The sequence below is a fragment of the Hyperoodon ampullatus genome (assembly GCF_949752795.1).
Source record: "Hyperoodon ampullatus genome assembly, chromosome: 2".
Lineage (NCBI taxonomy): Eukaryota > Metazoa > Chordata > Mammalia > Artiodactyla > Ziphiidae > Hyperoodon > Hyperoodon ampullatus.
The window spans coordinates 72,379,793-72,668,150 of NC_136915.1; the positions used below are offsets into that span (position 1 = coordinate 72,379,793).

General features: G+C 35.3%; 1 protein-coding gene and 1 pseudogene across 25 annotated transcripts; both read left to right on the top strand.

Annotated features, from left to right (window-relative positions):
• Positions 1–93,957: 93,957 nt before the first annotated feature.
• ADGRL2 (adhesion G protein-coupled receptor L2) lies at positions 93,958–240,623 on the top strand (the record flags this gene model as incomplete). Of its 24 annotated transcripts, XM_079697713.1 has the most annotated exons (23): positions 93,958–94,030; positions 159,573–159,786; positions 186,223–186,347; positions 192,368–193,168; positions 199,610–199,900; positions 200,454–200,557; positions 201,400–201,585; positions 202,397–202,435; positions 205,221–205,404; positions 214,367–214,492; positions 214,756–214,961; positions 216,054–216,227; positions 217,179–217,388; positions 218,308–218,528; positions 219,812–219,878; positions 227,696–227,787; positions 228,618–228,662; positions 228,947–228,973; positions 229,627–229,795; positions 232,409–232,537; positions 233,089–233,185; positions 235,135–235,263; positions 238,592–240,623. In XM_079697713.1, the coding sequence occupies 23 exons, from the start codon at positions 93,958–93,960 to the stop codon at positions 239,344–239,346; spliced, it is 4,464 nt and encodes a 1,487-aa protein (XP_079553839.1). The 24 variants fall into 24 exon arrangements, with proteins under 24 accessions (XP_079553839.1, XP_079553857.1, XP_079553850.1 ...); XM_079697731.1 differs by lacking the exons at positions 228,618–228,662; positions 228,947–228,973 and adding an exon at positions 236,115–236,132; XM_079697724.1 differs by lacking the exon at positions 202,397–202,435 and having other exon boundaries at positions 186,223–186,332.
• On the top strand, positions 154,585–154,972 carry LOC307070252 (large ribosomal subunit protein eL22-like; annotated as a pseudogene). Its single transcript has one exon. The product of its transcript is annotated as a large ribosomal subunit protein eL22-like (transcript).
• Positions 240,624–288,358: the final 47,735 nt, after the last annotated feature.

The window sequence follows — 288,358 nt, forward strand, 5'->3', positions numbered from 1 at the left end:
GTGAGTATCATGAACAAAGAATAAGTGGTCACTGAGGACAAGCAGATAAGGAATAAAGATAGAGATAGCCGGTGGAGTTTTATGTGAGCATTCTTGCCCCATCCATTTATAAGGTTTTCCTCTTCCCCATTTGTAGCTCTAGAAAGACTCCCTCAATCTCAACTCCTCACCAAAGTTCCAACTGATAATTTTGTCGTGTTGATGGAGACCAGATTTTCTAACATATACGTCTGAATTATGAAAGAGGAAATATTTCTATAGCTTAGATATTTTCATATGTTTATGTACTTCAAGCTCAGGGAATACATTTATTTTCCATCTCCTCAAGAGACTATAATACTGTCAACATGATCTGAGTGCACAAGTAGAAGTTCACTAAACACCCAGTAGGATACTAGCCATGGAACTTCTAGAGCCATCCTGAGCAAGTAGAACCTTTTGAGTCTGGCCTTTAAAATTAAAACAATGTATATCTGTATTCATTTATAGTTATATAAATACCCACTCTTGGGTATTTATATGAAGAAAACAAAAACACTAAATAGAAAAGATACATGCACCTCTCTATTTATTGCAACATTATTTACAGTAGCAAAGAAGCAACCCAAGTGCCCATCAATAGATGAATGGATAAAGATGTCATATATATATATATATATATATATATATATATATATATATATATATATATATATAATGGAATATTACTCAGCCATTAAAAAAGAATGAAATCTAGGGCTTCCCTGGTGGCGCAGTGGTTGAGAGTCCGCCTGCCGATGCAGGGGACATGGGTTCATGCCCCGGTCCGGGAAGATCCCACATGCCGCGGAGCGGCTAGGCCCGTGAGCCACGGCCGCTGAGCCTGCGCATCCGGAGCCTGTGCTCCGCAACGGGAGAGGCCACAACAGTGAGAGGCCCGCGTACCGCAAAAAAAAAAAAAAAAGAAAGAAAAGAAAAGAATGAAATCTTGCCTTTTGCAACATTTGGATGGACCTAGACGGTATTATTGCTAAGTGAAATAAGACAGAGGAAGACAAATACTGTATGGTTTCACTTATATGTGGAATCTAAAAAACAAAACAAACAAACAACAAAACAAAAACAGAGTTATAGATACAGAGAACAAACAGGTAGTTTCCAGAGGGGAAGGACATGGGGAGAGGAAAGAAAAAAGTGAAGGAGATTAAGAGGTACAGACTTCCAGTTGCAAAGTAAATGAGTCGCAGGTATGAAATGTACAATGTGGGAAATATAGTCAATAACTATGTAATATCCTTCTATGGTGACATATCATAACTGGACTTAACATGGTGATCATTTTGAAACTTATGGAAGTACCAAATCACTATGTTTTATACCAGGAACTAACAATGTTGTATGTCTACTGTATTCAAAAAACAAACTCATAGGAAAAAAGATCAGATTTGTGATTACCAGAGGTGGGGGTTAGGGGAAGGGGAATGAGATGAAGGTGGTCAAAAGGTACAAACATCCAGTTATAAGATAAATAAATACTAAGGATCCAATGTACAACATGGTAAATATAATTAACACTGCTCTATGTTACATATGAAAGTTTTTTTTTTTTTTTTTTTTTTTGCGGTATGTGGGCCTCTCACTGTTGTGGCCTCTCCCGTTGTGGAGCACAGGCTCCAGACGCGCAGGCTCAGTGGCCATGGCTCATGGGCCCAGCCTCTCCGCAGCATGTGGGCTCCTCCCAGACCGGGGCACGAACCCGTGTCCCCTGCATCGGCAGGCGGACTCTCAACCACTGCACCACCAGGGAAGCCCTACATATGGAAGTTTTAAGAGAGTAAATCCTAGGAGTTCTCATCACAAGAAAAAAATTGTTTTTCTATTTCTGTAATTTTTTATCTATATGAAGTGACTGATGTTCACTAAACTTATTGTGATAATCACTTCATGATTCATATAAGTCAAATCATTATGCTGTAAACCTTAAGCTTATACAGTGCTGTATGTCAATTATATCTCAATAAAATTGAAGAAAAAAAACAAAAACAAAATTTAAATAATGTTTATCTTTGTTTATTTATAGCTGCAAAGCTAGATGTCCAAATTCCATAACCCCATAAAATATTATTGTTGAAATTATCAAACTATCCCTTGATACACTGGATATAACTAAAGACTTGAGAACAAACTGAAACCCAGGTTAGAGTTCAACATTTGAAACAGTCTGCTAAGACAGATCACAGAAGCTCTTCAGTCTCAATGGGATTCTCCTTCAATAGGGACAGCCCAACACAGGGAAGGCTAATCAAACAACAGAGTGGAAAATGAAACCTTTCCACAAAGGTCCAGTGGTAGCTCCACCAGTTTAGGTACCTAAAGCTGAAACTGATTATACTCATGGTGTCCACTGTCAGGACCTTACAGAAAACGTAGGCAGGCTAGGCACACGGCAGCTAGGGTGAGCTGCAGAAGAAACCCACCAAGTGCAGTGGTATACTCTTCTTTCTGTTACTCATCTAGCAGTTTGACCTTTCCCCATTCTACGTAGTGAGACAAAACGTGCTGTGATTTTTCTACCCCTGTTTTCCTGATGCATTCTGGCATTCCAACACCTGTGTTTCTGACCTCATTTTCTTTGTGTTGTCTTGGCCTCACCTTAGGCCCTGAACTCTGTGCTGTTTACCTGTGATCTTTAAACTAGTGGCCTAAGTGATCATTCCCCTAGATTCTATCTTCACAACAATTAACCTGGTTATAGGGCTCCAACTGGCAGGACTTGGGCTACTTCTGCTGTCACTCATTCCACCGGGTGCTTCTCTATGCTGCTGCCCCAGACACCAGTGGCTTAGTGCCCTTCTGATAATGCTGGTGCTTTTGCTTTTGGAATAATCAGGCCAAGAGAAAGAGCTTCACAAAAAGAACTTTTGTGCTAGCAACTGTAGACAAGGCAATCTATTCAGCGCGAACCAATCCAGTGAAGCAAGCCTGGCAGACAGAAAACAAAACAAAACAAAACCACAACCTCACACAACGAGTTGAATTAATTAACTCAGTTATTCTAGGGCAACCTTACTTGTTGAGAGTGCAGTCTCTCCAGTAAAACTGCAGAGTGCAAATCCGTCCCTGGCTCCACCACTTGCTGCAAGACCTTAGGCAAATTATTTAACTGATGGGTGCCTCAATTTCTGTGAAAAGGGGATAGATGTGTTGGGAGGCTAAATATGAAATCATTCACGTAACCATCTACAATAGTCCTGGTATATAACTAGTGCTCAATAAGTTATTAATGGTTTGATAGAGAATCAACCCATTTCCTCTAACTTAGACACAAAATCATCAGCTCACTCAAAAAATGCCCTGACCTGGAGAAGTGAGAAAGAGCCAGGGTAAAGTCTTATTACCTGTTTATATTAGGACATAATGTGAACTAATCTCTTCTCTACCCGAGCCCTGCCCTATGGGAGGCAGAGAAAAGTAGGAAATGAGCCTAACCTGTTAGAGGTGATTGGTAACTACTGATTGATAAATAAAGCAGGTAAACAGAACTAACTTCATCAGAAGTCCTAGAATATCAAGCTCAGACTCTCTCTACTCCAGGGGTCCCCAACCCCCGGGCCGTGGACCGGTACCAGTCCTCAGCCTGTTAGGAACCGGGCCGCACAGCAGGAGGTGAGTGGCGGGTGAGCCAGTGAAGCTTCATAAACTGCCACTCCCCATGGTTCCCCATTGCTGGCACTACCTCCTGAACCATCCCACCCCCCACCGCCCCCTATCTGTGAAAAAATTGTCTTCCACGAAACTGGTCCCTGGTGACAAAAAGGTTGGGCACCACTGCTCTACTCAACATACCAAGAAAAGGTCAACCAGGTTATAGTGTTTCTCAACAAGGGAACTCTTAGGGTGAAGTCACTTTAAAGAAAAGAGTGTAGTCAATGCATTTTTCCTCCAAATAATTCTGACAAAATTCTCATTATTTTGAGTGTTTATTAAATGCCTACTGAGTACATAGTACTACTGGATGCATATCCACTTTAAGGTTTATTTGAATCAAGACAAAGCACAGTGAGTTTCTGGCACCATTGAATAGGATTTCTAGTCTGTTTAGTAGCCATGTCTGAAGTGGCAGGTTATTTTTGAGCCCCAAGTAGTAGCCATTAACACAGTATAACTTAAAACCAACTTTTAATTTTTGTTACTTTTGTGAAGCTAAGTCAAACACTAGGCTTGGCAATATTTCTGTTACAATTTTAATACCTTTTGGCCTGAATGATTGCATTGAATAATCCTAACAAAGTTGAGACAAGCACATGGTTATTCAGACACAGATACAGAGTCCAGACAAACACAGGGACATGACTCAAAGCTTTTGAGCGCCCATAGGGCTTACTGTCTGTACTATACAGACTTACCACTAGGAGCTCCAGTCAACATTAACATTTAGTAGGTGAAAGTTAAACCATTTGGTGGGCATTCTTCTCTACATGCCCTCCCTAGATGAGATATCTAGAGGATCAGCTGCTATGAACAGAAGGAGGAGGCTTTTGAGAGGAGAAAGGCATGCAATATAGCAAAAGGGATGAACAAGGTTCAGATCTCAAAGAAAGTAATAGAGAAGGAGGGTCAAAACCTGCAAGTTGAGTGTGGAAAAGCAGGGTGATAGCTTATAGAACAGAATGGAGAAGGACATGGTTAAAGGTTTTTATTACCACAGAAAGAAAGGCTTAATGTGGAAAAAATATATAAGCCAGAGTGTTATGTTTTCAGTACACTGAGTAGTCTCACACACTTTTGTGTACTATAGGATAGAGGCTCATTTCAGGTGAAGATGGTACAAGAGAATTCTAAGAAAAGTGACCGGTTCTAGAATAAGGGTAAAGAAAATTAGAGTGAAGTGAAGTTGAAGAATGAAGTCAAAACAGACACAGAAAATGGAAAAAAAGGAACCAGTGATAAAGAAAGATATATTATAAGGGGAAAAAACTACAAAAAATAATCTTATGATTTCCTTTGAATTTAGACTCACCTTTAGAAGATAGACATTTTGGGCAGTATATTTTAGCATTTTGAGTGCTAACCATTGGGACACTTAGTTCAGGGAGATGTAGTTTTTACATTTCAAGATCCATATCCTGAGGGCTTCCCTGGTGGTGCAGTGGTTGAGGGTCCGCCTGCTGATGCAGGGGACACGGGTTCATGCCCCGGTCCAGGAGGATCCCACATGCCACGGAGTGGCTGGGCCCATGAGCCATGGCCGCTGGGCCTGCGTGCCCAGAGACTGTGCTCTGCAACGGGAGAGGCTGCAGCAGTGAGAGGCCCGTGTACAGAAAAAAAAAAAAAAAAAAGATCCATATCCTGAGATCAACTTTAACATAGTAATGCTCATACTCATCATAAGCAGAACATAATAATTGGATATAGTCAATTAAATGTCATTGAGTACTGCCTTTACTTCTTACAAGTCTTGGGATCTTTTGCTCTTAAAATTTAAAGGTACATGTGAATTTTACACAAGCTGTCTACTTTTTCTCTAAAAGCTAACACACTAATAGCCCCTGACTGAATTCCCCTTAGAAGCTATATTTTTCTAAGTAAGAGAAAATCAACTGAAGACAACTTTTAAATATTTCTAACCAAGAGGACTGCAATATTCAATCAAGTTAATGTTATCAGTGTGGTGATTATCTGAATATCTTTGATGTCAGAGCCATGCCTCAGAATTTCAAAATTCACTTCACTTTGAAATCAAAGTATACAAGCTCTTTTGCTACTGTAATATAAAATATATATATTAAAATTTTATCAAAAAATTGAACACACAAAAGGAAAGTGCAAACGTTCCCAAGGATTTTGATAAAAATTTAATTTGTTTTCAAATATCTTATTATCTATGAAATATATAAAACATAAGCTAACTATGAATGTGGTATATATTTTACTGTTTGTTTGACAAAAGACTGAAGTTTCACTGCCCTGGGTTTACATTAGCATATGCATTTTTAAAAGACAGATGTATGTATTATAATGGAAAAAAAAAATTGGGCCAGGATTTGGGAAGCCTATGTTTTAGCCTCAATCCTGCCCTTGTCTCCTAGCTGTGCAATTTTTTAAACTTTTTTTTTCTCTTTTAAACTGGGAATAATATGTTCCCTATCTAGCTACCTAGTTCATTGAACATAAGAAAGATAGTTTCAAACCAAATCTGTAAAACTGTATGAATCATAATTAGTTATTTTAATGCAGTTCCCTTAGGAGTCATAAACAACTTCACTCACTAAAGATTTGCTATCCAATATATTGCTATCTCTCTCTTCTTCATATTGCCAAACGCTTACAATTTCTTCTACTAGTGGAAAAAGTCAGGGAGGGAAAAGAGAGACGAAAACATTTCATTTTTCAAATCCATCCCTTTATTATCATACTTTAAACTACACTGGTTGAAGATTTTGAGAGAGATGGCATTGAATTCAACACTTAAAATCAAGTGCTTGATGTCTTGTTTGTACCTTTTGACTTTGAATAGCTTCATGTGAAGAGTTAAGAATGGAAGCAAAGGGCTTCCCTGGTGGCTCAGTGGTTGGGAGTCCGCCTGCCGATGCGGGGGACGTGGGTTCGTGCCCCGGTCCGGGAGGATTCCGCATGCCGCGGGGCAGCTGGGCCCGTGGGCCATGGCCGTTGAGCCTGCGCGTCCGGAGCCTGTGCTCTGCGATGGGAGACGCCACAGCAGTGAGAGGCCCGCATACCGCAAAAAAAAAAAAAAAAAAAAAAAAAGGAAGCAAAGAATGCAACAAAAAATAACATTTCAAAAATGAACACTCCAGGAAGAGGATATTTTATTGTTAGGATCATTATTATTATTGTAGCCCTAGCATAGTAGGGGATCAGGGATATTTATTGTATGAATAAATGAATAAGTGAATGAATGTCTTTATCGTTGCAAGAAAATTTTTTATTCTTCTTCTTATACTTAATTATTTGCCGTGGAGGCACTGTTACCACAAGTTTTTTGTTTTTTGTTTTTCTTTTCTGTCCCCAAGTAATTGCTTTTCCCAGGATTTCTGAATTGTGATTTGTTGCCACTTTGTCAAATGTTAAGACCTATAGTAACCTTTTAAGTTGTTTGGCAAGTTCATTAGTATCACTTATCTCTTCTACTTAATCTAGAGGCGAGATTTCCAGAAGCATATTAAAGAAAAGAGGAATAGGGCTTAGAGAATTTTTAAAATAAATAAATAAATAAATAAATAAAAAGCCACTGTCCTTGCAAAAGAATGATGTAAGAGTTAAGGAAGTTAAGAGACAAAACTGAACAAATGGGTCTGAGGAGAAAGCTAGCCTTTTGCAGAGTAAAAGGAAACAAAAAGATTGAAGTACTTTTGACCAGCCTAATGAAGGGTTTTGAAATTGAGGGTCCTTATAAGAAACATGGAATTAGAACAAGTTAAAGAAGTAAAGAATGTAGGGAATGAATGGAGAGGGCTTGTTTGTCTAGAGTTAGTGCCTTAATAGAAAAAAAGGCAGGCCGGCAGCAATGGCTGCAGCTGATACATTGACATGTGTAAGAATGGGGGCATGAAAGCACAGTGCTAATGGCAGAGATTTTTTTTTTTTTAAGAGCACATGAACTAATCCAAAGGAGTTACTTAAAATTACAGTTCACTTTTTCTCTCTCTTTCCCAGAATTTTTTAAAGAGAAGAGGGAGAGGGAAAAGAAAGGGGTAATTTATAGGATGTACCTTAAGAACCATTATTAGAAAAATAAAAAAGAGAACTACTGGCAAACAGAAGTACATTAGACATGCAGTAATTAAAATGTTCTATAAGAAAAAGAAAAGAATCAGAGCTAATAGTCTTCTATTAACCTACTGTGACTTACAACTCACATTTCACGTTTTTTCTAGTACAAAGATCTCTGTTACCATGTGTAACATCCACATGCAGTTTTTGTTGTAGCCACGGATATGTAGTAATGAGTAGATCTTAACTGGTTTTTGTATGTTCCTCTAGTTCATCTCCTTTAATTTTAGGTGATGAACCATAGCTACTCTGTTAGTAACTGATATCTATTTTGGTAATACAGCAGTTATCAAAAAGTGATAAGGAGAAACAATGAAATGCATTACAACATTGAAGGAAAGGAAAGGATAAGGATAGATGTAACTGGTGTGAAATGTATTTATTCTGGGAAAACTGAGATAGTATGTAAATGTTGGAAGTGAAAAGTTAGAGATATATGTAGAAAAAAAGTGGGAATAAGAAAATTGTAAACAGTGTGATGAATCAGTTCTTAAGGTAATTAACCTAAATTCCTGATGGGTGTTTAAGCATTCTATGAACACATGAAAGCACTTGTGTTTCTAAATGTTAAATTAAGATATGCTCAAAATTTCATGAGGAATCAATACCCATTAAAATAGTCAGCATGTTTGGCAATGTTCTAAACACTCCTCACATCGTCTCATTTAAAATACTTCTAAATTGTATAAGGTAGGAACTAATATAATCCCCATTTTATAAATGAGAAACTGATGAATAGAGTTGTGAAGCAGCTTGCCCAAAGTCACACAGGTAGTTAAACGGTAGAAATTTCAAATACAGGTTAAGTCTGGTTTCAAACACAGGTTGACTCCTGAGCCAGGCCCTGGTAACCAATGTATCGTCTGTGTCCAAGAGAACCATAAAGATAAAATATTACTCTTGTAAGTGAAATGTTTACAAACAAACCAGCAATAGTATTTAAGTACTTCATTGGAAAGGCAGCACACTCAAAGGAGCAAAGAAAGATCTTAGTGTTCTCTATTCCAGGGCTGAAGATGGTCTCTCTCCCAGCCTTATTGCAGTGAACAAAATGCTGCTCAAAGGTAATGTCTCAACGTTCCTAACTTATGGCAAGGCAGTGTCTGAGACATTGGTGAAAATAGAGCAGAAGAGCAAAATGCAACAACCAGATGTCCTTGTTTATGTTCCTCTTTCTTCTGTTGTATATACTTTCCCCGATTCCAACTCAAATTAAATCACATGAAATTATGTTTGAAGATTATCTGTGTGTTACTTGAGATGATAATGTTTCATAAAATTTTTTAATGTTATCCCCAATAACCCTTGCACCTCACTTGTTTCAAGGACAGCATAGGAATTAATTTGAGAACAAACCAAAGTACTCCAGTACCTTAACGATCATTAAGCATTGAGTTGATAACAGAAAAAGCCAGAGATGGGTAACTGCAACTCACCTTGTCAGTTCAAAGGGGAAGCATCTCAGAAGATGATAAGTACAAAAAACCTTTTGTCTTGATAACTAGATGCAGCATTCCCTTTGGGTTATTAAAGACCCATTGTGAAGCTAAGAAGACTTCATAATATTAAGAATAAAACTAGTTTAACTTTCTTAATAGTACAAAATTTACAAAGTGCATAGGCAGATATAGTCTCTCTTGATCTATCTCTCTGAGAAGTAGATAGCTGTGTATCCTTGGGAAAGTCACTTATTCTTTCTTGAGCTTCAGCTTCCTCAATTGTAAGACGGGAAAAACACCGATTCTCCTTAAGCAAGTTACTTAACCTCTCTGTTCCCCAGTTTCCTCATTTGTAAGATGAGATAAACAATAGTATGAGGTTGAAATTCAACAGTTTTTCACCTACAGTAATGTCAATTTCATATGGTTTATTCTAATAGTTACAGCATGGTTGTGAAGATTAAATGGGTAGACACAACTAAAATAGAGCCCAGGGATTCCCCTGGTGGCACAGTGGTTAAGAATCCCCATGCCAATGCAGGGGACACAGGTTCGAGCCCTGGTCCAGGAAGATCCCACATGCTGCGGAGCAACTAAGCTCATGTGCCACAACTACTGAGCCTGCGCTCTAGAGCCCACGAGCCACAATTACTGAGCCCGTGTGTCACAACTACTGAAGCCCGTGCACCTAGAGCCCATGGGTTACAACAAAAGAAGCCACCACAATGAGAAACCCGTGCACCACAATGAAGAGCAGCCCCTGCTCGCCACAACTAGAGAAAGCCCATGCACAGCAACGAAAACCCAACGCAGCCAAAACCAAATAAATTTAAAAAAAAAAATTTTTTTTAACTCTTAAAAAATGTAAAATAAGATAGAGCCCAGCTCTTAGTACAAACTCAGTGAATATGACCTCAGTTCACCCTTATAATAGTCCTGTGAAAGATAATAGTGTTCCAGCTTTGAATTTAAATTTATGTGAAAATACATAAATAGTGTTTATGGATTTATAAGGGGAGAAAATGGTAGCTTTGTCCTGTGGTTTCTAGGCTGCTCAGTGTTTATATATTGTATCAGCCAGCTTGCAAGGTCTTTGAGCTGCTTTTCCCTCCCATTCAAATTTGTCATTCACGTGGTGGTTGGCTAGTTTTGTGTTTGAGGTTTTAATAAAACCTCATGTAACTTTGTTTACCTTATAAAATGGCTTGAGGCCAAAAGAATAATTATTCCTATGCTCATCAATTCAGAGAAGGATATAAAAGCATGTCATATCAGAGGAGATTTTTCAATGGATTCAGTACTGCTTGGTTAAAAAGAAATAAATTAAAATACAATTTATTATATAATATTATAATGCACAAGGATAAATACAATGAAAGTTCAGAGTTATTTGTTTGTATATTCTGATTACTTTGTGGAAAGTTGTTCGTTTTGATTTTGATTTTTAAAATGCCAGTTGTATGCTCCTTGCCAGTGGACATTGTGCCTTTGCAAGTATGTGTGTATAATATTAACATTGGTATGTATTAAAAAGGAATAATTGGTGCTTCCCTGGTGGCGCAGTGGTTGAGAGTCTGCCTGCCGATGCAGGGGACACGGGTTCGTGCCCCGGTGCGGGAGGATCCCACATGCCGCAGAGCGGCTGGGCCCGTGAGCCGTGGCCACTGAGCCTGCGCGTCCGGAGCCTGTGCTCCGCAACAGGAGAGGCCACAGCAGTGAGAGGCCCGCATACCGCAAAAAAAAAAAAAAAAAAAAGGAATAATTTATTAAATTGAAAGTATAGGATGCTAAATATTATGAAGGCAAAATGAGTAAAATAAACAAATATTTTTAAAATTATTTAACCTATATTTTATAAAGTTCCCTTGAGAATGAGCTAGAAAAAATGATATGCATATTGTTTAAGGTGTTCTCTACTGTGAATAAATGTACTATATAAAAGCCAAGATATTATTATAGTTAAAAAGCCTTATTATTGGGTTCTCTTGCCAATAATTTAAATAGTATAGTAGCTATTTTTGGCTACTGTTCTCTTCAAGAATAAGTAAACTAATTCAAACTTGTACTTTAAATATTATTTACTTGAGAAATAATGTAGAAAGTACCAGGATTTTTTACCGTAAAATATTTTTGAACATGTGTGAAATCTAAATCATTAAGATGTAGTCATAAAAAAAAAAAGATGTAGTCATATTTTGTGAACACTATCAAAAAATAAAGATAACAGAAAAACATACTGTAGGTCTTTCTCCCACCCTTTCTTTTTTCTCAAATGTAATCATTTGAGAGGATTACTGTAATTTTTGAAAGGATTGAAAGGAATAGAACAGTAATCTTACTGAAAAGGAATTTTAATAATTGAGTATCAACATATTATCTTATATGACTGAAAAAACAATTTTTCCTTTAATAGTATATATGTAGTGAGAGAGAAAGTGTGTATGTAGAAATACATAGAACCAGTATATTTTTTATTGGGTTTTTTGTTTGTTTTAATTCTAGGATCTTATTTCTAAGTGGTGACTTTAGACAGAAGCTAACATCATCTTCATTTTACCAAAGAGAAGACTAGAGATAAGAGAGTAGGAGTGATTTGCCCCAAGTTTCACAAGTATTAGGGAGCGTTCAATCCAGAGCTCAAATTCCCTTGTCCACCACTATTTCTTTACATGTGGATACTACTGACTTCTGTTTACTAATCTATCTTAGAATTCAACCACTTTCATATTCTTACTTTTCTTTCCTCTTAATTGAAAATATCAATTCTTTACATTTATAATGGTATTATTAGAGTAGACATATATACCTATTGAGGTAAGAAATAAAATGCCGGTTTTTGCTTGGGAATAATAGGTGACTTTTGGACCATATCCACAACCTAAGTGATTAAAATTGAGTTACTATTTGTGGGAGTTACTGAAATATTTATCTGGAAAGTGGCTAATGAACAATAGGAAGATTTATAGATTTTGTCTATCTCGCTTCATTTTCTGTTCATTCTTGTTCAAGGACACATGAGCTCTATCAGCAGACTGAAGTATAATTCAGCTACTATGCCTTTTTTTTTAGAGATAATTATCTTTTTAAAAAATTTATTTATTTTTTTTGGCTGCGTTGGGTCTTTGTTGCTGCACGCAGGCTTTCCTCTAGTTGCAGCGAGCGGGGGCTACTCTTCGTTGTGGTGTGAGGGCTTCTCATTGCGGTGGCTTCTCTTGTTGTGGAGCACAGGCTCTAGGCACACGAGCTTCAGTAGTTGTGGCACACAGGCTCAGTAGTTGTGGCTCACGGACTCTAGAGCACAGGCTCAGTAGCTGTGGTGCATGGGCTTAGTTGCTCCGCAGCATGTGGGATCTTCCTGGACCAGGGTTCAAACCCATGTCCCTTGCATTGGCAGGCAGATTCTTATCCACTGCGCCACCAGGGAAGCCCCCACTATGACATTTTTTTTAATAAAAATAATTTTAAAAAATTATGAAGATATTGTAATTCATGTAGAAAACCTAAGCAATATAAGAAAGTTTCTTTTTCTTTTTCTTTTTTTTTTTTGGCTGCACAGGTTGCAGGATCTTAGTTCCCCAACCAGGGATTTTACCTTCACCCTCAGCAGTGCAAGTGTGGAGTCCTAACCACTGGACCACCAGGGAATTCCCAGAAAGTTTCTTTTTCAATTTAAAAGTCCACTTGAACTGCTTCCTCAACTAAGTCTTTCTTTCCCTTCTACCTTCCCAATTTACCATCTTGTTTGATATTTTCTAATTTTTACAAAATGATTTAGATGCAGCTAAGAGTTCACTATAAATTTGACCCAAACTTAAAGAAAACCAGCCAACAAATATGCGAATAATATATTTCTCATCCTGAGAAAGATAATCTCATTGGATAAAATGACAAACTAATGACAAAAAACTAGCCATCTGTCTAAGACAGCTCACCTACCATTACCTCCACTCATTCATACTCTATTTTATCATCTTATTTTTCTTCTCAGCATTTATAATAAACTGGCATACAACATATGCCTGTTTGTTGTCTTTTTTCACCACACTAGATAGTAAGCTCCATGAGAACAGAAAGTTTGATAGATTTTTATTTTCTTAAAATGTGCCTGATACATATAGATGCTTCATATATACTCAAGTGAATAAATAAACTAGAAATTCGTTGTTTGGGGAATATAATTTCCTAGTTAAGTGAATAAAGCTAACTATATTTGTTGAAAATTTTTCTAAAATCTCTATAGTGACCATGGCAATAGTTTGATTATAATTGAGCTTCATATTCTTTTTTAGAACCATAATTCTGAATATCATTTATTATTATATAGTATAATATATGTCATGGGAGTTACAGTAAAATCCATACTGACTTCATAACTGACCCTGTTTTGAATAAATCTTCAGTTTAGATGTGATTTCTTATAATTGGCCAATTTCCCTGAAAGGCAAGTAAGTGAAATATATTGACTAATTTAGAACTGCAGCTAATTGGGTTTTTACTAAAATTTGTTATACTGGCATGGAGCAGGCACTTAATAAATATTTGCCAAATATGTGAAGTCTAGTTAGTTAAAGTGGGCTTATTATTTTGTTTTTAGTTTCTCAAATAGAAAGAAAACTTTTCAGTTAAGTCTGTAATATGCAGCAGCATTAGAATCCACACAGCAGACAAGCAAGTTAAAAGTATTTCAAGTTCTCAAGTCTCTTCTTCTTTTTCATATTCCTTTCCCCTTGCCTTTTTTATTCTCTTTCCTTCCCTTTTTTTCCTGAGCAATTTAGTCCTAAATCCACTGTGTGGGGACAAAGAAGGTAAGCATCCGTAGGGAGTGTGGACGAGGAGAGCCACTGCAGCCTAAAGAGCAGTATTGTGGCTCAGGAAGGGTGAGAAGGATGGAGGGTCTGTTTAGCAGCAATAGGATATTGGTTACACACAGAGAGATTGATCAAATAAGTAACTATGTTAAGGATAATCGGGAGAGAGGGTTTTCATTGTTGCAGGAAGTAGTCACAAATATGAAAAGAGAGAAACTGCATTGGATCCTGTGGCATTGGTTTAGAATGGAGATATCAGTGTGAACTCCTGAAGTTTCATAGATAGAGACAGAGGTAAACAGAGATGTTAATATGTGTACATACATGTAGAGATAGCTATATAAACAGATGAATTTTTTCATACATATATTTCCTTGGTTCCAGATCCTGAGAACAATGACACACCCAAAACAATGGGCACATCTGCACACCTTCCTCCCAAACCTTGGTTTCTAAATATCATTCTCAACTTAAAAAAAAAAAAAAAAAAGGACTTCTTAGAGAAATAGCTGATTCCTGACCTGGGACATGAAATATACAAAAATGAACCTAGAATATCTTATTATGCCAAAAGTATGGAAGTTACTCATACAACGCCAGGGACATGTCAAAAAAGAAGTCAGGTTAATGGGGATCATGATTACCGTATCTGAGACTACTTGAAAATCAAACTGACTAATAGTAACAGCAGATTATATCCCACTGGATAAAATGTATATCCACAAGTCCATACTGATATAAATAAATAAATAATATAGTTGTAAAAAAAGGGGAAAAAAGAGCAATTTTACAATGATCCCCTTAATCATTAGATCAATATTAACATAACAAGTAATGTGCCAACTGATAGGATACTACAGGAATATTGGATACTTTTCTTTAAAACAATATATGAAAGTACATAATTTCAAAAACTATGACATCGGGGCTTCCCCCGTTGGCGCACTGGTTGAGAGCCCGCCTGCCGATGCAGGGGACACGGGTTCATGCTCCGGTCCGGGAAGATCCCACATGCTGCGGAGCGGCTGTGCCCGTGAGCCATGGCCACTGAGCCTGCACATCCGGAGCCTGTGCTCCACAATGGGAGAGGCCACAGCAGTGAGAGGACCACGTACCGCAAAAAAAGAAAAAAAAAAAACAACTATGACATCGTAATATCAAGTTTGTCTATAATTTAAATATTAAATATTTAGATTAGAATATTACCCTCATGTAGTGGAATAAAATGAAATGTTTTACTTGTATTTGATCTCTAGTTTAGCTGGTCAAACAAGTAATAATTGTTACCATATCTGCACATTTAAACTATCTGGAAGATTGTCATTATTATTCTTATTACTAGCAAGGGATCACAGAAGCTGGCTATCTTTCTCCAAAGGAAAAATATATAAAGGAGACTACCTTTTGAATATGCCTTTCCCTATTTTGAGGAATATTCTTTATTCTTTTGTGGAATTGAGCTGTGGTATAAGGGGGCTGGAATATGACTAGAGAGGTGAGAAGTATGTGGGGCCCAGGTTATCTGAGATTTGCTGGCATTTTATTGAAAAGATTTTGCCCCATGCTAAATGGATGCCAGCTTCAGGGAGTTCCTTTTCGTCAGGCATGGTGGTGTGCTGACAGAAGCCAAGAAATAATAACAAGGCTTCTTGGACTTCATGGACTCTTTCTTAATTTGGGAGAAAATTAAATTTTCACAAATATTATCATTTGAAGAAATTTATGGTATTCATTTAAGAAAACACTCAAAATTCCATGTTACTAAGGACAAGTTAGGCTAAAGTCAATAACATACTATAATGCATTCAAAATACAAATCTGCTGCTCTATAGTTATGGAAACTTAGACAAATTATTTAACCTCTTTATACCTCATTTTCTTCATATGTAAAATGAGAGTAATAATAACACCCAAGTCCTAGGATTATTATGAGCATTAAATGAGACAACACATGTAAATTGCTTAAAGTATTACCTGGAACATAGGAAACACTCACTAGTTCTAACCATTATCACAATTATTGGAGATCAAGGAACAAAGACAAAGATATCATGCAAAAACAGAAGCTATGCTAAGAAATCAGTGATTTCTTGGACTTCCCTGGTGGCACAGTGTTTAAGAATCTGCCTGCCAATGCAGGGGACACGGGTTTGAGCCCTGGTCTGGGAAGATCCCACATGCTGCGGAGCAAGTGAGCCCTTGTGCCACAACTACTGAAGCCCGTGAGCCTAGAGCCCATGCTCTGCAACAAGAGAAGCCACCCAACACAATGAGAAGCCTGAGCACTGCAATGAAGACCCAACGCAGCCAAAAATAAATAAATTTTAAAAATAAAGTAAAATAAATCAGTGATTTCTTAGAATACATTTTGATTGATCGCTCTCTGAATAAATCTATTTATTGTTATGTACCTGACACCATATTAGGGCATGCAAGTACTCTTTTTTTTTTTTTCAATCTGTAAGAATAGGGATGATAATAGCAGTATTCCTCACAGCATTATTATAAGGATTTAATTATAAAACTTAGCAATTTGCCTGGGCCTATTAATAAGCATTCAAAAAACACTAGTTGTACTACTATTACTAATTATTATTATCATTATGATATAATAAGATCAGAGTTTGAGAGATACTTGCAAGGGAATAATTACATTTTATAGTGTGAGAAGAACAGAAGAGATAATATTTCAAGTCTTTTAAAGAATAAATACAGTTTTTCCAGATGGAGAGGAGGGGAAGAACATTCATGGATTCCCCATGTGTTTTACCTAAATTTGACTTGTTTTCAAAAATTCAGTGGGCCCACAGTTATTCCATTGAGAAAGTGCTTTTGAATTGACCATGTCCACACAAACTAATCAATCAACAGGTAATTGAGCACCAAATCTGTGAAATATACAGATAGAGTGTAAGACAGCCTCCCAGCCAGTTTTCCTATATCCACATTCTCTCTTTGTTAGCATACTTTCCATGAGGTTGACATACTAATCTTCCTAAATGTAGTTTTCATCATGCCATAACTGCCGGAAAACATAGAGTAGTTCTCAAATGCCTGCTGTATCAAGTGCAAATGACTGTCTAGCTTTAAGGATCCTCTGCAGTCTTGCAGTTCAGGGTCTAGCACCAGCACCAACATCATCTGGGAACTTGTTAGAAATAGATAATCTCATACCTCAATCCAGATCTACAAATTAAAGTCTACAGTTTAACAAGATCCCCACGTATGCAAATTAAAATTTGAGAAGCACTTCTCTACAATACCTATTAATCTAAACCAAACAAAATCACTAACCCATAATACAACCCATGGTCCCATCAAGAAGGATTAAATCCTTTCACTAATATCTCTGCATTCAAAGCAATTGAATTTTGCCCATGTTCTTAACTCTACTAGAAATACTTTATATCCTTCCTACCTGCTATTTAAACCCTATCCATTCATGAAGGCCCAGTGAAAATATCTCATATCTTCTGTCAAACTAAGACCATTTCAAACTACACTAACCTTCCTGAATACTTCTTGCATTTAGGTCAACGCCATTTCATTCCTCTTACTATTCAAAAAATTATTCATTGAATAATCATTTTCTGAATGCTTATTATTGTTTACCAGGCACTGTTGCACTGGCCAGAATGCAAACAAAAATGCAGATTTCCCCTGCCCTCATTAAGCTCACAGTCAGAGCAATAATGGTTCAGTAGAGATAACTTAAACTCCACAGGTAAGAAGTGCAAGCTGGTAGATGTAGGGGTGCAGGACCATTTTGGGTAAAACTACATGATTTGTGCTTTTTCTCAGTTAAATCTACTTAAATGAAGGAAGTAATATTGAAATATATTAAAAGCTTCTGTGGCATGAAATAGATTAACATTTTAACTGATAGAGACAAAACAGAGATATTGTGCTTTGTTTCATGTTAAATTCATAACCCTATAGATGATTGTAAGGTTTTTTTTAGGCCAGCAATATATTTTTCTTCATTCATTCAACAAATACCAGAATTTTTTTTAACATCTTTATTGGAGTATAATTGCTTTACAATGGTGTGTTAGTTTCTGCTACCAGAATTTTAAAGTAGCCCCTATTTGTCCTTTGGTGGCTCCTTAACTTTCGGACATGGTAGGCACTAAATAAATACTTGTTGATTGAAAACAGTCTTTGATCTAAAGTTGGGGACTAGGTTTACACATATGGAACAACCATTGCACAAATGCAGCCCTTTCCTTCTACTGCTACTCATGACATAAGGAAATGTTCATGAATTTGCAATGACACTTTGGTTTACTAGTAGTGTCTTTTGGATCAAAACGTTCCTCCAGCGTGCCATGGAAATATTTCTCTTTCTCTGTAACTTATGTTCATGTTCACCAGAGACTGGTTGGAGCACAGCCAACCAAATGGGATGGCTAGTAAAAGCTTTTGTGGGTGAGGATTTTGGAAACAAGTTTCAAGACCATTTGCCAGCAAAATCTCAGCAGGTGTAATTTTAAACAACATAATGTAAAGATTTGATTTGCAGAGGCCCGGAGGGGCAAGGGAGATAAAATACTTAATGAAGTATTAACATCCCATAGTCTTTGAGAGTAAAAATACAAGTTAGCATTTCTTGGTGTTGCAAAACAACTCATCAGCTCTTTAGATAGAAAGAGATGCTTCTGGTAGATAGCCATTCTTCAAAAGATCTCATGCTCTAAACAACAGCACTGGAGTACATAAAGGTTAGATACTACGCAAGACCTTTGTGAGCCCCTTGGTTCCTTCAAAGTGACTCAAGAGAGGATCACACAAGGAAATTTCAAAATCAAACTAAGTAAAAAGACTATTTCCAACTAACATAAACTAAAACTTTACGGAATCTAGTATTACACAAAAAGGAAACATTACTTTGACTCAAGAATCAACAACTTCTTTATATTTATAACCTTCAAATCGATTACAACTTTATCTTATTCAGCAATCTTGCTGAAGATGAGCATTCCCACGTGGCATGCAATTTTCTCTTTAACTTTTAATTTCTCTGGGTACAGAAAAAAAGATCTGGACCCTTAATTGAGCAATTATTATTTCTTAAGTGAATATAGAGTTGGAGAATAATGCCAAAATCTTCCTTTCATCCAGAGAACAAGTCTAACATAGGCAGTGGTGTACACCTTGTCTGGCAGCACCCCAGCTTCAGGTAGAACAGCCAAGTCAAGACTAAAAGGGGAACTCATTCTTCACCTCTATTCAATCCCTGCCATCTACTGAGGTTCTTGAAAGAATGCCAATTAGGACCAATTTACATGTCTCCTTGGAGGTTTTAGATAGCTCTTCACTAAGAACTGTTTGTTTATCTCATTTAGACCATTTCTCCAGAGTTGGATTAGCAAACTTCCTGCTGAATATGCTGTTTGCAGACCATTGCTAGGTTTCCATACCAATATAAAGCACTGGTACTTGAAAAATTCATTAAGACTCATCTGAACTCCCAGATCCAAATTTGTGGAGTGCTTCTACCACATTTTTACAACGTTGTCCCAGAATCAAGCAACAGAAAATAAAGTGTTCATATGTAAACAGTACATGGAATATGCTTAGACAAGGAACTTGGGGCTTCATTGTTTGTGCCATTGTTTAAGTAATTCTAATTGTTTTAAGTTTTTCTTTATAGAGAGCTGGAATCTGCTTTTCTGGAACTTGTATCATTTGTCTTAGCTTTCTAAGAGACTCACTGTCTCCTTTACATTAGACTTTCAAATATTTGAAGACAGGTTTTATGCTTCCCCTCCTGTATAGGTTTCTCTTTTTAATTAAACATCTATTCCTTCAGCTATTCCTAAGTTTATGCGGCTTCCAAACTTCATCATTAATGAGAAGTTAGCTTTTCAATAACTACATTTTGAGCATAATCTGCTAATAATCAGCTCAAAGTTCAAAATATATGACTTGTATTTTACAGAATATTTTTTATGTTTGGTTAAGTTTTGATTGAATGCTATTTTTAGTGGTCTGTAATACATAAGATGCAATCTAGAAATTGCTATTAAGATGTTGGACTGTAGAACCAGGTACAGAAAGCATCTTTTTGGTGGTCTCAATTAATGAAAATTTTACTAGACACTACTAAGTGGTGATTGAAAAACCATGCTGAAATATTATTGTCAGCTACTGGTATAAAATTTCTCATCAAAGAACTATCAGAACTTCAGGATAAAATGTTTGTTATCTAAATACAAATGTATGGCAGCCACTAAAATTGTTAGCAAGACCTTAGATTACTTTGCTCCTTAATCACAGTTTAAAATAATTTTTATTACACAGTATCAAATTAAAAGGTACTTTTTTTTTTTTTTTTTTTTTCTGTACGCGGGCCTCTCACTGTTGTGGCCTCTCCCTTTGCGGAGCACAGGCTCCGGGCGCGCAGGCTCAGCGGCCATGGCTCACGGGCCCAGCTGCTCCGCGGCATGTGGGATCTTCCCGGACCGGGGCACGAACCCGTGTCCCCTGCATCGGCAGGCGGACTCTCAACCACTGAGCCACCAGGGAAGCCCAAAAGTTACTATTTTTAAAAATTCCAAACATTTATAAAAATATAATAAACTAACACTTTAAATCGGACTTGAAGACAATTTGAATATTCCTTATCTGCCCACAAAACTTTCTCTAGTCTTTTGCAAAATGCTAAATGATGATTTGTCCAAAAATGTAGATGGTTAATATTCACCCACGTGACATCAACAATTTAATGCATCGTGCTTTCACTTCTCATCAAAATTGCTTCATTACTGAAACTTAACCAAATTTTCTTCATGCTTGGCCCTCCATTTAAGTCTGATACCCTACAGTTTTCTTCCTATATCAGATTTTGCTTTGTCTTGAATTATTTTCTTTCCTTCTTTTACCTGCTTTCAAGAAATAGAAAAAGCTTTTTTGATGTGCTAATTCAAAGTATGTTCAGATAAAACGTAAATAATTCAATAGGCTTTTGAGGAGGGTTGACATCTGAATGTTGGAGGCTGTTTACTCATCGGCTCTCCTATTGAGGTCAGGTGACCCACATTAGTGACTTGCTGGAGTGAGTTTTGAATTTGTAAAAAACTTCTAATAAAGAATAGTGACAGAAATATCAATGAAGTAGGAAAATCCAAGTGTATGTTCTTATCAAGTCTTATACTTGTCCAATAGTTACAAACCTCTCTGAAAATATTTATATGTGTGGGTGGAGGCAAGTTGCCCATTAAATTCTAAGAAGTGTTATCAGATTTATCAGGACTTGGTTGTAAATTTGACTACAAAGTTTTGGCTCATAGAGAAATGAGGAGGAAATATCTGATTAAAGTGTGCATTGCTGCTGAGGCAACTGAATGTTGCCATAGCAATTGAGATGAAATGTGCAAGAAGTGGGATAATTAAATCTAACCCCTTTAGTAGTTTTGACAGTCAATGCACTGCCAATAGGAAAAGTTATCTGCAGTATTAAGATAAAACACATTCCTCATGGAAAGTCTCCTTACTAGTATTTTGTTGTTCCCTTTCTAAATACATTGCTTTAGGTATCTAATTTGAATGTTCTTTTGTAATAATCAAATACAGTTTTGACCTTGGTCTGCAGCTGCCTAGAATTTCTGCTGGTTTATTGTATCATGGGAGTAGACATCTATAAAAAAAAAAAATCCATTTTTTCCCCTCTAGTTCTTAAAAAAAAGTATACTAAAGCCAAAGCTGTCATATTTGAGCTTGAAATTCAATAATATCTAGAACGTGCTGCCCTCTTCAGGAGCTGATGCTTAAAAATACTTTGATTTTTTTTTTTAGCAGTTTAGTAATTATAAATATAAGCTATAATATCAAAAGTTGGATTAATAATTCTTTAGAAATAAGCACTACACACAATAAAGTATTTCTAAGTCTAAAATTTTCCCTTGAATACCTTTCATTAAAAATCAATAAATACAAAAATTTTGAAATAAACTATTAATATTTATAATTAAATATGAAAAACAGCTTTCTCAGGAGAAACTATGCTTGTGGGGAGAATTCTTCAATTATTACAGAATGTCAGACTTCCACATTTACTACCCAAATGTTTCTTTAGATTAAAAATGTCTAAAAAATAAGATATTTTCTATGTGAAAAGCTAAGTAGGACACCTTTCAAATCTTAATTTTATCCTCCAGTGAAAAGTCAGTAAATTTTGTCAGTATTTGTCATTTGAAATTTTCACTAACTTTCATTTACTGAAACATCACCCTTCTTGGAAATAATGATTTCAAGTTACACTAACACATTATAAATTTTAGTCAGGATTACTTTATTCGAAAAAAAAACATCGAAGGATCTGAAATGTCATTATCCAAAAATTAAAGTAAATCCCTTTTCTGCATATGTTATTTATGCTATCATCTAGTTTTAGCAGAGGGAGATATACTCAGTGTGTTTTTCTCTAGATTAAGTTTATGATTCTTACAAAAACATAAAGGAACAGAAAATGACCAAAAGTTTATGATTCTTACAAGAACATAAAAGGAACAGAAAATGACCAATATGTAATGACATTATATATCAGGATATGAGAAAAGCATATTTTCTTACATCCTGACAGGTTCCTTTTTTAAAAAAAAATATCTTTATAGGAGTATAATTGCTTTACAATGTTCTGTTAGTTTCTGCTGTACAACAAAGTGAATCAGCTATAGGTATACATATATTAGAACTATTGACACTAAGAAAGGTTATTTTGTACTAATTATTAATTGTGAAAGTCAATGTTAATTTAAAAATTTTAAAGGACAGAATAAATTTAAGAACGTATATACCTTTTCAAAATATAAATTTTTTTTTTTTTTTTTTTTTTTTTTTTTTTTTTTTTTTTTTTGCGGTACGCGGGCCTCTCACTGTTGTGGCCTCTCCCGTTGCAGAGCACAGGCTCCGGACGCGCAGGCTCAGCGGCCATGGCTCACGGGCCCAGCCGCTCCGCGGCATGTGGGATCTTCCCGGACGGGGGCACGAACCCGTGTCCCCTGCATCGGCAGGCGGACTCTCAACCACTGCGCCACCAGGGAAGCCCATAAATTTGTTTTAATTCTTACCATGTGATGCAATTAAAATCTGTTTTTAATCAACAGAAAACAATAAGGAAAAATGTAGCTCTTTATTATCACTTATTTAGTGTGGAAAAATAAGAGCTTGGACTCTTAATTCTGTTTTCAGCTCCTACATCAGATTTTCGGTTCAAGATTCCAAAAAGGAAATGTATTTGCATATAAATAGATGCAATGGTCATTAATGCTGACTTCAAGAATGTAAAATGCCCCTCAGTTTTCCTTAAGAGTTTTAAGTATAGCTGTCCTATCTGTTATCAATGAAAAATTCAACTGAGCTAAAGGGGAGAAAGAAAAAAAAAAACAAAAACTTTTGACAGTGTTCTCTTAATCCAATAATATTTTGGGGGGAAAATAAAATGTTTTATTCCTGACTTTGAAAGTACTTATCACAACAGTTGTTTAATCCTAAAGTAGCTCTGTCCAAAGGCATGTAATACACATTTAAGAATTCTTAGAACACTGATTTGTGTTTTCTGCAATAGATTTACTTCATTTTTGTTTTGGTGCTGGTGCATTACATTTGGCAGTTAGGATTCCTGTGGATGGAGATATAATAAATAATAATATTTTCTTTGCTTTCCAGGGTATTTATGGCACAATGATAAATTTCATCTTTCCCCAAATGGTAAGTAAAGAGCTCTTTCTATATTTGATAGCACTGAACACAAACAAGAAAAAGTGAATTGTTACAATAAAAGTGGAGTAGCATTTGCTAAATGTATTGAACGATCTGATAATTATAAGGTAGCATATACTCTTGAAATAAATGGATACTGCATTCAAATTCTATAAGCATTCCAAAATTCTCACCAACTATGCTACAGGCTCTTCAGAGGGAATATAAGGTTTTTGCTTTCTCTGTTGGTTTGCATTTGAACACAGCGTACTCCATATTTTGTTTTCTGCAGTAATTTATTTTAAAATACACACAGATATAGAAATAAATGTGGTTTACATTCTATGAGCAAAAAAAAAAAAAGCATATCTGTGATATTGAGAGTGGGTGGGTAAGAGTCCTTTGGAATTTTCACTGTTACATAAAAACTGATTGTAATCTATGTTTGACCAGGGCTTTGCAGCATCTGTGAATTTTAAAATGTTTGTTTTCTAAAAGTATATATCATAACTTCTCCAAGGCAAGCTAGCTACTGTATGATTTTGTCTAAACTCATAGTTTTGTTGTCTTTATGTTTTTATGACTTGAAATGGTAATATTAAACTTAGTCTTAATCATAACCTCTTTACAATTTAAATAACAATAAAAATCAATCTTATTGAATGGGAAAGGTCCATGTAAAATGATATTCCTTAACAAATTATTACTGTCTCCTACAAAGTTCTTCCCCCCAGTGGTTCTTGCATATTCCCTATAAAAAGAAGGAATTTCTCACTGTAGAAAAAAATCACTTTGAAATAAACCGATCATCAAAAAGTGCTATGTTAAGTGAAAAAGCAGAACACATTATAAATACATTATATGTTGTGCGCATTTGTGCTTGTGTATCGAGAGGAGAGACAATTGGGATCATATTGTAGGCTTAGAAAAAAGACTAACAAAAGGCACACAAACAGTGGGAACATAGGTAGGTAGTTTAGTAGTCTTCATTTCTTCTTAATTTTCTGAATTTCCTATAATAAATATGTATTATTATTCTTATCCAAATAAAAACATTATTTGAATAACAGGCTATTCAAAACATTATATTATTATTAACGAAATATATATATACATATATATATACATACAGTTGAGGAAATGCCTCTTTGTGCCAATTGCATAACCAAAATGATCTTATACAATTAAAACAGAAAACAAAAACCTTCCAAACCTTCCTAATCCCATAAGGAACTAAAAATATAAATTGAAGATTAATTGAGTAAAATTATACAATAAAACAATGAAGGATTTAAAATCAGGTTGAAGCTATTACTTTTATTAATTTTACTCTAATAATACAGAAGCACTCCTAGAATTCAGGCATATGTGTGAAAAAAATAAACCTTTTTAAACTGAAATAAAAAGATCTGCAGCTTCACATTGGTTTTTAGCATATAAGAATTTGGTGTTTTGTGAACTTTTTTCAGAAGAAGGAAAAATCTATATAGGAAAAGGCCAAAATATGAAGGTAAACCTTTTAAAATAAACTCACACTTTGTCAGTAGATCATACTAGTTAGTAATAGCAGAAAACTTTGATCTAAAACCTACTGTGTAATTTACCCAGCTACAACCAATTGTCATCTTTGCAACTTGAATGTGCAGACTTATTTTAAGGTCCAATATTAAAAGAAAACAAAGTATGTTAGCAGAAGAGATGGTTTTAGCCTAAAATAATGTTAATAAATCATGTTATATTAAGCATAATAAATAACGCAAATAATCAAATATTCTTGAGATTAAAGATTTCTTCTCAAGAGTAATTTATCATACATTGTAAACTCAGCATTAAAATATCAATTGTAGTTACATCTCATGTGTCCAGCAACTTATCTGGAAATAAGCCAATAATTTTAGAAGACATTTTAGGGAGGGAGAGGTGCTCCAGTAAGGATCTAATACAGTTCACATTAATGCTTCCCAGGTCCTCACTTCCATCTTACTTGCTCTCAGTCTGCATAAAATTATGACAGAACTGGTTCTCTGATTGTCTAGCTCACAAACTGGAAGGCAAACTAGCAAAGCTGGGAGGGACCAAAGAAGAACACTTTGAAAAGCTAGAGGCTTTTCACACCTATTCACCACCAGTAAGAATTGAGGAACCAAGATTAGTTGTATGATATTGAGTAAGACATATCATACACTTGGGTTCAAAATTCCTGATCTGTTAAATTGAGCAGTCATACTGGAAGATTTTTAATAAAATCTAAATTCCTTTCTAGCCCTAGAATTTTACAATGAAATAATATATCCTTAAACTTACTATACAGAACAAAAGATAATATTGGGCGATTTGGGAGTTGTTAAAATGAAAAAGGTTTTAATGATTAAAAGGGTAAATTTCATTTATTTGCAAAATTCACTTATATCGATTCAAATTATATAATGTAAATGAGAGATTATATACTGTGTATTTTGCTGATATTCTTTCCATATTACTATTTTTAAAACGTACCTAGAGGGCTTCCCTGGTGGCGCAGTGGTGGAGAATCCGCCTGCCAATTCAGGGGACACGGGTTCGAGCCCTGGTCCGGGAAGATCCCACATGCCGTGGAGCAACTAAGCCTGTGCGCCACAACTACCGAGCCTGTGCTCTGGAGTCTGTGAACCACAACTGCTGAGCTCACATGCCTAGAGCCTGTGCTCCACAACAGGAGAAGCCGCCGCCATGAGAGGCCCACGCACCGCATCGGGGAGTGGCCCCCGCTCGCCGCAACTGGGGAAAGCCCGCGCACAGCAACAAAGACCCAACACAGCCAAAAATAAATAAATTAAATAAATTAATTAAAAAAAAACAAAACAAAACTGAAACTACATGCACTGCATCTGGACAATATCCAAAAAAAAAAAAAAAAAAAAATTAAAAAAAAAACGTACCTAGAAATTTAACCTGAATTTTCTCACCTTGAATGAGGCACCACTATATTTAGTGTGTGAGAGAAAATCTAACATCAGCCCCTTCTAAAGAATGGGGAGCCAAATGCATCCCTATTTGTATATGGAAATATATATTACTAATAGGTTTTTGCTGCCAAGATGCTAAACTGAAATACCGGGAATCAAAATTTTTAATTTATAATTTTATTTTTTGCATCTACTCTGTAACATCTTTTTTTTTATTATTTATTATTTATTTTTTTATTAGTTTCTGCTTTATAACAAAGTGAATCAGTCATACATATACATCTGTTCCCACATCCCCTCCCTCATGCATCTCCCTCCCTCCCACCCTCCCCATCCCACCCCTCCAGGCGGTCACAAAGCACCGAGCTGATCTCCCTGTGCTCTGCGGCTGCTTCCCACTATCTATCTACCTTACGTTTGGTAGTGTATATATGTCCATGCCTCTCTTTCCCTTTGTCACAGCTTACCCTTCCCCTTCCCCATATCCTCAAGTCCATTCTCAAGTAGGTCTGTGTCTTTATTCCCGTTTTACCCCTAGGTTCTTCATGACATTTTTTCTTTTTTTAATTCCATATATATGTGTTAGCATACGGTATTTGTCTTTCTCTTTCTGACTTACTTCACTCTGTATGACAGACTCTAGGTCTATCCACCTCATTACAAATAGCTCAGTTTCGTTCCTTTTTATGGCTGAGTAATATTCCATTGTATATATGTGCCACATCTTCTTTATCCATTCATCCGATGATGGACACTTAGGTTGTTTCCAGCTCCGGGCTATTGTGAATAGAGCTGCAATGAACATTTTGGTACATGTCTCTTTTTGAATTATGGTTTTCTCAGGGTATATGCCTAGTAGTGGGATTGCTGGGTCATATGGTAGTTCTATTTTTAGTTTTTTAAGGAACCTCCATACTGTTCTCCATAGTGGCTGTACCAATTCACATTCCCACCAGCAGTGCAAGAGTGTTCCCTTTTCTCCACACCCTCTCCAGCATTTATTGTTTCTAGATTTCTTGATGATGGCCATTCTGACTGGTGTGAGATGATATCTCATTGTAGTTTTGATTTGCATTTCTCTAATGATTAATGATGTTGAGCATTCTTTCATGTGTTTCTTGGCAGTCTGTATATCTTCTTTGGAGAAATGCCTATTTAAGTCTTCTGCCCATTTTTGGATTGGGTTGTTTGTTTTTTTGCTATTGAGCTGCATGAGCTGTTTATAAATTTTGGAGATTAATCCTTTGTCAGTTGCTTCATTTGCAAATATTTTCTCCCATTCTGAGGGTTGTCTTTTGGTCTTGTTTATGGTTTCCTTTGCTGTGCAAAAGCTTTGAAGTTTCATTAGGTCCCATTTGTTTATCTTTGTTTTTAGTTCCATTTCTCTAGGAGGTGGGTCCAAAAGGATCTTGCTGTGATTTATGTCATAGAGTGTTCTGCCTATGTTTTCCTCTAAGAGTTTGATAGTTTCTGGCCTTACATTTAGGTCTTTAATCCATTTTGAGCATATTTTTGTGTATGGTGTTAGGGAATGATCTAATCTCATACTTTTACATGTCCCTGTCCAGTTTTCCCAGCACCACTTATTGAAGAGGCTGTCCTTTCTCCACTGTACATTCCTGCCTCCTTTATCAAAGATAAGTTGGCCATATGTGCGTGGGTTTATCTCTGGGCTTTCTATCCTGATCCACTGATCTATCTTTCTGTTTTTATGCCAGTACCACACTGTCTTAATTACTGTAGCTTTGTAGTATAGTCTGAAGTCAGGCAGCCTGATTCCTCCAGCTCCGTTTTTCGTTCTCAAGATTGCTTTGGCTATTCGGGGTCTTTTGTGTTTCCATACAAATTGTGAAATTTTTTGTTCTAGTTCTGTGAAAAATGCCAGTGGTAGTTTGATAGGGATTGCATTGAATCTGTAGATTGCTTTGGGTAGTAGAGTCTTTTTCACAATATTGATTCTTCCAATCCAGGAGCATGGTATATCTCTCCATCTATTTATATCATCTTTAATTTCTTTCATCAGTGTCTTATAATTTTCTGCATACAGGTCTTTTGTCTCCTTAGGTAGGTTTATTCCTAGATATTTTATTCTTTTTGTTGCAATGGTAAATGGGAGTGTTTTCTTGATTTCATTTTCAGATTTTTCATCATTAGTGTACAGGAATGCCAGAGATTTCTGTGCATTAATTTTGTATCCTGCTACTTTACCAAATTCATTGATTAGCTCTAGTAGTTTTTCGGTAGCATCTTTAGGATTCTCTATGTATAGTATCATGTCATCTGCAAACAGTGACAGCTTTACTTCTTCTTTTCCAATTTGGATTCCTTTTATTTCCTTTTCTTCTCTGATTGCTGTGGCTAAAACTTCCAAAACTAGGTTGAATAAGAGTGGTGAGAGTGGGCAGCCTTGTCTTGTTCCTGATCTTAGTGGAAATGGTTTCAGTTTTTCACCATTGAGGACAATGTTGGCTGTGGGTTTGTCATATATGGCCTTTATTATGTTGAGGAAAGTTCCCTCTATGCCTACTTTCTGCAGGGTTTTTATCATAAATGGGTGTTGAATTTTGTCGAAAGCTTTCTCTGCATCTATTGAGATGATCATATGGTTTTTCTCCTTCAACTTGTTAATATGGTGTATCACATTGATTGATTTGCGTATATTGAAGAATCCTTGCATTCCTGGAATAAACCACACTTGATCATGGTGTATGATCCTTTTAATGTGCTGTTGGATTCTGTTTGCTAGTATTTTGTTGAGGATTTTTGCATCTATGTTCATCAGTGATATTGGCCTGTAGTTTTCTTTCTTTGTGACATCCTTGCCTGGTTTTGGTATCAAGGTGATGGTGGCCTCGTAGAATGAGTTTGGGAGTGTTCCTTCCTCTGATATTGTTTGGAAGAGTTTGAGAAGGATGGGTGTTAGCTCTTCTCTAAATGTTTGATAGAATTCGCCTGTGAAGCCATCTGGTCCTGGGCTTTTGTTTGATGGAAGATTTTTAATCACAGTTTCAATTTCAGTGCTTGTGATTGGTCTATTCATATTTTCTATTTCTTCCTGAGTCAGTCTTGGTAGGTTGTGCATTTCTAAGAATTTGTCCATTTCTTCCAGGTTGTCCATTTTATTGGCATAGAGTTGCTTATAGTAATCTCTCATGATCTTTTGTATTTCTGCAGTGTCAGTTGTTACTTCTCCTTTTTCATTTCTAATTCTACTGATTTGAGTCTTCTCCCTTCTTTTCTTGATGAGTCTGGCTAATGGTTTGTCAATTTTGTTTATCTTCTCAAAGAACCAGCTTTTAGTTTGGTTGATCTTTGCTATCGTTTCCTTCATTTCTTTTTCATTTATTTCTGATCTGATCTTTATGATTTCTTTCCTTCTGCTAACTTTGGGAGTTTTTTGTTCTTCTTTCTCTAATTGCTTTAGGTGCAGGGTCAGGTTGTTTACTCGAAATGTTTCCTGTTTCTTAAGGTGGGATTGTATTGCTATAAACTTCCCCCTTAGAACTGCTTTTGCTGCGTCCCATAGGTTTTGGGTCGTCGTGTCTCCATTGTCATTTGACTACTCTGTAACATCTTTAGTACAACTAACATAACATGACATTTTAGAAAGCAAACAAAATTAACCTCCTGTCCATAACCAAGAGCAGGGTCAATGTAACAAATTATTGGATAAATAATACATCTGCTTATTCAAATTATTTCTTCCTGACTTATAAATGTGCAAATTTAAATAAGCAGCCAAAGTTCTGCATTACTACGTGAAATGAGTTGAAATGTAAATATATATTTTGTTGACAAGTATCTATTAAAACTGAACAGAGGGCTTCCCTGGTGGCGCAGAGGTTGAGAGTCCGCCTGCCGATGCAGGGGACGCGGGTTCGTGCCCCGGTCTGGGAGGATCCCACGTGCTGCGGAGCGGCTGGGCCCGTGAGCTATGGCCGCTGAGCCTGCGCGTCCGGAGCCTGTGCTCCGCAACGGGAAAGGCCACAACAGTGAGAGGCCCACATACCACAAAAAAAAAAAAAAAAAAAAAAAACTGAACAGAATAAATCTTCAGCATTACCAAAAATCTTTAACAGATTGGAGATAAATGACAACAATTTAAATAAAGAAAATTTCTCAGTGTAATTTGCATTTCAACAAAATAGATGTTCCTCTCATTCACAATGAACAAAGTTTGAGTGCATATTTCTGTGAATAGTCACAGCATCTAATATTTAATCAACAATAAAATATACTTTATTTCTGGGGATATTAATAAAAATTTGTAACTTTATTTCATTAATGATAAAAGTGCCATGTTGGACTTAACTATAGCCAGTAGTCATTTTGCCATTTATTTTTTAAAATTCTACAACAGTTTCCAATATATCAAATGTCCATTTTTAGGTCAGATGATAGTAATATTAAAACATTGCTAATTGGGCAACAGGTTGATTACTTTCAAGGTTTTGAAAAAAGCAAAGATAAAAACAGGCCTCTCCTTTTCTTTCAGTTAAAATTGCATGCAATTATTCTTGTAGATTATAGATCTCTTTTGGGATTTCCGGTTTCAAACAACTTTTTGGTTCATTTCACAGGAATAATATTCATCTTAATTAGGAAAAACAATTGATGCGCTTTTTACAAGAGGGAGTTCACTCTGTGCACTGATTAATGCCATTAGATTATCCTATTTAAGAAAAAAAAAAAGCCCTGCTTTTAAAGCAGTTAGTTAAATATGTTATCTATTAGTAGCCATTGTCTTTGAAGACAGAATGTCTTTCTTGATGAATGGTTAATCCGTTTTGTTTTAACCACCGAATTTTCCTAAGCAATATTCTAAATTGGCTTCTAAAATTATTTCAAATATATAAACATACCAATCAAATATATAAACTAGGGCTTCCCTGGTGGCTCAGTGGTTGAGAGCCCGCCTGCCGATGCAGGGGACGCGGGTTCGTGCCCCGGTCCGGGAAGATCCCACGTGCCGCGGAGCGGCTGGGCCCGTGAGCCATGGCCGTTGAGCCTGCGCGTCCAGAGCCTGTGCTCCGCAACGGGAGAGGCCACAACAGCGCAAGGCCCACATACCGCAAAAAAAAAAAAAAAAAAAAAAAAAAAAAAAAAATATATATATATATATATATATATATAAACTAAAATTATTAAATAAATTAAAAATATATTTCTGGGGTGTTACTGAATTGTTTTACACAGTTTATAAGGTTAAAATACTTGTTTCCTTTAAAAAATTTTTTTTGATATTTAGTAGCTAAAAAGTAAAATTTCAAATACATAATAAGTAAAAAATCAAAAATACTTAAGTCCCCTGTTTCCTTTCTACAATTACTTAACCCTCATTTCAACAAGTTAAACATTGTTCTAAATTTTCTCTATCCCTTGTTTTCCCTTGTAATTTTGTCTCATGTATTTGCATCCCTAAACATACTATTGTTTGGTTTACATGTTTGCAATAATATGTAAATGAAAGTTACTTTTCCATTCAACATTAAGTCTTGAGTTTCAACCATTTACTGCACATAACTATAATCCAATAGTTTACACTGTTGTATAGTATTCCATTTTATGACATAATTTATTTCTCCTCTTTAATGTTGATGGATTTTGGGGCTGCTTCAGTCCTTTATGTTTTCTTTTTACTATTACACATAGTCCTGCTATGAACATTCTTTTTTTTTTTTTGTGGTACGCCGGCCTGTCACTGTTGTTGCCTCTCCCGTCGCAGAGCACAGGCTCCGGACGCACAGGCTCAGCGGCCATGGCTCACGGGCCTAGCTGCTCCGCGGCATGTGGGATCTTCCCGGACCAGGGCACGAACCCGTATCCCCTGCATCGGCAGGCAGACTCTCAACCACTGCGCCACCAGGGAAGCCCTGAAATTTTTTTTTTTTTATGATGTAAGGCAGAAATAAACTATTAAAACTAGAAACCATAGTCTTAACACTATGTATTGAATAGTTTATGCTTTCCTCATTGATCTTCAGAGTTAGACTTTTCATGAATCAAGTTTCCATATACCGTATTTATAATCTAGTTTTTGGGTCTGTGTTTTACTCTACCTCTTTACCAATATTATACTGCTAAAATTATTAGAATTGTATAATAACTGTAAAAATTTGATAAGTTCTTCTATTCTTCTTCAAGAATTCCTTTGTTCCTGTGGCCCTTTACTTTTCTATATAAGTCTTGGAAAAAGCTTGTCAATGCCACCTCTTACACATGCAACAAACTTGGTTGAAATATTTTAGAATCTACAGATCAATCTGAAGGGGACTTATACTTGTATTATAAATTTTAGTGTTCCAACCCAAGAATATGGTTTACTTTTCCATTTGTTTAGATTTTCTATAATGTTTTTCAAAAAGATTTTATTTCTCCCATAAATTTGTTATATTTATCTCTAAATACTTTTTTAATAAAATATTTTAAAATTATATCTTCCAATAATTTCTTTTGTGTAGTGATAGTTTCTAACGTTTGAGACACATGGAAATACAAATAATTTTGTATTTTTATTTTATTCAACAAATCTTCAAAACTTTCTTATTAATTATCATAATTTATCTGTATTTTCTCTAGGATTTCCTATGTAAGCAATCTAACTTCTGTTAGTAATGCCAGCTTTATTTCTTCCTTTCCAGTTCTTATACTTTCATCTTTTCCTTGTGTACTCCACCAACCAGACCTCTAGAAATTGTAATAGTAGACAACTTTCTTTTTTCCTGATTTTTAAAATAAAATGCTTTGAACATTTCAACATTAAGTTGTAGGTTTTTTGGACTTCCCTGGCGGTCCAGTGGCTAAGACTCTGTGCTCCCAATGCAGGGGGCCTAGGTTCGATCCCTGGTCAGGGAAATAGATCCCACGTGCTGCAACTAAGAGTTCTCATGTTGCAACCAAATATCCCACGTGCCGCAACTAAGACCTGGTGCAGCCAAATGAATAAATAAATATTAAAAAAAAAAAGTTGTAGGTTTTTTTTGTAGATATCCTTTATCAAGTTAAGAAATTTTCTTTTTATTTTTAGTTTGCTTTGTTTTTAGTTCGTTTGTTTTTAATCTTTGAGGATGCTGAACTTTACCAAGTGTTTTTTCCTACATTAATTTAGAGGAAAGTGTGATTTTTCTCACAAAGGATTGCTGAGAACTGAAGTATTTCTCACTCTAAGGACATTTACTGAGTGGGGTGAATATGAATTTCACTCTTCATGTCCTTGCTGGCACAAGGGGAAAGTGACAAAGCCCAGGATTCAGTGCTGGAATGCAAAATGGATATATCTTCATTGTTAACCTGATCTACAAATAAATCCATCCCACAGAGGACTGCAAGGTAAATTACAAGTCTTAAATGCATAACTAAAGAGAAAAAAATTCTCCCTTGAAATATCATAATCAGAAACTGACATTACTGTTTCCAGCAAGAATTTTATAATCTCAGTGGTCTAAAGACTCCAAGATAAGAAATTTAGCTTAAACTTGTCCCTAGTTGTACCTTTTGTGCCTGGCAGAATCAAAAGAAAATCCCCTCTGGAGAGCCTAACTTTATTCCATCTCTCCAATAATTTTTAGAGATAAAATTCCATGAGTACAAGCCCACAATCAGAAATCACAAAAACACTGTAAAACAAACAAACAAACAAAAACAACAAAGAAAAAACGAGCAGAAATCAGGTAAAAAAAGATAAAAAGCAGAATTAGACCCACAAATACTTCAAATATTGAAATTGCCATTGTCATTCTTTTTTGTCCCCTTCTCTTTTATTCCCATTCTTGTTGCCCATAAAACTATGACTAAAAATTAAATTATTTGTTAACATTTGATTTCCTCAAAATAACATGTAAACCCTTCTTTTCTATAAAATTAGAAATTAACAATATAATCAAGTTTTAACTTGCTAAGCTAAACCTAGTTACACTGAAATGGAGTTTGATCTCGACATTTAACTTCCAAGCTATAAGAACTGCAGTGAACAACAAAAAAATAAAATTAGAAATAAGACTAGGTACTTTTCTGTTTAGTTTAAATGAACAAGTATAATTGTAAATATTGTATTAGGCTAAAAATAATATATTTCTGTCTATATAATATATTGCTGTCTATATTGCTGTCTATAATATAGAATCTTTTTTTCAATCTTTAGTATTTTTAGATAGATTCCTTTTAGCTAAATACTCAAAATGATAAATATATTATAAATTATCAGAGTATCTCTAGGACGACTTTTTTTTCTTTTTCTTTTTTTGGCTGCTGTGTGGCTGGTGGGATCTTAGTTCCCTGACCAGTGATTGAATCTGGGCCCTCAGCAGTGAAAGCACTGAGCCCTAACCACTGGACTGCCAGGGAATTCCCAAGTATAGTGTTTCTTTTTCAAGAATTTTCTTTACATTTGTGTTTTGAAATTTTTTAAAAAGAATTTGTCTTCTCACTTAACCTTGAACCTCTGATTGGTCTTATGTTGGGCACTTGGCCAAAGCTGAGCCAGTCATAGTCTGTCCTTGTGATTTTATAAACTGGAATCACAGAACAGACTCTTAGGCAAAGAGAGAATATACTGGTTGATGAATCCCAGGGAAGACTGATTCTGAACCTTAATTCCAGTTTTTAAACTTTCTAGGGATCCATGAACCAGTAAATTGCCTTTGCTGAAGCTTATTTGAGTTGTTTCTGTAACTTGCAACTAAAATAGTCCTGATACCTTTATATAAAGAAAATTAAATTCAGAGATGGTTTTCCTGCATGCTGATAGTCATAGGAGGTGATGGATGAATAATGCCTTTAATACCTTTTCCACCATAAGGGAAGGGAATTGGGAAGAGTTCCTGGGTGAGTTTTTTTGAAGCCCTGCCTGGACCAGGACATACCTCTCGCCTCTGATTTATTCCCGAGGCAGGTCAAAGTAAAGATTACCTAAGATTATTCCTTATGACAAGATTTAGGACCACTAGTATTTGGACAGTTAAACTTCTGGTATCTAGAGGGCTTCCATCAAGACGGCCTTTCTGCATGTAATATTACTTTGCAGTTACTTTCTACTTGAGATTTTACATGGCCTGAATGGAAGAGGAAAGGACTGAAATTTAAGGGATGAATGTAACAATTATTGAGCATTTTATACTATGTTAAGGACCTGGCCAGTCTGTTTTATCTCTAGTTAGTTGTTAAGGGCTGAATTATGTCCCTCGAAAATTCATGTGTTGAAGTCCAAACCCCCAGGACTTCAAAATATGACTATATTTGCAGATAGTCTTTAAAGAAGTTATTAAGGGGGGCTTCCCTGGTGGTGCAGTGGTTGGGAGATTGCCTGCCGATGCAGGGGACATGGGTTCGAGCCCTGGTCTGGGAAGATCCCACGTGCCATGGAGCAACTGGCCCCGTGAGCCACAATTACTGAGCCTGCGTGTCTGGAGCCTGTGCTCCGCAACGAGAGAGGCCGCGATAGTGAGAGGCCCGCGCACCGTGATGAGGAGTGGACCCCACTTGCCGCAACTGGAGAAAGCCCTCGCACAGAAACGAAGACCCAACATAGCCATAAATAAATAAATAAAAATTTAAAAAAAAAAAAAAAAAAAAAAAGAAGTTATTAAGGTTAAATGAGGTCATTGGAGGTGATCCCTAATCCAATATGACTGATGTCCTTTTAAGAAGATGACATGAAGACATCATAGAGAGAAGATGGCCATCTACAAGCCAGGGAGAGTTCTCAGAAGAAATAACCCTGTCTGTCAAATCTACCCATAAGATTTCTTTCAAATTTCTGCTCTACTCTTTGTTTTCACTATTACTACCTTAATTTAGGCTGTGTTTTTCTTATTTGAAATATTCTAATAACCAGAATCTCCTCATCATTCTAATTCAAGCATTCATAGTCATGTTGGTCACTAGACTGTGAATTTGTTGAGAATGAAATCTACTCTGTACTCCCTTCTTATCCTCAGTATATAGTCTATGGTTCCTAAACCTGGCTGTGCATCAGAATTTGGGGTGGCATTTTTAATTACAGGTTTTTAAGCCCCAGACCATATCTGTTGAGTCAGAATCTACAAGCTTGTGGGCTAGAAATTGGTATTTTTAATATGTTCCTAAGTTGATCATATAAGTAATGGACAACTGTTACTTTTATTTGCCTGTCTTTTTATTAATGGTCATGTGATATCTTCCTCAAAACTTCCTACCTCGGCCTTTTGTCCTGTATTTCTTACTGTGCCTTCCATTATCACAGTGTTTTTTGAATAATAAATCTACTTATACTTTTTTAAAGTAGAGTGGTTATTCTACATTGATGATGCATTTCAGGAATTTTCCTGTTGAAGGCCTATATTTATTGTAAGTATGTCCGTACACTGAGAAGCTACAAAAATGTCATGAAGATACTTTAATATGTATAATAGTAAGAATAAATGAAGCCTATCCAGTCTGTGCACTGTGAAACTGATTAAGCAGGTTTCAGAACTAGGATGTCCCCTTCACTACTCTCTCCAACTATATGAAAGAACTGGCAGAAACATTTGCTTCTCCTATAGTTATTTTGTGGCCTGGCCCTATTCATATTGATACAGATTGTGTGGTAGGAACACAAATGAAAAGTGGGTTTAGAGTTCACCTTGGAAAAAAGGAAGTAATGTCTCAAATTCTTCTCTAGACCTCCATATTGTAAACTTAATTCATACACCTATCATATGACAAAATTTGACAACTTTATACTCTGAAAAGAAAAATCATACTGCTTTTCTTACTTAGGAAAACAGCTTCAAGGCCTAAAACAGTGGGTCTTTGTATCTACTCACAGATAGGAAACAGGAATCTAGAAAAAGATAACAAATAATGGCAATCCTTTGAGATAAACTCTGCTGTTAGTCTATAGTTGAAATCAAAGGCACTCTTTCTAGCCATACTTAGATAACAAAAGAAAAACTTGCTGAATATATCTGCCAAACTGATTAATTCTATTGATACTTGTTTTGTGTCTATTATAGCAAGCATTATATAATATAAGAAGATCAAAACAGACATGATTCCCGATTTTGTGGAGTTTTCAGTTTAGTTAATAGAAGTCCTGGTTTAAAAAAAAAAAAAAAGGAAGGATGCTTGCAAGAGCCTGGAATGCAGGCAGAGGTAGACTGTGTGAGAAGAGGTCATGCCCAAGTGAAGCTTCCTGGAGGGACCACTTCTTCTGTGCTCACATGTCAACAGCCAGGAGTACCTTGGAACTTGAACAAACAAATGAGCGTGACCTTTCAGTACAGTCTTTACTACCTGTGCATACTTTGTGAAAAGGCTGGTACAAAAAATAATATTATCCAGGGTCTACTTTTCCTGTTCTAAATGTATACATTCATGTATTCATTACACAAATATTTTATTAAAAGTACTTATAAAATAAGACCCCTTAAGCAGTCTGAAAGACCTCAGTATGAAGTGATATATTAACCAGTGATATATTAACTACCTAGTCCTTGGCTTATTTAACCACATAGAACAATAAAATTTTAGTGTTTTCAGACTTGGGTTAGCATCTCCACGAACAGGAAAATCAGTATTTCCTCTATCAAGATATTGCATCTTTGAAAATTTCTGACTACAAGAGGTTCTGTTTTTAAACTGAAATAGGCCTCATTGTATCTTGCAGCATCTTAATTCAGCCTCTTTGGACAATTCAGAATAAAGCTAATCTCTCTTTCACATAATAATTTTTTAATTCAAAAAATATAGGTGATATTTTTATAAAACTAGGATAGACTTAGTAAAGAAGATCTGGAAAATTAAAAGAAGTAGACAAAAGAAGGAAATAGCTATATTCCCAGTACTGAAAACAATCACTTTTAAAATTTTGATGTATCTATTTCCAGTTTTTTAATACTGTAAATAGTTTTGATTCTCTGTTATTTCACTTAATTTTATCATATGTAAACATACACACACATACATAATACAATTTAGTTTCTATCTATTGGGGGGAGCCTGCTGTAGAGGATAAGTGGGCAGTACTGGAGAAAGATAGACCTGGGTTCAAATGGAAGCATTATCACTCACTAGCGTTTATGACCTTGGGTATGTTACTTAATCTCTCTCAGTCTCAGTTTTCTAATCTATAACCAGAACCCACTATTGGGGTTGTGGCTAGCATTAATTAATGTAAAATGATTAGCACAGTGCCTAGCGAATAATAAGTGATGAATAATGATTCAAATTATTATTATTATGTTTACAGTATTCCAATATAGCTATCAAATATAACAACTTTCAGGCTAAAAGTTCCTCAATTCTTTCAGCCTTTTCTCACATGAGATGGTTTTAAGTCCCTTTACCATGCAGCCTGCTAAATACTAGAAGTTTTTGAATCTTTTCATTCATATCTTCCGTAAAATGTAGCTCTCAGAACTGAGCATGGTAATCTGAACAGCTCAAAATTAGTCAGATTATGTCCCCCATTATTCTATGCACATCTTAAATTTATTAATGCAGCCAAATTATTTCCTCTTCATCTTTTTCTTTTCTTCTTGTTCTTCTTCCTCTCCTCCTTTTCCTCCCCCTCCCCCATCCTTCTTGTAACCATATTATACCATTGATTCACTGCCAAGTAAAGCTCCTCTATTTTCCCATGAGTACTGTTACTACGTCATATATCTCTCAAATCGAATTTAGGTAGTTGGTGTTTTGGTCCCAAGGCAGGACTTCACAGTTATTCCAACCAAATTGTATATTGTTGGATTTTGTTCATCTTTTAGTTGTTAAGAGCTTTCAGATCTTAATCTTGTAATCCAGTGTATTTACTCACCTTCCTTATCTCACGTAACTGATTTTTGATAGGAATGCCTTCTTATGGTTTTATCTCAGTCATTGATAAATATGTTCACATTAGACAAGGCCAGAGACAAAGGCCTGTGGTATATCACTGGACAAACCCTCCTTCAGGCTGACACAGATTCATTAAAATTGCCACTGGGTGCAATCATTCAGCCAGATATGAAAACACATAATAGTACTATCCCTAAACCTGTATTTCTCCATCTGGTCCACAAGGTTATAAAGAAAAACCTTATTAAATGACTTGCTAGAATCCAAATAGCTAGTGCCTTGATATACTAGTTTATTAACTTTGGAGAACAGAACATATAAAATTGGCCTGAATAGCTTATTCTTGTTGAATTTACACTTTTTCCTAATAACCACTTTTTTTAAATGTGCACAAAATTATCTTTTATAAGTATGATCTAGGCTATTCTCCCCCCACACAACATAAGTTTCATGGATCTGAAGTTTGCAGACTCTGCAATGTTTTGAACATAAAGTATTCTTCTCTTATCCCCTCTACTGTATTTTCTCAAAGGTAATCAGCTAAATACTCCATCTCACTTAGAAGTCTCTGGTAATAATTCAGAAAGGTCAAGAGGCATATTGTCAGCTAGACTAGTCAGGGTCTCCCAGTATAGCATACAGGTAAAGTACTCAGACCATAGACTTAACTATCTTGGTTCAAATCCTAGGTCTATACTTCTCTAGTTTTATGATCTGGGACAAACTATTCAACCTGATATAAGGCATGCTTTATAGAGTTGTTATGATGATTGAGTGAATACATCTAAATACTGAGTGTATGACACCTACTAGGGACTCGATAAATGTCACCTATATTATAATCTCTTTACCTATTTTGCCTTTCCATTTTTAACCAATGTCTAGTGGTCTGACTTCATTCATTGAATGTCTAGTGGTCTGACTTCATTCATTGAACAAATATTTATTGAATAGTACTTGGTTCATACAAGGCCTGGAGATACTGTACTGAACAAATCAAAGTCCCTGCACTCATAGAGCTTACATCCTAATACAGCAGAAAGAAGTAGCTTAAGGATGTAAAATAATGGCAGTCAGTGATTAGAGGAATGAAAAGTTTAAGGGTTAGAGGATGTCAGAGAGAATTATTTTAGAAAGGGTGGTCCAGGTCCTCTCTGAATAGGTGACATGTAAACAGAGATGAATGAACCAGCAGGGAAGAAACATAAAGGAGTAAAGACATTTTGCTTTCTCTTTTTCATGAATGAATGTTACATTTTCAACTTTAGAAAACGGGCCTGCTCCTGTATGGATGTTATTCCTCGTTTCATGCCAAGGAGATCATTTTTGGTTCTCTTTAGTCTCTCTCACAAGCCACAGCTCATTTTGTGCTTTAGTCTTGCTGCTGTTATTTTTATAGGTCTATGCTACCTTCACATATTTGTGCTTGATTATGTGTCCCCTTTTACCATCTTCTGCACATGCTGTTTGAAATTCAGCGCCTGTCAGTAGCTCCCTGTGCAGCATACTGGCTTCTTTAGTTTCCTCCCCATTTTCTTGCTCATTAGAATCATTTGTGTTTGCATAGGCAGAACACTGCTTAAATCAAACTGCAAGAGCGCATGGTTGCTTTTCCCCAAGGTTCCAATCATTTTATTTTACCTACTGGTTTCTGTCAGAATTGGGTCCAGAGTAGAGTTCCCCTTACTGCTTACTCTGCCTTCTGGGAAATGAAATTATCAGCAAGGCTGGTCAAGAAATTGTCAGTGTGTTGCTTTTTGAGGAATGAGAGTTTCTGTGGATACTTTGAGACTAAAATCCCTAACACTAAGATGTGTGCTGCCCTGATAATTTTGTGGCCTGCACTAGAAAAGTATCCTTCTGATCAGGAAGTCTGTAATGCAATCATATAATGCTATCACTTCTCTGTGTTTTTCATGTTATGTTCATCTAGATTTTTCTCCAGTGTTCCTTTACCCACTCTAATTTACATGTAGGTTCCTTGCTTCTAACCGGCAAGGATTATTCAGTTACCTTTTAATCAGCATGGTCTACTTATAATTTAAAATAGATTGGATTAAAGATTAAATTGTTTATATGACCAAACTTTATGCCCAGGAAACCAGGAAGTTTCCATACAGCTTTATATTAACAAGCAGAGTGAAATCCTAGAAAACTTTGGAACAGAAGGTAGATTCTATTCTAATGAAGCCATATACTAGCTTGCAGATTCATCACATGTCAGAACTGAAGGTCCCTTAACGTAAAGATGAAATGTCTGGACGCTCTCCTTTTACGGATGAGCAAATTGTGGCCTAAAAACGTTAGTTAGTTAACTTTTCCACAGTCTCACAGTTAGTTAGGGATAGTTACTGCAAGAAAAGGTTATTTTTTTCCTTAAGTCAATAATTTCACCCCTACCACATTACCTTCCATTAATAGCCCAGAGTCTTACTTCCTTTTCTGTGAAATCCAAATAATAATATCTGGCACCCTTCCTACCTCACACAGTTGTTGTGAGAAGGGAAGGAGATAACAGATGTGTAATAATAGTGGTTGTGTAAAGTGGTATTATTATGATAATGATTTTAATGGTTTAATCTGTAGGTTTCTCTGGGCTTTTTTTTCCTTCCTGTTTAAGTGACTTGAATTTTAAATTTAAATCTGTAGTGAAATGTGCTTATTTTGTTAAAGATTCACAACAAATCGTAGGCTGCATCACACAGAAGAAAGAGCCTGAGTTTTGGCGCCCCTGAGACCAAGATGGTAAACTTTATTTCCTTACTCAAGGGATACATGACAATGCATCCTCTTAACTTCTCTGATTTTAGTTTTCTCATCTGTTAAAGGGCTAAACATTCCTGTCTTTTACAGTTCTGAAAACTGATACAGAAAGGCTCGATATCAGTGGTAATTTTAAGTATTTTTTCTTTTTGTTTTTTTTTTTCCTTCTTCCTCAGACTATGAGCTTTTTGATGGCACACACTATTTATTTATCCTTGTATTCCTAGGGTCAAGCACTCAGTAGCTATACACTATGTTTGTTAAATGAATTATTTACCAAGGTGAACAACACAGAGTGGGTCTGAGTGTGGCAGCACTTTTTAAGTCAGTGTTTTTTCAACTCTAAAGAGCACAACATTGAGTTTTGTGGAGGTACTTCAAGAACTGCTAAAATTAGTGATGAGGGCATAACTGAGAGTGAACTCTTGGCCTTTATCTTGCTTTAATCAGAGCAGGCATACTTGTTTCTTATTAATATACTGGGCAGCTGTGTAAGATTGTTTTCAGAGGAAAAGGGTTTTCAGATAAAAGAAAACTGAAACAAGATGTTTAGGCGTTAGTCTTAAAGACACATCTAATGCTTCTTTTACCATTAGGCACCTTAGGCAAGTTAACCTTTCTTTGTCACAATTTCCTCATTTATCATAGGACTTACAGCATTTTAGGTTGGTTATAGATGGGCAGGAAGATATCACATGCACACCTGCCATTTCCTAATGTATTTAGACAAGAATACCAAAGTAAGGAATTCCCTAGCGGTCCAGTGGTTAGGACTCCATGCTCTCATTGTCTAAGGCCCAGGTTCAATCCCTGGTCAGGGAACTAAGATCACACAAGACAAGCTACACGGCATGGCCGGGAAAAAAAAAATACCAAAGTGGATTCCACCTGGATCCAGGTGGCCGCTTGTATCAGGAGCTGGTGCGTGCAGATGCAGCAGCGTACCTTGGCTTGGCCTTTCTCTTCTTCGGCTTCCTTGTGGGCCACAGAGCTGCCGGGGACACTACCGCCAGGGTTGAAAACCACAATTTTTTAAACTCAAACTGGCCACTCTAGAATAATTTACACTCATGGCCTAGGTACTTCCATGTAAGAAAATGCTTATAAACATTAGGCTCTCCCAGTTCTAGAACCAAACTAGCACAAGCAAGAAAACCTTCTCTAGGCAGAATGGGGAGGAACTGGCAAAGTCAGGACAGGGCGTCCCCGAGTAGTATCTCTGCCTCCAGCTTCCAGTGTTCCCGTCTCCCTGGAAGTTTATTTGGAAGATTAAATAAAGTAGGGGTAATACTAAAATATTTAGTAATGTGTAAATTGTTGGGTTTGGGCACTGATAGATCAGAACAGATGCTGGCCATAAACTACCAGCAAGCCTTGCCAAAGCTTGCCAGCTGAATGCGAGCCCTAAAATGAAGTAACATTAAAAAGTCTTCATGATATCTGACACATGGATGGTGCTTGATTAAATGTTCATCCTCTAGCCTGCCCCACCCCCGTCTCTTGAACAAAATCCTGTAAAAACAAAACAAAACAAAAAAAGTCAAATCCAAGAAGACATATCCCCAAATAACCTGAGAAGTCAAGCTTATTATCTCATTAGTACAATATATTAATGAGGGGATAATTTCTAACACCAAAATTAATTGTGGTCTATAGTAAAATAGATATATTCTAAAAATTAATTGTACACTATTCCTTGAATTAGAACCCAGCTGTTAAATAATAGTATATCTTAGTTATACCCAGGGGCCACTGTCTCTCTTCTGAGTTTATCATTTTCCCTGCTAGAAATGGTTAATTCATTAAATTTAGTTATATTCTCTCAGTTGTTTTAAGACAATGTTTCCCAGGGTTGGCAGTGGAAATGCGGAACACTCTACCAAAACCACTTGGGTCTTTTTCTCCACTCCCTCAATTCCTTCTAGAGATTTTGATGCCTTCCTTCCTATTAAACATCTGCCAGAATGAGCCTTTGGAAGTGTGTATACAATACACTAGGTAACTTAGCTCAGAAAAAAGTAAAACTAGCATTTGGTGGGGGGTGGGGGGGTTTGTTGTTGCTGTAGTTAGAACAAAAGAGGAAAGAAGGAAGGTATCTGTGGAGCAGAGGCAAAGCTGAGCTGTATCAACTCAATAGCGCAGAAGACAGGGTGGAGAGATGGACCAGAAGTAGAGAAGAGATGGAAGGACAAGTAACTGACCAGCTTCACCATTTAGTCAGGATTCTCCCTGGTCTCATCATCAGGTCATGCATTGGCTGAGCATTGGGAATCTTATAACAGCCTTTCTGTTTATGTGGCTGCTAGAAAGACTAAAGGCAGATCTAAGGCTAGCACACATCGCCTATATTGACTTTTCCTGCTTTTTTACTTTCCAATCCTTATTTTCTCTTTGCCTTACCGTTCTTACTCTTTTTTTTCTTTTTTTTTTTAATTGGGGTATAGCTGATGTAAATATTATGTAAGTTTCAGTTGTATAACATACTGATTCACAATTTTTAAAGGTTACAGTTATTGTAAAATATTGGCTATATTCCCTGTTTTGAACAATATATCCTCATGGCTTATTTATTTTATACATAGTAGTTTGTACCTCTTCATCCCTTACCCCGATCTTGTCCCTCCTTCCTTCTCTCCCCCATTGGTAGTCATTAGATTGTTCTCTATATCTGTGAGTCTTTTTCTTTTTTGTTATATTCACTAGCTTGTTTTAGTTTTTAGATTCCACATATAAGTGATATCATACAGTATTTGTCTTTCTCTGTCTGACTTATTTCACTTAGCATAATAACCTCCAAGTCCATCCATGTTATTGCAAATGGCAAAATTTTATTCATTTTTATGGCTGAGGAGTATTCCATTGAATTTATGTACCACATCTTATTTACCCATTCAGCTGTTGATGGACACTTAGGTTGCTTCCATAGCTTGGCCTTAGTTATTCTTACTACTTTTATTTTTATTTATTTGTAAATCTCCTCAAATTATTTTTGGACTCTGAAGTGTTATAAGTGAATAAATATAAATTAGGATGTGTAACAGACAACTGTCTTTAATTGTATTTAGCTCTTACAGAGTATAATAAGTTTAACCAGATAATCTTCTAATATTATGGATTTAAGGAAAAACAAAGCACTTATAACTAAAAAAGAATGAAAATCATAAGCTATGAACATAACTAAGAGTGAGTGGATTCTTCAAATTGCTAACAAAATAAAACAAAGTACCAGCAACAACACTGGCATACATATGATAATAAATTTTTATGTAGTCAGTATAAAGCTGTATGTTTCAAAATGTACTTCCAAAATTATTTGCTCTAATACAACCCAGTGTGTAAGAATATGTAAGAATATTCAAAAGTGTTGTACATTAACCCATACAATTTTAGGCATTTATGTAGGAGTATTTGAAGAACTGTCAACTGTCTTATGCTATTGATGATACCAAAATAATAGCAAATTTTGAGGACTTACTATGTGTCAGATACTACCTGTATTAATTCATATAACACTTACAGCAACACTATAAAAATACATGAAATTATTATTTCCCATTTTATAAGTGAGGAAAGAAAATAACAGTTAATTTAAAGATGAGCTTCCATAACTTATGCAAGGATACACAGCTTGAAAAAGGTGGAGCTGAGATCTGAATCCAGGTGGCCTGGTCCAAATTTTAAGCTTTAAGTTACTCTGCTTTTCTGAAAAAAAATTTTTTTAAAAAAGAGCATCTTAAAATTAGCATTAACCAAAGTTAACTGAATTTACACTTTACTTTATAAGGCCCTTTTCAGATCTTTTTCAACTGATCTTTTTTAAGGTAAGGGAGAAGAAAAGGTTAATCTTCAATATAGTCTTATTTTTCAAAAGTAATATTATGCCTTTTTGGAAAGGATATGTCAAGTGCTTCAGTGGTGCTGTTTCAAAAACTTTTGGAGAGAAAAGTGATTTAAAATGGTATTTACTAAATTCTTCACTATACGAAATTGCAGAATTTTAAGTAAGAAGTGAACATAAATGATTTCACCTAGGTATAGCCTCGTGGAATGCTCATCAAGCATCAAGAAAAGAAATTTCGCTTCTTAATGTATGTATTCTATTGAATCAAAAATAACAGTAAAAATGTTTCATACTTTTTAGCATGGACACAGACTAAGTTAATTGGCCGAATTAATTATCTAATTTTATGAATTGAATATAACTTTTATCTTACAATTTGTCAGGAAAAGTGAAAAGGGAGAAAAGACTTTTTTTTCTTAATAAATTTATTTATTTATTTATTTTTGGCTGCATTGGGTGTTCGTTGCTGTGTGCAGGCTTTCTCTAGTTGCAGCGAGTGGGGGCTACTCTTCATTGGAGTACGCGGGCTTCTCTTGTTGTGGAGCATCGGCTCTAGGTGTGCGGGCTTCAGTAGTTGTGGCACACAGGTTTAGTTGCTCTGCAGGCATGTGGGATCTTCCCGGACCAGGGATCAAACTCGTGTGCCCTGCATTGGCAGGCGGATTCTTAACCACTGTGCCACCAGGGAAGTCCAAGACAAACTTTTTGAAAAATAAATACTATAATTACTGGAAGCTCAATTTTGTTTTCATCATTTAGAAGTGCCTTGCTTAGTGAAAAAAAAAAAAGAAAACTTCTAATATGAAGGAGATTCAATCATATATGCCAATATCTGTTTCTAGGTTGCAAGGGAAATGATTTGTGATGATTTTCTTTTAAATGGTGTCTATCCCAACAATTGACAGATATAATTGTTCTAATAAAGTTTTAATGGTGAAGCTGCCTAGATAGTTTTTTAATGAAATAATAAAATGGGGGTGGTGGGATGAATTGGGAGATTGGGATTGACATATATACACTAATATGTATAAAATAGATAACTAATAAGAACCTGCTGTATTAAAAAAGAAGAAGAAGAAGAAAAATGGTAGGCAGGTGTTTGTGTGCTTTAAGAAAAGTAATTGAAAATTTTGTAAAACTGTTAAATAGGGGAGATCAGTATTTCAATAAGACTATGAAATGAGCACAAAGGTCTTTTCAGAATGTATATATTACTCAGGATTTTTTTTTTTTTTTCGGTACGCGGGCCTCTCACTCTTGCGGCCTCTCCCGTTGCGGAGCACAGGCTCTGGACGTGCAGGCTCAGTGGCCATGGCTCACGGGCCTAGCCGCTTCGTGGCATGTGGGATCTTCCCGGACCAGGGCACGAACCCGTGTCCCCTGCATCTGCAGGCGGACTCTCAACCACTGCGCCACCAGGGAAGCCTTTACTCAGGATTTTTAACTGATACAAAGGATATTATGCGAACAATATAATTTATAGGAATCTTTAAATGCTAGCTCCACTTTGTGGAGTAGTTCGTTATGATCACATTTTCTAGGTGGCATAGTTATGTAAAATAGAGTTATAGTTCATGGGCAAATGTTCTGACCTATAATCATAATACAAATTTGTAAATCAAAATAAAAAAATAAAATTAAGAATAACAATAATACAAATTATACTAAAAATAAGAAACATGACATACATTAGCAATAGTAAAAAAAAAATTTTTTTTTCCTAACTCAGGTTCAGTAGATAATCTCAATTCTAAATAGTCTCCTTTGAAAAGTATAATCTTAAGAAAGAATATTTTTTGAACATATCTGAGACAATCAATTACTTCTAGTAATTTTTAGTAAAAGCTTAGCTTGTTTGTTTTAAAACATTTTGCACTTAACAGTTTCTGCTAAATTAACGTCTTAATTATTTGTTTAACTAGTAAGTCTTCTAAACTGTATGTATTAATCCTTAAAAGGGTGTTTGTTTCCATTTATTTGGTTTAAAAAGACTGGTTCCTTTCATTTGTCCTCCCTTGAGCTATATTTATGGGATATTAGGTATTACAGAAGAATCAAAATCATCATTTGTTAATGCCAAGGTACCTTCCCCTGTAGGGAAACTGAACTGGTCTCAGAAAGAAAAGAAAGTGCAAGAGTAAACATCAGTGGAAGAGTGGTGGAAAGTGGTTTCAAGTGGGGAGAAAAAGAGAAAGCTATTAAATGTGAATATAAGTAGAGAGGATTAAGCCAATCAGTAAGAATAAGGGGGGCACTATAACTTTATTATTGAGTTATGTAGTAAGTGCACAGAGGAGTTAGTATATATGTACAGCCTCACAGAGAAGCACTATTACTACTACTTAATACATTTCTTCATAGCCTATAATGCGTATTAACAGTATAATTCATACATTTGTTCACATATAAACTATTGGCCATTGGAGCTCAAAAATTAAAATATTTACAGGAGCCAGGAAGAAAAAGTTAGTGAGTGAAAGGCAGTTGGGAGAAATATATAGTCCTCTTGATCTATCTTTCCTTTCCCACTTTACAGATATAGAGGTGAAGATACATTTCACTTTCTTTTAATGCCACTGTTAAAGTAGAACACAAAACATTATCACAAATTGGGTCACTCGAGGCACAAGACACTGCCCTGGTTATGAGGAGGTAATAAGGAATGGTGGAGAATGTGGTGAGTCCAAGAGTGGACCTTTTGTTTGAAAGGGAAAGCCTCTCCTGCCGAGTGTTGCTATGAGGTAATATATGTCAAAGTTGCTGGATGTTTCCTTTTTTTTTCTCCCCCAGAAGCTGGAAATCCAAGTTTTAATTGAAGCCTTTTAATTTTTAAAAGTTGACAAAAAGTAGATTAAAAACAAAACAAAACACTGTGTGGCCCAACATCTATGGGGCTAATAAATTACCTTTGTCAGTTAGATTTTATATAGGTCAGCGGTTTGTGATCTCTATTATATGCTGTGCTAACAGCTGGGCATATAAAGTTTAGTGAGATTTTTAAGGAGTTTACTATCTAGGGGAGAGGAGTAAATCAATAAATACAGTGATGTGTAATAAGTGCTATGATAATCAATGTTCGTTTTGATGGTCCTTCAACACTGAAAAATTCCATGTCATCAAAGAAAGATAAAATAATATTCAGTGTGATTTTCTTAGATAGCAAAGTACTTACTAATATATTTTGGTAAGTTTTCTTTCTTTTTTTTTTTTGCGGTACGTGGGCCTCTCACTGTTGTGGCCTCTCCCATTGCGGAGCACAGGCTCCGGACGCGGAGGCTCAGCGGCCATGGCTCACGGGCCCAGCCGCTCCGCGGCATGTGGGATCTTCTCGGACCAGGGCACGAACCTGTGTCCCCTGCATTGGCAGGCGGACTCTCAACCACTGCACCACCAGGGAAGCCCAAGTTTTTTTTCTTTAAAAAAAACCGAAAAACAGGAATGTAAGCAAAAAGAAACAACATTTAAGGTGTCAGCAGAGAGTCAGAACATCTTCTTTGGAAATTTTGATTAATTAATTTACTCTTTTTTAAAATTAATTTTTATTGGAGTGTAATTGCTTTACAATGTTGTGTTAGCTTCTTCTGTACAGCAAAGTGAATCAGCTATACGTATGCATATATTCCTCCTTTTTTGGATTTCCTTCCCATTTAGGTCACCATATTTACTCTTTAAGATAATATTAATAACATTTGCTGGTGATTTGGAAGGAAAAAATTGATTAAAATGCTTTTTGGCTCTTGAATGTAGGGTTCCAGTCTTTGCTTAGTGAATCATAAGTGAACTAAAATGGAAGTATGATACTTTTTACCATAATGTATAAGATGTCAGATGTTTTGCCTTTAAATAAGACCAAAGTGCTGGGGTGCAAAATATAACCATTGAAAAGCTTCATGTAAGCCCCTTTATTCTAATTTCTGAGGTTCCCTAGACACATCTTTATCTTATATAAGTTGTTGGGAAAGAAAAAGTCGAAGGGAGAAGGACTGTTCTAGGTAAAATGGAACCGAAAACCGACTTTTCAACTTCTCTGAGTTGAAAAACTCAAATGCACTAATTAATTTTCTGCCTACTTCCTACCTCCCCAACACACACAGACAGAGGCACAGACACACGCTAAGATAATTAATAGTGCTAGAAACTCCTTGAACCATTTGTCTCTATTTGTTTTTCTCTTCACGTAAAAGCACACATACACACAAACATTGTTATTAACTTTTGGAAGACATTAAAATTTCATTGTAATTGCTAATTTGTGTAGATATTAAAATATTTACATATGGCCTATAAAAACATTTCAATAAATTGACTAAACAAATTTGTTAAGAAGTAAATTTATGTGTGTGTTGTTTATATGTACACTTGTGATAAGTACATTTGTACAAGATTTCTAGGTTGTTTGACTTATAATATCTACATCAGCAAAGCAGTGCTATAATATTTGTATAACAAGTAGCTGCCTTATTGAACTAAATATTATAATAGTATTTATGATTATAAGATTCTAACTCATTTTTCCATAAATGCTTTCCAACAACCAACTACATCTCAGGCCCTTTGCTAGACAATAAAGAAGCCACTGTTTGTCAAAAATCTGAGAGTAGGAGAAATGATTAGAAAATGACTTCATCTGATTGGTGCATACCATTCTAAGCAGTATAATGTTACTTCCTGTATCATACAACTTGAAGATATTTGGGAGGCTATTTACATTTCTAGATACAAGAACATGGGTAGGGAGGAAGGTGCTTCCAGAGAGGAAGTTCCAGAAAGCAGTTTTAGACATCTAACGAACTTCTCAAAGACTACTGTCTCCCTGAGAGTTCATGATGCTACTTTGGTATATCAGGGGCTTTAAAAGTTGTGTGAGAGTGTTGGGTGATTCTCATACCTCCTTACTAAGATTTGAGTATTGTGAGTAATGGGTATACAATGGTATAGTGTTATAGCTGGTTTTACGGATGGTTGGACAAGTGGGAGAAGAAGTGGAGAAGCAGAAACTTCAAATTTTGTCACAAGCACAGATTGAGATTTTCATGTAAGTAAAGTTAGTACCTCCCTGGTAAATTAAAGTTAAAAGAAATTTGTTGAAGGATGGATCACAATATTAAAATAAAACCCGAATGAACCCACCAAAACCTTACATAATAAAGAGGGGAACAGTACTACTGGATGGAGTTTCCAAAAGAAAGGTGGCTTAGAAGGTTTTACCATATATATATATATATATGATGTAAAACTTGTTTTGTTGTGTGTAGGAGATATGTAAGTAAAAGCTTATTTTCCTGCATGTTTAAAAATAAAATTGATGATAACTTATCATAAATTTATTCCATAACCTCTCCAAAGTTGGAGAAAAATCCAATTGTTTCATTATTTTTATTAATAAAAATGCATCTTCATGGTAAAAGAATAATAAGATCTATTTGAGAGAAAATTTTGTGAAGTAATAGTCTGTGAAGAGAGCGTATATAGTTAAAATTCCTGAATGCCATGCATATTAAACATATTATATAAGTTTTTATGTCCTAGTTTTGTGTACTTGCTTATAAATTTTTGTGTATATTCTTATTTATTTTCCATGTGTATTTGCCCTGTTTCCACAGATGATTTATTTCTCTGGGGATGGCGTAGGTTTACTACTTTTCAGTAGCACCTCGAGCACTGAATTGAGGAAAGCAGGTTTTCCTAGTGTTGAATAATTGCCTTTATTAGTCTTGCATTTTGAAAAATATGTCAGCCTACAATCTCAGTAAAAATGCAGGATTAAAAATGAATATAGAAAATCACATGCATGTTTCTCTGACATTAAATCACCCTGCTGTGTCAAATGTAGCACAAATGGCCTTTTAACAGGGGCCCTGTGCAAACAGTGGGTGATCAAAGCACACATGGGCAGCAACACCAAGTCACACTGCTGGTGTCAAGGACAATGTATTCTGAATTCTGTTTTGTATTTCTTCTGTGTTATTGTGCCAGAAGACAAATATATAGACACAGGTGTATACATATACATGTGCACATATTTTACAGAAATTAAATAATTCATTCAAATAAATTATTTAAATGATTTAAAAATTCTTTTGTCAAACAGATTAATGGAACCTTGTTATTCAAAAGATAAATCATTTTAAATGAAGTGGCAAAGACTTCAAGGGCTAATAAAGGTTTTATGAGAGATAAACTTTTAATGAATTAATACTTTTGCATGTACTTATTTTCTATAAACATAAATATACACACAAATGCTTACAATGATATTTATATCAACATTTCTGACTGATTTTTTAAGAAAACAGTATTCACAGTGTTTAAAATAATGTATTTTTATAGATTTGGTTTTTAGGAGCTGATGGATTACAATTCACCAAGCAAAGTAGAAGGAGGTTTAAATAATAGTGCCATAACTATTATTATTTGTGTAATGAGATAAAATAAACGAACTTTTTTTCTATTTGTAACTTATATGAATCCAGTGATCATTAGTCTTGAACAATTTTATATATGCCTTTTTCTAGCGCTTGAAATATATTTAGCACTCAAGTCTTTTTGCTGTGGAGGTCTTAATCAGAAAGCTATTTTGCTCTAGAAAATTATGGTGAACTAGTATTTGTATAACAAGACCTTAATACCCTGGGAAAAAATTTAAGGATTTTTATGAAGCTCAGTACACATTCTTCAGCTAAATTTTGGCATAGTTTCAATTGAGACTCCAGTGAAATTCAATTGGTTTATTTTATAATTAAAAACAAGGAAATCATAGTAACAAAAATATATAATGTATAGCACTCATGTTTATAATAGAAACATCCATAAAGAAAGAAACATGTTCTAACTTTTCTCATTACTCCGGAGGGAATTGCATCTTTAATCACACAAAGCACAACTGCTTTCTAATTTTGTTTAAAAAGTGTTTCAATACTTACAAAAACCAGATCAGGTTATTGTAAATCTAGAGCAAATTAGAATCATTGGCCTCTGCTCAGCTCTATGTAAGGTTTCTATGTAAATCATAAACTTAATGGCATACTAAGACACACATCTGTTTCAGTTTTGTAGAAGTTAATAATCTAACTAGAGTATTTAAACACTTCTTTCATTAACTGGAAAATTCAGGCAAAGATAGACTTCCCTCAGTGATAAGGTATAATATTTTACCTCTGAATTTTGATAAGCTATAAATCTCCCTAAGTAGTTAAAGAGTTTTCCAAAGATTGAATTTAGTATCTATTTTTGACATCACATGATTTTCTCCTGTATAGAAATATTCAATATAAACAACAGGCCAGCATTATCATCTCAAATCTACATCTGCATAATTCTTTTTGATTTATATAAATCATATTTAAAATCATTTTGTAACAGGGCACTGGCAAGTAAACACTGAATAATTATATGAAGTGGCAAAATTCATTTAAAAAAATATTTTTCAGATTCCTTATTTGATTACCCAAAAGTTTATTTTAAAGTGATAAATGATAGTCTTCTGGGGATCCATATTATTTAAAAATAGTTTACATACTTTGATTTCTCAGACATTTACATTTTATAGCTAGCATTCTTTTCTCTGATTTTATTTTAACAAATTCAACTTTTCTCTGATTTTAACAGACTATAAATATTTTTCATGTTATTTCCATAATCTCTTTCCTTGAGACATGCCACTTCATATATAGCAGTAGCAGAGTATATTATAATGAATTATTGTGTTTCAATTATCATTAGATAATAAACAGGAAATTAGTTTTTCTTGCCGTGTATTCTACAGTGTCTGAACAATGAAATATACGTGGTTTGAATTTGGGTCATTAAATTCAGGTAGTAAGGACATAGTACAAATTAAATTGGTGTCATAAATTACAGTCCCATAATGAAGGGGAACACTCTTTTAATGCACTAATAATCCTCTTTAGTTATATTGTAGATATGTGATTTTGGTAACCAGGATAGTTGGATAAGAGTGTGGATGGTTTATTGTAGCACATCTCCATCACTGAATCAAAATCATTCAAAGAATATATTATCGGGCTTCCCTGGTGGCGCAGTGGTTGAGAGTCCGCCTGTCGATGCAGGGGACACGGGTTCGTGCTCCGGTCCGGGAAGATCCCACATGCCGCGGAGCGGCTGGGCCCCTGAGCCATGGCCGCTGAGCCTGCGCATCCGGAGCCTGTGCTCCGCAATGGGAGAGGCCACAGCGGTGAGAGGCCTGCGTACCACGCACACACACACACACACACACACACAAAGAAGAATAGATTACCTAGGAGATAGTTTGGCAACTTCTTTTTAATGTAGAATAGCTGGAGAGATTATGTGTTTTTATTGTTTAACCTAAACCAGAATTTCTTCATTGAATATCACTCAACAAAACCTTATCATTAGGGGCTTCCCTGGTGGCGCAGTGGTTGAGAGTCCGCCTGCCGATGCAGGGGATGCGGGTTCGTGCCCCGGTCTGGGAGGATCCCACATGCCGCGGAGCGGCTGGGTCCGTGCGCCATGGCCGCTGAGCCTGCGCATCCAGGAGCCTGTGCTCCGCAATGGGAAAGGCCACAGCAGTGAGAAGCCCGCGTAACGCAAAAAAAAAAAAACCTTATCATTACCAAATAATTTCAGTACCTCCTTGAGATATCGATGACATTTTAGTATGATTCTAAATTTGGATGCTAATTAAAAGAAAATAAAAGATTCTTTTCTAATGCACTTTTACTTATCACAAAAACGTATGCCTATTACATCATTGTTTGGTCTAGGACCTAAGTGATAGATTTCATAGTGACTTTAAGAATGCATTGTAAAGAGTTGCAATAAGTTGAAAACTTAGTTATAAAAATTTAAATTATTCTTGAAAATAGAGATGGCAACATTCTATTATCATGAAACTATGATGAGAACTCGGTTGAGAAGAAAAATCTCTGCAAATTGCAGTTCTAGTTTCCACATGCTCAAATTTATTTTTATTAAAATATATACAACCAATAAAGGCCTTTTAAAAATACAGTAAAAAAGATAAGTGTAGTTAAAAAATAACCATTATATTAATTAGAGGACAAAATAATGAATAATGTTAGTAACAGCTTATACCATCAAAGAGTCAAGGTCAAACATCTCATGTTACACAATTTTAGATTATCAAATATTTTCAAAACTGTACCAAAGCAATTTTGTGTTTAAAAATACTAAGATCACATATTTCAATTATCATTTTATGCTGTATCATTAGGATAACTTCAATGTATTCTAGTATGAAATATTAGAAGTGTTATATAATTATATCTTTGACTCACTTTCTAAAATGCAAAGAGGGCATTTGTGAGTTTGTTTCCTGACTCTTAAAAGCCTTTTGCAAGTTTTGCCATACTACAGTGAACTATGACATGAATAATCAGTCATATTCTCAGAGGCACTAAAAATTCAATTTAAACTTGCGTGAAATTGCTATTTCACAAAGACTTGTGCTTTTAGGTTACTTTTAGTTTAAGAATTAAAAAAAAATTAAAGAAATTTCATCTTTTTTTTTAAGAAGATGTTGGGGGTAGGAGTTTATTAATTAATTAATTAATTTTTGCTGTGTTGGGTCTTCATTTCTGTGTGAGGGCTATCTCTAGTTGTGGCAAGCGGGGGGCCACTCTTCATCGCGGTGCGCAGGCCTCTCACTGTCGCAGCCTGTCTTGTGGCGGAGCACAGGCTCCAGGCGTGCAGGCTCAGTAGTTGTGGCTCACGGGCCTAGTTGCTCCGCGGCATGTGGGATCCTCCCAGACCAGGGCTCGAACCCGTGTCCCTTGCATTAGCAGGCAGATTCTCAACTACTGCGCCACCAGGGAAGCCCCTTATCTGTATTGTTGACAGAGGTTTGCATGTATAGAAAAGGGACGAGGAGGCTCAATTTTAAACTACATACTTTAATAAGAAAACATTTGGTTATGAGAATTTATGATGAAAAAATAATTATTATAAGAAGTCATAGACAGCTTTCTATAAAATGAGTGTTCTTATAGTTACACTTCCTGTTTGACAGAAACATTGATAGAAGATCTATAAGACACGATTATATAAAATCCTCAAGGTGCAGATATTACCAACAATTATGAGAATAATCTATGCGAAAGCAAGAAAGACTAACTTTGAGTTGGGTAAGACTCAGTGGAGCAATATTATGAGGGGCAACTTTTTTTAACTCGTTTACTTTTGAGTATCATAATGGTATAAAAATTGTATAATCCTTTATACACAGTTAGACATACATAAATACTCTAAGTGCACAGAAAGAGTCAAGCTACCAGTTTTTTTGGTGGATATTTTTAAGAAGTATTAGTTACAAACTGATAGGTATTTAATAATATATGTGATCAGGTACTTCTAAATAATATCATTAAATACAGCACACCATAATCATATTTATAATACAGTTTAAACTATCATTATTCTTGGAGACTGCATCTCTACAGTTTAGATAGGGTTTGGCCTTCTTGGACCAAGATTTACTCAACCTGGAGAGAACGGGGAGAAGAATTAAAAGCTTATTGGCTTTCCCAAATGCTTTCATATGTTTATTGTCTCATGGAAAATGAGTTCTGATTTCTTTTCAGCCTACATGAATGGCAAAACTAAAATGAAAAACAATGCTAGGAACTTTCAACGAGTTCTAGTTAAGTCTGGGTATTCACATAATTGCTTTGATCTGCTCTAGAGCTTTAAAAGATTTATTTTCTAGAGTAGGGAAAACGTTTCAGCACTAAGCAACATTGAACAGTAACGAAGAAAAGGGAACACAAAGTTTAGGATGAAATCTAGCTAATTTTATTTCTATTTCTGTATTAGAAACTAGAGCAGTTTCACATGTTTTTATTTGTTTTATTTTAAAACTCTCACAGAGCTCTCTCATCAAAGGCAAAAATAATGAATACAATCTATTCTCACTGGTAGTTCTCTACAGTTTGTAGCTCAAACTTCACACAATTTCTGATCCAGCATCAAGACCTGGGTCCTCTCTCTGCCCCACCCAAGTCCACCTCCATGTGGCCCCTTTTAGAACTGGCTAACCTATATCCAAGTTTGCCGGGGTGGGGCATTGAAGAGGTTACTCACTGTGTTCTACTGGCTTATACTAACCGCGATACTTTGCAACCACGCCCATTTTCATACTTTTTCAGATTCGTTAAATTGGTACCCATACTATTATCATTCATATTTGTATTTTGACAAGTACCTCATCACTTCCCTCTAAACGAAGATGCCTGGATGGTAAATAGCTTTAAAAATTAGCACAATTTCTGTATCAGAAATATGTGAATCCATTGAATAAAATAATCTTTAGCTTCATAAAGATGTTTAAATTAAAAACATGAGTTTCTACAGTTGGAAAAAACATGTATGGTTAAAATGTTTGAAGCCCATCAATCTCTCAAACCACATAAGCTAATGAGTTCCTTCTGTTTTCTTTGAATGAAATCACCATGTGTGGTTAGATGTTGATTTAACATAAAACAAATGGAAATGGGTGTTTCCTTTGTCCTTTGTAGAATTTATTTTTAAAAACAATTAGCAAGTATTATGAATAAGTCAATGATTTTGCCATTACTTAAATAATAGTATAGACTGTGTAGTTAAATTGATTGGATTGCAGGGAATGCATAACATACTCCAACTCCCCTTAGCTTGCTAACATCTGTGGACATTATTAAGTTTCTCATTTCATTTTTTTCTACCATAACACCTGTATTGTTATAAATTATGTTTTGAGTTGTCATGAAGTGTCAGACAAATTATGTTTTCTGGATGTGTGTGTGTGTCATTTAAGTGTTCCTTTGTAATGGCAGGTTTGTGGCTAACAGCTTAATCTTCAATATATCAATGCAATTAAAAGCTCTGTTTCAATTCTTTGTGAATACAAAGAAGGTTGAAGCATTATTATGTGTAAAGTGCAAGGAAAGAATTAAAAATTCTTTAATATTTAAAACATTATCCTAGAGAAGGGATACATTTAGATATAATTATAAAAACAGCAAGCTTATTATATGCTTAAGAAAAAAGTGCTGAACTCTTTGAACTCTATAAAATACATATACTATTGAGTTAAAATTAAAAACTTGTTTGAGGCATTTCCCACTCCCTATAGATTTAACCCACTTCTGACAATTTCTTTCCCCTCCCATGCATCCTCCTTTTTTTGTAGTCTCTTCAGGAACATAGTGGAGAGTGACTCACTTATGTCCTGAGCGTCAAAGTGCATCAGACCTAAGAAATGAATACAGTGGGTTCTTCCCGAGATTCTTTCTGAGAGAGTTAAATAAACAAGTAAATGAGCCAACACAGGCACAGCTTAATTCAGGCAAAATTTTCTATTGATTACTTACTAAGCTTACTAAATAAAAACTTCAGTCCAAGTTCTGCCTCCCCAAAGAAAATAGCATTAAACTGATCCATGCACTCATTGGGACTTCGTGCGAATCATGCCCAGATGAATGAAAAATCTTCAAAGATGAACAAAATAAAGGGTTAAAATTTTTCGGTAAATGCAAATTATTATCAGTTTGACATATCTTGGCTTACAATACTGAATAAAATAATTTTAAATTCCAAAGGAGACTGTGATATAAATGACCACTGAGGTCTGAGAATTCTGTAAGTCTTCCTTCTTTTCAACTACTTTAAAGAAGCCTGATTTAGTTTTTCTAGGTAGATCTGTCGTATGTATAAATTTTGACAGATGTAAAAACGAAATAAGGTTTCACACTAGCTCTGCATAAGTGTTTTTTTTTTTCCTAGACTAGTTTATATCCTGCACCGATAATATTTGAATTATGTTATCTAAGAAATTCCAAATGGAAGTGTTCATGTAGTTTAAAGCACCAATGCTCTATGGGGCTCCTCTTATCTTTTGTATTGGTGAGAATGTTAAAACATCAATACATTAAGTAGAAAAAAATTTGATCATCAAGGATTCTTCTTTGAACCTGAGAATTATAATGAATCAACCAAAAGAGCATGTTTCAGTTATTTGCACATATGTACTTTTAACTTGATTTTTTACAAGTTGAGAGAAAACTTGACTAATAGCTGGATTTACCTTAGTACTACAAATATCTGGCTTTGTGACAAAATATAGGTATTTAGAGTCTTCCTGTCTTTTGAACAATCTGCTGTTGACATTTTAATAACACTGTTGTGTGAAATGATTTCTGACGTATGATGACTGCAACATACCCATAGCAACAAAAAGTACATATTGTTTCTGAAAGCAAAGAAGCTCAAGTTTCATCCTATTTTCTAGAGATTTTAAGTCTTGGAGAATCAGTTTTTCTTGAAAACCAATGCAAACATGCTTCTTTAATTGATGCCTTCATTCATTAGTATAAACAGTGATTTAGAAATACATTTTAGCTCAGAAATTTTGTAATTAAAAAAAATCCAGGTTTGATTTTACTCGTATGCAAAGGACACAACTGGCTTTCGAACATTTTTTAAGCACGATTTTCTCCGTCGTGGTCTATTCTCTTTAGTTTAGGTCCATCGTAGGCGCTGTCTGTCTGTTTGCTAACACTACTAACAGAGAGGCGCAAGGAAGTGTGGTCAGAGGACAAGAGCAAAAGCAGTTTCAATGTAAGGAAATGAGGGAAACAGACCTAAACAGCACGATGAATGCACTTGCGAGTAGAGCCTTGTAGTCTCCTTTCCTTCCTTTGCTTATCCTGGTGGGTTTAATCAAAAACAAACAAAACCCTCTTGTGAAATATAGTCAATAAAGTCAAAGTTTGGCTAGCTCTCTGTAACTACAAAGAAAAAGTCATCGCAATTTAAAAAAAATGTAACTTTCATTAACGAGCCCGCCGGAAATCTCAGGTATCAAAGACGCATTAACCATGGAGCGTCCCCCGCGCGCCCCAGCCGGACGGAGGCAGCCGAGGCGAACAGACGTTCTTTCTCCTCCGAGCAGTCACACAAAAGGAGGGCCGCGGAAACTAAAAGTTTAGGGGCCTCCGGCTCGCCACGCGGAGAAAAGAGAAAACCTGGAGACGGGGTGGGTAAAAGACGCATCCTGGGCGCCTCTCCGAAGTGCGGGCTAGGAGAGAGCTCCTGAGCCTGGAGGGAAGAGGGGAGGGGACCCCGAGTTCCGGGCCAGCCCCCTGCCCCTCGCCTCGGAGGCCGGAGCGCCGCGCTCTCCCAAATACCTTTCACCCCGTTCCAGAAATAAAATAAATGTTTTTAAAGTGCGTGTGTGTGGACAGGATGGACAGCGCGCGCCGGCGGAGCGCGCGGAGGACCGAGCGCGCAGTGAGTGGAGTTTGGGGAGGTGGGGCTCGGGATGGAATGGGTGTGTTGACGCTGGGGGCTGGATGTGGAGCCCCGAGACCCGGGGGGGCGAGCCGTTGGGGAGGGAGAGGAGGGGCGCTAGCCACTGCAGGCCGCCTCCGAGGCGCGTTCAGCGGCCGTGCGCGCGCGTCCCTCGCCGCCGCCGCCGCCGCCGCCGCCGCCCGGACAGCCCTGCGGCCGCCCCGCCGGCGGAGCCGGGGCCGGCCTGTTCTCGGGCGGCTGCTGGGCCACCGCCACCCGAACAGCTCGAGCCCGTAAGTGTCCCCTTTCGCTCCCCTCCCCCTTGCTCGGGTGCACCACCGACGCAGCTGCTCAAATGGAGTGGAAAATGGCCATTGGGCGGCAGTGAGTTATAGATTATCTGCTCCACGTTTTGTACTTCGCTGCCTGTAATCTTCTTTTGAGTTTGCCTGAGCCCCTTGCTGGAAAAATCAGGAGGGAGAGGTTTGGCCTTTGCCGCTATACAAGTTAATATGTTTATATGATTAGCCGAACTCGCGGGGGTGGGGAGGTGGAGATCTGGGGTGGAGGAGGTGTTGGAAGAGGAGGAGGAGGAGGAGGAAGAGAAGGAGGCTGGGAGGTGACTCCAGTTCAGACCTCGCGGAGAGTCTGTGTCAGGACTTCGCACTCCCCCGTCTCTCTCCCTCGCTCCCTCTCGCTCTCTCTCTCCCTCACACTCTCTCCGCTCACACACTCACACACGCAGAGGTACCGGAGCGAAATTGGGAGCTTACCGGAGAATCCTTGGGATCGTTGGTGGGGGGGCACTTCCCCTCCGTTGCTGCGCGTCGCGTGTCTCGTCCCTACACCTCCCCGCTTCCCCGAGCCCCAATCCTCGCCTTCAGCCAGTCTTGGGGCAGCGGCCACCGCTCAGCCTCGGCCCGGAGACCCGAAATGTGAGGAGGGGCCGCTGCAGTCTCCCGCCCCAGGCCGCAGGGTCGGCTCGAGGGATGCCAGCCGGCCGGCGCGGACGGCGGGCTGAGGGGCTTCGCCTGACGAACTGAGTTGGCCTCGCGCCGCCAACGTCTGCCCGCCCCTCCCGCGTCTGCAGCTCGGAGGGGACTTCCAAGTCTGCGCACCTCTGTCGAGCTTTGCCTCTGCCACCCCTTTCGCTCTGCTTCCCGAATTTCTTATCTTTCCGAGGGAGCGTGCGGTCTGGGGGCGCGTGCGCGTGTGCAAAAGACCCCTCTCGCGGAGCGGCGTGTGGGAAACTGCAGGAAAATGTTGACCTAACCCCAGGAGCCGCCCGGCGCTGGCTGCTTGGCTGGAGGAGGAGGAGGCGGCGGCGGCGGCGGCGGCGGCGGCCAAGCAGGAGGACGCGCCGAGCCACGGCGCTGCCTCCCGCTCGGACTCGGCGGCCGGCCTGGACCCTCGCCGGCCCGGGTGGCCGCTGCCCTCTGCGCCTCTCTCCGCGCGGCCCCCGCGCCAGACGGCCCGCCCCCGGGGGCGCGCTCGCAGACCGAGGTAAGAGCCGTGGGAGCGAACAATGTGCCTCTGTGACGGGCTACGGAGACCTGTTTGCTTTGCGCCTCCCGCCCTGGGGTGGATGCTGGAGGTGGAGGGAGCCGTGGGTGAGTTGGGGCTCGGCTGTTTGTTTATGTTCGGCCGGGCCAAGGGGGAGACCCGCGCCGGCTCGGGTTGCTCGCCCCCTCCTTTTCTTCCCCCTCCTCGGAAATCGATCCGCAGAACTCCCTCCCGTCCAGCCTGCTGCTGCTTCGCCCTGCGAGCGTAGGGACGCTCATCTGGCTGTAGTCTAGTTGCAGGGGGCTCCAGGAGGAGAGGGGAGGGTACGATTGGGTTCGGCATTTTTTGATTTACTGAAAGCTTGGGTCAGAAGGTGCCGTTCGCTCTTTCACAGCCCGTCTGGGGAGGGGAAGGTGGGGCGCACCCTCGGTGGGGCCGGAGGCCGGGAGGTGAGCGCGCCCCCGCCCCCCCGCCTCAGCTCCCTGCAGACCCGTCCCGGGCTGTGAGTGGAGCGGGGAGGCCGAGCGCTGGGAGAGAGTTCTGGGCAAGTGGACGGGGGTGGGGTGGGGTGGAGTGGGGGGATGGGATGAGTTGTTGCGGGTGGTTTTTTCTCGTCGGTTAGGTGGCGTGGAGAGGCGAGGATGTCAGCAAAGCGCAGCCAGATGTGGCCGGGCCGGCACCGTGGCTGGCAGCGATTAGGGGCGGCGCAGCGGGGCCGGGCACCCGGCAGGCTCTGGGGAGGCCGAGTGCCTCCCGCGCCCGCAGTGAGAGGGCAGCAGCGGGCCGCGCTGGGCCTGCGGGCGAAGTTATGGGGTGTGGGCTTCTGGGCTTGGCGCTGGGGCTGCGAGTCTCTGGAAGCCTGGTCTGTGGGAGCCGGGTGCCGGGTGGGGTGCGGCGGGGGAAAACGGTATGGGAGGGGCGCGAGGCCGGGGAGGCCATCCCCCAGCACCGGCGCTAACCGACCGTGGGCTCGTTGCTTGGCTGGGGCTACCCGACCCTCTGGTGGAGAGGCGGGGGCGAGGGAAGCGACGAAAGCGCCGCAGTGCTGGGGAGGCACTCCTGCGAGAGTCCTTCGCTTGGGATCTGGAAAGTTTGTTCCTTTCGCCAGACTGCGGGGCTTGGGTTAGAGGAAATCGTTGGAAGCTTTACTTTGTGCCAAAGTGTCAATGAGCGGCGGCTAAGGAACGTATGTCTTTATTCATATTTATTTTTTTTATCCTCTGCTCACTCTGTCCCCTGAAATTGTAGTTGCAGGGGCAAGTCCTGCGGTGTCCGTCTTCTTTCCCCACCTTCTATGGACTCCTCCCCCCTCATCCTTTTCCCCTTCTCTGGCCCCCCCATTCCGTTCTTCCTGATGCAAACTGTTGTCTCAGATTCAGACCCGGGAAATGTTTTCCTCCTGTTTCTTGAAAGGTGTCAGGCTGCTTAGCAGCTTCTCCAAGCAGTCTGGGAGCGTCTGAGCCGCAGCCACCAGCCATATGGTTCCCGTTACAAAGCCCAGGTTCTTAGGCACTCTCCTCCTCGCCCCCGCCCCCAATTCTTAAATTTTCTTCTGCATTCTTTACACTATGTGTACTTCTCTCTTCCAGAGGCGTACATTTAACGGACGTTGGTTGGTCCATTCATTTCCCTGGCAGTGTTTGTCTGGAACGGGCCCCACCGAGTTTGCTCTTTGCTCAACTCGAGTTGCACAATGAGGAAAAGTCACATCCGTTTGGTAAATGATTGCCTGTTGGGATGTCTGTTACTAAATCAAGTTTGATCTTGGACGAACCTTAAAAGACAGGCACTAAGGAGGCAATCTGCCTCCATAGCAGAAAAATAGAATAGTTTGTGTGGTGTCTTTGGCAACATTCCCAGTTGTGATGGGACTCTTGACCTAGGTAAAAGGTAACTTTGTAACTTAAATTTAGTATCTAAGAAAATCTACTTCTGTTCAGGTGTGTTATGGAACTTTTTGTTGTCCCTCCCTCCACCCTCCAATACATTTCTGCATGATAGAATACTGCAGAACAAATGTTCTGTTGTTTAGTTTCTTCAGACATTCCGATTCTCTCCTTTTGTTACTTGCCTCTAAAAGAGGTGCCATTTCACATCATTCTGCACAAATTGTTTGAATTAATGCAAGTGTGAATTCTTACCGTTTGAAGGGGACCATTAGCATATCAAAGGTTTCTTAGCTTCAGCTCAATTGAGAAAACTTCAGCCTGTCTTCCATTTGCTTCCAAGTGGAGGCCCAAAGGGCAATGAGAATTGTAAAGGGTAAAAATAGGGAGGTGGATTCAGGCTGTGTTTCTGAACTTTTACTGTTTTGTAATTATGTGAGGGAAAAACATTGTCTGTTGCTGTGGAGCCCTTCCAAATGGAAAGACAATTATTTTCTATTGATAAATGGTTTGTTCCTAGAAAAAGAGTGACCTTTTATTTTATGATAGTCACTGTTGCCTGTCTTGTGGTCCCTTCAGTGGAAGAGAGAGTGAGAGAGCGTTTCCTTCTAACTTAATACTTTTCTAGGGCCTACACTTTGTTATATTAGTAAAATGGCTGAGAAAGGCTTTTAATTAATGTATAAAACAATAGAAATCTAGTAATAAGAGGACACATTTTTATACCTAAGAAACTTTATTTTTAATATACTTGTTAAATTAATCGGTAAAAAAAAGTCAGTAGAGAGTTTTGAGTATTAAAAACTCAACATGGACTTTGTTAATGCAACTTCCGTTGCAAGTGTAAGTTTGAAAAAGATTTCTAAGTGATACTCAGATTTTTCATGAATTTCATATGGAGATAATTGTTTGAATATTGATTGTTTTGTCCCCAAATTTTTGTATTTTACCTAACAGTAAACTCTAGAGGTCAGCTTAAAGGAGTTTTTTCTTAATATATATAGCTAGAGTGTACTAATGCTGTTTTACATTTGCAGAGAGATACATTCTCGGAATTTCTTTTAACAACTCAATATGCATGAATGAAGAAACAAATAAGAACAAGTACTTGGGTCATTTGGGTCATTTTATGGCGAGCAGATGGGTCAAGGGAGAGTTTTATCTTCAACTTCTGGGGAAATATTGGTTTTATTTATTTAGCTTTAGATTTCCTAAAACCTAGTTTTAAGATGAAAGTGAATCTCAGGGACGGTTTGGAGATTTGTAAGCGCATATTTTTTATAGTTTTACCTTTGATGGTTGGTTGATTTTGAACGTGAATTGATATCCCTTCATTAGAGGGTTTTTTTTTTTTTTTTACACATGTTCAGAACTCCCTGTTTTTCTTTTAAAAGTGAAAATTAATAAAAAGTTTTGGAGGGAAAAATAATCATTAATCACCTAACATTTTTAGTCTTCAGTGTAATAGGATGATAATTTTTTTCAGATTAAGATGAGCATTTTTTAGTGGCATTCAAATTGTATCTTATTACCCTGAAATCATTTTATGATAGTTTATTTATCTGATCTCTTCAGTTGTCTAAGAAGTACTTTCGAGGTAAAAAGGCCCACATTGATGTAATTGCTATTATTGCACTTAAGTTGCTGTTAACTAGTCTGCTTTGGATGCAGAGTGCTATAAAGAAAACACATGATCCTTTAGAGCTATTAGTGATCATCTAAAAATTGTCTTGAAAATATTGCTCTTCATTTTATATGATGGTGATCGTGAATTCTGCAAATCTCTAAAGGTGTAAAATGCAGTGAAAATATTTTTCAACATTTAGATGACAAAATTGGACTACTTAGAGAAAAAATTGATGTGTTGTAGAAGCACTTCAGCTGCCATTTTCAGTCACTGGGTTACTATGTGTTGGCAACAGAAAACGAATTTAGAAATGCAGATAGCTCTGGGAGCAGGTAGTTGGGGAAATCAGAATATTGAATCATGTGGGGTAAAACAAACCAATTACTTGAGGTTTTGACTTGAAGATTTCCACTAAATGTAATTTTTTCCAGGCTTTTGACTCTCTGCTTTATTAATGGACTAACATCAAAGCAGAAAACAAAACTTCCAAATGTCATAAAAACTAGTATAAGTATACAGATCTCACATGGAGTACTACAAGTCTTAATTTAAGACAAGCAGTTGGAGTTTTTATTGCTGCAATTTTCACAATGAGCAGAAACGTTAACACCAAGCTTCTGGGCGTTTCCTTTCTTAAAATTATCAAGAGGAGAGCTTTAAAACTAAGGTTTACTTGGGGTTAGAACTTTATTTGATGATTATTGGAGTTTTCTGTGTTTCATTAAAAATTTTAAAATAGTATTTTAGTGTCTTAAGTAATATAGGAGTATATGAGCTAAGACTGAGATGTTGGGAAGGTCAGAAGGTAACTAGAAGTCTGCACACCATAGTGATAAAATGTTATTGCTCTATTTTCTATGAAAATATTTATTTGACCTAACTTTTGTAAATAAATATTCAGTAACACTGAGCTTACTGTCAAGTGTAGTATGAGATGAAGAGAGCATTACAGTGTATTCTATTCTAAGGTATGAGCCAAACCCTACCTGATAGAAATCTGTTTTCATTTTAATAAGAATCCATACCACTTGCACAGATTAACTGTACATAGATTAGGAATGAAATACAGTTTTTGAAATTTGAAGAATTTAGTGTCATACAGGATTGCTATTTAAAAATAGTAACTTTAGCTGCTAGACTTGGAAAGGACTTAAAATCCTGTTTGTGTTTTGGTCGTATCAGTTACTAAGGTAATTCGTTTAAATATTAGTTCACATTACCTAAATAGATATCTGTTTTGTAACTATTTTCAAGAAAGATTAAAACATTTCTATTTAAAAATAGATTATGGTCATAGCTTGGTTAACTTCTCTCTTACATAACACTAATTAGTCTGTAGTCCCACCCAAGTATTCATCTCTTCAAATAATTCTTGATTGAAGGTTGAAAGGTTGAAAAGTATTTAATCACCCAGATTACTGTAATTAGACTTGATGTTATCAGAAAAATTGAAACTGTTATCTAAAATCTTTTTGCTACTCAAGATTGGTCAAGTAGTGATTATTATTTTTTAATGCTTTAAGAAAAAGGTTAAGGAAATGGTTTAATTTAGATATAGTTAATTATTGGAATTATGGAAGTAGAATCCTAAAATAATGTCATTTTTCTTGACCTGGTGTGATAACTTTTAAAGGAGTAACTATAACTAGGATCTAATTCCTAAATTTTATTCACGACTGCAATGTGGTATTTTGAATTTAATATATAGGTTTTGTTAAATATATGTTATAGACTATAAAAATACCTTAAATGCTATTCTAATGTAAGTAGGTATTGTTTTGAGTGGATCACTGTGTCATATAAGAAAAGGTCCTAAACAACCAAAAATACCTAAAAAATCTTTTTAGGTCATTTATTCGATGGACTTAATGTAGGCTATAATTTACAGACACTTTCCAATATATTCTTACCAACAGTTTTTAAAAAGCTGTTTCTTACCAAAAAAATTCCCTTATTTTGTAAATAAAAATTACCTTAAAAAAAAAAAGGTAGAGCGAATGAAAGAACCAAGTGCTTAACACCTGCAAGTAAAGTGCAGCTTATAGCAAAATGCTATCGATTGCTTTGGAAGCACAGAGCAAGTTTAAATACAATTTGTTTAATTACAACAAAAATGCAGTTTTATGAAGTAATATAGTTTGTCTTTGCAAAGGATTTTATGCATTGTGTGGTGGTAAATAAAATCCCATCAGTTGTATAAATTTGTTCAATTACCAGAACGGCTAAAGAAAAAAAAATCAACTTACTTTGAAAAGCAACAGAAATTAGATTACCTTGGTTAGTAGGAACTTTCTAGTAGTGTCTAAATTGCTTAATAATATCAAAAGTTACCATGTTTCACAGTGTAAGGATATTGGCACCTGTTTTTATATGCATACATCTTGTTTACTTGGGGACTTTGGTTACGTGAACATTTTTTCTTTTTGCTTTCCATTTTTGTTTTTATGGAAGCTATTGCATGGCATAGTTGCTTTTCTGGATTTCTAGAATTCGTAATCGGTTGATATTTCAGATCAGTGTAGTGAAAAATCAGATGTAATTTTATGAATGAAAAGGAACTAATCCATCAGTAGGGATAGCTAGGTTATAATCAGCCAAAGAAACACATATTCAAAATTTTTACTGACTCTAGAATTATACGGAACTCTAAATCTTAAATTCTTATAGCAGTAAAGTGGCATGGGATTCATCGGAGCAGATAGCTGGGCACCTGTTTCATTACCACCTGGATTCATTCTGGCACCCAGATTTATCCAAGTGCAAGAACAGGCACAACTGCCTCTCACAGCTACCCGGCTGTTTTTAGGTCATGAAGTCAACTTCCTGGAATTTCTGGGGAAACCAGTTGAAAAGGGAGGACAAATGTCACTTTAAATAGAGATGTTTAAATCAGATTTTTGCCTGAGGGTAAAATTTAGGTCTGTTTTAGCCCGGATGTAATGTCTCCCTCTACAGAGCACAGCATTAATCACGACCTGACAGGAACACGTATGCTGAGCAGAACGGGCCCCTGTTGGTCTTGCCATTGATTTTTTCCAATCTGTGAGGAGTACATTATAAACATTAAAATTCACACACAGGGATTACACCTTAATCTCTGAATTTCAGTAATGAAATGAGTTGCTTAAAAGAAGCCTACTTAAAGCTGAAGATTCTTTGGGAGACTTTTTTTTAAAGGATAGATTCAATACTTTAATAAAAATAGAAATATAAGATTAAAAAGCAGGCAGGTTAAGCAGAAGTTAACTTCCTAAAATAATGACCAGATCTTAATTCTGTTTTAAGATGCATGAAGTAACTCCAAAAAAATTTTTTTAATCTGGTAAGCTGAAAAAAGAAACAGGGATAAAACTATTAGTTCTTGGACATGAGAGATAGGAGAAATTGAAAAGGTGGTTAACTTTAGACTTAGATCAATTCAAACACATACTACTTTGCCAGAGCAAAACCAGATACAACCCTGTGTCTTTCTCTAGATGTAAAACAAAAACTTTGGCCATTGTAGTAGCAAAGAAGAATGCACTGTGAGATTCCTAATAAAAGAGAAAGGATTTAATTTCGTTCTTTCACTTATTAGATAATACTCTTTTAAATCCTTTCTTGGTCGAATATATACACACATGTACTTACATAAGCATACACTTTTGACTATTCTGTTTCTCTGTATACATCAGTATTTATTAACAGCTATTGGCTAAAAATTAACACAGATGCAAGTTTAAAATGTAAAATATGTATGATTAAGGTACCTGTGTTTAAACTGATTCTGAAAATGATATGACTTACTTGATCTCTGTTTTGTTCTCAAAGGTATTTCCTGCCTTTGGACCATGAAATTCCTGTGCTGTGCACACTTTGCCTCATTTTGTAGGTGTTTTTACATCAGTCCATACCTCAAACAGATTATTGCACTGGATTTAGATGACATAATAATCTAACCCCAATTACTGTCAAAAATGGTTCTTGGCTGTCGGGGGCGGTCTAGGTGACCTTGCATTTGACTAGTGCTTTCTCTTGTAGAGGATAGTAAATAGTGTTTATCTGTAGAGAGAGGAAAAGAGAATTCTCCCTGTTTTCTTTATAACGTGAGCTCTAATTTTAATCATTTATTCTTAAAATTAAATAGTATGACACCACTTCATATAATGGGTGAGTGTTTACAAGATTTTCAATAAAGTCTCTAGTTGATAAAATATTTCTGTTTTATGTAGATTATATTTACTTAATCAGTTGTCAACTGCAATTTACTACATGAAAAAATCATGTTGAAAGCTATTTTCCCTGGGTCTTTACTTTGAAGAAAAGAATTTCTATTTGGAATTGTTATTTCTTTATTTCACTGGTACCTTCCCTGCAGAAATTTTATTCCTCTACTTTAAAAGCCTACCATTTTTTACTGTTTATTACTGTGGTTATTGATAAGAAATTACAGAACACATTTTCTTATATAGCATGTTCTTTATTCATCTTTTTAATCTCAGGATGCTTATGGTATGTATTAAATCTTAAAATTCTTGGCTTTTCTATGGTTAATGTCCAAGACAGTTTGGGAAACGTTAATTTTGGTGATGTAAGCTTATGCATTTGTATCCCAGTGATTGCACGTATTTTCGTAGAATTTGATAAAGGCTTAGTGTATTAAATGAAGAATTGATCCATTTTATATATCTTGTTTTCCATTTCAGAAGAGATGGACGTAATTCTAAAATACGTGATTTTGCTTCATATTCATCAACAAATAAAAATTACACTAAAATTATGATATGCTAGATATTTTCACTTTTACTAAGGACACTTTACTGTTTTTGTCCTTTTCAGAGTTCTGTTTGTCATGTGAAAGATATTTGACTATTAGGTGCTTCCTCTTGATAACGTCATTGATGATGAATAATGGGGGGACGTCCCCTCCCTTTGTTTTTTCTGCTGCAAATGCTTTGTCACCCATAGCCTTGATGGAAGCCACTTTTTTATATTGCCTTTGGTTCTAAACTAGGTCTGCAGCCTGAATATTTAAAAGTATAAGTGAAACAAAATTTTATTTCTTTCTTGTAAGTAAAAAGCTCACTAAAACCTCTGCTTATTATACGTTGCTTTTCCCATTAACTTTATTTTCTTTGTTTAATTGGAAAAAAGAAATATAATTGATATCTCTATATTTCTATATGTTTTAGTATGAAAGTTAGCATATCTTTCATAATTTTATTTAAGAATCTTAGTTTAAAAAATCACTTTTTATAAGCCTGTCAATTCATTTATAGGTAAGTCAAACTGACTTGCCTCAAATTTACAGTCACTGCTTATATGCTATAAAGGTGGGGTATGCATATTAGAAGGGGGAAATCTTAAAGGAGAGGGGAAATAAACATAGTCCAGAAACAATTTTTTGGCAAACCTTGCCCCCAAGACTTTGAAATGGTTCTTAACTTTGCTTTTTTTTCCTCCCTTGGCAGAGATGCACCTTTATCTCTCTATACCTGGGGAAAGGAACCTAGCAAAAGAGGAGAATGTGTAAACAAAAATCTAAGACAGATTCTGAAAAAGATATTATGGAGCGGTAAAGAACATTTTTCAAAGCAATTCAGTTTCTTTTTCCTTTTGTATTGAATTAATGAAAATACATTTATTTTTCAAAACTAAATACTCTCTGGTTTAAGTTTATGAATTCTAAATAAGAAGAAAATGTAGTTGTTTCTGTGGTCATTTAAAATTGATTTTTTATCTTTCACTGTAAATCAGTCGTAAGATGCCGCTTTTGATCGCTTAATGTGCAGTCAGAAGATGCACCAGGTAAAACGGTTGGGCAGCTTTGTGTTGGGTGGTCTGCCATTTCTGGCTGGTACTGGGTAAGCAAGGTAATGTTTTCTTTTCCTTGAAATACACTTTGTGAGAGTAGCTCTTGGGTGACTGAAAAGTTTGTGTATCCTCCCTGCTCTAGCTGTATTCTTAACCAAGATGAAGTACAGGAATAATAATGTTGAACCACAGATTTTCAGGAGCAGTTATTTTAATCAGATAATTGGTAAGGAGGAGGGAACAATGCTAGATAATAGCATTTTTATGCAATGGTGACTGCATCTTAACGCACACAACTGCCTCCGTGTTTCAGATATTTTTGTTAACCTTTGTTATTACCTGTAGAGGGAGCTTGCATATGAGATAAAATAATCAAAGCAGTATAAATTGATTATTTCCCTTTTGAAAATGATATTTTATTAAGATATTTTTTATTTTTGTTTGAGAAAAATTGTTCTAAGGAAAATAAAGCATTTTGAGATTAGCCAAATTCGAGTGAAATTTAATGCCAGGTATTTATCATTTTTATGTATCTACAGATTATATTTTATTTTCTGTATTTACCTTTTCTTAATTAGTAAAAATTGCTAGAAAGATAATGAAAATAATGAATCAGGTTCATTTTGAGATTCTTATTTTTTTAAATGATTGGCTAAATCTCTGGGAGGATGGTCTCAGACCTCTCGTTTAATACCTAATAATTGTTAAAAGAGCGATCCAAATTTTTTAGATAATTTTCCAGATTATGTAAAATGTAAAACAATCACTTAACAGTAAGGGGTAAATTACATTCCTCTACATTTAATTAATAGATCAAATTAGATGTGTTGCATATGCTCTTCTCTAAAAACAAAAATGATCACCTTGGATTAGTGACTTTTACATGCAAAAATGGACCGATTCGTGCAGTGACACTTAAACAAGGAAACTGCTAATAAGGACCTTCTGTTAAGTGGGTTAGGAAACTGCTAACTTGGTAAAAAATGAATGCAGACATGATAGACTGCTTGATTAAAAACTGAATTCTGTTTATGAACCCTGTGTCAACTAAATTTCTAAGAAATTATTAAACAGATACTCAGGAATACTTGAGAGTTTTGCAAGCAGGTGTTTTGGTAATCTGGCTGGAAAGACTTTAGGAGCATTTGGATCTCTTTAGCGAGCGAATTTTTCACATTACCTGAGTATGTTTAATTGTGCCAGGAAATTTAAGGACAAGATATTGTGTTAAATTCTACTAAAAATGAATCATTTTGTTTTAATTTTACATTTTGGTATAGTAACATTGCTTAAGAATTTGCTTGTTAGGAAGAAGGAAAGTTATCTACTTACTTATCCGTCCTTGAAAAGAGATATAATAGTTCATTTTTTCCCTTAGTTTACCAAAGGATGAGATGACAAATAAAAATATTTATTTTGTATTTTAAAAGGCTGTTTCTTACTGAAATTTACTGTTGTGGATTTATTATTTTATTAGCTAATCTTTACTAATGTGGAAAGTTAGATTATTAACTGTTATACAGAATGACCCTGTAAGTTTGGAAACTGTTGTCTAATAACGAGATTTATGGCACTGGCATGGGCTTTTGTATAAGTATTACCCTCTCAGCATGGTCCTGTATTATCTGAACAAGTCTGTGCTACAGTTACGCAGAACATTTTCATATCAGGGTAAGAATATTAACAACAGCAATTACACTTCAATAGGATTACGATGGTATGTTTTACAAAAGTGTCCAAATACTCCTTTCCATAGAATTATTGATAGACATCCTGTACTGCCAACTTTACTTCATTGCCTTAAATAATATGATAAAAGGAGATTTCTTATCATAGTTGGTACTAAATATGATAAGCACTGGAAAATGGAATCTGATATTACAGTTCATTACCCTTTTCCCTCGAATATCACACCTCCCTTCACAGTGAGGTAAGGGTTACTAGAGAGAATTCATTCCAGGAAAATTATTGCGTGAGGAACAGTAAGTGTCACGGAGTGCATAACTTCTGTGAGGTTACTGGAAAAGCACAGCTAGGGTAAGTTCTACTTGTTTTGTCTTAAATCTGAAGGTAGACTACTGAGTGATTTTTAAAATAATGAAATTTGAATTGTGAAGAAAATGTGTTATTGAAAAATTATTGTTGTAAAAGGATTATTGTTATTTTATTATATTGGGGATGTTTATGATGAGAGAGTTAATTCACAGCTGCTTTTCAGTTTAAAATAACCCAAAATTCTTTGTAAATTACCAAAGAAATTTTTATTAAACATTCTCGAATGAATAATAAAAAAGTATGAATTATGATAAAACATCCTGTCATTTGTATAAATGTTAAGAGTAGATATGTATGTATTAGTTGTTCCTGTATCTATATGAGCAGATCGCTTTTTTAAATAAGCTATGTGGATAATATAATATAAAGAATAATTCTCCAGATAAGGGTAATATGTGTTATGAATGTACATTTGAAATAATGTTTTTTTAGTATAAGTTTTATAAAAATAGAAATTCCTATTAAAAAGACTTGATACCTTTTAAAACTGTTTGAACTGAAGCCAAATATTTTAACATGTTAACATCTTAAACAGAAATTAACAAAACTGTAGTAAAGCCTAAATAATATTTCTTCAAAATTTTGTATATACCTATATGAAGAGTCTGGAATGCAAAACTGAATCTGCATGTTTTCATAACTGTATTGGAAAATAATTTTTTTTTTTTTTTTTTTTTTTTTTTTTTTTTTTTTTTGCGGTAGGCGGGCCTCTCACTGTTGTGGCCTCTCCCCTTGCGGAGCACAGGCTCCGGAGCACAGGCTCAGTGGCCATGGCTCACGGGCCCAGCCGCTCCGCGGCATGTGGGATCCTCCCAGACCGGGGCACGAACCCGTGTCCCCTGCATCGGCAGGCGGACTCCCAACCACTGCGCCACCAGGGAAGCCCCGGAAAATAATTTTTAAATGTATTTTAAATTGCCTTATGACCAGGATTTAAAAACTACAGTTTTCATTTTAATTATAAAAATAAACAGTGTTAATTTCTTTTTGCCTTTATGTTTCAAAGGCGTTTCCTTTCGCCTATTTGATAGATTTATTCAAATTGAAAAAAAAGACTTTTTATTATGTATACTTTGTATAACATGATTTTGTGACATTCACATAATATTAATTCAAAACTGCATTAAAGAGTGAAAATGTTAAGACCCTAGAATATCAAATTTCTATTCATTTCTAAAAAGAGTAAGTTATAAAATGTTATGTATTTTTAATAAAAAGTATGCTATTTTTGTAAGAAAAAGATATTGTAAATTATCTCCAATAATTTAGGCATAATTATATTGCCTTATATAAAAATAAATACAATACCTAAGGAAATATCTGAAATTTAAAATAAAAATACTGATGCATTTTACTTATGGATAATTTTGTCTCATATTTGCTTTCTATATTTCAATATAAATATGATTCATAAAACCTTTTTTGAGATTTATATTTAAGAAGGAAAAGAAAACCTATTTAATCATTGAATTTTTATGTAATTTTTAAAAAAAATTAGTTTATATTTAATGCTCTTTAAATCAGTTTATTGATTCAAAAGGCATTTTTGTTTTGACCAAATGTAAGTCAAAGCAGAAAGGTAGTTGAGTGGCCCTAAGTAAAAAGTTGGTTTAGGTTCAAGAAAAAGGCTTAGCCCAGCATTTTACTACTTGTCAGAGCATCATAACAAATGCTCTGTTATCTCTTAGTAGTAGTTACTGGCCCCCAATAACTAATGTAAAAATAAATACCTGGGCCTATGAAGTGACTTGAATTACACTTCAAAAAAATCTTTGTTTTAACTCTTTGCTATGTGGGATTCAGACAACAGCTGCAACACACTAAGGTATTTAAGAACACAGTTCTCAAAGCACTTTCCTATCTTCGTGATCACTATAGGAATTTAGGGTTGATTAGCGCTTGTAAAATATTTTGTAGAACTGTGGGGACATAGAATTCTAATAAACTTGATGGTCAGTCGTAACTTTTATACTTGGCTGTTTTAATAATGTAGTCACTATCCCACATCTCCCATGTGTTTTTTTTTCTTAACTAATTTTTTGGTATTGTGTTATATGTTAAGTACATAAGTTCTTTAGACATTTCAGCCTATAATTGGTTTCATTAAAATGAGAATAGATATCTTTTAAGACAATTATTATTCAGTTAATAATATTACATGATTAAAAAACCCAGAAACAAATCTTAAGTATCTTAGAATTCACATTTTCTAGAGTTGAATTTTTCAAAAACATTTAGAATTGATTTTTAATAGTTTAAGAATATTCTTTAAAGAAATTAGAGAATAATAATTAGAGCTCTTTAGAACAATACTAAGTTGAAAATCCTATAGTACAATCATTGCTTAAGTATTTTAAGAATATCGAGAATCTTGTAGTTTACATATACTAATAACTTCATTCTCTATATTGCCTGTTAATTCTGTGAAAACCAAGAGGAGCGTATCGAGGGTTGCAATTAACTCACCAAGATGTTAACTTTTAATTGAAAATAAACTAAAATATAGCTTTAATTTGTTAACTTACTTTATTAAAACTGATTTTGCCTGTTTTTAAGGAGTAAGTCATCGCAAACTCCAACATATTTATAAAATTGATGATAATGTCAGATACTTTTTGCATTCTTCTTAAGAACATCATTTTGGTATTTTGTATATTGATTTAGTATTTTTGACATTCCCTCTGATAGAATGTTTTCTTCAGGAGTTATTTTAATAATCTGATGTTACTCATTTCTGAATTGATGGCTCTGAGGGCCTTATTTCTCCTTTTAAAAAAATTGTCATGTTTTTCATTTGACTTCCCAAGTAAGCTGCTGTTTGACCTCCTAAAGAGAACCAAGATAAACATTTAGTGATTTCTATCAGTGTACAGTTTTTTTATGTAACGTGGAATCTCATTATTTGGTGGTGGTCTTCAAAGTGTTTCCGTATGACTTAATATATATTAAGGCCTCCATAATTAAAAAAGGATATTTGCTATACCTTTATACTTGGCATTATTCAACTCTTGTAAAACATTCTTTTAATGTTGGGCCTGATAATTGATCATTCATTATAGCATATGTGTGATCTTTTTATATTTGCATACTTTTATTCAACCTACAAAATAAAAACTATTTCATGCATTTTTTTCTCAAAGAAAATATAGAAGCTTTTCATTGAAGCATCTTAAATGACAGTTTGAGGAATGCATATATACTGCCATCCTATAATTAAATTTGTGTTGTGAATAAAATTATTTAAAAGAAAAAAAGGTAGTTTGTGTATAAAAAAGATTGGTATGGGCAACTACGTAGCACAGTTGTTGCCTTTGATTGGCCTGCCATCCTACTTTATTTAGATTTGTTTCAACCAAAATATGGTAAGGAAAATATATGTATTAGTTCTTGGCCAGGATTTGGCTGAAAATTAGGCTCTGTCTATTATCTAAACTTACAAATTATTGCATTATGTGTAAGACAAGTTTCTATTGATTTCTCTCATCATTTCTGTTAGAATCTACAACTTAGATAAACTTTTGTGGTACTTTTACTGTTTTAATTCTGTTGACATTATATTTATTACATAAAAGATATCTAAAAAGAGTAGAAAATATATGCAGCCCTGTATAAGAATAGGCTTTTAGATAGGGAACTATAACAGGTGTAAATAAATCAAGTAGGTAGAAAGTCAGACTAAAACTATTAGGAAGGATTCCAGGAAACAGAAGGTAATTTTAGCTAAAAATTTTCATTAACGCGACTTATAAAGGTTAACTTTTGGACGGTATCACAGCTATACCATTCTGAATTTTTAAAGCTCTGCTTATCTATTTGAACATTCATTCCTTATCAAATTGACTTTTTAATGCTGAGTGCTCATTAAAGCTTCAATATTTTACATCATTTTAACATACAATCAAAAATTGATGAAGTATAAGTGTTTGACATCTAGGTTAAAATTTTTTGAAATCACCTATCATGATGGTATAGAAACAGATTTAAAGATGGGACTTAGTGCATTTTTGTTGTTGTTGTTGCAAGATTTATGAATAGATTGAAAATTATTTTAACAAACAATTCAGTGGAAATTAGAGGCTCCCTGTCTTTAGTAGTGAGATTCCTTTATATGGACTTTGAGTTTTATTGATTCTGTGCAAGCACAATAGATAAAGAATTGAATGATAAATCTAAAACAGCATAGTTTTTGGTTTAATATGTATGTAATATATTACAAATATTAAAAAATTGAAAATTGTTCTTAATTCTAAATATAATAATCATAAACTTATCTCTGTCTTTCACAGTATAGTGCAAATACCTAATGGTGTATTTGGTAGTTTAGCTGAAAGACAGATTTTCCATTTTTGGTTAACTTATATTCAAGACTGTTAATCTACCTAAAATTCCTTAAACCAACTTTTAATTTATAGGGATATTTATAGGGTACAAATAAGATCATAAAGGTAAAATTGAAAGAAGCAAATCTTAATTTTTGTGTCAGCCTTGTTACCATTCTATGTTGTGCAATTGATAGGTTTCTCAAGGTCAGAAGAAATCACTAAGCCAGAGCGATCCAACTTTTGCCATTATCCTACAACTTACTCCCAGTTTTGATAAATTGTATTCAGATGCACAGTCATAGAGAATTTTTACTATATAAAAGAATTCTTTTGAGTTTAATTAAAGTAAAAGTCATACCCAAATCTTCTTTTGAAATATAGGGTATTTCACATGCAGGTATGTTTTCAAAGTACATTATGTTTCTGTAGTTCAGAGCAACCTTTCCTGGCAATGTTGCATGTGTATAAATGATAGGTAAGGGCTTGGATATATTTTAATAATTCACAGTGTTTATAATGTTTTGGATTTTACTTTCAAGATGTTATTTTTGGTTTCTTACAATGCCACAGAAGTTATTATGACGGCACATGTGGTTTTAAAAATGACAGAACTCCTAATACCAAGTTTGTCAAAATTGCCAGACTGAAAGTATGTATTTACTTTCATTGGTCTTACAGTCTATATTTTGAAATATTTATTGCGTTTTGCCTTTTACAAGAGCAGTTTTATCTATAAGCACATTTCATCTAGGTATCCATTAACTTCGGGGCTTTAATTCTTCACTTTAGATCAACAGCCACTTATTAAGGCCCTGACTGAAGAAGTGTACCGTACAAGGACTGTGCTCTCTAGGTACTTAAAATCTCATCAGAGAAACAGACATTTCCACAAATAATTATAATATAAGGCATACCATAATGACTTGCCAACCTGAAGTGTAGAGGAAAGACTGTGGAAATATAGGGTAGGGGGAGTCAATTCAGAATGAATAATATAGAAGAAAGAGAATCCATTTAAATAGACCTGAAGGCAGAGGAGGATTTCAGCAGATGCAAGCTTTTTGAGGAGGAGGAGAAGTCAGAGGTAAAGGTCAGGGAAAACAAAGGCAGAAAATGGTACCTTAAGGAGAATGTGTATGGAGGGTACAAATTGCCCAGGAAGTGGAAGGAGATGAAACTGGGATGTTAGTTAGGGGTGTGTTTATGAAGAGCCTACTGTGCTATGATTAGACTTTCTCATGAAGGACATAAAAAGCTGTTAATATTTTCTGTTGAGAAAGTGTTACATTTAATTGCTGACTGTCATGGTGGTGTAACCAATGAACTAGAGTAGGGAAATACTGGAGGAAATGGAACCTACTTAGAAAGTGTGGATGACAGTCCAGGTGAGTGGCAGTGGCAATAGACCGTGTGGAAAAGTTTTGTAGTGATGGGACAGAATTTGGCCATTGATTGAACTCAGGGTAGAGGAAGAGCTAGGTTCTATACGAGTCATTCATTCCTGCCATTGGCCTGTTGAGAGCAAGGGAGGAGGAACGAGCCCGTTTTTCTGACAATACTTTGAGGTGTGTGCATTACGCCTAAAGAATATTGGCTGTGCAAAAATTGCTTCAAGGTGATATGTATATTTTTAATGTGACCTGTGAAAAATTATAATTCTGCTTCCTTTATAGATGTCTCTAAAAATATTCTTGAGTATATACCTGCATATGTTTAAGTGATATTCATGTTTTTTCAAGTGCTGATTAAAGTGAAAATTTTTATTATGTGGATCTGAGGCTGTAAGGTTTAGTTTTTTGGTTTATTTGTGTTTTATTTATTTATTTTGTAGATTTATTTTTTTAATTTATTTTTTATTTTATATTGGAGTATAGTTGATTTACAATATTGTGTTAGTTTCAGGTGTATATTTGTGTTTTACACGAGGTTCTTGTATTCATAGCCGAAGACTATAAATTGCATAATATGAAACTGAATAATAGCTATGGTTTGATTTAAAGTATTAATAAAACCTAAATTTGTACATTGTAGCTGTAGGGTTTCAAGATTTTAATTTAGTGAAATGCCTGAACAATTTCTTGTATTTAGTTTGATGAGTATTATGTGAGAAGCTCGTCTTACCAAATTAGGACAGACATATATATTGTACCATTTACAATTACCATTTAATTATTAAAACCTGTTAAATTTCATATTTAATATTTAGATATCTTTCTGCAAACAAGCTGCTTCGATTTATTGTCAACATTGTTTAACTTGTATATTAAAGTCAGTTTAATTGCAAATGCTAGTCTGAGGAAGGGTGAAAAGTTAGGATTTAGAAGTAGCCATGGTTTTTCAACAGCTTTAGTAAATAAAAAATGCTAAAAAGAAATAAATCTGCAATGCCATATGCATTATAGGCAATGTCAGATACCTTAATTGCAAACTAAAGCTGAAGTTTAATTCCCAGTGTGAAATTTACTGTTTTTTCATACAGAGGTGAGATATAAGCCCAAGACTGGCATTGAATTAAGAGTGCTAATGTCAGTCCCATAATATTGGAGGAGAAAAGAGGTGTGGATTTTAATTTTTTCATTCTTTGTTCTGAATGGTGATAAAACTGTATTGTACCTGTATGCTTACCTTTATTTAAAACAATTGACTTTTGGGAGGAATTTCACTGTTGGAAACAGTGTGTTCTCAAATTCAAAATATTGCTGGGAGAATATGTAGATGTGGAAGCCTACTTCGTCAAAAATTTTTGCAAGAAGCAAAAATGATCTTGCACTTTTAGTGTACTTTGAAAATAAATGTCAACTTTACCCCATCCTGTTTTTATTTAAAAGCAAATTTCTCAGGTATACTTAATATAGTTTTATATAATTTCACATTCTCTAGTACTTTAAAAGGTTTTAAGTTATTTTCAGTATTTCAGTTGTTGAATTTTCAAAAATAGATTGTCCTCGATTTACGGTGGTTTGACTGAGGATTTTTTGACTTTACTGTGGTGCAAAAGCAATATGCATTCAGTAGAAACCGTACTTCAAATTCTAAATTTTAATTTTTTCCGGGCTAGCGATATGCAGTACAATACTCTCTTGATGCTGGGCAGCGGCAGTGAGCCTCAGCTCCCAGCCACCATGACACATATCTGCACCTATACAGTCATTCTGTTTTTCACTTTCAGTATAGTATTCAATAAGTTATATGAGATATTCAACACTTTATTATGAAATAGGCTTTGTGTTAGATGATTTTGCCCAACTGTGGGCTAATATAAGTGTTCTGAGCACATTTAAGGTAGGCTAGGCTAATATATGATGCTCGGTAGGTTAGGTGTATTAAATGTATTTGTGACTTAGATATTTTCAACTTTCATGGGTTTATAGGGATTTAATCCCATCGTAAGTTGAAGGAAATCTGTATTTTAAGGAAAAACTTCATCAGGGGGATTATTCTGCTGGAGTTTGGTTGGACCTGAATTGCATGTTTAGTTTTCCCACTCACTAATTGTGGACATTTTTGCTTCCTCACTGTTAGTGAGGAGGGTCAGTGGTTTTTAAAACTTCCTTGAGGGAGTTTATTTGACTTCTGCAAATGATAACAGGAAAGTATTTTATGCCAAACAATGATAAATTAAACTTGTGAAAAATAGCCGTTTTTATTTTTTGTGTCTTAAATTGGCAATTCCTCAATATTTAATTAAACATTAAATATTTCAAAAAAATGTTTGAAAATCCCTATTTTAGGAGATCTCTACGTTTGTTTCCAGTTTTTTTAAAAAATTGTGTTTCAGTTTTGTACTTCAGTTTTTGAATTCATTCACTTTTCTTCATCTTTCCCTCAATTCATGGACATTACTTCCCATAGTTCAGTTTATTCATTCACCTCTTCCTCCCTCTCTCCTTTCTATTTACCTAATTTCCTTCCTTCTTTTTTGTTGAAAACATTTATTATATGCTATTTGCCAGGCATTATGCAAGGGTACCCAGAACTGAGGTTATAGATGTGAAAGCCATGGGTCCTGTTTTCATTTAGCTCACAATAATTTTGAAAATGATACTTTAGATACTTGTGATTTTGTACACAAATGACAGTGTTCATCTGGTATGTGCTGTGGAGGTTGAGGGAAGGAGGGAGTTAGATCGTCAAGTAATCGGCTTCAACTGAGTCTTGGAAAAGGAATAGTGGTTGGCAGAGGGGATTTCAGGTAGAAGGAATAGCATAAATATGCCAGGAAAGGTTGCAAGGTGAGGGTAAGCCTCCTAGGTCCAAAAAATCGAATTAATTACCTTCATAGTTAAAGAGGAAGAACAGAAAATAAAAAAAGGATGTTCATTCCCAAGTTTAGATGTTAGCCAAAAAAGAAATCCATTGAAAATTATAATAATTTTCCAGAAAACTGGTTTATTTATTGTATATTCAGTCTGTTAATCACCAGGATATTACACTACTTATCAGAATCGATTAAAGGGATGAGCAAAAGCTGTGGTTCATAAGGAGCGCTTACTTTCTTAATTAAATTTAAGTACTATGTAAAGTTATTTGTGCCCTTGTGTCATTTCCTTACCTTCCACATCATTGTATTTCTTGCAGTACCAGCCTCAGTGCTTCGAACTGAGTATGTATCCTGGACATTTTTTCGGTCTGGTTTGAAGGGACTTGCATTGAAGAAAGATAAATATTGAAAATTTTGACAAAAGAGGTTTAAAAAATAGTTTAAAAGCTTAATTGAAGAAGAGTTATAAAACAACCCAATAATAACTATTATACAAATGGTACAGATAATGACTGTAGGAATTTTTGGAAGGAGGGGTGTTTTTCAGTTGGAGGTGATCCAGTTGGCTTTATGTCATAGGTGGCTTTTAAGCCTGTTAAGTCTGTATGGAATTTTCTTAGGTGGAAGGGAGGGGAATTTTTTCTATATGGGTAAAAAAAATCTTGAATATAAGTCAATTTGAAGGGCATATTCAGAATTACTGAGCAAATAAGTTTGACAGAAGTAGAGGGTTGAATTATTTTTGAAGTTAGATCTGTTGGGACTCTATTCTTGTTGTTTGCTTTTTGCCACTTTTTTGTTTTAAACTTTTTCCTTTTACCACCGCCCCTCCAGTCCCTCTGTTGTTAAAATAGAGATACTAGGTTTGTTGTAATAATTAAATAACAGGGAGATAATAATATATGTACTTAAGGGAAAATTTGAAAATCAGCAGTTCTGAGGTCTGCATTTGTTAAGTCACAACCCCAAGTGTTTTCTTTGTCTCATAGAGTGAAATTAGGAAGAGCAGTCTAATGGAGGTTGGCAAGCTGGATGGAGGGCAAGAAATTAGCCACGAGATTTTTACAGAAGTTGAGAGAGAAAGAGGTTAGGGCAGAATGAATGAAAAGAATGAGAGGGGATTAAAACATTTCAGAAAAAGAATTGATAAAACTGTGAGAGAAAGAGGTTAGGGCAGAATGAATGAAAAGAATGAGAGGGGATTAAAACATTTCAGAAAAAGAATTGATAAAACTGTGAGTGAATGAGTACCACCTTAAAATGAAGTACGTTTTATATTTACAGGACTGTATTTTATCCGAACTTACCATGAATAATGCTCCAGAGGATTTTTGGTTTTGAAAACTTAGAGACTGAGTTAATTTCATTTGTGTGTATATGTATCTTTGCATGCACACTTAACAAGCTTGGGTCAAAGGAAATCTGTTACTTCATAGTGAGTGTGATTTTTTTATTTTACCATGTCACACTAATGTATTTCTTTGTTACTGTAAAGCATAAATGTGTAATTCATGTTGAATCAGTATTTTGGCCTAGAAGATTTTTTAGGAGACTAATAATGGTATAGAGGCTTCATTAATACATATGACTAAATAAAACATTATTAATGTTAACAGATGTTGCACTTTAATCCCCTAGAATGATTGTTTGGTACCAGCAGGAAATTTATTAAGCCTGAATTGTGTGAAATTGTGTGCACATAAGCTGCTACTTAGATTGTAAAAATGCTGTTGAAAACAGTTAAAAAGTTTTAGTTGTAATTGGCAGAGAAGTATTAACTGTGCTCAAAGAAGTATGTGTGTATGGTTGGCCCATGCGCCTTAACCTTTTTATCATTTATCTTCTTGTATTAATGTCACTAAATTATTAATTCATGAGTCAGGGTGGGAAGTATGAAGGCACTATTTAAATGCGTGACAAATCTATCCTTATCGCCAGAGACATGAAAAAAGTCATTTTGTGTTATCTGTAAAATGGAAAGGACATTTTAAAATTTCATTTACAGTAATCCACTTCACTTCCAGTAAAACACCTAGATTATTACTACCATAATGTAATGCTCTTATTAAAAATTTGTAACCTCCACTCTTTTGTCTTATATATATATATAGATAGAAAAGTTTAGCTTATGTAATTTAAATATGGTTACCTTTTAATTGTAGCTTAGAAATATTATTCTTATGGCATGTTATAGTGTGAGTATTCAATTTTAGGAAACATTAGCTTGCAGAAAGTAAAAATATTTATTATAATAGTAACAGTCAGATATTCATTGGGAAGAACCTGGATATAAGGAATTGGAAAACTCTAAAAATTCTTTTGTTCTAACAGAAATGTATGCATTTATTGTGACTTCATAATTTTGGGGGGATAAGATTGGTGATTCTGGCCTTGTAGAATTTTTAGCTTTATAGCAGAAATTCAACAAATTAGAATTTAGTAATTTCCTTTTGAATACAATGTGGGACTGGGATATATCCAGTATTTCATATGGGTGAGTAGCAGTGATGACAGAAGTTTCACGAGTTTGAAGCCACTTTTACCAACAGCTATTTGAAACCATCATACTAATGGTAGAATACCTCAGGGGTCTTGTCCAAACCTCATTGCTTTTCAGCCTCCCATTACTTACTGTTTTGATTGGTTTTACATTCTCTCCTGCCAAAGTAGTAAGATAGGTTACTGTGGTAATGCCTTTTATTTTCTTTTCTGGAGTTTCTCCCCAAGCACTGTAAACTGTACATATGGCTCTGTTATACACACACTGAAACACTAATTTGTTTTGGTCAGTATAATGCTGCTTTATTTTGTTTTTCTCATTCCAGCATAGTTAACTTACATTTACATTTACATTTAAATTAATTTCTTAAAATAACAGACTGAAGTTGGTTTGAATATTCTAGTAGATGTTGATAGTTATTGGTCAGTTCATTATTTGACCGAACTGCATTCAGTTATCTCCATCTTGTATCGGTTAATCTATAGCAGGAGTTAGTAAACTGGATGACTGGCAATTTTTGCAGTCAAGTTTATTGACACACAGCCATGCTCATTCATTACACGTTGTCTATGGCGGGTTTCATGCTACAAAGGGAGAAGTGTATAGTTGTGACGGAGACTCTACGGTCCTTAAAGCCTAAAATATTTACTTATCTGGTCCTCTGCAGAAAAAAGTTTCCTGATCTCTGCTGTATAGTATCAGTCTACATAATTCCTTGCTTCTAATTTTTCTAAACATAATGGGATATTATTGATAGTTTTTAGCTTAAGAGAGGTGAAGAATTACTGGTTGTTATCTTTGGAAGTTATTCTTATTAAGCTCAGTTTTTTGCTTTATATGTGGAGTGGCAATGAGGGATATATTTTCCTCAAATATCAGTTTTCTGATTTGGAAAATTTATTAAAAAATTACTGAAATACTACAAAAATAACATGTCTTTTACCAAGTAAGAGAGTCTTGGCAAGTAATTCAAGCTTCTAGTCAATTTTTCTCAGCTTTTTATAACCTATGTTTCTTTTTATTAAACATTGCTTTTTTTTTGGTTTTTTTTTTGGTTGTGTTGGGTCTTCATCGCTGCGTGCGGGCTTTCTCTAGTTGCGGCGAGTAAGGGCTACTCTTCGTTGCAGTGCGTGGGCTTCTCGCTGTGGTAGCTTCTCTTATTGTGGAGCACGGGCTGTAGGCACGCGGGCTTCAGTTGTTGTGGCACATGGGCTTAGTAGTTGTGGTGCACAGGCTCAGTAGTTGTGGCTCATGGGCTCTAGAGCGCTGGCTCAGTAGTTGTGGCACACGGGCTTAGTTGCTGTGTGGCATGTGGGATCTTCCGGGACCAGGGCTCGAACCCGTGTCCCCTGCATTGGCAAGCAGATTCTTAACAACTGAGCCACCAGAGAAGTCCTTGAAATTTTAATAGAGGTTATAAAATTATTTTAATGTTGAAAATCCCTTTTCTAAAAACCACATACCTCCCTCACTCCATGAGTCACTATTTAAGAAGCACTAGACATAAAACATGTTATATTTTAAGTTTTTAATGAACTAAAGTTTTAAATTTTTTTAACATTTAACAATCATTAAAAATGACTCAGTCCATTATGTTTTTAAATATCTGTAAACATTTTTCTTGCCTTCCCATATGTCTTCTAATGCTCTTTAGGGGAATCAGACATGCTGACCACATAGAATATCAGTCGAACACTGGAAGTAAGAGTCTGTTCTTGTTCATTCACTTAAGCTGAAACTTTATTTCTAATGTTGTTCATTAAGTTAATTTTCAGAAATAATTGATATATACGTTTTCTTTACCACTCAATTAAATACTGTTATTTTGAGTTTTGCTTGTAGACACAGAGTATATGGTATGGAATGTAGGGCTTAATGGAGACTAATGTGGGCTAAGGCACAGGAACTTGCTTTTTCTGGAAAAAGCATGTTGTCTTGCTGATTGATCATGTGTGTTTTCCCACAAAGGCGGAGTGTGAAATATGTGAGCTGAATGAGTCTCAGGTTATTGTATTATGGCTGCCGATGTAATAATCTGTAATGTAATCTGTAAGTAGGTTTCAAAAAATGTGTTTTGTAATAGCAACTCTTTTAGATGTAATTTTAAAACTCCGAATTTTTAAAGTAATTGCTGAGAGATATTTTGATAAGAGACAAGCTTTTAGTGAGACATATTGCAATAACCCTTAAAAATCTCCTTTAGTATTACTTAAGATGGAATCAGGACCATAAACATGTTATTGGAATAATTGAGAAAATAATGGAATAGTTAATTTATTGTGTATTCCTATCCTTGTATATAGTTGCTGAACTTGAGGCTTAGATGATTGTGATTTGTCCCAACGCTCATAGTGGTAGGTTAAACCAGGATTCTAGACTGTGTTCCTCATCTCAGTCTTGGGCTCTTGTCATTAAGATGATATTGGTTGACCTAAGTACACATCTCAAGGGAAACACGGGTCTATAAACTGCTTTTATTTCTCTTTTCTTTCGTTATTTTGGTATAAAATATATTTATTATCACTAAGTTTTTGGGAGTTTAACAGTTATTAATTCATATTTGGGGTCTTAATCATTTTCTTATGTATTTAATTCTCCTTAGAAGATTATTAACTTTTTGAAAGTGGCAGTCATATCTTCATCTGTTTATAATCCCTTTAGAGCCTAACACAGGGCCAGTATATAAAGTAAATATAATAAATGAATAGGTAACACTCATTTCAGTACTCAATATCAAAAATATCTGGAATGTAATCACTAGTCATTGACCTAAACTGACATACATGCAATTTTACTGTTAATATTATTTATTTTATTTTAGAATTGCAAGTTGAGATGACACCATATATATTGACATAGCTTGCAGCTGAGTTTTATCATTTATTGATTACAAAAGGCAATGTGCTATGTACTTCAGAAAATTTTTTCAGCTTCTTACCATATGTTCTTTGTAGTTAATTTTTCATTTTTAAGTTCATTTGACATATTTTACTCAGATTACCTCATTACCTTTAAGAAACTCCTGATGGTGATATTGATGATCTAATATATGACAGATCCTGGGTCATTATTATTTCATTTAGTGGTTGTATATATAGACCAAGAGGGAATCTGAATATTGATTCAAAGAATGGCTAGTAACAATGATTTATGAACAAAGGATCCAGTGTAGTGAGCCAAGGATAAGATTGCATCTCATGAGCAACATTGGATTTTTTCTTCTCTATTTGCCTGAACAGTGAAGAGACCATAATATCACAGAAGTTGACATTAAAATGTTCTTTCCATGACTTAAGATTCATTGTTAATTATATTTGAGGAAATACTTAGGTTTATAATTTTGACTTGTAAGCAACTTCTCAGGTATTTTGGCTCATAAGATTCATCTAGAATAATTTGTTAATTTATAACATATCGTGAGCACTTTAAATAACACTGTAAATGAATAAAATTAAGATAGCTTACCTGGAAATACTAAAAATTAAGTTAACATTTAGCTATCATTACCTAAGGGATGTTAGTTTTACTCATGTAAACATTTTGAAAATCAACTCATTATTTTTTTAGTATTTCATCACTTTCATAATCCCAAAATGACTTTGTTCTATTTCTATTTTTTATTCCAAAAGGAAAGATAATAAAACACATAAAGTGAGTAGGCTTATCTGAACTACTTAATTCGTGGCAATAGTGGTTTTAGAACATGGTCTTATATCCCAGCCCTGCTATTGTTTACTGTCCTTGTACAGGTTAGGTATTCTCATTTTAAGGCAAATTGGGGATAATAATTTATATTTCGTCAGGTTGTTGTGAAGATTTCATGAATAATATAAGTAAACTATTTAGTTTATCTGTGTAGTTTTATCATTTTGTAGGTACCTAACTGTGCCAGGCAATTGTAGTTTTCTATTTAGAAAAGGTTATTTTTTAGCTAGAATGTAATCTCCCTGAGGGTTAGGAGTTTTGTCTCTTGGGTTCCTTAGTACACAGCATGTAATAGATCCTCAGTAAATGTTTGCTGAATGAATAACTTAGCAACTAAGAAATAATGTCCTTGTAATTAGCCTTGATTGGAATTCAAGCTTTGCTGCCTGCTAGCTGAGTAACTTCCAGTAAAGGAGTTAACTTTTCTGAACCTCAGACTTCTGACCTTTATGATATTGACCTTTTAAGGATTAGTGATATGTGTCTGATACAGTATTTCACACGCAGTAGGTACTCAGGAAATATTTTTGGCCTTGGTACCCATAATTTATATTCAACTCAAAAATATTGCACGAGAATTCTAGACCATTAGAAAGTTAAGAAGAAATAAAATGTTTTAACTTTGGAGAGGACTGCTATTTAAAAATAGCTTGCCCTTTCCCCCAAATGGGAAAAAAACTAAATTCTACATTGTAGGTGTATTGTAATTTAACAGTAAATACAAAATATTTTAAACTAATGGATCTATGATTTTTTTTATATAAAAGTTGGGGACGCCACCAACTTTCATGTTATATAAGGTAATATTTTGAACTGGGCATGTAGCTTCGTTTTTTTCCTTTTCTTTTGAAACTTCATTTGCAGCTTTATGTTCAGTCATAAAATGTCCCCTATGTTGGTTTGAAAATGACAGCCATTTGTTTTTATTATTTCAACTGGAAGCATTTTAATGAAGAGAATGGCAGACTGCCCTTCATTGTGCCTCCAGAGTCCACAGCTACAAGCCTCTTTTGCATGCTCAGCATGACTCCTAGATATCATAGCAGATAGCAGATATAATTTACTGGGAGCATTCCTGAACTCTTCTCCTTTCTACTCCTCCTCTAAGTCCTCTCACAGGAGAATTTATACCTTCACAATGATGAAGAAGTTTCAATAAAGGGTAAGATCAAAAATGAATGTTAAAGGGACTTTAGTATAAATGGTGTAATTAAAGTACTCTCTATTTGATACCAATATCTGCAGAAATGAAACAGAAAGAGGGTGGCGACTAGTAGTTGGCCACGTGGTTTTAAAATCGCTATTAGCATTTCCAACCCGAGCCCTATCTTTGTGAAGGGAAAGAAAATAAACTCCAACGCAAAAAGAACGTCAAATGTCTGGAGCTAAAAAAGGCTTTCTGATTAGTGATAGCAAGGGTTTACTTAGGCAACTTACTGAAAGAAAAATCCCAAGGGTGTTGATGTTTTCAACATCAACTTGTTAACAAGAAGGGGAAATTTTGCAATTTATTTTTTATTTTCTAAACCTTTGCAGTGGGGGCAGAGTGGGGCTAGTATCATCCTGTTGTTGCTATTGTTGTTTTGGTAAAACATAAAAAAGCAGCTTTCTTTAGTTAGTAAATTCTGTCCCATAGTGATTATAATTTTATAGCACAAATTAGATCAGAAAGACTGATTTTGTACAGCTGTCTTTAGCTCTCATTTAAAATTGACATACACTTAGTGCATAGAATTGTAGGCTTGCACAAAGCGTGAATGTTTCATTTTATACAGCATTAGTGCATAGTAACAAGGATGGGTAACTTTGGTAGGTTTCCTCCTTAATATAGCTCTTTGCCTTTCCCGTTCTCATACTTAAGGTTGTTTGGGCGTAATATCCAGTATTCACAGTAGTTCAGTGTCCATGAGTAGAAATCAAAGATAAAGCTTTAGATATGAATTTTAGTGTCTTTGCACTTAGTAGACTATCAACTCAGTTAACCATTTTTAGAAAAATTTAAATTATCTTTTTCTCATTAATTTGAAGCATGCTGTATCCTACTTCTTTCATTGATGCTTTTCAACAAATGGGTTTTTTTTTTTTCTATTTTTGCTAGACAGATATCATCATATATAAGGTTAAATGTGATTTCTTAGTAATGTAACATAAATACACAAATATTAAAACTGATTAGTAATGGTTTCTTAATTTTGCTGACAGTTTAAGGCATGGGATGTTTAATGCAACTAATAAATATAAGCAGGTTACTGTCCGATAGGCTACATCTAACTGTATATGGTAAGTAGTGTATAAAACATTGAGGACTGTTGGGATATAAACAATGCTGAGGCATGTTCCTGGAAGTCGTTGTTCAGCTTTGGAAGCTTTAGTATTAATGATGCATTAATTGACTTTTTACATGACAGAGTAATAGGATACTTACTCTAAAAAAAAAAATCTTGACAGAGGTTTGGTAGACAATGGCAGGTGGTTATAGAAACAAGTTTAGGATGAAATAGTTTGAATCCCCTTATTTGAAGGATAAGAAAAGAAATAGTCATTTGTAGTTTTTAGTAAAAGTGTTCTGTTTCAGTTTTTATTAAGCAATGAACTGTTACTTAGCATTATGTGGGGTTTCCTCTGTGCCTTTACCCTCCCAATTTTTCCCTGAAGTTCTTGGGAAGAGTTTTTCTAAAAATCTAAGGACAAACTGGTTTTTAATATGGGGAATCACTTAATCTTTTCTGTTTGTTGAAAGAAAGTTTAATAGCCCTTTTCTGGTTTTGTTCCTTGTTTTTGTTCTTGTTTTGCATTGTGAGACACTTTTACTGAGCTTCATTTTGCAGGTAGTTATATAGAGTCTGTTGGCTACATCTATGCCAGTGAGTGTCTTGTGGCTCCAGTTTGATTTAGGAGCAATGTTTTCTTGGGATTAGTTTCACCATGTTTGATTATTTATTCATTCTATCCTTAGCTGATTATGGTCTGCTAAGTATTTCAGTTTTCATTAAATTTTTTAATGGAAGGTTGTTTTTAATTTGGATCACAGCAGTAAAATCTTTTGACTGTTTTCAAAATTGCATTTAAAACTTGAACTTTAGAAAATAATTTTATTTGATGTGAAGTGATTGGGTGTAGATAGTAGAATGAGAAAAATAAATTTGATATTCTTTTACTCATTGCATAGACAGATGGATGGACTTAAGCTTTATCTGGGCAAAAGAAGCCATGATTTTATTACATTCCAGAATCTCTTTCTGTTTGTTAGAAACAATCATTTATACTAAGTCTCATAGTTGACTATAGCGTATAGTTAAAATCAGTTCATAAAATATTCTATCCTGGCCAGAGACCACAAAAGAGGTCTGGGTTGTGTGGTTTCCTCCTCCTTTTCCCTTCACTAACAGAGGTTTTCCTATCTTGGCAGCTGTTTCTTAGGAGGCAGTCGTCAGTCCCTGATTTCTTCCTTCTCTTTCTTCCCACAAACAAGGACTCTTTCAAATAGCGGATGACCAAAGACAGACCGATCTTGGATCGCTTTAAGAAAGTGGAAATGTGTTCAAGGGTTGTGCATGTGGGCACGCAGCCTGTATGCATTAGTTCATTGAAATGAGAGTACCCATTACAACCAAAACCTGGGTAGTCAGGATTCTTTGCTTAAATCGGGAGCATTCCAAAGTCTGACTTAATTACTACAAGTAAAATTAATGCACCTCTTCCACAGATTAAAATTATTCTAATTGCTTGAGCCAATCATTGACCAGTCTGTGGGAAGTAAGAAATTGTTCACTGATTAGCCTTTTTGATATGACAGGCCATGAAATTATCTGACTTCTCTCTGTGCTTTATATAAAATAGCTTGCAGTTTTAAGGCAGGTACTTTGCACAGCAGTTGTAAATGGAAGGTTTACATTTGGTTTCGTCTTTTGAATAGTCTTTGGGAGCTCAGAGTGAAAAATGAATAGAGAGCCAGCCAGTTTTTCAGGGTTGTGTGCCATGTGTCTCCTCTGTCAGATTAATTTTTGATGTATCATTCTTCTTTTTATATTTTTGGCATGCAGAGGAGGAAGCTTGCTTTTCCCTTTGTTTTTGTTTTATTTCTAAGAATATCTGAGGTGTTCTTAGAACTTGGTAATGCCAATTCTGATTCCCTCATTATGATACCTAATTGTCTTCACAGGTTTCAGAGGGAGCTAAAAAAGCTGGGCTGATTATGGATCATGGAGGTGTATATGGAAGCAGTTTTATCTCAGAAACTATAGGCATGATAAAATAAACTTCTTATGACAAAAATATCTTGCCAGTTCCTTTTGTGGTTTTATGGGTCTTTATATTTAAACACTAGATAATGACTTCAGATTAATTTTTTACCTTCTTTCTGTGTGTTTGTTGGTGAAGCAAGATAGTGACTTTGTAGCATAAGTGTTCCAAACCATTTAGCATCTGACCCCTTTTCCATTGAAGTTACATTGTAGGGAAGTGATAGCAGAATATAGTGACCTACTAATAGAATCACATATGATGCATTAAAAATGTAGCAAATGCAGAGTAGCTCAGATAATGTGAAATAGAGAACTCAAAGTTATCTAGGGAAATTTGGTTTTCTAAATTTTCTTTATGCTTTAGTGATAGCATCTAAATTATGGAAGAGTTCATTTGATTTGAGTTATATACACAACCTCATGTCAATTTCAGTGCTCCACTTTAAAAAAACTCTTTATTTGCACCAGGTTAAGGATGGCATGGGAAAACTTTAAAGGAAGAATTTGTAATTTCTTTACCCTCAGAAGCTAGTTCAGGAGGCTGTATATATTTTGGAACTGGCTTCATAGTATGTGTATTGTAAGGCTGGTATTTACTCTTTGATTCCTCATGCTACCCCAGAAAGCAGTAAAACACTTCAGTAGAACCCAGCAAATAACCTGGTTTCACGTGATCCTGGGAACTTAGAAATGCTGATTAAATCACTTCTGAAGTTTTTGTATCCTCTGCATTTGAAGAACGGTGTCCTTAAGGGCTAGTCAGAATTAAACTTGGCTCTTGGTTTTTATATTCTTTGCCATCCCTCCCTTGGTTTTTTAAAAATAGTGATGCAACCTTGGAGATATAATCATCATGGTCTGCGGTTTTATTTTTGTCCAGTGGATGGACTAAACTACTCAAGGATATGGGTTTGATCTTACTAAGTTTTGCTGTAAGAAAAACTGATATATGAAAATCTAAAAGTTTAAAATGAAATAGTTAAGAGCAATCATTTTATTAAACTGCTCCCTTTATGAATAACTAGTAGTCAGATAAATAACAGTTTGCTATGCGGTGTTTGGAATGCCATTATGATATAAAGTACAACCATATATTAAAAATTGTACACCCTTGAATAGAAAAATAAACTGTTTCATTATATCTGTAATGTACTTTGCAAGGTAACAGGATAAAAGAGTAGATAATACAGCTGTTACCATCACTAGAAACAAAGAAAGTGTATGTATGTATGAAATTTTGTTGGAGGTATTGTGTACCAAAGCTAGTACTTTGATAAAATGACTAATACGTGGCATTGAAAGGCAGATATATTATTCTAGAATAACTTTTTAATCTTTTCAAAGAAAAATTTATCTTTGGGAATTATATAACTATTATGTGAACTCATATGTTCTGATTACCTTTAATTTTGGGAGGTTTTGATTGTTTCCAGAATGCAAAGCTCAGATATCCAGTGTATAGGAGCAACTTCCTGTTGCATACAGAATCAAAATATATGCCCTTTCTTTTATACTTAGGAGAAGGAGGGAGGAAAGGAGGGAAAGAGAGGAGTTGTTGTTATTGTTATTTTTTAATCTTTTGTGACATTGCAGGACCATAGAGTAAATGATGGATTTGTTTGTTTTTCAGATATGAGGATCAATGATGTAGACTGCTGGGTTCGATGAAGCTGGACATTTATAACTAGATTCATTAAGGAATACAAAGAAAATATTTAAAGGGATCAATAATGGTGTCTTCTGGTTGCAGAATGCGAAGCCTGTGGTTTATCATTATAATCAGCTTCTTACCGAATACAGAAGGTAAGGTAACAGTTTAAATTTTATTTTTTAAGTTCAGGAGAACTTAAACTATGCAATCTTTTTGTTATGTAGAAGTGGCTCGAATGAGTATTTTTTATTATTTTAGAATTAAGTGTTAAAAAGATTTCCTGAATGTCATATTCTTTTTCTGGTGGTTGAATTATTTTCATTACACAGCTATATATTATAGAAAGTGATAGAAATCTGAATTTATATTTTACATACATTTGTAAATATAATCATTGTAAATAATCCTGAGAGAACTAAATGAAAGCTTTGCTTTGGTATATATGTTATTTATTGACTGAATTTATGCCAGTAAAATTGAAAATATTTTGTGGCAACTCTTTGATTTCATCTTTAGTTTTGTGTGCTTCTTAAGTGTGGTCATTGTTCTAAAACTTCTAAATAAAATTTTTTTATATTTTCTGGAAAAAGTTATTTTTTGTAGTGCTTCCTTTCTAATGTTATCTTTTTTGAAGACAGACCTGATTCTTAAAGAAGTAAAGACACTTTAGAAGGTTAATAAAATAGTTGAAACCATAATTACTATATGGATTTTCTGGTATCCATTATTTCTTTAGTCTTACATGTTATTTCCATGTGAAAATAACACTCTTCCAGGTGCTTTTTACAGAGCAGGTCAGAAGTTAATGTGAGGCTAAGATGTGTTAATTTTATAGCTAGTTGATAGTGGCAGTCATTGCATGAAATTATATTAAACTTGTAAAATCTGTGAAAGAATGCAAAATCTCAGAGAAATGCATGTAAAATATAATGGATTTTTTGGTCACAATTAAATATTCTTGAAGAAAATGTCTTGGAATTTTTAAATTGGCGATATATGTACTTTTAAATGATCCCATTTATACCTATTAATAAAATCGGAGATGGAAAAAAAGGCATACTGTCAACTAATAGATAGAAGCTTATTATTCTAATGTCTTTGTAATAAGCTTCAAAATGTTAACATTTTTCCGAAAGAATTCTATTTGAATTGCTTGTTCCAAAATTACGTTTCATCACTTCTCCTTGCTGTCCCAGTCCCCTACTTTCAATATATTGACATAACTTAATAATATAATTCAGATAAATAACAAGTTGAGAAAAATTTTAACATAAGAACGTCTGTATTCAGAAAGTAAATAATGCTCACTTGGATTTGTCACACATGAAAGTTACAAATGGGTTAATATTTTATTTTCAGAAGATATTGCTCTTTGCATCAGAATTGAAAGATACATCAAATCTGACATTAAAATGTAATGTCTGAATGAATAGTACTGTAATGATAAACAACGAGCAGAAACTGAGTTAATAATATGAATCTCTGGCTTGGATTGTTATGAAAATCTTGTGTATAGTCTATAATTTTGCATCTGTTTTTTTGGAGGGAAAAACTAACTGAATTCCTGCTGTTATGTTTGAATGTTTTTATACATTTAAAAAGATTCCAGGTGTAGATCAATGGCTCATTAGTCCACATAATAAAAAATTTTCCAATCAAGGTAGAGACTACTTTGCTGGCACAGTAGCTTAACTCAGCAAGGGGCTAGCAAACCATAGACTTTTTCACGAGATACTGCAGTTTTATTTCTAGTGTCACCTATCAGGTCAGGATGCATATCTGCTGTTAAGAGAAATTTCATTTTTGGCACATCAGGCCAGGGGGTGTTCCTTTTGAAGCAGTTCCCTCCTACAGGTAAAAAGAACCTAGGACGAACCCACACTACTAACTGTGAGGGTATACAGAGTTACTGTGCACTTCACTGTTAGAACATTGATCCAGCGTCACGTGGTTTTGTCTTAGAAAAGTTTTACGCGACATGATAGTCCTTTATTGCCAGCAAGCAGATCATGCTTTGTGAACACCTATAGAGAAAACCAATCAAAGTTGGGTATGAGAGCACAGGAAAGAAGATATAAATTTAATTATTCAACCATTAAGTTTCTTCAGGGCCCTTACATGATTGTTACCTTTTCAAATCTTATAGCTATGAGCACTTTTTTTTATCATCTCCTGGATCTTTGCCGGTAAGCTCAGATAAGGTTTTCTAGATGGTTTCCTCCCTCCTTCCTCATTTATTGAGTGACTAAAGTGAGCCAGGTGCTTGGGGTTCAAAAATGCACAAGGCACAGGTCCTGCTCTTCAGGAGCTTGTGGTCTTGTGCAGGAGTCAAAACCTCAAATACCTACCTATTTGGCCAAGCAGGCAAAGTAACTTGAGTGCAGCAGGCCAGTGAAGGTCTGCAGCAAGCAGGAAAGTGCTTGCTGGAGGAACCATGGTTGCCTTTCCAGTGTTTAGCCTGGTTTTGTTGGTCTTCTGACTTTTCAATAGAAACCAGTCGTTAGATTTTTAAGTAGTAGCAATTAAATAAGATTTTGTTTTTAAACAAAACAAGCCTGTGTATTGTATTCAGCCATGGACGTGCCTTCCTTTTCAGAGCTTTCTTTTCTCCTGTTTACAGTAGTGTTTTACCTTAGTGTATGATTTTAAAGGCTTAACATAATTTTGGATTTGTTTTACATCTGTATATATGAGAGGTAAATTTCCATATATGCAAGGAGGAATTATGTATTTGTTCTAAGTCCAGGCAAACATTATAAATATGTCATGTTTTGTGTGCATGTTAAAGAGCAAATCACTAAGCATTTTTTTTAAGTTTTACCATGGTAAGAGCTAATTATGTAAAGGTTTAATTGTTAGAATTAGCTTATCTTCTCCATTTCTGTCAATGAGTGTTTAAGAATAAAGTCTTACCCGTTACAATTTACTGGTTTTTGCAAAATAGGAGCAATGTTTTATTTATTCTTAAAGCCTCTCCTGTGTTTTTTTGAAAATTATGTTTAGAATTTTCAAATAAAAAAGGATTATAAAAGACCAAACTTTCACAATATTATGTAAGTTTTTTTAGAATTTATTTTACTCTTAGAGGACTAACATCAAGCCCTTTAAAAATCAGTTTTGTTGAGAAACTGGGGTGCTTTGATTCTTTTGGCCAATTTTTACAAGCCAAGTAACCCACTGTGGAAACATGTATCAGTAAGTAGGAAAGTAAATTGAATTTTTGTGTCCTAGAGAATTAAATTATGCTATATAATGGAGCCCTGGCCAGCATAAGTCAGATATATGAAGGCTTGCTCAAGTGACAAGTTACAAATAATAGCAGTTCTTCAGCGAAGTAGGTAATATGGATTTCAGGTTGAATTCTTTATGCAGTGAGTATGTAATTAGATTTCATTAGTCGAAATTTTAGTTAATTAACTTGAATTACATTATTGCTTATCCTTATTTCAAAGAAAATATTATGCCAGGTAAAAATGCCACATAGATACAGCTTTACATATTTATTTATATACATCAAGAAAATTTAAGAACATAGCTGTAGGAATAGTATCTTAGCAGTTTTTACTGTACTTTTAAATTCTCTAAGCACATTTTACAATGATTTTTGTGTTAATTATGTCTTAGTAAAAAATGATGTTTGGCTGTAGGGTCTTTTTGCTAGTTGAGTGGCAGGAAAATAGTAGATCTAGGGGTCACTTATGAATTTAAAAAACCTGTTTTGGCCTATAAATATTTTTTTCAGAATGGTCTATAATTTATTTAGTGGAAGGAATAGTAACTTTGTTCTCCAAGGGTAAACTTAAGAAAGATTAGAATAATTCAGACCTATATTTATTCTTTTTATCTTTCATTCTTTTATTGATGCATACATGTAATAAAATGTACAGAATTTATATTTATACATACACACACACACACACACACACACACACACACACACAGAATGTCACCTTCACAAGGGCAGGAATCTTTTTTGTTGTTCATCAACATGCAAATGCCTCGAACAATGCCTGGCTTATGGTAAGCACTTATTCTATATCCGTCACTGAATGGCATAAATCTTTGAAGAGGGTCGTGGTCTTAATAGTTGGTAGGGGGACAGTAAACAGTTGTAATAACAGGGTGATAAGTGCCATGATGGGTGATACTCCAGAAGCATTGGGTGTGTGTCAAGAAATGCTTCCAGCCTGAAGTGATGATGATTCTTGAGCTGAATCTCAGTATGAGCTGCACAAGCTAGGTAAAGACAGTGGTGAGCGTGGTGGAGAAAAAACCAACAGAGAGAGAACAGCATGGATGTGAAATAAAGTATTGCAGTAGTTCTCAAACTTGAGCATAAGAATCACCTAGAAGGTCTGGGGTGGGGCCCAAGCATTTGCATTTCTGAAAAATTTCTGGGATGAGGCTGATGTTGCTCAGCATCACACTTAAGAACCACTGTAATCCGGTGTGTGGGTAGTTGAGGTGAGGTATGTGGTTGCATGGCTGTGGCTATAAAGTAACTTTTTAAAAGTTTTTCCAGAAAAAAATTATGATTTAATTCACTGTGATTCAGAAGTTGTAACCAGTTATCTATACCTTTTCATATGGCTCTTTATCCGTCTGATCAGGCTCCTTGGGCATAATTTTAGGCTTCAAAAAGGGATTTTTGGGCTTCCCTGGTGGTGCAGTGGTTGAGAGTCCGCCTGCCAATGCAGGGGACACGGGTTCATGCCCCGGTCCGGGAGGATCCCGCATGCCACGGAGTGGCTGGGCCCGTGAGCCATGGCCACTGAGCCTGCGCGTCCGGAGCCTGTGCTCCGCAGCGGGAGAGGCCACAGCAGTGAGAGGCCCGCGTACCGCAAAAAAAAAAAAAAAAAAAAAAAGGATTTTTTTTTTTTTTTTGCTCTTTTTAGACATTGTACTAAGAAAGAAAACAATTGGAAAATTGACTCCACATTGGAAAAAACAGAACGTATTTTCTGTGATGGGTAAATGTTTTCAGCACTCCTAAACCACCCTTGCTTCAGTTTGTCTCTTCTCACCGTTACAACCTTGTTCGTTTTCTTGTTGGGATTAACTACGCGGCCATTGCCATCAAAATGCTGAATTAACTTTACTGTAGGGACTTTACATTTCCCAGTGTAGCAGAATTGACTACTTTTGTTCATTTCAGATTATTTGATTAGTTTAAAGCTAGGAGGTAAATTTTCAGCAAGGTACATGAGGATTTGGCCGTATGACTCCTATTAAACTTAATGGGGGTCACAACTCCCGTTAAATTAATAGGAATTGTACGGTATATTTGTGTTTGCTGCAGGCAAATGTAACCTTATTTTTTAAATTTGCAAATTATGTAAATTAACATTGACTTAAAACAAAGCATTTTTTTTCAATGATTTTATTTATATTTTTAGTGCAGATTAATGTGATTTTATTCCTTAAGAAAGTACCTAACTATATTGCTCTTAGGACACTAAATATTCTTTATTGTGTTATATGAGTGCAATGTAGTTTGATTGCAGCAGCGTTCTTCTGCATAGGTACTGATGTAATTCATTTTCAAAAATATAAATATTAATGTCACTTACATATTCTATGACATTGCTTCTGATCTTGTAAAAACCAAATGCCTTATAGTACTCCTACCAGGATTTAAGAGCAAGTTATTTGAGTTCTGATTATGACTCAAAATTGAAAAAAAAATAAGATTAAACTTATTGGATACCCTGGCATCTTTAAAAAAAGTTAATTTGGAGTATACTTTTGTCATTTTAGATACCAATATTCAGTGTTAAATTATGCCATATGTAGTATATATGGAGATTAAGTTCTAGTGCTTGCTTGCTGATTTTTTTCTTCTCCCCACTTTTCCTTCCCACTTCCCACCCTATTTCATCCTCTTTTGCTTCTTTTTCCAGTGTTTAGAAAGGTTGACTTATCCATAATCTCTGTTGATTCACTAATAGGTCTATTGCTGGTATAAAAGTGTTATAAATCAGTGTGTTATACACAGACCTCAAAAACACTGTATTGCTTGGCTGTTTAAGTTTTGCAAACCTCCATATTCTGACAGAAAAGACTGCATCAAATATTTATTTAATAAATCTATTATGACGTAATTTGCTAAAAGTAAAGAGGTCATAAACTTGTCCATACAGAAGTAAATTTTTGAAATACTGATTTTACATTCATATTAGACATTTATCACCATTACTGTTATATTTTGAAATAATCAATAGTGTATTAAAGGTGGCTTAATTAAAAGCCCAGGAGACATGTAAAGCACCTTAATTTTTCTGAACGTAATTGTGTTCATTACTCCTTACTAAGTAATTTCAATCGTGATGAATCTCTTGCCTTGTTTTTTGAATTAATGTACCTTTTCACTTTTTTATATACTAGGTCGTGGTATTAGAGAATAAGATAATACAAATGATTGAGCACATCTGAGTATTAAGGTAGAACTGGTAGTTCTCAAAGAACTATTTATCTGCCACATTACCAAGGGAGTGTCTTACTGAAACATATGCTTGGTACCCTATGGTAGTCTTTATTTTCTTTTCACGTCCTGCAAGACAGAGAATGACATATGACAGCCGTGCAGTCTACATGTATTAGACATCAATGTGGATTAGTGAATATCTCATGACATCTTTCAACCCTATTCTTTTACTCCTTTTGTCAACTTGACAGAAGTGATTCCAGGAGAATATCTAGCCTCGGCCCTGGGATCTTTTGGCTAAAATGTAAGGCTGAGAAGGGAATTCCATATAAGAGCTTCTGCAAGCAAAAACAACATTTATAATCCCTCCTTATCAGCATGGTACTCTCCTGAATTTGACTTTTATGTTTGCTATTATTCTTGCTTTGAGGGTTTATTTTTCCTAAAAGTTTTCCCCTCCTCCTGATTTTGAATGTAATACGTTCTTATGAGAAAAGATAAAAAATAAGAAAATTAAGATAAGCATTTAAAATTTTTCATAATTCTAGACCTTGATATAACCACATTTCCTTCTTTTTCCCCAACACACATGATAAAAACAAAGTTACAATGTATAAAACAAAATGAGGTTCTTCATTTCCATATACTTTTATATTCTGATTTTTTCCACTTTATTATCATAACTTGTATTACCCTGTCATTATATATTTAGGTAATAGATTTTAACAGCTGCATTGTAATTTATCATGTATATGTCAAAACTGACTTAATCCTCCCTCTCTACCTGTTGGCCATTTGAACCTAATTTCTTTCAAGTATAAGTAAAATAAATATCTATATAAATCTTTTTCATCATATTTGGTTGTTTCCTGGGACTGGAATTCTAGAACTCTGATTATTATATCAGGCATGTATGCATCTTCCAAACTGACTTTTTGGAAGGGTTACACCAGTGTTCTCTTTGACTACTGTGTGAAAGTATCAATCTATATGCTTTACCAGCACTGATTTTAAATTTTTAAAAGAATTGACACTTAGATATGGTAAAAAGGATATCTGATTATAAATTAAATTTGTAATTTGGGAGATAATTGTGAGGACAAAAACATTTTTTATGGATTTACTTATTGGCCATTTGTAATTTTGATGTGAATTTTTTTGTTCACTACCTTTGCCAGTTTTTCTGTTTATGTTGTTACAGCTTTTCTTATTTTTTAAACCCTTTGATGATATCCTTTTGTGATTTTTATTATGAAAAATGTATTTGTTTGCCTTTTAATTCATACTGATTTTTTAATGAAAATTTCAAACAGAAGAGAGAATTTCGTAAAATAATACTAGTTACAGATTTAACAATTATCAGTATTTTACTTGATTTGCTTTATTTACCCCCTTTTCCTCTTTCCTTACTTTTTGACATTTAGCTCTTTTCTTTTGTGAGATCTTCCATTATTTTTATCCTTAAAAATCTTGAGATTAGTTAAATATTTATTCACTTACATTTCCCTGTAGTTCTTACGTGTTTTTATTTAAAATTTTAATCCATTAGGAATTAACTTTGTTATCAGGTGAGAGCCAAGGGAGTAAACTAATATTAATCATTTGGAATGAATCAGATTTTAACTAACACAGTAGATAAAGTTAGGACATACCTAAATTAAAAATGGATAATAGAAAACAGTTAAAAAAAAAGAAAGAGAAGGAAATGAATATAATTTATGTTTACACAGAATGAACTGTGCATGAAAATGTTACTGTTCTTTTGATTCCAATAATAATGCTACTGAAATGATTTCATTTTGCATCTAGTCTATTTAATAAAGTTTATTTTTAAGGTATTTTTTGTTGTTGAGAGAAAGAGAGCTAGTGAGAGAGAGAGAGACAGAGTCAGAGACAGAGATAGAGAAGCAAAAAGCAGGACAATAGAGATGAAAATACCCTATAGTGAAATTCTCCATTTTGGGAATTTTGGCATGTCAAGAAACACCACAATTTCTTGGGAAAAATAGAGGGATTCAGATAAAGTAGAGTTTTGTTTTGCATAAGGGTTTAATCAAAAAAAGAGGTTAAGTTAAATTCTCCTTTATTTTGCTGGTTATTTATAGAGTGCTTCTTACTATGGCTTTGTGTCTATCTCTTTGTATCTAATATATGTGCGTGTGTGTTTATATTAATAATCATTAGTTCTCTTTCCCCTTCCTGATTCTTTTTTTTCTCTTTGTAGTATTAAAATCTAAACCAGGTGGTACATATGCCTGATATTAAATTCAAGTTTTGATTAGAGTCAATATAATATGTTATTAAGAGTCAGGGACTTAATAACTTAGTCAAACACAATGAAAAGGATGGATAAGGGCATTGCTGGTGGTTGTGGGGAGAGAGCTCTCTGCTGGATTTTAAGACACCCACTTTTATATGACAGAATGCTGTAATGAGGTGATTGGTGGTAGCAGGTTGATTCCAAAGTTGTAAGTAAAGTGAAGGAGACAGGTGGTGCCGGTTAAGTGTATTCTATTGTTTAAGGAAAGTGCTTTTTATAATTTTCCTTTTTGATTGTTTGTAGTAGATATGTTGAATACCTGAATTTGTTTCCAGGCAGAGAGAAAGGAAATGGAATCCAGTGCAAGGATAGAGAGGCTCATCAGCAAAGGAACATGTATATTTTGATACAGGGAGAGGAAGATTCAGGAAGGGATGTTTACAGGAGAAGAAGAAATTTAAGGGAGGTCATGCTGGATGTTTTTAATCTTCTTTATCTATAACAGTGCACCTCAAAATTTACATATAATTCACTTGGGGATCCTGTTAAAATGTAGATTCTGATTCAGTAATCTGGGATGGTCCTTGAGAGTCTGCATTTCTAATAACCTCCCACGTGATGCTGAGGCTGCTGGTCTGTGAGAGGACATCTGTATCAAGGAGTTTTAGGTATTAAAATGTTTAGTCTAGAAAATCAGATTTTGCATGATAGTGATTTCTACCTTTGCAAATTTTATTTCTTACCTTAACAACACAGTTGAAATATAGAAATAACATCACTTTCAGTTTTATAATTCATTTTATTTAAAAAAGGAGCTAAGCTACCTTGCAACTTTTTACTGCACAATTTTTTTTGTGTGTGTGGTACGCGGGCCTCTCACTGTTGTGGCCTCTCCCGTTGCGGAGCACAGGCTCCGGACGCACAGGCGCAGCGGCCATGGCTCACGGGCCCAGCTGCTCCGCGGCACGTGGGATCTTCCTGGACTGGGGCATGAACCCGTGTCCCCTGCATCGGCAGGTGGACTCAACCGCTGCGCCACCAGGGAAGCCCTTTACTGCACATTTTTGTATTTTGTTACACTTTTAGTCCTATTTTATATGCTTTCTATTGACCTTTTATCTGATGATTTGTATTGAAAAATCCCTGAGTAACAATGCAGCCTGACCCTTTCTCCCTAATATTTTCCTCTGTTCCCCATTGATCTCTCCTGCTTTCATTCTGTTACGTGGAAACATCATTTGAATAGCATTTTACTATAAATGTTAGTACTTAAAGTAACATTACAAAATCATGTAATGCAAAGTGTATATTATTAACCCATTTAGGAAAAGTTTATATTTCACTAATTTTTCAAAGTCAGCATGTTTTAAAAACTAAGAATTGCTGTCATTTTCTCTTCAGTATTAATACCCTGACATGTTAACACCACAAAAGAGTATAGGATGGGGGTACTTGAATGTAAACTGGTTATCAAAAAACAGCTCTGCTTAAGATCTAGCGATTTTTCCACTTTATAGTATTATATTTAATCAAAGATTTTATTTCTTTATTAGTAGTATTGGACATGATTTTCTTTTCTTTTCCTGTCAGAGATAAAGATAAGTCACTGACCTGATTTATTTCAGCTTTACTATAATACAAATCACAAATTACATTTATTTCTTCATGAAGTTCATTAGATTCATGATCTTTTTAAAGCCAAATAAAAAGTAAGTAAATAGCACATTTTAAACATATATAGGTATCTTAGAGATCAAAATAGTTTTACAAAATTTTTTGGTAGAATTGAAGAATTTTAGACTTAGAATCTCAACTTGGAGATTAGCAGTGTAGAAGTTTTCAGTTTACTGATGCAGAAACAGGCCCGCCAAGATTGTTCCTTTGCCAAGCTCTACTTACTACCAGTCCATTTTTCTTTCTGTAGAACTTAATGTTTAGCCTCAGATCATTGGTGTATTTTCCTGCCTCATGAGGTTTTCACTCAGAATATTTGATATATATTGCTTAACATTGTTTAACTTAATGGTGATGATCAAAAAAAATTCACTTATTTCAAAGCTTTTAAAATCATTACTATTTCAGATTAAAAACTGTATTAAGATTGACTGTGTTTTGCAATACATGTAACATATGTATTACAGAAGGACCAGTCTTGCTAACTCTCTGCAACTTTCAAATAATCTTCAGAAGTTATACAGCCACAGGCCTATATTTAAAAAAAAATCAGTATTTCCCTTTGAAAGTACAAACGATTGCTGAGAATGATTAACTACCCAGAACACTGAAAAACAGAAATAACACAACAATAATTTTAACTTTTACTATATTTATCAGTTAACACTGATTAGCAGTCATCAATAACGCAGTTAAAGGCATGCCTTTGCAGCCCCTCCTTCAGGTATGGGTTTTCGACATTATCTTTTCCCTTTTGTTTGCTTACTGCAGGAAGCTAGTTTAATCCTTCGCTTTGTTTTAGAGTTTAGGCAAATAAAGACTATCCCTGTTAGCTTTCAAAAGCTCTTACTTTTGTTGCATTAATGGCACTCACTGTAGATTCTGTGATCCTGGTTTATTTACCAGAAAGCTTACCTTTGAGAGCTGTCACTCCATTGTTTCAGCTGTATTGTTAATTGACTGATAGCAAAGATTGAGTAGAAAACCTTTAGTGACAAAAGACTGGATATAGGTGTGACTGCAGTCTAAAAGGCTGGTGAATCTTTGCGTCTTGATCCCATTTCTATTTGTACTAAAATACTAAACATGAACTAAAGGAACAAAGTACTACATTTAAAAGCATTCAGAAATGTTAAGTAACAATAAAACTCTGTAACCATTTAAATGACAGCAGCTGACTATTTGAATTAACTTTATGTTTGGCTTAATTTGGGGCCCTAATTATTCCTAACTTACGTGAGTAGGTTTCAATTATAGTATCCTGCAGGGATTTGTAGGTAAGGCAACTAAAAGAATCATTTTACATGAAGTACTTTTATTCAGCTGATTAAGGCAAGTTAAAACATAATGATGTAAAATTGAAACCTTCCTGACAAGGCCCAAACAAATGTTTCTAGTAATTTTGTTAAAAAGAAAAATTGAACTAAGTTTAATTTTAAATAATATTTTGGTCTTTTGGGAAGATTGTAAATCAATTGTACATTGTAAAACTGACCTAGATATCGATGGGTCTTAAGATTACATGTTTTAGTGAAGTAGTGAAGCATTAAAGATATGGACAAATTTGTCAGTGGAAACCTTCCTAAGTAATGTTTATTTGCTTTATAATCCTTGATATATACAGTTTGACAGCTTGAAATACGTAGGCTTAAAAGAAAACTACAAGTAAATAACTTGAATGAGTAGCACCTCTTCTGGATTTTGGAATGCATTTCTAGTGAACACAAATCAGAGACTCATTTATAGATTTGAAATGCTATATACCAAGAAGTGCAAGGACACAGAATATGGTTGACATTGTGCTACAGTCAGTAGACAAAACCCGTATTTAACTCCTCTTCCTGAATACTCTCCCCATTACAGAGCCCACAATAATTTTGAATACCTTTATTAGACTGCAACCACTTTGTGACTGTTAGTGGTAGATGCTACTTTGGTTCCTTACTAATCTGTGTTACAGAGCAAAGTATAAAAAAGCTTTTGTTGGCATCAATAAGACCATTTTGAAGCTTAGTCATTAACATTTCATTAGAGTCTCATAGCTGCTTAATGTTAATCTAGCCTAGTGAAGAGAGTTAAGAGGCAGCAGCTCTGTTCTCATTCTTACCTCTCAGTTCCCCTTTGTTATCCTCCAGCCCCTCGACTCTTCTTCATCCTCTCTCTCTCCTCTCCCTTCTTTACCCCTTCTTTCAGTTTTTGAACATCTAGTATATGTTAGTTACATACTTACATATGCATTATTCGATTGTCAGTTCTATGACCAATTTTTCACAGAGTTAACCTCTAAAAAGTGTAGCATGTAATTCAAGGACCTTGGCTTTGACTTCAGAGTGGAGTTTTCCTCCCACAGTTTCAGCCAAGCTATATCACTAAAAGTTCCTTAAAAACAATGCCAAGAAATCTACCCTTCCCCCTATTCAGTTCCTGTTTGTTCCTTAAGATACTACCTAGTACCTTTAGGAGGCTTTAAATGGGAGAATTTAAATGGGAATTCTCTGAATTTATATAGCAGCACAGTTCAGTAGAGTAGGTCACTAGCTACAAGTCATTACTGAGCCCGTGAACTATGACTAATGTGACTGGAGGGAAACATTTTTTTCAGTCTTTTTTTTTTTTTTTTTTTTTTTTGTCACTTCTTATATCTCCTTTTCATAGAGCTTGGGCACTCAGAAAAATATTTCAGTTAGTTGAGAGGTGGTCAGGGAGTGTTAGTACCAAAGCAATATTTAAAATATATACTTCATGCAAGGTACAGCAGTTTCACTGATTATCACCCAAAAACAATGTGGGGAGTTCCTGAATATGGGAAACAAATTAATGTAGCTGTACCCATATTATGTGGCTTGCAGGAATGGAATCCGTGAGATTAACAGCTGAGTATATGTTACGTATACTTGAAGACTTAACAGTAACACACCCTAGTTGCTGACTGCAGCCTCAGTTCTTAGATGATTTTGATAGTTCTTAAATTATCTGGGCAGTAATAACTTACATCTAACTAAGCTAATGGTGGCTTCTGTTCCCTAAATGGAGCTTCCTTCTTGAAATCCAATGATGAACCCAGCTGATATTTCCATTTGCTTTCTATGGTTTGAGAGCTTTAGAAAATAAGTAATTATGAAGGCATCAGTTAAAAACGATGAGTAATGGATATCCCTCGTCATTTAGAACATTCTTGTGATTTTGGCTTGTGAACTTCTTCTTTTAGTAACTAGAAAATTCTTCTCTAATTTTAGCTTAGATATAAGAAGGAGGAAAATTTATCCTTATAATAGAAAATGGTGTTTCATTATAATGTTATTTTACATAGTCTTATACATCACACTTGAAAATATATTACTTTTTTGGTTAATGTGTTTTTAATTTTATTATTAATATTAAATATTAATATTAAAATTATAGCTTATAATAAGATTGATGGCTTTGTTGGAGAAATCTTGATAAAGTGCCTTTTAATTATATATGTCTGTATATATATGTGTGATATGTGTGTGTATGTTTATATATGTATATATGTGTGTACATATGTATACTGGCAGTCAGAATGTTTTATTCTCTATTTAAATAGCATTTGCAAATGAATATCTGGTTTAACATACTGTCTGTGTCTCTGATTTAGAAAAAAATGACAAATTCTGTATTTAGTAGAAATTGAGGTAAATGCACAGTGCAACTACAGGAGGTATTTTCTATACTCATTAATTTTGGAAAAGAAAGCATTTGGCTTAGAATGGTGAGTGAAAAAAACACTATATTCTATACTTCTACTAAATAGTCTAGCTTTAAATACTTTGTAATTAAAAGGTTTGCTTAGAAAACTTAAGGAGTTTTCATTGACATGCTCAGCATTGATTTGTAGTTTCAGAAGTGCTAGTTTATGAGCGTCACATCTAATAGTTCATTATCACCTCTTGTTTTATAACAATAATGGTGTCTCTCGAATTGAAGCATTATTTTGTCAACTTCATTCCTGAATGATTTATTTTAGCAAGTCACTCCATTCTTTAAATGTAAGTTTGGCATCATTAAAAAAAGAATATGTTGCCATTTCATAGGGTAGATATGAGAGGGGAGTTCCAGAAATGGTTGAGCTGTGCCATGGCTGCATTATTAGAACAAATGAATAACCATCCACGTGACTACCTGGAAGGAGAGGGTATAGTTTGTTATAGGGAGAGATATTTATGAATATAATCTGGTATATATGTAGAAAAAATAAACAGTAGTACTTTATAAGCACAGTTCATACGTTTGTTATTTAAATATGAAGGGAATAAGAATATAACATTTCACTTATTTGCCTGTTTATAGTTGTTCTTCAAAATATGATCATATGAAAGTATCTGGAAAATAAACCTGCGTAGATTTAAGTTAAATTTCTGTTTCTTTTTTATTTAGCATTTGCAAGTGAATATCCAGTTTACTGTGCTGTCTCTGTATGTCTGTCCCTCTCTCTTTCTCTGGCTTTCTTTCTGTGAAGTTAGAAAAAAAGTTAACTCTATATTTAGTAGAAATATGTACTTTCATGGTTTTGGCAGCTGAAAAGTATCACACTATATAAATTAAGATACACTGACACAGCAAATTTTTTTTTTACAACTTCGTTAAATTATTTTTCTTAACTGCATAAGAAAATTTTATTGGTATTTATTCTACAGGAAGAACCAATATTTTAAATTTATCTTATGAATTTCAATTTTTTTGTTGTTACAGTTGAAAAAAGTACCCAACTGTCAGTCCATTCCAAAAGTGAAGAAGGCAGATGTAGCTGGTCCAGAGGAGAGAGGGTCTAGTTGGTGCATAAAAGATTCATGTCAGCATTTTGACACTGCATTCTTTTGGGGTATCTGTTGTCACTGAATAGGAAACTGTTTCAAATTGACAGGCAGACAGAATGTTGTGCTGAATGTGTAAATTGGAATTATCACATCTAGCAGTTCCCTTCACCAGGTGCCGGCTTGGAGCTCGGTTCTTCACTAATGTAGAGAGAGTGCCAGGAATAGTTTTATTTGCTATTTATCCCTATCTCTTCCTATATCTAGTTTTTTAGTAAACAGCTTGCCCAGGTGTTTTTAGGAATGCCTAGCAGGACAGTGCAAGACTGCAGGTGCTTATGAGGAAAGGAGATGCGATACAGAACACTGAAAACATCTATATCCATCTCTGTGAAGAAGATTATTGCTTTCAAGGGTTTTACTCCCTAAAGCACTGAAAACAATACTTGTCAGTATTTTGTTGGCCCTGAGATACTGGTGAGGGCAAAAAACTGGGGGTGGCGTTTTAAGCTAGAACATTTAATGAGGCTTTATGTTTGAGTCTTAAAAAAACTAGGCAGTGAAGTTTTCCAAGATTGTAAAAAATGAAAGCAAATCAAGTGTTAAAGGAATACTAAAGATTTTTTTGTTTGCTTCTTCAGACTTTTTGATCTTACTGGGAAGATTTACTACTACATGATATAACTTTTATTTTCTTTCACTTTTTAGAAGAAATTCTTGTGTAATATAGTACTCTGTTTGAAAGCAAAATTTAGAATTTTTTTGTTTTATGAATTTATATCACAAACTCTTGCTAAGTACTGCTCAAATTAATTTGTGCTTGAAGCATTTATAGTAATTTTACTTTTCTTGAAATTTAATAACTTGAATCACAAAATTATTCATTAATTAGTTCTGTTAATTGTTTTTTTTTTTGATGTCATAAATAATTTTCTTAAAAGCTTATGATCTATCTTTTGCCTATCCTTTGGGATTCGAATTTTCTTACTGCATTTTCCGTTGTAGATTGCTTTTTCCTTTTCGTTTTTCTAATCATTTTTCCATTATGGTTAAGATAATGAAGTACTAAGTGCTCAAGATATGAAGATTTTTATGAAGTTTCTTCTAGTTTGTCTAGGACTGTGAAAGTTGTCATGGCTTTTCGACAGCCAGTCACATTTCAGTGATACTGCTGAACCGTTCACAGGATTTATCCTGTCAGCTTTGATTTAGGATTAGACATTATTGTCTTTTGTATTGACTTGGTTTCTGTTTCCTTTCACTGATACATCCTGTAGTGAAATTACATTTATACCAGAGTTTCCCATGGAAGTGAGAAAGGCTTTATATATTCAAAGGGAGCAAATTTTAGTATAAAGTTTATTTATTCAAATTCTGACTTTTACTAGCTATGTGAATTTGTATGAATTATTTCACTTTTGAGTTTGCATTTTCTATTAATTATAAAATTGGAGAAATACCTGCTTTTTATAACTATTGACACTTAGAAAAGCGACGTTTAAAAAATCATTCATTAGGGGCTTCCCTGGTGGCGCAGTGGTTGAGAGTCCGCCTGCCGATGCAGGGGACACGGGTTCGTGCCCCAGTCCAGGAAGATCCCACATGCCGCGGAGCGGTTAGGCCCGTGAGCCATGGCTGCTGAGCCTGCGCGTCCGGAGCCTGTGCTCCGCAACGGGAGAGGCCACAACAGTGAGAGGCCCGCGTACCACACACACACACACACACACACACACACACACACAAAATCATTCATTAGTAATTATTGAACACCTGCCACATGCTGGGACTATGCTGTTTGCTAGGTATGGTTCTTGCCGTTAATGAACCTTACAAAAACTGTGGTATGTTATGACACCTGCAGGGGGACTAGAGAGAGCGGAAGGTTTTCTGGCAGAGATGCCTGAACACATAAGAATTGACCAGCTGAAGAATGAGGCATTCCAGGAGGGGGACTAGAGTATGCAAAAACGTTTCCACTGAAAAATGTGAATTGCAAGTGGTCCAATGTGTTTGCAAGGTGAGAGGTGACAAGAGATAGCCCTGTACGAAGAATATGGGCCAGATCATATGAAAGAGTTAGGATTTTATCAGCTAGGTGACAGATACTGAATAATTTCAAAGGTGATTATAGATTTTTATTTTAGAAGTATTTATTTAGTTTGCATGGGTTTACTGCTGAAAGCAGAGAGAACTTTGAATGAGTTCTTGTGGGGTCAGGCAATTAACATGAAAAGTGAATCAGGCAGAGTATAAAGAAACAAAACAGAACTGGAAAATGCATGCTTGTGTAAAGTAGACAGATGCTACTTCAGGTGATTAATTTGTCATTATTTTGTTCCTTTGCCAAAGTGAGTATATTGTCAGTTGATCTTTTTTTTTCCCCCCCAAGAAAACCAAATTGGTTTTGAATGTTACATTCACATACTTTGAAATCTTGGCAACAAATTCAAGCACTGAGGGGGCAGGTGAAATGTACCTGTGAGCTGGATTCATCCTATGGTCTGCCCATTTGTATCCTTCTTCTTTCTTTTTAATATTTATTTATTTATTTGGCAGCGTTGGGTCTTAGTTGCAGCATGTGGGATCTAGTTCCCTGACCAGGGATTGAACCTGCCCCCTGCATTGGGAGCGCAGAGTCTTCACCACTAGACTACCAAGGAAGTCCCCGTACCCTTTTTCTTATGTAAGACTGTTACAGTGATCTAGGTGAGAAAGAATGAGAGACTGGCAAAAATTGCAGTGGGACTACATAAAAAGGAATGAATTGATGAGATTTCAGAAGTAGAATTGATGAGGTTTGGTAAATCACTGATGAGGGTAAGAGTCATTTATTAAAGTTTGTTGGTGGTAAGGAATGGAGAATAATGGATGTTTCGGAATAAAATAAACTAGATTCTCCCAGGGATTCATGGGGAGTAACACTGCCTGGCTGTCTTGCCCTTGTGGAGTTTGAAAGGTGGAAGAAAACTGGTCATCATGTCCAGCGCTGACCCAGGATTTGGAGTAGCAGGAGTTTCTGGGACTGTTTACTTGCAGTGGGTTCCCTTTGTATCTGCCTGCTCTTCTCCCAGATACCAACTGGCACTTCTTTCCCTCTACGCTTTCTTTTCCTTATCTTTTCTCTCTTTGCCTTACTCATAGTTTCTGTTCACTCACAGTTTTATCTTAGGATAGCTTCTAGTATACTCCATCCAGTCTTGTTGCATCATGCAACTTCAACTTTTTCTCTAATTCTGGAATTGCCTCCTATTTCCCAATTCAGATTCTTGAGAAAGAGAGAAACTCATTTGCCTCACTCCTGTTTTTGCATGAAGCCACATCATACATTGCTCTTGGGATCATGGTCTGACTCCCTTGAGTTCAAGAACCATGTCTTGATCCATTGTGTCGGGATGCTGGTAGGATCTCATAGTTGGGTTGGCCTTGCCTTCTCACCAGTGCCTATGAGCAGACCATTTTCAGTTAGAGTGAACTTAGTGCTGGCAGAAATGGCAGTTTATATTTAGGAATGGTGAGTGATGAGTCTGGGGAGTCAGGGTGCGTCATAAATTCATCAAGATGAGAAATATAGGGCTTCCCTGGTGGCGCAGTGGTTGAGAGTCCCCCTGCCAATGGACGGGACGCGGGTTCGTGCCCCGGTCCGGGAGGATCCCGCGTGCCGCGGAGCGGCTGGGCCCATGAGCCATGGCTGCCGAGCCTGTGCGTCAGGAGCCTGTGCTCCGCAACGGGAGAGGCCACAACAGCGAGAGGCCCACGTAACACACACACACACACAAAAAGATGAGAAATATAAAAAGAGAAATGGATTTGATGTGTAATTCGTGTAGTCAGTTTAATAAAGTTACTACCATCAAAAACATAAGTAATGATAGGGAGCTGAGACTTAGAGAAACTTGTCAGTGGCCCATACTTACAGAATTTTAAAAATATAAGAATTAGAAATTTAGTATTAATATCTCATATGGCCTTAATATTCCATAATTTATAATAAGCATATAACATGAGGCTTTAATTATTAAATAATAAACATGAATAAAGTTTGGAAAACTTCTGTTATAGATATACAGAAACAATTAGTATTGAATTTCTCTCCCTACTTTGTACTTTTAATTTAAAACTAAAAGCAGTGGCTGTCCTTTGTTGGCCCTGTACTAGATATCAAGGACTGTGCTAGTTGTTTTCTCTTCATTGTCCTGGGTAATGCTCCCAGCAGCTGTATGGGGTTTGTATCACTTTCTCAATTTTATACCTGAGGAAACTTATGTACATTAAATCAATAGCATTAAATCAATAGCTTTAAATCAATAATAAAGGCAGAGATGAGATTCATGCATCCCCATGACTGTCTGATACAACATTCTTGATGCTCTTTAGTTTGTGTAATAATGAAAATCCACTTTAAGTTTCAGTTTTGGAATGTTTCCATATGTATATAGCATGGTGCCTACAATTTAGCCATCCATAATTTAAGCAATGCATATGTGTAAAAAGGAAATGGCTTTTAAAAAGGTTCATAAATGAACATGCACTATTCACACTCAGGCTATGTCTGTTTGATGCCTGACAGCCTATTGAGAAAGTGGAAGATGTAGGCATTTACCATATGCTTTTTGTCTCTGGTGCCAGACATCTTACTTAGCTCTGTTTTTTCACTGCGTTGACTACATATTTTGGCATTATGTCGACAATCAGTAGAAAAGCCTCTATCAGCCCACAGATGGTTCCTTCTGGTGGCAACCTTCTTCACTCAGATTCACCATCCATTGACAGCTTCTGTGCTGTGCTTTTGTTCCTAATCAGTAAACATACAACTGAAAGATTGTATTTGATTTGAATATATTACTATTTTTAAATGTGTGCTCTGGATATTTGAGAGTATTTAAATAGTTAATGAATAAATGAATAAAATTTTTAAAAATCCATGTTGTGACATATTTGGAGAGAATATCATTGGCCAGATATGCCTTTGATCTAACCATCTTTGGATCCCTTAGAAGAACTTCTGTTGCGTTTATACAACGATCAGTCTTTTTTCACTCTCACTGCTGTCATCTAAATCTTTACTGTTATTGGTATTTTGAGACTGGCCCTTGATCATGTATGGGAATGGTAAAATTAATGGTTAGTTTGGAACAACGAAATAAGGAAATGTTAAGATTAATATGATTACATTTAGACTTAGGGAGATGAAACTGGAAATCAAGGAGGATGAAAGTTTAATATTATAATACTCTAACTCTCTGAGGTATAAGCAGTTATTTTTAGCCACTGAAACTTACTATTATTCTCCTGGAATAATAGCAATGTTGGTTTAAATGAGGCTACATATAGGAAATTTGAAATTCAGTACATGATATGTCAGAATGGGGAAACCCAGACCTAATAACACTTAGGACATAGAACAAATGCCACTGAACCAATAGCACAACTACTCCTTAACTTGATTTATTCATAAAGTCATTTGTTATTTCTTCAGCAAATGCTGTATTTATTGAGTTCTTACTATGTGCAACATACTTTTATGGCTGGTGGTGTGAGGAACTGAAACTAAGAAGAATAAACCTCATTTTTCCTATTTTTATAAACTTACTCTTAGGGCAAGAACAGATGTATTATAAAAATATTTAGAGCTAAGACTTAAGACTACATATTCCTTAATCTTTTCTTTGCTCCCTTTCAAAGCATGGCACATCCTCACCCCTTTTGAGATTCAGCTTGAATAGATGGGAACAGGGTCAGTAATAGACTTAGTGTTCTTATTTCTTTAATTACTACAGTTGGGGATGATTACTTATATCAGGGCCAGTAAAATTTTAGTACCTTTGAAAATGATAGCAAGTGTACAAAGACCTGAAAAAAAAATCATTTACAAAGTTTAAAAACACATTTCATAAACTGTAGACACATTTAACATTTTTTTCCCTGAATGTAATGTAGAATGAGAGTGCTGTTTGTAATTGAGTGCTTATTTTTTAATTGGATATGACTTATTTTCAGTCTGCTATGGAGTTTTTATTTTAACATGCCATGGAGTTTATAGGCATATAATGTTTATCATTCTTTATTTTTCCACATGTTGGAATGTGTTGACTGAATAAATACAGTTTTGATATAAACCTCTGAAATTAATTGTCCAGAGTTTATTAAGTAATTATGTTTGAGCATTCAGATTTTGAGAATTAGGAAGAAGTGAAATGATGCTACCAGTAAAGTTGTAAATAATGGACACGGTTTAAGACAGTAAAGTAAAATATAGTGACTGAGTTTTATGATATTTTAATAATTTGAGCATCAAATTATTCAAAAACATTTGCTACTTTCTGACATGATTGTGCATAAATGTTCTTTTATTTTTATGAAAAGATACTGTGTTTAAATCATTTGTGTCCATTGAACAGCATTATTTTTGTTTCTATTGTGTAGAATTTTTGAAATATTTCATTCTTCTACCCCTATATGATTAGAAATTCTCTTATTAGTAAAAATGACCACAAAAAACAAAACTTTTAATATTATTTGATTAGTGCTCATTTTTTTGGTTGTGGTTGGTTTTTGGTCATTTGGACTGTAATACTGTGTGAGGCTTTTAAAAAATATAAAGTAAAAGTAGTTTAATGGTTTTATTGAATTCTAAGCAAATCCAAACTAGAAAACAAGAAAGAAAAAATTAAAAAGGATTTGAAATCCTGACATCCAGACACTAACATTTTCTTGGAACATCTGTTAGTGTTTTTTTAAATAAAATTTTAAAAAATACTTGGTTTTCAGTATTTTAAAGAACAAAATGACATGCTATTACTTTGAACGCTTTTTTTTATAGCATACATTAAAGTGTTAAATGTGCAATACATTTCTGTTAAATGTGCAAAATTTTATAATCACATATTGTATGGCTTCAGTCACTAGGGTCTTTATGTTACCTGGAAAAAAATGTCCTATGGTAACATGACAAAAGAGGTGGTTTGGGGAAAAAAATAATTTCTAGGAATCCAAGATTTTGGATTTGGATCTGTGTCTATTAGTTAATTTCCCTGGTCCAGTTTCTTCATCTTAATAAGTTAGGAAATTATTAGATTGGAAGGAGGTGAATATGCTGAATCTAAACTATGAAGTAAAGGTGCTTTCTGAGAGCATTTGTTTCTGACTTAAAAAATCTGCTTGCCTTTAGTGTACTTTTTCTTCTTTTTTTTTTCTTTAATTTTGTCTTACAATACTGCTTTCAACATGTGATGGTGATGGTTAAATGTATGATTGCTTTCCAGTTGCCTCACTCATTTTTGTTACATAGCCTCATTAGTTTTAGGACGTGAACATTTCACTGAGTAGTTACTAGGTAGCTACTCTTTTTGTGCAATGAATAGATCTTGATTCAAAGCTCCGTTTTTTGTAGTTTTATTGTAACTTCAGGAGGGCAGGGACCATGTCTTCTGCCAGTGTGTATTCCTAGATCTCAGGAAAGTGCAAAGAACAGCAAATATTTTTAAATGAATACATATTTGATGAATGAATGGATAAATGAATGAATGAATGAATTTCCCAGCAGATGACTATATTAATAGAACATGAGTGAGTAAGCCTTTTTTAAAAAAGCTGGATTTGCTTTTTATAAACCCTAGAGAAAGGAAAGAAATATTTAATTTTTCATAGCACTTTTATTTTTTGACCAATCAAGGTCACCTTTCACTTTTCACTTCTTCTGATGTCTCCTATGCAAAGAGCACAGTGTATACATAGAGGAAATACAAAATAGATATTTGTTGGAGAAGTGAATACATGAATGATCCTTTTTGTATTCACATTATTGTAAAAAAAAAATCAGACCTTGTTTTGAAAACAAAAAAAATTGCCCATAAAACCAAATAACATAAAAACTATGCTGGGGGACTTCCTTGGTGGTGCAGTGGTTAAGAATCCACCTGCCAATTCAGGGGACATGGGTTCGAGCCCTGGTCCGGGAAGATCCCACATGCCACGGAGCAACGAAGCCCATGCCTCACAACGACTGAGCCTGCACTCTAGAGCCTGTGAGCCACAACTACTGAAGCCCACATGCCTAGAGCCCGTGCTCCACAACAAGAGAAGCCACTGCAATGAGGAGCCCACGCACTGCAATGAAGAGTAGCCCCTGCTCGCCACAGCTAGAGAAAGCATGTGTGCAGCAGTGAAGATCCAACACAGCCAAAAATACATAAATAAGTAAAGTTATTTAAAAAAAAAAAAACTATGCTGGTTTCTAAGTACTAAGTCACAAAGAAAAATGAGCAAACACTGGAAGGCTGGGAATATGATTTTTAATGTCATGTTTGTACTTCCTCATAAACAATATTCTGTATAGGTTTTACGAAGGCAAGGGGTTTCTTCATTTTATGGAGGGTCTAACAGTGAATTTAGATGATTTGTTTGTGATCAACAGCTAGGCCTAGCTGGTGTCAGAACATGAGTTTGGGATTAACGTGTACATACTACTATATATGAAATAGATAACCAACAAGGGCCTACTGTATAGCACAGGGGACTATACTCAATATTTTGTAATAACCTATAAGGGAAAAGAATCTGAAAAAAAATAGATATGTATGTATAACTGAATCACTTTGCTGTATACCTGAAACTAACACAACATTGTAAATCAATTACACTTCAAAAAAACCCAAATTAATTTGTATGGTTCCCAGGCTATTGATCTTTGCCTTGTGTAGGATTGATTCCTTTTTGGCTGTAGGCCCTGTCACATATGAATTGAGGATGGGTAACAGGCAGCTCATGTTGGTCTTCATATTGTATTGCAAGCTGTTGAGGTTTCCAAACCACAGGAACCATTGGTTGGGACTCAGGGTAGCTTGATCATAGCATTTTCCTGTTACCTCCTAAGTATTGCTTAGTGCCTGAGGAGCCTCAGGTTTTAAATGATAGTCCCAGAAACGATCCTTCTCTAGAAACTGAAAAATCAACCAAAGCCCTGCTGACAGTCATTTTCTTACCCTAGCTGCCCTCCCTCCCCCATCCCCCAATTTGAGGAATGTGATATTTTGCTCTAAACAACAGTGACTCTCTCCTGTGATGATTCTCAAGTTGCTGAGAGTGGGTTGTAGTGAGCAGATTAAAAGATGGCAAGATGAGGAGGAAAACCTCAGTCTCTTGCTGTGATTTAAATTTGATGTAGTGTAAAGTGAGATTCAATTGTTTACATTAAGGCTAATTAAGGGGGGGACCAGATATCATATGTTGAGAGCCTACAACAGAATAAACGAGCATGTTTTCCCACACCAAAAGATTGGTAGTTGAGTTATATACATTAGTTGTAAAAAAAATAATAAGTTGTCTGAAAAGATTAGAAATCAATACATTTGACCCTAACTTATTGAATTATATGTCACAAGTATTAAATCACCTCACCTCTAGACTTGTAGTTCCTTAGTACCAGGAATTAAATTTATCTGGAGAACAGTAGATATTTTATTTTTCAACAGTTTTAAGTATTTATAGGAACAACATCAAAAAATAATTACAATTTTCTGATGTAAATAGCAGTCTGTTGTGGAGGAAGAGCTAAAAATGCTGGAATTCAATTTTTCTTTATTACAAGTTACTAAAGCTATGAAAACAGTGTTACATTTTTAGCATTTCAGATCTTTTAATTTTATACTTTACTATGCGCTTACTTACCATAGATAAGGGTCAACAATGATATGACAACAATCATAACCATCCTAAATGGTAGGTTGTTAAATATGTTTCATGACTGAATTCCATATATCCTTCTAACAAAAAGGCCTTCAGTGTGAGCCCCAGAACTGTCAAGAATGGAAATTTTGTCATATGCAAGATTAATTGCTAAGTAATGTGTCTGAGGACAGCATATCATTTGGCAAATGTGTACATATTTAGTGAGGACCTGCTTCTGATTCAGAAGAATTTCAGTGTGATTCCTATAATATTGATACAGGGCGTGGAAGAATTTTTTCTTTTTCCTCCAAATAGTGGTAATTGACACATGTAGAATATTGCACCAGCAAATGCATGGATCAATGAATTGACCAGTAGCTTATTTATTAAGGGTAAAATTTAAAAAAAATATATATATATAATTGCATGATTATTACACTCTTTCTGTTTAATTTGACATTTAGCCTTATTTACATCTTTGTTAATATGGAAGTTTCAGTTACTATAAATGTATTTATAGGGAAGTAGGACAGTGAGATTTCCCCATATCCTTAGATTTGATTGTCCATTTTACTTTATATCTAAAACTTGTGAGAGCTCCCATGTACTGCTTTACAAATAGAAGATTCTCCATATGTTAGCATCTCTACTCTTTTTCTCTATTCACTATTCATTCTAAACAAACAGGCTTAACTATTTAAAAGAGACATTAAGTTAGCTAAAGTGCTCTGTTGTCTTTCAACTTCCCATCTATATTTCTAAAACTGTAACCTTGAATTAATGTTTTTCTAAAGTTTAATGTAATTTTAACTGTGAACAAAACTAGTTGTGACACTAGCCAAAATTTTTTACTTCCATGCCATCATTCAGTTCTGACTTATTAGGTAAAATATGTTGAAATATTGAAAGTTGATGACAATCCTGTATGATTCCCTAATTAGACTTTTATTGATATGAAGATAAATGTGAAGTATTAAAACTGGAAGCATTTAGCAGCTTTCATTACATTGCAGCTATTTTTTGTCACTTTTATTTGGGAATATGGAACATTCATATAGTTTCTACTTTAAAGATTATAATTTATTCAGCCTTCTTCTTTCTTTCCTTCATACCATCCTTCCAATATGAAGAGATCACTTTTCTCTGAGCATGATTGTTTAGGAGCTTCCTGTTCTAGGAATTAATCTCTGATTCTTCCTAATTTATATTTTTCTCAAATGTGAAATTTACAGTTTTAGCTACTAATCTTGAGCCATTGATTCATTCCTTTTGAGAGGTAACCCACGGAAGTGAGGTAGCCTTTGTAAGTAACCTTTGCTGTATGCCCCACAGACAGTACTGAGAAAAGAATTCCCAGGGTGACAATTCATCACCCTAAGGGAGGGGGAGAGAGGGCTTACATCATCACTTGCTGTGAAAACTTGATTGTGTTAAGGGACATTGAAAATTTTGTTTTAAGGGTCACTTTAAGAGACATTTGAAATAATTTTATTTAAAATGTTCTACATAGATAGTGAAATTTAAAGAGAAAATGGTATTTGTTTAAAGTTCCAAAAGATAAAAGTGACACCAGTTTTGGAAGAAGCAAGGAACAATTTATTGGGTATTATTTGTTTATCGAAGATATTCTTGTCAAGGGTCATAAAGTATGGATCTTATTTTCTATACTATGTGGATTAGGGAAAAGGGGCTTAAAATGTTATGGTAACTTACTGCCCAAGAACATGCAGTTATTAAATTGGTATAGCTGAGATTCAGATCCAAACTTATTTATTGCAGAGTCCATGTTCTTACTGTTAATTCATGCTGATCTTAGAGGAATAGGAAAGAAATGTTAACATTGCATGCATTTGCCTTCTTTCTGTTTCTGGAACATGTAGACTTTTTTCTTTTGCCTGAAAGTCATTCCTCTGCTTGTCACATCACTGATTTTTTCCCTCATCCTTTAGGTCTTGGCTCTAATTAATGGCAACCCCCAGAGAGGCTTTTCATAACTATCTTATGGGAAGCACTTTCCAAGTTACATCATCCTATTTATTTTCTGTCTTAATAGTTCTAGTATCTGTAAATATTTGTATGTCTCTCCCCCTATAAACTCTATGAGGACAAGGACCTGTCATTTCCTCTTTTGTTTCCTCAAGTTTTGTTTCACAGAATAGTACTTGGCACATATTAGCATATTTAGTAGCTGTTGGTTCAGTGAATGAACGCAACTCTTCATGTATTTGGCTCCCATATAAGTATGTAGAGATAAACTAAACAAGTACTATTTCCTCAAAAAATTTCTTAAAGAGATAATTAAAACTGCATTTTGGTTTTAATTTCCAGTTGTTACAGTGGCAGTCAAAAGTTATTTGAAAGAAACAATGAGTTATATATAAATTTCCTTGAAAATTATTGGAAATTCTTAATTGAAACTGGTTTACTGGTAAAAGCCATTTTGTAATTTTTACATTCATCTCCCATACAAGACCCACTTTTGCAAGCATATCTTAATGATTGAGTTATTAAGTAGATTGTGTATCTTACACAAAACAAGGTAATCTCTCACTGATTTGGGGGATTTATATGATTTCTAGTTTTTTATGAAATAGGTACTCTGAAGACCTGTGTATAGCATGCATCGGAATATTACACATCTTAACATTAACCAAGGGTGAACTTAAAGTACAGAATTGTTAGTGGCTAGTAAATGCTTCCATTGCTAGAATATAAATTGCTATCTGTGACTATAAATAAATTATACAAAGTTATTTAAGAACTGCATTATGTTTCTAGATAGAAGAATTTGAGATCTGTGTTATATAGAATAGTGGTTACTTTTTAAACCTTGGGAAGCAGAAAAAATTCCACTAATTTAAGTAGTTTTTCTTAAGTAAATTTAAGTAGGAACTTTTTCCCTTTTAGCTTAATAGTTAGAGAGGATAGAGGAGAGAAAATAAACCTAGTAAAATATTTTTAGTGATCTAATAGTAGCCAATTGATTCTGCTAGTATTTTCATGACAGAATTCTAATGCATCTTACTTGGCAATAAGTTACTATTATGATTAGTGTTTGATGATTACTAAAATCACAATGTTTTAAAATGTCTACTTTCCAAAAATAACAAAAAATAGTCTGGATGTAATAGTGTTTTGCTATACTGGTGGACAAAGTAGTGTTGTTGCTGAGCCCCCTGAGAAGAGGGGAGCACTGTTTTGGGTGTCTATAAAAAAAAACCAAACTTCTTCTTCCCTGGGGGGTTCTGACTTCCCTTGCTCTGTGCACATGGGCCTCTGCCATGTAGCTCTTTTTTAGAGAGTCAGAGGCAGAGGCAGCTCTATTGATGGAGAAGAGAGAAATAAAAATGAGGCTGGTGAGTTTTTTATTTAATTCTACATTTGAAAGTAACTATTTAGTTTGTAAAATACTATCTGTTTATCTGCAGATTAATTTTTATCCACAAACATTTAAAAGTATGATTGTACACTGATTTTCCTTACTTGGAATTGCTAATACTAAGTATTCAAGTGACATACAGTCAGTCATAAAGGAAAACCAAATATTTAATTGAAAATTACAGAATAAGTAATGTTCTTTAAAATTTTAGTCCGTATGATATTTGCACTTCATTTGAGTGAATGTCAGGAATTAACTTATCCATCTATGAAGAACCAAGATTCTATTTCATTCCCTGTTCTGTTTTAGATTGTTATCTCTCTATGTTCTGTGACAACCCTACCTTCTAGATTTATGGTGAGATGTAGGCCTTAGTGGTTCTTAAAATTTTAGAGCTTGTAAACTCCTTGGAGAACCTGGTAAAAGCTGCGTAACAACTCCCAGGTAAATATGAAGGTTTATGTTGACACAAAGTATACCCATGGAATCTACTTAATAAGAAAATTCAACTTTGGAATGGTGTGTGAGCGTGTGTGTGTGTGTGTGTGTGTGTATTATAAAAATTACTGACTTTGGGATTCCCTGGTGGCGCAGCAGTTAAGAATCCGCCTGCCAAGGCAGGGGACACGGGTTCGAGCCCTGGTCCAGGAAGATCCCATATGCTGAGGAGCATTTAAGCCCGTGTGCCACAACTACTGAGCCTGCGCTCTAGAGCCCGCGAGCCACAACTGCTGAGCCCACGTGCTGCAACTACTGAAGCCCACGTGCCTAGAGCCCACGCTCTGCAACAAGAGAAACCACCACAGTGAGAAGGCTGCGCACCGCAACAAAGAGTAGCCCCCGCTTGCTGCAACTAAAGAAAGCCCACGTGCAACGAAGACCCAATGAAGCCAAATACATACATACATACATACATACATACATAAATTTACCAAAAAAAATTACTGACTTTTTTCTTTTACTTTTTAAGGGTTTCATTGGTAATATTCATCTCTGCCACTGCTATATCCCAGAAACTGGTGGTATTGTTGAAGAAAAGCCAAACAAGGTTTAACGCGCACTTAATTAAAATGTGGGGGAGACATGCATTAACTAAAAAAAATGACAAATGGGGCTGGTTTTACAATGATGGTGCTTCGTGCAGTGGTCACTTTTATCCATGTCCCCCCACCTTTCTCCATTTATTCTCCACAGTTTGACAGAAGTGAACTCAGTAAAAAGTAAATTAGGTCACTTTCTTTTCCTATTAAAAACTCTCTGGTGGCCTCGATTGGTATAAACCCCTAAGTGATCTAATTTAGGATTCTCTCTCCAACTTGCATGGAGCCAGTCTTCAGTAGGGTCCCTTGGCTTCAGGCGTACTAATTTTTTTTTTTTTTTTTTTTGCCGTACACGGCCCTCTCACTGTTGTGGCCTCTCCCGTTGTGGAGCACAGGCTCCGGATGCACAGGCTCAGTGGCCATGGCTCACGGGCTTAGCCACTCCGCGGCATGTGGTATCTTCCCAGACCAGGGCACGAACCGGCGTCCCCTGCATCGGCAGGCAGACTCTCAACCACTGCGCCACCAGGGAAGCCCCAGGCATGCTAATCTTATTATAGTTCCTGTAAACATCTGCCTTTACACCTGTAGTTTCTTTGCCCAGGATCATTTGCCTCTCCCCTACTCACAATTCCTTCTTTTTTTCCTGTTTTAGATTAAAATTTAAATGTTCTTATCTCAGAGAAGGTACCTGCCCTTGTGACCTTTGAGCTACATTAGTTTAAAATACAGTATAAAGATATACAGATCAGTTTTTTTTTAATGGAGACTGTAATCTTGCTGTTTCTTTCTTAACAAAATCCAGTTAATATTGGCCACCCCTATTATTAATATTAGATCACTATGTATAATGACTCTACCATGTCCAAATTGGACAAGTAGGAAATGCACATTTTTCCTTTATGAAATGACAGCAAAAAATTAGTAACACTCATTATGAGATTTGTATGAAATTAAAGACTTGGCTTGTGCCAGACAATTATTGAGTTAATTTTATACATATCGGTGTGTGTATCTGCACATAAAACTTTTTATACATATTCATGAGAGTTTTTATTCATGTGAATAAAATGTAGTTAATTTATTAAAAATATATTTTTGATAGGTTAGCATTTGTTGAAACTGAAGACTTCTACAAAAACTTTTATTTACTCCTAATTATCTAAATTGGAATACTTGGATTTCTTACTCAATCCAAAAAACAAGGAATAACCAGTGTTCCTTTTCCATTCATACTTGAAATGCTCTAAGAGAAAAACTAAGTACTCCTGTTTATCCTTTCTTGAAACATTTTGATATATAAATACAATGACTTTATAAAGTAACATTTCTAATTATAAGAATCAGTTTTCAAATAAAACAAAGGTAGAAATAGGTTTTTCTTAGTCATTTCAAGTAATAGTTTCATATTTTAGAAAGTACCCATAATGATAATCTAATTTTAGCTTATCTGAAAATTATGGACTATGAAATTATTTTCAAAATATAGGAATATAAACTACATTTTAAGTAGTTTGTATTCCTATATCTTCCAGAACTAGCTCTAATGAAGGCATTCTTACATTTATTTGCAGACAGAGAATGTTATTAAATGATCAAGGTTCAGGTTTTTATTGGTGTTAGTACTGTTAAAATAAAAAAGGGTTTTGTCTGTGCTGTACTCATTTACATGTTAGCGTAGATAAAACAACCAAAAACACATACTTTTTGGGGGGGTTGGTTTTCATTGTTCTGGTCATGAAAATTTTTATGTTTATATTGGTTGGCATTTATATGAAACTACTATACTTCTTAAAAAACTTTGTACCCCTTTATTTAGTTAAAGCATTAGTAAATGATGATCTTCCCAAACTTTTTTTTTTTTTTTCTTAAAGATGTTGGGGGTAGGAGTTTATGAATTAATTTATTTATTTTTGCTGTGTTGGGTCTTCGTTTCTGTGCGAGGGCTTTCTCTAGTTGTGGCAAGCGGGGGCCACTCTTCATCGCGGCCCGCTCACTATCGCAGCCTCTCTTGTTGCGGAGCACAGGCTCCAGACGCACAGGCTCAGTAGTTGTGACTCACGGGTCTAGTTGCTCTGCGGCATGTGGGATCTTCCCAGACCAGGGCTCGAACCCGTGTCCCCTGCATTAGCAGGCAGATTCTCAACCACTGTGCCACCAGGGAAGCCCCCCGAACCCCAACCTATTTAGAAGGCAATGTTTTTATTGTCTGGTCGGGTGAGCTATACAACATAAATAATAAATGAATGTTATTGGTGGAGATTGAAAAATAATGAAAGAAAACTGTACTTTCAAGTTAGGTTTCAGTAAATCTTTCTTTATTTCCTGTTGATTTTAAATATTAATTTGTCACTAGATACTGATACCCAGAGAAGCTAGAATTGTTTAGATATTTAGCATCTTTTTTTAAGATTAGGATGTAGATTGGTTTGTTCCCTACCTATTTTGTAATTTCAAAGGAAATGCAGGTGCCACAGTAGTAATGAAAACTTAGGTCACAACCTGCTAAATTTTAAGCTCTCGTGGATATGGAGACAGTGTTCTTTAGAAGTCTGACTTTAGTCTGAAAAATTTCAAGTAGTATCACCTCTCCTCCCTGAAAAGATTCTTATCAACTTATAAAATATGTAGTTTTAGTCTTCAGTATTTTTATTTTCAAAGTGCTTGTACTGCTGATGATTTGAATAGTCTCTGTAACCTTTTTGAATTGACATATTCCTCTCACCAAGATTTAATTTATTCACACTGTATTAAGTATTGGATGCGATTGACTTTTGTGTTTCAGTCAGGCTCTTGTAATACTCATGTCAGGCTAAGTAGCAGGAGGCATATGTCCCTGGAAATTATTTTAAATATTAAGTATTTTTATTTCTGAAAAGTCATTGCCAACAGAAGACATGAAGATATTTTTATACATATATCTATGTAGATATATTCTGGACATCATAGGGCTAGTACATAGCCAATATAATAATGACTTCCCCATTGTGATGGTGTAAAAAATGTTTTAGTGTTCATCAGCATAAAGGAATACCGACAAGTCTATGGTGTGCAAAAATAAATAAAATAAGAATATAAGAAATGTAATTTCTTACTGGGTCATTTGTTAGCTCTATTAACTTAAATGCTTAAGTCTTCAGAGAACATGCAGGATTAAAATAAGCAAATTTATGGTATGAAACCAGTATGTGAAATGTAGATTAAAATAACAAACTAAGTACTTTGTTTATTCTGTATTACTGCATCTTGTAGAGAAAATGATGAAGTTAAAACTCAAGTTTATTTTTAATTCAGGGTCTTGACTGAAAAGTAGAGGTATTTTAAGCCACCTACCTATTTCAAAGGTGGGATGGATAGATGCCTGCTGGTAACACGCTGTAAGGAAAATGGAGTGGTATAAATGAGCTTTGGTGATTTGCCTGCCTCTGAATATAAATGAAGCTGAAAATCTGTCCTATGCTCTTAATAGTGAACTACTAGAGTGTTCAAATTTTTGTACAAAAAGTAAAGGGTGCTGTCAGGGATGACTATTAGCTTATTTTAATTTTTTTTTTATTATGTGAATACTTGTTAACACTGGATGATTCAATATAATTCAGTTACAATAAATATTTATATAATCTTTAATATTTCTCTAAATATAGTACTTTGTGAAAATGCTTTGACACATTCTGATTGAAATGTAGAAAAACCTATTTTATTTGAACATCATAAATGATAGATCAGAATTATGACTAAACATTAGAGAGAAAATAAAGTAGCCATTACAAGGTGTACCAAATCAACTTAGCTAAAGTAGTAAAAATGTTTTTAGAATTCAGATGCCTTCCACATGACCCAAAATTGGTGAAACTTGTCAAGTGTAATTAGATGGCAGGAAGCTGGAAATTTTCAAAAACATGGAAAGTATATTTTTTGAATAGTATTGTAATCTTTGAGTAGAGAATGAGGGAACTTGAGATAGTCACATGATTCTTAGTTTCCCCCTTCAGTGTAGCAATGTCTAATTCATACCAGTGGACACATCCAAAGTGCCAGTGTTGCTGAAAAGAATTTCAGTTTTGTTTTAGTTAACCCTTAATAAAGTTTGCTATAGGCTCACATTCCTTGTGATGGTTGTATATCAAGATGAGAAAAATATTCAAAACTCTGTAATTTTAATTGTAGGTAAAAAGATAGAGTAATGAGAAATTATATTTTTGAATAATTATTTAACTCCAGAGTTATATTCACATTTGGATGGTTCAGTCTTAAGAATGTACAAAGGGTTTCCTAGATCGTTTCCCACTCATAAACTTTCAGAACCACAAAGTCATGATTCATCTTGCGTGGTGGCTGCTCCAACATGCCCTCTTTGTTTTTGTCCGTGGCATTGAAAACTGGCCATTCCACCCTTGCTGCATGCCTCTATTTGGAAACAACTTAATTGTATGATATTGTCCAAAGTAGCTTAACCCTTTTGAAGATCATAGTTCAAGCTGAAAATTAGAGGTGAGCCTTGCTTTATAGTGTCAGTTATACCTTTTGGAGCATTGGTGGAATATTGCTCAAACATTTTAATAAGTTTCAGTCCAGATTAATTTATATTAAAGGTTAACAATCAACACAGAATGAAATTGTGAAATGTTTGATCCTGGAGGTTCCTTGATGAAATTAGTCATAAATGAAATTAGTCATAAACGTTAAAATCAGGGAAAAACTATAAGATTTTATCCTCAAGTTTCCCTAGAATGGTTTTCCAGTTGCTGTCTTCCAGATCTGAAGTCTCTCATTGTAAAACAACAGAAGAGCAACATCTTAGTATTTATTAACATGTGCTTGTAAATACCATTTTGTGATTAAATCTGTCTTTTATACAATGTCATGTAGATTTAAAGGAAAGAGGATCAACAGAAAAGTCATTTGCTTTTGTGATACAGCCTTAGATTTTAAAATTAGTATTAAAGGAAAAACATTTGACTTAGTGAGCAGAAAACTTTAAGTCTTGATTTGCTCAAGCTACCAAAAGAAAACTACCTGCTTGCCTATGTTCTAAACTCTTAATTCTGTGGGCCGCACACACTTTCTTCCCCAAACCTCTGTAGCAAGTGACCTTGTCAAACGGAAGTGGGGAATAGTGGGAGGCAGCCCAGGGAAGGTGGCTCATTTACAAGCAGCTGTTTGCTACTGTCAGAACAAAGGCAAATCAGAGTTACATTAAGGGAATATGACAGGCAGAGTGAACAACTGTCCGACTGCCAGCCCACTTCCCTAATAATACTTATCTTTTGCTGTTTGGTTGAAAAACTGACTGGCTTGAGTAGTTATTTCTCAAGGTATGGGATGAAAATGTATAAGAAAATAAAGATCCATTTTTATCATTAAAAAATACAGGATTATGAAGTAAAATTTATTAAAGCACCTCTCTAATGCTTTTGAGTAACAGAAACATTGTGAATAACATTACTTCCTATATACTTTTAATGCAGTATTCATTGTTATGTAGTTTTCGCACCATGTTGTGATTAGATTATTGATGTACTTTTGGAAATTTGGAACAACAGTTAAATCTTATTCTTTAAAATAGTATTTGAGTGCAGTACCCTTCTTACATGTTCACATGGAAAAAGATTTGCCTTTTATTTGTGGCTTAATATATGATCTGCCCTTTTGTTATTGTTTTGGAGGGGGACTTAGGGTTTACTGTGTGACTTATGTGCTGATGTGAAATGGAGAGCATCACCTGTATCTGGCATTTGCATTTTTTAAGTATTGCTTTTAAAATGTTCCAGAGAGGTACACTTTCTTCCAACCAGCCTCTTTTATGCAGTTAATAGTATGTCCTTCATTTGAACTTTTCCCCCCATAAATAAATTATTCATTTGCTGTAGTAGTACAACTTTTTAAAGTACATAAAGGAAAATACTGTATATCAAGTGCTTGTGGAATGAGTCTTTATTCATTTGAGTAAGAATCTGAACCTTGAGAATTTTCACGTTTTTGTGTCTTTCAATGAGCAGTTAAGGTAGTTCAAAAAGTTGACATTTCTAAAAATTTAGCATATTTGAGCTAATTTTTAGAATATTAAGAAAAGCTAAACTATCAAAACGCTTTCCAAATATGACTTTATATGATATAAATGCATTCAAAAATATGAAGTTTTAAATGACTGCTCAAAGTGGAATTCAGGTTGATTTTATCATATGCTTTGAATATGTTCCTGAAATATTTTTAAAGCAGATACTTGTATATTGATCTGTTTTCTCATTTACTCCTATCATAACTTTGTATGTAGTCTACCATGAAATAATATTTAAGAATCCCGACATTTGTTTTTAAGGCTGTAGCTTAAACGTATTATTTTCTTGAAAAGCTTTTAGTAATACTGAAGTGGACAATGTATGATCTTTTACACTCATTCAAATGTGCTATAAAATTACTTTTTCTGTTGATTAGACCATTTCAGATCATGAGAGAAATCCCTGATCTACTCTTCTTTTTTTTAATGGATTCTTTTTCCTTTTTAATAAATTTTTGTTTGTTTATTTATTTATTTTTGGCTGCATTGGGTCTTCGTTGCTGCACGTGGGTGTTCACTAGTTGTGGCGAGCGGGGGCTACTCTTCATTGCGGTGCATGGGCTTCTCATCGCAGCGGCTTCTGTTGTTGTGGAGCACGGGCTCTAGGCACACGGGCTTCAGTAGTTGTGGCACGTCAGCTCAGTAGTTGTGGCTCGAGGGCTCTAGAGCGCAGGCTCAGTAGTTGTGGCACACGGGCTTAGTTGCTCCACAGCATGTGGGATCTTCCCAGACCAGGGCTTGAACCCGTGTCCCCTGCATTGGCAGGCAGATTCTTAACCACTGTGCCACCAGGGAAGCCCCCTGATCTACTCTTAAAAGAGCTTTTTGTGTAATAATAACAAATAGAGTTATTTGACTATTAATAAATGCTTGTTTAACTTGAGTGACCAAGTTAAAGACTATAGAAGTTTAAAAGGGACTTGGGAGATAATTTAATCCACCACCTTCATTTTTGATTTGAAGAATGGTTCATGACTTGATGTTTATTCAGTTTAACATAGTAAGTTAGTGGCAGAATCAGGAGAACTCAACCCCTCAGGCTGAGAGAAAAATTATTTCCTGCCTTTGGTTTATACAGCTAATCTACTGATGGAAGGTCGGCTTCAAAAGCTCTCAGCCCTAGTTTCCAAGCTATGGACTGGTGGGATATGTATCACTAAGCTCAGTCTCTTATGTAGTAGGGTTGAAAGTGGAATTGATTCTTTTACTGAGACAGGATTCTCCAGATGCTCATCTTAACCACTCCTGCTCAATGCCTCATCCTACAATGTTGAGTCTTAATTCCTACTCCTGTCTCCCTAATTATCACCCTTTAAAATGATTTTTTTGAGAGTGCCAGTGAAGTAACAACATTTTGTTATGATAGATATTCTCACTTTAAGTGACCTAAAATGGGATCATTCTCAGGATTCACTTCCAAACTAAAAAATGTTTGCTTTTATCTCTGTCCGTCAGAATTTATTGCTGCAATTGACATGACTAAGGTGGTATGCCATAGTGCTTGAGCTCATAGGGGCCAGAGTAGTTGAGTGTGAATCTCAACTTGTTCAGTCTTTAATAGGAGTGTTCTACTGTTGGTGACCTTGGGCCAGTTACTTAACCTCTCTCTGCCTTGTTTTACTTATCTTTAAAATGCGGATTATAGTAGTACTGCTAGGAGGATTAAAAAAATTAATATTTGTAAAGCAATGAAACCTTTTGTTTAAAAAAATAAAAACCACTTGCTATTTTGGGGAAAGAGGTTAGAGATAGAAGAAATTTTCTACTGGCTTAAATAGATAGTTATATAGTTACCTTGCCCTTAGAGGTTGTTGAGCATGGCTTATCTGCTTAATAGCAGTCAAAACCATTTAAAATGTTTGCCAGGTGTTAACCACGAGTCAGGCTTGACAAAGGAAGTTTATTTGTGTTTGACAGAAAAAAAAAATCCCTGTAAATCATGTTTACAGATTTAAAGAACAGACTGGGACTATTTATAAGAATATAATTTTCCACTTGTTTACTGTATTAGAATACTATGTAGTTCTTTTTTTTTTTTTTTAAATTGGGGTATAGTTGTTTTAACCATTTATGTAGTTTTAATGAATAAGCATTTACAGTTCCTGGTTCTAAAATTGTACTACAATTTGGGGGGAAGTTTTATTCTCCTTTGGTAAGCTTCCCTAGAGATTCAGGGAAGCCACAGTTTTCCAATTGAGTAAATCTCTTCTGGTCAAAGCCCATCCCTTAGGCACAGGAAGACTATCATGGTGGCCTTCCTTGCCCTTCTTCTGTTACATAACCTAGCACGATGGAGTTTCTCATTAGGTACACAGCTTATGCACTTGCTGTAGGTTCCACATTACACATACATAGAGATTACTATACTAGTTACTACAGTGTAGGTCAGAAATCTATTATTTGATTTGACATTCTTATAATAATTTATTTGTAAATAAACAAGTATCACTTTACCCAACTCATTGAATATTGACAACATACATCTTTGGAAAATGTTTCAGAATACATGAGAATGTAACAACCTGTGAAATTTAAGTTACTACGTGTGTCTATGTATGAATAGATTTGAAGAAATCATGAGAAAAATTGATAGGAAGTTTGCATTTTAGTTGTTTGTTAATATATTTCTTGAATTAGTGTAAAAGATAGATTGTAGAAGATTTATTTATACTTTTAAAAAAAAGCATGCATTTACTACTTCCCCTGGACGTCCAGTGATTAAGACTTCACCTTCCAGTGCAGGGGGTGCAGCTTCCATCCCTGGTCGGGGAGCTAAGATCCCACATGCCTAGCGGCCAAAAAACCAAAACGTAAAACAGAAGCAATATTGTAACAAATTCAGTAAAGACTTTTAAAATGGTCCACATCAAAAAAAAAATCTTAAAAAAAAAGCGCATGCATTTAAAGGTTATTCTTTTGTTTGAAAGTTGTAAATAATAAATGAAGAATGCTTTTTACATGGCCCTATACCAATCTGTTTCATTTTTCTTTTTCTGAATTTCTGTCATTTAATGGTCCCCTTCTCGGAACAAAGGAGGACATTTATTCATTACTTTGCCCAAATAATACTACCACACTAGCAGATGGTCACTTTCCAACTGGTTTGTCTTCAAAAAAGAAATTAAAATATTATTGTACCAGAGAGAGAGAGATGTTATAATGTGTCCCTTTTAAATTAACAGGTCGTTCTTTTCAACTATTTTGTAATTATAAAATAGCTCAATGTCACATAAAAGACTAAAAGCTAGAGTAAATGGCATCATGGGAAACTTGAAATAAATACAGGCCTATGTGGTTACAGTCTTATTCTTGAACACACTAGAAATTATGATTTTCTTAAAAAGATACATATTATATACTATGGTAGCATTTTGGTTCTATTGGATTCTGGTACAGTTAATTCATATCAAAAGTTTGCAGTTTTAAAACATATATATACATTCTGAAAGAAGTTGCCTCCCCCCGAAACCATTTAATTAAAACAAATCTGTTAACCTAACAATGAAATCACATATTTATCTGCTTCTTCCTTTTGCCCACACCTCAACCCTCTCAAGAAGTGATCTGTTCCTCTGATTGGCTTTGAGACATGAATTATCCCCAGTGTAGGACCAGACTGAACCTAGCATTGTAGGTTTAGAAATGCAGCATATAGATTAATAGATCTGGAGTCAGTGGGATTAGGAAATGTCTGGAGAAAACGAACTGTTCTTAAAACACAGAGTCATTATTGAACAAACTTAGGAAAATGTAAAAATACCTATGAGTAAATGTTTGAAAAAACTAGAATCATTACAGTTGAAAGTAAATCATTTGTTTTGACTTTTCTCTGCCACTAAATTACCACTAGATATGTATTATGTAGATATGTAATAGGGCAGAGATTTAGATCTGGTCTATCATTTCTTCATTTAGAACATTAACCAATTGGATTAGATAAATCCTAAGGCCATGTTTTAAGCTTTGTAACTAATTGATGGGTGATTAATTACTCAATCCAGAATGAAATATTTAAAATGCATTTGACAAGTGAGCCAGGTATATCTGTAATAGAGTGGGAGTTCTTACAATGACTGTTCTTTATACTTGTAGTAAAAAAATCAAGTGTTACAGAAACTAAAATATGGAACAATTAAATTTGATTTCGAGTTCTGATTACTAGCACTGTGAACAAAACAAGTACTTTAAATATGTTGAGATTTGGTTTCGCATCTGAACAATGGTAATAATAATACTTCAAGTTACCTCACTGTGTCTAAAGAGATACCCTGATGTTTGCTCTTTTCAAAGAGTGACCGTTTGAATATCCTTATGAGTGCTCTAGTTGGAAAGCTTTCTAACATATTACTTGAGATTCAGATACTGTTGAGGGAGTTATTTCTCAAGTAGTTGGACATTCCTTGTCTCCCCAAGAGTAAAAGGTATGAAACAACCTGCTCTGATTTATACAGAGATGGACTATTAAATCAGCCTAAGTTCTTAATAGAGGTTTTTGTAGAAAGTTTAAGATCTCTTAGCTCCACCCCTTCAAATTCTGCCTTTAACCAGTACAACAGCATCTCTCAGTCTCTGATACTGTGGTGGTATTACTCCCCCCAGGCCCCTTTCTATATTTGTGTGAAATATCAGTATACACAAATTGCATATTATGAATACATAGGTTTATATGCTAAGTGTGAAACTATACATGGTTATGAAATGGTACGGGATTGATGGATCCAGGCCACATAATAATGAGTGATAGAACTTTTTTTTTGGCAGGGTGTGTAAGGCCTTAATTCCTGTGTACTTTACTTAAATAATAACCCCATGTTAATGTTTGCATTTTTCTTATGAAATTACTTCTGTTATTTTCAAGTTGTTACAAATAGCACTGAGTAAGCAAGCGAGCCAGCCGCCTTTGGGGTTGTTCTTACTCCTGGTTGTCTGTCCTCCTCTTGTTTTCTCTCTTGCTCATCCTTCAGGGTTAAGCTGAGATCTTCTCTCCTACATAACATCATCTTTCACGTTCCAGTTCTTGTTAATCTCCCTTTACTCCCAGTTTTTACACCACACAGTGTATGCCATATAATTGAATATTTACTTATATATATTTCCTTGAATGGAGCTGTTTCTTTGCTCCCTCACTAGACCTCAAGACAAGACATTGTCTTCATCTTGCCCTAAAGCTGCCTCGGATGGTGCTAAAGCACCTCAGTGGTGGTCAGTGAATATTTGATTGATTCATTAGTTTGTTCCTTTTTCTCATTATCCATTTTCTTTCATCGAGTGTGAAAATTGCCTAGTGATCTACACTCCCTTTTTTTCCTGAGTCCACCATTTCAACTGACCTTCCTGCTTTTCTGCTGCGCCAACAAAGATGTACTACGGAAGCCTTTAGGTTATACAGAATTTGCATAATTTATTTTATGATTTTAGGTGTCTGAGGAGAAATGGGAAGATAGAAATGACGATTCATGACATATTGTTCTAACTAGAAACGAAAAAGTTAGTTAAATATCCAAAAATCAGGTCGTTGCTAAGTAGTCAGAGGTGGTTTTTCTGCATAATCCTTGCGGCTTGCAGGATTTACTGATTTCTACTGTCACTAAGAAACACTGCTTTCCAGCAAGCCTGTTGAAGGATTTTGTCATGCCAAAGATACTACTAATAATTAAAATGTACTGTGTAGATTCCGAGCCCTTTTGGTATTCATCAGAGTGAAAGTCATTTTTATCTGAAAAATTACAGTAAAAAAACCTTTTTTATTTTGCAGTAAAAAAAATCATGCTTTCTGCAAAGCATGTCCAAACAACCAGAGCTGTTTATGTGGATAATGACACAGCAAATGTAAAAGCAGTTTGAAAACTTAGGAACATTGTAAATATACAAGTTAGCTTTCTGGGTTAGAAGATACCCCTGAGGGAGATGTTAAATGCCTTTTGTATCCACAGCATCACAAACCGAGAACTATGGAGCCTGTCCTCATAAGGTGCTCTACTAGCCCCTTTCAACTAGTTCCAGTAGAAAATTTAAATCTAACATATCCATTGTATGTAATGAATCAGTTTCTCTCCATTGTAGCTAGAAGAACAGAGTTAGAAAAATAGACCCTCAATCATATCATGTAGAGCTTTATTCTTCTGTGGAATCCTCATTGAGAAAAGCTATAAAATGATCTGTTTTAACCTTCATTTACATAAAACTTTATTTCCCCACAAATATGTTTTTGTGAACTTTCTCCTTCTACATTATTCTTATTTGACCCAATTGGTTAGTGGTTAAGATGTGTTCACTATACAATGCAGTCCAAATCTGGTTGGCCCTATTTGTTTTCAAAGTTTTAAATGTTGTAGCTGTGTTTTATTGACAGCATTTTTTCTACTTAATTATGTCTTTTGTTGGCAGCTCAAACTGTCTCTATTTACTCTTATTTAGAATGCAGCTGGCAACAGCAGTTGGTTTGTGAAACCAAAGCACACAATTAACTTCCCCAGTTATGGTATGGTGTATTTCATTGGGAGAGTAAGGATTTTATGGGGTATGCTGCTTTAGTCTGAGAAGTTATGCAGTTTATTTTCAGGATGATGTATTTTATGTGAAGAGAACTTAAGCTGAGAATAAAAAAAAAAGCGTAACATTCTAATATTACCTGAGTACTAGTTAAAGTACTACAAAAGTACTTTAATTTTGTTTTTAAGTTAACAGTTGAACCAAGAAAATCAGATACCAATATTCAAAAGTCAGATTAACTTTATTGGAGCCAATAAGAACACTTGGGAACATGTTCTTTTCACATCTATTTGCATGAATAATCAAGGTTTGACTATATTGCTTTGATGTCAATTTTTGAAGAAACATAAATACCCTTCTCTTATTTTCAAGGACACTTTGTAGTTACTAAGTCTAAAAAATAATAAGTAAATCCATTTATTTGAAATAAGATAAAAAAGGGGAGAATATATTTAAGCAATAAATTTCATAGTATGAGATTACTATGTCCTGGCAACTTACTGGGTTTCTACTGATATTTGAACCAAACTTTGATTCTAGATCTTCTTCCAGGTATCTGCCAGTTCAATTTTACTATTTTTTCCATTTCTAACACACTACCTGAATTCCCATAATTATTACACTTTCTTTATTAATTTTAACTAGTTACTTTCCTTGCTTAGCTGCTTAGGCAAGACACAGGTTTTCTTTGCTTTTGAAAAACTAAGGTACATGGTATTTTGGAGATCAGAATTATAGTAGTAGTGACACAGTACAAAGATTAAAAGAAAAAGTCTTTAGCTGCTATTTTTTATACTCACAAGTGTTTTGGATTGTTAAGACACTTTTTCTCTGTTTTCAGATGAAACTGTTTTCTTCATTGTTCACCCCAATTAAACAGCCTCATGTTTGTGAATGATTTGTTAAAGAATCTTTATACCTTTTTCTTCCTGGAACTGTATGTTGAGAGAATATAGTTTCCTAGAGGCTACTGTGGAATCTTTTTTTACTAACATTTTACCAAACTTTCTACCTGCTCTTCAGTTTACTCCAATAATAATAATAAAAAATTGTACAATTTACTGCCTGATATTTTCATTTTAAATTAAAAATGTGGAAGTTGCTAATATATTGTTGAAAGCTAAAATTTATTGAATGCTTTCTGAGTAAGCAGGTGTTGAACAGAGCTAAACACTAAGTATGTGTTCTTTCATATAATACTCTATAGTCAATATTATTATCTTTATTGCTGGTTAAGTGTGACCAGCTCTAGAGAAACACGGTTTGTGTGTGACCCAATATTGAGTTTAAGTAAATAAAAGAGAAAAGAATGAATACATACCTTGAATTTTGGAAGTTGTCCTGCTGATGAGGAAGATAATTTTGATTTCATTGTAGACAAATAGCATTAAGAAGTACACTGGTAATTTTACTTTTATACCATTTAGTAGTTGAAGTGAGTAGAGAGAACTTCATGAATTGAGTGGTCTGAGTATTCCAGAATACACAGCAAAATGAACTCAAGAAATACTTTTGAAAGCAAATTAGAATTATATTAGAAAACAAATGCTTTTAAAAAAAATGTAGTTAAGGAAGTCAAAATAATTAATAGAAAACAATGGAAGAGGTGTATGGGATTAGAGACATAAAACTGCCCATTTATTTTAGGATTTTATTTTATAATAATTACTAAAAATGACCAATATACAAAAATAGAAGTAAGGAGGAGAAAGTTAAATAAAACCATTTGAGCTGGTGATACATATCTGGCTCTGCTTTTTTTGTTTTATTTATAATATTTGGTTTATAAATATTAAATGTAATGTTTTATGTAAATATTTGTTTTATTAAACCTAATATTTGATCTTTATTATCAAAGGAATTAAAAAATTGATGTTTAAAACATTAATGATTACTGGTTCACAAACAGGTCTTCTGACAATAAATCAGTAACTTAGTAAAAACTTTCTACAAATACAGCTGCTAAAACCTGCCAAGGCTACACGGTCCCATTACTTATCTAAAGCTTGATAGAAATATACTGCTGCTTACTAGCTAATTACTGTCTCCAGATAGAAGAGGAAAGGCCTTGAATTCAGCATTTGTATGGTCGCATGGCCCTGTTCAGTCGAGTTCAATGCATGTTACGTGATTGCCTGAGAGGAATAGAAAAGCTACTTTCTCAGTCTCAGTCTCTGACCAGAATGCATGATAAGGCTTGGTGTCAAAGGGGGCAAGATGGGGATCACAGCAATTATGGCAAAGGCAAAGTAGTTTCCTTGACAACCAGATTGAGGATTCATTGTGATTTATTATTTACTACTTCAAAACCTCATTCTGTGATTTAATTAAGCATTGGGATTTCCATAAATTCTGTTTTTTCCCCCCCAAATTTGAATACCCTATTACTGTTAAAATGTACACTGAAACAGTCCCAAACTGATGTTACTTGAAAACAGGGACAAATTAGGCTTACCCTATAGCTTTGTGAATTTCTAGGCCGGTCACTTAGTTAACTGAAACTAAAAGGATCTTGTGTTGGGTGATGTTGTTAATCAACACTAGCTAAAAACTTAATAATGACGCCCCTGCAGATCTTCAAAGGAGCGTGTTTGCAACAAGTGGATTTTACCTTTTTTGTTGAAAGCGGTTTAAAATAGTTTGTACGTGATTTGTATTTCGTGTGTCATTTTAGATGTAAAATACACGTTATTTCTTTGTAATTACCTACATAATTACATACTTTTTATATTGCCCAAGTTACGGTCTTTTAAATTTGGTAGTAATCAGGTACTTCTTTGCTAGAAAGCAAAAGTTCAGCTTCTTAGAAGAAATTAAACATCAGATAAGTTTGTATTTCCTCTGTTTTCTCTTCCCAAATACTCCTCAGGTACTTATTACCTTTGCAGATGAAGCTCTAAGTTGACTAGTTATTCTGCATTAATAATCAATGTGATAAGCTTTTTAAAATGTGGTTTTTATTTAAACAACAAAACCTGCCAAATAGGAATAATTTTAAAACTTACTGAATTCCTGTTCAAAATGAAACATTTGCATATACTCTTTTTAATTAAAATAGCATCTGCTTAGCTCATTTACATTCTTTCTGTCAGAATTTCTGCCTGAGGATTCCATATATAATTAATGTAAGAAAAACAACACAGTAATCCCTTGGTGGAAAACTGGTAATGGATTAAAAGACCATAACTCTGAAATTCCAGGAATTTGACACACTTTCTCAGAAAGATGCACTTAGCCCTGAAGTCTAGAGATATTGAAAATTGCCCCCTACTGTAATTAGCCAAAGATAGACATTCTGAGTATATGTTTTATATGTTTAATAAGGATTATTATATGTAAATTTATAACTGGTATTAAATATGGTGAGAGGAGCATCATTACTTTATCCAGAATAGTTGAGTGTCCATTGGAAGCTTTAGATTGCTTACTGAACCAAGTGACAGAGTACAAAATGCATACTGAGAATGTGCAGAACAGTTGCCTAGGCAGTGTGACCAGTGTCTTAGAATATGGTGTCTAACGGTAGTTCAGGAACCTCTGGGAATTCACATAATGATCCTGGGCCCCTATTTCTTTATTTAAGGATTTGGACTAGATTGGTGCTTTTCAAATTGTAGAGTACCACCCATTATCAATTTGTGAAGATAGTATTTAGTGGGTTATGATCAGCACTTAAGGAGAATAGCAAATGGAGGACATTATATATAATTAGAATACTTTTTCATGAAATATGTATTAATTATATGTGAACCCAATAATTATATTGTTTTGATATAGAGTATCATGCCCGTGGGCATAGTTTACGTGTTGTGTGTGCGCGTGTGTGCGTGTGTTTGTGTAAAGAAATACTGGATGGTTCATCCTAAAAGTGTCTCCCAGTTACAGCGCCCCCACATGAAATTTTAAATGTTTAAATTTTTCTTAGATTGCAATTTTAAAAAAAAATAGAACTTATCACTTGTAGATACTTTTAGTTATGAAAAGATAAATAAGGAAGATGCAAGTCTCGATATTCTAAGAGAAATATTACCTGTATAGACTGTAATTATTCCTAATTACTAAATGTGATAATTTAGGCCTTTCTAAAAACTGTGAGAGCATAGAGAGCAAGTGATTAGTTCTGATCGTCAAGTTCAGAAAATACCCCATGATGTTAGAATATATCCTTGAAAATTGAGTATGATTTTATTCATTTGGGGTAGAGAATTGAAAGAGATGAGTCTGGAAACTTTGAATGTGACTAGAAAGTCAAGAGGTCTTGCCTGCCTCCAAATTTGGAGTTTATTGTGAAGACCTGGGAGAGCTGTCAAACCTATTAAACCTACTAGAATTAGATTGGTTTTTAGAAGGGTAAAGGTAAGCAGAGTGGTTGTTGAACTGAAGTAGAGAATGACTCAAAGTATGGAGATGATGAATGATGAGAGAATTTCAGAAGAGCCATTCATGAAATGATGAGGGTGGGCACTGTAAACAGTGAGTCAGAAAGTCCTCTTTTGATAAACAGTAAAATAAAAGTTAGTTTTACAGCCTTTATATACACATTAATTGAATTTTATTGAGTTTCTCAGTACATTGTTTTATTTTAGTGTTTTAGACATACTGAGCAGTTTTTGATACCATTGCAAAATACCCAAGTAAACTTATGTGAAATGTTGAAAGACTGAAATGAGGCTCTAGCTTTGTTGATTAAACAGAAGCTATAGTGAAAAGAAATGTTTTGATGGGATGCTTTCAACTATGCCTTCCATATATTGCAGTTTCATTGAAAAAAATGAAAGTTCTTATAATTAAAAATAGTAATAGGTTAAAAAGTGAACTTGATGTGGTCTTTCTGTCATTTCACTTCTGGTCAGATCCTTACCTATTTCAGTTGGTGTGTTCTTGATATTGGAGATTTTAAAACATTGCCTTTCCTGAGGAACCTTCCTGGACACCGCCCTGTTGAGACTGCTTTCTATCTTTTGTGAAATCATTCACCTTTCTCTCACTGTATGGGGTGCTCTGTGTCATACTTTTAAGACTGAAGTGCTTAAAAGTAGAAATGGAAAAATTTATTTTTAGTATACTATGTCTTGTTTATTTAGCACATGGTGACCACTCAATAAATGTTTCCATGAGGTATAAGTGACCAAAAAACTGAAATACAGTAAAAGCAGGGGAATTCATAGAAAACTGAGTTTAAAAGATTAAAAATGGAATTATAGCAAGAAATTAAAATTTGATCTAATAGCATTTAGACATAGGTTATGTTTGCATGTTAACATATACAATATTAAGTACCCACCTTACTGGGTGCTGTAATTATGGTTGTGAACAGAATAGAAACTATACCCTCATACAGACTTTTCCATCTTTAATCAGAAAGCATATGAATTCAAATTATAGTAGAATGGATGCTGGGAAGATATCGTGAAGAAATTCCTAATTATATCTGAAAAGGTAGTGGAGCTGCTATTAAAGATAGTTATATAATTTCTGTTACTGAAGTTATTGGCATTAGATTTTTGACATCATGGTATCCCATTTTTGCAGATCATATAACATTTAACACATACTGAGTGTGAAAAAGTGAATGGTGAGAATATTTGGAAACAGTGGGTAACATCTGGTTATTTTGGTTCAGGTAAAATTGTTAGTGAAATATAGGAGATTAAGATATAGGGGTCTAGGAAAGATGACAACCCCTACCTAAAAATATAAGCGGTTGTTTTCCAGCTCCAGAAAGCACACTCTGCTGTGTTCTGTATGGCTTAAGAAAACAGTCTGTGGCTCCTTATGTAGCACGATCTCTCTCTTTCCAATTTCCAGAGGGCACATCCATACAGACTTCCAATATACACTTATTACAAAGTAATGTGTGGCCAAGCATGTTTCCTCAGACATAATGAAATGGAATTTTGGTAAGAGGATTAATTTATTCAACAGACTGCCTTTGTGCTGGACACTGAAAGCATAGGTGAACAAGGGAATAGACCAGGACACAGAACCTTTTAGTCTATTTCTTTTGAACCCTACAGAGGTTTTTTTATAGTCTTCGATCATTTGGTTTGGGTAATAAAAAATGTTGACATCTGAATGCTCAGAAAACATTGTAATAATGTTACATGTAATGAAGTTTTCATCATTAAAATGTTTGTTACTAACCTTTGGCTGACTTTGAAATTTTGCCTATCAGATTTCCAAATAAAATTTCGACTTGTGTTAACACACGAAAGTGTTACTAAGTGAGGGAATTACGTATTCAAACACATAGTTTACAAAACAAGTAATGTAACCTCTGGAAAATCTATGCCAAAATTTATTAATGTGTCACTTTAATGTGCATTTGATGGGTTTATTTTAAATGCCTAAGAAAGGTTTTGAGGGATTTCTTTAGAATTGCAGTGATGCCCGTGGTAAAATAAGCTAAAAAGGTGCTGACGTGAAGTGGCCTCGAAGCTCAAAAATAACTACTGATAGGACTTGACAGAGGTACCATGGTATAGTGAGAGGAGCATTAAGGCCAGTCTTCATATTCCTTTTGTAATAATGTGACCTTGGATAAACACCCCAGAGCCTCCATTTTCTGAGCTGTAAAATTAACATGACATATGTATTAAATGCTTATTACCATAACCAGACACTGTGCTAGATGCTTGGGATAAAAACAGGAATAACTATCCATTCCTGCCTTCAAGGAATATTTAGTCTTAAAAGGAGAGACATCTAAACAGATACCTTTGAAACCATATGATAGTGCAGAGAGTGTCCATGGACGTATTCTCACAATTATGACACAGTTCAGGGGGTGACGTGGGATAGCTTCGGAGAAAATTCGTCCGAGGAGGTTTTTCCTGTTTCTAATCTTAAAAAGGGATGTAAGAATCCACTAAACAGCTAGGATTCTGTGGATTCAGCTAAATCTTAGTGATGACTGAGATAATGTACACTATGTCTAGAATATTCTAAATCCTTGCAAGTCATGGTCCCTTTTCCTGACCTATTTACTAGTGTACTGTGCCTGCACGCACACACACACACACACACACACACACACACACAGTTGGCAAAGGAACTTTGTGCCCTCAAAGAACATATAGGAGAGACAGATGGGAACAACAGGGACTAGCTTACTTCTCACTACCTATAATTACGATTTCATTATCTGCAAATTATCTACATATAATGAGTTATTCAATTATATCTGGTTTATAATTTAGTCAATTAGGCTGTTTCCTTAGTTTACCGAAGATGGAACCCAGAGCTTATGAACAGGTGTCAAATGCAACACTTTTTAAGAAAAGTATGTTGACAAAATTGAGTACTTTACTTTGTCAGGCACTCTTCTGAATACTTTACATGTAGTTACTTACTTACTCCTCACAAAACCCTGTGAGACATAGGAGCTATTATCCTAATTTTACAGAGAAAGAAACTGAAATACAGAGTTTTACCAAATCGCCTGTGGTTAAGAAGTTCCTAGAAATAAGACTTTATGTTCCAGAAGACTAAGACTTTCAAGATATATGTGCAGCCTCCCAACAACTAGGTTTTAAAGCACACAGGAAGTAAGCAAATTAGCCAGCCTATGGGATATAAGTGGGTACTTTTCTACAAGTGAATGTGGTTGACAAGCTTACAGAATACTGTTGCAGAGTAGAGCAGACACTGGAAGTCAGAAGTCCACATCACCAGGGAGATGGAGAGAGCATCTCTCTAAAGGGCAGGAGTGGTTCTTTGTCTCTGCATTCTTGGGGCATCCTTTGGAATCTGGATGTGCTGGCTCTACTGTTTGCCTTTTCAGTAAGACTCACTGTACAAGAGCAGTGCATGTGGGGCACTGTGATAACCAGTGACCCCTCCTTTAATGCTCTTCTCCTTTGACAATACATTACTTTTCTTTGAAAAACCTAACATTTGTTAGCGTGATTTGGACAGTCTTATGCGCATAATTTGTATAAGTGCAAAAGTATCATCCTGTCTTGAATCAAGTCTGGTTTTTGTTAGTTCCATGATAGTTTTATGCTGTATCTTCTGCTAGGGAAGGTTTTAAGAGAAGGGAGCTTTTGAGGACTTAAATGGGAGGGAGGCCCTGAAGCTGAGCATATAGGAGAGAATTCTGAGTGGAGAGAATGGCATGCAGAAAGTTGCAAAAGCAGGTACACATGTATTATATTTTAGATTATGAATAAATTATTACTCAATTCCATAGTGTAAGCAGATTAACTATACATTTTAATAAGTTGTATGAAAAAATAAATTATTGGAATTTCCTACGTAACACCTTGATATCACAGGTATCATTTGCTTCTTTCTTTTATATAAATAGTTAATTCCATAAAAATAGATCGCTCACTCACCTTTCAACATGTAAGGGTTAACACAAACAATAGCAAAGTGGGGCTTCCCTGGTGGTGCAGTGGTTGAGAGTCCGCCTGCCGATGCAGGGGATGTGGGTTCGTGCCCCAGTCCGGGAGGATCCCACATGCCGCGGAGCGGCTGGGCCCGTGAGCCATGGCCGCCGAGCCTGTGCGTCCGGAGCCTGTGCTTCGCAATTGAAGAGACCACAGCAGTGAGAGGCCCATGTACTGCAAAAAAAAAAAAAAAAAGCAAAGTGGCAACCATGGGATGTGCTGGTAAGAAGCCTGGATTGAGTTGGGGGGAACTTGCAGCAAACAGCAAGAAGGTCATTATGAGTTGGAAGAGGTGGGGAGTAGGAAAAACTCATGTAATCTACAGGAGACAGGCCTTGCTTTAGCAAAATATTTGTTTCCTTATTGAGTCAGTGTGTTTGGGCACAGACCACCCCAGGAAAATGTATCTCAGATGCAATGAGGGAATTGATGTAAGGAGTAGGGATATATCCAGTCTTTGGGAAAAACCACCTTGTCCACATAGGTATCTGGTGTGCAGAGTCCGGTAGCTCGGAACCAGGAAGGTCTAGGAAACACTTTGATTCTCAGGGTGAGAGATGGTATATTTTCAGATCATTCCCAAAAAGGGGAATAGGATTTCATTATCCTACTTGGAAGAGTGCCGTTTTGTTCACTTGCTCCCTTTAACCCAAGTTCTGCTTCTTGGTACCTCCGTTTTGATGGCCAGTTTTCATCACCTCCCCGATTGCTGAGCCCAGTTGGTTTTGATGAGCTGGTCACTGTTATCCCAAAAAAGGGTTTGGGTTTCTTTTTTTTCCCTATATATTCATGTATATATTCTTTTGCATAATTCTCTAAGAATACATTCCCAAATCACTAAATATTATTTATTAAATTATTATTTATAATATTTATTATTACTTATTATTTATAATATGGTTTTATTAGGATTGTATCATTCTATTTTATCAATGTACTTTTGAGCCATTTTACTATTTTGATTCTTCAGTTTGTCTCAAACTTATCATTATCAATGTCTTTTTATCTAAATCTGTCAAATGTTGGATTCTTTTCAGAACATATATTTATAAAAGAAATTTGGTAAGAGTCTTTTCAGAAATATTGTATCAGTTTGTAATCTTAGAAATATATGAGGCTGTGTGTTTTACAATACTCAAACAGATAGATATTTGGTAATTTGATAGGAGAAAATTTCATCATATTTTAATTTTTTGCCTCCTTTTGCTCTTACCAATTAAATTGAGCATTGTATATGTTTATTTGTTACTTATGTTTATTTCATTTTCCTGTTTTTTTTTCTTCACCTACTTTGAAATTGATACTCATGATTTATGAGTACATCTTATATAAAGTATTTAAACTTCCTGGTATTTGTTTAGACAGTTTATCTTGGGAGATGAAATTTTCTGAAACATGCCTGTTGTCATTATAAATCAGATTCACCTAAACTTACTCTCATTTTCTGATAAGAATCACTTGTTTTTGAGACTCTTATCAAGCCTTTCTTCCTTTTTTATAGTAAGGGAGCTTTTTTATCTGGCAACATTCAGCTTCATAAGGGTAAAATTTAAAGTATTTGAGGTTGTAAAGGGAAATAAACATTTAAAGCAGCGGTGCCCAACCTTTTTGTCACCAGGGACCGGTTTCATGGAAGACAGTTTTTCCACGGACGGGGGTGGGGGGCGGTGGTTCAGGAGGTAATGTGAGCGATGGGGAGCGGCAGTTTATGAAGCTTCGCTCGCCCACTGCTGACCTCCTGCTGTGCGTCCCGATTCCTAACGTGTACCGGTCCGCCGCTCAGGGGTTGGGGAGACCTGAGTTAAAGTAGAGGGAAGGGACATTAGAGTAGTACACTGAGACATAGCAACACGGGCTGAAACAGGGTTTCTAAGAGCCTTTTTTCCTTACAATTCCTTATAATTCATTAGAATGTCTGAATCCAGAAGTTGGAACTGCTCTGTTGCCTCTGCGCTGTTGGTACCTATACAAGGCAAATATGAAAGATGATACTGGGCTGTGTATGTAAGGGCGGGCTCTATACACTTGGATCTGCTACCGTGCTTTTTCTTGTTCTCTTGATGTTCAACTTGGCAGTTAAATACAAGAAAGGATAAAATTTTAACTGCAGGAAGGTCGTACTGTTTGTTTTTTAAGGCAACATTTTCGCTGTGCAATGTCAGATTAAACTTATCTCTCCCACCTCCACCTCCCTCCCTGATGCTCTGGCGACACAGATTTGAGAATAGTTTGAGTGTGTTCTTTAAAACCTCATCTTTTCATCAAAAATTGAACAAACCTCAACATCACAATGCAAAAATAATAACACTGAAACCACCCATGAAATCAAGGTCATTATATTGTCATTTAAGGAATTATATGATAACCTTCATACCATTTGGGGAAGCAGTTTCTGTTTTCACTCAGAGTATCGCAGTAGAATACTTCTATAAGTCATCTCTTTTGTTAGGGAGAACTTCTGTCATTGAGTGGGCTTTCTGTAGTTTGTGGAAGTGGTGGAGTTGCCTCCAGCTTGAGAATTTCAAGTTTCTTCTCTCCTTTTTTTTTTTTTTTTTGTTTGTTTTTGGGAATTATGAGTTTCTGTGGCTTATCTCAGAATAGCCTGGTGGAGAAATTAGTATGTGCTAAGGACACAAATACAATTGGATGAATGAATGAGCAATAAATGTGTTTAGGTGGGGCTGCCAAAGATGTTAGTAAGAGATAACTTTGAAATGCTGTTTTCCATTTGGAGGTGGTTTTGATTATTTTGAGTTTGCATTTTGAATTGAAGTTCACAAAAATGGGTTCATGACTGCATTTGGTTTCATTTATTTTGCAGTTTTTTTAATTGGTCCAGGAGCATTGAAAAATGTAACAGCACAGTAGTACAGTGTTCACTGGAGTAAATCTTTTAATTTTTGTTTTATAGATCTTATTACCCACTTGGTTAGTTACTCCAATAGCTCTGTATATCTTAGAAATTTACCTTTACAACTTGTTCATGAGATAAAAAAATAGCCTTTATTTATAAAGAAAGTTACATCTTAGTAGTTATAGTCTAGTTTGGGGTTTCAGAAATTCCATGTATGTAGTATAATTTATTGTTTTAATTTATTTTTTTTAAGTTTTTCTTGATGTGGACCATTTTTAAAGTCTTTATTGAATTTGTTACAATATTGCTTCTGTTTTATGTTTTGGTTTTTTTGGCCACGAAGCATATGGGATCTTAGCTCCCCAACCAGGGATTAAACCCGCACCCCCTGTATTGGAAGGCACAGTCTTAACCACTAGACTGCCAGGGAAGTCCCTGTGGTATAACTTAGAATAAAATTTTAAGCATCATTTTGGGGAAAAGGGAGGAAACTAAATAAGTCAACTTTGGTCTCATGAGTTATTTTTTTGAGATGGGAAAGGACCTCAGTAAGAATTTCTCTTTCTACAACCCTATTGGAAGATGCCTTCTCACTTCTAGCAGAAAAGCATTTGTGTCATCTTCGATAGTATTAGTGTGTTCAGTTAAATAATTTTTTTTTTAAAAAGCCCTAACTTCCTAAAGTCATTTGAGGTTTTAGGGAAAGAGTGCCTTTTATGGCATGTAGGAAGAAAAACATGAAATTTCTCCCTTCTTCGGTGGGGAAAAGGTTAAATGCCTGACATGTTTTAAGTGATCGAAGTGTTAGTGGTTAGCTAGCGGATGTAACAGTTTGTGAAAAGTCAAGATAAGAGTTGAGACTGGTTTCAGGCTGTGCTAATCTTTCCTACCTGAAGTGAGAAATAAATATCTCATAGGAATGTATGTGGAGATATAATGCCTTTCCCTTCTAGGACACTTGTTTGAGTCAGCAGTTGAATGTGATTACCTTTGGATTGCTGTTCGGGAAAGAGAGAAATGAGTGGGTGGTTTCCTGCAGTTTCTGTGTAGTTAAGTAAGTTTTAGAATTGGTATTAATTGGCCCCCTTATAGATGCCTTTAATGAGGAAGATGGTTGTAACACTGGTAAATTAACATCTTTAGAGTTCATTGTTACCAAATAAAAGTTAATTGACATGGAAGTCTTATATACATTGTTGTCCCTCTTGTGATTCAACTTAAATGTACCTTTTAAAAAATGAAATTATGGTTAATAGTTTTTTGGGGGTTTGGTTTTTTTTTTTTTCATATTGTTTATGTTTGAATACAAGATATTAACAAAAAGACTTAGAATCTGAATTTTGACTTTCTGATCTGGGAGACCTGCCTGGGGAATACTTTAAATGAGGTCTCCACTCCTAGGTAGTTGTATTTGTCAGACTAATAACGTGACAGGAAAGGAATAGAATCCTTTAGCCAGTATGGCCTGGGGTGAGCCACTGGATGAAGGAACAAGACTCATATTTTTGTGTTGTTGCTTTGTTTAACCGCTTTTAAGAACATATGTTCTGAGGTTGGGTGGGTGAGGGGAGGTAATGGAATTTCTGATAACAGGAAGGGTTATAAAAATAATAATCATAAAATTGCTAGAAGATTATAGTAAATAATCAGTGTGGAAGTAGAAATAAATTGTTGTACCAGAAGAGACAATGAAATTATTTTCTTACTTATTCTGTGATTATTCTCTAGTTTTGTTGTTGTTGTTGTTGTCAGTGAATACTTTACACAGAATTACTTATGAATTTTGATTTGATACTGCAATGTAAATGACTTGAGAAATTGCATTTCCAGTAGTAACTTCTTAATGCTAAACTGGTTTTAACTAGTTATTAAAAATAATAAATATTAACGTTAATATTAAATAATAAATAAATAATAAATAAATATTAAGTGTTTACTATTTCCTTGAGGGAAGAAAAAGGGGAGTGCTAAAGTTGCTATCCTGGTTTTTGTGATGCTTTTACATGACCAATGACCACAACTCCTGGATGATTTTTAACTCTAGCAGGTGGTCAGTCTTTTAAGGGCACATTTCATAGTTGAGTCCCACTGATTTGGAGACTCTGGTGAAGATGTCATCTTTGTTACATTTATATATATATTTTTTATCTCCTGACATAAAATGTTTTAAATAAAACATTTCCTGATAATGTACATAGCTTAAACTTCAAAACTAGAAACTTTAAAACTAACATATATAAAAAGATAAAATTGTGGTGTGTGTGTTTTCTCCCCCTGTATAAAAGCCTAGAGGGGTGGGATAGGGAGAGTGGGAGGGAGATGCAAAAGGGAGGGGATATGGGAACATATATATATATATGTATAACTGATTAAATTTGTTATAAAGCAAAAAAAATAAATAAAATAAAAATAAATAAAATAAAAAAAACATCTTCATCTTGGGTATATTTGACAATTTTTTGTACAAGGAATTAAGGTATAAAATAATGCATAAAATAAAATTAAGTAAAAAGTGATTGCTGACTATGTACCATTCACTATGTTGGAAACTAAGGATACAAAAATAAATAAGCTTCACTTCTTTCTATTCAGCCGCTCAGCGTTCAGTAGGAGAGGAACATAAGTGAAGAACATGTTGCCTGCTCTGATAGTGGAGCTCATAATTGATCATGCACTCATTTCATTCCTACACCTATTGTTTTAACATGTCTTTATTTTATGTCCACTATAAAGAGACCACTGTAAACTGACTCTTTATCAGGCTTGGCATTGTAATGGTGCATGATATCTTTCCTCAAGGAGAACTCACTCCCTATGGAAGCTACCCAGACACAGGGATCATTGTCATTTTTTTCACTGTTATATCCCAAGTGTGTGGAAGAGTGCTAGGCACATAGTAGGCACTCATAAATATTTATTGGAAGAAAGAAAATAGATAACCCAAACCTGAGCTCAGGTTCTTCATTCCCCATTGTTAGGGAAGCTTTGAACTGGATTTTGGAGAATAATTGTTTCCTAAGAGAAAAACGAGTAGAACATCCTGTGCAGAGGGCATAGGCACTGAGTAGTAAGGGTAATATTGAGGCTTAATACAAAATTCACTAATATTTAAAAGTAGATCAGAATGAAAGTATTGTATGTTTGTAAACTTTCAAGAAGTTATAGCTAGCTATATGCTGAGACTATTAAAAGCATCTGTCTGTGGCATATATTATTCTTAATAGACATGCTTACCAGGAATTTTTCTTTTAAAGTTCAGTATTAAACTGAGAGCAATTTATAACTTTTAAATTGCTATATTTTAATGGCACTTGTGAATTATTAATCATTGCCAGATAATTTACAGGTTTTTAAGTGGGAGAGATCAATTTCTTTCTAAGAAGGAATTTAATCTCCAAATGTTTTGAAGGACTTATAATGCATACTTTCTCCTTAAAATATTGAGAGGCTTTTCAGGAGTAGTCATATTTGAACCTAATAGCTGATGGCATTCTTGCAGTATATTTTTACGTTTTGAGTGTCCAAAGTGTCCAGAATTTTGTTCTTTTTAACAAATCACAGAGGTAAAGTTTTTTCCCTTGCTGTTTATGGAATTGGATTTAATTATGTATTAATTTTTTGTCATGTATTTATTTATTAGGAATTTTTGTGTATTCCAATGTAAATCTTAGTATTTTGTGTATAAATTGATCTTACTTGAAACTGTAAACATTCTTCTAAAAATTTTTTTGTTTGAAGTGCTTCATAATTTAAAATATATCCAAGATAGAAAAAAGTGTTTTGTAAACCAGAAAGACACAAGAAGCTAAGACATGTCACACATATATGGTGAGTTGACTATTTTGTAGTTAGTTACATGACCTTAAATTGTTTGAACACTTTCTTTTGCAAGAACTTTATATTTTTGTAAGGATTTGATTTGTGTTTCATGCTAACCAAGTTTACTTAACACACAAATTGCTACATTTTCAAGGCCAGGGTGCTGGAAAATGACATTGCATTCCTTTATATTTTCTTTGTTCTTGGCATGAACACAAGTTCAAAGGTGAAAGTAGTTTTTTTTTACTGTGCACATGCCATGGTTTAGGCTCCTCACATAATACTGACAGGTTAAAGAATTATATGTTAATGAACACAAAACATTAGATATTTTAGAGTTTGATTGATAAAGCTATCTCTTAAAATGGACTAATAGAGTAACTAAAACAATAGAGTGACATTCTGCAAGCTTAAATGGAATGAGTTTTTAACATACTGCCTTTTAGTATATGAAGGTAAGTTTTATCATACATCTTTGATTTTAAAATTTTTGTTATAATAACCTCATGAATATGCAGAGATAAATTGAAAAAGTTGAACTATTAGTGAAATAATTTATCTTTTAGGTTTACTCTTGGCACTGACTTTTCACCTAAATTAAAATGAAATGGAAATACGTTTTCTGGAAGCTTCTAAACTAGAGTTCAGCCTGGTGGAAATCATGCCCTCCTCCTCATTAAGTATTTTTCTTATTTCCCTTTTAGGAAGAAATCTTATTAGCATACATAAACAGGAGTAAATCAGAGATTTCATATTCTATCACTGGTAATAAATGATGGTCTGAGTTAATGTTTCTGTAGAGCTTGAAGTCACAGCCTCAGTCCCATAGAGGACCATGATAATCAAAAGGAGTGGTGCTTACTGGGACCCTATCTGGCATGAGCAGGGCATACATGACAGGGTTCAGTTCAAAGTAATTAAGGAAAACAGTACCAGAAAAGTTGAAGTTTTTATATTATAGCTTAAAAAGAAGTCTTTTATTGGAATGTATGATTTTACAGAAATGTCCAAAGAGCAGACTGAGGAAGACAATGTTAGAAAAGCAAAATGTTCCTACAAGAGTTTGAAGTCCACCACAGGCATAAACTTATAGCAGTATACTATTTATTGCCAGAGTAGCATATTTTCTTGCAAAAATGCTCATAAATCATGTGAAATCCAATGTTAGAATTCCAATGCTGGTCTTACAAATTCCCATCTCATAGCAGTACATCTGTTTATTAGGAGTTATTCCCTGAATATGAAAGATTTCAGTCCTAAGTCACTGCACCTCTTGACAAGAGGTGTTTATTCCAATCAGTAGCCTAAAGCACAGAGTTATTGCTTGACATTTTATAGCTTGGGAGGGAAAAAGTGTCTTCAAAGTCATTTATTCAGAGTGGAGAAAACGGAGCAAAACAGTTCATTTTACTCTAAGCACCACTATTTGGCAGTGTTCACATTTGCACAGCACAAAGCTGCAATATTGATTTTTTGCTCACAGAGCCTCCCGCAAGTTTTTTTTTCGATTGTCAGATGGATTGGATTACACTTTGCTTGTTGGGATGCTTTTTTTTTTCTTTGTTGAAATAGAAATATACTGAAAGTACAGCTTAGAATAAATGTCATAGTAATAGTGTGATTAAAGAGCTTTAATTTGGGCATTTCTTTATGTTGATTATGTTGACTGAGCAATTTCATTGACTACTTGACCATCAGACAACTATTTCCTTTCTTGCCCTTGTTCCTCTAGGACTAGAGGCACCCAGTACACCCTAACTACATTCTGTACAACAGGGGTCCCCAACCTGCTGATAAGTGTCATCATCATTTGGAGAGGCATTAAAGTAACATTGAAAAACACGAGTTTGGGAGCTGAAGTGTTAGGTTTCAAACCTTGATTTCATTCTTATTGGATGTGTGATTTTGGAAAACAATTTTTCTGTGCCTCAATTTCTTCCTTTGTAAAATAGTGATAATAATAAATACGTATCTCATATGGTTGTTATGAGGATTTGTAGTCAGTATATATTTGTAAAGTCCTCAGAGGGACTTCTAGTGATGATGGGGTGAAGAGGGTGGCAAATCCTCTTCCCCCAAACAAGTATAAAACTGAACAAAATTGTCAACAACCACCATTTTAGGGCTCTGGAAATTAACCAGAGCCAAATAAGAAATTGGGAACGATTTCTTTAAAAAAAAAAAAAAAAAAAAGCTGATGGAACTTTTGGTACACACAGTTCAAGTTTAAAGCCTTCTAGCCTGGGGCTGCTTCTCCCCGCACCCTGCACTCTTTGGCTATGTCATTGTGGTTAGTTTAGTCAGAGCAAGGCTGGCCTTGAAAATCTGTGACTGAGCTGCCAGGGAGAGTTGGCTTGATTTAGAGTAGAGTGTGGAAACCCATGCCCAGCAGTGTTGTCCGTAAAAGTAGTAAACACTGTGGAAAACAGATGGGGAAGACCCCTAGCTCTTGCTAACCTGAGGGTGTGGTCCCAGGTGGGGAGACTGAGTGCCAGTCTGAAACATAACCAGGAAACCTTGGAAATGAAAGAGCCAAACGTTCTCTGCGTTCTTGACTGACTGAGAAGCTACACACAGAGCAGAGGAGATGCGAGGGGACGTGGCAGAAAGTAAATAACCAAGGCTGACTTGAAAACTGCTTGAACTTTGAACTCTCCCTAACATACAGATCAATCAGCAGAGGGTGGAGACCTTATTATGGGTTCATGGTTTTTGTGCAAAGTCTTTGCTCAATCATTGGCTGATCACTAAGCTATGCAGAGACAGGTGTGATCCCTAGGACGTCAAGCTAGAAAATAAAAATAAGAATTAAAATAACAACGACAACAATGAACAGAGACACACAGCAACTGCAAAGTACAGGGGAAGACAGAGTCAGCAGATTAAATTCAGTCAGAATGCTAAAAAGAAAATATCACAACAGCAGCAATTCTCAGGGGAAAGGAATCTAGAGTGGCTAACAGTGTATTATTTTAAATGTCTAGTTTTCAACAACAACAAAAAATTTGCAAGCTAATGCAGAGAAACAGGAAAGTTGACCCATACTTAGGAGGAAAAACATTCAATAGAAACTGCCTCTGTTGTGGGCCTGGATGTTAGATTTAGCAGATAAACATTTCAGAGTGGCCATTATGAATATGTTCAAAGATTAAAGTAAAACTATATTAGAGAATTAAGAGGAAATATGATGACGACTTAACAAATATGTAATAGAGAAAACCTATTTTAAAGGGCCTTGGAGAAATTCTTGGCATGTCTTAGTTATTGTATCAGTGTGTTGCAAATAAATGAATCTTCTTCCCCAAATACAGATATCCTACCTTCATCTGAACCCAGATACTCTGATTCAGTAGGACTGGATTTGGGCTTGCAGATATGTCTTTTAAAAAATACTTAGCAGATGACTCTGATGCAAAGTCATATTTGGGAGTCAGTCATATACTCTTAGCCAGTGATTTTAAAGAAAGTCCTGAAAAATGTGCCATTAAACAATTAAGGATGAATTCGTGTACAAAGGAAGAAAGTGCAATTAAGAAATGGTACTGATACCTGTGATGAGTTCTTCCTGTGACTCAGTATAGTAAGTCATTAATGTGATATAAATACAGGTGTAAATAAGTGTTTTTAGGAATAAGTTTTGTTCTGACTTTTCATAAGATTTACTTAGTGAAATGTTGAATTTTAAAAATTAATATTAATTGCAATAGTTTTATTTAAGACTTTCCAAACTTCTTTGAAGTCCCATTGCTGGTGGAAGAGTTTGAAGCCATACCCCTTGAAGTTTTCAGGAAAATAGGGGAGAAGTGGCCAAAGAAAGCATAACAATTTACATTTTTCTTAAAAACTTATGCTTTCTGCCATCCGCTGCTGCCATGGCGCCCGTGATAAAGCTTGTGGCGAAGGGGGGCAAAAAAAAAGAAGCAGGTCCTGAAGTTTATTCTTGACTGTACCCATCCTGTAGAAAATGGAATCATGGATGCTGCCAATCTTGAGCAGTTTTTTCAGGAGAGAATCAAAGTGAATGGAAAAGCTGGGAATCTTGGTGGAGGTATTGTAACAGTCGAAAGAAGCAAAGCAAGATTACTGTAATCTCTGAGGTGCCTTTTTCCAAAAGGTATTTGAAATATATCACCAAAAAAATATTTGAAGAAGAATAATCTATGTGACTGGTTATGCGTAGTTACTAACAGCAAAGAGAGTTACGAACTGTGTTACTTCTAGATTAATCAAGATGCAGAAGAGGAGGAAGATGAGGATTAAAACTCAGTTATCTGTAATATTTTGTATGAGTTCTTGAATAAAACTTAGGAACCAAAAAAATAAAGTTTATGTAGGTTTTCCTTTTGATTTAATAATTGGCCTGTGTTTATTTTCTCCGTTCAAGTAAGTCTTTGGTTAAAATAGTTAATCCAGAAAATTGTCTGCTTGTGATTTGTATGAATCCTGACTAATTCATCCATGTACTTTTGAGAATTTTCTTGGCAGTACCATACAGTCTACATTATTGTGCCATAGTCCATCCATGCTAACATTCTCATATGTTTATATTTTAAAGAAATAGAGCAACAAATGTCTTAATTGTTGACCACTTGAAAATGTTAGAATAGCATGTATACCTGATTAAAAGGAGCTTGCCTGTTTAGAATCATAGATTGGTGAAATTTGATAGGACTTTGAAATGACTTTAATTCTTCAGAAAAAGAAATTAAAACCCAGAAAAATAAAATGACTTAGCCAAGTTCACAAGGCTGACCCAGACACCTGAACTGTTCAGTACTCTTTCTGTATGTTCATACTTGCACAGTATAGATTTTGCTCTCTTAATAAGTTTATGGCACACATCGCTACATTTCCACAAATACAATTTTCATCATTATCTATATGTTGTGTGAACCTTTAAAATAATTGTTTCCTGTCAAATTCACTAACATTTTTTTGGTGAATTTCAGATGGTATGAAAAATTATAGTTAATCTTGTTTGTATTATCAACATGGTGGCTTGAGAAGTCACAGAATCCCTTTCTGTTCATGGCCATTACTAAAAGCATGGGCTCTGGAATCTGAGAACCCTGCATGCGTTAGAATCTAACTCACAGTAATCCTTGAGACCCTGAATTACTTACTATTTAATGCCTTAGTTTCATACTCTGTAAATTGGTATTGTTACAGTTAACTACTCCATTGTTTTTTGTTGTGTTGATAGTTGTTGATGATGCTGGTGATCATAAAAAGGGTGATCCATAAAAAGCAGTTTGGACAGTATCTAAACATTGTAATTGCTATGTAAATGTTAGCTACTACAATATTTACTTTTTATTTTTTTCTTCATATTTGTTTTATATGGATATATATCCATATCCAGTTGGAAACACAGGATTTCAATAAAGGAAGGTTCATAAACATCTCTCTTTGTGAGAAACACTAATGAACCCCAGTGGTACCTAGAAAATAATAAATTGACAGAATTTAAACATTTTTTTCTTTTTTTGAGGATATAACATAATTTTATTGATTATTAAGTATTTATCTGTTTCTTAATGCTCACTCTTTGTTTTCACTGCCAAAGGAAATAGATAATTACAGAGGAAAACGCATTGTAATCTATATTGTTTTAAACAGATACTAGTTGTTCAGCTTGGCAATTTGGTTTGATAGCAGTTATTGGAATTATGTATCATGTACCAATCTAGGCATTAGAATTATAACTAACTATCATTAGAGTCTAGCAGGGAAGATTTATGTTAAAAATGAATATCCACAGCACCATGTGGTAATAACAAGCGATTTTAAAATTTTATACATAAGTATAAAGTTCAATGGAAACAGAGGTGAGAGAGCAAGAATTTAGGAAAGAGAACTCATGATTTAAGGCAATAACATTATAGCATTAAATAAAGCAACATTCACCATTAAGAACTCATTCAGTTCTATGCAATGCAAGTATAAGTACCATGATCTGTTCTTCAGAAAATTCTATATTGGAAATCTACTACATTAGTAAAGTGTGCTGATCTTTCTATTTTTTTTTTTTCATTTTCTTTTTCCATACTTTACCTTTTCAGATGACTAATATTAAGGCTTTAAAAATCCTTTCTCTGAATTATCAAACAGCAAGACTTCTGAAACTTCTCAAATATCTTTCAAAAGCAGAGGAAAATTCATTTAGAACCATAACTATAATCCTGCAAACTATCAACAACAAAAATTAAGGAGCTCAAGTTAAAAACCGCAGTGCTTCAGAATCAATTGTATATGTGTATATATATATATATATATATATATATATATATATATATATATATATATATATATATTTTTTTTTTTTTTTTTTGCAGTATGCGGGCCTCTTATTGCTGTGGCCTCTCCCGTTGCAGAGCACAGGCTCCGGACGCACAGGCTCAGTGGCCATGGCTCACGGGCCCAGCCGCTCCATGGCATGTGGGATCTTCCCAGACCGGGGCACGAACCCGTGTCCCTTGCATCGGCAGGCGGACTCTCAACCACTGCGCCACCGGGGAAGCCCTCAATTGTATATTTTTGACAAATACTACAAGTTGTGAATTTTGGCTCCAAGTCAGTCTTATAATAACATTTTCTCATATTTGTAATATTCTCTAATAATATGATTTACAAGGTATTATAATTGCAAATCATCTCTGGCTTTAAAATATGCAGTGCTCCAAAATTTTATATGATGTCACTTGTTTGAATTTTCGCACAGCTTTTTGCCACAGAAATGTGTCTGCTTCTGAAGCCCTAAAGCATATTTTCATTTAAAACAAATATAATACTAGTTTAAGCTGAATTACTTGTATAAGCAGTACAGTATTAGCAAATGGAAGAAAGCAATAACATATGTAAAAGTTTATTTATGAACTTGGGAAAAGGTTGAAAGGTTGGCCCCTTTACTGTTTGTCATGATATTGCCCAGCTCCATTTCTGTATTCCTTCTTCATTGATAGTGCGCTTCTCTTTTAGTAATCTCGTAAGACCATAAATCTTCTTAGTGAAAACCTACCAAGGTTGGCGTTTGCCTCAATCCCCTGAAGATTTCTGTGCTCTAAGCTGTGTCCTTTTCTTCTCTCTCCATCCTAATTACATTTTTAGTTTTCTCAGTAGAACTGAGAACTCAGCCAAGTTTGAGAATTGCTGATTTTCTAAATCATACCAAGGTGAAACCCACTAACTAATCCTTTTGCAGGATTATTTGCATTTTAGAAAGAAGATGCATGTTTATCCAGGAGACTGTTTATTTTATTGTATTAGTGAGAGACATTGTGCAATAGTTAAAGAGAACAGGTTTTAGCATTAGATTGACCTGGACAGAACCTAGCTCTTCAATTTAGAAGCTAATGTCTTGGAACAGTTTATTTCTGAATGTCATTTTTTTTTTTCCAGTAAAAAGGGATATAAGGGATAACTCATGTGATGCAGAGTAATTAAAAGGATAGAGATAAGAAAAAATACTGAAATTAATGCTAGTCTTTTATAAAAGAAACGCTATAGATGGCAACAAGTTAACTGAAATAAAAAATTGGGTCAGTGTAGAAGGTTTTGATATGGTAGGTAACCCATAGGTAGCACACCAGCACAAAGAGATTTGCTTCTCCCACACATAGTTGTTCTTGGCTGTTCTTGGCTTTCTCTGCTTTTACCTTTGTTCTATGCTCTGTTACTACTTTAGAGGACCCCGGTTGAAAACCGTGATTAAAACCTAAAATTCTAATTTCTTATTCTATTTGGAATCTTTTTTTATAGCACTCAGGAACAGTGGTTATCTACATGCCTCCTAATACACCATACTTAAGTTCATATAGCACTTTCTATTAAGTGCTTTTCTGTACATTATCTCATTTTAGAGTCACACAGTTAGGAAAAATAATAACATAATAGATGTTTCATCTCCATTTTGTAAATGACAAAACTGAATCTCAGAAATTTTGCCCCTTTTGGGGGTTTCAGCTTTTTGGACTGGATTGGAGCAGTGCTGGCTCCTTTGAATGCCCATCTGCTGAATCCTTTCATTTATGTCGGTTTTCAGTAAAGAGTCTACAAATTGAAATAAGTTATTGTGCCATAAGTATGATACTGTCATAGTGTCTTAGTTATTTTGTGAGACGCTAAGACAAATGTATTTTTAAGATAGTTCTATTAACAGCAATTAATATGTCTACATTAAATGGGTAAGTAAGGCCAGTGTCCTGTATAACAGAGCTTTGATTTCATTTATAAATGAAAACCGTTCCTTTATTAATTGTTGCATTCTGTATTTGTATATCTTGTCACTCTTTATAAATCCATTGATCAAATGTGTCATTTTTCTTTGGGTTTACTCAAAAAGGGCCACTTAGGGCTTCCCTGGTGGCGCAATGGTTGAGAGTCTGCCTGCCGATGCAGGGGACACGGGTTCATGCCCCGGTCCGGGAAGATCCCACATGCCGCGGAGTGGCTAGGTCCGTGAGCCATGGCCGCTGAGCCTGTGCGTTCGGAGCCTGTGCTCCGCAACAGGAGGGGCCACAACAGTGAGAGGCCTGCGTACAGCAAAAAAAAAAAAAAAAAAAAAAAGGACCACTTAGTTTCTGATTGTGACTAGGTTATACAGAAAATATTTTATTAAAGTAATTTAAAATTGTCTTATAAAGATGAATAATCCAGCTAAAGATATATATTAAAATTTTAATAATACATTAGTGATTCATAGTAAAGATCCAGAGAATTATTGAATAAATGTATGAATGATGGCTTGAAAAACATACTTTGTATGACATCTCTTGGATATAGACATGACTCATATTACTTGAAAATGCCTTATTAAAATAATATACTTCATAAATGAGTTAATTTATTTTTCTTTTTTAAGGTTTCAGCAGAGCAGCTTTACCATTTGGGTTAGTTCGTAGAGAATTATCCTGTGAAGGTTATTCTATAGATCTACGATGTCCTGGCAGTGATGTCATCATGATTGAGAGCGCTAACTATGGTCGGACAGACGACAAGATTTGTGACGCTGACCCATTTCAGATGGAGAATACAGACTGCTACCTCCCAGATGCCTTCAAAATTATGACTCAAAGGTAAATGTTCACGTGTTATTATCCCATTTTAGTTACTACATCCAAAATTATGACTCAAAGGTAAATGTTCATGTGTTATTATCCCATTTTAGTTACTATATCCAAATTCGTAAAAGTATTATCATAACTCCAGACTGGATACATACAGTGCATATATCAGCCTATTCATTAAAGTGAGTTAGGGTTTTACCTACTAACGTTGATTCTACTTTATAATATTTCAACAACATTTAAATCTCTATATCATTTTTATATAGATTGACATATCAGAAGGAATATGTATTACATTTTTTTATACATCATAAAAAAAGTAATTGAAATGTAATCTTGTTTTTTAAGCCTTCAAAATTTTGAAATATTTTATAATATCAAGAATGTTTAAATGTCTGGGTCTTTGGCAATAATTGCTCCTTAATTTTTTTAAATTAGTAAACTTTATTTTTTCAGCAAAAATGAGCAGAATGTACACAGAATTATCATACTCCGTCTCCACACGTGCAAGACTTCCCTAACCATTGACATCCTGACATCTCCCACCATGGTGGTACATTCGTTATAGTAGATGAACTCACATTGATACTGATACATCATTATCCCCTGAAGTCCTCAGTTTGCATTAGGGTTTACTCTTGTTGTTGTACATTCTGTGGGTTTTGACAAATTTATAATGACACTTATTCACCGTTGTAATATCATACAGAAGTTTCACTGACCTAAAAATCCTTTGTGTTCCACCTACTCATTCCTCCCTCCATCTAATCCCTGGCAACCACTGATCTTTTTATTTTCTTACAGTTTTGCCTCTTCTGGAATGTCATATAGTTGTAACCGTACAGAATGTAACCTTTGCAGATTGCTTTCTTTCATTTAGTAATATGCACTTAAGTTTCCTATGTGTCTTTTCATGGCTTAATAGCTCATTTCTTTTTAGTGTTAAATAATATTCCATAGTCTGGATGTACCACAGTTTATCCATTCACTTACTGAAGGATTTCTTGATTGCTTCCAAATTTTGGCAATTATGAATAAAGCTGCTGTGAACATCTGTTCAGGTTTTTGTGTGGACATAAGTTTTCAGTTAATTTGGGCAAATACAAAGGAGCATGCTTTGTTGGATCATATGGTAAGAGTGTGTTTAGTTTTGTAAGAAACTGCCAAACTGTCTTCCAAAGTGACTGTACCATTTTGCATTCCCACTGGCAATGAATGAGAGTAACTGTTGCTCCACACCCTCACCAGCATTTAGTATTGTCAGTGTTTTAGATTTTGGCTAGTCTAATAGGTGTATAGTGATATCTCATTGTTTTAATTTACAGTTCCCCAATGACATATCATGTTGAACACCTCTTAATATACTTACTTGCCATTTGTGTATCTTTATTGGCGAGGTGCCTGTTCTGGTCTTTTGCCCCCTTTTGTAATTGGGTTGTTTTCTTATTGTTTAGCTTTAAGAGTTTTTTATTTTTATTTTTTTGGCCACACTGCATGGCTTGCAGGATCCCAGTTCCCTGACCAGGGATCGAACCTGTGCCCCCTGCAGTGGAAGCGCATAGTCCCAACCACTGGACTGTCAGGGAATTCCCTTTAAGAGTTTTAAAAAATATATTTTGGACAACAATCCTTTATCAGATATGTCTTTTGCAAATATTTCCTCTCAATCTGTGGCTTGTCTTCTATTGATCTTCAGTTTTAGAAAAACAAAGAAAATAAAAACAACAGATTAAGAAAGTTAAAACATATAGTGCTCATTCTCTCTCTCTTTCTTCATATATAGATAATAGGAAGGAAGGGAGGAAGGGGGGCGAAGGAAGGAAGGAAGGAAAGAAGATAGAAAGTTATTTGGGTAATATACCAATTTTGGTTAATTTTGTGTTTTAAAAATGATGTGTTGGAATGTGTGTTATAAACTGTAAAATATATGAATGATATCTCTTAACTGGACAGTTGTGTTTCTACAAGTAAATAGAATACAAAAAACTGCTGACAATGGGTATGGACTTTCCTCTGCCTTAACACAGAGCACCTAATTCTTGGCATCTTTTTTTTTTTTCTGTAAATTTTGGTACTCTTGGCATCTTAATTAGAGTTTTCTTATATGTAAGGTATTAAAATTGTGTTCGTTATGATTGAAAGTAATATCCAGCAATCCCAGTTATTTGGAACATAGCGACTCTCTGAAGGAACACAAGTTTCACAGAGTTATACAATGTTGATTTTGTATTTTGTTTACTGGGAAAACCCTTTATCTTTCTATTCAAAGCTTACACCCTCTCTTCCTGCCTCTTTTCTCCACTGAAAACAGTCTTCTGTCCAGTTTTGTAGCTTGTATGCTAGTCTACCTTAAAGTAGAGCAGCAAATTTTCTAGACAGGTCTGATCAGTGTAGGCACAGTGAAATCATCTAAAGGTGATAAGACTGATGAAGGAAATAATGGAAAAACTGTTTTTTAAAAATCCAGTCTATAAAAGTGTGGGTACAAATTGTTGTAAAATCTCTAATTTCAAACAGAATAGGTATTAGCATATTTTTATTGATAGCAGATTATAGTAAGTTTTTGTTAAAGTTGATACTGATCAAGATATTTTTAATAAACAAGAGGACATATATAATACTTTCAAAAGATTTCCATCAAAATGCTTTTATTTTTAGTTTTTAAAGGGTAGTTATTAAAAAATTAATGTAAAATCTTACTTGCGCAAATGGCACTGGATAAATGTTTTTTGTGTTTTTTTTTTTAAACAGAAGTCCTTTATGGACTATGTAGGATTTGAAATCTGGCTTGTGAAACAAACTACGTAGGATAATATACCTTCTTTGGAAGAATGGATTCTGTGCTCCAATAAAATTGTAATAGAACAATTTTCACATAGTATTTAAAAAATTGAGAACTGCCTATAGCAGGCAGACAATAAAGGTAGCCCATGATAATTGACCATTTATTCATTCTTAATATGTTGATCCGACTGTTCAGTGGTAGTGATATCACATGAGCATCTAGAACTAAGCCAGAGAGAAATAGGAAGTGAAAAATTATTATGTACAATTACCTGTTTTTATTAGACTGACAGGCAAAAAAGCAGTGGGAGTTAGTGCAAAGAGAATTTGAGGCCCTGAGTAATTGTACTTTGTAGGTAACTTACTTTTGTTTGTGGGGTTATACATTTAGATACATGGTTGAATATCTAGCACAACACATAAGCCTTATCATACTTGTTAATATAAGTGTAATTACATATTATAGGAAATGTACAAGATGAGATAGCAAGTTATTTTCATTGTTTCATTATGTTATAAAAGCAGGGCTACATTTTTGATAATACATTTTAAAGGAACTAGAGTTTGGAGTATTTAAATTCTGTGAAAGTATACTGTAATTTCCTTGTTATCTAAATCTGAACAATTTACGGCATGTTAGGGAAAATAAGGGGTTAGTTCCAAAACTGCCTGTAGAAACTCCATTTTTATATTGTTGTATTATACTGTGTCTTATAATTATTTAATCAACACAATGACAATTTAAACATGAACACTTTATTGACAAGGAAGACAATGTGTTAAGATGACTTAAAAATGAATTTCATAGTGGTAATTTATAAGTACTCCATTCTGTGTATGTCAGATTATAAACCCTAAAGGAAGTCCACCATATTTGACTATTACATGGTTTGAAATAACTGTAAGAAAATTAGGTAGACAATATTTTTGCATCTGAATTATTACAGAATAACTATTGAATGTGTAGAATACTTGTCCCTATTTTTTTAATTTAAAGATATTCTTTCAGTATTTACAAATAAAGTAAGTTATTTTCACCAAACTCCTAACATTTTGGCAAATTTTTCCATTTATAATCATCAAAAAAATGTGTTAATAATGTAGAAAATCAGACTTTTTTTCTTTAATGTAGGAGATTTCTCTTTGGAAAAATTAAATAAAAGCACTAGATATTTTTCTATTAAATTTGAAACTCCCTGTTTTCTACATATAATAATGGATATAAGCACAGAAATTTCAATACCATAAAATATGTTTATATTATAATTCAAGGCTTTTCTACCCCCCCCACCCACTGTCATCACTTCATCAATTGAGAGATAAACACACTTGTAATTCTTGACTGTGGTGATAGTAAAAGTATCAATAATTGTTATTTCTTCTCTGTTTTCTATTTCCTGCTCACTTAAAGGTATGAGACCAAGACTCTATTACTAACTGATTCTACCTGTCTTTTAAGTACACTGAATGGCTCATTCTAAAAAGTGAGAAATGAAACTCTTTCCTAAAATGATATGTGTTTTAACACTCTATAAAATGATCACCATTAGAGAGAATTTTTTTAGCACTCTTTGAAGATAATTGTAGTGGGGTAACTTAAATATGAAACAGTTTCAACACTTTGAATTCATTAAAGCAAAGAAAAAAAAACACCTCTTATTACTACTCTGAAGTATTTGATGAATAAGTAAATTAGAATTTTGCTAACAATACTGTTTCTTTGTAGCATTGGGTACAATCTAGTTAAAGTGATGTGCTAAATTGTACCTGAGATCCTCTTCTGGTATTGCTTATAACTGTCCCTTTGTTCATTTATTCACTCTAAGAACTTGCCAGTTCTCATCAAGGTGGTTTGGTGCCTTAGATTATGCTTTGTAATTGTCCTTAGGGCTTTCTTTTTTTATTAGCACTCCAGCCAAGAGATCTGAAAGTAAGAAAGTATGTAAATGTTTACTGGGTTTTAAAAAAATATTGAATTAAGGTTAATGGGCGTAGGTAGGTCCAGTTTTTCAGAGTCTTAACTCATGCTATCAGATGTTCATCAGTTTACCTCTGTCAGTGCAAAGACGTTCTAAAAGTAATATGTGCTGCTCTAAAGAAGATGGTAAGAATACATGCCTCAGTTTTTTCCCTACAGTAGGAAAGGTATATTTTGTGTAATTGATTCAAAGATAGGCCTTTTTTTGTGTGTGCTGAAATTGCCCAAGGAAAGTAAAATAGTGTCCTAGACTTAGGGAACTAGCCTGATTCCTTCAAAGATTTTAGCCAATTTTTTTAGCCCACTTATGGATACCAACTGGCTAGAACCTCATAGCACAACTACAGTAGGTTACTTATTAAATAAAATGCAGTATATTTTTGCTTGTTAAACTACCGATTTAAGTTCCTTTAAGTTACTTGGGAAACATAGTGGAATATAAATAAATAGTTCAGCAAACAGTTGTTTTTACAAATCTGGCACTCACAAGAGTGTTAAAAGAAGAACATACAGATGAAGCAAACATAAACATATAGTTGGTAGTTACAGGTGAACAGATGATATTACCTACAGAAGTTATGTGGTTTGAGTGTGCAAAAAGCTCTAGAGAACACCTGCATTTAAGGGGGCAGAGGTAAAGTTACCATCAAGGAAATCAGAACAAGAACAGGAGGGTAGTGTCTCATAAGCCAACAGTAAAGTATAAAAGAGATTCATTTTTTTTCTCACTGCTGCTGAAGATTTTTATTCTATTTAGCTCAAATAAAAGAACACATTAGGATTTTTCAGGTTAGGAGAGTTTCAGGATAGAAGTTAGGAAAATAGCATTCAGCCTTGCATAGGCCATATGAATTAGATGCCACTCTAGTCACAGTCATCCAGGCAAGGACTAAATACATAATCTAGATTTATGAAGTAGGAGTACAATTCAGAGATTTTTTAACTTAAGGGGGAAAAAAATCTAGCTTCTAGAACATGGGAACAATTTAATTAAATTAAGCTAAGTAAGAGCCAAAACTTATTTCAGAGCCTAGATCTTGTCCACAAAGGTTGGGATGATGGACATAAGCTCAGAGTAGGGACCAGATTAATCTATTCCCATCCTATACCCCATTCAATAACTTCTCTATCCTTGAATTTTCCTTTTCTAAACCTATCAGTGTCCCAACTTAGTATCTTCAAGTATAATAATTACATTTTATTTAACATTGTTAACCCAACAGCAATTCAAATGGTGATAATTTCTTGTGTGCCTGAGGATTTGAAGAAATGTGTTATTTTATACATATGTGCATTACTTTTTTCTGTTCCATGGTTCTTTACATTACAGTAGGTTATAGAGTGAGACTGGAAAAATGAGTGCATTGGCTTCTTCACCTCCCTTCTTGCTACGAAGCAAGGCACATAACTCTCATAAGGAATCTTTATGGGAGGGAAAAACCATAGGCCATTGCTTCTATTTTAAGAGAGTTATTGAATAACAGATTTTTGGAACTGTCGAGGAATTTGGGACTCATCATAGTATAGCTCTCTCTCATTTCACTTGGAGAATCAACTGTCATTGCAGTCAAAACACTTCATCCACATTGCAGCATGTATATTCTCCTCACTTATTTTTAAAATATCTTTGAGAAGGAATGGCAACACGATATCCTTCTTTTTACTTTGTGAACCTTTAAAAAAGTTATTTATTTGCCACAGAGGCTGAAACCTCAAATCCTCTATACCTGGAACCTCGTTAATTAATATCCTAGTTGCATGAAAATTGATTCTTAAATAATATTTAATAATTATTCTTAAAAAATTCTGTTATCTAGTTTTGTATATATACTTCTGTTATTTTCAAGTATACTAACAGATTTTAAGTGTGTGTAAAATATTTTAAGAAAGGAGATACTTAAATACATGCACACATCCACGCAAAACCTTCATATGACAACTGATGCATGTTGGAAAATTCTCAGAATTTAACCAAGAAAATCCATTAAAATGTAGTCACAGTTCTGCCAGTGTTCTCTGACAAACTTCATGATTACAGATTTCTGTGTGGGCATACTCTCCCTGACATATAACCCTTTCGACTTTTATATTGATGATTCAGTCTTCATAAAGAAACTTTGTATCCTAGTCAGAGCTGTATAAAAGAGGTTTTATTTAATCTTTTGTTCCCTGACCTCTTTATAGGTATCAATAAACTTAAAACTCATCTTTCTAAGATATTCACATCCCTTCCTTATTAATCGCATTTTTTAGAAGGAAAAATTAACCAAATCTGTTCCATCATCTAATTTGATGTTTTGTAGTATTTTAGGGGTTGACATATTTTATTCTTGCATTATTATCAATACTTGCTAGTCAGGGGGTACCCTTCTCTTGCCTGGTATTTATTCAGTGTACCTATTCATTCTCATAGGGTCTAAGCCTGCCATTTCTGAGAAACTGCAGCCTTACCTTTATGCTGTTTATCCCAAGTGCTTTTATCTATCTGTGGTGTCAGGTTTATCAACCATTTGTCCATTAAGATGACATGCATCTGGGCAAAAATAAATAACTCAGATGCTGCTAACTCATCATCTCTACGATGTATTTAGGTTATTTCCTGTTGGGTGATGGATTTGCACTAATTCTTCCACTCTTGGCTGAGTTGTTTTGAGACAGCTAACTGGAATTACAAGCACCTCTCTTTGGCCGAGGATTGGGAGGTTACTAGCACAAACTCTTGAACCTTAGTACAGTAATAAATAACAATTAAAGCTCGAATTGGTATATCTAATTGAGCACATACTTTGCATGTCACTTACTGATAGGTGTTTAAACCAAAGCACGCATTATAGAAAGGAAAGACTATTGGCAGTAATAAACATGAACCATATTAAACATTCACATTTAGTGTGTAAGAAAGACTAATAAATTATAAAATGGCTTAGAAGACAAATCATCTTAATATCCTTTATGACGCTCCTTATCAAATGTGGAAGAAAGAAACAGTCACATCAGAGATTCTGCCTTACAGGGTCCTCTTTTTCTCCTTTTAAGATGAAAATTAGTAAAATAATTCTGCTGGATAATGAACACTGAGAGTACAAGTGTGACCTGCTGGTTTTACTGGTGCTTAATATGTGGGTTTTACCTTTGTGTACTGGTGGTCAAGGAAGCCAGAATCATTTTCCCTAAGGACACTATATTTCCTAAGGATTATTCAGTGAAATTAAGAGCCTTAAGTAATACCATGAAAGTTTGAATTTGATTTTATTTTTGGACAGCTACTGTCAGATGAGAGATAGGGAATATAGTTTTTAAAAGTAAAGACATATCTCATTTAAACTCTGGTGTTTTTATAATTAGAAGTGGTTTTTATTTTTGAAACTAAAGTGGAGAGGAGAATAAATAAAAGTGAATATGAATATCCATTTGAATTTTAATGTTATAATAATCTTTTCATAGTCTCAGTTATCACTTATGCCAGCTTTCTCATTTGAGAGGTGAGTGTTATGGATGAGATGACAGTGGTATTTCAGTAGTACATGTATTGTCATATACCTTGTAGATTTTTACTCTCTTAGAACATTCTCTGCTACACACTAAACATGGGTTTCTACTTACAAAGTAAATTTAAACAAATTAAGTTATTAAGTGACAGAAACCAGGTCTAATTCAGCATTATGTTACTGCAATGTATTGGACAATCAAATGTTAAATAACTAGATGAAAGCACGCTAAATCTGTTTACATAAGACTATTTTCAAATACTCATTTGAGTACTTTGTTTTGTACCTAAGTATGATTTCTTTTTAGTGTGTATCTGTTTTCTGAAGTCATACTACTAGAGTCAGTATATAAATATGACTTACAAGCATCCTTTTAATAAGAGTTATACTTGGAACAAATAAATATAGTTGTTTAATCACAGTTGTAGAGAATAGAAATAAAATTTTATTTTAGAGTTTCAAATCAAGATATAGCCACTATCTTTCCTTTGGATATGGCTTTTTCTTCTGTTTTCTCCTCTTACGAAAAACTCATAGATAAATGCTACTGAACTGTAATATAAAGCATATTTTCTACCAGTATAAAAAATTAAAACAAATTATGAATTGTAAATTCACCTAAGAATTTGGAATTATTTATCTTATGCAGTTCATATAGGCATTTTTATTACCAGGAAATAAATTTATGTATTCATTGCAGCTTTGGAATAATTCCACTGTCTGAAAATATGCTGTTTATTATTTTATTATGTCATAAATAATAACAATATAATTTTGAGTAAAGTTGAGAATTTTCTATTCTCATTATCCTTTTTATTTTACTGAGATTTATAATTAAGTAAAAAAAATGCCTATATGTTATTTGGTAGAGAAAATATTTTTAATTGTTGGTTTACTATAAATCCTTGTTTTTTTTTTTCTTACTAGCAGTTTAGCTGCTTGACTTTGCCACATCAAAAACGGTATAGAAATTGTGAGTCGGTATCATTCATAATATACTCTATTGACTAACTTTATTAAATGAAGAGAGAAAAAGGTTTGATATCAATTGCTTAAAAGCAGCTTAAACTGTCATTTTATTATGGCCCTATTAATTTTTCCATATATTATATAATGAGATTGCACACCTATACTATATTAACAACAACAGCAATAACAGAAAACACCAGTATGGAAATCTACTTTGTATATTGCCTAATAAAAATTATTGTGAGTAATTAGATTTCTGATAGCATTTTACTAATACTTATGTCTTACAGATTTTAGAGACTTATTCCGTTTACTTATTATTTTCTTTAAATATCTTATAGCAATTTAGTTACAGTTTTTAGTGCTGTTTGCGACTCCACAATTAGGATGAGAGCTAACATCTCTCAGGTGGTTCTAGGAAAAATCTAGTTTTGAAGAAATATAAAGAAGTGAACAATTCTGTAATCTTAATATTTATTTCATATAAACCAATCAAGTGTATCATGTAGCTAATATGTGTTGCAGTTCTCCCAATATTTCTTCGCATGTCATATGCAACCAATAAAGACGTAGTTTTAGAATGCCCCACGGCCTTGAAGATAATGTCTGAAATGAGAGTCACTCTGTATAAGTTGTCAATCTCAAGACAATTTTCTGTTTTTCAGACTATAGGTCTGTCATTTTTAATGAATTCAACTGTAATTTGTGAAAAAAATGCTGTTTCTAAAGGTGGGTTTATCCTGAAGCGAGTAATGAATCTTTAATGTCAGAGCCTTTTGCTTGCACAGGCCTCTTCCAAGGCATTCTCAGGGTCCCTAGCAGTGGGCTCACAGGGTCATGTTTTTGTAAAATTTGCTGAAGTATGATATTTAAACACAACCTTTTAAGGTTTTGATTTCATTCTCTGACTTCTCTGTTACAATTCCTCTCATTTATGGTTGCTTAGGGGTAGCTAAGAGCATTTGGGGATTCTGTTAAGTGAAGGTTCAGTTGGTGATAAATTCAGTTTGAGTTTAGTGGGGGTATTTTTATGTGGTTTGTAGACACTCATGTACAGTTTAGTTATTGTTAGCTATTCTGGTGAAGAACTGGCCTCTAGAAGTACTACTATTACTCATTATACTCCCTTACTGATTGTGACGTAAATATGCAAGGCTGGATGTCATATTACAATTTAAGTGTCCCATGGCACCCGAGATATGTGGCCAGTGGTGGAGAAATAATGTTTGGAATATGTGGAACCAGAAGCTAGACTGGAAAATTCTTTCAGTCATTAAAGGGTTCTTATAGATAACTAATTAAAACAGAAGTTCTTTCCTGTATATTCTTGGTGGATTATATACAGTAGTACACAGAGAACATATCCAAAGATAGTACTTACAATTGTAAATGCCCCATACTGTTCTCCCCTTTTAATGAGTATCATATAAAATAGAATGTATCAGAATACCTGTGTTTGTGGAGCACAGGCTGTAGCACTTCAATGCACATGAGCACCTGTGACATTGTAGGTACATGCCTAAAGTATCCAAACCATCAATAATGAAAAATAAATTTTGATCAGCTGTTTAGGAGGAAAAGCAAAATTATAGAAAGTGACATTATGAAATTGTGAAGAGACAATCCTAAGATATATGGTAAAAAAATTATTAAGGAAAGAATTGTAAAGGAATGGGAAGCAATTAAATTATTAAAATGTTTTTTAGTTTTCTGGGTTTTGTTACTTGTGATACTTTTAGGCTTTCTGAAAATTTGTGTTGTTGTTGTTTCCTTTTTTTTTTTTCTAAATAAGTATTCACTTTGGTACCTTATTTTCTACTTGTAATTTTTTTCTATTTTTTCCTTAAATTGGTACCCCTAAGTATTATAAGCTGTAGACCTTACAAAACTTGAATCCACCCCTGCTATTTTTATTTATAATGTGTTAGTTTCTTGAAATTGGCAGTGTTCCACTAGACAGTCTTAGGTTGATGTGTACATTTTAGGATATTTCTTTGTATCTTTTAAATTTTATCCCATTTTGTCTCCTTTATCTTTAATCTCCAAAGATTTAGGGTTTCAGAGAAGAGTGAAAAATTAAAATATTTAACAAATCAATTTATTAATTTATTTAATTAAGTAGATAACAAAATATTTATTCATTCAGTAAAAGAGCTGAGATAGAAAAACCCATTTTCACAGTTTATGTAAAATAAATGCTTGGTTTAAAACCTTACTATTATAATATAGACTAAACTAAGGGAGTTTTTAAACTACATGATTTTAAACAAACTTTCAAGAAATTATACTAATGAGCTTTACTTTTATACTTTCTTCCCACTCTCCCAATTCCCCAGTTTGGAAAGTTTCCTTCACTCTCACCTCCCACTCCTATTAAAACCTTTATGTGGAGAAAAATATTATTTTTAAATTACTGTGTGATGATTTCATAGTAATCATTAATGATTAGTAAGTAATGATTTCAGTAAATTTTTATAACATTTATAATCAAAAAGTCTTCTGGTAAGTCAAAACCTTTTTTTTTAATTATTACTCTTAGAACTTTCTAAAACAATACAGCAAGAGGAGGAAAGAGAATGAATGCTGAATTTTCTAGGACATTTTAAAATTTGGTAATTTTATTCCATATATTAAATTATCTTATGATGCAGTTCTAAGATGTTCTCATCGTTAATTCATGGAATTCTGTATATATAATTTAAAAGACTGTTTATAAGTAACTTTTGAAATCTAACTGAGTTATTATGTGAATGAAACTATACATTTTAAAAATGTATATAAACAGGTATGTTGGATTGAGATAGATAATGGTCATTACAGGTATATTATCTGATACATTGATTTAGCACCTTTATATGTGCATTACCATTTATTTCAACCCTTGACAAGTAGACCTTTATTAAGCTGTGATGATCACTGAATATGAAATGTAACCAAGATTATTTTTTATTCAAACAGAATTTAAATATTCATCAAAGAGAAATTATGCTTGAGACTGACAGAGACTATTAACATCAAAAAATATAATTAACTGCATTGGGTCTCATGAAGCAGAGTTAGCCAAATAGCCGAGAGGTCTAATTGCTCTAGAATTTGAGAAGCAATGGTTTTATTTTATGCTGTAGCTGTGAAATTAATAGTAATGTGGTTTCCTATGTGGGCCAATTAAAAGCTGCCTGTTAAGGTTCATTGCTGTATAGGAAACCCACTGAATATCCCTTAGTAAACAGTATTGACATGTCAGTATGTACAAGAAGATAAAATACAATAAAAACCGTGAAAATGAGAAGTGGTATTAAAAGACCTGTTTTTGAAAACAGTCCGTTAAACTCCTTACACCATTACAGTGTTGCAGTGGATGTTGTGGTATGCCCTCCAGATTCCCCCTTCAGATCAGGCCCTTTTTCCCCCCCTGCCAAGGGAGTTGCTAGCGAATGGGCTCACAGTGAGTCCCTGCCCAGGAACTGCCATGGGCTGAAGGGATCTTAAATCCTTCTGCCCAGAGGCAGCCCTCATTGAATGCCAGAGTACAAAGGCTTGGCCTTCTCATCTTTTGCTTCATTTTGAGACATCTCTGAAGGGTTCTGCCAGCCTCAGAGCTCCCTCCCTGAGGAGTTTGCTGGGCCTTTTTCACTCTACCCAATCCTGCTTTACTCATGGCAACACTGATAGTTCTAAGAGCGTTATAAGCCTCTCAGAGCTCCTGGCTCAAATTCTGCTTCCAGTGTTACCCAACCTAAGGAAGGTACTGATATAAAAACGAGTCCTGTCCGTGGTATTGGTTACATACATTATAGGAATCTGACAATCAAAAACTAAAATGTTTTTTTTAATTTATTTATTTATTTATTTATTTATTTATTTATTTATGGTGGGTTCGCGGGCCTCTCACTGCTGTGGCCTCTCCCGTTGCGGAGCACAGGCTCCAGACGCGCAGGCTCAGCGGCCATGGCTCACGGGCCCAGCCACTCTGTGGCATATGGGATCTTCCCGGACCGGGGCACGAACCCGCGTCCCCTGCATTGGCAGGCGGACTCTCAACCACTGCGCTACCAGGGAAGCCCCTAAAATGGTTTTAAAGCAAATTTTAAAAATGCCCAATTCAGGTCTAAAACATGGCATTTTACGTTGTAACGTTTATCTTTGTCATGTGGTCCTTTTTCTATAATCAAGGTAATAGGCTGACCTTTGTGATGCTCTTCTGCTTTTTAGTTGAATACAAAAAGAAAGCATTCCTGATTGAACCCAAAAGATTTTGCCTTGCCCAGGCTGTAGAGATTTTAAAGTGGGCAGACATTCTAATGGCATTTTGACATTAATGAGGTTGCTGAAATGGAAAAGTTGAAGGGTCAACGATAAGAGCAGTAGCAAGATCTTAACAGTGTTTCTTTTTCATAATAATGCCATATCAAATATACTTAAGAAATGACTGTTATTTCTAACATAAAATATGTAATGTTATGTGTGAGTGTACTACTTTAAGTATTAGACTACTTTTTGTAAATAAAAATAGTGCTAAAATTAGCTATAAAATGTGCAACTTCAGATATGGTTTATTAAATTAGGATAATCTCATTTTTTTAGCTGTAATTTTTGTAAAGCTTTAAAAATCTTAAAATAGCATAATAGATTTTAATGTGTGTAGTATAATTAGGTATACATTGTGCCTTTAATCTGCAGTGATAAAGATGTTTTCCTGGTCATTCATTATTTAATATGCTTACCCTGTTTATATCTGTGGCTTAAGAGTACATGTTAGTTTTCAGAAGAGCAGTGTTGCTGCTTCACAGCACACAGCCCTGTACTCCTAAGCCTGTACATGGTGTTAGTGGTATTTAAAGCTCTTGAGTCTAACATTTTATAGCTCACGATGAACTGAGCTTTTCAGACAAGTTACTGATTTGAAGCTAATTCAAGCTAGGAGTATTACATGGAATGCAAGCCTTCTACCTTCAACTGTTAGAAACTTTTACAAACCACGTAAATCAGAGAAGTTTTACTTTGGTTTATATCTTGGTTATGAAACTGTGCTTGACTTCTGAAAATTATATCTTTATCTTTCATTCATTGATTTATGCATCCAAATAATTACTGAGTTTTATGGTGGGCAAGCTAATGTGTCAAACACTCTAAAGATATTTGTGAACAACTGGTAAGAATATATATTTTTAAGTGTATGGACTGGTGTTTATGAAGTTAATACATTTTATAATAAAGCACAGTGTTACACACGTGGTTCAAAGATTCTTAAAACAGACACTCACCTCTCCAAGATATTATAATCTGGTGAAGAAGATGAAATATATATAGAAATAACTATGATACCAAATCTCTCAGCACAGTAAATTTCTAAAAACTAATAGAGAAGGGAAAGCGATAGCAATGGCATGAGGTGGGAAAATTGTACTATTTGTTGCGGGAGTACTAAGTAACTGTTAAAGGATTTATTCAACTTCTGTCCTCACTCCTTTAAACTTTCTTTACCATGTCCCATCTCATTAACTTTCTTCTTCCTTTTGGGTATTCTGAATTCTTTTCTTGCACTTAGACCTCAGAGGAAAGGATTTTCAAAGATTGTGTTCTTTATATTTCTCAAAATTATGGAATAGTTCTATAAGATACTATATTTTAAAAATTGTTTTTAGCTCTGTAATGTCAATATAGAAGATAACACTAGGGTTTTAAGCCCTTCATACTGACTCTGAAAACAAGGAGTTCACTCTTTTTATAGCAGAGAACACTAATACATAAGTTCATATCCATTTGTTTATTCTGCTTAGATATTGTTTGGATGTGGTATAATTAGTGTATCACAATGCTTTCAAAGTTGTAGGTATTCCTATAACTAGGATATAGCAGCAGATAATGTCTTGTATCACTGTTTCTAGTGCCAGGACCACAGGTGGATATAAAATTATCATTTCCTTCCTTCCTTCCATCCTTTCTTCCTTTCTGTCTATTTATGTATCATTTATCTATCTGATTTTAGATAATTTCTTGCCTTTGTGACTGAGATGTAGCAGAGGACACTTTCCTTGATCTGTGCTTTTTTAAAAAGGAGCACTTTTGGTAGTACGCTGTAGACTGGATGCTTACGAGTAGGTATTCAGTTATCGAGAATGCCATCAGCAATGCCTTGTTGTTTTCTTATCAGCTTCTTCCTGCTGTCAGCTTGGCATTTATTTCAATAGAAAAGGATTTGCATCAAATGTAATACCTTACTATATGCAGCTAACATGGGGTTTTTAATTGTGCAAACACATGAGACTCCTGCAGTGATAGTTTGATAAAAGGATTAGATTATGAATATTTTGTCACGATTAAAGATTAGTTCTGATTTATCAGAAGTAAGCCAGTGAAATTTGCCATGTATTTATTGTCAAGTGAGACTCCATTAATTTTGAGAGTGTATGAACCACAGAATATCCACCTCTTTATAATTTTCTGATACATTTGGTTATTTATATTCAGATAATGGGTATTAAGGATTATTTTTAGCCTTCCACACCTGCTCTACTGCTAAGAGTATCCCAAGAGTCTGTGGTTCCAGTCTTTTGCCTTTATTGTTTCTCATCTCTTGTCTTACAGAACAGTTAGGCAAACATCTGTACAAAATTTCTGCAGTTTTTATTAAGGGAAACAGTGGTATGTATCAACAGGACATTTTGAGTTGTTCCTTCAATTAAAAAACCCTCAATAAAATATAGAAGAATGAGAATTCCAATTTAGGAAGTATTTATTGAATGAGCACTTCTTTCCCTAAATAGGACTAGGCATTCCAAGGAATTTAAAAGAAGCCTAACAACATCTAACTGGAGAGGTAAGACTAGGGTCCTAGAAACAACTAAAGGCATTCATGGTATGAGACCTGTTACGATGAAGTGCTAGCACTCTTTGGGGTGTTTGGAAAAGAATATAAACAAAAACGCAAGGAGTTTACAGCTTAATTTTAACAAGGAAAATACTTGATGAGTTAAATAACAATTTTATGCAAAATATAGAAGAGAGCCACAAAGCAGAATATGATTAATTTCTTCTTAATTAAGAAGAAATCGTTCAAGAAGTGTATTGACAGTAGTTTCCGTGGGAATTCAGTTCAGATACATCTTTTTAAGTTAGAAAGAACAACATAAGGAAACACAGATAGATAGTGGTTTTTATGAGGCACAAAGTTAATGTCAGATAATTAATAAAAAAAGATTCATGACTTGCAGAATAATTGCATAGCATTTTGTTTTCCAAATGAGAGTTTTCACTTTGTCGACCATTAATTCTATGTATTTCCCTCTCCTCCAACATTAATTTATACTATTAAGTTCATACTATTCATAGTATGAATACTATTAAGATATTGCTCACTTGTTCATACTATTAAGACACTGCTCACTTGTCCTTTCACATCCCCTTTTACACAAAGCATTCCTATGTGCTTGTTTATAAATTATGTCATATTTTACTACCAAAATATTTACAAGTTGCATGAGGAAAATAAATTACTGTAAAACAAAAGTAATAATACGAAAAGTACACTTAACTGAAAAACAAGTTTGATGAGGAAATAATAGTACTAAAAGTCATGAAAGATTTCATACTGAAAGAATTCATTTTGGGTAAAGAATAGCTGTGCTTCCTTGCCTCTTGGTTAAAAAACCCAAGCACTTATAGAACGTTGTCATTTTAATAAAAAATGAAAAAAAATTCCTGAATTGAATAAGTACTTTAACAGAAAGTTGTACTTTGTCTTAACTTTTGCATAGCTGGTAAATTTTTAAAAGCTACATCACCAAAAGTCTTATGATTTTATGTCTATGCTTTCATTTTGATTACATAGGAAGTTCTGTGAACATTCATTGCTGTGCTATAATTAAAGTGAGGTCTGTAAAAGAGGAAATTATATTAGCTGTCAATTAGACTAGAGATGCATTTCTTTTATAGGCAGAGATTTATAATACTGACTAAATGACATCCCATTAAACATCTTGGGAGGCAGAAAAAAAATATTTATGGCATAATTTTCCTGTTTGTCAAAATCACATCTAAACCAAGGGAGTTATCTTTAAGGTGAATTTAAAATAGCAACAACAAAAATCTAGTTTACTCAGTTTTGCACTGTAAAACCCCTTTTAGTTGCAGGTTCTTTTACATTATTTCAAACTCTGATCTTCTAAGCGGGTAATTAATGGACCAGAAAAGCCATTTGTGGAAAAGAAGAGCCATAAGGGTGAACATATTTCTTCACAGAATGATCTTTAAGAAGTAAATAATTACAAAAGGAAAAGACTTGGGATGACCAATCTAAATCTGAGGATAATTAGAAGGAACAGAGTATGAAAATCAAAATTCTTGGCATGTACAATTCTCATATCATAACAAGACTAATTAAATATTTAGAAACCAAAATTCCCCTCACAATTTGAAGAAAAATAACCCACGACAAAAGGGTCTGTAACTTTGCAGATAATTAGCAAGGGTTATAGGAAGGAAAAGCATCACAGATTGGCTCCAAGGCTCTGAAAGGTCATGTCTTATTATGGTGTGTCTTTTATATGGTCTGGTAGCAAGTTTCTTGCTAATTTAATCTAACTAGGGCATCCCATAGTGATATCCCATTTCCCTTGTTAAAAATGTGATAGTTTCTGCAAGTGCAAACTGTAGTAGGTTAACATTTTTTAAAATAATTGCTCCTAATTGATACAGGTCATAATAATTTTTTAAATTATTAAAAGCAGAGGTCTTGAAAATTTGGACTCAGAAGCAATATTTTTAAAGTATTTCAAAATTTTATAGCTTTTATCCCCACTTGAATTATCTTGTTCCTTTCATTAAGTAGTTAGACCTGATGACCCTGTGAATGAAATTTAGTCTCAGTGGCATGCTTTGTAAATAAATATTTCTTATTTTGCTAATAAAAGCAAGTACATTTATGTTGAATGTGCATTTCTGCAAACAAGAGATTTTGTACTGGATTAATAAGGCTCTGAGTGAGTCCAGCCTAATTTGCATTAAACTGACCCCAAGTCCAGTAAAAACTGCAAGGAATTTCAAAGGTTTCTAAAACATAGAAAGTTGTTTTTAGAAAATCAGCATCGTCGTTTCAAAGTCCTAATTTTAGTAATTAATGTGGAATTTTTGAGATTTTTTTTGTTTCTAAGATGCCAATTTAACTATAAATATTAAAGTATGCATACTTTGTGGTTTTAATTCCTGACACAAAATGATTATGGAAGGTATCACTTTCATGTTTTTCCTGTTTTCAACATACTGAAAACTAGAATGACGACAACCTTCTGCATATGAGCCTACTCAGGATTTTATTTCAAACTTTTGTTGATTTGCTGTAGGTTAACTGATACTTACTTTTTTGGCTTTCTATTTGTTACATACTATACACTTTTTCAGTCAGATAGGTTTATGTTTATATATCAATAGTCCAGACAGAGATTTTGTATTCTTGCTTATAGTTATTTAAATAATAAATTGACTTTTTCTATACTCTTTTCAAATACAGTTGTAAAGATTTAATTACAGTTGCAATTTTTAAAAAATTAGGACTATATTTCAAATTTTTGAAAACACCAGTATATACGAAACTGAATGGAATAAAATTAATATTATTTATTTTTTTCCAAATTATGTATCCATGCGTGTATCAGTACTCAAGTGTATTTTCCTAGAGATTTCGGGTAGCAACTTCAGTTCAATAATTCAACTTTGTTTCAAGGATTTTAAAACACTTTAAATAATACAATATTATAATGCTTAGAGTATAATATCCTAACATGCCTAAAGAATTAAATACTATATGATGAATAGAAATCTTCTACAATACACAAATTATTAAATAAATTATGAGAACATAGTTATGTGACAAATGGGAACATTACTTTAGAACACCTCTTTTTTACCACATTAATTACACATCATTTAGCTTCCTGATGTTATGTTTACCTAGCAATTAGTTAGGCTTACAAATCATCATTAATAAATATTTTTAAAATGTAGGACCCACTTTCCTTAGCTCTACAGAATGGAAGTTTAGATGATAAAAGGGGATTTCATTACACAGTTTTAAAAAAGGCTTGATTTAACATTCAACTCAGTTTCCCTCTTTCATCTGTGAACATGATTGTAACCTTGTATCTTGGAGCATAACTTCTTTTTATCCCTCCAGTTTATTTGGTTACTTTGTTTGAGCAAATTTACTTAGGAACTTAACTATTCATGTTTTAAGATAATCTACTATGTGTATAAAAATTTATTGTAAATTTGGACTAAAAAAAGACAGGGGTTCTAGTGCCTAGAGTACTGCATTCATTCCTTGGTCATTTGGAATTGTTAGTGCATGAAAAAGTTATTTGGAAGCTAAAGGGTACTTTTTCCTCCACCCCTTAAATAGATCTGTCTCCTTAGTGTTGTATTATTGGCTTTCATGATACAAAACTGCTTCCAAATTGACAGAATTATCTGAGAATCAGGTACAGCTGATTGAAGCAGAATTGGACGTCTGATATTTATTTTCTAATAACTGTTTATTTACAAGCAGCAGTAGTCAGGTTAACCATTCATCGTTATTTCATTCATTCAAAAACAACCGCTGAATTCCTGTTGTGTGCCAGGCATATAGTCACCTCCAATAAAAATGTATAGGTTGACAGTGACCTTTTTTCTTTATTTTCCTTTTCTTTTTTGCCCTCTGTGCTAATGTTTCTAAATTTAAAAAATTTGTGTACTTGAAGAGAATAAAATTTACTTATTGACATATGATTTTTTTTTTTTTTGGTAATTGAGGCTCAAGAATGAATATCGTTTCTAGTCCATTAGTTAGAGAATGGGTTTATAACATCAACTGTAGATGTTCTATTCAGTTAGAAGATATAGTTCCCCATGTGGATGTGGTTTTAAACTTCCACAGTACCCCTGTGAATGTTCTGTTTATATTTGGCATTTTGGAAAGGGATATCATTACATGTTTCCCTAGTACCTTGAAAACATTTATTTCATCTCCAAAAAGTAAGCAGTTTTAACTAAGACAGAAGGTAGCTCAGGAAAGAAACAGACCTGTTATTGCTAGTATTTTATAATTAAATTTAAAAAATAACAGATGCCACTAAGAGACTGAAATTATTGACGCAGTCTTCACTGAACAGACATTCTCAATAAAGAATTGGACTAATTGTAGAGGATGACTCCAAATTCCAGCAAACATTAATTTTTAGTTTCTGTCATGATATACTAGGCTTTTCTGTTGAATGCTGGAGCATTTGTTCAAGTTGGTAGATTTTGCATTTTTAATCTTCCTTAGAACTGTGGTGAATAATGGCCCCTGGCAGGAGATAATGAAATTTTCTTAATTTATATTTTCAAGCAGAAGCTTCAATTGAAAATGGCATCCTATGGCCTGGAGACATAGCTCTAGTGCAAGTTTCAGGGGAGATGCAATAATAATGCAGTGCCACCGAGATGAGGAAAGATGGGACAGTGAAGAAGTAATTTAAGGAAGAAAAAAGAATGTACCAAAGCTTTATTATAGCATATCTAATGATCTGTTGAAGATTCCCAATGGTTTTTGGAGCATGACTGGAGAAACTAATGTTATCTTGCCAAAACAGAAGCCCCTGCTTAATCAGCAGAACAAGACTATTGATTAAAACACCTCTCACAATAGATTACACATGGAATCTCATCTCCATACTTTGCACTTGGTAAAGTGTAATAATGAGTGTAAGATAATCAAAAGAAGAGTAAAAGCAATTTGTTGGGCATTGTACAATTCAAAATTAGAGTCGGAAAGGAAACAAATTTGCATGAATACTTCAGCCTGTTTTTAAAGCTGTACATAGGAAATCATATGGGGAATACAGGGAATACTCCAGAAGAACAAAAGATGTTCTGCCCCTTTTAAGATTTGCAAATCTATGTCCATCTCATATAAAGGAGTAATACTCTTATTACTGATGTTTTTGTTGTTGTTGGTAATTCATATTTGTTAAGGGATTGTGCAGAGAGTTTGCCTGCATTATCTTATTTAACCTTAACGACAAACTTCTAAAGAGGGTGTTATGGTTTACAGATGAGAAAGCTAAGGTTGAAAGGTTTAATATGTTGCTTATGGACTCACAGTGAAGTAAGCAGCAGGGCTGGAACTAAAACCCCAATTCTTTTTTATTCTAAAGCCTCTGCTTTTAAACACTCATCTCCCCAGTTAGCAAATAATTTTGCTTCTGAACAGAGTCAAACGATATGCTGTGCTGGTGATTTCATACAGCTTATTCTCAGCTTATAATAACATATGCATTGTTCCTTCTTTCATTTACAGTTTTAAAAGATGAAGGAAAAGCAGCATATTAATAGTTTGTTTGCATTATTCATATTTCATTAGTGATGAAGCACTACTGTCCCCTAAATAAGAAGATAATGTTTCTTCAAATTCTGCTGTTTAATCTGTGCATGATAATTTATACATAATTTCCATATACTAGTATGTAAATTAATGATAATATACATTTGTAAAATGCATTTTTATCAATTACACATTTTTCTTGGCAATATTTAGATTAGAAAATTAGAGGAAGAAATATTTAATATGAGAGAAAGTTGCAACCTAAAATAATGTATAGAAATAACATATAGGTGATTTTTTTAATAGTGCTTTTAAACCAATGATGTAAAATAATGTTTAGCCTTTTATCTACACATGCCAACTTGGAAATTTTTGGAAATGTGGTTGGAATATTAAAAATGATCATACGCTTAGATCTGAGACTGAGTGCGTATGTAGTTTTACATTAACTTAGTAGGTGGTATTACATCATACATTATATCCCAGAAATTGCTTAGAAGTAAATTTTTGCAAGGGTTGCCTTTATGTCCCTTGAGTTCTTTCTAAAAACAATTGTATAGTATAATGTTTTCCTATAGTTGAGCCACTTTATTAAAATGTAGTTGAATAAATAAGTCAAAGGTTGACTGTAGAAAAATTTGCAGTAATTATAGTGGATCTTGTTTTGGTTTGTTATTTTTAATATACCTTCCTTCTAGGGAACACAGTATATTTTTACAGATTGCCAAAATTTTATTTCCAGATTTGTTTAGTGTTAGATATTTTCATTAGCTAGGAAAAGATTATACTTTCCTTCTGTTGTTGAAAATGGGCTTACATGTGATGTATACATATACTTAGAAATTGTACTTATTTAGGTTAGGAATTTATAAATAACTAGCCTGCTGGCTCAACATTAGAGCAACTAAAACCCTTGATTCTTATGATTAAAATTAGCAAGAGAAGATATGTTAACAATGTAAGCTGTGTTATGTACTTGCTGCATAAATCATAGTCATCACTAAATGCTTTTCTATTTCACTTGTATTTTATTAAGCTTCATAGAGTAAAAGCATGTGTTCGCACATATAATTTATTCTTTACTAAAGTACCTAAACCTGTCTCTAACCCAGTGGTCCTCATAAATCAGAATCATCAGCAGAGCTAGTTAAAACACAGATTGCTGGGTACTAGCCTCCAGAGTTTCTGAGGCTGTTGGCCTTGGGTGCGACCTGAGAATGAATTTCTAACAAGTTCCCAGTTGATGCTGGGGCTGCTGGCCTGAGGACCACATTTTGAGAACCCGTGCTTTAACTATCCTCACTCATCTGTGCAGCCTTACAAACACCAAATAAAATAACATCAATTATTTAAAAGTTGAAGTGTTTCTTTATAATGAACAGTAATTGCATTTCCTTCAAGTCATAATTAAAGGTCCACCTACTTAAAAAACCCTATTTATCCTTTTCTGCCTTATTCTCATTTATACTGAATTTTTATTTTTTACATTTAGGAAAAGTATAAATTTTTAACATCATGAATCCACATGGTATTACTAAAATATACTGATACTTTAATTGTTAATGTAACCATACCTTAGCTGATAAATCTTTTTTTCTGGAGGAAGAGAGAGAAACTCATGAGGGGAGCTGCGCTTAGGGCTGAGAATGCAAACAACTGAATGCCTTTCCTGTCTTGGCTTAGTTGTGACTTTTTATTTTCATTAGAGTGAAAACTTGAAGCTGAGCAGTTGGTGGGAATTTACTTTGCTTCTGTGGCTAATTGCTTTCTCTTTCCCTATCATCTTGAATGATAGCAGTTTACAGTTTTATAGCCTTAACCAACAGTGTATTGGTTAAGGAATTTTCAGATTTTTCTTAGTACTAACAGCTCACATTGGGTATTTCCTTTTCCCTAGTTTCCTCACACTTTCATGTATTTGGAAACTTAAGGCTACTTGCATAAAGGAATTTACATAGTCTGTATTTTTAATAATTTCCATCATTTGGTCCTCTAAAATTTTAGGTTTTCTTATCCATGAATCAAGATACTAGTATGCAAATCTAATATTCTTATACCTTTGTGTTCCTCTTCTTGCTGACCCTTTACTATTTTAGCACCCAAATTCCTTTTTTTCCTCCAGATTAATTTTTTGCATTTCTGATATATAAAATGAACCTTTTTGACACTTGAGAGGACATGAATTCTAGAAATCTATATAATTGTATTTGCAGGAACTCCATTAAGTTTCTTTACCTTCAATTTTACTTAAGCACACAGACCTAAAATTAATACTTTCTGCTGTCTTAGAGTGAATGCACTGTACAATGTGATTATTAAAAGAAATTTTAAAAATTACATGGTTGACATAAATTATTATAATTGCTTTTGACATTAATTTGAACTTGTAATTGTGGTCAGGTGACTAATGCAGAGTTCAGAAAAAGTAAATATGAGCAGTTATTTTTCATTTTATGGTGTTTGTCTTCTTTTAAACAAAATATAATGAAAACAGGACTACTTATCCCTTGTATACTTCCTGCCAACATACTGTGACATTGACTAAAAGACATTTCAAATCCCATTTTAAAGTCATATTTATCTGATCTTACAGTGGGAAGAAACCTGGAAAATCGTCAATATGTTCTTTAGTTTTGAAAAAACGATATAAATTTCCAAATGCTTTGAGCAACTTCCTTCTTCACCTTGGTCCAAAGTCCTTCGTGCTCTTGATCTGTTTCAACCTTGAGTACAGTCCCCTTTCTCTCTCACCTGTTCCTGGTTTGGTGGGGAGGGAGGCTCCAATGGGAAGGGAAGGCTGATGAAGTATATGAAAAGTTTACTCATGAGTGGAATTGTTGTTTTATGGGATTTCTACCATGAATACATTTTGAATAAATATTAAAACCATTTACAACATGGCAGAGCTTCATTAGTGGCTATAAAATATATATAGAAGGAGTGTATGAAAGGGATATCTAACTCATAGGAGTTTAGATTTCTTTGTTTCTGAGAAGTGTGAGGGTGAGATAAAGGGACGATCTTTGTAGGTATGAATAAGTACAAGCAAGGAAGTTATAATTTTTGATGGGGACCAGGTTAGTAGTTGAGAATTCCTGAGATCAAGAAACTTTAAAAAGAAGCAATGAACTCTTGTTACTGTAAAATATAAGAAGAAAATAAAACATTAGTTCAAACAATAGATGTTGGTCTGCTGAGAAATCTTAAATCCATTTGCTGTTTAAAATTTTAGGATATAAAATTTGTTCCACTATTCATGTTAAAATAATTCATTTACACTAAATGGAGAACCATTGGCAAATTTTTATAAATGATTGAACCCATTTAAGAGAAATACTGAATAAGGGGAGTAAAACGTGATGTTGCATAAGAATGTGACACTGCATTGTTTACATTATCTGTGCTTTTGAAAATTATTTTATATGGTATGTTTAAAAAATATGGCATAAGGTATTACAGATTATGATAAAAGTTATTAGTTTAATATTTGTACAATTTTAGTTATAATTTATTTAATATTTAAAATGTCCATTTGAAGTTCATTTATTATACCTTGACCTATAAAATTTACCTGTTTGGTCCTGTAGAAGTTTTCAGGTCTTGCTGCTCAACAGGGAGGAATCAACCTGGTTTGAGTTGAAGTGGCTCTAAGGTGCATGACTTACATACCTACCCCTCTCTAACACAGTTCTCCTTCCACCCTCCGTGAATTAGTTGTGCTAAAAACTGGGCTACTTTTTCATTCTTTATTTGCCATGCTATAGTCTAGTTATTTAATGTACTATAGAATGTCTGGTATTCAAATTATCAAGTAAATTTCGTTAAAATGCTCTTACTCTGCTTGCTTTGTCTTCCTAATTTATATACTAGCAGAAAATACAATAATAACCCTGAAAATATTACATTCCATTGGGTTGTAATCAAGTTAAATATAAAGGAAATGGTTCTTGCCTTTATATAGCTTATAACAGGATCATTTGGACAAATTCATAGAACTCAAATAAATATCATCTTGCCAGGAATTCTAGCTTAATTCTAATAATCTCAATGACAATGAATTAACGACAACACAAAAATAAGAAAATACTTGCAATAGGAATAAATAGGACATTCTAGGCATCATGTTAGTGACATTCTTTTTAGTGTTGTATTTCAGGGAGTACTAATTTAGAAAAACCTAATTCATAGTCATATCATGTTGATAGTATAAGCATATTGCTCTATGAAAATAGTAAGTGTAACACAATGCTTAGACACTCAGTATTATGTACCACACACTATGCTAAATGCTTTAAATTCATTCTGTCATTTATGCAGGCCATAGCACGGAAGGTGTGATCAATTAGCTTGGTATCTGGTATTCAAGAGTGTATAAGTACCTGTAATAGAACGCTTAACACAAAACGGGATTTAGAGGATAAGCTTAAAACCTGGCTCTTCCTTTGTTTCAGTATGTTGTCAAAATTTAGTTTCAAGCTATTCAGTTTATGACTCTGTTTTGTTCAGTTCCATTCTTGTTCAGTACCATTTTAAAGTCAATTTTAATTCTTAAATATGGTGAGTATTCAGGTAAGTTTCTTTTTTTTAGTACATGTTGAACATGTCAAAAATTCCAATTAAAATGTATACTAAAAGAAGAGAGAACTGTTAGTGATTTTCTTTTTATTTCCAGTTAAAATTCAGTGTGACCCATGATACAGAAATATTACAACATAAAGAAAATAGGACTTTTGTAACTCTTTACAGCAACCTAATATCAGTTGAATTTTTTAATTTATGGTACTAGTTGCTTGAAGAAAATATGGCTCAGTTCTCTATTATATTTCTTTAGTAAAAATAAACAAATACATTATTGTTACACAAGTTTGATTTGTTTTGTTTTCCAGGTGCAACAATCGAACACAGTGTATAGTAGTTACTGGGTCAGATGTATTTCCTGATCCATGTCCTGGAACATACAAATATCTTGAGGTCCAATATGAATGTGTCCCTTACAGTAAGTATGAAGCTTGTATTTTTCACTTTCTACAGCATTCCTCGTTGATGCTGAAAGAGGACACATGTGAAAGAAGCATATGTTTATGGCCTACAAAACTATTATGCATGCAGAGCACTAACAGACTCGGGCCTCCAATTAGTTTCATGAAATGTGGAAGGAAGCCATAGTGTGATGCTGGCCAAGTGTCTGTCTGTGTTCTTAAGTGTTTGGCTTTTAAGGCTAGTGTTTTTCCAGAAAACAAACTTGAATTAGCTATTCAATAGGGCAGATAGAAATCTGTACTTTTGCCCAATACCAGTTGCTGACAAATTGGTTTGGCTCACAGTTTTCTAAAGAAGAAATTGACTTCGGTTTTAATCGTGAGCTACTTGAATGGCTACCTGCTGTTGTGGTAACTTTAATGCCTGGTGAAAGCTACCATTGCAGTAACTGAGGCAAGTGCTTTCCTTTTTGTCCCTTGTCCTTAAGAGATTATTCCTTTACCAGATTCAGTGACTAAATCTTAATGCTAAGTAAAACAAACGTAACAAAGCCTTGCACATATTTTTAATTTGCAACATCCATTTTTAGTTATTATCCTTTAGAGGAATATTTAAAATTCAGTTGGAAACTTCGTAAGTAGGCTTCAGCTAATTCTGTAATTCTGTGTAGTTTTCCTCCTAATCTCAGAATTCATACTTATGAATTGGATTCTGTATTTTCAACAGGAAAAAAACATTTTAGACAATTAAAAAGATTAAGTATATTACTTAATTTTCATCAGGTAATTTGGTTTCGTTCTTGACTTCTTTACTTCTTAAATTGGATAAACATGTCATGCCACCTTAATTCACAGGCATTTGAATTTAAAATTCTTTAGCAGCAATTTTATGATTTGCTTTAGAGGACTTCCCTCCTTAAAAAAAGATGGACTCAAACTAATAATGAAGTTGCTTTTTCCAGAAGCTCAAAAACCAGATCACTAGCTCTGATAGATTCATATGTTCAAACTATCAATATTTCTGAAACCAAAGAGCTGATTTTAGATAGATATACTATGCCCAGTATGGTTGTAATACATACTTACACATCCTGTGAAGGCACTGTCGTCTCTGTCTTCTCTGCCTGCAGTTTTGATAAATTGGCTTTTTGTGGGGTATCAGTTAAAGGCCAAACACAGATTATCTTTTCATCCCTGCTCTGTGTTGTGTTACTGTGAAATGGAGGCTTTTTATGTTTTCAGTATTTTCTATACCATTTGAAGGATTGGAAGCCTACTGAGTGCACTGATCTTTATATCGTTTCTCCTTTGTGTAGTGTTGGTGGCTTACATAATCATTCTCCTTTGCCACTGGAGGAACATTGTATTCTTTTGAGCTAACCAAAGTTTTGTTCCATAAAGTCACTTGCAGTTGAATTTAGTATGGTTTCTGTCCTCAAATTAGAAAAGGAATACAGCATCCATTCCCAAACAGTGGAATCAGTCAGAGCTGCCAAGAATTATGTCTTTCTGGAGCCAGTTCCTGTAATCTAGTCCATAGATCAAGAACAGTGTTAAGAAAATATTATTTTCAGACTTTTAAGTTATTTCTTGCGCTGTTTAAGAAAGGAAAATGTGGATATCTTCTGGAACATCTAACTTTCAAAATTTACTTTTTCAGTTCTCCAGAAGTAATGTACACTGTGTAATAAACTTGCAAATAGCAATACTCAGAGAAGTATTTGTTCTTTTTAGTTTTTGTCCTTAAAAAAAACCCCCAGTAATTAATTTGCTGTTACCTTTCTAGATGTTTGCACAAGACAGAAATAAGTCTATGGCTTTTTTAAACTACTCCTTGCTAAAGAGTAGAAGTAATTACAATTCCTATATACTGTTCAGTAGTGACACACTATAAATTGCATGATGTTCACTAATATTAAAATTCATGCAAAGGATTTTTTAGATTGTTCTGATCTTATTTAGGACTGTGTATCTTCTTAATCTCTTTTCCCCATTATCCTCTCCTTTTGTTTCTTTATGCTTCTGTCCTTTATAACCATCTCTTGTTTTTATTTTAAGCGTCTAGCTTTCACTTTTCCCTTGTTTTAATAGTATTTTGGTATTTTGTAGTGTTTGCATACTCCTTTTACACTTAATTGATAAAAACTGTCACTGTCAGATAACATTTATTATGTGTCTGTTACCACCTGGCATTGTGCCAGTTTCTATCCAGAGCAAATTCTTCAGGAGCATATCCATCCCAAACTGTTTCCACTTAATTAAAAAAAAAATTAGAAATTTTCCATGATCTCTGAAAATTTTATACGTTTACTCAACAGAGTCCATTATAAATGCTGTTATTTTTTAACTTTGTATGTTTATAGACAGGCACATATATTTGATTAGTAAGTGAATAAATGTGTGTTTAAAAGAAGCCATAAGGATCTTGTAGGATAAAGGAGAGTAATCATCAGAGTTTCCGTATCCTACAGGTGCGATTTGTTTTTAATTTTTGTACCCTCTTATCTCAAATTATCATTAAGTTATTAAAGTTATACCATAAATTCAGCTAAGTTTTATTTTATGAGAAAAAAAAACTTTTACTATTCATTGAATCATTATTAATGAATAAGCATAAGATTATTCAAAATGAAATAGTGTGTCACTGCAGATACAGAGTATGTAGACTTTAGTTTGTTTGGGTAGATTTCTTGTCTTGAATACCCGTGTCCTCCACTGATGTTAGTGGGTCACGTATTTATGTTTGTTCTATAGCATAATAAATGTATTGTTATGAATTAATTCATACAGTCTCTTAAGACAAGTTGCAATATATATTTGTGATGAAGAATGCTAATTTCATTAATTTTATTGTATTTTTATATTTTTCTCGGTTGAGAGAATTTTGGCTGATTTGACAAATATATATCCTTTGGGTTGTCATAAAAATCATGATGTAAGGTCTTTTGTTTTGAATATCCACATTTTATGCACTTCATCAATCAAAAGTTTTATTTAATTTTTTTTTACTTTTACATTTGTATGTTACTTCTCAGTTTTCATTAGAATTATAAATTATATACAATATATATCCATTTTATTTTCTTTAATATAAATATAAAAGTTAAATCTTGAATGAAGTCATCCCTATTTAATATTTTGCTCAGTAACTGCCCTGTCATTTTAATGTATTAAATAATAAAACCCAGCCATTTTCAATTAATGGAAAACAAAATATATTTTCTACATCCTTTATTGAACTTGTTTTAAGTTCTGTTTTAAATGCGTAACATATTTTAAAATGTATTATTCCCATCTTTGCATTTAATTGATGTATTTCAGTATAATCATCCTTTTCTAAAAATAAAGAATCTAGCTGTATATAAAGATAGTCTGAGCAGACTCAACACTAATGATTTATTTTATCCTCATTTTCCCACCATGCCCTTCCTTTATTGATTCTAAGCAGGTATAATATTGCTCTTCACTGAGCAGTAATTTTAGGACCAGTGGTTTATAAAAAAGAATTGTTCCACGTCAATAACACTGAATTTCCTTTTTACTGGATGTAGTCAGGTTTACGCATTAATAGAGCAAGTATGTTTCCTGAAAATGGTTAAATAGACCAAGTTGGACGGGGGAGGTGGTGTCTTAATGTGGAAGGTTTCCTATGGCAAAAATATTTGTGTGATATGTTTCTCCCTAAGGTATTTCAGGAGGTCAGCATTTAATCTTGATGAATTATCATAATTTTTAAAAATTAATCAAGCTAAGCCATCTTAATGAAATGTGCAACTACAGTATCTTTGAGTAGTCAGTTTGGAGATACAGTATTAGCACACCCTAATGCATTTTAATACGGGAAGAGGGAGAATCACAGACATTAATCTGGTCTCTTTATGAAATTCAGGCAACATACTTCAAAACCTACATACAAAATCTAAAATAGTATTTTATGGTTTGTAATTATTAGAATACTATTTACCAGCAAGAATCTTATATAGCATACTTCCTAACTGCATAATCCATTTCTTTAAACTTCTTGGAGGGAGGAATTTTTTCTCCTATAACTCTACTAATCAGGTTTGTTTTATGAAAGCATTTACCTTTTATGGGGTCTGTGGAATCAAGGTATCTGCTTTGAATGCTTGGTATGATTGTTGTTGCATGCTAGCTTGCTTTTGTGTAAATTGATGATGGTAGACAATGTCATAATAAGCTAACCATAATTCTTTCTTCCTTTTTTCTCCTTGCCTACTGTGCTTGCTTTTTCCTTGTATGTATTTTGCTTACTTTTTTTTAATAGACTTTGTATTACAAGTTTGAGATATAGAGAATTTAATAAGAATTTTATAATATAAAGTATATATAAATGTAAATAAGTAAATTTACTAATTATTAGTGGGGAAGAAAGGTACTACCTTAGCCTACCCTTCAAAATAACTATTGGGGTAAAGGGGGAGGCTTGTATATTCCTGAAAAGGAGGCAGATTTTTTATAGTTAAGATAGATTTTTCTAGAAACAGAAAATTTAATAGAAAAAAATTGAAACGTGCTGAGATTCATAATTATATATTTCTTCTTACATAAGTATTTTTGAAAAATGTAACAATATCAGTATTCATTAGCTTTGACCTGAGCTTCAAAATTGAGTTGCCATGTTTATAAATATATTTTCCTGTTGTTATGCTTACCTAATTTTAGTCCGCTTAATAATGAGTTCGCATGATAAGATAAATGGGGATGATACACCTATGCATGCATTTGTGTCTATAGCCTACCTATTTAAAGTAAAACTTGATAAGAATGCTGAGTGACTTGGGAAAGGCAAGAGTATGTACACCATGCATTAGTGAAGAGTTTCATTATTTATTCAGGTACACTAAGTGAAGCAACATGCCAACGTATTTGTATTGCCTCCTTAATCTTCTAAAATGATTGATCCATGTTCTTTTATGTAACTTTAGTATCTTTTCTCCTGCTAGGTTTTCCTGTTGTGTTTCTCTTTATCCAAAGTAGTGCAGCTCTTATTCTTCTTATATTTAGCATCTATTACGAATTCAGTCTTAGACTGTCAATTTATTTTAATCTTTTTTCTTTTTTCCTTGCACTTTTTTTTTCTTCCAATGCTTAAAATAGAAGTGGAGCAAAAAGGTAAATAACGTGTACAGTTTGAACCCCAGCTCCCTGTTATGTGCCTTATGGATGTTACCTTCTCCCTTCCCTTCCCCTACAACACTCCTGACATTAATATATAATCAGCAGGATCTCATAAATGCACCTCATAAAGAAGTCGACTGTTTACAGTGAAATTATATGACCGCTAAATATTGTGATGGGGTAAAATTTCTGAAGTCGGCGAGGGGGAGCTGTCCTTTCTCTGTTTCTTTTCACTCTTTATCTCTTTCTCTGATACCCTTGGATATTTTATTATTAAAGTGTCATCTTGCCTGGCTTCCAGAACCCTCTCCATAGCATGCCATGGTTACAGGGTCTCCTGGTCGTTTCATCACTCCTTTCCTCGTATTTACTTTTCTCTGCTTCTAATTGCATTTTCCGAATATTTATGTTCCTTCAATTGAAGCACTTCTGTTTTCAGTCTAAGTTCCATAGACGTTCTAAATAAGCCTTCACACTGGGTTTGTTTTATTTGCTTAATTTTGGTGTTCTGCTTTTGGGAGCTTATAAGTGGGCTAAGGAAGGGAGGGTACAAAGTTTGGTCTAAAAGTACTTTGTTCACCCTTATGTACAAAGCTCAGAGTTTTAAAGCATAAATTACCAAATTATAAGATAAAAACACATAGCAAAAATGTAAATTGTTAGCTCAATCATGAATGATCTTAAACTTACGTTTGTATTTGTGAAAATAAACCCCAGCCGCTTTGTATGCTGGTACATCAATTATGGTAACTTGAGGAAAGAAAGGTAGTACTTGTATTAAATATAATTTCTGGTAAAATTGAATGCTAATAGAGTGAATTTTTCTCTTTTGATCTATGATCATTAAAACTTGCGTTTGCCTGTATAGTCTTTTAACTTTGCTTAATTCTTGTTTTTTCTCTGTGACTGTTAGTTTTTGTGTGCCCTGGGACCTTGAAAGCCATTGTGGATTCACCATGTATATATGAAGCTGAACAAAAGGCAGGTGCTTGGTGCAAGGACCCTCTTCAGGCTGCAGATAAAATTTATTTCATGCCCTGGACTCCATATCGTACTGATACTTTAATAGAATATGCTTCTTTAGAAGATTTCCAAAACAGTCGCCAAACAACAACATACAAACTTCCAAATCGAGTAGATGGTACTGGATTTGTGGTATATGATGGTGCTGTCTTCTTTAACAAAGAAAGAACAAGGAATATTGTGAAATTTGACTTGAGGACTAGAATTAAGAGTGGAGAGGCCATAATTAACTATGCTAACTATCATGATACCTCACCATATAGATGGGGAGGAAAAACTGATATTGACCTAGCAGTTGATGAAAATGGCTTATGGGTCATTTATGCCACTGAACAGAACAATGGAATGATAGTTATTAGCCAACTGAATCCATACACTCTTCGCTTTGAAGCAACGTGGGAAACTGTGTATGACAAGCGAGCTGCATCAAATGCTTTTATGATCTGTGGAGTCCTTTATGTGGTCAGGTCAGTTTATCAAGACAATGAGAGTGAAACAGGCAAGAATGCAATTGATTATATTTACAATACCCGATTAAACCGAGGAGAATATGTAGATGTTCCCTTCCCCAACCAGTATCAGTATATTGCTGCAGTGGATTACAATCCAAGAGATAACCAACTCTACGTGTGGAACAATAACTTCATTTTACGATATTCTCTGGAGTTTGGTCCACCTGATCCTGCCCAAGGTAAGAATGTTTGCTTGCTAATGCTTATATCTTTTATGAACAGTTTATTTTTAAGACTTCTTAATTTTTTTCCTATTTATTTTCTTTCCCTTTTCATAGTTCAAGGGCAAATGATAATATTGTGGCATTTCAAATTGTCACATACTGTGTACACTTTACCATTTTCTTTTCCTGAATTTCTTCGTTTAAATGTTGGTTTCAAAAAGTTGTAGCATCCTTGGTCAGTTTAGATTTTCATTGCTAAAAATGTAATGCCAACTACAAACCTGTTAGCTTTGTGTGTTTTTTCTACCTGACTTCTGAATTGATTATAATCTATGTGCAGACATTTTAACTTCTTGGCGCCAGTGGTTAGAGGAAATTTTTGTTAGGAAGTCCCAGGAGAATTGCTAGGCTTGACGTACAATGCCAGGCATAAGTATTCTGAAGTTTTGGCCTCTGCTCTCTGGGTAGGAGAAGGAGTCATCCAACATCTTACTAGATCATTGTGTGAAATAACACATTTTTATTTCCCAATAAATTTGTGACTGTTTTAGGTCAGTATTTCTGTGACTTTAACTGTTACACATGGACTAAGCACTGAATGATCCCAAGTGTTGATTTATGAAGACAAATCCGCTAGCATTTTTTAATTTGTGTTCTCTTTAGGTATCTTTATGGAGGATCATTACTTTATAAATCTTTGGAAATATATTTTAGTTTAGCAAGTTAATTCAGTTCTGCAGTGAACAATTTTTGAGGGTAAATGAAGTTTTGAATATTTCATTAAAACAAGATTACCTCATACTCATGATAGAAGAATGACCTCTTAATATATTATTATAGAGCTTGCACTTATTATGTCTTTTCTATTTGAGCAATAGTATTTGTGTTTTAAAGATCCGAATTATTTCAATTTTCTGAGTTAATTAGAATTTTCATATTATTGAGTTACTTCAAAATTGTAGGAGCCAGAATGTTCTTTGAAGTGACTAAATCAATCTCTTCAACAAGGTGGAACATAAATTAATATCTTTTTCTTCTGTTAAAGCAGTATACATTCACACACTTAAACACAATTACATATACCCACACATAGTTTAGGGTATAATGTTACTAAGTTCTAAATATTGTCATAGGGTTAGGACCTCAAAAGCAGAAGCCTCTTGTAACTGAATTTCTAATTTGAGTTATAGAATACAAAAATATGTGATTTTTCTTCTTAACATAAGGGCAATAATGACATATGACTCAGTATAAGCCCCCTTTTTCTCTAATTCATGTATGTCTAGAATTTGTTGGGTTAAAATTGTAGCAATGTCCCATTGTTAAACTTCCAACAATGAAATCTGTTAGGACATAAAAATCTTTGTTGATAGTCTTATACTATCTTTTTTCTCTATCTTTTTTCTCTTGAGGCTAGCAATTTGGGATGGTTCCTATATCTCAGTTGTTTTTCTAAATGCTAGTACTATGCTTCTCCTTTATTCTATAGGTTTGTAAAAGGCAAAAGGTCAGTAATCGAAAAAATTTGACACTATGGAGGTACATGTGTTAATCATTTTTGTAACCTGTATTACCCTCATAGCTGTTAAATTTATCTTGGGTAGCAGTAAATCTCTTTCCCTCCATTAGAAAAAAAAAGAAAATTTTTTTTTTTTTTTTTTTTTTTTTTTTTTTTTTTTTTTGCGGTACGCGAGCCTCTCACTGTTGTGGCCTCTCCCGTTATGGAGCACAGGCTCCGGACGTGCAGGCTCAGCAGCCATGGCTCATGGGCCCAGCCGCTCCGCGGCATGTGGGGGATCTTCCCGGACCGGGACACGAACCCGTGTCCCCTGCATCGGCAGGCGGACTCTCAACCCCTGCGCCACCAGGGAAGCCCAGAAAATAAATTTTAAAAATGTAAATTCATAATCAGGCAGCACCTAAAGTTGAGTACAGATTCAGCTCAACAAGGAATCATTGCCTCCCTGCTTGTCACAGAGTACTTCATAAAATACAAGATGAGTAATAATGTCATTTTTCCACATGTGGCTTATGTTCTAGTAAATAACTTGATCCATTTCAGATGAAAGAATCTTTGATAATTTGGATGCTTTTTGGAAAAAGCAGTTACCAGCTTCAAAAATGAGAAACTTAGCCATATGTGGTAAATGCATTCCTACAGCTGTGTTGTGTTATCCAAAATAGTTAACCATTCTTAAACATTCTCAGAAAGTGAAAATTCGTATTGACCCCTTATTAAACCCTTAGTGGTAAAAAGTTTTATCTGACCTAAATTTCTTGCTGATGTTTGAATTGTATTCTCTTATTCACGTGCTCTTTATAATTTATCTTCAAATGCTTTTAGAGAGACTCCTGCCTCGCTCATCTAAGATATGTGCTGTTATCTAACTGCATGTAGATGGGGCATTGCAGAACTATTGTGGCTCATACATTTAGGTCAAACCAGTAAGCCACTGTCAGCAAGTCTTATGTACTAGCTTTGCTACCATGTATATAGCTGAAGTGTACATTGTGCTGTAAAACAGATAATTTTTCATTGTGGACTGTTTCACACTGTATTAGCTTCAATACTTTTCCCCATTTATAAATCCAAGCCTTTCATTCCTAACAGCACAAGTATATTATTGCTTGGCCTTGATAATGTTTTCAAATACATCTTTCTTTTTTTCTTTAAATTTTTAGCTTTTTGTGATCTCGGCATAGTTAATTTGCTCCATTTCCTTGAACTAGGTCTGTTTTTCCCCTTTTACTTTCTTTCTCTATAAAATGGGCTTAGAAAAATCCCATTTCAGTCATATATTAACTCTTTTCTATGTCTTAATCTGAATTGATTTATATATTTACTTAATCTGTCTTCAGATTTGCTATCCCAAACATTATCGAAAAATATTGTGTCTTGAGTTTTGACAGTTTCTGAATATCTGTCTTAGAGTAATAATGAAGTATGACACTTAAACAACATGAAGGAAATTTTTTATCAAGAGAGCCATTTAGGTCTATTACTTAGGAAGTGTTTAGCATAGAATACATATTTCTTAAAACATCTTCCCACTGATAATGGATGCTAATTAAAAGATGATCAGTGTTTTTAGACATCGAATAAGGGTAAATTTAATAAATCTGCAGTTTTGCCTTACCAGGCTACAGACTCACTCTAACTGGAATTCATTCAGTGAATAATGGGTGAGTTTGGGGACTTGGAAGAGGGAAGTAACCACCCATATTGTCCTTCAAATCTTTTCACACAGGAAAAAGCTGGTGATAATTAGCAAGTTCTTAGTAAATACTGTCATAGTAAATTGAACCATTCTGTATGTGTTTGTTGAAATTTTCATGGGTACCTATTAAATATGTTTATTAGCATTATTGGCACCGTTTCTACGTCTCTGTACTCAAATAATAAATGGTAGGTAGAATGTTAAGTCATTTAATCTGTGTGTTTGATATGGCACCTGATAACTCTGGGACAGGCTCTGTAAAGTAGGGTTTAGATTTATGATATAAGTCTATTGTGAGTTGCCATGTTTTCTGTTACCATTTATAGGATATTCTTGAGTTTTGAGCCTTTTGCCACATACGGTTCCTTATGAAACTTTTTATTGCTTCAGTATCTTATGTTCCCACATTTTTTCTTCTTTTAAAGATTTATGCAGAACACAGTGTCAGTTAAATGCTCCAAAATAAGGGCAAATTGCTTTGTAGGGTGCCCTACTTTCCCAGAGTCTCTGAAAATCTTTTACCTAGAAAAGTAAGATCATAACATTTAAGAGTATGGACAAGTGAACCTGAACAAATTGCTTAACCTCCTCCATGGCTCAGTCTTCTCTTTTGTAAAAGGAAGATAATCATAGTGCCTACTTCATGGGGTTGTAGTAAGGATTAAATAAGATGATCTGATGATCCATGAATGGTGATTAGCATAGCATTTGGTACATAAATGCTGAATAAGTGTAAGCTTTTATCATCATGGGGTGCCCTGTTGCGACCTGTCTTCACCTAAGGAAATAAATATTAATTTTTAGAAATACCTCTTCATTTCTAGCTTCAACATTAGAAAAAAAATGCTTTCCTTGAAGTTGTTAAACTTTGGCCTTGCAAAATCTTATAGTTGTCCTAAAGGGTTTCATTTTGCCACTTAAAGTTGATGTTCATGTTTATTTTCATGATACCCCAATATTTCATTGATTTACCTTTGAAGAATGTGTTGCTTCCCTTTAAACTTCTTTTGATGAACAAAAGGTAAAAAGGTATGAAAATTTATTATCAGTGACACATGCAAATAGGGTATAGAATGTTGCATGAAATTTTGTGCATTTAATAAAAGTCATTTTTGCCTACCTTCACTCACTTATCTTTACTGATGTTCAGCAAACAGATCACTAATTGTAGTATTGTTAATACATATGTCAGTCATTAAATATGTACTAATTAGCACAGTGTCAAGGGATACATCAGGTGTAGCACTAAACCATTTTGCTCTGCCCTTTTCTCTTTGTTCCGAATCCCCCTGCCCCCGGCTTTTAGATTTCATTCAGCAGCATTCACTTGACACTTCTGCAAAAGATTGTGATGCTTTTGACAAATGTTAATTGAGAAAGCACTGAAAGCCTGGCTGCATTGTAATCAAAAGAAAATTACGAGGTTTAACAGGATGTCAGGGAAGCGCTTTACAGAAAAAGATAAACAGGTTTGAATAGGTTTCTGCCGCAGCTGGCTAGGCATGATGCTTGGCTAATGTACACAGGCTTCTCTCATATGGTCAGTAACTGATGCCCTGGAAATAAAACATTGCTTAAGAAGTTTCTCTTGTGATAGAATGAAAAAAGGGTTTAAAAAATGTGTCTTGCACTTATTGATAACAAATTTCTCACTACTAAAGAACTAGAAACAAGTGCACACTACTTTTTCTGATAAACTTAGCATACTCTGTCATAGAGTCAGAATTATGTAAACTATTTATGGACCAGAGCTTAATATTATCAGTGATAATATGAATTTGTTTTCCAAGGAGTTTTAATGTTCTAGTTTGTTTCTTAGTATAGAAAAGCCATAAAGTAAGTTAATGTTTTATAAGATTATTTTAAAAAAGAGTTATTTTTAGTTTGCTCTACTCAATTTAAATTTAAGGCATCATATTTATAAGGTCTTAAGAGCCAGTAATCTAAATGTTGATAAAACTATAGTGTGATCACCTAATACATTTTAAATGATGCCATTAAAGTTTTACTGACAGAATTTTTGTTTTTTTAAATTAATTAAGTGTTAATTAATGAAGGAAACATTAAGCTCCATTATTATTTTAACCTAGTGGATTTAACAGTTTAAAAGTAATGTTGGGGGCTTCCCTGGTGGCGCAAGTGGTTGAGAGTCCGCCTGCCAATTCAGGGGACGCGGGTTCGTGCCCCGGTCCAGGAGGATCCCACGTGCCGCGGAGCGGCTGGGCCCGTGAGCCATGGCCGCTGAGCCTGCGCGTCTGGAGCCTGTGCTCCGCAACGGGAGAGGCCACAGCAGTGAGAGGCCCGCGTACCGCAAAAAAAAAAAAGTAATGTTGGAAGTCCAAAATAACCTTAAAATTTTTTTCTTTTAAAATGTCTACTCTTAAATCCACTTTTATATTTTTAAATCTTTTTATACTCTCTGTTAAGGGTCAGTAGGATATGTAGGGTTGTTTTCAAATTAGGCATTATTTGATCGAACCCGTTATCTTGATTTGAGATTGCATTGTAACCTCTGGCCAGAACTAGTTTCCTTTTCATACCTGTGTTTTCAAAAGTAAAAATGTGGAAGCCTCAGATGTTTCCTTACTGAAAACAGTGCAAGCATGCCCAGCTTATCTTCTGTTTGGATCTAATCAGGCATGCTCAAAAATCTCTCAAGCAAGAATGGCTGCTGGGTGGAAAGATGTTACAGTATTTGTTTTCTTGCAAGATGCAGAGTGGGTGACTTGAAATTTTCTGTTGTCCTAATTATATGTAATGGTTGGACTTTTGTTGATACTTTGAATTTTATTGTTTCAGAGTATGAATTTATATAAGAAACGGATTTTTCTAAATTATGTATTTGATATGTACATTGAAATTTTCTGTATGAAACTGTCCTTCATTTTCTGTTACATGATATATGATGAAATTGTACATAAACTTTATTATCAAATATTTCATTGAGAAGTAAGCCTAGCACAATTAGAGTCATAGAGCAAAATCTATGGTAAATCCTAAACTGCCATCGCTTAGCCAACAATATGAATAAATTGGAATAAATGAAGAGATTTATTCTTCCTCCCACCCTACGAATATTCTCATTAATTTCTCATTTTGTTGGTGCTGGGGTAGTTGGATGGGTAGGGGTTGTGTGTGTGTGTGTGTGTGTGTGTGTGTGTGTGTGTGTGTGTGTGTGTATACGTTCACATGAATGCGAGTGTGTGTTTGAGATTAACATACTCATCTTTTTTCCTAGTGCCTACCACAGCTGTGACAGTAACTTCTTCAGCTGAGATGTTCAAAACCACAGTATCAACCACAAGCGCTTCACAGAAAGGCCCCATGAGCACAACTGTAGCTGGATCTCAGGAAGGAAGCAAAGGGACAAAACCACCTCCAGCAGTTTCTACAACCAAAATTCCTCCTGTAACAAATATTTTTCCCCTGCCAGAGAGATTCTGTGAAGCATTAGACGCAAGGGGGATAAGGTGGCCTCAGACACAAAGGGGAATGATGGTTGAACGACCATGTCCCAAGGGAACGAGAGGTATTTCCTGTCAAATACTATATATACATTTTAAAACTTATTTTAAGTAGGTTCTGAATTACACAGAAGTGATTTTATTTGAGGAAAGAGATATTTACAATAGCTAACTTCATTGTTGTTTTTGTTACTTTGGTAATATAGCACATGTAGACAACTTAAAGGTTTTTAAACTGTAAAAGTCATTTAAGGTCAGGCACTGAATTACCTCTCCCTCTTAAAGATCTAGGTCAAGCCTGAGATTTTTGCCCATGGATTCTCTAGTGAGGCTTCCTTACAGCTGTCTTTCTCATTGCAATGTATCATTTTGGACGAGTCCCAAGAAAATCAAGGGCTTTTTGTTTGTTTGCTGTAAATGTCTGATATTTCTGTGCTGACTTTATATTTACTGTTTATAGTCTTCATTATACCCTACTTTTCATCAGTTATTGTCAACTACTTCCATTAATGTTTATTCAAAATTTAACACACGGAGTAGGATCATCATAGCTGATTTCCCGAATGCATGCAGAAAAAATGGTTTCAATTTCACTGTTGCTTTCTACATCTGTTGTAGGAACTGCCTCGTATCTCTGCATGCTTTCCACTGGAACATGGAACCCTAGGGGCCCCGATCTTAGCAACTGTACCTCACACTGGGTAAATCAGCTGGCTCAGAAGGTTGGTTGGAACCTTTTAATATGATACACATTGGTGATTAAGGGCTTTAACTTCTAACATAAATAATTTAGCTTTGTATGTTAAAACCAACTTCCTTGCTCTTTGTTCAGTGTAAAAGTAAAAAATTATGCATAGCTTTGTCTGTAAACTATTTATTCAAAGTTACATATGTTTTAGGGCATGCTGTTTTCTATGTTAAGCTTTTTAATGAGTACATACTTGCTTAATTTCATTCATATTTAGTTCTGTTTCTTTTGATGTTTGTAAGACAAATAGTGTATTGGCCTAATAAATCAAATATCATTAATTTGCAACTGAATCCACAGAATGCAAGCAGATGTTCATATTGCATATGATTATGATAGAATAAGAAAAATGACTTTAAAAAGCATTAGTAACTTTAATATTACAGTGTAATGCAGTGACATTTTAGTTTCTCCTTCACCATCTACCTTTCTAAAATGCAAGCAGTAGATAATAGCCCTCAGTATTATATTGATTACATTCTCACTTAAATTTCTGGATCATTGGAATAAATAAGTAAGATTTTAAAATAGCAGTTTTAAATGGTTGCAGTGAAATGAGAGAACTATCTCAAATTTTTTAAAGGATTTCTGATTTTTTTACCTTTTGTTTCTTTAAAATGTCTGATTAAGTATATTTTTTTGAGGATCTAAGAATCTTTAATCATCTGAAATGAAGAGAAAGTTATTGGTCTCAGTTGCAGATTTTGACATATTTGCAAATATTTTTCTCGCCACAACAAAGATACTTGGGAAAAGAACAAGAAGCCACAAACAGAACAAGAAATCTTACTGAGATAATATAAACTGTCATTTCAGATCAGAAGTGGAGAAAACGCTGCTAGCCTTGCCAATGAACTGGCTAAACATACCAAAGGGCCAGTGTTTGCTGGGGACGTGAGTTCTTCGGTGAGGTTGATGGAGCAGTTGGTGGACATTCTTGATGCGCAACTGCAGGAACTGAAACCTAGTGAAAAGGATTCAGCTGGACGGAGTTATAACAAGGTAGGTAGAAATTTTCTGCTATTTTCAATTAGATGTTTTGTATGGCTGCTCTGGTTTCTTCCAGCAGTTGACTGCCTAACTTTTGGCCCCCTTGACAAACGCATAGAAACAGAACTTCTAATTTGGTTCATATCTCAAGAAAGAATTATAGTTGGGAAAGGAGCAACGTGCACACCCATCCCCACCCCCCAAATGACGCTAATTACCTGAGGGAGATTTTTGTTGGTGGTAAACTTCATCTGCCTGGTTGTGGTCAGTACTCTCACTTTGGAAGGCCCACTAGGAGAGATTGTGTTATACAACTCATATACTAATACAGTCAACTCTTGTGATTGTAAGAAAATTGTGATGCATATAGGAATGTTAGCCACTGAAATACTGTTTTCAGTGGTAGGTTTTGAGAGGACAAGTTTCCTTTGCTAGGAGTATAGTGTGTTAGTGCTACTAATTTTTCCTACCTTGACAAAAGTTTGATAGTTATTTTAACCATACTATAAAGTGTTTATATGAAATTCATATGAATCTGAAATCTGTGGCTGAAATGGTTTTATGGTTTTTTTCTTCCTTTTCATCACATACTTTGTCTCTAGGTTTATCAAGATACTTTGGATTATCATATTTAGTAAAATACAGCTGAAAACTGAATACACAATCTTGGCAATCAGTATAGACTCACAAAAATCCAGAGGATTACAGTACATAATAAATGCTGAGCTCAGGACCACCAGCCTAATTTTTGAGGATTTCTTCTTTCCTCAATTTTCAACAGATAAAAATCTAACCTCTGATTTTCTTTTCTTTTACTAAAAAGCTCCAAAAACGAGAGAAGACATGCAGGGCTTACCTTAAGGTATCTCCCCTGTGCTGTCACCCTGCTTTCTCCCTTCTTCAGCTACCTGCTACGCTTTATCATCTTGCTGCATGATCCAATGTATTTCAGTCTTTGATAATTATATAATGTGCCCCATATCAGCTGTACAAATGTTGGCTTTTCACAGGTATATTACTCTCAGAATAAGCAAATAATTTATTTTTATAATTTTTGCTGTTTTTCCATTCATCCAAACATACAAGAATTTTAATGAAATATCCTCTGAATTGGAAAGTAATCATAAAGTCTCATTATTTCCTGTTGTCATCTCTGTGGATTGAAAAACAACTTGAGTAAAACAGCTATGATATATTCTTGGCAGTTTATCATATCAAAGACTGTGTAGTCATAATGTATGTGCATGAAAAAGTCACTGCTTTCTTATCTCTGTGGTGTACTCTTAAATAAAATAGGCTTTGTCTTGAAATTTTTTGGAGTCATTTCTAGAATCAGGTTGATATGGGGATGGGTTACTAGAAATAAAATATAAATAATGTGACAGTGCTCTCGATATATCTTATATGTTGGTTTTTATCGAGATGATGGAAACAGAAAGCCACTGTTTGGCTCAGAATCCTTGTCCACTGCAGCCAGTTTTTCTCACTGGTATATCCAAGTAAAATAGGAAACATGGTGAGGCTAACAGTGGAATTATGCCAAGCCAGTTCTGTGTGGTAGATCCAAATAATAAAGAAGTTCCTTTTGCTGGGGATGGTTACTTTCTAACCCTACTCATCTGGGGACCATGTTCCTAGTCAATCAAACCTTGAAGAACTGATCTGTATATGTATGAAAACAAAACAAAAGAACTTTGTAAGTTTTATAGAATAGAGATTATTCAAAAATATGACTTCACCAGTTTTAGTTGGCAAGATCTAGAAAAAAAGAACAGCATTTCACTAACGAGTAATAGACATTGTTGCATCTGAGAACTTTACAAGAAAAGGCAGTGGGAAAGTCTGTTTTTAGGTGGTAATATTTTGAAGGTCCCTTATTAGCCTGTTTAATGGGGGCAAAGAAATACATACTGAAGTGTATAGAATTTGTTATATGGAAATTTTCAGCTCACCTTTAAGGTATTAATGTGTGAAATGTAATAATTAGTATGTTGCCCAGGATATATATCTCAGTGGGAATAGAATAGTTTTTCTTTGGCAGGGAGACTACTTCAGGAATATGATTAGGCTAATGATCATTTTGATTCCACTAGAAAAATACAACTGGTAATAACTAAGGAGCATTACAAATTAATAAAAGCATGCCATCAGCGAGTTATGTGTATAGGTAGTAAATTTCAGCATGACCTTAATTTCTGACCAGTGTCATTTTCAGTATGTCTCAAGTGAGCTTCTGTGTTCAGATAAAACTAATAAAACTCCTTAAGTTACAAATCAGAAGCTGACTTACACTATGCAAATGAAGTGAGTTCCTGCTTTGTGACAGAGGATTCATTTGTAACTTAGATTAGAGGCTCCAGTCTGTATTTCTTGGCGACCAATGAACCTGGCCTCAGCAGACCAATTTCTGTTCCACTCTAGTTAATGGCTGCAGCAGTATCAGTGTGAGCATCTTGACTATTCTATCTCGCATTAGAGAGAGAAAAGCCTTTAATGCCACTTGCAAGTATCTTCTACCTGCCAGGAAGGTCGTGGTGGCTCACGTGGCAGACAGAACAAGGATATTAAGATGGACTAAGCTAATTAATCTTAACTCTGACAGTAGCCTCAAACAACTTTTCCCCGTGCTCATTTCAGTATAGTACCTCAAACCAGCAATTTTTGTTATTTGTAGAGTGTGTTTTTTTTTTCTCAGTGATTATCAATAGATCAAAAAACAATTGATATTTGGGCTTAATGACACATTATGGCTAGGTAAATGGGAAAGAGTAAATAAACTCAGTGATTTCAGCTATCCAAGCAATAGTCAGTGTACAGCTACAGTAAGTATCAGTACAAAAGCCTGCCTTCAATTGCTTAACTGACCGGGTTACATTTTTATTTAATGTTGTTTTACATGGTAATAAACTAAACCTACACATATGAATATTTATAACTTGGGTATTCATTAAGACTTTACTTTGCCTTTCTGTTTTCTTAAATTATTAGTATAGGTTTTAAATATTTTGACTGTTCTCTTGATCTCCTTAAAAACAGATGATTGTTTATGAATTAAGGTATACTCTCAAGTGTTTTTTAGCTGACCAGGCAATTGGAAGAGTGAAAATGTTCACAGATAATTTATACACTTTGAAATCACCTTGTTTTTTTTCCCAATGATAATAACTAGACAATGTTATAAGGCACAATATTGGTTATTATTTTAGTTCAGGTTCCAAAAAACAATATGGTTTAATTTTCAGGCATAGATATTAGGCTACTCTAGAGACACCAGAGTTTTCTATTTAGAACATTTAAGTCTTGAGGTTATATGTAGGAGTGACCATGCATGTAGGGGTAATACCTCAGGTTAAGAGCTGACACTGGTTTTATTTCTTTTCAACAATTGAAATATGATTAGATAAACAGAAACGAGTCATCTCTTTACACTTAGTCTTTATAATCATATAGTAGTCTACTGATCTTCAGCTAGTTCTATTTTGAAAGGGTCAGACATCAAGTTGGCCAGATACATGTTGTCCAGGTGTTCTTCCATAAGAGTAAATCATCATGACAGATAAATATTACAATTGTCACTAGTCAGTGATTGAAAATCACCTTGGTACTAGAAGCAGTCAGAACTAATGATAGTTTTCTAATGGATGCAGGCAATTGTTGACACAGTGGACAACCTTCTGAGACCTGAAGCTTTGGAATCATGGAAACACATGAATTCTTCTGAACAAGCGCATACTGCAACAATGCTACTGGATACATTGGAAGAAGGAGCTTTTGTCCTGGCTGACAATCTCGTAGAACCAACCAGGGTCTCAATGCCCACAGAAAATATTGGTGAGTGAATCTATTGTCAGGTTTAATTTTGATTTAGAAGATAGATGTTTAAGAGAATAATGCTTCCATTGAGTCTTTTGAGTTATTTCCCAATGCCGAACTTCTATTTTGTCCAATTATTTTTGTCCCTTAATAAGAGATATTATTGATCACACTCATAAAATTAATGCAAAAGCCAAAATCTATCCTATGTCTTTTAAAAGTTGGTGTTTTTTTCCAACTGAAAAATCATTAAAGGAAAACAGTGTGTAGAGTACTTAACTGCCAGAATATGGACTGCTTACGTAATGAAAGTGCTTGCTGTGGAGCTGTGGCAAATGCCTTTCCATTTTATACAATACATTCCTAATGAGGTAAAATTACTTTCTGGAATGCGTTCTCCCAAATATTTTAGGCACGCAGATATTTGAGCCAAACGTTTATATTAAACAGAACTGCTTTCAGGTGAAAATGTGGTCAGTGAACTACATCACCCATAGAGCAGAATATCCATGCTTTATAGACTGTAAAATAGCTGCAGATAGTTTTGAAGCATCATTTAGAATTTAAATGCTGGCAGTGAGAGGTAGGAATTCACTTTTGATGGTATTTGAAAGAAGTACTACTGTAAGTACAGTGAAATTATATTAATTTAGGCTTGAGTGATTTAGATTGTTATTCAGTGGGGTTGAGCTCGGATGAAGTTTTAGTATCCCTTCGTAAAGTAAAAAAGTTTCCAAAGCATAAATGTAAAAAAAACCCAAAGGGAACACAGACTACTCTTCCATCGAAAGAGTGCATTGGAGCATCAGATATTGCATGAAGTTTTGCTATCTGGAATGCCATATCTTATTGCCTTATTGTGCCTACCTAAGTATGAGACTTTTATTTAAAAATACAGAGAAACAAGGTATATAGGAGAAATAGACATCAATCAGATTGTGATACCTGGATTTAAATTCAAAGCCTTAAGTTTATTTTAAATAACTGAGTTTTTAGGGAAAAGGGTATATTAAAATCATGTTTTTATTTACTTTATGAGATTTTGAAATGACAAATAACTTAATAACTTTAAGTGAAATCAAAATAATTTGGCCTGCTTTAATGTGGGAGACCAGTCAAAAGGAAAGTGATATTCTACCATAGCTTAGTAGGAATAGAAAATGAATAAAGCTCCTATTTTATGTCTAAAGCTTTTGTTATTTTTAGGTTAATTTATTTAGTAGTCTAATAAAATTCCTAACATACACATTAAACAATTATTCTCAAATGTTTCCAGGGACGTACCTGTAAGGTAAAGGAGTGTGGACTTGATTGTCTCAGAAGATAAGTCATAAAAAGTATTGTTTGAAGTGTTGTGTTGTGACCTCAATTTGTTTTCTAAATCTTCTGAAGGATATTTTAAAAACAACCAAAAAACATAAAATTTCCCATTTAAGCTCCTTCCAAGAGTGCAAAGAAATTTTGATAGGCCAGGTCAACAATCCTCTGCTCCCATCGGCTTCACGTATGCAGAACACGCTATTATTATATGTCTGAGATATTTTTATCTCAGTTTGAGAATGGCCAGGAATATTTTTTCCCTGATACTTGTGTTTTTCAGAGTTCTAAATGTTTATCCTTTACACTGGTTTTTAAAATTTTTTTAATTAAAGAAAGAACATTGTGGGTAGAGATTCTCATAGCATGTAGTACACATTTTACTGCCTTCTCAAAAATAATGCCCTGAACTTAATGTATGCATGTATTTATTACCCAAGAATTATCGATATGAAGGTCATTTTACATATTCCAATATATTTCCATGTCTTTTATTTCACAACTTTGTGAAAAATAATATCCATAATTTAATGTGACATTCAAGATTCAACTTTTTCCTAGGACTTGTTCTCTTTTTAGACATGAGAACTAAAATAGCCCATTATCCCTTTATGTCTTCACTTTATGTTCTTATCTAAATTTAGGGTGTGGATACAGTATCTTTGATTATTAAGACAATTTGATTCTCCTTCTTAGTGGTTTCTCCTTGAATCCTTATTTTCACTTGATTATATGATTTACCCTTATACATGACCTCATAAAATGGTAAAATTATATGTTAGAGTTATACCTGATTATAGCTTTTTAAAATCAACTTTGAGGTATAATTTATATACAATAAGAGCAGCTGTTTTAATGGTACTCTTTGATGAGATTTGACAAATGTACACCCATTTAACCAACAGCATGGTCAGTATTTCAGCCACCTCAAAAGGGTCCTTTATAATCTTTGTCAGTCAGTCTTGTTATACACCCAGCCCCAGGCAACCACTGATCTGCTTTATGTCACTATAGTTTAGTTTTGCTTTTTCTAGACCTTCAGTTGAATGGACTCATAGACTATATACTCTTTTTGATCTGACCTCTTTTACACAGTATAATGTTATTGAGGTTCATCTATGTTGGTGCCAACATCAGTAATTCGGTCCTTTTTATTGCTGAATTTCCATTATAAGGACACAACACTATTTGTATATCTATTTATACATTTAGGTCGTTCCCACTTTTTGACTGTTATTAGTAAAGCTGCTATTTTCCCAAGTGGTTGTACCATTTTATATTCCTAATAGCAATTAGAGTTCCAGTTGCTTCACATCCTCGCCAGCATTTACAACTGTCTTTTCAAATGTCTTTTTAAATTTTAGCCGTTTTAGTGGTTTGTAGTGGAATCTCATTTTGGTTTTATTTTGCATTTGTATGGTTGCAAAGTTATGTTTTGCTGAAAACTGTTCCAACTTTTCATGTTCTTATTGGCCATTCATATATCTTTTTGTGAAGTATCTGATTTTGCCCATTTTGAGTTCTTTGTTTTATTATTGGATTATAAAGATTATTTATATATTCCTGATACAAATCTTTTGTCTCATATATGTATTCTGAATATATAGTCACTCAGCATGTGACTTTTCATTCTATTTTCTTAATGATATCTTGAGAGAAGCAAAAGTTTTTAATTTTGATTAAAAATCCTCATTACCCAGCTTCAACAACATCTAGCCAATCCTGTTTCACTTATTCCTCTCACCATTGTATTATTAAAGCAAACCCTAATATTATATTATTACTATAAATACCTTAATATGTATCTTAGACTTAAAGAAAAAACGAGCCATTGTCATATTTTTAAAAATTATCAAAAACAGGAAAGATAAAAAGGGGATTTCAATTATTTGATTTTTATAAATTTGTTAATACCTAATTTGTTTAACCAGGATACAAACAAGTTCATGTTGTACATTTGACTGATGCATTGCTCTTACTGGAAAGGAAGAATTTTCCTTCTACCCTTCGAGGTTCTTTGGCTGGTCTAATAACCTCAGGCTTAAATCCACCCCCCCCCCCCCCGCCCAATACTTTTCTGTTGCAGCTTATGAAAAGAAGCACATCATGTTTGATTGTCTTTCTTTGTGATCTTAAGATTTATTATGTGGTTTAGTTATTATCAGCCTAATCCAGCATAATAAAATTCTCTATCATTTATTTTCCCAACGGGCTTAGCAGCCAGCTTGATTGTATACCTCAATTTAAGCTTAGTTATATTGCAGTAACAAAAACCCTAAAGTCAGGGCAGCTCTCAACAACAAAGTTTATGACTGCTTTACTCCATGTCACCTGAGGCTTAGCTTTGCTTTGCTCCCTACCATCTTCATTCGGCTCCATGTTGCTTTTACCCCGGGACTCAGGCTGATGGAACCTAGTACACTGCTGGTCTGCTGGCAGAGGTCCTAGTTTTTCCACTGTACACTGTATTACTTTTCTTCCCCTTTCCTCTCACTGCAGCCACTACTCAGTGATGAATTTGGCAAACAGAAGGACAGAGAAATATATTAAAATCCTATCTTCAGCACTGGCTGTGAGTGAGGCTCTGGGTGGCTCTCCTATGAATCACGTGTGTTCACTTTCAGGAAATCTGTTGAACAAAAGCATATATTATGTCAACTATACAAAAGTATAGAGAAAATCATAAACATCTGTGTAGCAATCACCCACTGAGCCACATCTTAGCATTTTACCATATTTGCTTCAGGTTTTGGGGAAAAGAAATAGGTATATATAATCTGGAAATCCCCTGGGTCCCCTCCTTCCTGATCAGATGAAGAAGAGGGTAACCATCATTCTTACTTTGTTAGCATTAGTAAGCTTTTATTTATTTATTCTCTACAGGTATGTACATTTAACTATTATTTTCCATGTCTTTAATGTTAATGATTTCACACTATAAATGTAATTGTATAATTTTCCCTTGCCATTATATTTTTCATATTTATGCACGTTGATATGTGCATCTCTAGTTCATTCATTTGCTCTAAGAATGCACAATTATTTAACTATGCCTGTGATAGATATTTTAGTGGCTTACACTTTTTTGCTGATATTATGAAAACTGTGGTGAAAGTTTTTGTATGCCTCTTACTCATACATTTGTGGCTTTCAAGATATATATGTGCACGCACACACACACAACCTAGAAATAGTTTTTGAGTGATAGAGCATGCCTATGTTTAACTTTACTAAATACTGCCAAGTTGCTTTCTAATGTTGTTTTACCAATTTACATTCTCACCAGTAATATCATTGTACCCCATCACTCTCTTTGTCAACACTTTATTGACATAAATTTTGTCTTTCTAATAGATTTGAATTGATCACATTATTTGCAGTTCCCTGATTACTTAATGCATTTATTGGGTATTTTAATTTTCTCTCCTGTGAATTTCTTGTCCACAGTTTTTTCCTGTCTATCTCTTTCTATGTAGGTAATGCATTCTGGAAACTAATTCTTTGAAGATTATATAGTTTGCAAATGTTTATTCTGTCTGTGCCTTCTCTTTTTTACCTTGTTTATTAATCTTTTGTTTTATAATAATGAACTCAAATTATCAATCTTTTCTTTTAGGATTAATACTTTTGGGATCTTGTTTAAAAAATATAGTGTTTTTTAGGGGTTTTTGGTCCCCTGATCAAGAAATTTTTCTCTACTTTGCAGTGATAAAGATTTTATACTTTCTTTAGAAATGATAAAGCTTTGCCTTTTTACATTTATGTTTTTAATCCAACCTGAAATTTATTTTGTTTATAATATTAATGAGGGAACTAATTTCATTTTTTTCTATACAGATAATAAGTTGTTTCAGCACTTTCAGGGCATAAGCCATTCCTGTCCCCAGTGGTTTGTAAAGATATCTCTGTCATACATCAAGTTTCTGTACATGTTGGGAGTGTCTGTTTTACATTGTTGCTTTTGTTTTTGTTTCAATAATATTAATATTTGGTGAGTTCCTTCAACCCTGCTCCTTGAGGAATCGGATTCTTCTTGGCTGCTTTTTGGCATGTCTCTTCCATGTGCATTTTAAAATCGTCTTGTCAAGTTCCACATAGTCAGAAAAATCTTGTTGGAATTTTTATTAGAATTAGACTGAGTTTGTAGATAGATTTTGAAAGAAGTGTCACAGATTTATCTGTTGAGTTCTCCCAGATTGGACCATGATAGAATTCTCCATCTTTTGTTAGGTTTTCTAAGAAAGTTCTACATTTTTCCCAAAAATGTCTTGTACTTTTTCAATTAGGCTTATTCCTAGGAAACATACACTAATTTTTATTGTGAATAGTATTTTTTTTTTAATTGCATATTCCGGGGCTTCCCTGGTGGCGCAGTGGTTGAGAGTCCGCCTGCCGATGAAGGGGACACGGGTTCGTGCCCCGGTCCGGGAAGATACCACGTGCCGCAGAGCTGCTGGATCAGTGAGCCATGGCCGCTGAGCCTGCGCATCTGGAGCCTGTGCTCCGCAACAGGAGAGGCCACAGCAGTGGGAGGCCCGCGTAACGCAAAAAAAAAAAAAAAAAAAAAAAAAAAATTACATATTCCAATTGTTTGCTGATTGGTGTACAGTTGATTTTGCTGATTGCAGCCTTGCTAAATTCTTTTCCTTCTGATAGTATAGAGTCTCCCTCCCATTACTATGTAGTTAAGTATATTTTCTATAAATAATTAACACATTGCTTTTTCCTCCCAGTCTTTGCACCTTTTATTTTTCTTGAATTATTGCCTTAGCTAGGTCCTTCAGTACAGTGCTAAATAAAACTTGTGATAGGGACGATCCTGACTTTAAAAAAATTGCTTTTAGAGTTTTGCATTTTTTTCTGTAAGTTTGGGTACATAACCATTACCTGATAACAAAACCTTTATCTAGGCAAGGAATTTTTCTTTTATTCTTATTGTTTCATAAAGATTTTTTATACTGAATGAGTGTTGAGATTTGTTGAATTCTTTCTGTAAATATTTTTCTTATTTAATTTCATAATTTGGTTAAAGACATTAATATATTTTCTAATGCATTAATTTCCATATGCCTTTTTGAGTAAAACTCAATTTGTTCAGTATATTATATTTAAAGTGTATATATAATTTATTAACTATTTTTACATACTTTAAATAAGTGAGGATATTCTATAATTTCTCTCCTTTTACTGTTTTATGCATCAAGAGTATATATTAGTTTTGTGAAATGAGTTGAAAAACATTCTCTTATATTCACTGGAGCAGTTCGTTAAAGATTCAGTATATATTTAACCATGAGTTCATTTTTTTAAATGGTCATAAAGTATTGGGGTTTCTATTTATTTAAGTCAGTTTTATGTTTCTAGAAAATTTTCCCTTTTGTCTGTGTGTTTATTTATTTATTTATAGTATAAAGTTGATTGTTGAATCTCTACTAAGATCTATATTAATGATCCTGTTTTTAAAAATTCAAATTATAAATTTTTTTACTATGGACATGATTTTGAACTTTATTAAGTAAATATTTATTGAATGAAATTGAAGTTTGATAAGTATTTGTTGAATGAAATTAAGTCTTTGTACATGCATATCTATATTTGGAACTTTTTTTTTTTTTTTTTTTTTTTTGGTACACGGGCCTCTCACTGTTGTGGCCTCTCCCGTTGCGGAGCACTGGCTCCAGACGCGCAGGCTCAGCGGCCATGGCTCACGGGCCCAGCTGCTCTGCAGCATGTGGGATCCTCCCGGACTGGGGCACGAGCCCGTGTCCCCTGCATCAGCAGGTGGACTCCCAACCACTGCGCCACCAGGGAAGCCCTATATTTGGAACATTTACTGAAAACTTAAAGGATTTCCTTTTTTTACCATGTCTTCTCTCTTGTTTTAAGAATAATTAATAATTGAGAACCCCTTTTAGTGTGAAGAAGAGAGAGATATATATTAGATTTATATTTTTGTCACTCATTCCCTTCACCCACTACCCACAAACATGGAATCTGTTATGAGGACAGGTGATCATCCACAAACCCACCTGCTTAATCTTTCTAAGCAAAATATCTCTACCAGCGTCTGCAGCGGATAAAATTCTAGGAGTTATATGACTCTCATTATAAACTTATATTTCAGCTGCTTGACATGTGGTCTCAGAGCTTATAAAAATTTCCAATGTTATGATTTCATAGTTACAGCTGAATCTATGTGTATTTTGCAAAACAAAGTTGAGAAAGATTTTTTTTAAATAGCATCCAAGAGTTACTCTGTAATGGTATGAGTCCATTTTGCTAAAAAGAGAGTGGGTGAATTCATCATACTCTGTGTGTGTGTGTGTGTGTGTGTGTGTGTGTGCGCGCGTGCGTGCATGCACACATGGCACATACAACACTTATACACGTTTGTCTAAGTATAGAAATAGCTATTCAAGGGTATATGCCACCAGAGAGGGTGAAATTCAGAGAAAATGTATGGACTGTATTTATTGAATTATGTGTTACTTTTTAAAATTCAAATACTGAAATGAAAAATTTTCGTCCAGTTCCTCTCATTTCATCAATAAATGGCACATTCTAATTACTAATATGAAATAGTTTAGTGGAAACAATGATACTTTTTCACTCTTTTAAATAATCATATGCTAATATAAAGTATTGCAGTCTTATTGGAGTTACAGTAGACAGCATTTATGTTGAAGATGTTACTATTATATTTTTTAAACAAAGTTAAACAGCATTGGTCTTGTTGATCACATAAATGTTCTTAATGCTTATGTATTGTCTTGTTTTTCTTACATGTTTTCCAGTGTTGCTACTTCATTTGAATTTTTGAACTTTGGATTATACTGCAGTGATTGGCAAACTTTTTCTATAAAAGTACACATTTTAAGCTTTGCAGGCCATGTGGTCTAAGCTGCAAATACTTAACAGCCATAGACAATATGTTAATGGGTAATCATGGCTGTGTCCCAGTAAAACTTAATTTACCCAAACAAGTGGCAGGCCAGATTTGGCCCACAGGTCCTATTTTGCCCAACTTGAATATGTAAAAATTGATAATTGCTAGTGAGAATTAATGGGAAGTTTGAACATAATGCCAGACATTTTCTCTTAAATAATGCTGTGCTGGGCTCCCTACTTTTAGAAACTAGAGAAAACCTATTACTGCAAAATTGATCTTATGTAATCTTATGTATTAAAATGTGTTATGTACATAGAACTAGATGTCTACATGCAATAAAGGCATTCACATTTATACTTCATATTTTGTTTTACCATTACCAAGTGATGGTCATTGAAAATTACTTAACATAGAGTCAAAAATCATTTTGAAATATTTTTGTTTAACTTAATGATTTAAATGAAACTTTGATAGTCGTATACTATAAATCAGACACTTCATATTCGTAGGCTAAAAGACTGGAATTAGTTGACAAAAGATATAAAACTATGAAGAAAATGTTAAAATGATTACACCAAAACTTTTAGAGTAGTAAAGTTTAAGACCTCTTAGAATAAGTTGTTTGTTCATGATTTTGTTGTACTTGAACACTAAAGTTTTTTACGTAGAAAAAAAGGAAAACAGTGGTTTCTTTGCAATTATCATTTGCCTCTTTGTAGTTGAATTTAGAGAATACCCCATTTTCCCCCATCCTTTATCTTCTGCCTCATCCAGTTCTGGAAGTTGCAGTGCTCAGTACAGAAGGACAGGTCCAAGACTTCAAATTTCCTCTGGGCATCAAAGGGGCAGGCAGCTCAATCCAACTCTCTGCGAATACCGTCAAACAGAACAGCAGGAATGGTAAGATGGAACAAAGTCTTTTAAAAATTGATAGGGTTTTTGTTCAGTTAAACCTATTCTAAAATGCTGAGTGTTTGACTCCTAATATAACAGATACAGCTTAGCATTTATAAGCAGATTTAAAGTAATGCCTTCTCTTTCCCAGTAAACAATCTGAATAAAGATTCCCTAAGGCTTTGTTTCATTTTATTCTTATTTTATTGTATCTTATCTTATTCAGAAGCATATTTTCTGTAAAGACATATGACTTTTTCCCTTCCTAGGTCTTGCAAAGTTGGTGTTCATCATTTACCGGAGTCTGGGACAGTTCCTTAGTACAGAAAATGCAACCATAAAACTGGGTGCTGACTTTATTGGTCGAAATAGCACCATTGCAGTGAATTCCCATGTCATTTCAGTTTCAATCAATAAAGAATCCAGCCGAGTATACTTGACAGATCCTGTGCTTTTTACCCTACCACACATTGATGTAAGTTATGTATGCTAATGAAGTATTGGAAGGTTATAAAACCAGTGAGGAAGGAAAGCAAAACTAACATGCTAGAGATAGAGAGAGGGGGAATGGGGAAATGGCAGAGAGGAAAGAAAAGACCTTCCCATCTGAATTTCAAATGTTGGACTAGGTCAGAGACACAAGTTTATTTAAGTCTGCGAACATAAAATTAAATGAGCCTGGTTCAGTGATTATTAGAATTTAAGTGTATTCTTAATGAAAGCTAATTCAGTAATCAACAGGAAAATGTAAATGACTATAATTTGTTTTAGAATGAAAATTAACTGTTACCTTAGCAGCATGATCGCTCTGCCTTTTTAGTATGACAGGTCTTTTTGGTTTGTTTGTTTGTTTTACAGATCATATAAACACAATTGTTATCAAGCCCTGTGTTTTTAAAAATATAGATTTGAAGAGATGCGATTCCTCTGCTGTGCCTTAGAATGCAAGTTGGTAGCTAAAACCACTGTGTCGGAAGATTGTCTGCAGAATTTGGCTGTTGTTATAGTAGAGAGAATAAGTGCCCATAGATAGCCACGTGAATCTCCAGAATTCATTTGTGAACAATACATTTGTGTGGCTATTCTCTTCTTATATCTTCTGCAGTTGCTTTACTCTCTTAAGAGCTTGACATACTAACTACAGGATTCATATTGTGCCTATTGGGTCATTTAGAGCAAAAATAGGCCCCAAACAAAATAGATTTTAAAACACTTGGTCCTTACAGAATTTTCTCAGAACAAATTCATGGCTTTAATTTTGTCAGAAAAGAAAAAAAAATGATTCTGATGTACCATCAGTATGTAAAATCATAAGATGGAAATTGTAATTGTGTAAAATGGGTCTTTGGTAATTTAGAGTACACTTTAGAGTGTTTTGGACTATAAAGCCACTTTCAAGTTGGATATCTGCCTTGTATAACATAGTCTACAGTTGCGCTGATGAAAAACTTCATAGTCCGAAACAATGAAAAGTTTAATCTAAATTACCTTTTACACATATTAAACAATTGCTATTGCCATCTTAGAGTGTAAAATCCTAATTTTATCTTGTCATTTTATTTCCCAGCCTGACAATTATTTCAATGCAAACTGCTCCTTCTGGAACTACTCAGAGAGAACTATGATGGGATATTGGTCTACCCAGGGCTGCAAGCTGGTTGACACTAATAAAACTCGTACAACGTGTGCGTGCAGCCACCTAACCAATTTTGCAATCCTCATGGCCCACAGGGGAATTGCAGTAAGTATTTGCACTTCTAATTAGTAGCAGAGAAAAACCTCAGAGATTCAAAACAGCTTGTGTAGTAGTCCCTTCTTTGGGTGTTTATCGTAACTAAAAAGCAAACAAAGTAATGTGGATTTCTAATTGCTTCTACATTGTCCATATATTTTAGGAAGTCTTGGCACTATATTTATTGCTACATCTCAAAATCGTGCTTTATAGACTCGTTCTAAGTTTTTTCTCTTTGTGCAGGTGTCAGGCAGAGGTGGTCAGGGATTTAAAAAATGAATAGCAATAGGTTATGCGAAGGAGACAGAGGGCTTTAAAGTTTAACATGCCCTCACCATCTTGAATGTTTGAATCTCATTTCAAAACTTTTGTTTTAAATTTCCTAATGACTTTGCACACTGTGCCAGACTGCAGATTTTGAAAGATTAGAATGGCTTCCAGAATATTTCTTAGTATTAATTTCTTCTTGTGATTAAGAGAACATAAGCCAGGAGATAAAAATATTTAAGAACTATAACATGAAAGCTCTCAGATCTATTACGTGCTTAACTTTTAATATATATCTATATAATATAAAAACTCAAGGGGAAAATTAAAACTTAAAATTTGACTACTTGTTAGCCTGGCAAGTCATTAAAATGCCAATTATTTTGAAATAACTAAGTAGTCTTTAATCTATTGTAAAATGTTTTCTATATGTTTATGTAAGTAATTATTTTGGTCATAATTTTCTAGGTAAAATCTACTTTCATAGATCATTCTTCGAATATAAAAATCAATAAGATAATACTGAACTGTTATTTGATCATAAATTTTTTTTTAGTATTGAGCCCCGTTTGAACACACATTAATATTCAGAGAGTTTAGTATTAAAAGTTGAGCTATCACATGTGAAACCTATCTTACCTTTAGTTAATATAATGCAGGAATACTAAAGTTCCTCATTTTTTTAATTTTCAGTACAAAGATGGAGTTCACGAATTACTTCTTACAGTCATCACCTGGGTGGGAATTGTCATTTCCCTTGTTTGTCTGGCTATCTGCATCTTCACCTTCTGCTTTTTCCGTGGTCTACAGAGTGACCGTAATACTATTCACAAGAACCTTTGTATCAACCTTTTCATTGCTGAATTTATTTTCCTAATAGGCATTGATAAGACAAAATACATGGTAAGTACTCCTTCCATTTGTTGACTTTGGATCTCTGAGAATTATTATTGTAACATCCACTTATGCTGCTGTTAATATTGGACCTTTTAACTTACAATAATTGACATGGCAATACTGAAGGATAATTTGTAATAAAACACAACCCAATCGTTAAGTAATATTATTATGAGTTAATTCATTTCTTGTGTTAAGGTACAGTTGCATTTTTCTGGGTTGTTATTAAAACACGTAATTTGAATAGAAAAATGCTGGGTATACTAAAATGAAAAGATCCGATTTTTCAATTTTTCATTTTGTTTACATAGTCATTCTAACCAGTGATCATGTCCTCATATTCTGAGCCATTTATTCACCATCATGAGGTCTCAGTGTCACAAAGAGAACTTAATAATTAATTAATGTTTTACTCTGTATTCATCTGCTCTGGGATGAATTTGAGAATGTTCCACATATAACAAGAAAATGATGTTAAGTAATTAGAGCTGGGATAGTTACCATTAAAGCAAATTTTAAAAAATTCTGTAATAGAAAAAAAAAGAAATAATATATTTGGAAACAACTGTTCTAAAGACTTGTAAAGCAACTTATCTACAAGTAGAATATTCAGATTTAAAAATGAATAGTTCCGGAAGAGAAATTAATATGTTTTCTTATTTGCATTTACTTTTGCTATAAATAATAATGTCTTACAATGATGATATTTCTAGCACACCTAGCATTACACTCCATGAGCATTAAGCCAAATTTGGCAGTATTTTCATTTATGGGAAAAAAATTTTTTTAAGAAGCAGTAATTTTCTCTAATTAATGGTGTATCTTAAAGACAGTAGTGAGTACTATCGGTGAACATTGTTTAGTTTTAGAGTGGGCTGTTTATATTCCTGTGTTCTCTTGTGTTTTTTGCTTCTTTCCTTTATAGATAGCATGCCCAATATTTGCAGGACTTCTACACTTTTTCTTTCTGGCTGCTTTTGCTTGGATGTGCCTAGAAGGTGTGCAGCTCTATCTGATGTTAGTTGAAGTTTTTGAAAGTGAATATTCAAGGAAGAAATATTACTATGTTGCCGGTTACTTGTTTCCTGCCACAGTGGTTGGCGTTTCAGCTGCTATTGACTATAAGAGCTATGGAACAGAAAAAGCGTAAGTAATTGCAAGTGACCTGAGTGTTTTTCAAGTGAATAACTTTTTATAGCCTGTTAGCTGTCAGTGAGAGTTCCTGACAGACTAAAATAGCATCTGAAAGCCTTACTGGTAAGAAAATGGGCATGCCATGCACAAGTTACAATCAAGTCTTTTGTAATTTTCTAGGTTGAGAGGATTTGTACTCTGGCAAGGCAGATTCTAAATTATGGACTTTCTTTTTAACACAAAAGATTGACCTCTAACAAATTGAAAAAGTAAATAACTTTTTGGCCTTAGAAAGATATTAGGTAAAAATTCTTCTGAACTTAAAGCATCTGACAGGTTTAACTATTCAGTTTTTAAACTAATGTTTCATTAGCTCTCTATGTGCAGCCGACCCTCTAGGTAACTCTCGTTCTGAGTTGTGACAGTACCACATTCCAGCCCATATGTTTTACTTTGATAATATCTTATCAGGCAGTTTGAAAGGATTAAAATAAGTCACTGTCATTCATTTATAAAAAAATATATTTATGGAAAGTGACAGAAGGTAGACCATGTTTCTAAGGATTTTATTTGCTAGAGGCATGAATTTGCTTTCCAATTCTGTTTATTTTTTCCTTTGATAAAATTAGTTATATAAAGATTCTTTGGACTAAAGAAAGCTTTTTGACTACACAGATGATGAAAGACAAATAAAAGAAATTCATTGGGGATTTGATGTTACATGAAAAATGAACCACTAAGTAAAATCTGTCTTAATAAGTTTATGCATCACTTACTCTAATACAGTATGAATTCTGTACTTTGATTTTTTTTTCTAGTATTCATCCATTCCCAGTTGAGGTGTTATATTTGTGCTATACTATTTTGCAACAAACATTACATCTGAACACTTATTTTTTTAATCTCTTATGTTCCATAGGGTTAAACATTTTAGCTCAGATATAGATCCAAAGGCAAATTTTGAAGATAAGAACTTTTAAAGAATGAGACAATTCTGAATACCAATACCAAGTTTCACGTTTTTCTTAGTAAAGTCAGAGGTCTTAAACATCAGGATTGGGGTCGGAGGGGGGGTTATTGTTTTCCCCATATAAGCATAACTATATATGTCTTTATCAAATTTAAAACCTAAAGTGAAGAACAGTAGAATTATTCAAATTGTTCTTGCCCATGATAAATTAATTTTCAAAGGTAAGTGTAAAGATACTTTTGCTTGTTAGATCTTTAAAATTTTGCTTTACTTGTGATGTTGAGCATCCATTGAAGCTACTTAATATTCTTTCTTTTCATAATAGTTGCTGGCTTCATGTTGATAACTATTTCATATGGAGTTTCATTGGACCTGTTACCTTCATTATTCTAGTAAGCAGACTTTATTTTTCCTTCATTTTTAGCTTGCTGCTTTAGCAGTACAATTGAAACAGGGACAATTTGTTTTACTGTTAATTTATCTGTGCATTCAAAGATTTATAAGCATGTCTAGCTTACAGATTAAAATTGTGTAGTATATTTTACATTTGATATCTATTGAGAGTTTATACACTTGCTAATTAGTACTATTTTTAAAAATACTCTTTACTTTAAGAAATACTTTTCGCTCATTTGTAATTTAATTTGCAAAAATGTCAGGTCTTAATCTTTATGTTAAGATTGTATGATTTTAAAGTAGTTTGATAATTAGAAAGGAATAACTGATATGTATAGTATATTTTGGTTTTGATTAGTGGAATTTTTTGTTAAGAGGTTTAGTTCAGGAAGTTATATCTTTAAAATCTATAGTATTAGCTCTGCACCAAGCCTGTGTAGCATTTATGAATTGAATGTTTTATGGAAGTAAAAGAACATTAGCTTAATATTTATTATCTTCATTTCCACATAGTAATTTAGTACTTTTAAATAAATGTCCACACCCTAAATTCTTTTTAGGGCACAAAAAAGGTTTTTTTAAGCTTAGCATAATAAATAAATATTAAATAAATTTTAAACTCATTAGAAATAAAATTACTTTTCTAAGACTTAAAATACCAAATAAAAATATTGGTTTCTAAGAAATTTTATTTTAAAATAAACCTGATACAACTTAAGTATAATGACATTAAGGTATTTTTTAACTTAAATTATCACTAGTCAAATATTTCAAATATAGTTGAAATTTTTTAAAAAAGCTAAAATATTTGGATTTAAAACTTTTCACTCGGTTTTAGCATCATGCTGTTACAAATAAGTGTTATTGACCATTAGAAGATTGAAAATGAAACAATCAAGTTTATATATTGCCTATAACTGTTTATTCCTATTAAGGTTGTTTTTTCTTTAAAAAAGGTGACACAAGTAAGCTTATTAAGATATTTCTACAGTTAATAGTATTACAATTATAGTTACTAGTACTTCAGTAAAATTAAGAAAAAATTTTAGTAGTTAAAGGAAACTTAAAACTACTTTTGTCACTAAAATGAATTCTTTTATACAATTACTTATGAAAGCAAAATGAAAATTTGAGATGAATGCCTGTACGAATCGAACCAGTAAAACACTCTCAAGTGTTCTTAGGAAAGCTGATTTCTCATCAGAATTATTCAATCCAGATGATTGTCCCAATTTTTTGTTCTTGGCTTACTTATGCTAACACACCCTAAGCCTATCTTGAATTAAATGACAAACAGCTGATATAAAGGGGTATGCTCCTTAAAGACTCAAGCTTTTTTTTTTCCCTGACCCCTTGGCTGAACATACTGATACTTTGAAAATTGTAAAAATCATTTTATGGATATTTGATCTATACTTCTGTCCTACTGCAGTTTTGTTTATTTTCTATCTCTGAAGATAAATACTGACTTTAGAGTATTAAAAAACATTTCACTGGGCGAAAGGAGTTAATGTTCATATATACTCAGCTTCCAGTAAGAAAAGAGGTAAAGGATGTTTTATTATATTGCCCTTTTATAGCAAGAGCCTACCATTATTTTTTAGTCTTGTCATTATTGTCCTTTACCAAGTCATTTACGTTGAGATGTGAAGGGCTTTGGTGTTCCCAACTTAAAAACAAAACAAAACAAAACAGCAGGTAGCAATCACAGTACAGATCCTGGGAGTAATTCTTCTCCTGCAATTGCTTTGCCCTCTAATCGTCCCAACACAGAAAGACAGAGTGGTATTGAAGTGTAAAACATTATCTCAAATGTAACCTAAAGTGAGATATGTGATTGTACAGCATATGTTTGTTGAGTATTAATATATTTACCTGTATATATCCTTATGGTGATATAGGTCATTTAAAAGTCAGTTCAGACACAGTTTAAAAATTTATACAATATAAATTATATTATATACTGTCCTTTTAAGGAATAACAAAAAGTACCTCTTGATATTCCTAGAAAGCATAGTTTTGCATTTCCAGCTTTTCTGAATTGAAATCATATAACTTAGTAGTATTAAATAAGTGTACATTTTTCATAATTTTCAATGAAGGAAAACAACATGTTATGGAAGATAAAACTTCCTACTTCTGTATTTCTATAGAATGTCTTGCCTACAGGCACTAAAGTTATTATATCTATGAGAAAAGTGCTTGTAAGTAATGAGCAGTGGGAAACCATTAGTATGCCTGAAATGGTTTAATGAAAGCTTGGATCATGACACGTCAGGAGCTGTTCTTATCATTTGGACAGCTCCATCTGCATCGTTAATAATTAATTCAGTTCAGTAAGAGTTCAGCTCACACACTCACTTAGAAGTCTTCCTCAGAGAACACCTCTCTGGCTGCTAGTCCCAGGGAGAAATAGGTTTCTGCTTGGCTAACAGCAAAGATCTGGAGATACAAGTGCAGTTTTAGAGTTGCATTTGCCAGGTAGCAAAAGCTCTAGGGAGGACAAAAAGGGTCAGAACATGTGCAGTTCAGTTAGGTTACTTCAGAGTGGTGTTTCTGTTCTTGTGTCTTATCATATCCATGTCAGGACGGCAAGCTTTGGAATGAATTTTAAGCTGCTAAGCTCAAATGGATATGATTCAATTGAGCAGGTCGATTACTATAAAACAAACTGTGCACTCCTATAATCTATAGGTACCTTTTTCTTTCTTTAAACTCTTTGTATTTTCATGTTCATCAATATGGGTGAGGATTAGCTAAGCCATATCATCAAGTAGTGATTAATTTTATCAGCAAATTACACTGGCAGATTATTTAACAGTAATTTATGAAATTATTTTTGGGGATAGATAGAAGAGTATTATTTGTTATTGAAAGAGAAAGAATGCCCCATTTAGTGATTTAACTCTTTTTAGCTGAATAGGAAAGTTCTTTTCTTTTTAATTTGGTCTCACTCTTTCACATAGAATTCTGTTAAGAGGTACCCATCTACCTATTTACCTGTACACACACACACACACACACACACACACACACACACAGAGCAGAGTTAAAATCTGATTAATTCCTGGATGAGTTGCCTCATCTTCAACCTTAATCTTCAGTATGGGCATTTAGACTGGTGAGTTGACATACAACATGTAACACAATCCTATTAACTTGTACTTACTAGAGGCTTCTACATGAATGATTAATGACATGTATACCAGCTGTAGACAGTCTTTATGTACATAGCTGTAACTCCATCTTTTTCCTTTCTCATTGATGCATAGCACCTTTCAACCTATCCCAAAATACTCTGTTTAAACTTAGTAACATTTATGTTGGAAAGAAACAAAAAACAAGAGGGCAAAAAATGGCTGCATTGGACTTGAAGGGAAAAGAACAACAGTTGGATGGTGGAGGCAATTCTTCTCACCCTTTTTGCCTGCCTTCCAGTGAGAAATAGGGAGAATTCTGCATTGAGGGTTGTGATTTCTTTATTTTTTAAATGCATACCAAATGCAGAAAAATAAATTGGGAAGAAATAAAAGTGAGGAGAAAGAAATTGCTTACTCTAACCAGAACAAAAAAAGAAGCACAGAAGTATATGGCTAGAAAGAGCCATTTATGTCATAGGGAAAATGATAAGAAGAAAGAACTCAGTACGTCATTTGAAACTAAGGTTTTCAGTCTTCAAGTGACTATTTTGGACAATAGATTTTATCAAAGATTTTTTTTGCCCCCTCTATTTCTTGTTCTGATTCCCATAGTTACATTTTAAGAGAACAAGAGTAGAAGAGAAAAGAAGAAAATCTATTGAAATGTTTTATTATACAGAATTATAACTCTTATTATAGTATATTGCCTCCTGAAAAAGATCATAGGAACAGTATTTATCCATGAAACTAAAAATTAGCATTTACATTTTTAGACACTGGAGAAAATCAGAGAACTTTAAAACCACAGTTTAAAGAATTTGTTAACACTTCAGTAAGTGTTCTATTTAATTCCAGAAAATATTTCACTCACATATATTTTGGTGGCAATGTATTAAAATGTCCAATACCTAAATAATAGACGTTTTTCGGTAAATAATTTGTATTAGTAACATTTTTTAATGTGGAGTTGAGGAAAAGAAAAATATCTCACGCTTGGCAGTTTTTGCTCTTACGCTGTGATTCACAATAAGTCTTGCATACATTTTTTCGTAATTACTTTGTCTTACAATGATGTTATTTTCTCCTATTAAAGATACCATTGCCTCAGTAATTATATATCGTCGTCGTATTTCAAAGACTAAATTAGTGTTGGATTTAACTAAATTTCTTGGCAACTTAACCATTAGTGCATTGGCTAAAGTTTTATTTTCAGTTTCTGTAAATTGGAGAATTCATAGACACTTGTGAAACAGTCTGACTGCAAGAGTCCTTCTGTGGTTTTATGATTATTTTTCTAGGGTTTTAAGTTGTTTTTAAAGAGACTCACTTTTAAAACATCTTCTTGAAACATTTGGTTTTAAATATACTAGAAACAATAGCTTTCTTTCCCCACTCGGGTTTTATGGGTTTGTGTGATATTTAGCTGTGTATGAATATAACTAGCACAGACAGGATTAAGAAAACACAAATAACTGTTCAAAGTACAATTTGGCTAGTGGGAATAGAAGTGTGTGGACGTTTTAGCTATTTGCTAATTATGGGATGGTAGTGTTTTGCAAAGGAAATGGAGAATTGGTTATTATGGCAAGCCCATCAAGTGGAAATCATTTGAAGAGCACACCTTTGTATGTCATTTAGGATTTCTTTGATAGTGTGTTCTATGTATTAATTAATTTAATATTATATCTTCAACTCATTGGTCATCTCTGATTGAGTGGTAAATTAAATTACTCTTTATAGAAGTGGAAACTTTTTTTAAAAAAATACAAAACTAGTATATCTTTGGTTTGTTTAGAAGACTCCTAATTTTCTCAACCAGAATAAACTGGTTAATTTTGTTGACAAGACTGGGCCATGGAGCCAGAAGACAGTATATTGAATCTCAGCATTGACATTACAGTAGCTAAGTAGTCTTTGGCAAGATAATTAACATCACAGATTTGTAAAATGGTTATCCAAGTGCTACCTACTACCTCTGGAGATAGGATTATACGTTGTGGGCAGGGTATTTTTTTTCCTGTAATTTTCTGAACTTTATATCTTGTTGACTGTATTATCTTTGTAGCTAGGAAGAAAAACTGAACACGTATATAACATTAAAAACTTCAGTAGGGTGAGGAGAGATGCATCTAACAGTGTTTTTTAAGGATTAAATGAAATATGTTTTCTGTGGCATTTTCAAGTTGGTTAGTTCTGTCTTAACAAGAAACAAATGTCTTTGTATCATATTTAAGCTTTAATTCTATTTTTACATAGGTACACTTCATTTTCATTTCAATTTTATTGGAAAATGATCTAGTTCTTAAGTAACAGATTTTTTTTTTTTTTTGCCTGGTTTTTCTTCATTGAAAAATCTGTTTGGATGGATGTAACCCCCACGAGTTCACATTTTGTACTCATTTTCTTTTTATAGCATAATACTTGATACATCCACATTTTTTTCACATTCACATTCTTTACTTGCCTTGTGGTTTAGACATTGTGGTGGGTAATAACTTTTTTTCTTTCCTTGAATGTACTCCTACCACTACTATTATTTTATTCCTGAGGGGATAAGTAATATGCTTAGAAAATAATGAGCTCCAAATTGTGGCCCTTTTGTGCTTCAGAAAATTATTTAACAAAAGGTGTTGGGGTAGACGGCAACCCTAGGCCTTGAAGTTTGTAATAAAAGAAAGAAACAGTTTTATCAGGACATTCAAAAAGAAGGGTCAGGAGGTTTAAAAGATTTTGATTCTGAATCTGTTAAGGCAGCCATTCTTACATAAGTGTTGTAGCTACTTTGTTTCCTTATATGGGTTTTGGTTGGTTTGTTTGTTTTTAGGATTATTTGGAGTACTTGTTTTTAACCATTCTTAAATTGTCCTATTTAAGGCTTACTGTTATATAAAATGAAAAGTAAAAGCACTACTGATTTTGCCTTTAAAAAAATTAGAGATAAACTGTACCATGCTTATTTAAAATCAAATTAAGTATTCATTGTACTATCAGAAAGATATCCCTAATTTCTCAAAGGCGAAAATTTGTGTCTTATCCCTATACAATAAGCACATTCTTGTGTGGAGCAGTAAGGTCAATAAATATTTGTTGAATGAAATGAATCATATTGTAATATTCCTGAAAATGTAAGCCTTTATTTATGTATGACCAACTGGACTTTATAATCTTCAGAATATAAAGCTAGACATTTTTTTTACCTATTTACTTTTTCTCTAGACAAGTATTTTAAGAAATTAATTTTTAAGTACTTTTTTAAGCAAAGAGCTTCTTTTGTCCTCAAGTAATTAATGGAATGCTGTCTGCCAGCACTTGCAAATTATGCCTATTTTAGTCCTTAAGAGGAAATTCTACATCTAAGAGAAATAACAAGGCACAGTAGACAAAATGACTGATACACGGCTTAAAGCCTTTGCTTTGTTCCTTAAACTCGTTAGGAAGGACTTGGAAATTTTCTTTATTGCCTTACATCATTTTTCCTAATTATAAAATCAGAAGTGGTGATGAATGAGGAAAATAATGTTATCATTTTATCAGATGGTATTGTGACTCAGTAAAAATAATCACGTTACTGTAACAAAGTTATGTCGATTATTTACTACCAAGGAATTGCTTTCATCTCTACATATAAACGGGTCCTTTTCTGGATATACCCTTTGTGCCTTCACTAAATCACTTAATCCTCACAAAATAACTTCATTTTGTCTTTTTTAAAGTAACAATCTGAAGTAAATAAAAGGTCAAAAAAATCCAGGAGCGATTTAGCATAGTTTTATTTTTAGAGCATAAAAGTGGAACTGCCTTCACTCCATCCAGCATTCTGCCAGGCTTTCGTAGAAGCAAATGCAAATTACAAACGTTTAACTTTCCTCAGTCAAAACACAACTCTTATCTTCTGAGTTCTCTCAAGTTGACCTGCCAGACTGTGCTTCCATGTCAGGTTCTATCTTCCCCAGTTGGCACTTGTTGCATCTACATTCTTTGTACAACTGAGTGTTTAGAGGGACTCAAAACAGCCTTTGGAGTTTACTTACTTCCATACAGTATAGAGACATCAGGAAGAAAGAAATGATGGTCTTTAACACTTAAATAGCAAATACATTTATATATTTTAAATTTTATCTTACTTTATATAACCAGCTAACATTTTTCATATATTTTATCTCATTTGATCTTTACCATTACCTTACAAAAAGAGTATGCAAATGTTATTTTTCCTCATTTAATCAGTCAAAATCAAGAACTAGACTCTCAACTAAGTCTTAGGGTCCCAAATTCAGGGATCTTTCCTTTATAAGCTGCATGATGTAAATGCCCCTTCTAAGGAATTCACTTCTGTGTTTTCATTATATGGTTTTTAGTCCCTGGAGTACTTCTGGCTAAAGAAACTAATTTAGGCTGTCTAATTTATTTAATCATCACCACATGATACTGATTTAATGAGGTTTCAATTTCATGTCAAATGATCTATTAAAAAATCGATCATATGTAGCCAGAGTATTTTTTTTATCTAGACTCAACTTGATCATTGCATAAATAAACTAGAATTGAATCAGTGTCTACCATATACTCGTGTTATTCATATTTAACTGCATTAACCCATTAAATATATTTGAAAAAATGTATTAATTTTTACTTTTTGTCATAGTGATCTAATTCTTTATTTGTTGTAACAGCTAAATATTATCTTCCTGGTGATCACATTGTGCAAAATGGTGAAGCACTCAAACACATTGAAACCAGATTCTAGCAGGTTGGAGAACATTAAGTAAGTATTTCATATTTTAATTTTACTGCTTGACAAACTAAGTGAAAGGTATTCTCCACAGGGAATACATGAATACCATCTTTCACCTGTAGAAATTATTCAGAATGAAGTTTTACTGATCAAGGTTGAGTCTCACTGTTACCATGTCACAGACACTGGTCAAAAATTAGGTAATAATTTTTGTCTTGATCTAAAGCCAAGAAATTGTTTCAGTGGCTTTGTGGAAATTCCAAATCACTGTAGCAATTTCATTTGAATTTAAAATGCAATTCAAAATGATGTTCCTGTTTGCATGACTGATATGATTATATTAAGTTTGTTTTGTTGAATGACTTTTTGATTTATTAAGGATTCTGAGCATCTTCTACTTCTAATCCTGTTTTCCTAAGAGAATTTACTCCATTACTATTGTTAACTTGGAGATTGTCTGTTGTTTTCATGATAATTAAATAAATGTTCACTTTATTTCAGTGTTGAAAAAAACTGCAATATCCTATCAATGGAAAAAATGTTATCTAATTAACAAAAAATTGATAGCTGTTGATTCATTAAGTCATCTTATAAAAGCATTTTCAGACTAATTTTTTAAAATATGAGTTAATTTAAAATTTGAGGAGATATTGTTCAAGTTGGTTATAATGGGATGTGGAAAATATTTTTAATGTTAAAAATGGCAGATCTATAGTAAGGATAATTTTTTTTTAATTAGATAAAGTTTTAGATAGGTTAGTGCCAGCTTCATTGCATGTTGCATGGTAAGAGAGAGAGCTAATCTTTAGCATCTCTCTCTTTTCTTCCTTTTCCTCTTTCTGTCTTCTCATCTACACCAGTAATTACCGTGTTTGTGATGGCTACTATAATACGGACTTACCTGGGTAAGGTAGAACCCTACATTAACAAATTTATGGCATGATTTATATTTTTTACAAATCCGTCAATATCATGAATTGCCCTTAATTTTTATAATTATTTTGGAATATCTTATTTACTAGAATATTTTAAACTATAATATGCCTTTATTTTTTAATTGCTTGCCTCTGCATTTTGACTTTCTTAATTTTGACTAATTTTATAAAATATATAAATGCTTTCTTATTACTTTCTATTTTAATTCTGCCTAATAATTTTGTTTCTCTTTTCTGCTTATAATGCTTTCTAGCTATGAAGATAATAAGCCATTTATCAAGTAAGATCATTAGTTAGACATGGAATGCACTGACTTTAAATCCTCTCATTCCATCCTATTTTCTACAGTTCCTTTCTCCTTAAGCTATTCATGATGAAATCTCTCCCAAATTATTTTATTTTGAAGTTGTTCTCATGTTTTTGTCTCATTTCAGCTAGGCTTCTTCATGCTTCAGTTATAAAACCTTAGGTTCACCTAAGATTAGTTTCTTAGAATGTGAAGTTTAGGTGTTAAGTGATTATCTGCCATTTAACCTTTCTGTATGTGTCACATTATTCAGTGTCTTGAGTGCACCACAGGAATAAAAGTATAGGAGTAAACTAATTAAGGACTCCTTAATTTCTTTTACCAAAATGCACATAAAAGACAATAAAGTCACGGGGGATGTTTTACACCTTGTATTTTAATATAGTTTTCATACCTTGTTTATTCTGAGTAAGGAAAGGTCATACCTGCTGTTGCTGTTTTCACTGGAGACTGCAGTACTAAATGCTATTGTTCTTTCTTTAATCAATGAAAGGTTAAAGCCAAAATGCTGTTGAATTTGAATGTGAACATAAAGTCAACTGCTACTACTGATATGTTAATATTTAAGTGTGATGTGTGTTGTTCTCTCATTGAACCTGTTAATGAAATTCACTTCATTTTTTCAGGTCTTGGGTGCTTGGCGCTTTCGCTCTTCTGTGTCTTCTTGGCCTAACCTGGTCATTTGGGTTGCTTTTTATTAATGAGGAGACTATTGTGATGGCTTATCTCTTCACCATCTTTAATGCTTTCCAGGGAGTGTTCATTTTCATCTTTCACTGTGCTCTCCAAAAGAAAGTAAGTGAAAACACTTAGAGGCTCTGCTTAACTTGTTCTTTGATTTGAAAATAATACATATAATAGGGAAGATTTTAAGTTACAACTGGAATATTACTAATAGCATTATATTTTAATCATAAATTAATTGTGATGAAAGTCAGGAAGCTCAGTCTTCACATGTAAAATGTGTCAATACCAATCATCTATTGAATGTCAATTTGGGAATATTATAAACTAGATACTTATGTTAAGATTTCTTCTTTGAAGTCTACAAAAATGCTTTGTGCAAAGGGTATACAAGAAAAATAAAAAGTTAAATAATCTTGTTCTTTGCTCAATAAAAGGAATGCAGTGGTTCAAAACAAAATTGAGTATAAGGATAAATGGTCTAAATTTTAAAAGCACAAGATATACAAAAATATGAATATCAATATTGTCTTCTGAGTAATTTTGAAAGATCTTAAAACCCAGCAATTTCATATCTTACATCTTATTATTTTGTCCTGATTTAATGTTAAGTGGAGTCAGCAAAACTGATTCAAAAATTAAAGTTGAAGGTGAAATATTTTAATCTATTACAAGAAGATGTTAAACCTAAGAGAATATCTTAGCTACCATTTAAGTTTAAAATGTCTATGCCTATCACCAGGTATCATCCTTTCCCTGTCTGCATATCTAATGTAGTCTTTTTATTCTGTTATTACTAGTTGGTCACTAAACTGAACAGAGAAATAGAGTTGTGAAAGTGAAAGCTATTATGTTTTCAGTCCTGACAAGATGATAGTGTTGTTACTTCCATCAGTTCTGATAAGCTATAATTGTGAGATAATGACAGTGGAATGTGCAATACTGACAGATAATAATGTACATTCACAGCAATATAGGCATTAGGCAAAACCAACACCGGAGGGTATTATTTGGATAAAATACCATTTTGATTGCCATTGTCTTGGTTATATAGGATTGCAGAGCAGTTAATAGCCATTAAGTGTGCAGAAATTTTTTATGAGGTATCATGTATTATTTAATAACACTGAACCTTAACTTTCTAAACATTATACAGGTATAACCTTGTAATTACTTTGGTTTTTATATATTTTCTGCATAGATGAGCATTTTATATACATGCAGATAATCACATATTCATACCTTCTGTCAAATGTTTTTCACAAAGCATAAACTTAAAAGAAAAAGGATGAGGTCATCATTATTTCCTCATAGAGTTTGTATATTAATTTTACAGAGATTTTGCTATGCTTTTTAATTAACAATTGCATTTTAAAATCATTGTGTTACATTTCTCTTGAACAAGTTCTACTTAGTCTTGGATATGTCCTACTGGGTGCTGCCAGGATGAATTGTTAAGAATATAAGATGATTTAGTTAAAATCATGGTTCTAACTGCTTGAGTAAGCATATTTAGGCAGAGAAAATGCTTTGAAAATTCAACCCCATTGTTATTTGTTCTAATAGATATAACTAAATAAAACTAAGAGGATGAAAATTCAAGTGCACTTAGATTTAAAAGGTCATTAGTGACTTTAATTCTCTAATTTCCCAAGGAATAAGTGTCAAAGTTTTTGGCCTTTGCAGGCAGATACTGAGCATAGAAATGGGGTGGGGGGGAGCGGGGAGGGGGAAGCCTTTGAGTGTTTTTTGTAACCTACTAGAAAAAATAATTTCTTATGCAGCCTCTCCTTCTGTCTTGAAATGTCAAAGTCTGGCTCTTAGCCTCAATGAAACCTGTTTATATGCCAGTAAAGCTGCACAGAATCCAGAACTCTCCCCCCTCCTCCCAATTCTTGACCACCTAAGTGGGGCACTATTATTTAGCAGTTGTTTGGACCTCACTTTTTAAAGTTTCAACTTTCTTTTAGGCCTGACAACTTTTCTATCTATCCATATGTCCGAGCTTCAGGGAAAAAGGGAAATTACATGGGTAACTCATTAATGTGAATGGAAATTGCTTAAATAGTTCCCTTGTGTGCTAATGAAGTGAATAGGCATCTTAGACTCTCTACACTAAATGTTAGAGCTAGACACATCAGAAAATGAAGAAAACATTCCATCCTAATTAATGACATATGTATCAAAGGACTTTTTTTCCTTTATTCTTGTGCCAAAGTAGTCTTTCATTATAAAGAGGTCACCTGCAACACCATGCAATCTAGAAAAAGAAGTTTATGTACTGACCTACCTAAGAGGACACGAAGCATATAAACCTTAAATGACTGAATTACAAATGGTTACATGTAATTAAGCAAGGAAAATACTAAATTTTTTATCTTATTTTCTTAGCATGAAATAGAAAATTGGGTTTACTAAGGCTATAGCTAGAATAAGGCTTTTAAGATATTACCATTGTATTAATAAATAACATTTGCATAATTAAAACAGGGTATAAAGCATTTCTACATATGATATCACCCTTTACAAATCCTACTAGCCAGTCTAGTGGACAGAAGTGTTTTTCTGATTACCATTTCACCAGTTTCAATTGAACTTGACTTTGTAATCTCCACGGAGAAGTGTTAGTGGGACTTCTTGTCTCGTCTGCTCATTTAATTAGAGAGAGAGAGAGGAGCACGTATGTTTATATTAATCCCTTGGTCTTGTGGTTATTCAATGCAGGTACGAAAAGAATACGGCAAGTGCTTCAGACACTCGTATTGCTGCGGCGGCCTCCCAACTGAGAGCCCTCACAGTTCAGTGAAGGCGTCCACCACCAGAACCAGTGCTCGGTATTCCTCTGGCACACAGGTAACAAAGAGTTTGACAGCATCTTTAATTAATCTTCTTTATGGAAAGCCTTCTGAGACATGTTCTGTTCAGATGTACTAATTGTCTCCTCATTATAATGATCTAGGTAGCAAATACTTGCCTTCTTGGTATTCTGGTTTTAATTTCATCCTAAGTATTTCTTCAAGGTGTTTCTTAGGTGTAAACATCCTTTTTTGAGAGGTATTCTTTTTTAAGAAGTATGTCATAATCATTAGATATCCTAAGCTCACACAGCACAGGACTCAGTAGGCATTCAGTAAACATTTGTTGATTAACTAGCCATCTCCACTTTAAAAAAAGACAAGTGAACACTCTCTTTAAGATTGGAAAATTAAATACTCCTTAGTAGAGGAAGCAACAGAGGAGTATAGACTTCCTTAGTTCTAGAACAGAATCAACATACATTTTTCTAAAAAAGGTCAAAAGATAATTCTGCACAGATTGTTTAGGGTACATCTTTGTGTGTCTTTAATGTAAGGTAAGCTTGGGAAAACTAACATAACATATGTCTTGCTATTTTATGTTAATAGAGTCGTATAAGAAGGATGTGGAATGACACTGTGAGAAAACAATCTGAATCTTCTTTTATCTCAGGTGACATCAATAGCACTTCAACACTTAATCAAGGTCAGTTACTAGGAAAATTTGAGTTTACAATTTAAATTTTGTGCCTTTTGCCAATTTGCAATAATTCTAGAGAAAATGCTGAATTTTCCTCTCAAATGGGTTTATATCACAAGCTCTTAAACCTGTTGAGTCATCTTTTATCCTTTATTAAAGTACATATAAATTTTTTATTCAATAATGTAATGCAAAAAGTATGATTTCAAATACCACGTTAACAGAGTGAGGCTGGAAAAAGTAATTTCTGAGAACATGCTTTGCCACAGATTAAAATGTTTTCCTAGTGAATACAGATTTATTCTTTCTTTCTTTTTTTTTTTTTTTTTTTTTTTGCGGTATGCCGGCCTCTCACTGTTGTGGCCTCTCCCATTGCGGAGCACAGGCTCCGGACGCTCAGGCTCAGCGTCCATGGCTCACGGGCCCAGCCGCTCTGCGGCATGTGGGATCCTCCCGGACCGGGGCACGAACCCGTGTCCCCTGCACCGGCAGGCGGACTCCCAACCACTGCGCCATCAGGGAAGCCCCAGATTTATTCTTTCTAAACGTACATTTATGAAAGTTTTCTTCTTAAAACATTAATATAATTAGAGTAACTACTATTCACAAACAGTGCCAGTTTTGCAGTGAAAATTCTTACTTGTAAAATTCTTCTGTTTTTACATTTCTTTCAAAAAGTAAAAAGTAAATGTCAAAACATTTATACTAACTCTTCATAAACAAATAATTAAACTACATGAGAATTTACAAAGTAATTTTTATATTTGAATTGTTATTATTTAATGTGTCTACAATTATAGCCTTAAACTTATCACATAATCAATATAATTCCAACTTAAAATAATATGACAAATAAAATAATTTAGCCAGATAAGGGCACAAGTACATGTACAGACACATATTCCTGAGTACAAGTTTAATACATTTCAATTTATTTTGAAAAAAAATCATATATTATTGTATATATTCTTGGAAAGGTAATTTATCCAGGTAATTTCAGTTTTGATGTACTGATTTGTAATATAATATGTTATATTTTATCACAATGTAGTATGAAAGACATTTTTTCATTGTTGACATTGTTCTGATGAGATTCTGGTTTAAAATGAAAAAAATCACCTGTATGGCATCAAAACCAACTTGAATTTTAAAATATTTTTAGCCAAATTACATTAGCTATGCAAAACGCATGTTTGATAAGTATTGAAAGGTTTGTAATTTGTCAATTAGAATGAGTGAAATGTGTGTTTATTCCATTGCTCTGATGTTTTACCTAATTCTGTTAAGATGACTATCAAAAAGGAAATGAATTATTCAATGATTCATTTTTGAAACCTGGCAAATAAGATTACAGAAGGAGAATTCTTGTTGGATAGAATTTGTGAATGGTCTAATAATTCATTATACACAGTCTCTTTTTTCCCCTCAGCATGTGTGCTCTTGCATTTACTAAGAGAAGCTTGGTGCAATGTGTCATACTTTTTACCTGTTTGTGAAAGTTGTTTTTCCTCCTGCTTGTATCAGAGTTGGTATTAACACCGATGTTTTCATGAGGGATAATCCCACACCTGTAAATTCTGAAAGTTTGAGATTCCCTCTTCTGGGCCTCAGTGGTTAGGTTTTTAATATTAAGCAGTAACATCTTGAAACATAATGTTGATCTCTGTGCATTTAATTGCCATTTTTGTTTAACAGTGATTTTGTATAAATTAGTAAATGTCATCCTCAGCAGGTGTTTACTTGGGGGACTTAGAAAGCACCTGTGAATTGCTGAAATTTAACTTCCCTCTTCCCTTTCTCCTTCAAATTAGTAGTTCAAATACAGTCAGAAAATTTCAGCAGATTTTCCATTGCCAACTTATCCACTACCGTTGATGAATACGAAAAGTACTTTACTGCAACTGCAACACTAAAATAAGAGAACTGATGTATTTTTTTCTGTTTCTTTGCTTTAGGAATGACTGGCAATTACCTACTAACAAACCCTCTTCTTCGACCCCACGGCACTAACAACCCCTATAACACATTGCTCGCTGAAACAGTTGTATGTAATGCCCCTTCAGCTCCTGTGTTTAACTCACCAGGTGTGCTTATACTTACGAATACAACTACCTTTCTTTGCTGCTAAACAGAACTCTGATCTTTGCCCTCTTTCTAGAACACTCAAGTTACCATATACTTACTATTACATCCTTAATTTCTCAGTTAAAAAGCATTATGGTATTGCCCATGCCAGGCTTCTAAAACTGCACTATATTATAGTAAAAATTCAGTCATGTTAGTATTTACCAATAATTATCCATGTTTTTGACACAGGTGGCATAAATCTTAATATATTATTACAGGACTGACATCACATGGTCTGAGAGCCCATCTTCAAGATTTATATCATTTAGAGGTATCCTATCTATGTAATATACTATTCAGTTGACTCTAAAGCTTGCTGATGGAGTTTGCTTCTGGCATGACTTAGCTAATAATTTGGATGCCTAGGTATAGAAAACTACATCCAGCATTATCAATGTAACCAAACTATAGTATAGTGCAGCTTTATGGTAGTTTTTCTTTCTTCTTAAAAAACTTTAAGAATAAAGTTAATATTAGTCAGTTTATACCTATAGTTTTTTATTGGGGGAGGGGGCGAGATTGTCACTAACCCATCCTGTATTTTACTGTATTTTCTAATAGCTTATTTATTTAAAAATATATATATATATATATTTAATATTAACAGAATTTTCAAGAGTTTGGTGAAAGTTATTGCATAATTACAGTTAGCATATAATCTTTATTTGTGATTGATATTTGCCACTAAATTAAACACAGAACTTCGTTTCCGTTTTGTTTTTTTTTTTCTTGACATTCTTTTTTAACGTAACTGCAGCTTCTCTTTTCATTCTCTTGTTTTTCTTACTTTCCTTATGCTTTCCTCTAGCAACCTACAGAGAGACAAGTATGGGAGTAAAACTTAACTTTGCCTATCAAATGTAAATTTTTTCAGCATGATTTTTAACCGGCACAATTAAAACATAACTAGCAGTCATGAAGTAGACTCAGCGGGCAAGTGGTTCACAATTTGCAACTCAAATGTTTCCAAATTCAAACAGTACATCTATATGTGCTGCCTTTTGTCAGTAATAGAGGTCTGTAGCAAATGCTGTCCATACTTAAGTACATGCAATGCTGAAATAATTTGCTCTTTAAAGCCTGAGGTACTGTCAACCAGAATGCTTAATAATTGACTTATCATTTCTGCATTCCCACAGTAATCTTGCTACAGGCTGTGGAAAGTCTTCCAGTGAATTACCTGAACTTGGGCAGAAAAAGTTGCCTCTTCAAAACCAGCCAAAGATGTGCTTAAATCTGCAGTATATCATAGAAAACACCTTTTGGATTACCCAGTATATATTTTTATATTTATTAAACAACAATAAAAAGAAAAATGACAAGACCAAACCTCGACGGAGGAAACAAATGCTAGCAACTGATCCCCGTGTCACTTATAATTTAAAACATCAAATGTTTCCTAATAGTAGATCTTCTAAAGTTTGTGCCACGTATATAAATTTATAAAGCTGGAGATTTGTGTCAACGAGGCTAAAGGAAGCCATGCAAAGAACTATCATAACTTCATTTTGTCAAACATGCCTTGGAGCATGATACAAATCGAACTGTCAGTTTTTCAAATGTAGAAGTTGGATCAGAATTTTTTAAATAACATGAGTCAATAATAAATATGACCCCCCTATTTTCTGCTAATGATAATTAATTGAGCATTTATTAGGTATTTATTGGTCATGACTGAGTTTTCTAGGATAATCTGCAGCTTTAAGAGTGGAGTGAGCACTAAAAAGGGAAATTTCCTATTTTTTCGAAGAATTAATTTTTTTCCTAAACTCCTCCAAGCCTTGCATACAATGCAGCAGCCTCACAGTGGTCAGTTTCATTTCAATAACATCATTTCATTCTTTTTTTTTCCAGACCTATCTGTAGACAAGTGATTTTTTTCTCTAGGATTTTGAGAATGAATAACCTAACTTTCCATGGTACAGACCATTTAATTTTCTCTAAAACCTTCTTTTTTCATCTGCCTGAGAAGCACTGTGATGTCTTAGTTTACATGTTTATGTGTCTGTAGAAAAATACAACTCTGATTCAAAGAGAGCATGTTACCATATTTTTTTTCCTCCTGAACCTCTTTTCATATCTTCAGCAGACGTATCCAATCTTTCATTCCTTTAGAAATAAAAATATATTAGCCAAGGCTGACACCCTTTTCCCATTCCACAGTTGATATTTATTCTTGGTTTAATTTCTGTGACCCATACTTAAGAAATCTCCTAACATTTCTGCGTTTAACCTCCATGCCCATGGTGTCTGTGGGCCAGTCTCGTACAGTAGACTCTGCTGGTTCATTCGGTGCTGTCACTGTGACTGATGCAGACTGCAGGGCTGCAGGCAAACTTTGACCAATAGGAGCCTGGGGCCATTGCTATTAGAGAGAGTATTAGTACCAAATAAAAGTTCAAAATAATAAGAAATATTCAATGAAAAAGTAAAAGGCTGCTATTGCTGGTGATCTAATTTGTTGAACCCTTGCTCTAAGTTGCTGAGAAGCTTAGAAATTCTTCATCATGTTACAATAAATCATTTTACTTTCTTTTATATATCAGCTACTCTTAGGCCAGATAGCCTGAGCAGACAGACATGATGTGAGTTGTCCAAAGTGAGTCATTCCACCTGCTGTCTGTCGTGTTGTTGGATGGTGCTTGTGGGCCCCTGGTCCAGTCAGTATGAGAGACGGCTGTCTTTGTTTAACATGAATTCTTTGTGTCTGTCCATTTTTTCATTCTTTTTTTCACTTCATCTCCAGAAAAAGGAAATGTTAGAATGTTGTTTAAAGAGTTGCTTGCCAGTTATGTGGGTTTATGTTGTACATTTGCCTTCAGTTTTTGTATGTGACTTATTCCTTTTTAATTTAGTGTTGTTTAGGACAAATTCTGTTAATTTTATTTTTATAAACCATAGTCTCGTACTTTAAAATGTAAATGTCACTAATGAATTGCTTTGCATTAACTATGCAAGGGCATGGAGTGAAGTCTTTATAAGAGTGTCAGAGATTTGACCAAAAATCAATTCATAACTACTGTCTCCCCGAAATTGATAAAGCAGCATTCTGTATACCACCTTCTCTCCCTGGAAAACAGTATTATTCTTTCACACTTGTTCCTGTTATCTAAGGGGTTGCAACTGTTTACAGTTGGGAATGCAGGAAAGCCTGGCACTTTCCAAGTGTTAGCTTTCAAATACAACTTTGTCCTGAACGACATTAAAAAGTTTTGTACAAAAGAAGTAAAGATTCTTGAAGAAGGAACAGAGGCAGTAACCGAACCCCTCCCTTTTCTGTTTCAGGACATTCACTGAACAATGCCAGGGATACAAGTGCCATGGATACTCTACCGCTAAATGGTAATTTTAACAACAGCTACTCACTACGCAAGGGGGACTATAATGACAGCGTGCAAGTCGTGGACTGTGGACTAAGTCTGAATGATACCGCTTTTGAGAAAATGATCATTTCAGAATTAGTGCACAACAACCTGCGGGGCAGCAGCAAGGCTCACAACCTCGAGCTCACGCTACCGGTCAAACCTGTGATTGGAGGGGGCAGCAGCGAAGATGACGCTATTGTGGCAGATGCTTCGTCTTTAATGCACAGTGACAACCCAGGGCTGGAGCTCCATCACAAAGAACTCGAGGCACCGCTCATTCCTCAGCGGACTCACTCCCTTCTGTACCAACCCCAGAAGAAAGTGAAGCCCGAGGGGACTGACAGCTACGTCTCCCAGCTGACAGCCGAGGCCGAGGACCACCTACAGTCCCCCAACAGAGACTCTCTTTACACAAGCATGCCCAACCTTAGAGACTCTCCATATCAGGAGAGCAGCCCTGACATGGAAGAAGACCTGTCTCCATCCAGGAGGAGTGAGAACGAGGACATTTACTATAAGAGCATGCCAAACCTTGGAGCTGGCCATCAGCTTCAGATGTGCTACCAAATCAGCAGGGGCAATAGTGATGGTTACATAATCCCCATTAACAAAGAAGGGTGTATTCCAGAAGGAGATGTCAGAGAAGGACAAATGCAGCTGGTGACAAGTCTTTAATAGTGCAGCTAAGGAATCCCAGCGGCCCCGTGCAAGTGTTGGTAAATAAAGACAGGCTCCGTGGCCTGATACAGCTCCCTCAAACTCTGCTTGAAGAGATGGCTCTGTTGACCTGTGGTTCTCCAGTGTAAAAAAGATGACTGAACCTTGCAGTTCTGTGAATTTTTATATAACATACAAAAACTTTGTATATACACAGAGTATACGAAAATGAATTATTTGTTACAAAGAAAAGAGATGCCAACCAGGTATTTTAAGATTCTGCTGCTGTTTAGAGAAATTGTGAAACAAGCGAAACAAAACTTTCCAGCCATTTTACTGCAGCAGTTTGTGAACTAAATTTGTAAATATGGCTGCACCATTTTTGTAGGCCTGCATTGTATTATATACAAGACGTAGGCTTTAAAATCCTGTGGGACAAATTTACTGTACCTTACTGTTCCTGACAAGACTTGGAAAAGCAGGAGAGATATTCTGCATCAGTTTGCAGTTAACTGCAAACCTTTTACATTAAGGCAAAGATTGAAAACATGTTTAACCACTAGCAATCAAGCCACAGGCCTTATTTCATATGTTTCCTCAACTGTACAATGACCTATTCAAAAATGGCTAAAGAAATTATATTTTGTTCTATTGCTAGGGTAAAGTAAATACATTTGTGTCCAACTGAAATATAATTGTCATTAAAATAATTTTAGAGTTTGGAGAAAATACTGTGTAAAGCTCTTGGTTGCACATATGTTATCAAATGTTTTTTCTTACACTTTGTCATTGTAAGTTCTACCCATTTTCACTTATTTTCCACTGTATACAGTGTTCTGCTTTGACAAATTAGTCCTTATTCTTAAATTTAAATTTCTTATGGCCAAAAGAACGTGTTTTATGGGGAAAAAACTCTTTGAAGCCAGTTATGCCATGCCTTGCACAAATGTGGTGAAATCTAGAAAAGATTGTTTGTCACCCCTCTGTTTGTTCTTGAACAGGGGGCAAAGAGGGCCCTGGGCACTTCTCACAAACTTTCTAGTGAACAAAAGGTGCCTATTCTTTTTTTAAAAGTAAAATTAAACATAAATATTACTCTTCCATATTCCTTCTGCCTATATTTAGTAATTAATTTATTTTATGATAAAGTTCTAGTGAAATGTAAATTGTTTCAGCAAAATTCTGCTTTTCTTTTCATCCCTTTGTGTAAACCTGTTAATAATGAACCCATCACTAATATCCAGTGTAAAGTTTAACACGGTTTGACAGTAAATAAATGTGAATTTTTTCAAGTAGCTAATGTGCACTTTTATGTATGATACATAATTGGCTTTAACATACCGGTCCTTTGCCACCCGGCTCCCCTTGGGTATACTAGGTTCCTTCACAATATAACCCACGGATATGCAAAAGAATACAGTTCAGCTGCCTGATGGTTCTGTATCCTGAAAAGAATATATTTGTAGTCTAATTACCATTACCTATGCACAAAATCTGGCAGATAGGTTTCAATAGGGAAATATACTGAAAGTATTTGTGTCTGTTGCATTGCAACAGAGCCAAAACAAATAAAAATGAAAAAAAAAAGACGTGTTGGAAATCTCAAGTCAAATTTGGGCATCATTAAAAAAAACCCTGACTTTTCAGCAGTATTGAGAAGCAAATCCTAAAACATACTTTTACACTTTGAGGATTATAAGTATCCCTATAGGCAGCTGCAAATGACAATGTTTGTTTTCATGGAAAGGTTCAAAAATCATATAATTGAATCTCAACATGCAGATTTTCTCCTGTCTACATCATCAGCATTTATACCAAATTCTTCTAAAGCTTACTCGTTCTCTCAAGGGCTTCCACCACATTAGAAATCACTTTATTTCATGTGGACACACTTAGCCTATTTAAAAAGAGTAATAAGTGGGCTTCCCTGGTGGCGCAGTGGTTGAGAGTCCGCCTACCGATGCAGGAGATAAGGGTTCGTGCCCCGGTCCGGGAATATCCCACATGCCATGGAGCGGCTGGGCCCGTGAGCCATGGCTGCTGAGCTTGCGCATCCAGAGCCTATGCTCCGCAACGGGAGAGGCCACAACAGTGAGAGGCCCGCATACCGCAAAAAAAAAAAAAAAGTAATAAGAAAAACATTTTAAAGTATATTTATCTAAATGTGGATGCAGTAAGGTAGACACTATGTAATAAAATATTATCAATATTTAATAGGGTGACAATGGAGGAGTGTAATCACATATAGTTAATACCTAACAAGTTGGGAATTGACTATAAGAAATTACATTGATATTTAAACAGATTTAACAATCCTCTGAGAAGGGTATTCATACTTGGGTAAAATCCTGCAGGAATTTACAAAACTTTATTTACTAGAAGGGGGCATTATATAATCAAGCATTTTCATTTTCTATTATGTTATATTTTTTGCTGTCCAAGCCTGAAACTCTACAATGTTATGTGATCTGTACTTCCTAATATACAGGCTAACTAGGGTTAGGCTGGTTCAGTGGTGAATTGCCAAAAAAAATTTTTTTTTAAGGCAACATTGATTGTTCAGTTTGTGGCATTTCTTTCTCTTGAGGCTGTTCTTAAAACTGGTATGATGTGAACAAGTGCAGAAATACCTAGTACCTAAATGGTTAATGTTCTCTTCAGAATAGGTAATTTACAAGTCTTCGCATTAGAGAATACAATTTGGAAGCTATCGTTCATCTTTGCCACCAAAAGAAGAATCGCTTTTAAAACGGATTTCTTTTTAAAAATATATAAATGTTGCCTTAAATTCTATCCAGCATTCCCCCTAGTACAGATAATTTCTTAGGTTTAAAATTATTAATCTATTGACTAGTGCATTACTCTATTAGCCCAGTAGTTTCTTTGAGTCTGTCCAGACTTCACTTAGATATGCAATTTCCACCTTCTTAATTGTTTCTCTTTGTAATAATCACAACCGTGACTTTTTATAAAGTCACATTATTATACCTTATCTCAGGGACAGTTAGTCAACAGGTCTATTAATAATAAGGAGTGGTTGTTTCCATTTATTTTAGATGCAGCTTGATAAAAATGTTAGTCCAGATTGATCTCTTGTATTTTAAAATACAGGCTTGTGTTTGTTCTATTCACCAACAGAAAAAAATTATAGCTTATACATCTGTATATATTCATCTTATAGGCTTTTAAAATCATTTATGTGGAAGAGAATCCATTAAAATCCATAAATTGCTTAAGTATTGCATCAGCTCAACTCATCCACATTCATTTGAGGGTAGTTATATATAATATTTTAACCAGAAAAACAACAGCAACAATTATTTGACAGAAAATCACTGTCACTATCCTTTCCCCCAAAAGAAGTATTATGCACAAATTCACTGCCCAATATCAAAAGAAGAATTCATGTGTACTTGTTACAGGGTATATTCAAGATGCTTGCTTTATGTATTTATTTAAATGAGAAAAGGGAATATGTAATTTTCCATCAATTCAACTTTGAACCTTCTTAAAACTGACCTTTAAGATGTTCTCGTGGGATAGAGTGTTTTGTAAAAAACTTCAACTCAGTAAAATTTTTATTGTGCTTATACCCTTCTAAGTAGAAAAACTTGAAAGAATGCATACAAGTTGAATTTCTGAAATGAAAGCAGCTCTTCATATTTTATTGATACTGAAATTTTTTTAAAGACAGTAATCCCTGAGTGTTTTACAAATAAAACTTAGTATCAAGAGTTCACATGATCCTATGTTCCACATATTTTTCTTTCCATGAAATTGTTGCATTAAACCTCAAATGTCAGTATGAAAAGTCACTGACGTGTTAAATATAGATGAGGATTGCTTCACTGGGTAATAAAAATAGTATGCTTTTGGGTGAAAATGCCATATCACATGCTTCCTGCTAGTTAACATAAGTTCATTGTGAGTAGTCCTTAAATAGCATGTATTGGAAGACTGGAAGCATTAGTGCTAAAGGATGAGTGAATAGTAGTGGGTTTGGAGATTAATTTATGATGGTCTTAATTATCATTTGAATGGTATAACATGCGAATTTTCTGTTATGTCACTTTGAGTCTTTCTCCCAACAATCATAGAGACACATTATGTTAGCTAAATGCACCAAACAGAAAAACTTGAATGTTGAAGGATACCACATTTTTAACCAACATGTACTTTGTGCACTTTACTAGTGCTTTGTTCCAAAATGTATGGGACTGATGGAAATTCCTGGACGTTATCCAAGTTCATTTCAAGGCACTATGGGCACTGAGCTTTCAAGGCCAGGATAACATATCTCTGTCAGAGGACATTGATAATAAGCTGTAAGCGCACCATGTAATTAGGCTAATATACTCTGAGCCTTTTTCAAATATTGGCAATAGACCACCCCACATCTTTTTTTTTTTTGCGGTACGCGCGGGCTTCTCACTGTTGTGGCCTCTCCCGCTGCTGAGCACAGGCTCCCGACGCACGGGTTCAGCGGCCATGGCTCACGGGCCCAGCCGCTCCGCACCATGTGGGATCTTCCCGGACCGGGGCACGAACCCGTATCCCCTGCATTGGCAGGTGGACTCTCAACCACTGCGCCACAAGGGAAGCCCCCCACATCTCTTAATAAGGCTTCTTTGGAGTCTTCATCCTCTTCCTAGTGGCATTACTGTTTACTGAATGTGCAATTTCTCAGCAACAAACCTTCAGAGGTCAGTTTCATTTTTAAAGCCTATTATTTTAACTTGTAAATTTTTTCTGAATTCATGCATTGTGAAATGCTGTTAGGCATGCTGGCACTTAACGTTATAAATCACTATATGAAATAAGCAACAAAACAGGTAACCCAGTACAATTGAGCTAATCAAAGTCTTCAGTATGGAAAAAAATTGCCCCATGAATCTTTCACACATTTCTCTATCATGTGTTTATTGAAGCTCTTAGAAATATTTAAAAGGCATAGATATTTAAAAGGCATAGTTAATCTTAAGTAAACCAGTGTTGGGTGAGCATAAGAGACTAGTGATGAATGATCAATTTTTGAATGGTTTTCTGAATATGTTTTTCATAAGCATTTTTAAATCGTATGTCAGAACTAAGCTTTTTAAAAAGCAACATGGCCTTCTCATTTGATTTTATTAGGCAAAAAATGACTGATCTTTTTTTTATCTTTCCTTAGAAAGACTGGCAGCTACTATATAGAACACCCAGGAACAATGATAGGTATCAGAGATATTGATCAGATGAAGGATTCATTTATGTTTCTCTGCTGAAATATCAGTCTTTTTTCTTTTTTTTTAATTTTTGGCTCTGTTGTGTCTTCGTTGCTGTGTGTGGACTTTCCCTAGTTGCAGCGAGCGGGGGCTACTCTTCGTTGTGGTGCGCAGCCTTCTCATTGCGGCGGCTTCTCTTGTTGCGGAGCACAGGCTCTAGGCACGCGGGCTTCAGTAGCTGTGGCACAAGGGCTCAGTAATTGTGGCTCGCGGGCTCTAGAGCGCAGTCTCAATAGTTGTGGTGCACAGGCTTAGTTGCTCCACGGCATGTGGGAATCTTCCTGGACCAGGGCTTGAACCCGTGTCCCCTGCATTGGCAGGCCTATTCTTAACCGCTGCGCCACCAGGGAAGTCCTTGAAATATCAGTCTTAATAAATAGATGGCTTTTAACCAAAACATAGCAGTAGCACATAGTAAATTCTTTTAACACTCTAATAAAGGAACTACAAGACAAGAATTGCTGTCTAATTTTTAAAAATATCTCAGACTAAATGATTTGGTCTCATTTAATAGTTTTGCTAATATTGCAACAAGAATAAAAGTTCTAGCACCTACCATTTAATAGGTTCTCATACATGCCAGGCTCTGCACTAAATACTGTGTGCTTTCTTACACTTAATCCGCTCAACAATCCTCTAAGAAGGGTGCTCATTATCCACTTTTGCAAAAGAAGAAAAATAATTTGCCCAAGGTCTCACAGCTGGTGCGTGGCCGAGCCTTCACTAGCATCATGTTTAGCCCCAGAGTTTGAGCATTTAACCAACATGTGTCACCTCTGGTTTTACTCAGAGTCCCAAGAATATCTCTTGTACCTCATGGACTCTTTCTCTGCTGCTGGTTAGAGAAGGTTTGTTTGTTTTGAGTCCATAGAGCTGTAAAAGAAAATGAAGTAAAAAAGTCAGTTTAAATAAGTCAAAGAGTTTCAGAAGAATATAGCCCTCCTAAAAGATAATTATTTACCTCAAATCTTAGCATAAGCGGGCCTGTTACCTGGATGGTAGTCAAATGTAAAGTTTATTGGTTACTGATTTACCCCCTTTGGAAGTAACTTAAAACGTAGTCATGAGGCAGTTGTAGTAGGGAAAAAAAAAAGATTTTGAGTCAGGATGTTGAATTTCTAGTCCTCACCTGACCAATAAAATAATACTGGTTTACCCGGTCAATATGATCAACAGCCACAAAAAATGAGAAACAATTTATTCACGTATAATGCTTTTTATTTTCCTTCACAACTGAGACATAACAATGGTGGAAAAGTCATGTGAAAAATCCCAATATTTGAGTTCCCTTAAACTCTTTTACAAATTCATATTTGTGTTAAAGCTAAATGGGGTGTGTGTGAGGTGGGGGGAGGGAGAGAGAGAGAGAGAGAGAGAGGGTGTGTGTGTGTGTGTGTGTGTGCATGCGTGCGTATGTGTGCATTTCAGTATTTAGGGCATTTCAGGTTCATAGTCTAGCTTCGTCTTTAACATTTGGCTGGCGACCTTTTCTCTGAACAATGAAAAGTTTGGACTAAAATAGTAGTGTATATTTTTTTCCCCAAAAAAGTGTTCTTCAGAGCCCTGGAGTTAGGGTGTGGAGCTCAGAAGGGCAAGCAGATTAGGGGTTCTCCATGAGTTAAGTTGTTGGAAACGTAGTCCATTAAGGCAGGCATTATACTGAGCTTTATGATTTATTGCATTTATTCTCACAACTGTGGAGGGTAAGTGTTGTTACAAGTGGGGAAACTGAGTACTTCAACTTAACCGACTGCACAGCAGTGGGTGGGAATTGGACCTTAGCTGGGTGCCTGAGCCAGGCTCGTTGGATTCTGCCTCTGGGGACAGCCTGGCCCACAGAGAGCCCCCAAGGGCTCTACAGTAGTCAGTGCCACAAAGCCGTGTGCTCCAACTTTCTAAGGAACTGCTCATTACCTAGCTGGCCCTGGGCGACAGAGGTAAGAGAGAAAGCACAGGGGACATGAGACCTTGTACTCTGGGTTCCTGTCCCTTGCCCTGGCTGCTGCACCTGAGGACGGTCTGCACCGCCTTGTTGGTCCTCACTACTGTCCCTGGCTGCTTCCTGCCCTGCTTCATCTCTCTCTCTCCTCTATTTCTTTCCTCTTCAAGGCTTTTGTTTTTCTTATTCTTTTAATTTCCCCCGCGTTTTTTTGGTGTGTTATTTATTTGATTTAAAAAAATGTTTTAGTTCTTAATCATATCTACTTTTATATAACATCTTTTCATTTCATGGGTTTTAGTCTTTTTCCTTACTAGAGTGTATTTTAGTCTGGATTTCCTCTTTCATCTCATTGTCTTCTAGATTCTTATGCTTTTTTAAAAATCTCATATATTTTAAATATTATTTTAGTATTAACCTTTAATCTTTTATGGAATATAAACCTGCTTATATTTGAATTTCTCCTTAATTTTACTTTTCAATTTCCTTCTAGTTTTCTTCTTATTCTTCACATTCTTTAAAAATATTTGAAAATCCTTCTGTTTCTTTTTAATTTTTCTCCCTTTTTTTTTCTTCCTTACCAGTTAGCAAGAGTTGTGGCCACAAAGATGGAAGCATTGAGAAAAAGAGTCTCCAGCATTTCAAACTTACTTGTAATTCTTATATATTATCCAAATTTTAGTGTTCATTTTATATGATAAGGTATTCATATAAATAATTTAATGAAGTACAGGTATTACGGTTATGGAAACTTTGGATTCACATAGACATAGGTTTAAGCCTTTGCTCTCTCTTGGGCAAATTACTTAACCTCTCTCAAATTGTTTCCTCCTCCGTAAAATTGGAATCAGCCTACCTTGCCAAGGGTTGCTCTACGGATTAGAAGTAATGTATGTAAAGTGCATTAGTGCAGCTTCTGGCATGTGATAGGCACTCAATAGATAGTAGCCTTTTTTTTTCTTTCAGAAGATACTGTGAGTAGCATAAACATCTCATGACTTTGAGTTTTATAATCAGTCATCGGGACTTCAGCTGGATTTCCATTATCTGCCCCAAGCCGTGTGGCCAGAGTATATCAGTAAAATTTTTATGAACACAGCAGGTACAGACACCAGGCTCCCCTGTCTAGGGGACAGGTGACCCTAGGGAGTGCTCAGGGCTGCAGGGACACAGGTTAATGAGAGCCAAAGGGAGTGAACCTCTGAGTCTCCTTCTGGAGTATTACTTTAGCTAATTAAAAAATATTTATCCTATGCAAAGAAGTTTGTCATTCAGTTTTTTTACTTCTCCTCTTTCTCTTTTCCGTTCTTTTGCCTTCTCCTTCTTTCCTACAAAGCAATAGGCAGTCTCTTGCTTTGTTTGTTTAGTTCATCTTTCTTTAATAAATATCAGTTATCTACTACATTTTCCATGTATAAAAGTAGGTGGTGGAACAGTGAAGAAATGAAGGATGTCCCTGACCTTAAATTAATAATGGTAATGCCTAACATATATTGATCACCTACTGTTTGCTAAGCTCTGTATTTAAACCCTTCATGAGTATTATTTCATTTTAAAAAATTATAATTTTTGTAACAATTCCATGACATAAAAACTATTATGATCTGCATTTTATAGGTGAGAAAAGTGAGGTTTAGCATAGTGAAGCAACATGCTTGAAACCAAAGGGGATATTTAAAAGGATAATTACAACACAGTAAGATAAAGGCTTAACTATTGTGAAAGCACAACAGAGAGAGTGATTGACTGACAGGACTACCAAGAAAGGCTTTATTGAAGAGATAGTGTTGGAGCTGAGTCTTGAAGGATAAGTAGGAGTTTGCTAAGTGAACAAAGTAGAAAGGGAGAATTCTGGGAGAATTCTAGGCAAATGGAAAATTATGTGAAAGGCAAACAGGTGTGAAAAGACAAGAGATGATTTGAGTGAGAAATTCAGTGAGGCTGGACAAATATAATGTGTCTGATGGAGTGTTGTGGACCAAAACTCTGGAGATAGATTAAAGTCAGATTGAGAGGGGCCTTGAATGCTCCTTGGGTGCTGGACCTGATATCTGCTGTTTTATGCCCATGTTGGAAGAAGGAAAGGGAATTTGTACTAGTGTGTAGTGAGTTCTCTTATGTGCTTTATTTATATTATTTCATGCCTTATTTACATTATTTCACTTAATTTTCACAATCATACAGGGAAGTAGTCCATTATTATTATTATTATTATTATTGGTGTTATTGTTATTATTATTATCATCATCACTTAAAATATACAAATTACAAGAGTAGCTCTTCCTGAATTTTCACAGAATGAATATACCAATGTAATTAACACCCCAAACAGGAAACAATATGGAACTTCAGAAGCTGCCTTGTGTCCTCTTCCGGTCATTACACCCCTAAGGGTAACACTACCTGACTTCTCACCCCATAGTTTAACCTGTTTTTGAACAGTGTAAAGTAGAATATTGCAAAATAGGATATTTTATTTTGGTTTCTTTCCTTCAGCACTATGCTTGTGAAGTGCATTCATGCAGCTGTAGTCCATTCCTTTTCATTGCTACATAATGTTCCATTGATGACTGTAGCATAAATTATTCATCCAGCCTCAGAGTAGTTATTATTATCTGTCTTTCACAAATCATAAAACCTGGATAAGGTAAATAACCAATTTTAAAGCACAGAGTTAGAGAGTGGCAGACCTAAGACTTTGATCCAGTATCATCTTATTCTAAAGCCCAAAAGGTGGTATAATATGGGATTTGAATCATTCAATCTCGAGACACCAATAATTTATTGAATGCATTACACAATAATCTACTGTTTTCCAGGTGCATTTCTAGCTACTGAGGGCATAGTAAGGAACAGAGCAGACTTCATCCTAATAGACATTTAGACAAGAAGATAACATCAGCTACCTAAAGGGACTATGAAGAAGATAGTAATAAACACATATAGAATGCTGAGTTTATAGCTGGGCCTGTTCTAAGTGTTTTGCCTGTATTACTGCATGTAATTTCAAAACAAACCCATGAAATAGGTATGATAGCTGTTCTCATGATCCTGATTCTACAGATGAGGATGCTGAAGCATGGAGAGTCCAAGAATACTTCCTTCTGCCCCACGGTTGATAAACAGAGGAATTGGGGTTCCAATCCAGACAGTTTGGCTCCAGAGCCTGTGCACATAACACAGAGCTATGAAGGGTAAATGATAGAGAACAATGCAGCGAGAAGGCAGGGGTAGCTAGGATGCTGGGAGAGGCCTCCCTGCAGAAGCCCCTCCTGATACAGAGACCCAGCTAGCAAAGAGGAGGTATTTGGTTGCAGATCTGGAGGGAGAAGTTCCCAAGCATAGGAGCACCAAGTCAAAACGCTCTGAGTCATGGATGAGCTTGGTGTGTATAAGGTCAGAAAGAAGGAGGAGAGTGGAGGCAACTGAGGTCCTCGCCAAGTACAGGTTGGGAACTATAGAGACGAGGGTTGAAATATCACCTTCAACACATTTTTCTAGATGTTGTTTTTCTTTCTAACATGCTGTTTCCTAATCCACTGCAAGGGTCTCTTCTGTGGAATAAATGTAGTGATCCATCATATAACGGCTTAGAACTCTGACAAGGCAAATAATAAGTGTTCAACCTTTGTTCTTTTTTTTTGTCCTTGCTCTCCCAGGCCATTCCTGCCCCGATGGCAGTGGTGCAACCAGGAATTGCTGGACATGTCAGTATCTTGTGAAAGAATGTGACTGACTCGTATTTTCTAGGAGTTTCCTGCCTGCTATTTGTCATTACTGATTGCAAAGCACCAACTGGGATTTGAATTGTCACGAAGGGCATCTCAGGTCAGAATCTTTTCCATGTTCAGGTAGCAGATGTGACAAGGGTCACAGGGAAAGGGGAAGAGGACAGAAAGATCAGGAGGCCCGGTGAAACATTACCAGGACACCTCTGAAGCCCGGAATTGCTAGAAGTCTGTCAGGGTGCATTTCAAAGGAGACCACGGCCTCTGTTTGGGATTAGTTCTTACTTTTGAGACAGGATGCTCTGCACTGTTTCAAGGTGAGACAATGTTATGTGTGGCTCGTCGGATGAGCCTGTTCTAATTATATGCCTCCTTGATTATTGTTCAGCAGATTGATTAGAACCATATTCAAGACATTTGTAGATCATAGTTCCTGGACACTTCTATATGTTAGCAAATCAAGTGTGATTTATTCCTGGAATTATTGGTTAGGGACAGCTTCTTTTTTTCAATGCATGTTCTCTCTAGCTTATAATTTTAATTAGTGCTTGCTCCCAGTTCACACCGAGAATAGGGATGATTGTCACTTCAGCACTGAAGCACAGCCTTAGCTTGTAATGCAACTTTGACTTTTGCATTCAGATTCCTTAATCAGTGCTGGATGGAGGATAAGGGAAACTGCTGCATTAAAGTCCCAGTGCAATAGGAAATTGACTAGCCCTTCAGTTTAGGAGGTGAATTTGAATTAGATTCCTCCTAGGCAAAGCTGGATTTGACAATCCACGTGTCCTGATCTACCAGGCCCAATTCTAGGTAGATCCTCCTCCTCCTGCCCTCTGACCCAACTACAAGGGACTAGACCCCCATGCTGGAGAGGGCCCAGTACCACTGGGGAGACTCTGATGTCAGCCTTCGCTGTTGCTTGCAGCTTCTTGAGAAAATGAATTGCAGCCATCACTGCTGTGCTATTGCAGCAGCTTTTCCTGCTTAGACTGCCACCCCATCTTTCCTGCTGCCACACAGAGACATCGAGTGTTCTCCCTTTTTTCTTTTACACTGAGAGAAGTAAGCAGAGCCTTCCTTGGCATTTATCTTTTGTGGCAAACATCTGTGTATGAGGGAAGTACAATTCCTCCCCCAAAATGTAAAATAACCACAAAAAACCTGCTTTGAATTTCTGATTATTCTCTTTCTACCCAAGATAATATTGTGCTGTTTCTTGAAAGATCTAGTATCTTGAACGAGATAATTATACTCCTCCCGATATTCAAGTAGAATTTTCCCTCTACGAAATACAAGAGAGCGACCTATCTCAGAAAGGTTTAAGTTCAAATTTAATCACTTCGCCTCTGAACTTGAAGTGAAATTTAATTATCATCGCCTTGACATACACTGACGAATATACAAACAGTGCCAATGAGAGCGGAAAAGTAAGAATGTATGTTAAAGGAAAGAAAAGAGCTGAGGGGAGTTTGATGGAAGTTTGGAAGTTTCAAGAAAACAATCTGCTTCTCCAAATTCAAGCTCTTTCCTTCCTGAAAACGTAATTGGTATTAAAATACAGTATTTCTTGGCAGTGCAAATATGAATATTTAACGGTAACAAGTTGATGCAGTTTAAATGTTCCTGGGTCCAGGTTTAGCAGAATTTTGTAAGGAAGATTTACTTTCATAAAATGAAAGGAGGTGTTTGAAATGAAGTAGAATATCCTTGAGGATTTTTATTACCCACTAAAACTTAGAGAAGGCTGTCTTATCATAGAGTTGAGTTTAATCATCAGAAAACCACTATAAAGTTTGCCCTAAACAAACAGTCCAGGTAAGGAAAGAATTTTTCTAAATAAAATGAATGCTTTGATATTTGTTGTATTAGTCAAGATTCTCCAGAAAAACAGAACCAATAGGATGTGTACATACAGAGAAAGAGATTTACTCTAAGGCGTTATCTCCTATGATTTTGGAGGCTGGCAAGTCCAAAATCAACAGGGTGGGCAGGCAACTGGGACACCCAGGGAGGAATTGATGCTGCAGTTTAAATCTGAAGGTCATCAGGCTCAAGAATCCCCTCTTGCTTGGGAGAGGTGCATTTTTTGTTCTGTTTACACCTTCAACTGAGGCGTATGGAGCCCACTTCCCTTACTTCTCAGTGACAGTAAAATAAAATTTTCATTCTTGACGTTCAAATGTCTCTACGATCTGACCCCATCCAACCCAGACAAACTATTGACATGACCTCCAGGCTTGCCTCCCACTAGTTTCTAGTTCAGCTGTGTTATTCAGTGTCTCATCCCTAGCCTGGGATGCTGCCTTACCCTAAATCTTACCCACCATTCTACTTCTAAAGATTCTCTGACTTCCTGACACCATGATCTACAATTTGATGAATGCTTTAACCAATTATTATCTGTGCCAGGCATCTTGTCCCAGTGTAAGTGAAAATTAAACACTTTCATATCTGTATTTCTTATTTGTGATTTTAACTCCAATAGGGCAAGTAACTTGCCTGCCTTTTCTTCATGGTATCCCCAGTTTCTAGCAGAGTTCTGATGCATACTAAGCACACATTAAATATCTGTATATATAGAACATATATATTAATAAACTTTGGTTTCTGGTAGTAGAGGTCTAGTTATCCTGACTGATTCTCTCACTGAATATACTTCAAAACGCTAAACAAAATATTTTAAAATGTCATTTAAAATGCATGGATGGGCTAGCCAGAAAGTAAAACAAAAAACTAAGAGAAAGATAGAATCTATAGAGATAAACTAACCTAAGCTGAACACTGAAAACAAGGACTTATACTGAATCTGGGCCATTCGGTTATCATGGTGTATGGAGTCATAGGCATCAGAAGACAGTGTCCAGGGACCTCTCCTGAAAATGTATAACTTTAAGTTTGCTCTTATGTGGGTTTGCACCTCATATTCATATTGGGAAATCTCAAGTTTATAATTACTTTAGAGGGGGCCTGAGTACATAAAAGAATAGTAAAAATTTGACATTTCCTAAATATGCATCCCTAAACTACTCAGAATACCAAGGGGCTTATTGTCTAATGCTCAGGCCTTGCTTTTGAATGCATCTTGAGAACTAGATGCACGTTTATTTCTCTTTCTAAATCCATTAAGTAAAGCAAATAGCAAAGAGAACATTGAAATGACCAGCACATTGCATTCTGGGAGATACAATGTCATAAGTCATGCACTTTTTGCGGCCGGAGTCAGGAAGACCCATGGTATCAGTGCATCCTGGAAGCTGTTGCTTTTCATGAACCCCACCAAACTGAAACAGCAGAGGTCCTGGTATTGCCTGGTCTTGCCTCGGTCAGGAGAGTTGTTTCCCAAGAATACATATAATCATTGGTATTTGGGCTAGGAATTATTTATATCAACCTGCCCACCAGCTGAGGAGCTCAAGAGATTGTTCTAGGAAGACAAATGATGGTGACCAAGGACAATCATACATACTAGTGAGTAAATGAGAAGACTAATGTTGCACTATGATAAAATGTTATAGCGAAAGGGAAAGAAAATATCAGCATTCTCTCTTATTAAAAAGTTATCTGCTTCTGTTTTGGAAAGTGAGAAAAGTTCTGGAGATGGATGTGGTGATGGTTGTTCAACAATGTGAATCTACTTAATGCCACTGAACTGTATACTTCAAAATGGTTTAAATGGTAAAATTTATGTCATGTATATTTTATAATTTTCAAAATTTCTCTGGGCTATCATCCCATGTTAAACTCCCTGTTTATCATAAAATATCAATTATTTAATTAAACATTTATTTAACCTATCTACAACTGATATAAAATAGACCCAGAGACCAACTGAAAACAGTTTTTCCTAAAGCAGACTCTTGGTCTGTATAATACTTTAATGTATAAAAAGGAATATCATAAAATTGTAGGAAATATTTTTACTTTTGGGGGAAAATGGATAATGGATAGCATCTCATCTGAGGTGACATGCAAAAAACAAGCAAACAAACAAAACAAAACAAAGCATGAACGTTAAAGAGTTAAGTATAAAAATTGAGATTTTTAAAGTTTAAAAATGTAGATAAAGAGATTTGGGTATAGAAAGATCTTATAATCATAAGAGCAATGAAGCCCAAACAATATATATATGATTAGATCACATGAAACATAAAACTATCCATATAAATAATTTTAAAATTATCAATCAATATTTAATAAAAATATTAAAATATATTCAAGTTTACTAGTATCAAACAGATATAAATTATTACCAGGAGGAATTGGTTAGTTCTAAAATCATAGCAAAATGTCTAACTAAAGAACCTGACTTACTCTTTTTACTGTTTATCAATAGTGAAACCAGAATTCTTCCTACTGTTTTGGCCCTCATAAGTTTATGTGGGAAATTTCTGGGCAAGTTTATGAAGAGGAACAGATATTTAGGCTGCAGCAAACCCAAAGAAGCTGGTATTTTTTTAATCTAGAAAAAGAGGTGCTTAAAATAGTAAAAGTAGAATTATTATTATATCAAAGGGCACTAATTGGTTTCATTTCTACAAAAGAAAGAAAAACAGAAAGTAGATCTTGCAGAATAATTTATATTACAGCAAAGGCATTTGGGATATTCTGAGACACCAATTTTGCAGTAGGTTATGAAAGATAATTCAAAAATCTTTTCAGGTGATATTTAAAAACAGAAGAGATTTTCTTCTATCTCAGGTGCTTCTCTTTTAGGTTAGAAGCTCTACTAAAAGCCTTCTCAAGGACCCCTTTGGTTGCAATTCCAAATCCAGTCTTTATGCAATACAGCTGTAAAAAAACATGTTTTAAATAGATCTCACTGCTTGATGAAACCAGCTTTCAGACTCTAGGCTGAAATATTCCTCTAATGTTATGGAGTCCACTTACACACGGGAATTGATTTGTTACAAGATAAGCAAATGGAGCAAGTTATTCACGCCACCAAAAGAACTCTCTTTGGGGTTTGAAAATTAGGTGTTCTCTCAGGGTTCATATAAAGTGGATTAAATGAAATAACAATGTGAAAATGCCTAACCCAGGGCCTGATCATAGGAGACACCTCAGCAAATAAGACTTGGTACATTAACAGAAAATATAGTTGAGAATTGGAAAATATATACTGATACATTCAAATATTCAAAGTTGGGCTTACATTAGTGCTACAAATAATAATATTTATGGCCTTAATGCAGATAATGCTTATTATGTGCCAGACACTTATTTAATCCTTCGATATTGCTGCGAAGGAGGTACCATTATTATCCAGTCCTAAGAGTAGAAACTAAGGCACAGAATGGTTATGAGCAACGTGGAATGTAAAAAGAGGAGGGGGACAATCCTGTTGGAAAGCAGTCTGAGGACAGATTGTGGGAGATTTAGGACACTGTGAAAAAAGTTCGTGTTTTATTCTACGTAGACCGATGTGTGTTTCTGAGGAGAGGAATGACTAACCGCAGGTGTGCATAGAGCATTGTGTGCGGTTCTTATTCCAGCGATGAAAGGTGGCAGAGGGGAGAAATGTAGTCTTGAGATGTGAAAGTAGTTTAGATATTAGATGGGAGAGAGATAAGTGGGAATGGGGAGGAGAGCTTAGTTTGAGGGGTTATGGAGGAAGGATTCACAGGACTGATTGCTAATGGTATGTCTGGGAGAGACAAAGGGAAGTTGAGGGTATTTTCTCTTTATTAACAATTTTTTAAAAGTAGGATTTTTCATGAATAGTATCCACACATAGATGACCGTAATTTCTGAAATGCATTGATTATCCACGTCATTAACTTTCATAATTTTAACATTTGTTTATTCAGATTTTAAATATCCTGCCAAAAACCCAGGTCTCTTCACACATAAAAAACAAAGCCAAGCATATTTTTGAATTTGTGACTAAATAACAAAGAGATTCAAATAGACTCGGGCAGTTAATTAACTAGAGTAGCTCAATAAATGTTTCTTGAAAACTGACCGTCTTACCCAGATTATGGTCAATTCTTCTAAAGTTGAGGACTTTTTGGCAAGAGCCTAATCAATAGTTCAAACAAAAAAAAAAAACACTAGTCACTGTGTATGTAATACGGTCATAACTGCCAACAAAGTACAGGAACAGAAGAATTTTGAGAATCAGTACTTCCAGTTGTGCACGCAAGGAAATAGTGCCATACAGATTGGTAGTGTAAGAAAAGCAGCAAGACTCTCTCTTGACTTCTTTCATTCATTCTAATTATTCTTGGCATCCTGATCTCTCGAACCATTCTCCTCTCTCCTCCCATATTACTTTTCCTTTTTTTTTTTTTTTTTTTTTTTTTTTGCCGTACGTGAGCCTCTCACTGTTGTGGCCTCTCCCGTTGCGGAGCACAGGCTCTGGACGCGCAGGCTCAGCGGCCATGTCTCACGGGCCCAGCCGCTCCGCGACATGTGGGATCTTCCCGGACTGGGGCACGAACCCGTGTCCCCTGCATTGGCAGGTGGACTCTCAACCACCGCACCACCAGGGAAGCGCCCATACTAATTTTCTTATCACTCAATTCAATTTTTTGCCCTTCCTTCAGTTGCTGCTCTCCATTCTGGAGACATCTCAATTTTCTCCTAATTTCATACTTTTCTGCCTTCCCCTCCCTGTTTCTAGAGTGTTTCCCCTGCTCGATCTGCCAAATACCTTCCCTTACAGCCTTTAGAGATCTCTTTCATTTTTTCTTCCCCTTGGTAGCCCATCACAACTAAGTGTGTGTGATTTTGAATCTCTCTTTTATTCTAACGTGCTACTGACTCACTCCACAAAAACCGCAACTGCTGAACTCAAAACATAACGTAATCCTTATTTAGAATAGGCTTGCTTTTGCTGTAATATCACCCAGGTTGGGTAATTCTATTTTGACCACATTAATATTGTGTGGTCTGAAATGCAGGCATGTAGACAACAGAATTGATTCTATTTAACTCGCTTAGAAAAGCATAAGCACAGCACAATGAGACTAAAGGCACTACTAATAAGTACTGCAGTAGATGGACTTGGAGGGTATTATGCTTAGTGAAATAAGTCAGAGAAAGACAAATACAGTACGATATCACTTATCCATGGAATATAAAAAATGAAACAAACTAATGAAGGTAACAAAAAAGAAACAGACTCACAGGTATAGAGAACAAACTAGTGGTTATCAGTGGGGAGAGAGAGGAGAGGGGTAAGATAGGAGTGAGGATTAAGAGGTACAAACTACTATGCATAATTTTTTTTTTTAAGTACTGCAGTGAGTACCATTTTGTAACACTCTTACTAGGAATCAGATGAAGGCTGTGTGCAGAATGACCATATTCTGAATGTGTGTATTTGTGTTTCATGATTCAAGGCTTGAACCATGGGCATAAAGATTCTCTGGAAGTCAGAGATTGTGGACAAGAAAAAGAAAAAAAAATAAAAAAATCACGTTTATTTCATGAAACTCTTCATAGTCAGTCTGCCCTTTCACCCCAATGGGAATGTGTTAGTACCCCCTGTACCCTGGTTTGGGCTGCCGTCATTATTTCTTCTCATACACTCTCCCCTCTGCTTCATTAGCTAATCATAGAGCAGGAGCTGTTCCACCAGCATGCACTGTTTCATCTCACTCTGCAAGTAAAACTAACACTCACTGCTTAATCACTTTTCTCTCAATAGGTAAGGATAATAAAACAGTGGGGAAAATGACAAAATTTACTGCGCCATTTTCCATGTTAGGAGTCACACACTAACTTTTTCTTTGACTTTCAATCACTCATGGTAGCACAGCGAGAAACTCACGCAGGTGCGACCTCAGTATCCTCAGTCCTGAAATACGAATCAGCAGTAACTTCCAGTTCAAACCCTGGGCTTACGGTGCCTGCAGAACTGACTGCGAGATGGCAGTAGAGGTCTGAGCAAAAACCTTGAGCCATCTCTTCTGTAGGACTTCTATAGTCCCCCATGCAATCGAGGAAAAAAACATGAAATGGAGATCTGGAAGGGACACTTATCAATGGCACCTAGCTCAGGGTCCTGTTTATAGATTAAGAAACCAAGGCCCATGAGTAGAAGTAACTTCCCCAAGTGACTTTGAGAATTGAGTTAAAAATGGGAATTGAGTAATCTGACTCCTGTGATGCATGGCTGGGTTAAGCAGCATCTGTGAACTCTGATAAACATTTCAGGTTTTGATTTTATTGTATCTCTGGTAAACATGTTTTTTTCTTTTTTGCATAAAACATTGACAAGCAGTAGCCACCTCATATGTGTGAGTTAAAAATAGAGTATGATAGATTATGGTAGACATTACCAGTGTTTTTCAATATGAAATTTTCTTCTCTTCCTAAGACCACTGAATACTACCCTTACTAGGCTTCTTGCAGTTCAGTGAAACTAAATGTCACGTGTGTCTCCTCTGAGGTTAGGCAGTGAAAATTTGCATGATTGTTCCAGCACACATTCTCTCTCTGCCTTCATTGTCTAGGGTGGAGGCAATGGGTTGAGGTGGCTGAACCACAGGACTGAAGCAGCCTGGATCCCTTAGTCATCACATGGATGATGAGCTGCTCTGGAGAACTGTCTGAAGGAGAAAAAAGCTCTTTATGTTTTAAGGCACAGGTTTGTTCCTGTACCATAAGTATAGTGCATTCTAAGTAATAGGAAGATACTGATATTTTTATGAATTTGTTTGCTATTATTCTTACTCTTTAATATTATGTTATGCAGACAGGATATATTATTATTTATGACAGATAAATTGTGACTGGAAAGAAATTTTACTTGACATATGATTTATCTTCTGTGGTACTCTACCAAACAGATCCTCTGCCTGTGATTCTGTGATTCCCATTCTGGGCTGTTGGTGATGGCTTTCTCTCTTAGGACGGCTTTTCTAGAAGACAAGCCTAATGTGAAAGTTTAAGTGCTGATAGTTTATGAAAGTGGAAACCCAGTGATGAAGAAATGAGGTAAAAGGAAGGTAAGACCAGGACAGGAGAAGAAATATTTAGGAAGTAATTTATGGAGCTAGCCATAGGTTTGTGATCAACTCGCGGCTTGGTTTCTTAGGATGTCTTCAGAGAAGGTGAATGAAGCTATTGTGTCTTCAAACAGTATGAATGGTGGACAGGAAGACAGAAAAAGATATTCTCTCATCTTCCTCTCACAGTGGTCAACCTTTGACCTATGGAATTCCCTGACATTTCTTTCTGCTTTGCATATGTACGGATGTGGCGTATCTCACGCATCAGTCGTGAAGGGGAAGTACCCAGGTGTGAGGTGAGGTTGCTCTGCTGCGCCTGTGAGCCACATGTGGCGCCAGGACCATCCACCACAGCTGCCAGCAGACACTGGCTCCACAATGGAGGATCAGTGGAGTGGTTGCTTTAGTCACCCCAGCTGGATAGCACGGCAGATGTGCAGACCTTGGAAGATGAATAAACTGCTTTGGTTAGAGTTTTCTAACTCTGAAAAGACAATAATACCATGGCTTATTTAAGGATTAAAAGATATAACATGCTTAGCACAGGGCCTGGCACAAACTAATTGATAATTGGAGGCCAAAAAAACCAATGTGGTAATAATATAGCTTGTTAAATATGCATAGGACTTTTGCATATTTATTATCCTTTGTCCTTTTATTAGATTCCTGAGCAGTAGGAAGGGCAGCTCTTCTTCCTTTTTCACTGTTGGGGAAATAGAGGCAACAAAGGAGTTAAATTATTTCCCCAAGGCCAATCTGGACTGGGTGGTAGAGCTGGAAGATCCAAGAACAGAGGCCAAATTCCCTAAGACCAATATGTCCAGTTCTCTTTCTTTTAGACGCTTTCGTTCTTAGGTCACCATATTTTTTTTTCCAGTAACTTAATTGAGAACTGAAAGACCTAGACAAGGAACCAAAACCCAATATGACTGTTAGGCCAGCATTGCATCTTTTACTTGATACCTGACTTTTGGTAGCCATAACAAGCTGAACGTTCCTAGCAAGAAAGAATTTTTTATTCCTTTTACAACTGAAGAACGGATGAACCATGAATTCATATCTAATATATAAGACTGAACCATCTGGAGAGATTAATACAGTAAATATTGTGGAAAAGTAAAATTCAGTTTTATTTTCAAGTCACTTTTTCATGAGGAAAACTAAAGAAATAAATAACTATCGTTTTGGGCAAGGAAACAGATTGGAAATCTTAGGTATCTGGCAAAAATGGGTGATGAGAAATCTGACACTCTGGACATTTCTAAATAAAAATATTCATAAAATATAAATTTTGGCTTGTAAGACATATGTTATATGAAATATAAGGAAAAAGAAAAGAAATTGACACACAATGTCAATAGCCAGAATTAACTTTATCTAAATATCTCAAAATCAATTTTCTCTTTCACTCTCCCTTGCTTCCTCCCTCTCTCCTTCCCTCTTCTTTCCCTCAAGCTCTCCCTCCTTCCTTGCTTCTTTCCGTTTTTTCTTTTTCCCATGCAAACTATTTTGTTTTTAACTGGCTTTTTATTTTCAATATTATAATCTCAAATAATATTTGCAATTCAAAGGAAAATTTTATTCTGACAAATTTCTACTGCTTCAACGATTTTATCTAGTCATCCTCAGAACATTCCTAATCAGAGGATTCCACTTGACAGTTGTACAACCTCCGCCCAGGGATGTTTTCCCAAAGGTCATGTAGTCTGATATCCTAAGAACTTGGCTGCACTGGTTCATTCAGTGAGAGTCATCGGTTCGCTTGACTATGCCCTCCCCATGTGTACTGCGTAGTGACACACAGAAGCACTGGTCCTAGTCACACACCATTAGGGATTGCCCCGGGGACTTACATTCTTCATGATGAAATGTTGATTTGCACAATCACAGTATTGTAAAGTTGCAGGTGTATTATTTTTTAGAATTTCAGAGATTTCAAGAATGCTCCTAAAATTGACTGAGTTACTAATAAAAATGATCACGCCCTTAGAAGATTTGGTTACTAAGAGCCATCAGCCCTGCAGAATGGGAATCATTCAGGAAAAAATTCAAAAAAAAAAAAAAAAAAAGGACTCCTAGAATAAATTTAGAATAACACATTTTCTACACTATTTTCATAGCCCATGCCATTCTGTTTAGTGTCTGCACAGACAAGCAGCATCAGGAGAAAACAGCTCTTTCACTGAAAAGGTACAGAGATGCAATTTATGACACCTTTGCAAACACACTGAGGACTGGGGCATCATTTCACTTTCAGTTACTCGTGCGTAGGAAAAGCAAAGGAAAGTATTAATGTGATACATCATTGCCTTTGGAAATTGGGAGAATAATTAAGTTCCTCCCTGATTCCCGTTAACACAGTTTGCCACTTGCAATAACCATCCAGCCACTACACACACCTTGGAATGCTTACTTTATGAAAGAAAACGATGAGAAACCCCAAAATTTGAGACAAAAATTCTATAAAATGTGCCCTGGGAGTGCCATTAGTAGCACAGCAACATTTTTGGTGGCCCTCACTGGATATCACTTCATGGTTTCAAACTACAAATGTTAACGGCAATTGGATTTTTTTTTTTTTTTTTTTTTTTTCCGGTACGCGGGCCTCTCACTGTTGTGGCCTCTCCCGCTGCGGAGCACAGGCTCCGGACACGCAGGCTCAGCGGCCATGGCTCACGGGTCCAGCCGCTCCGCGGCATGTGGGATCCTCCCAGACCGGGGCACGAACCCGTATCCCCTGCACCGGCATACGGACCCCCAACCACTGCGCCACCAGGGAAGCCCGGCAACTGGATTTTGTACAGTCGATTCAGTATATCAATCAGTCACATTGTTCAAAAAAAAAAAAAAACAATTTCGGGGCTTCCCTGGTGGCGCAGTGGTTGGGGGTCCGCCTGCCGGTGCAGGGGATACGGGTTCGTGCCCCGGTCCGGGAGGATCCCACATGCCGCGGAGCGGCTGGGCCCGTGAGCCATGGCCGCTGAACCTGCGCGTCCGGAGCCTGTGCTCCGCAGCGGGAGAGGCCACAGCAGTGAGAAGCCCGCGTACCGCAAAAAAACAAACAAACAAACAATTTCGTTAAGCGATTTTGTTGATTCAGTCAAAAGGATCAAACTAGTTGTGATATAACCACGATCATGGTCATATTTCTTAAGGAGGAATTTAGAAGCAGGTGAGAACAGATAGTGTGGAGAGGTCAGAAAAACTTCCCAAAAGAGTGAGATCTGAGTAGTAGTTGGGCTGGTCCTTAAATTATGATCATAGATCAGAGAGGAGAAGTAGTGGTGCAGAGTGGAGGGCAGAGCAAAAGGTCAAATGAAAAAACAAGAGGGAACAGGGCATTGTTTAGTTTACTCAATTAATTTAGCAAATATTTGTGGAGTGATGTGTATGTGCCCCACGTTCTGCTGGAGAGTTAGGCTAACAGGACAGGCATCGTTTCATTTCTTGTGGAGATTTCAGGTAACCTTGACAAAGTCACGCTGGCTGTAGAGTAGAATGAGATGACGGTAGGAGAATGCATTGAAGGTCGGAAAAAATCCTGTCCTCTCATATTATATTTCATACCCCTGTCCACAGCCATGCAAGGCATGCCTGAATGGTTTATAAAAGTAAGTCGGTTGTTGGCGCTGGGGGCCGACCTATCTTGCCGAGGTTCAGTGATGTGTGTATGTAGACGGTGTGGCTTAGGGTGGAATACATTGCGTCATGATCTCATGTGAATTGGTTCTCTTTAGAGCAGGTAGGCCCCACTTCTCGTGTGCAATGGTAGGTGAAGGTGAAGGAAAGAAGGGGCCCTACTATGTGCAAGACCCTGTGCTGGATTTCATCCTTACAACAATCTAATTATTAATATGATCACAACAAAACTATTATTGCCATTATGTAGATGAAGAAACTGAGCCTTAGAGACATTCAGTGGCCGCTCCAAAAGCATACAACTAGTTAAAAGGGGAGCCAAACTTGTAACATACATGCAATTAATTCCTCTGCTTCTCTCCTCTCCTCTCCTCCTGTCTTCCTGCTATTGCTTTTCTGCTATATTGCTACTGAGAAAAATGAGGGTGTTAGGATCAGAAGCCATTTTAAGAAGGAATATAATGAATGTAGCAATAGATTTAGAATCCTATTCTCTGTTCTCAGATATAAACTTCTGTTGTAAGGGATCTGGGTTAATAATAATAGGTATGTAGGAGGAAATAAAAAGAAAAATTAAGGAAAGGCCACCCTAAGGGTAGTAATAATTAAATTTTAACAAGAAAGGCCTATGTAGACAGAAACCAATTACATTTAGCAAAATATATTTGTGCCTTTTGAAATGATTTCAAAGTATGGCTTTGGCTTTGAACACAAAGGCTACGGCTTTTGAGGGTTCTTCCACTGGCAAAAGCCATTTGTGGTAGGTAGAGTAATGGCTCAAAATATGCCCACTTCCTAATCCCCCAAACCTGTGAATTTGTTAACATACACGGCAAAGGAGACTTTGCAGATGTGATTAAGGTAAGGCTCTTGAGGTGGGAGATTATCCTGGATTATCCGAATAGGCCCAATGCAATTGCAAGAGTTCTTATAAGGAGGCTATGGAAGGGTCAAAGTCAGAGAAGGTGACGTGGCAATAGAAGCAGAGTGTTGGAGAACTTCATCGAGAGAATGCGCCCACCAGTTGACCCACCAGGTGGACCTGGACAATCGGAGTCTCCTGATCCTCTCCTCTGTCCTTGGAATGCATCCTACTTGCCTACCCTGTGCTAGAAGCTACCCCAAGGACACAGCCTTGAAATAGTAGTGTGTTGCTGAGACCATCTGGATGGTACACGTGATACACCCATTTAAAACATCTACATAAACTTTTATGATTTGGCAGGCATGTGCAGAGATCTACTCATCTTGTGGCAGACCAAGACAAGCCTTGTAAGTTCCCTTGATTGTTAAATCTGCCGCCTACCAATCTGAAGTGGTCTACCTCTTTCTTTGATCTCCCCTTGCCCTCTGTGTATGGGGGCCAGTTTTCAAACCAGCAGAGAAGGGTTGAAGGAAATACGATGACATTATGTGTACCCTGAGACAAGGAATGCGAACCTCCTCTAGAAGCTGGAACAGAAAAGGAAATGGATTCTCCCCCAGAGCTTCCAGAAGGAATGCAGCACTTGTCAACCTATGTTCGACATCTAAGCTCCAAAACTAAGATAATAAATTTGTGTTGCTTTTAGCCATTTAGTTTGTGGTGATTTGTGACAGCAGCAATAGGAAACTAATACATTATATGAAATACCTTGTACAAGTAGTGACTTTGGAGCTCAGTGATTTCTTTCACCAACTACCAGGAGCTGGGCCAAACTTCACAGTTAAGGTCATGGTCCTCTACAAGATTACCCTCACTTCAGCTGCAGGCTTGGGGTTCACAGGCCACTCTTACATCTGACCAACTGATACAATTCAGGGATTCTCATTAATTCCTCAGTTTTGATAATTTGCTGGAAAAACACATAGAACTCAGGAAAGTACTATGATTACAATTTTATTATAGCAAAAATATGCAAATTAGAACCACTAAAGGGAAAGATGTACAGGGTGAAGCCTGGGACGGTCCCAAATGTGAAGTTTCTGTTGTCTTCTCCCACTGGAGTCAGGGTGCATCACCCCCAGCACATCGATGTGTGACAATAGCAAAGCATCACCAGCCAGGGAAGCTCACCCAAGCTTCACTATCCAGGGTTTATGTTGGGTCCTCATTACGTAGGCACAATTGATTGAATCAATGGCTATGTGGTTAAACTCAGTCTCTAGTAGCCTTCAGAGGTTAGACTAATATCATATGGTTCAAAGCCCTAATCCTCTAATCACATGGTTGGTCTTTCTGGCATGGCTATCCCCCATCCTGAGTCATCTTGTTAGCATGAACTATCTAGGGGCCCACCAGCCTATCATGAGTCATCTCATTAACATAAACTCAGGTGTGGTCAGGCTTACCATGAGTAACTCAGAAAATTCTAAGAATTTAGAAGTTACCTGTCAGGAACCAGGGACAAAGGCCAGCCACATTCTTTATTACATAGGAACTCTGTCTAAAATTACTCCTGAAATACCAAGCCTATGTTGACATGGAGATGAGATAGATGCTGTGCCTACAAGGTCTAGGGCAATGTGGCAGATGAGGAATGTTGTGCCTGTCTCAGGAATAGTGAAACTTGGTTTATAGCAGCAAGGTTAATTCTGAAGTTGGGGAGCTCACTGTTCTGCCAGCCTTGGCTAGGATTGGCTAAGAGCTTGGGAGGAAAGAGATGAAGAGTTAAATCTTTGGGAGCTATGAGGTGGGCAGATAGGACTACCCTTACCTGCTCTCTGTCTTATATATCAGTCCTTAGAGATGAATCCCTTCCTTGAAAGTGTCCTGAGATATAAATAAAATGCAGTAAAATCTTTTAGTAGTAAACTACATAAGTGAAAAACGTTGAACTCTCTCTCTCTCTTTTTTTTTTTTTTTTTTGTCAGGACATGGGCCTCTCACTGCTGTGGCCTTTCCCGTTGCGGAGCACAGGCTCCGGACACGCAGGCTCAGTGGCCATGGCTCACAGGCCTAGCCGCTCCGCAGCATGTGGGATCTTCCCGGACCGGGGCACAAACCCGCGTCCCCTGCATCGGCAGGCGGACTCAAACACTGCGCCACCAGGGAAGCCCTGAACTCTCTCTTTTTTAAAAAAAAATTTTACCTGCTTTAGGCTCATGAAAAATCCTTAAGTTTGAACAAATGCTGTAGATTTTTTCCAATGCAAGTTCTTTATTTGAAGAAGAGGTGACAGTACTTTTAAAGGACTTGTCAACTTGGGAAAATGTCGCAGAATAGTGAGGGTTTCCTGATATCTGACAAAAGCCCAGACTTGCAGGAGAAAAAATAAAAATAAAAATAAAAAGCAACACAAAACTGAAAAAAACCTCTCAAACCAACCTAATAGGAGAAAGATATTTTCAAGGGAGGAACAAGTAAGGGAGGACATGATTTCAATAGTTGCTCCTGAAGGATCCCATAATAAAAGACTCATGTAGTTGGTAAACGTCTTGGGTAAAATTTGTGCCAAAATAAGAAACCAGGAGTGATTGATGCCTCAGGACATTAGCAGTCTGACACTGGGTATTCTTCAACAAGACTGTGACAAACGTAAATTACGGTTTGCTCTTCACAGAGCTCTTTCTTCCCTGTCACAAGATCACTGTGATTGGATTTTGTAATGGAATCAGTGACTTATGTGTTCTTGCTCCTATCTCTCCAGTAATTGTACAGAATAACCATTGAATGACCATGACTGTGTGAGTGGAAATCTTGGGAAGGTGACTGTTGCAGGTTGAATGGTGCCTCCCAAAAGATATGTCTGTATTCTAACCCCTGGAATCTGTGAATATGATCTTATTTGGAAAAAGGGTCTTTGCAGATGTAGTTAATTTAAAGGATCTTGAGACCCTCCTTCATTATCCAGGTGGGCCCTAAATCCAATGACAAGTGTCCTTATAAGAGACACACAGAGGAGAGATGCACAGAGAGATGAAGGCCATGGGAAGAATGGAACAAAGATTGGAGTGATGCAGCCACAAGCCAAGCAATGCCTGGAGCTGCCAAAGCTGGAAGAGGTAAGGAAGCATTTTCCTCTCGAGCCTTTGAAGGGAGCAGGGCCCTGCTGACAACTTGATTTGAAACTTCTGCCCTCTAGAAATGTGAGAGAATAAATTTCTGTTATTTTAAGCCACTAAGTTTGTGCTATTTTTATGGCAGCCCTAGGAACTAATGCAGTGACCATATAAATACGAGTGCAAGGGATTTTTTACACATCCCCCTTATATTATAAATGTGTTAATGAATTTGCTTTCACAGATTTCTTGTGGCAGTTCCCCCTTCAACCCTAGATACTAACTCTTTAGATAATTGTCATTAGGAACAGCACAAAGAACACAATGTGCTATCAAAAATGAAAAGCTGTAACAAAAAGACAAGAAGTCTACTGTTTACTTATTACACACAAGATTTTATCTTTATAATATCTTTTTTTTACAAAGTATTATTTATTTATTTATTTGGCTGCGTCCGGTCTTCATTGCGGCACGAAGGATCTTAGTTGCCACATGCGGGATCTTTAGTTGCGGCGTGTGGGATGTGTTTTTTTTTTTTTTTTTTTTTTATGCAGCATGCAGTGTCTAGTTCCCTGGCCAGGGATTGAACAACCTGGGCACCCTGCACTGGGAGCGCAGAGTCTTAGCCACTGGACCACCAGGGAAGTCCCCCTTTATAATATCTTAAAAGAGCTTTAAAAATATTTTTAGTGCAGTTGAATTTACTTCTCAAATAAGTGCTTTCTTAAGTGTGGAATAAAGGACCAGGGATTATTTAAATAGTGGTGATGTATTTACTTTTCAACCTTGGAACCAAAAGTAATATTTAAAGCTTGTTAAAGATGAAGCTTTAAAATTCACAATTCATGTCAACCATAAGTATATGAGTCAAAAATAAGTACAACTTTGACAATTATTTAATAAATGCAAAATAAAACATGAATCTGAATAATTAATGCTGCCAGGAATATATGAGTTATTTTGGTAACCCAAATTAGGAACATTCATTATCTACTTGAGCTATGCTTCTTTGCTGACTTTTTCTAATTTTGTATGTCAATTAATTATTTTTTCTATTTTAACAGAAGTAGTAATTTCCTTCCATTTTCCAAATCTTTGTTAAACATTATAGATAAGAGTTTACCAGCTTCTTTCTAGGGCAGCCTCAGAATATCTCCATGCTCTGAGTTATATTGTCAATTTCAGATCATTCAATTCTATGCAACTTGCAAAAAACATCAAACCTTACATGCAGAAGAAAAGTAGATTAAGTCAGTGGATAATGTTCAATTTCATGTAATATGGAATTATATATGAAATAGTTCCAATTATATTTAAAGTTTGCACTTGGAAAAGCTCTGCATGGTTTTTTTGTATGATGGATATACCTTAGAATGGAGGCTCAAATGATAGGTTTAGGAATATGAACCCTGGTAATTTTGACACTGATAATCCAGGTTGATTTAGGAAAATCATCAAAACTTTCCGCATTTTTAAATGGCAGTAATAGTACCATCTTCCTAGCTTCCAGGAATTTGTTTTCAGGCTCTAAGAGTGGAATGAATGTGACAGCACTATTGAATATTAGGGATTATTGTTATCTGACAGCTAATCTGACTGTAAACAAAATGCACTTGTACTTATCCTTCAGAACACTCTCCATGCAGATTATTTCATTCTCAAGTGTGATGATCTTTTGTATTTAATGTCAATTGTAGTTCATTTAGAAACTAATCAGAAGTACCTAGTTGAGTTTTCATTTAAGCTCTTTTGACATCAGTGAGTGACTAAAATTTCAATAGGACAAATTAAGCCTTGGATAAAAAGTTTTTTTGCCAAAATCTATGGTATTCTCCAGTACCTTTAATACTCACCCTTAAGTGAGAGTTGGTGGATTTTTCGGAGAAAGTCTTGGTGCCTAGAAAAGAAAGTCTGGGCTTCCTCAATGTCCTAGCCACTTCAGATACGTGAACCAGAGGAGATGGACTCTGTTGTCACTGTAGGTGCCTTTCACAAGCACAGCTTTAGGAAGGGAGAATGGACCCTTGGGGGTGGATTATGTGACTTGTGTATCCTCTCCATGGGGTGCCATCTTCCTCCTCTTCCACCTTCTCAATTGTCGGTCTGTCAGGCTCAGCTGTGATCCCTTGTTCCTTAAGCAGGTTTTGCTTTTGGAATTAGGATCTCATGCTTCTTGGTGTTTCCATCACTTCTCATGATGCCCTGGTGTACCACTTATCAACTTGATCGTAATCATTCCTTTTCATCCTGCCTCTCCCCTTACTCTTGAGCTCAGGGGCTGTGTCCTTTGTTTATGTTTCCTGATAGTGACTCTCCAGGGATGAACTCAAAACTGAATGTTGAATGCATTAATGGATTACTTTGTTTTTATAGTAGCAATGTATTAGGGCAAATCTTTGATTTTGCTTTTATTTAAATTCATTTAATGAATAGCTAAAAGAAACCATTTCACTGGCTTCTGATATTTTTAAATTAAACTATAACTATGGAGGTAATTTTTCTAAAAATCAGTGTAGTAAAATGCCCCAAAGTAATGACTTTGATTTTGTGATATTTTAGAGTACAGCCTCAGAAATAGCTAATGTATCACCTTAATTTCTTCAGCCAGGAAGGAAGATATCCCTTATCCCTGATAAGTTACAAAAAAAAAAAAAAATCAAACAACACCACCTTATGTTCCCAAACAAACGAGACAAGCTTTATTCCCAGACATGGAAAAATTGGAGGCTGGCTGTCTTCAGGGCCGGTGAAGAGTGAGATAATCCTTATAAACCTGTTGGCAGCTTTCTTTCTGACTTGAGGGCCAGCTGGGGCTCCTCTCTACCTCCCTTCCCCAGTAACCCTGCCATGACCTGTGGTCGCCCTCACTGTTCCAAGACCCGGAAGATTTCTTTTCTTCCCTTCTCTGTCAGTCACATCCTGGGTCCCAGTCAACATTCATCTGCCTTCCCCCATCATTCACTCTCCTCTGTCCTTTCTGGCCCCTGCATTCACGTGCCTGTGTGTAGGTGAAACTTTCAGACTTAGGACTGCACCTACCGGGAGGGACACACAGCTTCTCCCCGGGCCTGAGTGGTGTCTGCAGTGGCCCTGGATGAATCCATGGGTGAAATCAGATGGAACCAGGGTTCTAAGTGAGCTGCCCATTTGCTCTCTGAAATACAAAACCCAATCCATGGAAGGAAAGAATGTCCTAAAAAGTTAAGAAATTTCTCAGACAGCAGGCGTAATTTCCTAAATTTCTATTGAGCTTACTGGAATGTGTATAAGCCTGACTTAAACCATTTGGAACACACCATTCCCATCTCCTAATAGGTTTTAAACTCATTTTTCACATTAGAATGTATAATATTCTATAGGTAAAAGGCAGCCTTGCCAATATAATTTCAAGGCGACTGCATCTTTTATGTAACGTTATGTTTAACACCCTGGGTATAATAAATACCACTGTGAAACATCCCCTAAATTTCCATGGGCAATTAATTGATAACTGCTCTGTGGATGTTATATAAACCTTTTATTAAAACACATAATTCAATAAAGAGAGATTTAAATCAAAAGCAAGTGAAGGACAGTATTTGGGCTTCTTTGCTTCCATGTGTGGCTAAATTGGGGCCGCCAGGTGGGGACCATTGTCCTCTTCAAGGATGGGGTGATCAGTCCTGGAGAAAAGAAAGAAACAAGCAACCATCAGTCCTTTTATGTCACAACTTCAAATTAAACTGTGAAAATCACTGCCATCCGTGAGGCCTGTGTTCTGGCTGGGGTTAGCCTCTGTGGTTGGCACTGGAACTTTCTGTAATGAAAGACAAATTAGCATACTGCACATACAAACAGGGGAATCGACGAAACCAAAAAGAAGCTGCCACAGGAAAACAAAAATTAAACGGGAGACAAAGAATGATGTCCTCAAATATTGGAAATGCTCCTCATGCAACAAAAGTCTCCTTTGTATTGTTTTGCTAAAGCAGACCGTAATTTTGATGTTTCATAAAAATTTAAGTGGAGATTTTCTTGCCATGGTAGACATAACTCTCCTGGAGGAAAGATTTTATATGTAATTCCCATTTTGTGGTGCTAAGGAAACAAAGAACAGGTGAAGATTTTACTGCAGGTAATTTTGTAAATTATTAAAGAAAAAGCCTCTCACAGCCATGCCAGAAACACACTATCTATCAAAGGCCGAAATATCAAATCAACACTGCCTATTTTAGGTATTGTAAGAAACGATACTCAAGCTCTAAACTAGAAATACAACAGCCTAGGGCTTCCCTGGTGGCGCAGTGGTTGAGGGTCCGCCTGCCAATGCAGGGGACACGGGTTCGTGCCCCGGTCCGGGAAGATCCCACATGCTGCAGAGCAGCTGGGCCCATGAGCCATGGCCGCTGAGCCTGCGCATCCGGAGCCTGTGCTCTGCAACGGGAGAGGCCACAACAGTGAGAGGCCCGCGTACCGCAAAAAAAAAAAAACAAAAAAAAAACACCCAAAAAAGCAGCCTATAAAAATTTACTGGTGAGATGACTCTGTGATAATAAATAGCTCTTTCAAACCAATGCAGAAAATATCAAAATACTGAAATGTACCTGTGACTGAATGTGTAAAATAAGTGCAATCTAATATATGTTTCACGTACGAATGTGTATGTTAAGGCTTTGCTGAAAACTGCATCCATGGGATTTTAAATTATTTAAGGAGCATAAAATAGTTCCTTACATAACTATTTTTAAGGAAGTACAGAATTAAGTGTATAATGGGTTCATTCATAAAGTTTGAGCAAGTTTAAGAAATTTTTAAATTATTTTTTTCAATGTGGCATGTTTGCAGCTCAAGAAAGTTCTTTCTCATGTGCGGGAAACAGTGTCGGCACTTGGCAGTTTGCTAACTTCCACCTTTTCAAAGAAAGCAAAAGAAAATTTGACCTGAAGAAATATTGCTTGAAAGAAATGGGAAAGCTCTGTAACATTGTTTGATCAACATCTTTATCTTTTGACACAAAAATCCATTGTTGTAGATTATTTATTTCCCTTGATTTTTAGATAGCCATACAAAGAAATTATGTTTGAGGCTCATTTTATTGCTAGAAATAGTTTAATTCTGAGAGTGTGTATCTGATTTTGGTCGAGAACCTACTGGCAAGTTTCTGTCAAATGAAGCTGCTGTTCTAATGACATAAACCTAGAAACATAGGATTGTAGCAGAATTCTAGAGAAATTAAACATATAGTGAGAGAAAGAAAGAGAGGCAAGGGAAGGCAGAGTGACAGAGAAAAAAACAAAAGCAGAGAGATAGAGAGGGAGAAAAGGAGAGTAGGTAGAGAGGGGCAAGGGAGGCAAAGAGATGGAGACAGAGAGACAGGAAATGGAAAAAAATGTTCCTGGTGAGCTGCTGAGAGTCCAGTTGTTTTCAAGGTAAATTGAACAATCCTTGCCAAGTTAGCATGAATTTAATGTGATTGGTGTCCTGATTCCCATTTTTGGTTATCATATGATTATGAATATACATTTGGACAATTTGTTATGTCAGTCTGTTGCTCACCACTCTTCATCTATGGATTCATCTGCACAGCATAAGATTTTTAAAAGAAAAAGTGGAAAAGAAGCTCATTCTGCATCCCTGTGCCACCCAGCCCCAGAATGAAGGGCATTACTCAGTGGTTTACCTAAAAACCCAGAAGCTGCAGCTCATTAATGTGAAATCTATCTAATGCCTGGCTCACTTGGGCAGACCCCTGGGAATTTCATCAGAGTTTGGCAGTCATGGTATTTGAAGAGAATGTTGCAGCAGCTTCTGGTAAGGATCCCGTGGAGCCAATCTGAATCAATCTGTCAGTGGTTTCTTCAATCTGGGGTTCCATTCAGAGCATCCTAATCAGGATACTTCACCTTATTCTTTCTTCCTATCACATGCCAATGAATAGGTTAAGCTGAAAGACCAAGAGGGAGTCCTGCAGGCTACTCTGGACTGTCTCTGTGGAACTGGCTCTAGGGCATGTCGCAGAGTAACTAGTGTCATGCTGGGATGGAATTGCTCTTTGCACACCTTAGAGAGAGTGGTTTAGAGCTTAGAAATAGGAATGCAACACTATATACAACATTTATGGGTCTTCACTGGTTCCAGTGATGTGTTCATACGACCCAAGTGACTCCCTCAAAGCCAATCCAGCCCTCACTAAAATTTCAGGGTACTCTGATGCTAAGACTATGTGCTCAGATTGTGCACATGGTCAGTAGATCCAATTTTAATATGAGAAGGTTAATCTGCTCCATGCTTCCCATGTAGACAATGTTTTTTAACTTTAGCCTCTGACCAGTTTTACTGGATGATTGATTTTATTTGCTTTTTCTCATACAAATTTCACTGCTTTATGAATTGTCTACTTCTTTGTGTGGGAAAGACATTTGAGAACTTTCTCATGTTCTTATCTACCCAAAAAAAAAAAAAAACAAAAAAACCAACCCCCCCAAAAAAAACAAACAAAAAAAAAACCCAAAACAAAAAAACTTTTGGCCACCAACCTAATCCAACTTGTGAGCTCTCGCCCAACTCCCCATACACCTTTTTGAACATTATATTCTAGAAATTTCTTCTAAATTTAAAATTTCAGGCTAGTCTGCCTTTGCCCATGCTACTCTATCTGTCTGTGAAGGCTTCTCCTCTTGGCCTGTCTGGCCTCATTTACTCATGTTTGAAGACTGGGTTTCAGTTTCACATTCTCTAACATTCTCTAACGTCTGTTCTGACCAGCCCTCCCTCTTTACTCCTTGCCTTGTAAACACTTCTACGTCCTATAGCGCTTCCCAGGATGGAACTCCTGACCCCCTAAGGCACTGACTATTATTTTAGAAGTCTTTGCATTCCCAGAATATGATCAGGAACATAGTAGGTGTTCAACAAAATAAATGAATGAATGAAATAGCGGAAAGAACTTAGACTTGGTCTCAATCAGACCTGTGCATGAAAATCTAATTCTCTCACTTATTAGCCATGTGACATTGGGCAAATTACTGAGTGTTTCTTAGTTTCACAATAGGCATTTGTAAAATGGGGCTAATAAAAATAGCTGCTTCCAGGCTTCCCTGGCGGCGCAGTGATTGAGAGTCCACCTGCCAATGCAGGGGACACGGGTTCGTGCCCCGGTCTGAGAAGATCCCACATGCCATGGAGCGGCTGGGCCCATGAGCCATGGCCACTGAGCCTGTGTGTCCAGAACCTGTGCTCCGCAACGGGAGAGGCAACAACAGTGAGAGGTCTGCATACCACACACAAAAAAGCTGCTTCCTAGTGTTCTTATAAAGATTAAGTTAGATAAATATATCAAGAGTCTAGCACCTAAAAAGAACTAACTAACGTATAGTCCTCCTCCCCCCCGTGAATACATAAATGTGCAAATTAAAGATTGAAATAACCAAGGTCAGTAGAAGGAAGCATCTATAAACCTGGCATTTTGGTCTTTTCAAGAAATCTTTCCTTCTCCCTATCTTCTAACTCACCATAGGAGTCCTTTCTCATGATTATGTGTAACTGAATAAACTTTTGGATTCAGTATCTTATCATTAATGCTTGAAACAGCTCTGATTGGCTCTTCCATTTCCTAAAATAGTTAGTTAAAAATTAATGTATTTAACCATCTTCACTCATTTATTTCAAAGAAGATATTTAACGAGTATGTTTTTACTTTTACAATTGTCATGATCAATTTTCTTGTCACCTCTAGACTTATTCTATCAGGTGTGGCTTCTGGAAATGTTCATTATTTGACTGACAGTATTTAGAAGGTAATAATAATAATAATACTAATCAATAATACTTGAGATGAAGCTAGAGAGGGGGTGTTTTAAAAGAAACAATAATAAGTGAATGTGAATTTTAAAAATGTTTCATTCAACAACTAAGGCATCCGAACTATCTCAGGGATTTAATGGTTCATCTTAGAGCTGCTGAGAAGAAATAATCTATTCGTATGTGGCCCTGAATACAGAATGGTAAAGACACAAAGGTTTGTAGTAATTCAAACATCTTTAGTTTGTGTTCTGGAAGACAGATATGGGGCTTTATATTGTCCATCTAAAATGGGAAATATGGGAAAACGAGAGTCTGCACAATAATAATTAATAATAAATTCTTGCAATTACAAAGCATCTTTCATCCCAGCATACTCAGGAGTTTAGCATTTTTCCCAAAGGCACTGTTCAACGCTCCTCTCATGCAATTGACCTCCAGCACACTGACATGGTGAATCAAAGGCCAAATAGCACTTAACTTTGAAAGATTGAGCCACTACAGCAAGACCAAACACGCAGCTCATTTTGGTAAACTCTGCTTTTTTTCCTTCAAAAAATGTTGTTTTTTAGAAGCTAATAAAGCCAGCCAAAGCTTTTAGCCTCTTCCCACAGTCAGCGCTCTGAAACTTGGACTAGCCCTTTCCGTGGCCATGATAGGTCAAATTAATTCTTCATTTTTATGCACAATCATGGCCCTTCTCTTTGCTGGTCCACTGGGACATATATTAATCATTTTTTAATAGCCCATTTGGTGTAGTCATATCCTGTGGCAAACAGGTCTCTATTAATTTCGAAGTCTTTAGCTTTATGCAGCATATCTAATAATACATTTCTTCATCTGCTCAGGTTAAGAGCGAGCTTGGAAAAAATGGTCAAAACCGTCCTTTGTAAGTTTTCATTACATCATATGCTTTTGGTGGGGGGAGATGGAGTCAATACACTGAATTATATGTGTTAACTGTACAGCATGTAATAGGATCACTATTACCAGTAAACGCCAGTAGATTATTCAAATCAGAGTGGCTAGTTCACCATCTATGTAATAGATACAAAGCGTGAATAAATATACATACATTACATTCTTGTTTGGACCTCAATAAACCTGTTACTAATAAATAGCAATCTTGCTGCATCTTGATGGCTCCCTTTTTCTGAAACCTGATTCCTGGACTGCATAATGTTTAATATTTACACATGGGATATGGTACATATTAAATTTGGACATGGTAGTAACAATTTGGTTCTAAAGAGAATTGGCATTTATTGAACATCAATATGCCTGGCACATCATCTCAGATAATGTAGCAATGAGATGTTGGGATTATTTTCAAACTTTGAGATAAGAAACTTGAACCTCAGAGCAGCAAATGATCTAACTGACTGAATGATGTGCCCAAGATTATTTAGTTAATAAATAAAGATTAGCTGAAATTTTACACTGTGGTGAAGGAATTTCCTATTTATTTAAAATAAATAAAATTTAAACTCTTTAAACAAATCTAAATTTAAAATACTTTAGAGTTTTGCTATATAACAACTAGTCTGCAATCTCCAAAATGGCAAGGATTGTGTTCTTCTTATTTATCATTGTATCCACATGCTTATGTAGTGTCTGGCACAGATTAGGTGAATAAATATAAGTAGAATAAATGAATGAATGGAAGCCATCTTTCATGGTCATGCCTGTCACCTTATAAAATGACCACACATGTGGGCATTTCCTAGGTTGAGCTGTGCCTTGATTTTATCTTCTAGGGAGAAATAAAGCTCATTTATTATGTTAGAAATATCAGAAGACATCAACCTTCATAAATTATAAGAAACACTGTTGCTCTTTGTGAGAATGCTCAATGTGTTTCTGATGGATTGCACACTTGCACAATTTTGATTTCATGAATTCAGCAGATACTGCTTTGTTGCTATATTGAATAGTAGATATATGAAGATGAATATAATCGTGGCCCTATCCTCAGTAACTGGCATGACATAATGGGAAACAGTTGGATGCTGGGGTCAGAATAAAGCACTAGAAACCTGTGACCTTGGGCATATTATTTAGTTTATTTCAGACTTGGCTCTCTTATTTGTATTATTAACTGTTCACTTTCTGTTTCTTTATGTTTTAGGAATGCCTCTTGTAAATTGCATATCTCTGGATTTTAATTCACATGATATTTTAATTTTATTTGGAGAGCCTAGGCAATGTATATTACATTAGTATATTTGAATTGTTTCTTTTCCTTGTTTTGTGCTATCTGTCCTGTTTTTTCTGTTACTTTTTTTTTAAGACTTTACTTTTTTAAAGCAGTTTTAGGTTCACAGCAAAATTTGGGGAAAGATACAGAGATATCCCATACAACCCCTGTTCCCACACAGGCATAGCCTCTCCCTTTACCAGCATTTCCTATCAGATAGATACATTTGTTACAATTGATGAATCTACATTAACACATTATAATCACCCAAGTCCGTGGTTTACATTATTGTTCACTCTTGCTGTTGTAGATTCTGAGTTTGGACAAATGTATAATGACATGCATCCACCTGTCACTTTTTTCCTACTCCTTTATTGCCTTATTTTTGTATTGGATGAGTCTCCAACCTGCTCTGCTCACCCCTTCCTGCAATCTTTCTCCTCTCTCCCTTCTTCAGAAATTGTAAGGTTTATGTCTATTCCTTTAGTGGTTTCATAGCTATTGTAAAATGCATTAACCAAATCTAAAGTTGTTCAATATTTTACCCATTGTTCAAGGAATAAAAGGACTTGATAAAGCATTATTTATTTTGAAATATTTTCAACCTAATTTGTTCTTTGATGTCCCCACCTTCAGCAAATTAGTTATTATCATTGTTTTATATAGCTTTGTATTAGCCTAGAAAGAAGAACCTCAGACAAAGATTTACAAGCAAGTAGTTTATCTGGGAGTATGTTAACTGAGGGATAGTGGAGGGAAATAGGGAAGGAGGGAGAGTCAGTACGAAGATGGGTTGTTGAGTTAACCACGATTAGAGGTGACTGGGTTAGGACCATGACATGAACCTTAATAGATGAGTCTCAGACTGTCCACTTTGGGGAAGAAGTGGGGGGCATTATTAATTGGCTCCCAGTTCCTATTGGTCAAAAGCTCTGGTTATCCTTTGAGACATTAATTACTTGCTAGTCCTAGGTTGAGCATGTGTGAGACTTCCTAGGGAAGGTAGTGAAAAGTGCAGTACTGTCAGGCTGAAGCTGTGTAAAGCTGATTGAAGTCTGCATGCAGACTTGGCTGGTGCATCTGTGGCTGGAATCAAAAGGTACAGCCAAGGGAATTTGAAGAGGCATAGAAGAAATGTCCAATTTAACATTTTCCTTCTTGCTTCTTAGATCATTTCCTTCTGCTAGAAGATGATCTTTTGTAGTTTCCCTGAGTGAAGGTTTTTTTGTGGTAAAAATATCAATTTTTTTTTAATCGAGAATGTCTATTTTTCCCATCCTCCTCAGTTTTTGAAAGATTCCTTCCAGGTTTCAGCTAGATGCAGCTCTATGCTGAAAGCTACTTTTTCTCAAAAAACATTGAAGATTTTATTTCACTGTCTCTGACTTCTATTGATGGTATGGAGAAGTCAGCCATCAGTTTAATTGCCTTGTTCCTTTGTAGAGGAGCTGCCATTTTTCTCTGGCTCTATTTAGATTCCTCTTTTTTACTTTGTACCCTATGGTTTCATTCTGATTTATCTAGGTATGCTGTCCTTATAATTTCTTGTTTGGGATTTTTTGAGCTTCCTGCATATGATAATTAGTGTTATTTCATTAAGCCTGGAGATTTCTTAGCCATTATCCCTTTGAATATTGCCTCTTTCCTACTTTCTCTATTAATTCCAACTGGAATTTGATTAGGTTGTCTCCTTTTTATTTTTGTAAATCTGTGTCCATATTTTATATTTCTTTGTTCCTCTGTTTCTTTTTTATCTTCCAGTTCACTAATTCTCTCTTCAGTGCTGTCTATTTTTTAATGCATCGATTGGTTCCTTTAACTTAAATCATTGTATTTTTCAGTTATAGAAGTTCTGTTTTGATTCTTTTTCAAATATATTTAGTGATTCTTTTAAATTTCTCATTCACTCATCAATTTTAATGCTTTCTTTAAAAAATGTAAACAGATCAATATTATTCGTTTTATATTCTCTATATGGTGGTCAATTTCTGAAGTCCTTAGAGGCTTATATTTTCTTTATGTTGTTTCTTCCCTTCTCTTCAGATTTGTTTTGTAGTTGTTTTTTCCTTTCTCTGTCTCTCTTTTTTTTTTTTTTTCTTCTGTGAGTGTTCTATTTTCCTTAATCCTTATATGTTCAGTGCTATTCTTCAAGAATCAGGCTGAATTTTAATTCTTTTAAAGAAGATTTATGTTTGCTTCTGTCATTTATCTGTTTTTGTTGGCACTACCAACACTGAATCACTTTATATTTCATAAATTACCCACTTCTTTATTTTATGACCATTTAGGTGACACAAATTTGGATCACTAATATTTATGTGGGCCAGTTGCATTTACAAATTATTAGGAAAAATTTTTTTATTTCCTCCACCAAGAAACAAGATTAGGCAAAAAATTCTCTTTGCTAATCACTAGTATATGGCATATTTTATTTCAAGTTTACTCTTACATTGAGAATAGAGACCTTTGGGATTTCATTCAATGCAGACATCTTCTACTAGATACTCCATCTTGAATCACCTTTGATTTTTATCTCCTGTCTGCTGCTCATACTGTATCTGTCAAGGATGAAGCTCAAGATTTCCAAAGCTTGGAAGAAACTCTTAGCACAAAAGCCAAATTTGGAATCCATTTCACGCCAGGATCTTGTTACTTTGTTTTTAGTTCTATGGATTCCTTAATATAATCATGCCTGCTCCAGAATACATTTTTTAAAATTCTTTTATATTTTATCTAGCATCTTGATTGTTTCAGTCAGGAAAATTTAGGAACCAGGAATACAGTTTTTAATGTTGGCCTCCCATTTTCCCCTCTAAACTTATCTTTTAATCCTTTAAATCATTTAAACTACTTAAGCATTCTCATTCTCCTATTTCTGGTACCCTTTCTTCTCCAGGTTTTTATTCCTTTCTTTACTTTCTTCTATTTCCCTTTTTTTTTTTTGTGGTACGCAGGCCTCTCACTGTTGTGGCTTCTCCCACTGTGGAGCACAGGCTCCAGACACGCAGGCTCAGTGGTCATGGCTCACGGGCCCAGCCGCTCCGTGGCATGTGGGGTCTTCCTGGACTGGGGCATGAACCCATGTCCCCTGCATCGGCAGGCGGACTGTCAACCACTGCGCCACCAAGGAAGCCCTATTTCCCTACTTTTACTGTCCTTTCTCTCCCTTGGTAAAATAAAAATTGAAAAGAATCTAGTATCAATGATTTACATTTGATGATTGATTTATTAGGTTTTAATGTAGTTTTAATCTTTCAGTCACTTACCTTTTAAGTATCATTTTCTGCTCTATAGAAAGAGTACTTTCCCCCTGTTGTTTGCTGACATTTGAAATTCTTTTACTAGGGGACCAATAGCTTTGGGGCATAAATTCTACTGAATATCATTTTCCTTCGAGTCTGTGCTGATGGTAAATGTAATTTAATATTTTAGCTAATAATAGTTCTCTTCTATTGAACACTTAGTATTTTTTGGGCACCATGTTAAGTGCATTATCTACATAATCTCAAATCTTAAACCACCTGATGAGGTAAATACTATCACCTTTAATATATTGATGAGGAAAACTGAGGCTCCAGTGGGTAAGGTGATTTAGCCAAGTTTTCACAGTTAGTGAGAGTCTCATTCTGGCTTGTCTGGTCCCCAAACCTGTTTTCTCCTTCCACTGTCCCACACACTCTCTCTTTACTAGCTGGACTTAACAAAAACTGCCTCATGACCTCTCCCCTTGGATGACTAATAACTTTATGGGAAAAAATGAGAAGGCTTTGTTCTAATTGTGTTTCTGGGTGACTTATTTTTAGATTCTGGGTGGAGGCTGGAGGTCTTAAGATGGGGATATTGGGCCATATATATACTTGCTTCTCACACACGTTTCTTCTAACATCTGGAAGCCTATCTATCTATCTGAAACTTTTTTTATTTTCAGACTCTCCAAGCCCAAAGTTTACCCTTCCTTTTTTCCATAAGACTCTCTGAATCATAATTTTATTTTCTAAAACATCTGATATTATTTCCGTTAGTGTTGATAATATAATCAGACCATAATTGGCTCCTTTAGTGACATACTAGAGTATTTCCCTAATGCCTCATATATTTTGAGCTCTGGTAATAAAGTTTCTGACAGTAAAGTGTGCTATTTGAGCATAGCTTCCTTAATAATAGATGTGTTACTCTACTTCCCTAACAAAACCTTTTTTTGGATGAAAACCAAAATGGGCCAGCCTTGTGCTGAAATCTGCTATATTCACTCCAGAGGGCTTCCAGAGCACTGCTTTTTAAACTCAGTCATTGACTCAGGCTCTTTTTTCCCCTCAGGCAAATGAGGACAATGTCTTTCCTCTTATCTCCTTAGATGATGAGGGTATGAAGTGAGTAGATGGAAAAGCCAATTAAATGCTTTAACTTCCTAAGACAAAACTATTATGTCAAGCTACCATGATTACAAAGTTTATTCCATTTTGCAAAGAACAAATTAAATAGAGTTGAAATAATGTTTAGCATGCATAGTTATATAAATGTGGTTTTAAACTATGTGTATATAAACAACTGTATAATATAAAATACTGTATGGTTGCAGCTCCCAAGTTTTAAAATAACCTCTTCTAAGCTGCTTACCTAATTAGCTATTTTCTGTGCACTAAGGAATAGTTCCCATGAGGAAGACTTACAAAAAAAGCAAAGGTGAGAAAGCTTGGGACTGGGTGACAGGAGAGCATTCTTTAGGTGGCCAAACCTGCGCCCCTGTGTGTTATCAGCAATCACATGCAGGAGTATTGGTACAACTGTCAGGATAAGCAGTGATTAGCTGAAATGGCAAATTTATCTCGGCAGTATTGTGGTTGTCCAAGATGTGTACTATTCATTAATCTGGGAAGAATTAATGGTATATCTATTCTATGTTGGGAGCTGGAGATTCAAAATGATTAAGATGCTGTTGTCGCCTTGGGAGAGGTGTGACACTAAGTTATAATAAAGTGTGGGGCTCCCTCGTGGCGCAGTGGTTGAGAGTCCACCTGCCGATGCAGGGGACATGGGTTCGTGCCCCGGTCCGGGAGGATCCCACATGCCGCAGAGCAGCTGGGCCCGTGAGCCATGGCCGCTGGGCCTGTGTGTCCGGAGCCTGTGCTCCGCAACGGGAGAGGTCACAACAGTGAGAGGCCCGCGTACCGCAAAAAAAAAAAAAAAAAAAAAAAAAAGTGTGGTAAGCTCTTCACTCAACTATGGACAAAGACTCATGGGAAAGTTCTATCCTGGGGTATTAAGGAAGGTGAATACAGATTACTATGAGTGAAATATTACTGTAATACTAAAATAAAGTTCACTGCTGTTAGGATGCTGTGCAGTTGGGTGCTGCACCTTGCACTCTACCCACATTTAATTTTTTTTAGCTTCAATGCAGAGAAAACAGAATTCAAATCCAGTGTGTGTAGTGGGAGGACGCGCATTCAACTTTCTGCACCCACTCCTTTCTCCTCCAGACTTCACTCTCTCAAAAGGGAGTTTAATCTGAATAAAGAAGGTGAAACATGGCTCTTTTGCTCTAAACAGACTCAGTCACCAAACTGTAAAATGAAGCATCGCAGGCATTGGATTCTTTATTGGCATACATTCTCTGTTGTGTTTCCACAAGGCAGCTCCTCTCATTAAGGTGACGTCCACCCACATCAAAGGAAAAAAGGAAGACTTTGAGTGTTCGCACACCTTTCCTCCTTTCCAATCCCTTTCTCAGTTCTGTTGAACTGTGGCACTTTGAAGCCTTGCCTCACTCACCAGACTTCCCCAGTTTGGTGGATCATAGGAGCTTTTTTTTGTTCAAGCGTCTAACAGGAAATGCACTAAGCTGGACTTTATGGGAAGTCTGCTAAAAATATCTTCTTTAGTGTGGGGATATTTCAAAGAAGTATTTAAGCTGCTAATTTTAGCCCATTTTTAAGGGAGCATGTTTGCATGGTCCAGGGTGATGGCCTCACGTGTCTCTTTACAAAGCAGAAGGTGATGGGGCTGTTTGTGGGCTGAGTGTCAGGGTTTCTGCTCCCCTTGTCTTGTGGCCATGCTGGCTTCTGCTCTCCCTTAGATGAAATTGACATAGTGTCTTGTACTTCTGGAGCAGAACTGGACCAGGAAAGGACATTCCAGGGTGTAAATCAAGGTCCACTTATCTGATATTTGTTTCCAGGGGGATCCTTGAGACAGTTCATTCCTTGTCTGCAGAGTCCCGGTGTCTTCTTTCAACAAGAGTTGGGTGTTTGGATGAACTTTAAAGCTTCCACAGTTTTGATGTGGTGTTGAAACAGAAGCTTTGAATCTTCAAGCTGCTGACTGCAGAGGAAATGCAGGGTTTTACAGATTATCAGCAGATGTACAGAACATACAATAGCCAGAAACTTTTCCTTCCATAGTAGAAACGCTGGGGATTCCACAGCTTCCATGATAGCATAGGGCAGACTAAGTATATTATGCAGAGTAGTCCAGAGCTCGTGTCTGACTCCTGTCACGTCCCAGCTCCAGGCTGTTCCTGTTCCCACTCTCAGGTTTTCATCATAAGTGAACTCAAACCAGCCATGGGGGAATGTTTTGTCTCTAGGCATTTCTGCCTTCCATCTTCCTTGCCTAGAATGCTCCTTTGTGTTCTTTTCGTACTGGTGTATTAGTTTTGTAGGACTTCTTTGACAAAGTATGGCAAATCGGGTGGCTTAAAACAACAGAAATAGATCGCTCACAGTCTGGAGGCTAGAAGTCTGAGATCAAGGTGTTGGCAGGGCCCTGCTCCCTCTGAAACCTGTGGGGGAATTCTTTGACTCTGCCTATCTTTTGATGGTTTGCTGGCAATCTTTGGTGTTCCTTGGTTTATAGATGCAACACTTCACTTGGTGTTTTCTCTGTGTGTCTTTACATTATCTTCCCTCTGTGCCCATCTGTCTCTGTGTCTAAAATTTCCCCTTTTTATAAGGACACCGGTCACTTTGGATAAGGGTCCACCCTAATGACCTCATTTTAACTTGATTATCTCTGTGAAGACTCTACTACCAAAGAAGGTCAAATTCTGAGGTATTGGGAGTTAGCACTTCAACATATCTTTTTTAAGGGTGGGGCTGGGAGTGCTAGGGCACAGTTCAACTCGTAACACCTGGTTAGTATCTTCTCTGAGAACTCACCTTCTGAGCAGTCTTTGTGATCCCCACGCTGAGATGAAAAACCCTTGCTGTGAACTTGGGATTTCCCACTATGATGGGCTTAATATACTGTGTCGCCTGCTTAATTGTTTGTTACAATAAATGGTAAACTGCTTGAAGCTGTTTTGTATCCCTAATAGTTGGCAACATGCCTGGCATAGGGAGCACTTGCTGAACTCACAGCAGTAAGATATGAAGTGGGAAAAATATTCCACCCCTGTGATTTTGCAAAATGTTTAGCACTTGCAGTGAAGTTTTATATTAAATAAGAACACAGCCTCTCGATTTACTAAATAGATTTTTTGCCTTGAAAATGACCAAATGGTTATAGTTTACTTTGGTCAGGAGAATTTGCAATGAATCAGAATCAAATTTGAGAAGTGAGAGGGGTGGTTTGAGCATGTTCACAGACCCCTTTATAGAAGACGAATTGGACAGGGATCTGGGACAAATGTCTCTAATAATGGGGTGTGTGGGAAAGGATGCTGTTGAGGTGATTAGAGCGTGGGACAGTTAATCCAAACAGTTGGCTTCTATTCCTGACTCAGTGCAGATTCACTGTGACCTCCAGCAAATCTCTTACCTTTTTTTTTTTTTTTTTTTTTTTTTTTTTTTTTTTTTTTTTTTTTTTTTTTGCGGTACGCGGGCCTCTCACTGTTGTGGCCTCTCCCGTTGCGGAGCACAGGCTCCGGACGCACAGGCTCAGCGGCCATGGCTCACGGGCCCAGCCGCTCCGCGGCATATGGGATCCTCCCGGATCGGGGCACGAACCCGTATCCCCTGCATCGGCAGGCGGACTCTCAACCACTGCGCCACCAGGGAGGCCCATCTCTTACCTTTTGACGCTCTTTTAAGTGAGCTTTAAAGTAAGAATGGCAATTATGAACATGTAAACATATGGAATGTGATGAGGACAAATTTTAGGATAGAGTTTAAAGAGATTTTCCTGAAATCTCTCACTTACTTTAAATATTGCGAGGGTTATGAATGGGCAAACTGGTTTTAACTAAGACCACAAAAAGGTAAACTCATTTGAATAAGTAGATTCAACTTCAGTAAGTTTAGAAGCAAATGTCTTTCTTTCCTCTGGTTAGTAAGCCAGGTGTATAGAAGACAAACTGTTTTACAGGAAAAAAAAAAAAAAATCCATCTTAACCATTTTTTCCTCCTGAATCCATTTTGTTTCTTTCTGTAGAGAGTTAACTGGAAACCTGATCCTTGGAGAGAGGATGGATGGGAACCAGAATAGCAGAAGTGAAGAGTTTAATGGAAGTAGAGTTGACTACACCAGTCCCTGGCAGATTTTGATGGAGAAAATAGAACTAGAGACTACACTCTATTATCTGCATGAATTTTAGAGGAAAGCAGTGGAAGCAGCTCCAGAATTTCTATTTGTGCTGTTTAATGATGGTAGTGTTGTTGGAAGGGATACTGGTGGCCAGGATGCTCGAAGTTTTGCTTGTGGAGAAATTTACATTAAATTATAGAATTAAAGCTAAACACTTCAGAGGATGGTGGAATGGACATTTCTATAATCTCTGTCAAACTGAAGTGTTTGATGGAGATTAAAGACATGATTCTAAAACCTCTAGTTTCCCTCTTAGATACCCTCTAAGCTACCAGTGGGTTCTGGGGCCAATAGAAGGAATACAGGAAAAAGAAACATACAGTTACATACACAGCCATATTCCAACTGAGAATGATGTGCACTCCTTTCTTTTGGAGGATCAATGGTAAAGGAAACAAAGAATACATTTGAATTTCTGCAGCAAGTTTTCCCAGTTGATCCGCATAACAATCCGCACAACCAAACGTAGACACTGACCACCTACTATCTTCTCTGCAGTAAGTGGTGTGGGGCTATTCAAGAAGGGCAGGGTGAGAAAATATGAGTCATTGTCTCTGCTGACCAATTGTTTCTAGTTTGGTTATTGAGATGAGATATAATAAAAGAATACAATTGTAGGATAATACATAACATGTAAATTCTGTAATAAATGATGAGAAGGTAAGAAATATTGTTGCTGGTTATAAAAGGGGAGACCTTTAGGGGCAGAAGTTTTCAAGAACATTATGAAAAATATGCGACTTCAGCTGAACGTTGAGGAAGGTTTGAGTTGGCCAAGGGGATGGGGTAGGCAGTGATGGCTAGTACGTGTGTCTGCTTGCTTACCGTCTCCTCTTTAGTCCATGGCAGACACTGTTAATCAACTACCCGAGAGCAGACTTTTCTGTCCTTAGAGAACTATCTACCTCCTTTCTTAAATTAGTAATTGATAATTGGGTTTATTTTCCTATTATACTGCAGTCTAGCATAAAAGTTAAACTTTGTTTATCTCTGAACCTACCGAGGCACGTAGAAGAAGCTCACTGTAGTGATGATAGAGGTGCGCTGCAGACTCTTGCTTCAATAAAAAACTTTATTTTCAGCTGCAGGGAGGAAGTAGTTAGCTGGTAGACTCTACTTGCAGTGATTTAGGGATCTGCCATCACTGTGGCATTTCAAGGTCTTCTGGGCAACCCCAGTCAATGACTGAGCACTTTGAGGGTAGGAGGATGGGGGACTAGTGCTTGACCATTTCTGCTGTTTGCAGGATACTGCTTCAGGGCAGTGTTTGCTCTGGAGCTCCCCATTAGGTTGGCTGAGTATCAGATATGCATTGTAGTCCAAGACTTCCCGTGTCCAATCCTGCTTCCTCCCCCTTTGTCTTTCACAGTCAATACCTGCTAGTTAACCTCTTGCACTCCTACTGCAGTTTCAGTGTCTGCTTCCAGAAGGAGTTGCATCGACTTAGAAAAAGTTTATGAGATCGGATCAAGTTGGTGACAAGCTTTCCCTGGATCAACTGTTTCACATTGTCTAGTTCCAAGTTGAGCCTTCATTCTGTCATCTACAAACATTCTGAGCACCAACAAAGTGTTAGGCTCTGAGGTAGATGTTGGAAATTCAAAGATGAATAAGGCTGATCCCTATCTTTGACAAGACAGACTCGTAAAGATGTATGTAGACACTGAGACTTAAAAGGTGAGCAACATGTTCAAGACTTTTCTCCTAATTGGCCAGCGGAGTTTTGAATCCAAAAAAGGGGTCTTCATACAAAGTAGGGATCTGAAACTGGTACAGTTTCAGAGGTGTTCACATTTCTTTGTCCTAGTTCATATTCCCCTAGGGAATTCTTTGGAACACTAATCCCTCAAGCGTGAATGAATCTGTTAACATATATTAAAATAGGTTTCTTGACTGCTGTTTGGGGGATTCTTTTATATGCTGAGGTGTGCTGTGCCTTTGCAAGAGCAGGTCAAGTAGTTGATGTTTTCTAAGCTTCTCTGGCTCAGGAATTGTTTACAGTACTTCTTTAGGAATGCTATCCTACCCAGTGAAATCAATTGGTGGTATATTACTTACTACAAGCAATAACTGACATCTATTCAACATTTTCTATTTGCTATTTGCTGTAAAGCACTATTAATGACCCCATTTTTCAGACAAGGAATCTGAGACAGCACAGAGAGTTATGTAACTTGTCCTAAGCTACAGAGATGGGCACAGGACCCATACCCTTCCCCACTCCCTGTACTCTCCTGCCTCCCAGTGTCTTTGATGTGTTGAAGCCAGTGAGCCTGCCTCTTTCAGAGAGCAAGAGGCACGTGACTAAAATTCACCAAGGACACAGAAAAGTACATGTGAAAAAATTACAGCTACCTTGTTTATCCACAGGGACTGTGGGTTTTGTACAATTTAGTGAGACATATGTACAAAGAACTGAAAAGAAGGCTGGCTTGGATGAAGTTTAGTGGGAAGGATGAGAGGCTGGGCATTAATGCTTCCATCTGGCAGTCTGGGTTCTCCTTCTGAGAATCAGCACATCTAGGGCTGATTCTCCATTCTCTCCAATGTTCCTTCACCTCCCTGTTTTGTACCCTCTTCTGTTTTTTTTTTTTTTTTTTTTTTTTTTTTTTGCGGTACGCGGGCCTCTCACTGCTGTGGCCTCTCCCGCTGCAGAGCACAGGCTCTGGACGCACAGGCCCAGCGGCCATGGCTCACGGGCCTAGCTGCTCCGCGGCATGTGGGATTTTCCCGGACCGGGGCACAAACCCGTGTCCCCTGCATTGGCAGGCAGACTCCCAACCACTGCACCACCAGGGAAGCCCCCTTCCTGTTTTTTAATGCCCAGCACCCTGTCCCTTGCATCCCAACACATAATACCAGATAGAAGCAGACAGATATAGTAAGAACCAGGGCTTTGCAATCAGACACCTGGACTGAGATCTTCCCTGTATCACTTGCCAATTGTTCAAGTTACTTTATCTTTCTAAGCTTTGGTTTTCATTTGAGTAACATGGTGCTATAAAAAATGTCTACATCAT